Genomic DNA, 273,870 nt, shown 5'->3' with positions numbered 1-273,870 from the left:
GGTCATGCCAAAGCAACAAAGTGTCCTGGAACTCAGGCATAAGGCCGGCCACACTGTGGGCTTCTATGCCGCGAATGGTTGTGATGTACAACCCACTCGGCAGATGTTCCAACTTCTCGTGAATATGCTTCTAGCCATATTCGCATGAAGTGATACAAAGAAATTCAGAACCATTATCTTCAATGGTTTCAATATGATATTGATTATCTCAAATATCTCTAAAACTTCGCAACGTTCTTTTGGAACGTGGAGAATAGAGTGCCACCTTAATGGTCAAGATTGTACCTTTGGACAACATGATACGTGCCTTTCCATATCCTTCATCAGGTTGGATGAGCCTGAGAGAGTTGTCAAATGAGCTTTCTTGGGTATTAAGTTAGTAAAATAGTGTCGTTCACACAAAATGGTGTGCGTGGTTGCACTATTTGCCAAACAATTAACTTCCCCACTAGACATACCTAGAAATAAATTGATTGAATTTGTCACATGCATAAATATAAGTCCATTCATTCAATTAAGTAATTCGAGAAAATACCATTCCAATAACAATCCATAATTCAAAACAAATCAAAACCAAACAAATTATTCCAAATACTTAGAAAAATTGTTCAAAATTAAACCATAAACCTAGAAAAAAAAAAAAAAAAAAGAGGGGGGGGGGGGGTAAGGCCAGCCAATCCTAATGGGTTTGGCCACTAGGGGTAAAAACCCTAAAAACATATCTAATTTATTCATCCATAGGCACTGACGCCTCATGAAAATCCAATATCTCCTTTGATGTAGTTGCATCTTGTGGATGATCCACATGTGCAAAGTTAGACTCATGACGGGAATGATACTTGTCAATAGCCTCAGGGGAAGCTCGGCATATGCATGACCAATGATCCCTTGATCCACATCGATAACACATGTCTAGTTCAGTAGAAGTAGGCTGAACGGGAGCTTTGCATTTGTTCTTGAAGTTTGGGGCCTTAGGGGCGAGTGGTGGACGATGTTGGGTCACATTTCTTCCCTTAGGTTCGGTACTCTGTTGACCTTGGGCTCGTGGTGGGGCTTGCTGCCCATTGCCACGGTTATGATGATTCTTTCATCGTTTATGGCTCCTAGAATTAATCGCGTGCGCTTCAGGCGCAGTGTTTGAGCTAATCGGTCGAGCTTGATGATTCTTCATCAAAAACTGGTTTTGCTTTTCAGCAAGAAGTAAAATAGAGATCAAATCCGAAAACTTGGTGAATTTTTGTGCCCTATATTGTTGCTGTAGGACAATATTGATGGCATGGAAGGTTGAATAGGTTTTCTCTAGGAGATTTGATTCGGTTAGCTTCACTTTGCAGAATTTCAACAATGAACGGATTCTACAAACTTCAGAGTTGTATTCATTTACGAACTTAAAGTCCTAGAAACGAAGATGCTACTAGTCGTGTCTTGCTTCAGACAAGTATATGTCTTTCTGGTGATCGAAACGGTCGGCCAGGGCAAGCCAGAGGGTGCGTGGGTCATCCTCTGCGAGATATTTAGTCTGTAATGCATCATGGATGTGTCTTCGAATGAAGATCATTGCAGTAGCCTTCTAAGCTTCGTTAACAGGTTTGTCGACGATAGGTGTCTCGATGGTAGCTCTAATACTCTTTGCAGTCAAATGGAGCTTCACGTCTTGAACCCACTTCAGATAGTTTCTTCCAGAGACTTCTAAAGTGGAGAGATCAAGCTTGTTCAAGTTCAACATGCCCCTAAACAGAGGGAACAACGTGAGTAGTCATATGGTAAGCCATAGACATATATCGTAGAACATGCAGGTTCTATAGACATTTATTGGTTTAATTTATGCATGAAAACTATAGGTTTCATGTGGTATGTTTTGAATAAAAACTTTGGGTTTCAAAGGCACTAAATTTGAAATACAGGTTCAATTTAGTTTTTATGAACAATTAGTTCATAATGAGAGGTTCCTGCAAGAAACACATAATGTAATATACTAATTTGAATATAGTGGATTTGAGTTTCTTCGGGAACTCAAGTGTGAGAGCTTTGTTACTATGAAAGTATGTGACGGTTCAAAGTATAAAAATAAATTATTGAATCATTAATGTCCAAAAGTGATTTTCAGGTCAATAATTTTAGATTCATTATCAAATTAATGGATTGCAGGTCACTTTTAATTAATTCAATAAATCGGGTCATACGGAGTTGACTGCAGAAGCTAAATAATATTAAAATTTTATTATTGGGTCGAAAAAATTGCCCCAAAAATAATTGGGCACGTGTTGGGTGCCTTGAGTACAAGGCAGGGCCCAAAAAAAAAGGCCTTGGGAGTGAACTGCAGGTCACAGGGGTAGGCCCAGCCGTGTGGGCTAGCATGTTGGGCCAAAGGGGGTCACAGGTGTGGTCCAGTGCAGTGTTGGCCGTGGGTTAGGCGCGCGAGGGTTAAGCCCAGCCTTGTGGGCTGGTGCGGGCCGTGGGAAAAATCCCATCCAACTGGGCTGGATTAGATGTCAGAGGGCCGGGGTTGCAGGCCTTGTCGAGATGGACCCCAGGCTGAGGCCTGGTGGCTGTGAGGGTCAATTAGGCTTCAGTCCAGCAAGCTTGCCAACTGTGATGGTGTGTCGCACCATGTCTAATTTCCATTTTTTTTTTTTTTTTTTGTTTTCTTTTCAAATCCCTTAGGGTTTAGGAAACCCAAATTTGCTTCTAATTTAATTTGATACTTTGACTCACAAATTCCACATAACAATTTAATTGCGCGATGCATGAAACAAATATATATATTGACAAATATATGAACATGTACAATACATATATCGGCAAGAAAATATAAACATAGAGGGGTTCATGCATCATGGGGAATGTTTTCATGTTTTGTGGACGTTTCAAATATTTTCTTTTATTTTAAGCGTACCTGATTAGCAGAAAATGAATAAGCCTTTGAATTTGGTGGATGATAGCCTCCTCCTACGATGTGTCAGTTCCTCAGCTTCTAGTAAGAGCATGTTGATAACGTGTTGCAGGCCTATTTGATTGACTAATCTAGGGTTTAGAGAGAGAGAGAGGAGGCCGACAATATTGAGGGAGAAGAGAGAGTGATTTAATTTTGAGGTGTGTTTGATTCACCCCATTGTGCCTTTATTTATAATAGTAGGATAGGTAAAAACCTTTCCCTTTAGGATTACAACATTTAATAGGTAATCTACTCCTAATAGGAATATAAGATACATTCCCATATCTACTAGGATTTACACAATCACATTCATAGTCTAAATATGACTGCAACATAAGAGTATTTTTATTCTTTTAGTTTAAAAAAAATCTAAAAAATGTTGACATACCAATAAATCTTGAACGATGGCCACTTGGAATTGCAAACCTCACTAACCAATGAGCCGCATGCTATTTGTGCTAAAAGTAAAACATGCAGAAAGTATGTACAAACGACTAATATTCCAGGATAGGCCTGGACCAATGCTAGGTTCTATGTTGCCCCGTAACCGGTCATATGAATTAAAATTTTAATCGATTTTTCATACAAATTTTTAAAAATCATTAATTTGTCATATTATCTTAACTCCGTTAAGTTTTTCATCCAAAATAAGTTGCACATGACTTATGAGTTCAGGGTTATTTTAGTCATTTCAACACCTTGCTCCTCTTCTAATAAGTTGCCTTCGACAAAAATAAATCTAGGGATTCTATAAAAGTACAAAAAGGGATTAATCTGGTATACAATGATTTGAAGGTTTTCCATTTGGAAAAAGGAGAATAACCTGCACTCTCTTCTTTGTGTTTCGAAGTGAAGATAACTCAAAATATAGTCACTGGAAACCTTCAGTTTGTGGTAAAATTGGAAGATATTCTTTATGTTGAAATGTCCGAAATAACTATCAACACAAGTTATGCACAAGACACATAACAAATTTTGGATAGAAAATTTAACAGAATTCAGATGAGTTAACAGATTAATAATTTTGAAATTAGTATGACAAATCGCAAGTTTCAGTTCATATGACAAATTGAAAAAACAAAAGTGTGTAAGTTCATATGTCTTTTCAAACAAATTTATTAAATTTCTCTTGGGTGCAAATAATTTAAAGAAAAGGGGTTGAATCGTTGGAGTTTACCCGGGCCATGTTAATTTTGCCATACAAAAACAAACCCCACACTTGCAAGTGACTTTTTACCACAATGGTAGAAATATATTGAACTCTTGTATGATGGCTTTGGTTCTTACTTCGTAGGTGACTAATTTAATAAAATCTAACGACAAGATATAAAAAAAATTAAAAATTAAAAAACTTACATTTTTCTTTCTTTGAATACATGGATAAATTTTTACACTACGGGAAGATAGAGTTTGGCTAAGTCACACAACCTAATTTGGTATCGAATTCGTCATCCATGAAATTTAAACTATCTCACTTCCAAATGAAAAGAAATACCATCATACTATAGTGCGCATTGGCCACACTTTCTTTTGAATGCTAATTTCTTGTCAAACAATGAAAAGGATTAACACCGCCCACCATAGCACTCACTAATGGAAAGAGATCATTTCCGAATTCTTTTTACCTAATCCACTAAGTCCGGAGATCGGGTTATTGAAATTTAATCAAACGGTTAAAGTTATTATAATTTTTAAAATAGATGTCTATTTATAGTCGTTGGATCAAATTTCAATAATTCGGATATCCGAGGAGCGGATTATGATGAAGGGAGAGGATCCCTTCCTTCACTGACCACAACACTTTCTTTTGAATGCTGATTTCTTATCACACGGTGAAAAAATAGCGTTTTATAGAAACCGAAACGGTAAGACGGAGGTGGAACGACCCCAAAGTTTCCAATTAGGGTTTGCAGACCCCTGATCCAACACAAACCAGCTACCAACACTGCAATTCGGAGCTCCGCTGAGGGAGGCAACGATCCGAATCACAGCAATCGGACTATTAAGGTTAGGGCTTCGAGACGCCTCAGGCTCGCGATCTCCGTCGAGGTAGAGAGGAGGATTCTTGTTTCGTGTAAGTACATCTGGTTATGGCGATCAGATGAAAATTTGTGCAAAAAAGGAAAAGAAAAAGGAATTTAGTGTTATTTGAGTGATTAGTGTTGTTAATTTGGGATTTGTGCTCTATTTTAGGTTGAAGGGGTGGTATTATGTTTGTTAGATGGAGTCTGTGGCAGATATGTGGTCCTGATAGGTAAGCAGCTCATGCCCCATATATATATACTTATTTATTTTTGAAATTTATGTTTTGGGTTTTTTTTCTCCCGATTTAAATATATATCTAGTCAATTTCCAGTTTTGTTCATAGATTGTTGTATATACCCTTAATCTGATTTTTTTCGGTGCGAGCCACTGAGAGTTGCCCGATGCTTTTTGGTGTGAACCATGTAAATTAGCTGACATATTTCTCTTAAAACAAAGCTGACTTTTTTAGGACTATTGCTTGTAATTTGCTCCTAAAGTTCTAGGAAGTATTTTGGGTGATCATATAATTTTGAACTTAGTCGTCCTTCAGCGCTTTATTGTGGCACAACTGGTCATATTTGTACTTTAACTTATGATTTACATTGATTTTGTTATGGGTTGTTTGTTTTGGTATTCAACCTTCTCGCCATTTTCGTGTCCCGTCTCCATTTTTTGTCGATCATATTGTCAAGTGTAAGGGCAATATCAGGGACCATCTTAAAATGAAGATAATTTGTATCATGTAGCTCTGGGAGAATTGATTACATACGCATTAAAAGAAAGGCGCGATATGAGCCTTGACTAGATTCCCACAGAAAAATAATTAGTCTGAACTAGATTTCTGCATTAAAACGATCACACCTTATATTAGTTAGCATTTTTCAAGCCATCAATCAACCAATGCAAAAGAGTGGTAGATGCATATTGAATCATTTGTGCCTATACTGTAAATGTTTACAAATCTAACCATTTTTATTAAAGCTTCTTGCACAACATTCCCCATGCTTTCTTCAAGATAACTTTGAGCAGATTTGCTGCGTTCACGCTTCATATATAAGGTGACAGTTCTGAATTAAGATTGTTAATGTAGAGTGTGGAGGTATTTTCATATTTATCCAGTTCCTATATCTAAGTTATAGGTACACTAATTACTTTGATGCTAGAACATGAGCAAAAAAAGTTAAACTGAGTGTGTGGCTGGGGATCTTCATGTTTTGACTAATGCGAACATCTTCACAGTTGAGTCAGTTTCTGAAAGTAAAACAAAAGCAATAGTTGAGTAGAAGTTATTTGATGGACTCATACAAAGCAGTGCTTGCCAAGGACATTAGTACTTCTACAGGGTGAAATGTCAATTTAGTGTACATTCTGAGTTGAATTTTGTTTTCTGATACTACCTCATACATGTCAATGCTTCATAAAAGTGCCCAAATTCTGGAATCTAAATTTTGTAATCTAAGACAGGTCAGGACATGATAGATGTTAGAGTTGTCTATGGGTAAGCAGCCACATTTTAAAATTTGAAGTAGAAAAGTAAGAAGAGTTTATGGCATATATCTTGGTTAGGGATTCTTGCATGGTTAATTTTTATTCTTTCTTTATTTATTTATTTATTTTTTATTTTTTAAATTATAGTTGTAAAGTAACAAATGTTTAATACTGGAAGAAGATAACTTTGTGAAGTGTCTATTGAATGGTGCTTTTTAGAATGGTTCATTTTGGTTTCCAAAAGAATGTTGTTATGTTGCCTTGAACGGTGCTTTTTAGAATGAGTCGAGGGAGTAGGCATTATTGGTAGAGAGGAAGTAATAAATTAGAGTAGGCGTTATGAATGTCACAACGAATATGATTGGGAAGTTTTGTGGCAAAAAGGAGATTCATTGGCTCATTATCTAGTCCGAATTGGTGAAATGATAGAATCCGTAATAATTATTCAACAGGTCCTGGAAGGAATCCCTGGGGGACCCTATGAGAATTTAGAAATATGATACTTTGATAGAGAAAGGAATCCAGAATGGAATGATTTGGAATATTGATTTTTATTAGTAAAAAGCCGTTTCCTATATTTGAATTGCCGAAACAAGAATGTGAGAGTCAAAGTCCCAAAGAGAGAATTGGGAATTTTTCTCATAGTGGATTAGAGTTGTTTTCCTTAGAGACGGAAAATCCGCCCGTGGGATTTATCAATTTGCAAATTCTTTTTTCGGTTAGATAAAAGAATGAAATTGGCTCATATTATGACGATTTCTTAATTTCCTAGTGTGGCCGAAATTGATTGAAACTTTAGCATGGGCTCATGAATGCACACCTTTGGCTAATTGGATTTGATGGAGACATAAACTGGTGGCTCTTTCCATTGTGCAAGCAAGATTGGTTGGATTAGCCCACTTTTTTGTTGGATGTTCACCAGATATGTCTGTCAGCAAAGTTTTCTTCAGAATTCAACTCTTTAGGGATAAACCTAGAAACATATGTATTATTGAGCCACATTCGTTTTTTCTTCTTTGGTCAAAATTTCTTGAGCCATATTTGTAAATAAATTTATCAAAAATGTTGTTGGATTTAAGCACACAGCATTGCTGTCACCATTTTGGATAATTACATTATTTTGTGTTACCACCTGACTTTAGATTATGCAATTTACACTTATGCTGAAGTTTGCAGGTGTTGTAGTGTCGGTGCTTTTTCTGAAGAAAGTCAACTTAACCACTCCTTTTGGAAGTAGCTATGCTACCCACTGGAGCAAGAGATACTCAACTTCGCGAGAGCAATAGCCAGAAGGTTCACCCACAACCCATGGAAGAGGCCATGAATCAGAATCTAGAAGCTGTGGAAGCCTTGATATCTAAGGTTTTCACGAACATCTCTTCCTTGAAATCAGCTTACATTCAGCTCCAAGCTGCTCATACTCCCTATGACCCTGAAAAAATTCAAGCTGCAGATAGACTTGTAATTTCTGAGCTAAAAAACCTCTCTGAACTTAAGCACTTCTACAGGGAGAACAATCCCAGCCCAGTTTGCGTTTCTCCACAGGACTCCCGCCTATCTGCAGAGATTCAAGAACAACAAATTCTGCTGAAAACCTATGGGGTTATGGTTAAGAAGTTCCAGTCTGAAATTCAAAATAAAGATGCTGAAATCCTTCAGCTTCAGCAGCATATTGAGGAGGCAAAACAGAAGCAAGCAAAGTTAGAAAAGAATTTAAAGCTGAGGGGCATGTCTACAAAAGAATCAGAAGGTTCCGCTGATGAGAATGGTGTTATGCCTGAGGATTTAACTCCCAATCTCTTCACATCGGTTTTTGAAGCTTCATATAAGGCTATTCATGACTTTGCTAAACCATTGATTAACATGTTGAAAGCAGCTGGGTGGGACCTCGATGCAGCAGCCAACTCAATTGAACCCAGTGTTGTCTATGCAAAGAGACCTCACAAGAAGTATGCGTTTGAATCTCATATATGCCAAAGAATGTTCAGTGGCTTTCAGCAGGAAAGCTTCTCCCTTAAATTGGACAATCTTACAGTCACCAAGGAGAGTTCCTTCCACCAATATCTTGCACTACGGGACATGGATCCATTGGACATGCTTGGCCAAAATCCAGATTCTATGTTTGGGAGATTTTGCAGGAGCAAATACCTGGTAGTGGTTCACCCAAAAATGGAGACTTCGTTTTTTGGAAACTTGGATCAACGAAATTATGTAATGGGTGGGGGGCATCCAAGGACTCCGTTTTACCAGGCTTTTCTAAAACTGGCCAAGTCAATATGGCTTTTGCATAGGCTAGCACATTCTTATGATCCTCGGGCTGAAGTCTTTCAGGTCAAGAGGGGGAGCGAGTTCTCAGAGGTTTACATGGACAGTGTGGTGAAGAATTTGGTAATGGATGAAAACGACGAAAAGCCTAAGGTTGGTCTGATGGTTATGCCTGGTTTTTGGATTGGAGGTAGTGTGATTCAAAGTCGGGTTTATCTCTCTGGCGTGAAGGTTGCTGAATGACAAGCCAGTTCACGGTGCCAATCAGTGTTCATATGGTTATGCGGTGTGTTTTTTTATACATGTCTGTTGCTTTCATAATGTATTGTTGTTGTTTGTGATTTTTACTTTGTATAATTGTTAAAATAAAGTCAGCTATTAAACACTTATTCAAACTCCCCCCCCTCTCTTTCTCTCTCTCTCTCTCTCAAGGTTTAGTATGTATTAAATATAAAGATTCGGAATGATAACGAACTGTGGTTGAGTAGATTTTCCTTCGATATGGCTTGACCAGGCGATATGTGCTAAGCCTTTCTGTTCAGATTCGTAACCAGGATTAAAAAATTGATTAGTTAGCAATGGTGTTTCTCGTATGCACCGGAATTCATGACTCGTTAGATCCTTAAGACATTGGGGAATTGGATCCTCGCCGGATCCCCTCATGGGAGATCATAGGGATCAACGCACACAGACTGCTGATAAAAAATCATGCGGTCATAATTTTTTTCTTTTTTATATTTTCATACAAAACAAGGTTACTTTACTTTAAAAAAATATAAAAAACATTTAATTGGGGCCGTACGATTTTTGATCAACGGTCTGTGTGCATTGATTCCTAGTATATCTAGGGAGGGGATTCGACGAGAATCCAAATCCAGACATTGGATCCATACTTGGCCAATCCACTCTAAAAGAATTTTTTTGTTTTTTTTTCTTTCTGCACGCTCTTATTAATTTTCGTTTCGCAATATTTTGTTTTAACCATTCACCCCAAGAGTTGGAAATAAAATGTTGTGTAGGAGAAAAAAATGAGGTGTGAAAATCATTTCTCAATTCTAATTAAATTAAGACTTAATCTTTGTCTTTAGTAATCAACAATATCACCTCATTCAATGATGCATCGGGAGAAGTAAAAGCATGTTTTACAGAAGAGTCAATTTTAAGGTTACTAATTTGCGGTAATTATTATGTTGTGTCTGTAAAATAAATACTTTTATAATATAGAGAGAATTATTTTAAAGTAAAACTTTTTATAGTCTTTATATCACTTTATGTTTTTTTGCACAGTACTTTATAATGTTGGCATGAGAATTATACATTTCTCTAATATAAAATTTCACTTGAAGGAAAAGCATGCAATTGCAAAGTATCTCAAGTAGACCTAGCATTCGTGTCGTGTTTTTAATATTCATATCGTTTTTGTGACATACCCAATTTCATAACAGGTCTTGTAGTGTAACATCTGTTAAAATGAACATGTAATATGACCCTACCAAAACTCGACCCAATAATACTAATGGGTAATATAACCTGATCCGTTACCTACTAGAGAAAATATATTTTAAATTAATAAATAATCAAATAAAAAAAAGGTAATACTAAATTAATATCTAAATATTATATTGTCACATAAATATTATTTTAAAACATAAAACACATTTATATTTTTACCTATTACATACTTTAGAATAAGTGACTAATGGAAAAAACATTGACGATAATTATGTAACCCAATTCTCTTCCCTCTACGAGTCCACTGGGGAGGCTGGGTACTGGGTAGCATAACAATCAAAAGAAAAAGGCAAACATATACAGAACAAAGGGAAGAAGACTAAATAGTTGATATCATCCCTTCCCATGAAGTTACGTTTAGTTTATCAGTGTTGTGATTATTGTTACTAGTCATATACCCACTCGTTATACCTGTGTAATTAAATTTGGCTATTATTTGTTATAGAAAATTTATATCACTTTGTTTAGGGAAAAAGAAAACTTTTTTTTTTTTTTAATCAAAATAAAATTGGGCGTGGAACTTGGAAGGTGAGAGGGTTGAAGTGGGAGATGTGGGGTTAAAAAACCTTCTTAACTGGGCGTGGAACTTGGTTCAAGCTGTTTTCATGAAAGGTCTTCCAAGTAATATTGGCAATGATGTAGAGTGGGTTGAATCCTCCATCTCAAGCACATAAAAATATGCTGGAAAAATCAAGTGGTTAACCTGCATCAAAACATCTTCCAAAACTCATTTCTAGTATGTATTAGATCGATCAACTAACTGAATAATAACACCATCGTTTTTAAGCTCTCCTAGATTCATAGATGCATAAATGGAATATGATATGACATTAATGAAAGCACCTATATCTAACATAGCACGTTCAAACTTGGTATTAACAATAGCACAAGGGATATTGAAACTACCTGGATCTTTGCATTTAGGTGGGAGCTTTCTTTACAAAAATGTAGAGACATTCTCACTTACCTGTATCACTTCCTTTTTCGAGATCCGTCTTCTTGTTGTACAAAACTCATTAAAAAATTTAGCATAATTTGGAACTTGCTTTATTGCATGAAGAAGCAGGATATTAACTTGTACCTTTATGAAGGTTTCTAAGATGTCTTTTTCACACTTTTCTTTCTTAGATTGCATAAAACTGTGAGGAAAAGGTACATTTGGTCAAATGGGGTTAGAAAGAATTGCATTTGGACGAACCTTACCTGAATTAGGTGGCATATGGGCTTTAGAAGGCTACGGCAAGGTTTGCTCCTTCCTTGTCGTGGCATTGTCTTCCTACTCTTCTTCGGGTAGCAGTTGTTTGTCCTCTTTTTGGCTTTATTTGGACATTTTTGGTTCAATTCCAACCTCCTTACCACTTCTAAAGTGATAGCATTAGGGGTTTCAAAACCTCCATTTGGATTGGCAATGGTTGAACTAGGAAGTTTGGCTTGTTCTCTAAATTGTCCCATGAATTTTGTTATCTGTCCAATTTGATTCTTCATGTTGTCCATTTCTTTCCCTCCACTTCATATTTGGATGATCTCTCCAGCTCAGATTGTAAGTGTTGGAAAACAGGTCATTCCTTGGTTGATTTTAGCCTTGGTAACCCACGGCATTGGAACTTTCCCATCCCCCATTTTCTATTAATTGAGGACATTGATTAGTAGGATGTCCTTGCAAAGAGCACATGCCACATGCAGCTACACTTTGCACTTTGGACCCTTTGACAGCCGGTGATATAAAAGTAGCCATTTGAGATTGAAGTTTTGAAATAGCACTTACCTCATCGACTTGAATTGGGCGTGCAAGTTCTCTTTCTCCAACTCCTTCATATTGTTGTTCATTCAAGACACAATTCACTATTAAAATCTTCGTAGCCACTGGGGTTTTGTCAATGAAAGCACCTCCAGCTGAAGCATCAAGCATTTCTCTCTCAAATGGAAGTGGTCATTCATAGAAATATTGAATTAAAAGCTCTTCCTTCATTTGATGTTGTGGACAAGATGCAACTAAAGTCTTGAAATGCTCATAATGCACTGGAAATGATTCTCTTGGGCCTTGTGGAATTCAACAAATTTTCTTACTCAAAAGAATGACTCTTGAAGTAGGGAAGAATTTCTCTAAGAATGCTTTCTTCATGCTTGCCCAAGAAGTGGCGATTCCAGGTGCTAATTCAAAGAGCCAATCTTTAGCCTTTTCCAAAGGAGAGAATAGAAAGCCCTTCATCTTTAAAATATTCCTATCCGCATTAATAGGTGTCATACTCGAGCATACTACTTCAAATTCCTTGAGATGCTTGTTCGGATCTTTCGTGGATAGCCCATGGTACTTGGGAATGTGATGCAGCAAACTAGACTTCAATTTAGTACCAATTTTGATATGAAGGACCTAGGTGAGGCTCATTATGTTTTGGGAATCGAAATTGTGAGAGATGGAAACAAAAAACTTCTTGGTTTATCTCAAAGAGGTTACATTGAAAGGGTACTAAATTGATTTAACATGAAGAATTGTAACAAAGTAGATGTTCCAGTTAACAAATGAGATAAATTCAGCAAAGATCAGTGTCCCAAGAATGAACTTGAGGTTAATCTGATGAAGTCAAAGCCTTATACTTCATTGGTTGGTAGCCTTATGTATGTTAACATTTGCACTATGCCAGACTTGGCATTCATTGTTGGTTTATTATTAGGCATGCTTCAATCAAATCCAGGTAAGGCTCATTGGGTTGCTAGAAAGAAAGTTTTAAGGTATTTGCAGAGAAAAAAAAGGGCATATGCTGGTGTATGGTTGAGAGAATTCATTGGAATTGACTGGTTCAGACCTTACAGGAGACAAGGATGAGAGAAAGTCCCCAGTGGTTATATATTCATGATGAGTGGAGCTATTGTTTCTTAGAGAAGTGCTAAGCAAACCATTGTATCAACATCGACAATGAAGGCTGAGTTTGTAGCATGTCTTGAAGGAATGAAGCAAGTAGTTTAGCTCAGGAACTTTTTCACTGAGATGAAGATTGTACATTCTGTGAAGTGACATGTGAAGAAGTTTTGTGAAAACAGTGCTGCTGTATTTTTCTCTAAGCATAATAGAAGGACTTCAACGTGTAGATTGATGGATGTTAAGTTTCTTAAGGTTAGAGAAGTTGTTAAGAAAGGAGAAATAGATATAGTGTCTTTGTTAACTAGTTTGATGATTGCGGATCCACTTACAAAAGCATTACCAAATAATGTGTTCAAGGGACATGTTGTCAAGATGGGAGTTTTGGAATCTTTTGATAAGTGGGAGTGAACAATAACATGAATCTTAAAGACTACTATTGATGCCTCTTCAATAATGCTTGGATACTAGAACTCAAACTTCAAGATGTTTAGTTAGTTGTTGGTATGAGTTACTCAGTTAGTTTCTAGCTTGAGTTTTTCTTTTGGCTTTTCAGTTAGTGTTCAATTTTTCCTTTTGGGTGATTTATTATTCCAGAAGACTATTTTGTTTATGATATTTTGGATTGCAAGAAAATTGATTTGCAATTTTGTTAAGGCTTTTTAGAGAACTATTGTTTTGTTCTTTTGTAAGAATGATGGTTGGTTAACTTTTATTAGTTGATAATCAGACTCTTGATTTTGACAGGTTAAGATTAGCTTGAATGAGTGGAAGTAATATATTTTGAGATTACTCCAAGATTCACATGGTTACAATGTACAAATTAAGTGTTCTGTGATTCCAGAATAAATTCTGTAAGTGTGCAGATGGTGTTCTGTTAGAAATGTATAGGTAGACTTGCGAGTGAAGATAAGCTTAATGATTAATTCAGACTTGGTTATCACTTCGATGTTTCAAACAAAACTTGTTGTCATGTTTCATACTCAAATGGGAGAATGTTAAAGTATGAGTATGAGCATGACATTGGAGCCAGTTATGGCGTCTGAATGTGATATGGAGAAGTCTAGTTAATAAGCTTTAAGTAAACCTGTTTCTTATAGGATTACTAGTTCTAAATGCGGTCAAGTTTTAAGGACTCATGTGTGTACTAGGATTGTGTTTATACACATGTTTGATACAAATTGTGATGTTTGTGTTCTATGCTGATTCTAATAAGAGATCAGTAAGGAGAACATTGAGTATATAAACATTAATCACTGCTCTCGCAATACCCTGCTCATTCTTTGTCAAAGCCCTATTGTTTGAGAGCACTTATGGTATTGCAAAGATGAAAAGGTTAACCGTTTTCATAGGCTATCATGGCATCATCTTCATCATCTGGTGCTGTAGGTATGTCTTTCATATTTATCTTTATGTTGGTAATTGATGTTCTTGTGTTCGTGACTTGATAGCATTTCTGTGATTTTTTACTATGGTTTATTTGTATTCCTTACAATGGCCCCTCCAAATCAACACACAACTGCCATGTGTAAACAACCTCTCAAAGACCTTAAGAATTTTATTTTATTTTTTCCCGCCAACATATCTTCAGTTTGGATAAATAGCACTGTGGAGGCAACTGGCAACATCTTCAGTTTGGATAAACAGCATTGGAGCCGTAGAATCAACTGACCGATGAGCACCTTCAGTTTGGATAAACAACACTACTTCGAGACCGACTGGTTATTTATCCAAGTCTTAGTCCACAAGGATTTATGAGTCTTTATTGGAAAATGTCATCTCATCAACCTTCTCGGTGAAGTGAGGTGTTACCAAGTTACTACATTCGGCTCACTGAAAGCTGAATTGATATTGAACTTTGTAGAACTAGCATCCTTGTCTTCAGGCTCTAGAACCCGAAGGCCGAGATGTGTTTCTTATTCGGCTGTAGTCACGAGATCAATAAGTCAGCAGCGCCTAACGCCACATCAACATTCATTTTACTCCATGGCCAAACTCGGTCGACAAGTTAGCACACTCTACATTCGACCAAAGGACATAATTAGCTCATTAATTACTCAACTTGCGCACTACATAGGCTAGATAGTTTTTAAGATCAACATGTAAGGGTGTTTCGGCTTCCAATGCACAAACAAGTACCCATTAAAGGATTGAAGAATAACAATAAAATCTCCATTTTCTGTACTGTTATAAATCAAAGTTGACACGTTTTCACTATGGTGTTTCATCAAACTCTTCACTGACTGCCTTTGTTCGTCGGAAATTCTTCACTCTCCTTTTTCCATTCTATTCACAGTCGCAAAACGGGAACTTCTTAAAGAAGGCAAGGGTTTTTTCTTCTTTCTTTTTTTGTTGTCAATTTCTTGTTTCGGATTTTTATGAACATGTTTTTCTTTTTTCTGATGAATCTGATCATGTATTTTTGTTAGTTTAACTTCACGGTTCATTATTTAGATTGCTGTGCTGGAGATGAAGATGTTTTTTTTTTTCTTTTCTGATTTTGATTATTTGATGCTAAGTGTTCTTCATGGTTACATATGATGTTCTGAATGAAGAAAGTTGAGGTTCCACCAAAAAAAGACAATATAGGGAGTAGCCCAACTTACTTATAAGCTCATGCAAGGTCCCTCCTTCATCAATGTGGGATTCATTCTCAACATACCCCTACACATGTGGTGAATTTTCAAGCCAAACATGCGCTCCACGTCATCCCATTGCGTTGTTCATATGTTAAGCTTGAAAATTAGTGAGGGGTGTGTTGAGAATATGAGTCCCACATTGATGGGAGGAGGAACCTTGCATGCGCTTATAAGAGGTTGGACTACTCTCGATATTGCCCATTGGTTTTATCATGGAACCTCACCTTTCTTCACTGAATTACATGACGTTTCACCAATACTTTGCGTTGTGCGTGTGGGAGTCTGTTGTGGGTCTAAGGTAGTCTAACCATATTGTTGTCTTGTATTGTGTTTGCTATTATTCCATTTAGTTTGATTTACTGATTGAATTTGGAGCCTTATTGGTAGGTAAACTAAATTTGGAAACTAAATGATATGTCACCTATAAGAAATAAGTCAATCATCAACTTTCATGTCATTTAGTTTGCGTTACCCTACTATTTTTTTTTTGGTTTTTTGTTACAGATGATGACTTTGGTTGAGCTTTTTGTATGAATATTATTCGGAACTTTCTGTATGAATATTATTCTATTTTACTGTATCTACTCACGTATAATATCAGGCTTACTGATCCGATTTTTCATTTTCATTTTTGATCGGATATTGTAGAGAAAATGGAATATGAAGCGGTAACTCAACTATGTATTGGCGGATTTGGTAGGCATGTGAAGGGGAGTGATCTTGTAATGTACTTGGAAAATAACATTGGGAGTGTAGGTAGGTGGTTGAAAACTTCTTGGACCCTTGAAGACTCCTTTCCCGATGTTTCGATCATTGATACTTCCAGTATTTTAGAAAGAAATGTTTATGTCATGGTGGTGCCTCATGCATTTGTGCATTTTATGATTCCTGATTCAGTGAAATATGCTATGGATGCAGCAAGACGTTCTCAACTTTTTTACAACAATAAACCGTTGAAAGTAATTTTGGGCTTTGAGAATCAATATTTCAAGGATCAAAAGTATATGCCGGTAATGATATCTGATGTACTTTTTGAGATTGGAAATTTAGTTCGCCAAGATGAATTTTTTGTTGCTTGGAGAAGACCTCCTCGTGCTGTTGATGAATTTTTTGTTGCTTGGAGAGGACCTCCTTGCACTACTATCTTTATTGTGGTTTGTCTTGTTGGAACGTGCAAATTTTGTTTTTGCCACTGCATTTTCATTTGAAGGGACAGGGAAGCATGCAGTAATCAAATGTGATTTTATGCTACAGTTCTTGGTAAGAGACATTTCTGAAATCCAGCAATATACATACCACAAGTCATGTAATTTTGTTACTGCTGGCTTCATCACCCTTGGTTTCATATAGAACTGCTGATGATGACATTGTCGAACCATTCCCATATGATCTGTCTGATGATGTTGATCCTTGGATCAGGACCAGAGAGTTTACTCCTAGTGGGGCTATTGGGCGTTGCAATTTTTACAGAGTTTCAATACCCACCCGACATGGTGCAAAGTTGAACAAGGTCATGAGTTATTTTAGAGAACACATGGTGGTGGAGATTTGCTTAAGACAGCCTCTTAAGGTTCGGGATGAACCTGATTTTGGAATGCCTGCTCCTGATCCTTTCTTCTGTATTCATTACAAGGATGATATTTCCTTTGAGGCAATGTTCTTGGTTAATGCAGTAATGCACAAAAGCATTTTTAATCAGCACCAGTTGTCAGGCTGTTTCTTTGATTTACTGAGGAGCCAACCAAAATATGTCAATGTGGCTGCATTGAAGCACTTGCGCACTTACAACCACCCAGAATTTGATGTTGTAAGACACTTAAAGTTGTCCAAGATTGGTTGCTAAAGAATCCTACGCTTTTCAAGGATCCTAAGCGTTTGGACGACGTTTTTTAAGTTAAGGGGTTGGTTATCACACCAACTAAAGCCTATTGTCTTCGGCCAGAGGTTGGACTTTCAAATAGGGTTCTTAAAAAATATAAGGAAGTTGCTGATCGTTTTTGAAGGGTTACCTTTATGGATGAAGGTATGCAGACAATCAACTCCCATGTTCTTAGGTCGGAGGCTGCTCCTATTTTGAAGGAATTTATGGCAGCAAACCCCTCTGCTCAGGAAACAAATGTATTCAGAAGGATGCAGACCATTTTGAATGAAGGCTTTTACTTGTGTGGGTAAGTACTCTTTCTTCGGCTTCTCATTCAATCATATTAGCAAAACCGTTCTGCCTGGTTTTTTCCTGAAGGCATGAATATTACCATCCGTGACATCAAAAGTTGGATGGGCCAATACTTTCTGTCTACATCTGCAACAACACTTTTCAATGGGATTGGTAAGATTGCTCCTGCCCTGGCAATGAAAGTTACTTTTTCGGTGTTTTACGTAGAAATTTATGTATTAACATGTTAGATACGTTGCTTACCTACCATTAACAAACAGGTTCATGTCAACAGTGACAAGCTTCTGATGTGGAACCTTTCAGTGTACGGAAAACTATCAAATTGAAGCAAACATGGCCGACAATCAAAGTGTATACAAGGATATCGACATTTTGCTACTGAATCAGTAACGTCCATGCTCATTGTGCAACGTTATGAAAAGTGATTCTAATTACTCCATTGTGCAAACTGATTCTAAATATCATTTTATGAAAAATGATTCTTAATATCATTTTATTATAATTAATTTTGTTATGACAACTGATTCTGAATACCATTTTCTGAAAACGGATTCAGCATTATATATCTGTACAAAGTAATAAAACTGATCTAATAATACCTTCCAAAAAAATTAAAATAATCCATGTATTTAACTTTAATCTTTCCCGGGCCCCACGGCACAAATTTGTTTTTACCAAAGTTTTTATGATTGTTTGTAGAATCTCTTCTGCAAAGCTTCCCTCTCTCCCTTCACTTATCTGAAAAGCTGTCTCCTCTTAGTCTAATCCGTGATCCCATATGTTTTACTTCTACAGTAGCAGGATCCGATTCTTAGAGCATTTCTAGTGAAGAGCTCTATATAAGGGTGAAAAATAGTGAATATAATTCATTTTAGAGCTCTGAATAATTTTTGGGCTTTATAAAAATATCTCTTGCGAGAACCTATATTTGGAAAATATATTTATTTAAAAATATTATTCATAAGATTTTTTTTTTTTTTTTTTTTTTTCAATTACTACATTTTAAACGCATGATTTTCTTTCCAACCTTATTCCTTTTTTTTTTTATGACATTGTTCTAGATGTGCCCAATAAGCACCCTAGTTGTTGACTGTTGAGAGCTACAATCTAGGCGTGGCATGAAATGATTTAGGATTGAATTAGAGCTACTTGTTAGCAGTCTTGCGGCTGTACGTGGCAAATGAGATGTCAAGGTGTTTATCATGCAATTGACACCGCTTGCATGCATAAACTTGGCCTTTACGCTTTCGGATTTGGTGGTAATCTTGCCATTTTATCAACCAATCATGGACTAGTTTCTAGCCTCCACTTTTCCTATAAATAGGAGAGCATTTCCACATCGTTCTACAATCTGCAATGTAAGTTAAAACATGCAGCGTGTAGTTCACGTAGAGAGAGAAAAGAGAGAGTATAGGTTTACATTGCTCGAGGTGCGGTGATCAGTAGATGGATTTGTCTTGCCGAAGTTCTAGCTATTGATTGAGATGAGTAATTTATGTAATGTGTTTCAATATATTCTTATTTTTTGATAAATGAAAACTATGAGACATCATGGGTTTTGAGCTATTTCTAAATATCTTTTTATTTCAAGTCAAGCATGTTAGATTTTTTTGAAAATGTTTTATAATGGGATATATCCAATTTATGTGGAATTACTTGAGATTGTTCATGGTGTATGAGAACTTCAGTGTTGCATTAGTCCAAGGGATAAATGTAAACCACAAATGGGGGCATTAGGGCAGAATGGCCATTAGGATCAAGTGGTGAGTTATATTTGATGAAGGATATAATGAGCATGTGAAGGGACGATGTAATATGACACTACGTGTATAATGATTTGATATTATTATTGTATTTTCTAGAGTGACTAAAACGGCATCACTTGACTACATATTACATATTCTATTCACTAGACGACGGTGGTTGTTGCTCACCCCTCACCTTTTATTTTACAGATAAGTTTAGTGTAAGACGAGCTAAGGTTGTGGTAGAAACGAGAGATTTAAGTTTTTAATTTATTTTGTACACCTATAAGGATTTTGGAGTTATTTTTATACAAGAAATTTATTTTTCGTATTTATTTTTAGTTTTACTTGCGCTAGGTGCAAGGCTATTTTTCCGTTGATCCTGGGTCCGGGGTGTGAATCCTCTCCCAATGAGGGGCTATTCTTTCGGGCTACATATGGGGCTATATATAATTTTATGTAGTAATCTGATTATGTGATAATTTTTTTTTTTTGCGTTTACTTTTCTTACGTTGATCTTTAGACGTGCTATCTTAAATTTTTCCTTATTTATGAACCTTTCAACCTAAAAAATTTCAAATTGTGACAAAGTTATATTTCATCACTAATGAACCATTTGTTGGATTAGATTCTCTTATCTTAATCTCATCTGTTGAAAGATACAAACCCCCACTTCACCCTCTAAAATAGTTTGATTTTCACGTACAACGCAACAATTTACCTAGCACCAATTGGAAATTAGTATCATACAATTTTGAAAAAAAAAATATTTGAAAATTTCATCCACCATTGCCTATGAACGTTAAATCAATTGAAATTTTAATTCTTATGAAATTTAAAACAATCATTAATTAGCCAAATTGCAAGAAAAATATGTAAGAAAAAAGAATTCAAAAAAATAAAGGAGAGTATAAGTATATTCGCAAGTGGAGGGAGAGTGTTGAATTTTGTTCATTTAGGGATGAAATTTTTCACTAAGACTTGAAATGTAGTAGCCTCATGGAAGATAAAGCCCCCATTCGAGATGCTCTTACATATATTACCATTTGTGGATTGTGGAACCTTTCAATGTGCGGAAAACTATCAAGTTGAAGCAAATATGACCGACAATCGAAGTGTAGACATGGAAATCGACATTTTGCTACTGCATCAGTAACGTACTATGCGCATTGTGCAAGGTTATGAATTTTGATGTTTAAAATTTCAATATTATACTGAAGGAAACTCTGTACTATGCACATTGTAATTAAACTCTGTACTAAGCACAATCTGCATTATATATCTGTACGAAGTAACAAAACTGATTCAACAATAATTTCCAAAAAAATTAATATCATTTTATTGTAACTGATTCTGTTATGATAATTGATTCTGAATACCGTTTTTTGAAAACAGATTCTGCATTATATATATATTGTTTTTCTTTTTTTTTTTTTTTTTTTTTTTGATCAAGGGTAATTTCAATACCAACAAAGCAAAGATTACATGAAAGGAAGCCACAAACAAAAGCAAGCACAAGAGAAAAGAAAAGACCTAAACAAACAGGAGTTTGGGCACTGTATAAAGTAATAAAACTGATCTAACAACAACTTCCGAAAAATTAAAATAGTCTACGTATTTAACTTTGACCTCTCCCGGGCCCAAATTTGTTTTTACCAAAGTTATTTTTTTATTTCAAAGAGTAAACAGATCATGCCCGATTAGTTTAACCCATGAACCTATACGTTTTACTTGCATAGTAGCAGAGTCCATTTCCTTATACATATTACAATGGATGGAAAAATAAATGTCAACGATTTAAAAGTTAAAATGAGTCTGTTACAGGAACAGCAGGAACCTACTGCTGAAAGGGTGGAGCGGTGCTTCCAAGAAAATGAGGAGATAAAGAAGGGGATGTCAGCCTTCGAGGAGTGCGTGAGGAAGGAAGCGGCCAAATTCGTGGGGAGGATGAGGAGGAGCGAAAAGTCCTAAGCCTCATGCGCCCAGGAGGAGGCGTGGAGGGAGAGGTTAGACCAATACATCTCTGATGCCTAAGTTAGTTACTCTGATAAGAGTAAGTGTTTAGAACTTTTAGGGGTTGCAAACGTTTACCGAAATTTGGTAGAGATGGAGGTTTTTATAGGAGAAAGGGTCAACCATGAGGTTAGGGTTTTACCCTACACATGGCAACATCCTATTGGCCAAGGTTTATGTAAAGAATATTCTCAAGATATTAAATATGAAATAATATCTTGAGATAATGGTGTAAATATCCCTACTTGATTTAAATAAGGATTACTTACTTGAATGGAGTTAATCTTCAATTGGAAATATATTAAAGATAAGATTTGGGTATTTATTCCTTATTATTAATGCTTTGACTTTTTCTTGTCATGGGCAGGTGAGCTGTGAGGTATTCAGTTGCTTGGACCTTTAGGGGTGCTAAGCTGTGTGTGGGATTATCTAAGAAGTCTGCTTATTTAATTAGGAATTAGGGCAATCTAGTCTTTCTTGAACAAAAGTCCACGTGTCAACTCTAATATTTTTTAAATTATTTTAAACTCTACAATAAATTTAATACTTAATTATGGCCGATCGATTGTGTAGCTTGGCTTGATATCCACCCCCGAATATAGTTCTATCAAAAAGAAATTGGAAATTAAGCCAAAAGCAGTTGTATTTATTGTATGCATGCTCACGTTAATTGAAAGGAAAGTACACGGTAGTTAATGAGCACTGACTTATATACTTACAATGACAAGGAAATTAGAAATTTTAGCCTCCTGCATTGTAGTAGTTACAAGCTTCTAATTACAATAAACAATACCACATTGTCCATTATTTACCATTAACGTGTTTTCACTGTACAACTTTCATATTCAGAACTGTTTATTTGCTTAAAACTAGAATAGCCTCTCATTGTACAATTATCAGCTGTTCTAATTACTTTATCCCACCTTTGTCCCAAGCAATTATTATTATGGGTGAACTGTTGATTTAGTCCTTAAATTATTACCTTATTAAAAATTAAGTCCCTAAATTATTATTATTTTCAGAAAAATCCATCTTCAAACTAATAAAATTGCCAATTACATCCCTAATATTAGATTTCAATCTATTCTATTCAATTTTTCATTAATTTAAATCACGTGACTTGCATGTGATACACTTTAGAGAATAGATTGGTAGTTTTTCATAGTTTAAGGACATTTTTTTTTAGAAAAATAATGTATGGAATTAACTTTGAATGATGAATTAGACATTAGATTTGTAACCTATATACAACATTAAGAGCTTACATGCAAGAAAATGGTGTCAATATCCTCTAAAATCTGTCATATGACTTAATTTGATGAAAAAATTAATAAAATAGCTTTAAGTATAATAGTAGGGACGAAATTAGCAATTTTTAATGAATTCAAAAACTTATTTTACCGAAAAAATAATTTAGGCACCTCATTTTCATTGACATGATAATTCAGGGACAAAATCGACAGTTCACCCTATTATTATTAAGTAAGAATAGTAAGTAAAATTTCCCATAATTTGTGGTACCGTTTGCAAGTCGGATTTGGAAACTTGTCAAACAAGAAATCCCACTCCTATTACTATTAACAGTCCGAGACTCCTAGTCCGATTAGGTTTCGTTAAGTACAGAAGTCTCGCCTCCCCTGCCCTATAAATACATACATGTGGGGTCTCTGTAGTACAGAAGGCCTAAGTTCCTAGTTAATATTCTCTTTTCGTTTACTTCTGTCTTGCCAGTCTTCTTCCTGTTTAATTTATTTGCTTGTTTACCATGATCATGGCTTCTAACGACGACGACGCAGCAAGAAAACTCATGTATTACCTGTTGGCCCAAAAGATTTTTTACTCGTATGAACAGATGGATGATGGTGATTACGATGGCGACGATGACGACGATCGTGATTCCTCATCAGTTCTTGAACATGACCAATTTGACCGTGATCAAGATAAAGACGACGCAGCAAGAAAACTCAAGTATTACCTGTTGGCCCAAAAGATTTTTAACTCGTATGAACAGACGGAAGAAGGTGATTATGATGGCGATGATGATAATGATTCCTCATCAGTGCTTGAAAATGACAAATTTGAACATGATGAAGATGAAGACTGTTCCTGAATTCCACGGTCTCCGCCCCGAGTTGCATCGTATTTTGATTGCAATATGTGTTTGAAATTGGCAACATAACCACTTAAAAGGGTGGCGAGCAAAAATATTTCCCAAAATGCAAACTCCGTAGAAATTCACAAGCTGTTGGGCATCATACATGTTGGACACAATACAATTCCTTCACAATGACCATTGTTTATGAATGATTCATACAACTCTTATAAAACGACCAAAACAAATTATTGCTCTTTAACCAAAACTCAAAGCTCGAATAACTATATTAACCAGTAAGTTACAAACATGATATCTGGGCAAATGATTATTCTTCTCCACTTACTAATGCATGATTACGATGAATAGCATGCTTATGTCTGTTCACCCCTTTCGATGAACCAAGACGGACGCAGTCATTAAGCATTTAACCAAGGGAACACTTTGGGTGATGAAGGCAACCGAGCTGTAAGAACTTCAACTCCAGTCTCTGTCACCTATGCATGTGTAGGAAGAATAAACATCGAGATTAGAGATACAAGATCATCGTACAGATAGCAATTCAGCAAACAGATGTGAATAACAAGGATTAACTCGGACTAATACCCATGCAACGCCAACTATTACTTAGTGTATTTGTTAATAGATGCATAGCATTGCAATTCAATGTTGGGATAATTTGATATCTAAAACCTGTAAATCTCCCGCTGCAAAGATCTCTTTCACCTTTACCATCCTCAAACCATCAATAATCGAGTATTATCCATCGTTACTATATTGAGTAGAAGACTTATTTATTTTCTTTTACACAAATGAGCTGACTGATTTATACCCTAGAACAAACCTCACTAATGATATTATGTGAAACATAAGGAAGAAATGCTAAAAGAACATGTACAGATCATTCCATGGAATTTGAGTATTAAAACCGCATAAGAGAATGCGACAAAGAAAAAGCACTTCTAATAACTATAATGCAATCACAGTTGCAGAAGTCGAAAGCATGCTACACGTAAACTGCATAGTTACCAGAAGGGTGTGCTCAAACTGTGCACTGCGCTTGCCATCTGCTGTAACAGCTGTCCATCCATCAGGCCACATCCGATCACGCCAAACCCCTGTTCATGTTTTATTTATTTTATTAAGATGTAGCAAACAATTAAAGAACATATCACCCCCCACGTGCTCATAAAACAAGCTTTGAAATATACCTGCATTTATCATGGGTTCAATTGTAAAAGTCTGTCCAGCTTTCATTACACCAACTGCTTTGTTTCCTGTTTGGGTTAAGGTAATGTATGTTAAAGGTGCAAGCTAGAAAAAGTGTAATTCAGATAAAAATAAGTTTCTTTGTTGAACATACTTGTGTAATGGGGAATATTTGGTGCACAATGAAAAAGCTCCCCAATACCATGACCGCAATATGACTTCACCTGTTGGTGCAATAGAAAATTAATAGGCATGATTTGTTAAAATTGAAAATGCATCACAACTCAAAACTCAAGCTACAAATTACCACAGAGAATCCCGACATAGTTACATGGCGATTAATGACTTCACCGACTTCACGGAATCGCACACCAGGTTTTACTGCACTTGTACAAAAAAATAAAAAAATAAAAAAATAAAAAAAAATTAGAAATATACTTTTCCTTTTATACTTTTGGTTAACAACGATTGAAATTACTAGAGTGCACTCTCAAATAGGGGTTAAATAGGTTGACTTTTCAACATTTCAGTTACCATCAGGTCAGGTGACAAGATTGCACTTGTAACTAAAAAATCTTCACAGAATTTACTGATACAATTAAGCAAACACAACCACAAATACATTTTAACAATGATTACTTACAAGTATAACTTCCATGGTACCAAAAGTAAGAACAAGCAACATCAGATAAAACGATTATTATACCATATAAATGAATATTAGGTAGGTGATAAAAGGTGTGATGATTTTCAGTGATATAATTGAGTTGCATGATTGTTAAAGCAATAATTAGTGATGGATGCGTTAAAAAGGGAGATCAGGGACGGAGAGATATTTATCTTAAAATTGGTATATCATACTGTGCACATACCGATGGATATTGCTTTCTCCATGCTCTCATAAGTAGATTGGACTAGCCGTTGAGACTCTTCATCAACATTTCCCACAAAGTATGTTTCATTTAAATCACCTGCATTATGAGTTCGGCAGTTCAGGAATAGAACACGTGTTTTCAAAATTGAACTACATGTTAATGTCTAGAATACAAATTACCATGGACGCCTTTATAATACACAGTCACATCAACATTGATTATATCACCGTCCTCTAATTTCCTGGAGCAAAAGTTTCACATTAAACATAAAAAGGTCATAATGCTAGAAACCAAGGGATTTAACTATTCTAAAGTAGACACGAATTTCAAGTTCTGGACCAAATTAAACACAAGGAAAAAGATGCAGGCAAAAAGTGTCAGCACTTATCCACATACAGCAAAGCATTTTTTCAGGTAATGTACCCCAACGCAATACAAACTCATGCCAGTCCATTAAAGTTACCAAAGTGTTGTTTGTTGGGTCTTTTTCTAGCCCGTGATAAGTTGTCCTACGTTTATAAGGAATTATAGTCTTAGAGGATTAAATTGTTTTCCCAATTGGAGAAGGATTCATAACTAGATTCCAATTAGGATTAGTAATCCTTATTGAAGAAGACCTTTACTATGTCTGTATAAAGGGGCTATTGTACTAGTTTTGAGAAGGGAGCAAAACAATAAATTGTATACCACTCAAGGGATTAGAGTGAGAGAATAGTATAGTGTGTGCGAGAGAAAAGAAAAGAGATAGTGTATTTCTTGTTCTTGTTCTTTCAGGTTTTTTGTCAAGTCCTAGTTCTAGAGATTTGGCAAGATTATTGGTTGTACTCATTATTAATATAGTGAAAGGTTGTTGTTGCTGTCCCATGGATGTAGGCACATATTGCCGAACCACGTAAATTCTTGGTGTTAGTTATCTTGGTTATTTGTTTTCGATTTCCAAAGTTTGTTCTATTTTTCCCATTCTTAAACGCGATATTCTCCACAAGTGGCATCAGAGCCAGGTTCGGTTGATATCCGTTTAGAATGAAGGGTGCAATTATGAAGAAACTCGACCAAGATGAATCGTAAAACTATTGGTACAATTAGACAATGAGTGGATGAGAGCATCTATCACCATGTGTCTAAAGAAACTAATGCGCACGCTCTTTGGAAGAAGTTTGAATATTGAAGAAGAGCTGCTAGCACTTTTATTGCTAGGATCCTTGCCAACTAGTTGGGAAACCTTCATCGTAACTGTAAGCAATTTGGGTTCTAATGGCGTACTGTTTATGGATGCTGTTAAGGATACCATGTTTAATGAAGAAACAAGGAGAAAAGCTTCAGGTGCAAGCGCTGGACAACTCTTTGTCACAAAGAAAAGAGGCAAAAATTCTGGTGAGACGAGATTCAATGGCGACTACCACTATTGTGGGAAAATGGGTCACATGAAGAAACATTGTCGTAAATGGAAAAAGGAACAAAAGGATGGGAACAATACTGCAAGTGTTGTGACTTACGATAAAGAGCTTCTTTAATGCAGATGATTGATGGTCTTCTGGCAAAGAAGTCTATAATTGCCTTTGCCAATGACAACGGGTATTGCGATCAGGGGGAGCCTGGTCAAGACAAGTCTAATCAAGAGGGTCTTGGTTAATGAGTAGTTTGATCAAGGGGAGCTTGATTATGGGTAGTTTGATCAGGAGTCTGGTCATGAAAAGTTTGATCAATGGGAGTTTGGTCAAGAGGAGCAATCCTATTTATTTTTGGTATACCTTCCTCATGGTCTAGAGGGGGAGATTGTTGGGTTTTTTCCAGCCCATGATAAATTGTCCTACGTATATAAGGAATTAAAGTCTTAAGAGGATTAAATTGTTTTCCCAATTGGAGTTAGTTTCTCAATTGGAGAAGGATTCATAACTAGATTCCAATTAGGATTAGTAATCCTTATTGAAGAAGACTTTAATTATGTCTATATAAAGGGGCTATTGTACTAGTTTTGAGAAGGGAGCAAAACAATAAATTGTATACCACTCAAGGGATTAGAGTGAGAGAATATTGTAAAGTGTGTGCAAGAGAAAAGAAAAGAGATAGTGTATTTCTTGTTCTTGTTCTTTCAAGTTTTTCGTCAAGTCCTAGTTCTAGAGATTTGGCAAGATTATTGGTTGTACTCATTATTGATATAGTGAAAGATCATTGTTGTTGTCCCGTGGACGTAAGCACATATTGCCAAACCACGTAAATTCTTGGTGTTATTTATCTTGGTTATTTGTTTTCGATTTCTGGAGTTTGTTCTATTTTTCCCATTCTTAAACGCGATATTCTCAACATTGTTCCACAACAATAGTATTTCAGGACCGAAAACTGAACTGGCAAGAAACAAAACTACAATATACACCAATAAATGTTTTCAATAAATACATATATATGCAACAGTAAGAGTATATCCATATTCCTTTTCCATACTATCCTCCAAACAAAAATAAAAACAAAATCTCAAATAAAAGAAAAATCTCAAACGCATACCTGGCATCAGGAATACCATGGCAAATTACTTCATTGACTGACCTGCAATGAAGAGAGATAACAAGACGCAATTGCAAGGTCAGTACCACACAATCTCAAGAAACTTCACAAAAATATTTATGCAAAAAGTACCTACGTGCAGCAAGACTTTGGGAAAAAATGGTAGTTGAGAGGAGATGGATATCCACCTGCATTGAGTTAAAAGTGAAACATCATTACACCCACAATTTTTTATTCTGAACAATATAAAAATGCAGATAGTAATGATTATAACCACACGGCCACTCTAAAGCATATGACAGATCAATGAGGTATGGCCATAGACTTAAAAGGTAAAGGCATAGACAGTTACAATAATTGACAATGAAACATAGTAATTGAAATTCTAAATAAAATGGAAACTCATTCTATACCAGCAGCAATAGTAGCCTCATGGACCACCCGATCAATTTCATCTGTTGTGATACCAGGCCGTATTACACGAGCAGCGGCATCTAAAACCTCCCTTGCAATCTAACAAAATGATTATGACAAGAACATCATAATATTAGTAAATTAAAAGTTACATGCCGCAGCAAGATTAATTAATTTTTAAACTGAACAGAGAAAATTCTTCTTGAACATATTCAAAACGGTATAATAACATTGTCTCACATTCAGATAAATAGCACATGTTAATTTTTTTGCAGTGCTGAAAGTACAACAGATAATAAAAGTGAAATAATACGGCATCAAGAAGGCTCACACTGCTTCATTAGCACAAAATTAAGGGGAATAGAAAGAAAGAAGCAATTGGAACTTACTCGACAAGTTTCTCGCATTCTCTCAATTTGATCCGCCGTCTTGATCTTCAAAATGAATATACCATTCATCATTTCGAAATAAGAAAATGAATTGAGTATAAAGGAAAAGTACAATATAAAAAGTAGAAAGTCTAACAAAATAACACATAGATCTACTCCTTATGTATGACTCACGAGGGTTTCAAGAAAACACTTACATCAACAACACGCTGCAGATCACTATTGGGCTCAGCTTTTGGAATCCCCTGCAATATTTTGTTATACGAAGCCAACATTAAAATGACCGAAATGACAACAAAATGTAGCATAGTATCTACTCAAATTGGGCATTTAAAATACATTCAAAATGATTCCAACAACTTACATCGGATGCCCAATCAGGCAGATCAATATGAGCAGGTACTATACGCTTACTAGATATAGGATACGGCCTCAGTGCCCTACACAAGAGAGGAATGAACAATGGCTTCAACAAATGTTATCAGTAATTAACATGATACAAAATTTTCTAATCATAAAAGAAATAATGCAAGCATCAGAAACATAAAGCCTATGAATCTACAACAATTAAAATGAATGAAAATGCAAAGAAAATCATAAAAAACATACCCAGTCCAATCAAAATACGGAAGCTTTGCTGTTCGAGCTTGTCCTTTCCTCAAGCAATATAGCCAGGCTTCATCCTCTGGAGTACCCGTCCCAGCTTCGGACGACTTGGCTTTTAGATGCACGGATTTGTGAGAGTTCCAAGAAGCCTTAAAACAATCCTGAGTGCTGTTAAGAGAAGCACATTTTCATCAATTATGAACACTGAATAAATCATTTTCAAGCTTCCATTAACAAGTTCAATCTAATTTGTAAAATCGAAGTGTCGATGTCTCAAAACTCCTTAATGAAGTTAAACACTCGAAATGCTCGACTCGCTCACTACATACCACCAAATTTTTACACTAAAATTGTATCAAAATCAGACTGGCATTTATATAAAGAAGTTGTTACAAACCAGAAAGCAGCAGCTTCGCGAGGGAGCTTTAATTGCACACATTTGGGACACCTGCATACAAAAAATCAAGTACCACTCAAGAATGTAACAAATCACCCACAATAAGTACCATTTTTTTAATTTAATAATCAAAGCAATTTACACAATTAGAAGCACAAAGATTAAATATTTTTCAATTGAAATGGAAACTCCCTCAAACTTTCCAAATATTTTAAAACATAATTCACTTTTTCCAAACAAAATTTGTTGCTGCAGTGGTGGAAAGCAATTATGCCTATGCCCCTGCGCGACTTCGATCCCCACCGATTCCCATCGGCCTACAACTAATCTATCTAACCCTCTAACTCTATAGCTTCACTAAAATAACAAAATTTGTTACCAGTCTTTGATCCACCACAAAAAAAGTACAAAAAATTTCTCTTTTTTACAGAAATTAACAGAATAGAGGAAGAAGTAGTTGAAATTGAAAAGTTGGAAGTGAAAATTTGACATACTGAAGATGGGCAGGCTTGCCGCAACTGGCACAGGACAAGCTAGCCGGTTCGGCGACATCTGAACCACCTGCCATAATCGCATTCGATTGTTGCAGCAATCGCCTCTCGAGAGCCGTAAGATGCGATTGCCGGAGAGGTCCACTGCTCGGTTATTCAGTATCAGACTGGTCAAAGGGAGACGAAGACTCTCAGGCTAGGGTTTTAGTTGAGAGGGAAAATGTTGGAGATTTCCGTATTTATAGTTTTTTAATAAATTAATGTTTTTATTTTGGCCGTTATTTATACACGGAAAAACTCATTGTATACACTTTATAATTGTATTGTTTGCTAAATATAAAAATTTTGAAATGTACAATGAGTTTTATTTTGGGAAATTTTATTAAAACTTATTCAACCTCTTTTTACACTCAATTCTAAAAATATTTTATTCAAATTCCTAATTCACCCTTGTATAAAACTGAAAAACAAAAAACAAAATCAAAATGTCTTCTTACACTCACCGTCACTTCCACCTCAAACCCGGAAAGTGATCCTCTCCATATCCCTTCCTCCTAATCTATCAAGTTCGGGGATCTGATCCATTGAAATTTGATTCAACGGTTACAAACAGATATCCACTTTAAAAGTTATAATAACTTTAGCCGTTTGATCAAATTTCAATGGCTCGAATCTCCGAACTTCATGGATTAGAAGGAAGGGATCCGGGAATGGTCTCTTTCCCTCAAACCCCACCAGAGATTTGCTAGTGATTTTTCAAGGCAACTTCTACCTTCCATGGCAGCCCATTTACCTTCCACAAGCTTTGACATCTAACGCCTTCCATACAACACAGAGATACCCTCAGTTGTGATTCTCCACGCCATCGACTTTGTAACACTCGCAAACTGCGTAGGCCCCGATTTGCTTTCGGCATTTTTCAGTTGAAGGAAGTGACCAATAAAGAGGAGGAGGAGGAGAATATAGTACGGAAACAGAGAGAACGGAAAAAGAGCTTGAAAAGAGAAGATGCTGACACAAAAGATTCACTCACCTCAGTGAATAAGACGTCGGAAAGCAGCAGGCGTTGGTGGGGCTGATATAGGTTCATCTCCCTTCAATATATTTTTCTTATCTCACATTAATTTAGGGGTAAAGTGGAGAGTTTAATGGCAAAAATATTTAAGTTGGGTGTGGAAAGAAGTTTTTAGGGTTCAAATAAAATTTTCCTTTTATTTTTTTTTGGAAAAATAACATAGTCAGGTGATATATTTTGTGTATTGATATTTTTTTGAGTCAAAACTATCTCCAATCCTTCGGTTCTAATTTAAAATTTTTAATTCAAAAAATTTATGTTTTAAGCCATAAGTGTTATAAACTTTGTATTTAAGTGTAATTGTGTAAATCCTAGATTAGATTTGATTCTAATTATTCTTCCTTATTAGGACTTGTATTCCTTGAGGAGAAGGATTATTCTCCCTTATTCCTATAAATAAAGGCACTGCGTAGGAAGATAACACATCCTCTACAGAACCCTACAAACACATCTCTCTATATTCTCTTTCTGTGTCGTCGGCCCTCTCTGTCCCTGTCAGATAAAATAAGCCACAACAATAAGCAGTTTTTCTGCTCCAACCCTTTTGGGATAAATTTTCAACCCGACATTATTAAAGAATAAATTTAGGATAATTTTTTTCTTAAAATAATTTTTTTCTTAAAGTAACTTTTAAAAAAATTATGTAGACTATCCTAATTTAATTTATAAGCATTTTAACCTAAAAATATTTAGATTCCGATAAATATTGAAAAATCATTAAACCGACACTATGAAACTCGTGAAACACTATGAAACTCGTGAAACACTATGAAAGAATATGAAGCACATAAAAGAATTTTTTTTTTTTATTATCTTATCCATTTGATTTAAATTTGGATAGTTGAATCTTTTTTTTACTGTTGTATTTGATCATAAGATCGTAGTTGTTGAATTCAATCAATTTATAAATATAAAACAAAAAAAAAAATACAAATATATGGTGAGCTAGCCACTAACCCAGGGAAAGTTCTGGCCCTAACAATGAGTTTTGGGTTAAAACTCATATGTGGCCCAAGTGTTGGAGCAAGTTGGGATAGGTTTAGAAATTAAAATTTGAGTTTTACTCCAAGAGTTAGAATAGATTTAAAGAATTAAGGCCCAGTTTAGAGTAGGTGTAAACGACTAAGACCCGGTTAGCCTAACTTTCTTCATTTAGAGCAATTGAAAGAAACAATAACCCTGAAAGAACATCCCCTACATACCCGAAGCAAGGAAAACATAATACAATTAAGGAAAATTTATGAAAATGGTTTCAAAACTTCACATTTTAACCAAAAATCATCTAATAATTTTATTTAAGGATAAAAACAATATATATATATATATATATATATATATATAATCCCCCATCCCCCACCCTCACCCACTAAACATAACTAAATAAGAAAAAGAACACGAACATACATATACATATACATATTATATTATGTATGAATTAGCTAATTGTAACAACGATGACACCCATTTTTTAATCTCGTAAGGTGTATTTTCATGTATATAATAAATAATATATATAAGTGATAAACGTAGATTTCACTCGTACCTACTTAAGACAAAAGAAATAATATACATATATACGCAGTGTCGTCTATTAAGTTTCATAAACAGTGTACTAAGTTTCATAAACAGTGTAATAAGTTTCATAAACAATGTTGTAAGTTTCATAAATAGTACGGTACCGTTAAGTTTCATCAACAGTGTAGTAATTCCATAAATAATATAGTACCATTAAGTTTCATAAACAGTATGTGTCTAAAAGCACATCCCCTACATACCCAAAGCAAGAAAAACATAATACAATTACAATCGTCAAACAAAACCAATAGGAAAATAGAGGCATTTTGATATAGGCACTTGATTTTTAAACATGTTAGACCAACACATTCCTAGCTGTTACACTTTCAATTAAACTAGTCCATACAATTTTGGTTCCACGTTTAAATTGTCTCTTTTTTGAATTGAAAATTACAGGAATTGCCTTTAATCTATCAATTAGTTCCAAAAATAATATACAAAGCTCCTGAAATCTAGCCTTATTTAAACCAAAATTATTATTATTTAATGCCAAAAATTTGGGAGTGTTGTAGGCCTATTTGATTGAATGATCTAAGGTTTAGAGAGAGAGGGGTTCGGCAATATTGAGAGAGAAGAGAGATTGATTTAATTGTGAGGTGTCTTTGATTCACCTCATTGTGCCTTTATTTATAGTAGTAGGATAGGTAAAAACTTTTCCCTTTAGGATTACAACATTGAATAGGTAATCTACTCCTAATAGGAATATAAGATACATTCCCAAATTCTCTAAGATTTACACAATCACATTCATATTCTAAATATGACTGCAACACTCCCCCTTGATTGTGTAAATACTCAACGAACCATCGCATCAGATCTTCAGCAGGTAAGGTAGAATAGTTGATGAAGTCATCAGCACAATGGGTGATCGCGAGTCTCAAATTTAAGTGAAGTATGCATTTGCAGTAAAACTCACAAAACCTTGCTATTGTAAAACCCAAGGCATAGGAAAAACCCATAGACTAAGGAGAAAAGTGAGAAGTATGCATAATGTCTAAAAACGAACGTCAAACTGGATGAAGGTAGTAAACTCAACGGAGTATGATCATCCCAATATAGGTGCCTCATTAAAACCTCGTTAGGTAGCAAAAACCCAGTGGAAAAAATGCTCCTGATTGTTGGAAAAAGAGTACATTAAGATCATGTGAGTATGTTTTTAGATACTCCCCCCTGAGTTAGACGTAACTTCTAAATAAGAGAACTACAAGCGATTCAACTCAGATAATTTACGCATATCAATTCTTTGGACGAGCTTCTGAAATATAGACTTGGGCAATGACTTGGTGAAGCGATCGGCCAGGTTGTCCTGGGAACAGATTTGCTTGACTTCAATGTTCTGATGCTACTGCTACAGGTGTGAGTAAAAGAACTTCGGTGCTATGTGTTTGGTGTTGTCTCCCTTGATGTATCCCTTCTTGAATTGCTCGATACATGCTGCATTATCTTCAAAGATCGTCATAGGAAGGTCAACGACTGATGTAAGACCACTAGTGCTTCAAATATGTTCCATAAATTCTCTCAGCCAAAAGCACTCATGCGATGCTTCATGCAAGGCGAGAATCTCAACATGGTTAGACGAAGTCGCAACTAGCGTTTGCTTGGTAGACCTCCAAGATATAGCGGTGTCTTCAACGGTAAAGACATAGCCCGTTTGAGAACGCGCTCTATGTGGGTCAAACAAATATCCAGCATCTACGTAACCAACAAGGCGAGAATCAATCTGAGGGTCATAGGGGGCGGCAACACATGGAGATTCACGGGTATAGAACAAGCCTAAATCTGTAGTACCTTTAAGGTAACGAAAAATATCTTTAACACCATTCCAGTGCCTGCGTGTGGACGCATTGCTGTATCTTGCCAAAAGATTCACAGCGAAGGAGATGTCGGGTCTAATGCACTGAGCCAAGTACAATAAAGCCCCAATTGCACTTAGGTAAGGAACATTGGGTTCCAAAATCTCTTTTTCATCCTCCTTTGGACGGAAGAGATCTCATTTAGCATCTAGAGTTCGAACGACCATGGGTGTACTCAAAGGCTTCGCTTTATCCTCATTAAAACGACGCAACACCTTTTGAGTGTAGTTCGATTAATGTACTAGGATTCCATCCGAACAATACTCGATCTCCAGGTCGAGACAATATCGAGTTTTCCCAAGATCCTTCATCTCAAATTCCGTTTTCAAGTATGCAGCAATTTCCTCAAGCTCCGCGGGAGTCCCAATAAGTTTCATGTCATCAACATAAATTGTAACGATTACAAATCTGGAATGTGACTTCTTTATAAACACGCATGGGCATAGTTCGTTGTTCACATAACCTTAACTTGTCAAATATTCACTCAGACGGTTATACCACATCTGCCCGGATTGTTTTAATCCATCCTAATTGAGAGAGTGTTCCGTGGTCTAGAACTATTTGAACCAGTTAATGGAAGTCCTTCTGGAACTTTCATGTAGATTTCCGTATCTAGATCCCCATAGAGATACGCGGTTACCACGTTCATAAGCTGCATATTCAGTTTTTCAAAAACTACTAAACTGATTAGGTAGCGGAATGTTATAACGTCCATTACGGGGGAATACGTCTCCTTGTAATCAATCCTTGGGCGCTGAGAGAAGCCTTGCACCACGAGGCATGCTTTGTATTGCACTATTTCATTCTTCTTATTACGTTTCCTCATGAAAACCCACTTGTAGCTAACAGGCTTCACACGTGGTGGTGTAGGAACAATAGGTCCAAACACTTTACATTTCGCGAGCGAATCGAGTTCAAACTGGATTGCTTGTTTCCAATTTGACCAATCGGTTCTACGTCAGCATTCATCGACGGAACGTGGTTCAATGTCATTACTAAGCATGATGTCAGTAATTACTGAGTACAAGAATGCATCGTCGACGATCATCTCATTCCTATTCTAAACCTCATCCAATACTGTGTAGTGGACTGAAATCTCATGATTCTCGGGAGGCCGGCATCTTTCATCTGAAGCATTACCGTAATCTAGAATAACCTCATGCGTTGGAACAGATGAGTAAGCAATGGTCGTATTCAAACTAGGGTCACTAATTGGTGCCATTTTCCTCTTCCGGGGTTGTGAATCCTTTGAACCAAGGGGTCTGCCACGCTTTAGGGTCGGAGCAGATGATTGGCTAGCCGCCAATGTACCTTGCCGCATGGAAGGTGCGGCCTCCTCACCTTTGGGGATGGTCCAGCCTTCCTAGGCGGGTTGTTGACGTATGCAGGGTACATCTATCCTTGCAGGTGTGTTTGCAGCGGGTATATGTGATCTTGTCACCTTAGCTAGATCATTAAAAGCATCCAGCATGCTTTGAGCAATGCTCTGAAGATCTATAATTCGACGCACCTCAGTTTCAGACTGGGCAATGTGGGGATCTAAATGAGACATAGTGGGAGCATACCACGACAATTCGCGGCGTTCTACGGGAACATTAGCATGCTTATCTCCCCCTAACGACGAGAAGATTGTCTCATCAAAGTGACAATTTGCAAGGTGTGTGATAAAAACATCTCTTATCAAGGGTTTTAAGTAGCGAACAATTGATGGCGAATCATAATCGACATATATTCCCATTTTTCTCTGATGACCCATTTTGGTACGTAGCGGCGGCGCTATTAGCACATAAATGGCACACCAAACACCCGTAAATGCAAGACGTCAGGCTCGTATCCAGTGACCAACTGTAACGATTAATGTGGTTGAGTTGTGATGGGCCTCAGATGGACCAACATAGTTGCGGGCAATATTGCATAACCCCACGCAGATACCGTCAGTTTGGTTCGCATAACCAAAGTCTGAGCTATCATTTGAAAGCGCTTTATGAAAGCTTCTGCCAGGCCGTTTTGGGTGTAAACATAGGGCACAGGATGTTCCACATCAATCCCTACTGACATGTAATAGTCGTCAAAAGTTTGTGACGTAAACTCTCCAACGTTATCCAATCAAATTGACTTAATTGGATAATCAGGGTGGTGAGCCCTTAGCTTAATGATTTGAACTAGGAGTTTAGCAAACACGGCGTTGTGTGTGGACAATAAGCAAACATGTGACCATCTTGTCGATGCATTAACCAACACCATAAAATATTTAAATGGTCCGCAGGTTGGTTAGATTGGTCCACAAATGTCCCCTTGAATCCTCTGAAGAAATTTAGGGGGGTCATGAATAATCTTTGTACGAGAGGGTTGAGTATTCAACTTCCCTAAAGAACACGCTTTGTATCCGGAACTCCAACGTAGGGATGTAACTTATGCTCGTGAGAAGATTTGAGGATATGGCGCATTATGTCACGTCTATGATGTCCCAAACGGTCTTGCCAAAGCAACAAGGTGTCCTAGAACTCAGGCATAGAGCCAGCCACACTATGAGCTTCTATGCCGCGAATGGTTGTAATGTACAACCCACTCGGCAATCGTTCCAACTTCTCGTGAATATGCTTCTGGCCATATTCGTATGAAGTCATACAAAGAAATTCAGAACCATGATCTTCAGTGGTTTCAAGATGATATTTATTATCTCGAATATCTCTAAAACTCAGCAACATTCTTCCGGAACGTGGAGAATAGAGTGTATCCTTAATGGTCAAGATTATACCATTAGACAACACGATACGTGTCTTTCCGTATCCTTCGATCAGGTTGGATAAGCCTGAGAGAGTTGTCAAATGAGCTTTCTTGGGTGTTAAGTTAGTAAAATAGTGTCGTTCACGTAAGATGGTGTGCGTGGTTGCACTATCTACCAGACAACTAACTTCCCCACTAAACATACCTAGAAATAAATTGATTCAATTGGTCACATGCATAGATATAAGTCCATTCATTTAATTAAGCAATTCAAGAAAATAATATACATTCAAATAACAATCCATAATTCAAAACAAACCAAAACCAAACAAATTATTCCAAATACATAGAAAAATTGTTCAAAATTAAACCATAAACCTAGCAAAATAGGAGGGTATGGCCGACCACTCCTAGTGGGCTCGACCACTAGGGGTAACCACCCTAAAAAAAAAAGCATGTCTAATTTATTCATCCATAGGCGCTGATGCTTCCTGAAAATCCTATATCTCCATTGATGAAGTTGTATCTTCCGAATGATCCATATGTGCAAAGTTAGACTCATGACGGGAATGATACTTGGCAATAGCCTCAGGCGAAACTCGGCTTACGTGTGGCCAATGATCCTTTGATCCACAATGATAACACATGTCCAGTTTAGGAGAAGCAGCCTGAACGGGAGCTTTGCCCTTGTTCTTGAAGTTTAGGACTTTAGGGACGAGTGGTGGACGTTGCTGGTTCGCAATTCTTCCCTTAGGTGCATCACTTTTTGACCTTGGGCCCGTGGTTGGGCTTGCCGCCCATTGCCATGGCCATGATGGTTATTTCGTCGTTTATGGCTACTAAAATAGGTTGCATACGCTTTAGGCGCGGCGTTCAAGCCAATAGGTGGAGCTTGATGATTCTTCATCAAAAGCTAGTTCTGCTTTTCAGCGATAAGTAAAACAGATATCAAATCGAAAAAATTGGTGAATTTCTATGCCCTATATTGTTCTGTAGGACAATATTGGTGGCATGGAAGGTCGAATATGTCTTCTCTAAGAGATTTGATTCGGTTCGTTCCACTTTGCAGAATTTCAACAAAGAACGGATTCTACAAACTTCAGAGTTATATTCATTCACGGACTTAAGGTTTGGAAAGCGAAGATGCTGCCAGTAGTGTCTTGCTTCAGTCAAGTATATGTCTTTCTGGTGATCGAAACGTTGGCCAGAACAAGCCAAATGGTGCGCTGGTCCTCTTCAGCGAGATGCTCAGTCTGCAATGCATCATGGATGTGTCTTCGAATGAAGATCATTGCAGTAGCCATATGAGCTTCGTTAATAGGTTTTTCGGTGATAGATGCCTCAATGGTGGCTCGAATGCCCTTTACAGTTAAATGGAGCTTCACATCTTGTACCCACTTAAGATAGTTTCTTCCAGAGATTTCTAGAGCAGAGAAATCGAGCTTGTTTAAGTTCGACATGTCCCTAAAACGGAGGGAGAAAACGTGATTAGTTATATGGTAAGCCATAGACATATATTGTAGAACATACAGGTTCTATAGACATGTAATGGTTTAATTTATGCATGAAAACTACTAGATTCATGTGGTATTTTTGAATGAAAACTTCAGGTTTCAAAGGCACTAAATTTGAAACTATAGGTTTAATTTAGTTTTTATGAACAATTAGTTCATAATGACAGGTTCTTGCAAGAAACACAGAATGCAATATACTAATTTGGATATAGTGGATTTGAGGTTCTTCGGGAACTTAAGTGTGAGAGCTTCGTTACTACGAAAGTATGTGACGGTTCAAAGTATAAAAATAAATTGTTGAATTGTTAATGTCCAAAAGTGATATTCAGGTCAATAATTTTGGATTCATTATCAGATTAATGGACTGCATGTCACTCTTAATTAATTCAATAAATTGTGCCATACGGGGTCGATTGTAGAAGCAAAATAATATTATAATAATATTATTGGTCGAAAAATATAGCCCCAAAATAATTTGGGCTTAGTGCCATGGGAATATGGCACAGGTTTGGGTGCCTTAAGCATAAGGCAAGGCCTAAAGGACCTCGAGTGATGGCTGCAAGCCACGGGTGAGGAAAGGAAACCCCAACCACAACTGGGTTTCGAAGTTAGACCGAGGGAAGGGGCACGGGAGCAAGCTCAAAAGCTTGCGGGTTTGGTGCGGGAAGCCCAGCCGAGAGGGTTGGCTGCATGAGATGGGAGCCGTAGGAAAATCCCAGCTAACTGGGTTGGATTGGATGTAGGCCAGGGCAGGCAGTGAGCCTAGCAACCATAAAGGCTACGGCATACGGTAGTAGACCTAGCCAATCTAGGCTGGCAGCGTTTTGGGCATAAGGCTTCAGGCCCTGCCTAGTTGAAATCTAGGGCGTGGCCTGGTGCTTTGTCCATAGTGATGGTGCGGTGGTATGCCGCACTACATCCCATTCCCATGTAGTTTTCAAAATCCCTTAGGGTTTAGGAAACCTTAAATATGCTTCTAATTTATTTTATATATTTTGACTCACAAATTCCACATAAAAATTGAATTGTGTGATGCATGAAACAAATATATATATATATATATATATATATATATATATTGACAAATATATGAACATATACAATATATATATCAAAAGGAAAATATAAACATAGAGGGGTTCATGCATCATGGGGAATGTTTTCTTGCTTCGTGGACATTTCAAATATCTTCTTTTATTTTAAGCGTACCTGATTAGTAGAAAATGAATAAGCTTTTGAATGTGGTGGATGATAGCCTCCTCCTATGATGCGTCAATTCCTTAGTTTCTGGCAAGAGCGTGCTGATAACATGTTGTAGGCCTATTTGATTGAACGATCTAGGGTTTAGACAGATAGGGGTTCGGCAATGTTGAGAGAAGAGAGATTGATTTAATTGTGAAGTGTCTTTGATTCACCCTATTGTGCCTTTATTTATAGTAGTAGGATAGGTAAAAACCTTTCCCTTTAGGATTACAACACTAAATATGTAATCTACTCCTAATAGGAATATAGAATACATTCCCAGATTCCCTAGGATTTACACAATCACATTTCTATTCTAAATATGACAGCAACAGAGAGATAATTATTAAGTTATATTCTACGGGTTAATTGCACTAACATTTCCTGAGGTTTATCGAGTTTTCACAAAACCCCCTCACGTTTGAGACATTACACAAACACCCCCTTAGGTTTTAATTCTCTTTCATATGACCCCTTGAGTCAAAATTTTACTTATAAATTTACTAATTTATCCTTCTCAATTACTTAAAAGTAACAAAGAAAAACTTTATAATTATATAAAAAAATTATAAATCATTAAACACTTAAAAAAGGACAAGAAGAAGACCATGTAGATAAAAACAAATTTAAAAATAATAATTATTACTCTAAAAATACTTTTTTAAAAAATAGAAATGATGATAAAGCAAACAACGATTCAACTTATTACTGTGGGCTATAATTTTTTTTTTCTTTTCATTATTAGTGTTTAGAGAGAGGACTTAGCATGGCTTAATCCCAATGGACCAAAAATTCCGACAAAATTGAGCAAAAAAAATCTAGCAAATTGAGATATCCTTAGGGCAAGGCTTAAATGTTAAAATGGTCCCTGTGTTTTAATCATTGAGTTAATTTAGTCCCTGTATTTTAACTTGGCCAATTTGGTCCTTGTGTTTATCTCTGTTAGCCAATTAAAGATATTTCCATCTAATTTGACACACCCCGACCTAGAATGTCCACTAGGATTCCGAATCGAGTTGTGCTGGCCGACACCTGGAAGGTGACGAAGCCATAAAGTGTACTAATATGGAAAATGTGAATAAATTTAAACCTAAAAGTGTCTAAATACGAGAGTGCGCAGTGAGCGAGAATGAACCCATTTCACACGTGATGTCAGAGTATAAGTAAAGTACAGTACGATAGGATAAGGATTATACCCTCAAAGGTAGCCACCTATACTAAGATTTACCAAGAATCCTTGTCGATACAAAAGTTTAGCAGCTAAAACCTAGAGGGGTGAAAAACAAGGGTGAATGGGCTTGAAAATAAAGTTTTAATAAAAACCTTTTGAAAACGTTATAAATCCTCGCCGTAAAACAAGTATAGTTTCCAGAAAATCATACTACATATAAGTATGAAATCAAATGCAAATCAACAATAATTCCAGAAATATGCCAATCATAATATCTCAATAGTAGCATAATAAAATCAGATGCACATCGATCTATACTAGCACATAAGTCGGAGTCGCCTAATGCAACCTATACGACTGAATTGATGCTCATCAATTTATGCTAGCACACAAGTCGAAGTTGCCTAATGCAACATGTACGACAGGACTAGGTGTAATCATAATATACGCTCTAGTGCTACAATCACGTGACGATTGGCGCTATTCGCAATCACATATGAGTCAGAGTTGCCTATTGCAACATGTACGACAAGATATCGGAGTTTCTTATTGCAATATGTACGACATGACTGGCACCTACTTGGATTCAAGGCGAGCGTGGGGTGCGGATGTGAACATACAGGTGAAAGACTGGCCCTGACCCTAGGTCAGCACTAACACCAGGTGCAGCAATGATGAGCAAATAACATCAATATAGTCATACCATAGCCATTCAACAATTCTAATCAACACCGTGCTATTCATGACTATAAATATAATCAAGGCATCTCCTTATAGTAAGCTTACTTGTGCATCCCGTATGATTAGCATATTCCATAATGTCTAGTCAATATAACATTCATCAAAGCTGTAACTTGGATTAAGGCATCCCACAGGATCCGGAATAATTTCATAAATTTCGTCATTTTGCAAATGCTTATAAATTTTAGTCTAATCCAGGTGCACGTAAGAAATTCTTTTTCAAATACCTAAATAGAAATTATCAATCATATATATATATATATATATATATATATGCTATAAAAAGGAAAAGACCCACTCACCTGAAGTCCTCGCTACAACTCCCTAGCACAAATATCAAAGCGTCACGAAGGATCGTCGCCTAGAACAAATATCAAATCATGTCTTAGAATTCTTATCAATAGAACATGTAACTTACATAAAACACATCCTCATGGACGTTCTAGAATGATTTGTAAACCATTGACCAAAAGTCAACCATCGGTCAAAGGTCGACGGTAGGGTCCACAACCCTACGTAACTCGATTCGAAAGATCCGCACCTTGTATTTCTGATCCATAACTTCCCAAGAGTTTCAATAAGCTTTTAGAACAATATCCTAAAGTTTTGGAACAATCCAATGGTCGAATCTCCGCTAATCGCTAAAATTAAGTGGCGGCCGACGTTTAGATTTAGAAACTTAGAAAACCTATCAAGGAAGATCCGTATGTCAAATTCCTGATCCATCAGTTCCTAATATCCTTAAATATTATGTACTACTATGTATTAAAGTTTGGTAATGATGCAATGGTCGAATCGTCAAATCATATAATAGCCAAGTGGTGGCCCTTAACGGAATTATAACCAAACAACGGAATTTCATCAATCAGATGTCTAATATGAAATCAGGGCATCCAAATTAGCCTAGTAATGTCGGGTGGGGTATCGGCCCACTCACTACCGGCCGCCCTGACTCGTTGGAAAATTCAACTATTTCAAAAAATTCTCAAATTTTATAGGAATGAAGATCTCAACGAGTAGAGCAAGTTTTATACATGTGGTCAATTCCAATTTGGTCAGGAAAAGATCCAATTCGTCTTGAATCAGCCGGAAACCCTAAAAAATGTGGCATTCGATTCAACTTCTCCGGTGCTTCGCCGCTTCTAAGGTTGTTTAGGGTTTGTTCCTAAGCTCAAGGAGAGTCTAATTATGGTGGTGGTTGATGGAGTTGGCTTTAGGAATGGCGGATCACCACCATGGGACATTTGGCGTCGTTTGATAACTCATATACATTTATACCATCCATTTCTAGCCTCTTTGTGATGTTTTTGAGTTAAACTGGTTGCATTTTACCGTATTTTGTGTTAGTGTGCAGTAACATGTACTTTAGGATCAATTTGAAGGCAAAAGAAGTGAAAACATACCATTTTTGGGGTTGACCCTTATTCAAACGTGGAAAGAAGTTTAGTGGCCTGTATTGAAGCCCAAGTAAAAAATCCAAGACGAATCCGGCTTGTTATAAGACCAGGAGTAGAATGGGAAAGGAATTGGAATATCTAGCCTGATTTGGAGGAACCAAATAAGGAAAAACGTTCAAAACTTTGGCTTAATGGTTGGGATCACCTTGCAATCAGCTACAGACCCATTTAGCCTATAAATACTAGGGTTTCAGATCACTTTTTGACAAGCCCCTTTGGGGGTCGCCCAGAGCTCCCTCTCTTCTCTTTCTTTGGCCTTTCTTCCAGAAACAAAACCCTATTTCCCTTCACCATCCGCTGCCACCGAAGAAACCACGCAGCCTTACTATTCTTGGAGAAGTTCAACATCAGAATTGCTTCAAGGGGGTTTCTTCTATAAACTTTAATTTCACTCATGTTGTTCTTGATATTTATATATTTTGTAATCATGTTGTGTAATTAAGTTCATAGTTTGGGAATTCGATGCAGCCTTGCAAACTTGTTCTATGTTATTAAGTTGAAGTATTCAAATTACCAATCTGCATTCTTGTTTCATTCACTGATTTTATAATATAATTTGTTTGTTAATCTTAATGTTTGATCACCATTAGGGCTGCTTATGAATTATTTGATCAAGGTAGTACACATCATGCTTAATCTTGGTAAACATGTGATAGGAGCATATTTAGGCGACTTACTTAGCTTGTTTTCGTGCATTTATATTGTTAATTCATAGTTGTTTTTGGCGTTTAAGCCATTTTCGTGTGTTTTTAGGTTCATGTGGCTAAGGAAGCAAAAAGATGCATTTTGGAGCATTTTGGAGCAAAATTGGACTTGGAAGGGATAACTTATACTTGGAGCAAAAGGAATGGACGAAATTGAAGAGTTGATGTCACAAGGATTCCTACTTGAAGTAGCCACACACCTTCCACATTTCAGCCACATGCACTTGTTCCTCCATCATTGCACCAACAACAACATTGCACATGCACTCCCTTTAATTAATTAACCCACATGCACCCTTTATTCTTTCATCATTCCAGCCACTCCACATCCCTCACCAAGAAATCATTCAACACATGCATCCATAATCATTTCTCCACACCAAAACCGTGCACATGCATTCCCCTTGTGCAATTCCATCATTCCAGACCTCCATGGCAGCCACCAACCAACCTAGCTGTCATGTTTCCCCTTTAATCATTCAAACATTCACCCACATGCATTTCTAACCCACATGCACCCTAGATTCTAATCAGCCATTCACATTTAATCATTCATTCCCATCAGATTTCTAGCATATTCACATGCATTCCATCCTTTAAAACATTGCACATGCACTCCACATGCATTCATCCTAGCTGTCATGTTTCCCCTTTCATCATTCCCTCACATTCTTTAAATCAGCCAACACATGCATCCACCTTTCTCCCATCAGATTTCCAACATTGCACATGCATTCCCCTTACAATTTCAGCCATCCTAGCTATTTTGCACATGCATTCACTTAACCTAGCTGTCATGTTCCCTCTCCCATCCATTCATCTCCCTATAAAAACCATTCACACTCATTCACACCTGAATTCATTCTCATTCACTCTTCCATATTCCAGAAATTCGTCAAAACCTCTCCACACCCTTGCAGCAGCCACCAAAACACTTTTCTCCTCCATTGCAGCCATTCCAACCACTCCCCAAACCATTCACACCATCAAACTATCCTTAGACCTTGTGCTACAACGAAGAGGAAGATAAGAGGGCCTAAACGTTCATACAATTCAAGTTTGAGTTGTTGGAATGTTTAGGTGTTTCTTTGATTTCAATGTTTAATTTCAATACTCTTTGTTTTGTACGAATGAGGAATGGAAGAGAAGAGGGCCTAAACGTTCATACAATTCAAGTTTGAGTTGTTGGAATGTTTAGGTGTTTCTTTGATTCCAATGTTTAAATTCAACTAAACCCCCCTTGGCTAGGGGGGGATTCGAAATATATGTTTATGCTTGCATTTTGATTTGATTACTTCTAATTGCGTTTCATAAGTTGTGGATTCAATTTGTTTAACCGTTTGATTGATAACTTATTTATGTATGTTTATTGAGAATGCGCGCTTAATTTTCATGCATGAATATGACGCTAGAATATAAGTGAGTTTCACCTAATAGTTACGAACTTATATTCGCAAGTAGTGGAGGTTGCTTATAAACAATCGCGTTAAACAAATTCTTGGCATAAGTTTCATGCAATCATAGTAACGAATGCCTCGTCAACACTTATAATTTTCATAGAGCGTAATGATTCTTGCTTGTACCTCTTCTATGCATTCATGTTGAGGACTTGTGGGGAATGTTTTGAATTGTCGCATGCATCATCCAATTCAATAACGTTAGGAAGATTTGAAGGTTAATTAGTGCATCACGGTTAACTTGGGGTGTTGAGTATCATAGTTTATTGAAATGCAATTGGAAATCATTTTATTATGCAAGTATAACATGTATGGAGATGAACCCCTTAGCTAGGTTCCCATCCATTCAATTCCATCAAATTCATCTTTACATTCTGTCTAGTTTATTAACTTCTTTCGTTATTTCAATTCTCGTCAATTTAAAACCCCCCTTTACTTTCTTGTTCTTTAGTGTTTAGACTTTGTTTAGTTTATGTTTTAAAGTGTTTTGATTCAATTTATTTCCCAAAATTCGTCCAAATTCACCAAAGTGCTCAAAACTGCCCAGAAAGTGATTTTAAGGCTGTTTTGAGTGTTTTGGGTGATGTTTGAGTCTTTTGGTTTGTTTTAGTGTTTTAAAGTTTAGTTTTGCATTCTTTGAGTCTAGTATAGTGTTTTATATTGTTATTTTACATTTGAATCAAGCCATAATCTTAAATTCGTCCAACATTGGGTTTAAGGTCAGAAACTGCCTAGTTAGTGTTTTTAGGCAGTTTTGAGTCTTTTGAACTTGTTTTGAGTCCTTTGAGTCTTTGTGAACGTTTTTAACTTTGTTTTTATGTTTTTGAGTCAAATCCAAGTGATTAACAATCCCTCCTAATCCCCGGTCCAGAACGATCCCTACTTACATACTTACTACAATTGATAAAAAGAGGGTTTAATTTGTGTGCGTATAAATCTCGCATCAACATGTGAATGAATGAAGAAACTGGTATGCATACATCCTGCCATGTGATTTCTTTGGTTCTATGAAGTTTTCTTGTTCTTAATGGATTCTTATTTGGTAATCTAAGTTAAACATCACAACTAGGTTACAGATTAGGAGTACTTGATCATAACCACACATCAAATGGATTATCATAAATGAGTAAAACGAACCTTAGTTGCAGATTGGAGAGTTGAATGCGTTTTGACTTAATTTTTATGGAATTGGCTGGTAATGGTGAAATTGGTGGTGAGTGGGCTTTTGGTTTTCTATATATACCTATATATATGTTTTCCATTTTCCCATAAATTGTTTTAAATGGATTTATGTTTTAAGTGCCATGTCATGCTTGCATTTCATTTTAGTATATGCATTAGTATAAATATACATATTATTGCATGACGCTGCGGATGCCCAGGTAAGCTTCAGGTTAGTGCATATTGATGATAGTAATTGTAGTGTGTATGGTTATATTTAGATGCATTTAGTGCTTATTATCCTACACCCCGGTGTTAGTGCTCCCGCCCGTGGCCAGGGCACAGTCTTTCACGTGAAGTTCACCTCCCGCACTGCACGCTCACCTTGGATCCAAGTTTGGTGCACAGCCCTGTCGTACATACCACATTATGTGGTTCCGACTCGTAGGTGACCTGTGATTATTCACACAACCTTCACGTGATCGTAGCACTTGAGGGTACTTATTTACACCCAGCCCTGTTGTATAGAACATAATAGGTGGTTCCAACTCGTGTGCAGACATATTTAATAAGCTATAGGTTCAGTTGTACAAGTCACGTTAGGTGACTCCGGCTAGCATATCATTTTACATTGATTTATTTCATCTGGCTTACTTATTTTATTGTGAAGATACTTGACATGGCATATACTCAGTTTTCACTACTCTTGAGCATGATTTCTATATACGTATGTATTATTATTTTCTGGAAAATTATACGGGTTTTACGGCAAGAGGTTATAACGTTTTCAAAAGGGTTTATTAAAAAACTTTATTTTCAGGCTTACTCACCCTCGTTTTTGTGCCCCTCCAGGTTTTAGCTATTGAAAGTTTGTATCAACGAGGATTTGTGGCGAATCTTAGTATAGGTGGCTACCTCTGAGGGTATGATCCTTACCCACACTACTGTACTTTACTTATGCTCTGACATCGCGTGTGAAATGGGTTCACTCCCGCTCACAACACACTCTTGTCTTTAGGCACTTTTAGGTTTAAATTTATTCACATTTTCCACATCATTATACTTTATGGCTTCGTCACCTTTTAGGTGTCGGACAACACAGCTTGATTCGGAATCCTAGTGGACATTCCGGGTCGGGGTATGTCATTTAAAGTAACATAATCTTGTGGCTAATATGCATTTAATCCTCACAGTCCTCAAAATGAGGACTTTAGGAGAGCTGTTAATCTTGATAATGTCTCGACCTGGAGATCGAGCATTATTCAGATGGAATCCTAGTACATCAGTCAAACTACACCTAAAAGGTGTTGTGTCGTTTTAATGAGGATAAAGCGAAACCTTCGAGTACTCCTACGGTCGTTCGACCGCTAGATGCTAAATGAGATCCTTTTCATCCTAAGAATGATGAGGACAGAAGTTCCACCACTGTACACTTGCACATACAAGACTGCATGTGGTTGCAGGTAATCGAGAACTAATAAAAAATATCTTGCACCACTGTACACTTGCACATACAAGGATCCGATTCACAATACATTAGCAACAAATTATCCCACGAGAGACAGTTTTCTTTGCTTATTCTTTTTCTAATCAAATAAGGTCCTAGAAATCATCAACAATTGGTGAAGAAGAAAAATCACATGTACTAACATCCTTTGAAAGGGGGGGGTTTTGTATTGGCATAGTAATCAAAGAAGACTTGAAGTGTTTGACTTCCAACCCGATGGAATTTGTAAGATTAACAGTTACATTCTTATTATGATTCACTGCATAAGAGACTCGTCGACAAACCTTTAAATGGTTAACAATCCAAAAGAAACAAGGATAATACCTGAACAGTACCAAATTCTTCAGAACTTTCATCAAGTGAGGTCTCAACAAAATCAAATGATAGGCATTTAAGTGAAGGCGAAAGAGCCAACTCTTGCAATTGATTTGCAACTGTGCATCACAAAATCAAACTGACCAATCAAACAAGAATTACAATAAATATAAAGTAGTGGTAAGGGGTACTCCAAACAGGTTAAGATCCACTGCCAACATCTTACCATTACTTTCCAGTTGACGCAATGAAGTCAAGGATATTTGGAATATTTGAAAGAGAGACTCATCCCTGAAGGAGCACGCAACCCTCCGATGATGCGTTGAAGGCAACCCAGGATTAAGCTGAACATTTATCAAGTAGTGAAAAAACAAACAAATGTTAATCAAATACAAAATAAACAAGCACATGTTAATAGGCAAGTTAAAATTTCATTAAACGCAATGTAGTCTGCAAGTTAATTGTCTAAGTCTCCCTATGTTACATTCTTAATGGATTTGGTGTCATAAATTAGTCTTTAGAATTCCTAAGCATATTAATGCGGACCTTTCCAGATTCATGTACCAATTAAGCCTATAAAGGGGATAAATTGTAAGCTTTTGAATTCAGATTGTTAGTGAAACAGAAATTCTGGATTTCCGAGCTTGTGTGTGAGGCACAACAACCTTAGAGTGATTCCAAGGCACCTGTTATTGTAATGCTGAAGGCTGGTGTGATGCCGGAATTTTTCTAATTTCTCTATTGGAGTGGTTCCAGTACACCTTTGGTGAAATGCCAAAGGCCTGAGTGAAGTCCCTATCTCTTCTATTTCTCTATCCCTTCCTATTGTCCTACATTTTTTTAAAACGAGAGGCCCTTTCAAAGAAACAAACAAAAAAAGGTTTAATTCTTATAAAAATTGGAATGTTACAACTCCAAAATAATAGTGAAACTAATCAAATAACAATATGCCTATAGATGTTCGACCAAGGGCAAACTTTGAGTGCTTAAACTAGCCTCTATCAGTGTTCTTGAACAAAAAAATAAATTAATAAATATTCACACCGCACACTATCATATATCCATGTAACGATGCCCTGAAGAAACTTCAGGATGATACTGCGACAAGAAATAATGGAAACGGAGTGGAAATCTTATGTAACCAAAAAGTAACATCTCGTATTAATGATGAGATAAAGGGGCACAAATTAAAATCAAACCTGACTCATCTCAGACACAAGTTGGTTTAGTATCTTCAAACCAATGGCATAGTGATCAGATGTTTCCTGGTAAAACAAATTGTTTATGAGTTACTCATCTGAAAGATATAATGACGAAGAACATATAAAAAAATAAGTAACACAACCACTTAAATCACTCTGTAGTAACAGTTAAATCTACTCGTTATCTATATTCTCTGATTCGTCTACAGTTCTAAGAGAGCAATATTACAATGAAAATGGAGCACATGAACTTCAAGATGGTAAGATGGATATCGAGCAACATTAGAAAAATAAAAATGTAACAAAGGAAACGACCACATTAGTAAAGATGAGCTGGCACTCTATGTAGCAATACAGTTGATGGGGTCCAAACAATAGCCCGATTACTGGAGGACAAAAGTTGCCTATGTGCAATATAGGGCTTATAAAAAATACTAGTCTGACTCTTGTTGTATGTAAAAAAAAAAAAAAAAGTGCATGCAGCATCCCAGAAATTGAGTTTAGGTAAAAATAAGGAACATAATATGAAATTTTTAGATACTTACAGAAAAACAAGGCCTTGGATAGAGCTAAATAGTAAGAGATATACATGTACAAGAAGATAACCAATTAATATTTAATTCTTAAATTCCAAAATTATAGACCAAGGATCAGGTGGCCACAATGTGTTATATGCAATGCAATCATAGATACAACTAAGGTAATGTTGTAGAGCGATGCACCTTTCTACAAACCAGTTAGAGCAACTCCACCGGGAGCTTTTGCTCTGGGGACAAGCCCATGAACAGGGCTTGAAAGCCCATGAACAGGGCTTGAAAGCCCGACTGATTTGGTCCAGCGTGTGGTAGCCCGAGGGAAAGGCCTGGCACGAGTTGCCAGCCCGAGCCCGAAGTGGGTGTGACGTCAGGGCGACGTCAGCCGTTTGTTTTTATTTTTTTCTGTCAGGCACGTGGCTTTCAAGCGCGCATTAGGAGACATAAATTCAGAAATGGGGCTCGCGGCCCACTCAGAATTCTTACCGTTGGGGAGGCCACATGGCTTCCCCATGTTCGTTGGTTTCAACGGCTATATTTTATGGACCGTTGGATTTTCAAAGGTAAAAAAAAATTTAAAAACATAATTTAATTTCAGTCGTTGGATCTGAGATCAACGGTCCACATTATTAGGCTATGGAAATTTTAAAAAAAAAAAAGAAAAAACAATTTAAAATTCTGAAATGTTACAGTTGTGCCACGTGGCACAATCTGGAGTGTTGGAAATTCAAATTTTTTAATCCAACGGCAGAGATTAATTATGTGAATAAAAATTAAAAAAAATGTAAAAAATTATTATAAATCAGAAAAAAAAAATTAAAAAATTAAAAAAAATTGACTTTACTTTTCTATAAATACCTTCTCATTATCTTCTACCTTACACCACAATTTCATATTTTCTCAACTAGTTTCAACCACATTCCTATCTTTCTTTCAAAGTTTCAATCCAATTTTTTTTTTCCATCACCAATAATTGTCTTTTCGGATTTTATGACAAGTAGGGCAACAAGAACGATTAAAAATCTAATTTGAAATTACAAATAAAATTATTTTGTATTATTTTATAACTTTTCGGATAATGACACGTGGCACAACTAGAACGGTTAAAAATCTTATTTGAAATTACAAATAAAATTATTTTGTAATATTTTATAAATAAAAAAAACTAATATTTTATTGCCTATTGCCAGGGTTATTGAAGTACAACGGTGGAGATGCAAAAAGCGATTACTATTCATTAAGGGCAATTACCGTTCACCAGGTGGATTGAATAGTGAATAGCCTGGGGGGAGGGCTCCCACGCTGGAGTTGCTCTTATATAATCAACAATATGACCGGAAACAAATAAGGTATTGTAAGTAATCTCATTTCCTCTATACAGTGTTTTGGTTTTTAATAGAAAATAAAAATTATTTAAATCCCAAGCAATTACAAGCATGTTGTCCATTATAAACAAAATAGCGAATGTAATAAAGCTTTAACAATCCAATGACTACCACAGAATTTAGATAAAACTGCTTCTAAGTCCAAAAAAATAAAAAGAAAGAAAGGGGAAAGTAAGGAATTTATGAAATTCCAAAGAAGCTGAAGCCGAAGTAATGCAAGTTGCTGAGATTACCCAGCAAAGTTAGTCTTTGTTTCTACACTTACACCCGATTGACAATCTCTAGAAGGAGCTGGAATTTTGAGCCAGAGAGCGTACTCCCGTGTAAGTCCTATTTAGAAAAGCTGGTATGCGCTAGGGAATTTTCGCATCATGCATTTTCTGGTGGCAAGATTCTGGGGATTTTGTGAGATAAAGTTTCACTTTAGACCTTTTTAATGGTTATCGGTTTCTTTTGAGTCTTAGGATGTCCCGTTGTTCTTTATATATGAGAATAGGAAGGATGTTGTCAATTGAGATTCTGTTTAGCTTAGTTTCAATGTACTATGATTTTGTTTGTCTGGTCTCTGGTTGATAATGTTTTCTTGCAGTATTTTATTCAGTAGCCAGTTTGTTTACAGTCATCTTTACCTACTCGAAACTCTCTTGGTAATACTGCTTATAACGCAACAATAGTGAACTTCTAGGCAACAGTGACCTTTTTAGTGAACTTCTGAGCTCTATATTGTTGCTGTAGGACAATATTAGAAATAGAGAAGGTCGAATAGGTATTTTTCAAGAGATCCTCTTCGGTCAAAGTTTCATTACAAAACTTGAGAAGTGATCAAATTTGACAAACTTCAGAATTATATTTATTCATAGACTTAAAGTCTTGGAATCGCAAATGCTACCAGTTATGTATTGGTGATCAAAACGATTAGCTAAAGCGACCCGTAGTGCACGTGGATCCTCCTCAGCAAGGTATTCAGTTTGCAAGGCGTCATGGATATGTCTTCGGATGAAGATCATAGCGTTGACTTTTTCAGCTTCGCCAACAGGGTTGTCAGTCGCTTCTTCAATGGCAGGACACAAGTTCTTTGCAGTGAGGTTGAGCTTCACATTTTGAACCCACTTGAGGTAGTTCCTTCCAGAGACGTCCAAAGCGATGAAGTCGAGTTTATTCAAATTTGAACTGTTCCTATCACAAAATAGATGGACAAGATGTGGTTGGTGTAATGGAGAAAAATCAATCCATTCACATAAAATTAGAACATACAGGTTCTAATAGATATGTATTGGTTTAATTTTGCATGAAAAAACTTTGGGTTTTCATGGGTGATGTTTTTAAGTAAAAACTTCAGGTTTTCAAACAAGGCATGTTTTTTATGAAACTTCAAGTTTCAAAATAATTTATGAACTTTAGGTTCATATGTTCCTGTAGGCAAACACAAATATATACACAAAAATATGCAACAAAAATATGAACATAGAACTTCAGGTCTACAATTATAATTGAATTTAATTATTTGGACTTAGGATCAAAATTAAAGTGTGGGTGAAAAAAATATAAAACCCAATTTTTTTTTAAAGTTATTAAACAATCGAAGCTCAAGGCCCAAAACTAGGCCAAAGCCCACAGGTGGGCTGCACAATTTCGGTCCGTGTAGCCCAGGCCCAAAAATTGGGCTGGGGTGTCTCAGGTGCAGGCTGCAGGTCCACGGGGAGAAAAAAAAAGAGGTTTTATTTTTTATTTTTTATTTTTGATGGATCGGAGGAAACAGCTGAGCCTAAAAGATAGTGGCCCATATAGGGGTTCAAGCCCAAGGTAGCAAACGGGCTACCTTGAAAGAAAAAGTAGCCGGGCCCAAGGGAGGATGTGATCCAATGCGTCGCAGCGTTTGGGGACACCATAGCCTGTGCTGGTGTCTTTCGTGGGTTGAGCTAAAGGGTTTTAGGTCAATGCGGGTCAGCCCAAAAACAAGGAAAGCAGGCCGAGTAACAGAGCCTAATAGGGCTCGGGTTGGGTCTAAAGTCACCCCAGTCGTAGCTAGGTATGTTCGCCGGGGAAGAAAACTGGCGCCAACGCTTCAGGCGGCCGTGCTTTAGGACAGTGGTGCTCGAGGCGAGTATATGGGTCGTCAGAGACCTTGAAGATGAACGGAGATTGAAAGAATCTCAACCTTCTCATAAAACCCTAGAAATTCGAATCGGTTTTTTAGAAAAATCTAATGAGATTCAATCGAATCCCAATCAATTGATGTCGTGGACGAGCTTCAAGCTGTCAAACATAGTGACTTATGGTGTGACGATGGGCTACAGGCCAACCTGCGATGGTGGAGACACCGTGGAAGGCGTTGGGGTTTTTAGGTTTCAATCTGCAAACCATGGCTCCGGCTTGGGGACTCAGTGCTTGGCTTGTTGCGACCGTCCAAGCTTTAGGCTTGGTTCAAGGCACGAGGTCATGGGTTCGAAGAACCAAGACTGTGATTTCCGATTTATTTATTTATTTTTCTGTTTTTTTTTTTAATTCAATTCATATATAATTTAATTTGATGCATATGCAATTCAATAACTTTAATGCATGTACACATATTTGATGCAATTCATGGCAAATATCGAATTCACATAATTCAACAATTATGAATATAATGCATACACAATTTATGTGAAATCTAAAATTCAAAAAACGTAAAGTTGGGTCATGCATTATGGTGAATGTTTATGCTATCAGGGCTGCAAAATTATCAAGATAAAAACCGTTGTTTTGAAAGAACTTGCGTGATGATATGGATGAATTGGTTTGATGTGGAAAATTTCCTTGTCAAATTCCTAAGCGTAGCGGTAGAAGTGTGCTGATAACGTGTTATAACCTATTTTATCTGACAAGGTTAAAGGGGCCGGTGACAAGGGTAGAGAGATTGAGAGAGATGTGTTTGTATAATTGTAAGGGAATGTGTGTTTTATCCTTTCTACATAGTGCTTTTATTTATAGTAGTAAAACGAGAGAAGAAATTCCTTCATCTCCAAGGAATATAGGTTATAATAGGAAATGATAACTAGAATTAAATCTAATCTAAGATTTACACAATCACATTTAAATTAGAAAAGTTTACAACACATTGATATCGTTTTTGACGTTATTGGGGACGTGGACTTGGTAAATATATCCTTTATAAATTTTAGACAGATGTAAATTCGTTGCCTGCCGTGTCTAAAGTTAACGGGCCCGTCTTCTCTACAAAAAGAAATAAAAATACTCAGTCGTGCTCACTGCTCTGTGCTCTCTGCTCGCTCTGTCTGGCCATTGCACCAGAAATTCCAATCCCAAAGCCGCCAAACGAATTGAGGCCGTGAAGCATCGTTGGGCCGCAATCGGAGATCGAGTCGGCGGCAGTAGCTTCTGGCAACCTAGGTCGCGAAACGCCCGGGTCCTCTGTCGGAAGGTAAATCGACGAACCATGCAACTCGGGGAAATATATGATCGTGGTTGTCTGTGTCTGACATTTGAACATTTCAGTTGTGTTTTTAGTAAAGATTGCATTTTTGTTTTGTTGGGTTTAAGAGTGTCATCTGAGGTTTTGGTTTATTGGTGATTGATGAATCATAGGAGTTTTCGAAGAGATGGAGGGTTTAAGGCAACTGGAGGCGTTGTGTGAGAGGTTGTACAATTCACAGGACTCGGTCGAAAGGGCTCATGCCGAGAACACTCTCAAATGCTTTTCGGTGAACATAGAATACATTTCGCAGTGCCAGTACATTCTCGACAATGCCATGACTCCCTACGCGTTGATGCTGGCTAGTTCTAGCTTGTTGAAGCAAGTCACTGAGCAAAAACTTGCTCTGCAGCTTCGTCTCGACATCCGTAGGAATCTTCCTTTACTTGTATTCGTTTGGCGGGTTTGCTTTGTTGTTTGCATCTTATTGGAGTTGAACAATGTGGAATCTTTGTTGTAGGGAATTACCTTATTAACTATTTGGCCACTCGAGGACGCGAGTTGCAGCCATTCGTGACTGCCTCTTTAGTCCTACTCTTATGTCGACTCACCAAGTTTGGGTGGTTTGATGATGATCGATTCCGGGATGTGGTGAAACAGTCAATGAACTTCTTGAATCAGGTTATATGACTTTCTGTTTATAACTTGTAATGTCTTCGATCTTGAACTAATTTGTATGATACTATGGCACTGTTGTTGCGTTATAAGCAGTATTACCAAGAGAGTTTCGAGTAGGTAAAGATGACTGTAAACAAACTGGCTACTGAATAAAATACTGCAAGAAAACATTATCAACCAGAGACCAGACAAACAAAATCATAGTACATTGAAACTAAGCTAAACAGAATCTCAATTGACAACATCCTTCCTATTCTCATAGATAAAGAACAACGGGACATCCTAAGACTCAGAAGAAACCGATAACCATTAAAAAGGTCTAAAGTGAAACTTTATCTCACAAAATCCCCAGAATCTTGCCACCAGAAAATGCATGATGCGAAAATTCCCTAGCGCATACCAGCTTTTCTAAATAGGACTTACACGGGAGTACGCTCTCTGGCTCAAAATTCCAGCTCCTTCCTTCTGGTCTAGAGATTGTAAATCGGGTGTAAGTGTAGAGACAAAGACTAACTTTGCTGGGTTTTTTATTTTTTTGGACTTAGAAGCAGTTTTATCTAAATTCTGTGGTAGTCATTGGATTGTTAAAGCTTTATTACATTCGCTATTTTGTTTGTAATGGACAGCATGCTTGTAATTGCTTGGGATTTAAATAATTTTTATTTTCTATTAAAAACCAAAACACTGTATAGAGGAAATGAGATTACTTACAATACCTTATTTGTTTCCGGTCATATTGTTGATTATATAACTGGTTTATAGAAAGGTGCATCGCTCTACAACATTACCTTAGTTGTATCTATGATTGCATTGTATTTAACACATTGTGGCCACCTTATCCTTGGTCTATAATTCTGGAATTTAAGAATTAAATATTAATTGGTTATCTTCTTGTACATGTATATCTCTTACTATTTAGCTCTATCCAAGGCCTTGTTTTTCTGTAAGTATCTAAAAATTTCATCTTCTGTTCCTTATTTTTACCTAAACTCAATTTTTGGGATGTTGCATGCACTTTTTTTTTTTTTTACATACAACAAGAGTCAGACTAGTATTTTTTATAAGCCCTATATTGCACATAGGCAACTTTTGTCCTCCAGTAATCGGGCTATTGTTTGGACCCCATCAACTGTATTGCTACATAGAGTGCCAGCTCATCTTTACTAATGTGGTCATTTCCTTTGTTACATTTTTATTTTTCTAATGTTGCTCGATATCCATCTTACCATCTTGAAGTTCATGTGCTCCATTTTCGTTGTAATAATGCTCTCTTAGAACTGTAGAGGAATCAGAGTATATAGATAACGAGTAGATTTAACTGTTACTACAGAGTGATTTAAGTGGTTGTGTTACTTATTTTTTTATATGTTCTTCGTCATTATATCTTTCAGATGAGTAACTCATAAAAAATTTGTTTTACCAGGCAACATCTGATCACTATGCCATTGGTTTGAAGATACTAAACCAACTTGTGTCTGAGATGAGTCAGGTTTGATTTTAATTTGTGCCCCTTTATCTCATCATTATTACGAGATGTTACTTTTCGGTTACATAAGATTTCCACTCCGTTTCCATTATTTCTTGTTGCAATATCATCCTGAAGTTTCTTCAGGGCATCGTTACATGGATATATGATAGTGTACGGTGTGAATATTTATTAATTTATTTTTTTGTTCAAGAACACTGAGAGAGGCTAGTTTAAGCACTCAAAGTTTGCCCTTGGTCGAACATCTATAGGCATATTGTTATTTGATTAGTTTCACTATTGTTTTGGAGTTGTAACATTCCAATTTTTATAAAAATTAAACCTTTTTTTGTTTGTTTCTTTGAAAGGGCCTTTCCTTTTAAAAAATGTAGGACAATAGGAAGGGATAGAGAAATAGAAGAGATACGGACTTCACCCAGGCCTTTGGCATTTCACCAAAGGTGTACTGGAACCACTCCAATAGAGAAATTAGAAAAATTCCGGCATCACACCAGCCTTCAGCATTACAATAACAGGTGCCTTGGAATCACTCCAAGGTTGTTGTGCCTCACACACAAGCTCGGAAATCCAGAATTTCTGTTTCACTAACAATCTGAATTCAAAAGCTTACAATTTATCCCCTTTATAGGCTTAATTGGTACATGAATCTGGAAAGGTCCGCATTAATATGCTTAGGAATTCTAAAGACTAATTTATGACACCAAATCCATTAAAAATGTAACATAGGGAGACTTAGACAATTAACTTGCAGACTACATTGCGTTTAATGAAATTTTAACTTGGCTATTAACATGTGCTTGTTTATTTTGTATTTGATTAACATTTGTTTGTTTTTTCATTACTTGATAAATGTTCAGCTTAATCCTGGGTTGCCTTCAACGCATCATCGGAGGGTTGCGTGCTCCTTCAGGGATGAGTCTCTCTTTCAAATATTCCAAATATCCTTGACTTCTTTGCGTCAACTGGAAAGTAATGGTAAGATGTTGGCAGTGGATCTTAACCTGTTTGGATTACCCCTTACCACTACTTTATATTTATTGTAATTCTTGTTTGATTGGTCTGGTTGATTTTGTGATGCACAGTTGCAAATCAATTGCAAGAGTTGGCTCTTTCGCTTTCACTGAAATGCCTATCTTTTGATTTTGTTGGGACCTCACTTGATGAAAGTTCTGAAGAATTTGGTACTGTTCAGGTATTATCCTTGTTTCTTTTGGATTGTTAACCATTTAAAGGTCTGTCGACGAGTCTTATGCAGTGAATCATAATAAGAATGTAACTGTTAATCTTACAGATTCCATCGGGTTGGAAGTCAACATTGGAGGATCCTGCAACACTTCAAGTCTTCTTTGATTACTATGCCAATACAAAGCCCCCCCTTTCAAAGGAGGTTAGTACATGTGATTTTTCTTCTTCACCAATTGCTGATGATTTCTAGGACCTTATTTGATTAGAAAAAGAATAAGCAAAGAAAACTGTCTCTCGTGGGATAATTTATTGCTGATGTATTGTGAATCGGATCCTTGTCATAATGGCTAATTTATTGCTGGTGCAAGATATTTTTTATTAGTTCTTGATTACCTGCAACCACATGCAGTCTTGTATGTGCAAGCGTACAGTGGTGGAACTTCTGTCCTTTAATGTCTAAAACTTATCTTTGTTTGTTGGAGTAAAAAGTTTCTTTTCCTACCATTTGAAATTTTATTTGTTATTATTCATGATTTTTACTGTTTAACATCGTAATCGAGTTTTTACTGTTATTCTTTATAGGCACTGGAGTGCTTGGTGCGACTAGCTTCTGTTAGACGTTCTTTGTTTACGAGTGATCCTACCCGTTCAAAGTTTCTGTCTCATTTAATCACAGGAACCAAAGAAATCCTACAAACTGGGCAAGGTGCCGTTGGCTTAGCCCTTTTTCCTTTTGATTGTCATGCATCTTACTCTAATTGTGCTGAATGTGAAGTAGTTTGTTTATGTGATAGAAGTGTACAGCATTTGTGTATTTTTGATAGTTATTAACTTCCTAGATATTTTTCTCAATAACTTCCTAAATTTGATTGTTTCCCCTTCGTGCTTTTCTCACTCTTGCATAACAACTGTGGACAGATTCGTACCTGTCTATGCTGCACAGAATACGACTTGGAAATTAAATAAAATATATTAGAAAAGACATTAAAAAAATACAAGACATTAAAAAAGCATGCTGATTCCATCGTAAGTTCATACTTCACAACATAAAATAAATCAGAAAAGAGAAAGATTCATGTTCATCTTTCACCATATAGAAGAGAAGAGAGGAATGGCTTTAAAATAAACTTCTGAAAATTTAAACTTTGACTTCGCCTTGTTCTAAATTTTTAAACACCATCCCCAAAAGTTACAAAAACTTAATATCCCCTAGCTGTATCTTGACCATGTCCTATCGAGTATCGTTGCCGTTTCTCATAGTCTACAAAATAGGAAAAATCAACAATACTTTGCATATCCGCTACTTGTTAGACTGTATCGTGGGGGTATCGGTAGACCCTGGCCCAAATTTCTAGATTGTAGTAGTTATTTATTGGTTGGTCCTGTATCTATATTATACTTAAGGTAGATATTATCTGAATTTTAGGCACTTGTGAGTGCTAATACTTAATCAACAACAAACAACAAACAACAAATAATCGGCTATATGAAGCCTTATCCCACTACGTGCAAAAACTTAATCAACAGCCCTAAATTTATGTTTTACTAGTGTGTGTTTTCTTTTATCTGTTGGGTTTTTATAATGATTTGTTGAACTGGAAATCAGGTCTTGCTGATCATGATAATTACCATGAGTATTGTCGTCTTCTTGGACGATTCCGAGTGAATTATCAGGTAATCTTTCTTCTTTTTGGTAATTTTGACATCAGGCTTTTTCTTTAGTAAGACCTTAGAGTCTTTCATGGTATTTTGTGTCACTCGTCCAAATGAAGTGAGCTTAATGAATATTGCACGGATGTAAATTACTCCGTAAATATACCTACATTTTCATTTTGGATTTATATTTAGATGACATTGATTTGTACCTTGAAAAGATGAAACTTACGCCTTACGCATGTAGCTTTGATTATGACGTGAGATTTTACATAGATAGTTTGTACTTTCTTTGTGGTTATTATGAAATTTATTTTCTGGTATGTAATCTTTCCTTGAGTTGATCTAGTTTACTGGTTATGCTTACTGAACTTCTAAATTTGCCGCAGTTGTCAGAGCTTGTGACTGTGGAAGGCTATAGTGACTGGATACGTTTAGTAGCAGAATTCACGTTAAAGTCTTTGCACTCCTGGAAGGTTGAATGGCTTTCATAACTTTTTTCTAAGCGTTAGGAAAAGAATATTGTATACTATGCTGTCAAATGAAAACTCTTCCACGATAAGTCGGTCTCTACAGTCTCCTAAATCTTAGTTTTGTAGATTTATGGGTTTTGGCTTCATACCATGTGAGTCTTGATTGGGCTTGCAATCCCTTACCTTCTGTTTACATTAATCTTCATTTGGTTAGGTGCATCTAGTCATTTGTAGTTTTTAGTTGTAGTTACTCTTATCTTATAATTTCCAGTTGTCACTCCCACTGTTTCTCTAACACACAGACTATCTCTTTTGCTTTAGCTATACAGTCCAAATTGCATCCAACAACGAATAGTTGTCCTAATGACAGTGCCGTTATACATGAATGTCATCATCTATGGTACCTAATAGTGCTTGGTAGCTGGAACTAATTATGCGGGTTGAAAAATTACAACTTGCATTACTGAAACTGTCTTCTTTTCAGTGGGCCAGCAGCAGTGTATACTACCTTTTAGGACTTTGGTCTAGATTGGTGACATCTGTACCATACTTGAAAGGTGATGCACCCAGCATGCTCGATGAATTTGTACCTAAGATTACTGAAGGTTTCATCACATCAAGATTTAACTCCGTTCAGGTAAACACCAGAACTTTTACTGCCAGTACTGTAATTTTATGTTCAAATTTAAGAAAGTTCTATATCTTCTTACTATTTTACAGGATGGTTCGCTTGATGATCTTTCTGAAAACCCATTAGACAACGTTGAACTTCTTCAAGATCAGTTGGATTGTTTTACATACCTCTGTAGATTCCAGGTTCACCTCTTTATGTGCTTCTCTTTTTCAATCTGAGGAAGTTATGGTTTTCCAATTCGTCAAACAACTATTTTCTATTTGATAAAAATGCATTTAAAATACATATTTTGACTTAGACACGTGGAACTGATCTGAATTTGTTAGTTGCCTCTATGACCTTCTCTATTTTGTTGCAGTACGAAAGCAGTAGTTTGTATATAATAAGCATAGTGGAGCCTCTTTTGCAAGTCTACACGGTATGGGTATTTATAGTGATGGATGCCTCTTGGAAATTGAAAAGAAAAATTTCTGGACTTCATGTTTTTAACCAATTCTTCTGACTTGAACAGGAAAGAGCTCGAGTTCAGACCAGTGATACCAGTGACCTCTCTATTATTGAAGCAAAACTTGCTTGGATTGTTCACATAGTTGCTGCAATTCTCAAGATAAAACAATGTACTGGGTGCAGGTAAAGAAAACTAAACAACTTTCTTGACCAAAAAAACCTGCGTTTACCTCCTTTTCATTCATTTTGCATTTCCCTTCATTGCTACCATGGAAGATTTTTATTGTTTTATTTTTTCCTTGCAGTACTGAATCACAAGAAGTACTTGATGCAGAACTTTCAGCGCGCATCTTGCAATTAATAAATGTCACTGACAGTGGGGTACAGTGCCAGGTACAGCAGCAGGAATGACCTCTTTCTGAATATTAGATATATTAATCAAATACTTACCTTCTAAATCTAGATTTTTCTTATCTTTCTTTACCTAAAGTGTTACGGTTTTTGTCATGGTTTGATATAAATGAATGTGTGCACTTTAAAACTCTGCATTGGGCGTCAAGCACTTTGGTTAATATATTCAACCAAATTACTCGGTGTTAAGAGTGATATTCAACTTTAAGATTGCCTATTTATTTTTTTTCTTACTTTCAAAATTAATGAAAACTGTTCAACCCTGGCATTTGGCAGAGATATGGTGAAACAAGCAAGCAAAGACTTGATCGTGCAATTCTTACCTTTTTTCAACATTTTCGGAAGTCATATGTGGGTGATCAGGCCATGCATTCTTCGAGGGTAATTAAGCTTTTCCTGGCATTCTTTAAAGTTAAGTTAACATTCTTCTTGAGGCTTCTCCATTTGTTGCAGCAGTTATATGCCCGTCTTTCTGAGCTTCTTGGACTCCATGATCATCTTTTAATGTTAAATGTCATTGTTGGCAAGATTGCTACAAACCTGAAATGTTACACGGAGGTGAAATCCTTTTCATGCTTTACTCACACTAAATATATATGGATATCATTTTTGCATTTTAATTCTTGCCTATTTTCAGAACGAGGAGGTCATTGGTCACACCCTAAGTTTGTTCTTGGAGCTGGCATCTGGGTTAGTTCTTTTTCTTCTGTATATCTTTTGGGGCATTGGAGTGCTTGGTGGCTTAAGAGAGCCTAGCTTCCATTATCATATTTTGCTTATTGTAAGAGTAATTATTTTGGCAGATACATGAGTGGCAAGCTACTCTTGAAGTTGGATACTGTCAAATTTATACTTGCGAATCATACTGTAAATCCATATCTGAAATATCTTTCTTTTGCATTTACACTTTTGATTTGAATATCTTGAACAGAATCCTGTATCTCGGTTGAAAAGTTCTCACTTTGAATTTCTCTTTTCAGAGGGAGCATTTCCCTTTTCTCGAAGAGTATAGATGTTCTCGCAGCAGAACAACTTTCTATTACATAATTGGCTGGTTAATATTCATGGAAGACAGCCCTGTCAAATTTAGATCTTCCATGGCTCCACTTTTGCAAGTACTCTCTCTCTCTCTCTCTCTCTCTCTCTCTCTCTCTCTCTCTCTCTCTCTCTCTTCTTTCTCTCTCTCTCACACACATACAAACACAAACATGCAATAAAAAATGTTTCATATGTGCATGCTGCAGAATCTGCACAGATATTCCTGTGTGCTCTTTAAAATGCTTAACTACACACACTAGATACTGTCTACTTTGGTATTGTATGGATTGTTACTCTTGTACTATATGTGGTACTTCAGGTTTTTGTCAATCTGGAATCAACTCCTGATTCAATGTTTCGTACTGATGCTGTAAAGTATGGATTAATTGCGTTGACGAGAGACCTTAGAGGAATTGCCATGGCCACAAATAGGTAGGTGCTTTTTTCATTTTCTGTATCAAATTTCTAAGGCTTAACAATTTCTTATTCTTATGCTCTTCTTTGGATATCTTCAGTCGCAGAACTTATGGCTTTCTGTTTGATTGGTTGTATCCTGCACACATGCCACTTCTTTTGAAAGGCATCTTGCACTGGTCTGATACACCAGAGGTAAAGGATAACTGCTTCCTTTGTTGAAAAACCAAGGATACGTGCTTAAGCAAACAAAGCATAATCCAAAATTTCATACTTCGAAATTGAACTTTTTTACTAGTTGGAGAATTCTACATTTCAGAAGGCTTTTAAAATAAATAAATGAAAAAGTCTTTTGAAACATAAGTCTGTGTTTCTTGTTTGCACTATAGTTTTTAGCTATAAGAGATCAGGTAGGGTTAGATAATATTTCTTGATTGTTTTGAGCATTTTAGAATACAATGGAAACAGGAAGCAGATTTCTCTCGGCTACATTTGATTCCTTTCTTACTTCTTGCAAAGTTAATTGTGTTATGTTTTCTCAATATTTGCCCAATTAATGCTGCAGGTGACCACCCCTTTGTTGAAATTCATGGCTGAGTTTGCATTGAACAAAGCCCAACGCTTGACTTTTGATTCATCTTCTCCTAATGGAATACTTCTTTTTCGAGAAGTCAGTAAACTGATTGTTGCATATGGGTCAAGAATTTTGTCTCTTCCAAATGTTGCTGATATATATGGCTTCAAATACAAGGGAATTTGGATTTCTTTAACTATTCTTACAAGGGGTGAGTCCAAACTTCTTGTTTCTTGCAACAGTAATCACTTTGTTGGATCATCAATTGCATGGTTATTCACTAGGTATACTTGTATCTCTATTCAGTTCTGAATAGTAAGCTACTTTTTCGAGAATGTTTTATCAGTTTTGTATGACAGTTATCACTCTGTTTATACTGCACTTCTTGCATGTATATTCTTGAACATCTGATGTATAGCTGTGGGTTTTTTCTTTATTGTTCACTTTGGTTGGAAAAAAAATTATACTGCACCCAAATGGTGTAATCTGTAGTCTGCAGATAGTTAGAATCACATTTCTGGGTGCAGGATAAGCAGTAAAACAACCTAGACCTAATGAAGGAAAGTCTATCAAGAGCATGAATAAATCGTAATTTATTAGTTGGCTAATGGACTGTTTAACTTTTTTTGGTAATCCTTCAACTGTTTACAAACTTGGTGTTGCAAACTTGTCAATCTCAAGTTGTGAGTCTTGTGACTAATGTGGGTACACAGTGAAGGTTGTTTATGGTTTGTTGGTTTAGAACGGTGGTCAGTGTGACTAAACAATAAGATGTTTATGCTTAAAAAAAGTTAAAACTTTTGGCTCTTGAAAGGATTAATAGAATCATGTAAGGTTTTAGCGTTTGGATTGAATTTAGTGCAAAGTGTAGCAGCTGTTTGGTATGCTTGGTGGTGAGAGTATTAATTCCACATTGGGCAAAGAAGGGACATTGAATGTGCTTATAAGTAATTGGGCGACTCCCCATTTTGCCAATTGGTTTTATGGTGAACCTCGACTTTCTTCATGGTAATGGGCTACTCCTCATATTGCCAATTGGTTTTATGGTGCCTCAACTTTCTTCACTTGGATCCAATTTTTGTTTTTTATGAAACTAATGAAGTAATGTACTATTTAGCTTCATTAATCATTTTCTGAAAACAAAAAATTGGATACCATAAGGATTCCAAACAGCCCCTTAAAGATGCTGAACATGTATTATTGATTAAAATATTAGAGGAAACCCATCAATTTTCTTAGTTCAACAGCCAAGCTCAAAGTGAATGAATTGGAATACTAAAAGGAAGCTGATGTTTATCTTGTGTTTTTCAATTGCCTTTTTTTTTTTTTTTTTTTTTTTTTTTTTTTTGTTTTGTTTTGGTCTGTGTTTTAGAAGAACATCTCAAGTTGTTTTTTCTTTTCCTTATACTGTTCATCCCAAATTGAAAACATCAGACAAAAGAATAAAGTTCTTTTGCAAAGTTGTACTTTCAATTCATTTTTTGACTCTACCACAGCATTGTTGGTACTAGTTTTTAAATATCAATCCTGTAGTGGCTCTTCCCCTGCTTTCCCTATTGAACTAAAAATAAATAAATAGCTCCTTGTACAAATGTTATGTTATGAGCTGACTTTAGGATGTTTTCCAACTGATAGCTCTTGCTGGAAACTATGTCAACTTTGGGGTTTTTGAGCTATATGGTGATAGAGCGCTTGCTGATGCACTTGATATTGCACTGAAGATGACATTATCAATTCCTTTGGCTGATGTATTGGCATTCCGGAAGGTACATTTACTCATGCTTGTTAGTCTTTGCATCTATTAGTTTTGAGTATAGGTTGGAGTTGTTTGATATGATTTCGGTGGAGAATGCAGGTGAATGTATGGAGCAAAAACTTGAAATTGAAAACAACTTCTTCTTTTTATTTTTAATTTTTTTTTATTGGTAGTTTTCATTTTTATGCACTATTCCATATCGGTGCTTTTAGAGGCTAAAAACTGTTTTTCTTTTCAATTTCTAAGAAACAATGGGAAGTGAGAAAACGTGTGGCTCTGAACATTGAGTGTGCAATTTATGAAGTCTGAAATTTATGCTATCCTATTTTTTAGTTTGTCCCTGCTAAAAATTCTGTCATGCTGATGCTTTTTAACGCTTAAAAATCTTACTCTGTTTACTTGATTAAAATAAATTGCAGATATAAAACTCTTTAATTTTATCTTTCTTTAAGTTTTTCCTCTTGCCTAAAATTTGGAAGGTGTTCTTTATTTGGATTTCTTACCCTTTGCAGTTGTCAAAGGCCTATTTTGCATTCTTGGAGGTTTTATTCAACAGCCATATAGTTTATATACTGAATCTGGATACCAGTACTTTTCTGCATATAGTTGGATCCCTTGAATCTGGAATTAAAGGTCTAGATACGGGTATTGCATCACAGGTATGTGTTAGGTCTCTATTTTATAACAAAATCAATTCTATCATCATCCGCATGTCTCAAATTTAAGGCTTCACTTTCAAAGAACAACTTGTTACTGAGCTTCTTTTACATTTGTTTTCCTCTATTCAGTTCAGAACTAGAAGGCCAGATAGAAAAATGTGTCCAAGCAAAAGTAAAACTAACCTGAAATTTATAAATCATCTTGTGCTATCGAGGACGCAAGTCATGATTTGGAATAAACTTAAAACCTTACGTTGCCTGCATTTGTACTCCCTCAAGAGTAATTTCTTACCCATACCTTATCAGTCTTCGGAAACTTTCAATATGTTACCGTGAGGTAGTGGAAAAGCCCCAAATGATCAACAGTTGGCCATTGCTAAGTGCCAAGTGTTAAACTTCCAAACATTGAACGTTGTAGGAGTTTTATAGAAGACGACAACAACACCAACAACAAAGCCTTATCCCACTAAGTAGGGTTGGTTGTATGAATCCTAAAGCGCCACTGCGCTCGGTTTTGTGCCAAGTCTTCCGTTAGCTCCAAGCACTCCATGTCTTTTCTTAGATTCTCTCTCCAAGTCTTCCTAGGTCCTCTTTTACCTTCTTGCCCTGAGCCCCTGTCTTATAATCGCATCTTCTAACTCAAACATCTATAGGTCTTCGGTTCACATGTCCAAACCACATAAACCGATTTTCTCTCATCTTATCTTCAATTGCGGCCACTCCCATTTTATCTTAGTCCTATCTTTTCTCATGTGCCCACACATCCAATGATGTATTCTCATCTCTGCTACACTCATTTTTTGCATGTATTGATGCTTGACTGCCCAACATTGTGTGCCATAAAACATTGCTGGCCTTATTGTCGTCCTATAAAATTTTTCCTTGAGCTTTAGTGGCACACGTCGATCGCACAACACACCTAATTACTCTTCCACTTCATTCATCGAACTTGTGTTCTATGTTTGAGATCTTCATCCAATTCTTCGTTCTTTTGCAAGATAGATCTAAGATAACGAAAGTGCTCACTTTTTGGTACTTTCTGATCTCCAATCCTCACCCCTATCTCATTTGGACCCCCATTCCCACTAAACTTGCACTCCATGTCTTTGACCTACTTAGGCGAAGAGTTTTAGATTCGAACACTTCCTACCAAAGGTTAAGCTTCGCATTACTGCCTCCCGTGTTTCATTTGTCAACATTATATCATTTGCAAAAAGCATACCCCAAGGGATCATCTTGTATATGTCTGTTAACTCATCCAATACCAATGCAAAAAGATAAGGGCTTAAAGCTGAGCCTTGGTGTAACCCAATGGTTATGGGAAAGCTTTTAGTTTGTCCTTCATAAGTTTTTACTGCAGTCCTTGCTCCATCGTACATATCCTTTATTTCATGGATATATGCTATTCGTAGTCCTTCCTTATCTACATCCTCCAAAACTTCTCTTAGGACTCTTCATATGTTTTTTTTCGAAATTTATGGTCTTATAAAAGACCATATGCAAATCTTTTTGCCTATCTCTATATCATTGATCTTGGTAAGAGATAGATTGCCTACACAGTCGAGCGCCCTAGCATGAACCCGTATTGATTGTATGAGACTCGTGTCTCTTGCCTCAGTCTATGCTCAATTACTCTCCCCCAAAGTTTCATTGTATGACTGATTAACTTGATACCATGTAGTTCATGCAGTTTTGTATATTGCCCTTATTCTTGTAGATAGGCACCAATGTGCTTTTTCTCCTCTCATTTGACATCTTCGTTTTCAAAATCTTACTGAAAAGGATTGTGAGCAATGCCATACCCCTCTCCCAGGACCTTGCACACCTCGAATGGTATATCATCAGGACCCACTGCTTTTGTTTGTTTCATCTTTTTCAAAGTTACAACTTCCTCCATTACCGAAAAAAAAAAAAAAGTTACAACTTCCTCTTTCCTGATTCGGCGGTAGGAGTAATTTATACACTCTTCCGAGTTACTCAAGTCACTAAAGAAGTACTCCTTTCCTGTCCTTCATTGAAAAGATTATGAAAATAAGCTCTCCATTTGTTTTTTACCACGTTCTCCGTAGCTAGAACATTTCCATTCTCATCTTTGATGTACCGTACTTGATTCAAGTCTCTTGTCTTCCTTTCCCTTCTCTAGTCAGTTTATAGATATCCAACTGTCCTCCTTTAGTCTCTAATCGCTTATACATACCGTCAAAAGCCACTAACTTCGCTTCTCTCACTGCTTTCTTTGCCTCTTTTTTCGCTATTTTATATCTTTCACAGTTTTCATTAGTTCTATACAAGGCTTTACAGCATTCCTTTCTAGCCTTAACATTTTCTTGTACCTCCTCCTTCCACCACCAAAATTCCTTTCGAGGTGGAGCAAAGCCCTTGGACTCTCCTAATACCCCTTTTACAACTTTTCGGATACAACTAGTCATGGAATCCCACATTTGGCTAGCATTCCCCTCTGTATCCCAAATGTATTGGGCGAGTACTTTCTCTTTGAAAGTGACTTGTTTTCCCCTTTTAGATTCCACCATCTAGTTCTTGGACATTTCAAGGTCTTGTTCTTTCTTCTATCTCTTTTGATATGTGCATCCATCACCAACATGCGATGATGGTTAGCCAGGCTCTCTCCCAATACAATTGTGCAATTTACAAGCTACACAAATGTTAAAAATTTTGGAAAAAGTTATTGCACTGGAGAAGTTTTTTGACGACATGATCCTGTGTTACCAACTAGCACCAGTTTTTTTGTCTGCATTTGCCAATTTAATTTTACATTTTTTTCACTATTCACCTTTTGCTCCAGTGTGCATCTGCGGTTGAAAATTTGGCTGCTTTCTACTTCAACAACATAACCATGGGTGAGGCACCCACATCACCTACTGCGGTCAATCTTGCTCGTCACATTTCAGACTGCCCCAACTTGTTTCCAGAAGTAAGGATGTTTATGCTGTATTACTTTTTTGTTATTTGTCCTAGACTCTTTGTTAAGATGTGCATTTCTTATGGTTGAGTAATTATATTTTTGTTAAATATTAACATGGTTGTAACCTGAAAAAATATGGGCTCGTTTGGAAGTGCATTTAAAGAATTGAAAGAGCTTTTAGAAAAAAATGTTTATGGGTTCCAAAAGCACTTTGAAGTGCTTCCTGCAAGAAGCACCAGTTATGTGCTTCTTGCAAGAGGCACTTCAAGTGCTTCTCCAGGACAAACTTGCATTTTTATTAAGGATTGTTTTCAAAAGAATTTCTCTAAAAGTGCTTTCAGTAATTTAAAAGCACTTCCCAAACGAGCCCTAAATTAAATTATGTTATGGGTTATCTGTGTAATGTTTGTTTACTGTTGTTCCATTGTAAATCAGACTCAGCTCTAAAAACCGTCAAGATCTATCTTCTGTGACGTTAACATATTGAAGATGCATGGGTTTTTGTTCACCAAAAAAGAAAACAATGTAGCTCTATTAGTATTTAGTTTTCTTTTTCAGTCAGCTATATAAGGTGACACTTCAGAACCTTGTTGGTGATTATCAGTAAACAATAAAACTGAAACTATGACAAGTGTGATGTACTCATAGTTTAATGGCATTGAACTCCTAGTCACATAATAACCTGCGGAAATCCATAAGCCTAACCGGATTGTAAACATGTGTTGTGCATTGTTTTAGTTCAACTAGTCCCATGCTTGGACTTGGAAGCGAGAGGTCTTAGGTTTGAATCTCGTGGATGGCGAGTTTGATGCCAATTTTTCCCCCACCGCTTGGTGTAAATACATTGTTGTATTAAGAAAAAGTGTGCCTGACCCTTGGGAGGATTAGGTATAGATTTATATATGCTCTTCGGGACTTTGGTTTTGGTTCGCTTGAAGATATGTAAAGCTATTGAGAAAAAAAAGTTTATATGTTTACGTGTCAAATTTATGCATGAAATCATTCTCCATGCATGCAAGGTGAATTGAATTTGCTTATGCTTTCTTTATGTTGCCAAACTCTGATAATATTTTGTGGTTATTCTCCATAGTTACTAAACTGTTTTGGTTAGGTGACTAATCTGAGTTATTTTATATGTAAAGGTACTGAAGACACTGTTTGAGATTGTTTTATTCGAGGAAAGTAACAACCAGTGGAATTTTAGCAGACCAATGCTAAGCTTGATACTTATTAATGAGCAGGTAGTATTTTATTTGAGTGCATGTATATTGTAACTGGTTCAAGTCTTTTCTTTAGCCATATACACAACATGTTCGTCTGCAACATCGTTTTTTAAATGCCTCTTATTAATCAGTTCCACGGTCCACCTTCACATGATTACGCTATATATTTCCTGTTCAGTCTGTACGCATGTGTTTGTGTTACTGCTTCCTGAAGCCATTTCTGTTTTAAATCATCTTACCTGCAGGAAAAGTAAACACATTCTTTATGCTTATCCCCTCTGCCAATTTTAAAAGTAAATTTTCATTTTTCTTTATGGTTTTTAGTTTTTAGCTTATATCTTTTAGAAAATATGGAAACAATGCAGCTGTCTCTCTATTTCTCTAACCGTAAATCTTGGTTACTGTTTGTCCTTTACATGTTTGACATTAGAATATTGTAAGTTTGCATCCTGTCTTAACAGTATACCGTCCTTTACTCTCGTTTGTGTTTCAATACAGAAGCTGCATCTTTGAATTCAGTGCTTTACGTCTTTTGTTCAACTCATTGTGGTCGGCCAACTTGTTTTTTCCTTCTTTTATCAGCGTCTTCAATTTAGCTGACAATACAAATTACTTGGGTTGTGTTTTATACCGCTTTTTATTTTTATGAGAGAGAGAGAAATAAGTGAGGTAGAGAGAAGGGAGAGTGGATAGAAACAAACCTTTAAAACTTACTGAACCATTGGATTTCTTTGCTAAAAGTTTCAAGCTTGCATTTGCTGGAAGGGAATTCTTTAATCGTCTTAAAATTTTTCACTTCTGATGGCTGTATTTGACTGAAAGATGGTATCTGACTTGCAGATATTCTCCGATTTGAAAGTTCATATCTTGGCTTCACAGGTTAGTTGTGCCTTCCATTCTTGGTTGTTTGAGTTATATAATTGAATAATAAAAGACTAAGCTAATATGATGAGTCAAACCTTAACTTTTGTGTTTGAGCAACGCTGAATTAATTGTTTAGCTGTTTTAAATTGTTACTGTCACGAGTACATGTACTTGACACTTTTTGATATTGGCCTGCAGCAAGCGGATCAACATCAACGGCTTTCCGAGTGTTTTGACAAGCTTATGGTGGATGTTACTAGAAGCTTGGATACAAAGAACAGAGACAAGTTCACCCAAAACTTGACAGTATTCAGGCGTGATTTTCGCTTGAAGTAACCATGAATTGTACGTCCAGAAGATTTTAGAAGAATATTTTGCTGCATACTTGTAGCTGTAAAAAAAAAAGGATACTCTACTGGGAAAAAAAAGGGAGCTAAGTTTGTGAAGTTCTCGGGCTGGTGTAACGGGAAGGTGCATTGGACTTGTTTTGGTGGTGGCGGTATCGTTATCGCTGTGTACTTGAAGAGGAACGTTAGCGAGGTTTGCTTTTCTGGTGGTTTGTAGCACAGATAGTTGTGGGGTTTGACATGTAGAAAATGGCCACTTCTAATATTAGTAGTAAACCAATTCTTTTAGAAGAAAAAAGGGTGTACATTCTCTCGTGTCTATGTTGTAAGTTGATCTCCTGTACATTAACCTTTACATATTCTTTGTATTTGTTGATAATAAGAAAGAAAAAGAGGTTTAAAGGATTGTTCTCGTCTCTTGGCTTTCGTTTTACTTTCTCGGCTCTCTTCGATTTCACTTGACGTTGAATTCGTGTCTCTTGTCAATGTTACTGGTAACATCTTGCGCATTCAGTGTGCCAAAATCATATATACCGAGGCAACATTTGATGTGCGGGTTTGTCATCTCCAGAGCAATGGGTGCCAACTGCTTGGCATGCACCTAGAGTTAATTCTTGTTTTCTCTTGGGCTTACTTATCTAATGCCTCTTGAACTACACCATAAGTATCACTCGACACTACGTTTGTAACTGAACCACTTTACCACCTGGATTTTCACTTTCTGTTTGACCTTACCTTCGTCAATTTGGTGATTGGGTTGTTTTCTTTTGATTACGGGATACTCGATTGTCGTTGATGTGTCAACCGTATAATTGATATTATGTTGCTACTGTGACGAAAAAGTAAACAATTAATAGACGAAGTTGATTGAACTGTGTTGTGTGTGGTTAATCTCTTAGTGAATATGATGTTGGGTTTTCACCTATACATCCTGCGTTCGAAACTCCTCTTTCTCTAAATTATTTTCATAGTTTGTAAACTTTATCTGTTCCATTGATAATAATAAATGATGAATCGTACTAATGTGAGACACTTGTTAAAAGTTTAGGGGTGCGAAAGTGATAGGGTTTCAAAAGCAGGGGTTGAAGTGATAATTTTGTGATAATTCAGGAGCGTTTTGATAATTAAGCTTTTTTTTTAATTCTCATTATGAGGGCGAGAAAGAATCTTAGGCTGTGCTTGGGTAGGGGATTTGCATGTACAAAGCAATTAATTGTAAATATTGTTAAAATAGACTATAACAATTAGAGGAGGATTAGAAATGCACTTCATTGTTGAAAAGACATAAAAGAGGAGAAAAATATGGTACTTGTGAAAATTAGATAACCAAAATTAACCTCATTAAGTTTCAAATTTGAGTATACGAATCGGAAGATTGTATAGCATATAAGCATGGATATTGTTTCACAGAGATTAATCGAATTGATTCTAAAAGTCCTAACTAAATTGAAATAAATTACAATTGAGAAGCTTTAATGAAAAAGAATGAGATTTTGAATTAAACTGAAAACTAAATAAAGCTTGAAAATAAAATACATAAAATAATAAAATGAAAACATAAGAAAGGAAGACCTAGGGCATCCGAATTCACCGTAACCAATTCTATTTAATTCCCTTAATATATTATGCTCAAGTAAGTTCCCTAATATTGATGATCGAGTTCCCTAAATTATTCAATGGTCATGGCATTTGGTTGCATCAAAAGTATCCTTACATGTTAATTCTCTATCACATCTAGATGAATTTAAACAAGTAAGAACCCTTTAAACTCTATGGAAATCGTTGGAACATCACACATACCCATATTGCATGATATCTACAAATATTATGGTATCAATTGCAAGAAGCTAAATCCTAGTTAAGTATGGCATCTCTCTAACTTGCATCAAATCAACTCAATTAAAACCTAGATGGTGATCAAACATCTAAATAAAAATCAAGTGCATTATGAATAACAAAAGATACTCAACATGGAATAAAAACTTGATAATAACAATACCACAAGACAATTAAGTATTAATGATTAGGCTATATCGTAGCCCTAACAAATAAAGAAAAGTTCTTCCCTTTTTTGCTCTTCCTTGCCGCAGCCCCACTGGAAAAATTGTGTTTTGGTGGCTCACTTTTTTTTTAATTAAGGAGAAAGAATCCTCCTTATAAAACCCATGGCAAAAGAAACTGCAAGAAAGAAAAATAACAAATAAAACCTCACTAAAAACCTATCACTAATGGACTTTAAGTCCTTAATAAATAAAACAAAAATAAACGGAAATAATAATTATGACTCTCCTTAAATCCATTGAATAGCATTCCCATGTCTATTAGATATCCAAAACCGCTATGTTTCCACTTCTTATTGTAATGCATATGCCTTGACGCAGTTAATTACGTTCTTGTTCCTTCGAAATTACAGTATATACCCGAAATCGTCATTTCTTCTTCTTTTTCGCGTAAGTCCGGTATTAATGCCTATAAAATAAAACAATAGAATTTAATGTATTTAACCCATTCATATATATAAAATCCAAAGGAAATATATGATAAAAATATATGTGAATAAGACCGCATCAAATACCCCCAAACTTAGATATTTTGCTTGTCCTCGAGCAGAACTAAAGAAAACATAAAGACGCAACAAAAACAAAGTAGTAGTTAACTTCCCAAATTTTAATCTTAGAGATAACCAATCGTGAGACATTTGTCAGGAAATAACAAAGTAGTTCAAGACAATATCCAAGAGTTAACCAAATTTGAATCGAACCAACTTGGAGTGTAGTGTGTGTAATAGCCATGTCAATGCAATTCTAAGCTTCTTAAAATCATCATATGCAAACTCGTGAGCTTCTTACAAGGCATTCACCCATTCACACATATTTGCGGGTTAATGTGTTTCACTCAAATGATCTCATTATATATATATGCCGCCATATGCTTGCTTGTCCACCTAACTCGCTTTCAATATCAAGTAACTCCTTGGATCAGGATCAAAGGGTATTTCACAGGATTATAATAGGGTTGAGTGTGACAACCCGTCTCTAATGTTATGACTTTATAGATACTAAAAGAGTGAAATGACAAAAATGCCCCTAGGGGTGAGATTGTAGACTTTCGTTGATCGTCATTTCGTGATGTATACAAGCTATTATTTCACCGTATTCTCGAAGTACTTAATGGTACGAACGCGTAGGCGCAAGCAGAATCAATTTCGGAGTTATGGTTAAAATATTACAAAACACTGAATACCGAGGGCAAATTAGTAATTTCATGTCTAGAGATATTTTGTATTGTTTTGTGAGCCGTGCGGGGCCCACACCCCACTCATGCCCTATCCCGTATCCCTTCCTTCCAGAAACCTTGGTTTCTCTCTCTCTCTCTCTCTCACTCTCTCTCTTTCTTTACTTACCCACTCTCTTACTGCTATATCACATTACTACTCAATTCTCTCTCTCTCTCTCTCTCTCTCTCTCTTCATTCTTCTCTCTTAGCTTTCTCTCTAAATAGACACTCTCTCCTTATCGGCAACCTGAGACCCCTACACACTTCACCGCTTCAGCGAGCCCCATCCACCCCATCGTACCACACTACCATCTTCCTCACTCTATACCCAAAATCAACGAGTTTATGAACCCCGACAGTGGCAGAGGCCACTGTTCATTTTTCGCTTGACGAACGCTGGTGATCTGTGGACTTTCTGATGAGGTAGGGACCGCGCACCCTTAAATCACATCATTATCATCGTTTTGGGTTGTTTTCTGGATCATTTGTGTGAGTTGATGATGTTTGGTGCAAGAAATACCTCGGGGACCCTTCCTCGTGTTCTTCGGCAACAGACCCATGGGATTTCAAACCTTTTCCAGTCACTTTTTGACCACGGCTAGGTCTCGTGTCTGTAAATCTTTGATCTCCTTTCCCTTAGCTTCAAATTGACCTAAAGATCTCTGAGAATAGTTGAGTTTTGAACCCAAATCGGAGTTCGGGAAAATTTTCGGTCAAACCAAACCAGAAATCTGCCTTCTTATTTGTTGGGTTCGGCAGGTGCAACCTGCGAGCCCAACGGGTTAACCCGACCCGAGAAAAAAAAAATCCAACCCGAATCCGAACCTGGGATCCGGCCCAGCCCAATTTCTAAATGGATTTTGGAATATTCCCTTTGGAATATTCCTTGAGTTAACTTTTCAAAATTTTCTCGGAAATCCTCCTAGGCTAATTTTGACGCCCTAAGTCCATTTTTTACATTCATTTAGTAAAATTCCAAAAGTTTTAATGTAGTTTATCATCAAGGTGTCTCAATTGACTTTTAGGGTTGATCGTTGACCTTTTACAAAATTTGATGGGGACTTTCCTTAGTGTATTTCTGTGACATCCCACATCGCCCAGGGGAGTGATCCTTAAATGTATATTCTCATCCCTACCTAGCACGAGGCCTTTTGGGAGCTCACTGGCTTCGGGTTCCGTAGGAACTCCGAAGTTAAGCGAGAAGAGGGCTAGAGCAATCCCATGATGGGTGACCCACTGGGAAGTTGCTCTTGAGTTCCCAAAAACAAAACCGTGAGGGAATGGTAAGCCCAAAGCGGACAATATCGTGCTACGGTAGCAGAGTCGGGCCCGGGAAGTAGATCCGCCCCGGGCCGGGATGTGACAAATTGGTATCAGAGCCTAACCCTGGTCATGGTGTGCCGACGAGGACGTCGGGCCCCTAAGGGGGGTGGATTGTGACATCCCACATCGCCCAGGGGAGTGATCCTTAAATGTATATTCCCATTCCTACCTAGCACGAGGCCTTTTGGGAGCTCACTGGCTTCAGGTTCTGTAGGAACTCCGAAGTTAAGCGAGAAGAGGGTTAGAGCGATCCCATGATGGGTGACCCACTGGAAAGTTGCTCTTGAGTTCCCAAAAACAAAACCGTGAGGGAATGGTAAGCCCAAAGCGGACAATATCGTGCTACGGTAGCGGAGTCGGGCCCGGGCCGGGATGTGACAATTTCGATGCCCTGATTCCAAATCCGCATTCCGTTTTCCCAAAATTTAATTGTCTTATTGGAATTTTACTAATTGATCCCAATATTATACTTAGGTGCGATTACTATCAGATACTTCGGCTTTCCTAGCTCAAATGGACGTGATATTGCAAGTACCTATGAGTGGGTCTTTTCTTTTATATATATATATAGTGTGTGTGTGTGTGTGTGTGTGTGTATTTGTTAGGTTCCTCTTATATATTTGATAAAGAATTTTCTACGTTACACCTAGATTAGGATAACGTATATAAAATTACCGTATTGATGAAATTCAGGCAATGATACTACATCCTACGGGATGCATAGGTATGCGTATTAGTATGGATGCTTTAATAGTACTAGCCTTTCTGCACGCACAATACGTTACACCTAGATTATGGTAACATATATAAAATTACCGTATTGACGAAATTCAGGCAATTATACTACATCCTACGAGATGCACAGGTATGCATATTAGTATGGATGCTTTAATAGCACTAGCCTTTCTGCATGCACCTTGCGCGTGCAAGAGGCCTTTTTTACATCACGACGTGTTACACGTGGCATATAGAGTTTTTATCCTTTTCACATTTGTGCATGCATAAAAACATCTTTACTTCAAAAACACTTCATACATGTTCTAAATGCATTGATTTTATATGTCCATAATTTTCCATATTAAGGGAGTGATAAAATTAATTTTGATTAGGGCCTATCAACTCTCCAACTTTTCCAGAGGTTGTTGCCAAATAAGAAATTTGTGTACTTCACGGCAGCAGAGTTGATAAGGGCCTCTTTAGCAGCCTATAAACTTCATTCCTGCATGGCTTTTATATTCTAGACAATGAAAAATGTAACTTAACAGAATATAAAATAGTAATTTTCTGCGAACATTTGTCCGAAGTATCTGAGACAGTTGGAACTTTTGGCTGCCACATCCGTTCGGTATCCAAATGCATAGTTGATTCTGTAAAACCACACAATCCCTCACGCAAAGTAAGGGAACATTATGAATTATCAAAAGAATATAAAGAGTTTTTATATGTGAAGAGAGACGAATCATGCATACTCCAATGAAAATAATGTACCATACAAATTAGTAAGCAAGTCAAGAAACTACCAATGATAATAAAATGATTCCACTTTTATCTTTCAACATTCTGAAAACCTATAAAATAGAAGATAAATTTTCAAAATTGTTAGGAATACAAACTCCCAAACTTGTACATGCTGATTGAACCAACTCACTCAAACATTCAACTCTGATCGAATTTGGATCCTCACTTCTTCCTTTTGCCGCAACAGTTTTCTCACCACGTTTTATATTCTTTCTAATTCCTTGTGCCAAAGAATTCTTCCTGCAACACATTCGTTTCTAGTTTCAAAAAGACGAATTAACATAATCAAACCACATCTCTTGGTGTTCATGCTTCAAAGGTGCCTGTGCAATAGAATAGCATTAGAAATAAGTGAAGAGACAGGTAGATTACCTATAGTCTGACAAACAAACGTAAAGAAATCCAAAAAGGATCATCCCGAACCTGCACTAACCGAAATAGAATTGAAATTAAAACTATGATTCTGATCGACAGAGAACTGAGGAATAGCCAAGCTAGGAATACCATAAGTGCTCGACAGATAGTCGAATTGATGAAAACACAAACGAACAACATCAGTAACGAATCATGGTATTCTTTCGACTATCAGATCAAAAGGACAGAAGACCACTCCTGTGTGAGAAGTGCCTGAAGAGATAAGCAAATAATATAAGCAAAGGAGAATGGTCAAGTAAACCAAACTTAAGCAAAACTATAGGATGGTTAAGTAAACCAAACTTAAGCAAAACTAAAACTCACATAAAAACTTTATGGCTTCATCATCCTTTTAGTGTCGGCCAGCACAGCTCGATTCGGGATCTCGGTGGACATTCTGGATCGGAGTGTGTCATTGAGGGTTAAGTAGCTAAACAATGAAGGGTATGCAAAGCACAAAATTTAAATAACTTCTAGAGCATTACAATTGTCTTTGAGAGATAGAGAAACTTTAAACCCATGAAGCACTTCAGAACTTGAGCACAAAATAGAACTTTATTTCATTTGGTTAAACCTTGAAATAACAATATCTTTATTTTTTATTTTTTTGGTTTACTGCAAACGATAGTTTTTTTTTTCTTTTCATTTTTTTTCTTCTCGTTACTTTTTCTTTTCTATTACAATATTTAAGCTCCGACATTTTGAGTTCTCTCCTCTTAAAAAAAAATTACTCTGCAAGCTTTTTAGATGGGTATGAAACTTTTTTACAAGGTCAGGTAGGAAATATTTGGGTTAAAGAAACAAAAAAAGGCTCAACGGGGTTAACTAGGGAAAATAATTATAAGGGTTGTGTAGAAAGGCTCAAATGAAAGGGAAAAAATGCCTATGTCATTTCCAATATTTTACATTAATTGATGAATGCAATGAGAGGTATAAAGCAAATTCTAAAGATACATGTAACATGAGATCATGCGCACCAGAATAAATGAGATTGATGCTTTAAATAATGTTTTTTTTTTCTTCAATCATATAATAGGGTAAAAAACTCACAAGAGTCATATAAAGTCACCATATTCACATATGACGCTTTAAATAATGCTCTAGTTTCACATCCAAAAGGCTATGTGCATATATCAGGATCATCAAAATGACGGTCAAAACTAAGAGATAATGTAAAGAACTAATGTTGAGTTTAACTTTCTTGAAAGTTATGAGAAAATTAATAACGAAGCTCATTAGTGAATTGAGAAGTAGCTAATAAGAACAAGACTCAAAGAAAAATAAAACATTTTGGGTTTTTCAAAATTTTCTATCTTTTTATGTATTTTCATTATATTTTTCCAAACTAAAACAAAAAGACTGAAAAATGATAACAAAAACAAATAAAAAAGGTAAGAAAAAGAAAAAAGAAATGAGTAAAGCTCTTGGACAAAGAAACTTCCCGGGTTCAGTCATAAGGACGCGAAGGTGTAAATGGCAATCCAACCCCAAACTTGAATTTTGTATTGGCAACAAGGAAAGTGGCTTCACTTACCTGCCAAAAAAAAAAAAAAACACAAAACAATGGGTAAGCTAAACAAGACAGTTAGGAAATGACTTATTATTATATAAAAAAAAAAGAATAATTAATATTAAAGCTAAACCAACTAAAAGATGTAACAATCCAATAATTACGTAATAGAATCGAATTTGATCCCCAGCAACGGCGCCAGGAACTTGTTGCGAAAATTAGATAATCAAAATTAACCTCATTAAGTCTCAAATTTTGAGAGCTCACAAGTATACGAATAAGAGGATTGTATAGGATATAAGCATGAATATCGTTCCACAGAGATCAAATTGATTCTAAAAGTCCTGCTAACTAAATTGAAACAAATTATAATTGAGAAGCTTTAATGAAAAAGAAATGAGATTTTGAATAAAACTGAAAATTAAATAAAGCTTGAAAACAAAATACATGAAAATAATAAAATGACAACATAAGAAAAGAAGACCTAGGACATCTGAATTTAGTGTAACCAATTCAACTTAATTCCCTTATTATATTATGCTAAAGTAGTTCCCAATATTGATGACTGATTTTCCCTAAATTATTCAACAGTCTGGCATTTATCTAGTTGCATCAAAAGTATCCTTACATGTTAATCCTCTATGGCATCTTAATGAATTTAAACAAATAAGAACCCATTAAACTCTAAGAAAATCATTGGAACATCACACAAACCATAATTGCATGATATCTGCAAATACGTGTTTATGGTATCAATTGCAAGATACTAAATTCAAGTTAAGTATGGCATCTACTCTAACTTGCATCATATCAACTCAATTAAAACCTAGATGGTGATCAAGCATCTAAATAAAAATCAAGCACATTACGAATAGTAAAAGATACTCAATATGGAATAAAAACTTGATAATAACAATGTCACAAGGTAATTAAGTATTCATGATTAGGCTACATATTAGTCCTAGCAAAGAAAGAAAAACTAGAAAAATTCTTTCCTTTTTTGCTCTTGCTTGCCGCAGCCCCACTGGAAAAATTGTGTTTTGGTGGCTCACTTTTTTTTATTAAGGAGAAAGAATCCTACTTATAAAACCCACGGCAAAAGAAAGGGCAAGAAAAAAAAAAAATGCAATTAAAACCCCACTAAAAACCGGACTTTAAGTCCTTTTTTTATTTTTTATTTTTTTATAGAGAAAAGTCCTTATTAAATAAAAAGAAAATAAAGGGAAATAATAAAAAATAATAATTATGTCTCTCTTTAAATGCATTGAATAGCATTCTCATGTCCATTTGATCTTCAAATCCACTATGTTTCCACTTCTTATTGTATTCATATGCCATTGATGCAGTTAATTACACTCTTACTCCATTGAAATTACTATATATACCCAAAATTGCCATTTTTTTCATCTTTTTTCGCATAACTCCGGCATTGAATGCCTATAAAATAAAACAATAGAATTTAGTATATTTAACCCATTCATGTATACAAAATCCAAAAGAAATATATGATAAAAATAAATATGAATATGACCACATCAATACTCCACCATCAATCAGAACTTGCCATGTATCAAACCTAATTAATATAAAATTCTCTTTACTAAGTTTAATATAAAACTTGAAAAAACAATTACTACGTAAACTAAAATCGGAAAAAAAAAAAAACCAAAACAAAACAAAAAGATTTATTATCTCAAACTCACCTCATCCCTCTCTCTCTCTCTTTCCTTCCCGTCCCAACCTACCCAACCCATTCATCAGTGATTAATTCCTGCCCAAAAATACATCTTCCTCAGTTTATCACACTCCTTACCCATAAAAGAGGTTGGAATTAATGAACCACTCATCAAACCCTTATTTTTTCCAGACACTGCTGCTATTTTGGGGGGAAGAGAGATTTCTATTCTAAAGTACATCCAAGCTAGCATAATGGATCAAAATCTCACGATTCTCAGGAGGTGAATTCGTCTCTTCAAGGATGCTTTCGTAATCTAGAATAACCTCATGAGTTAACGATGGTAGGGTTTGAACTAGGTTCACTAGTTAGTGCCATGATGTTCTTCTTCTGGGTTTGTGAATCCTTTGAACCAATAGGTTTGCCACTCTTTTGGCTAGCAACAGATAATTGGCTAGCCGCCATTGTACTGGTTCGCCAATTAGGTGTGGCGAACCTACCTTCGAGGGTTGTCTGGTACATAATAATGACATCTCGTTCTTCTGGGACAATGGTTTGACGTCCATTAGGCATGTCTATCTTTGCAGGCGTGTATGCAGCTGGTATCAACACCTTTGCAAGATTAGTAAAAGTATCTTGCATCTTCAGGGACATTGACGTTCTTATTTGCCCCTAACAACAGGAAGACTGTCTGAGAATCTGGGAAACAAGAGGTAAAGAGATCACCTGTCAAAGGTTCTAAGTATCTAATGTTAGAAGGAGGATCATGATCGATATAGATTCCTTATCTTTTATGGGGACCCATTTTTGCACGTAAGAGCTGCACAATCGGCACATTAACCAGACAACCAAAGACGCATAAATGCGAGATGTCAGGCTCGTATCTAGTTACCAACTAAAGCGCAAAATAAGGTTGGTCCGAGAGGAGCCTCAAGCGAACCAACATGGCTGTGTGAAGTATTGCATGACCCCAAGCAGATACCGAAAGTTTGGTAAGCAAGACCAAAGTTCGAGCTATCAATTAAAGATGGTTAATGAACTTTTATATTAGGCTATTTTAGGTGCGAACATGGGGTACATGTTGTTCAACATTAATCCCAACTGACATGCATTAGTCGTTGAAAGTCTTTGATGTAAATTCTCCAGCAATATATGGTCGAACTAACTTTATCAGATAATCAAGATGGTGAGTACTTAGCTTAATAATTTGTGCTAGGAGTTTGGAGAATGCAACATTGTGTGTGGAAAAAATGCATACATGTAACCAGCATGGAGAAGTATCAATCAATACCATGAAGTATCGAAATAGTCTGCAAGATGGTTAAATGGGTCCACACGTCCCCCATGAATCCATTGAAGATATTTTGGAGGATCTGTTTGGATCTTGTTTGTAAATGGACAAGTAATTAGCTTGCCCAGCGAGCATGTTAGGCATGTAAAGTTACGATGAACGTTGCCTAAACTTCGGGTTAGGAGATACCTGTGTGAACGTTAAGGACATAACACATCACAGTGCATCACAACACGTCTAGGGTGTCCAAAACGATCATACCAAAGCATAGTTTCCAATGCAAGCCCAGAGTTAGGGCCGACCACATAGTGGACCTTAACGGAGCGGATGGTTGTAATGTACAATCTATTCGGAAGGCGCTCCATCTTCTCTAGAATACATTTTAGACTATATTCATAGGAAGTTATGTAAAGGAATTCATCTTCATTTTCTTTTAGAGGTTTCACGTGATAATTATTATCTCCGATATCTTTAAAGCTTAATAGCGTTCTTCCAAAACAAGGTGAATAAAGGGTCTCTTTAATGGTTAATTCAAAACCATTGTTCAAAACTGATATTCTGGCACCCTAGGGCTGATAGGGTTATTACACAGACAATTTTAGTAACGTTGCAAACTCCTCTTGCAAAGGTAAATCGATTCACTTAGATTTAGGACTGGTGCTACCTCAAAGCTAATTGGATTCATAGGGGTGTTAGTCTGACTAATCATGTGTTCTGTACGGTGTGCCTTGATCTATGTTGCAGAGTTTACATTTCGTATTTTGTTGGTTTACTTGGTGTATTCTTTCCTTTCTTGACGTGGTTTTGCTTTATTTTTAGGTTGTACTGCAATAATTGCTCGTGCCTTTGGTGTGCTGTGTTTGTGTATTAGTGGTGTTTTGCCTTAAACTTGCTGTTTGGGTTATTTATTATATTCTAGCAACTGTTTGGTTTCCGAGTTACCTTGGCCACTACAAATGTGTGTGCGCCTTATATACAAGGTATTTCATCATTACGTTCTTAATCATGAGCTTGAAGACCAATCATTTGCCTTAATGCTCAATCATGTGTTTTCTAAGGCTGTATACCTGAGCAGTTTTCCATTTTTTGATAGTTGGGTTCCTCCTGACATAGTCTATACAATCTGGTTTCCTTCTGGCTTTAAACCTAATTTGTCTACTTAAATTTCCTTTTTCTACAGTGACCAATTCTCAAGTTACTGCTTCCACCAACTCTTTTCACTCCTGGAGGCCTAGAATTTGCACGAACTAGCGCATATCCTTAGCTGGGCAAACCCCTTCCATGTTCCCAATCAGGGGAGGATCTAATGGTAGTTATGAAGGCTTTTAGGACTTTTAAGATGGAGCGCGGTGTAACCAGGGTGAGTACGTACACCCTTTCTTCTACTCTAAATGTTGAGCATATACAAAGTAGGGTGTCTATGGGCAAGATGTTCGGACAACCTTTGGAACGAAGGCCGATTAAGTGGGTGCTTGGCCTCCTCTAGAAGTATGAAGTCAAGAATATATTCTACCTAGACCACTTTAGGCGAAAGTGGTTTGCGGTTGAATTTATGAATGATGATTATAATCGAAGGTATGCCATGGGTAATCAGCCCAGGTATGTTTGTGGCCAAATATTCCATCTTAAATGATTGGACTACGAAGTTCAGTGATCTGGATTCAAATAATAAATTAGTGGTTTGGGTGAGGCTTCCTAGAGTTTAATTAGTGGTTTGGGTGAGGCTTCCTAGAGTTTAAGGAGGAAAATATTATCAAAGGTGATTACACAACCTCTAGGAAACGTTTTACAAGTGGATGAGGTTACGTAGAGACTAAATAGGGTCTTTGTGAAAGTGTTGGTGGAGGTTGATCTGCGATTCCCGTTAAAGAGGTTGATGATTGTTAATCAGGATGAGGATCATCCTATCCTGCTGATTAACTATGAAAGTTATTTGAGTTTGTTTCTACTATAGTCAAAGAAGAGTGGAGGGACATGCGTGTTCTGAGCTAGAAGTGAATGGTGGATGTTTCTTGATTGATAGGGTGTTTGACGATGAACCACTAATCTTTCCTGAAGATACTAAGGTTGATGATGATGTTAAGGATGAATTGCAAAAAGACGTGTTTTGTTTTCCATCTGTAGTGAATCATGAGGAAGATAATGTTGAAAGTGAGGTAGTTGGACAAAGGACCTAGCCACAGGAAGATGAGAAGATTAAAATTCATAGAGTTGGTAAGGAAGTGAGGAAGGTGGCTAAGAACAAATGGGTGCTACGTGCAGATTTGGTTAAAGATTGGAGGAGGACTCCAAATAATGCTGAGAATATGCAAAAGGTAAGTCTTATTGATAACTACGATTGCTTTATCATGCGTTGAAGGCAAGATAGTTAGAATTTATTTCAGGTGGAATTTCTGTGGACCTTCTGTTCCCTCTGGGTTAGTTAATCGTTTGGTGTATGTTCAAGTTCATTGCATAGGTATTTTTTTTATGAAGTGCTGCTATTGTCAGTTTTTTTTTTTGTTTTTTTTTGTTGTTTTGTTTTTGTATACGTTTAGCTTGGCTAGTTATGTTAATTACTTGGTGGACTGTTATGTGTGTTTTTGTTCAAAATCAGGATAAGGGGTTTGTTGGAGGAAGTAGGTTGTTGAGAACATGGATGAGTCTTTTAGGGATGCTATGAATGCAAGTTTGGCTGCTGAAGGGTGTTGGCTTACTCATAGAGCCACTGTTGGAAAGCTGTGCCCAAGGAAGAGAATCTGAGAGGAGTTTGCAACTCAGGAAGGAACTAGCTATCTCAAAGAACTGGATTAATGAGGTGTCTATTGTGGAATTGTAGGGGTATTGGGACTTTAGTAGTAATTTTAAATTTTTATGGAGTTTAGTTATGTTGGACTTTTTTTGCTTGCTTGAAGTTACGGTGTCCTTTGATAAGGTCCCTAAGAACTTTTATGTTAAATCATTTTGACAATGTGTTTTGCTATGATCCTGTGGGACGAACTGGGGGTCTTTGCTTATGTTGGATTGATACTATTGTTGCTGTTAATATTATATCGTCTTCTGCTAAATAATCGTGAAAAAGTAGTTACCTTTATTTGTGCTTTTCCACAACATATGCAACCTTCTCTTGGGAAGAGATACTTAGTTTGAATCCAATGAATAAACCCTAGTGCCTAATATTAGATTTTAATATTATTGTTAACCTCTTTGAAAAGGCTGGTTGTTGTCAGTTTACCACTGTGGACATGAGTAACTTCATCAATTTTCTTATTCTTGAGAACCTTGTTTCCTTAAGGGGCTTCTGGTGTTCTGTTTACTTGGAGTAATGGTCATTTGGATAATACGGTAATCTTTGAAAGGCTTGATAGGGTGGTGGCTAATCCTACTCTGGTTGCTGAGTTCTCTCAATTTAAGTTACATAATTTCCAATATTTGCATCTAATCCCTCTGATAGAGAGGAGCTTAGTGACCTTAGGAAGGTTATCTTAACTTGCTGGCAAATCCGGAATATCAGCCCATTTCCGACTCGTGCAAATTTATTGGTTATCTTTACTGGTGATATGTATCTTAAATCCAGTGCTAAGTATTGGAAAAGATATTCACCAAATCTAGGATTCTCCAAGATTGTTTAGGAAAAGATTTGTATTTAATTTGTAATTCCTTTTCTTATTAGATTTGAGATTTATTAGGATGATGCTCCTGTATATATTATATTATTCAGATCAATGAAATCATTCATTCGAGACAATTCTTTCTTCACATGGTATACAGAGCAAGTTTAAAACCCTAGCCTTTTTTCCTTCTCCGCTGCAATATCTTTTTGCTGCACCCTAATTTTTCTCGTGCTGCAAACTTTGAAGAACAGCCCCGCCATCTTCCATGGGTGACCAAGAAGTTTCAAACCCTTATTTTCTTCATCATTCTGATCATTCGGGGTTGATGCTTGTTTCAAAGCCTCTAAATGGGGATAATTACGCGACATGGCACAAGGCCATGACAATTTCTCTGAATGCCAAAAATAAATTTGGTTTCGTTGATGGAACTCTCAAAGCTCCTTCACCAGATTCTGGTGAATACCCGACTTGGTCGCGTTGCAATGACATGGTTATTGCCTAGATCGTCAACACTCTTGAAGGCGAGATTGGAGACAATGTTCTTTATTATACGATGGCTCGTGCGGTATGGGAAGATCTCCGAGAACGATTTTCTCAAAGCAACGCTCCCCGCATATTTCATCTTCAACGGGAGATTGCATATTCACTCAAGACCAGTTGTCCGTGGCTGCATATTATACAAAGTTGAAAGCCTTATGGGATGAATTGGCCTCTTATACTAAGTCATCTACATGCACTTGCACTGCACATAATGATCGAAACAAACTCATGCAATTTTTTATGGGTCTTAATGAGTCTTACGGTGCAATCCGACGACAAATTCTTCTAATGAATCCACTCCCATCAATTCGTCGAGCCTATGCATCCGTTTCTCAGGAGGAGGAACAACGCAATATTGGTGCGACCAAGGCCACGATAGAAGCTGCTGCCATGGCCGTTCGATCAGGCTGTCCTGATCACAATCACTCCAAGGGTGATCGACAAGATTTTTCTTCCAAAAAAGATAGACAAAAAGGTTTCTCTCGTATCATCCACATTACTCTTACTATGATCAACTTGATCATGTTAAGGATACTTGTTGGCAACTCCATGGGTATCCACCAGGTCACAAGCTTCACAAGCCAAATCAAACTCGTGGTAGTGACAATCGTCCCAAGGTAGATGGCATGAATCTATATGCTAATAATGTTTCCCAAGAACCAACCAAAGAGGAGATGAAGTCCATTGGTCTTACTGATGCACAGTTACAACAAATTCTTGCCTTTATGAATGCAAAAATGGGTGTTGGTCATACTTCTCAAGTGAATGCGGCTGCTACTTGTTCAGGTTTGTCTCAATTGCCGTTTCGCTACTGGATCATGGATAGTGGTGCCACAGACCATATTACTTCGTCTCCCCATAAGATTTCTAATGGTTCTAAGAATACTTTCTGGCCACCGGTTATTTTACCTAGTGGAGAAACAACACCTATTTCTGCTACTGGATATTTGCCTCTGAACTCTACCTTTATATTACATGATGTGCTTTGTGTGCCCCAGTTTAAAGTTGATTTCATGTCTGTGAGCAAACTTACACAGGGATTGCATTGTTCGGTAACTTTTTTCCCTTTTTGTGTATTTTGCAGGATATGGCCACGAAACGGACGATTGGTTTGGGTAAGCAACGCAATGGCCTTTATTACTTGGTGTCACTCATGTCCGACAAATCCCGCACAAACAAGCACCAACATTCACACTAGCCCACCTGCAACCATAGCTTGACTACCATTGACCTCTGGCATCGTCATTTAGGACATGTTTCCTCATCTAGATTAAGTTTTATGTCAAAACAATTGTTACAATTTCCTTTTAATTATAGTCAACTTTGTGATGTCTGCCCTTTGGCAAAACATCGTTTACCTTTTGGTAATAGTTCAATTTCAACATCTGCACCTTTTCAACTTATCCATTGTGATATCTAGGGACCTTATAGACATGCTTCACTTTGTGGCGCTCATTATTTTCTTACTGTTGTCGACGATTTCACCCGTTTTGCTTGGGTGTTTTTGATGCGTCATAAAAATGAGACACAAAAGCTTTTACAAGATTTCTTTTCCCTTGTCTGCACACAATTTAATTTCACTATCAAACAGCTTCGTGTTGACAACGGAGGAGAATTTCTTTCTTTCCAAATTTTTTTTAAGGCAAACGGCATTCTTTTTCAACATTCTTGTGTTTATACGCCTCAACAAGATGGTGTTGTCAAGCGCAATCATCGACATATTCTTGAGACTGCACGAGCTTTGAAGTTTCAAGCTCATCTCCTTTCCAAATTTTGGGGGGAGTATGTTCTTACCACCATTCATATTATCAATCGCTTGCCTACTCCAGTTTTAAATTTCAAAACCCCCTTTGAAAAACATTTTGGCAAACCTCCAACTTATTCCCATTTGCGTGTTTTTGGCTGTCTTGCCTATGCTACTAATGTTCATATCTCTCACAAATTTGCTCCTCGTGCAGTCGAAAGTATTTTCCTTGGTTATCCTATAGGTCAAAAACTTTTAAACTTTATGATTTATCCACTCACAAAGTTTTCACCAGCAGGGATGTAGTTTTTCATGAAAATATATTTTCGTATCATCTTGAACCGACTCCTACCACCGATCCATCATCAGATCCCCCTTCTAATCATGTCTTGCGTACACTACTTGACCTTGTTTTCGACTCACAATTCCATCCTTCTACTATTCCACCACCTGACATCAGCTTACCCTACTCTAATAACCATTCAATCATTCCACCGACTCACCATATCCCCCATAATCCTCTTATCAACCAGCCTTCACCAGGAATCATGTCCCAACCCATACCAGTGCCTGCATCAACCCTTTTAGCAGACCCCACTAACCCTATCCTTATCCCAGCCCTCATAGCTGCCCCTACCAACCCACCCGCCCCTCTCCGCTAATCCAACCGTGTCAAGACTCGTCCGTCTAAACTTAATGATTATGTTTGCTCTATCACGTTACCAACTTCCATTTCGTCGTCTTCATTGCTGCTAGGTCCTACGCCACACAAAGGTACTCGTTATCCACTTTGCAACTATATTTCTTATTACCGCTATTCGCCATCACATCTCTCTTTTATTGGTCAAGTTCAGCAAGATATTGAACCCACTACATATGAGGAGGCAGCACCTCATATTCATTGGCAGCAAGTTATGCAATCTGAATTGCAAGCTTTATAGGATAATCGTACTTGGACTAGGACCTCTTTGCCTCTTGGTAAGAAGCCTATTGGCTATCGTTGGGTTTATAAGATCAAATGTCATTCTAATGGTTCTATTGAGCGTTATAAGGCTCATTTAGTTACTAAGGGTTTCACGCAAATGGAAGGCATTGATCATCATGAAACTTTTTTCTCCTACTGCCAAGATGGTTACTGTTTGGTGTTTGTTATCCCTCGCAGCCACATTTAATTGGTCACTTCACCAACTTGACGTTAACAACGCTTTTCTTCATGGAGATTTAAATGAAGAAATTTATGTCTCCTCCACCTGGTTTTCGATGACAAGGGGAGAATGTTGTATGTTGCCTCCATAAATCTTTATATAGTTTAAAGCAAGCCTCGCGTCAATGGTTTGCTAAATTCTTTGAGGCCATACAATCTGCTGGTTTTACTCAGTCTAAAGCTGATTATTCGCTCTTTACGCGCCATCATGGAAAGTCTTTTACAGCTCTTCTTATTTATGTGGATGATATTGTGATCACAGGTAATGACTCCATGGCAATAGCGGTGCTCAAAGATTTCTTGCATAGTCGCTTTCGAATCAAGGATCTTGGTGATTTGAAATACTTTCTAGGCATTGAAGTTGCTTGTTCACGTAAGGGTATTTTTCTTTCTCAACGTAAATATGCATTGGAAATTCTTAAAGATGGTGGGTTGCTAGGTGCAGCACCTGTTGAGTAATGGTGATTTACTCAAGGATCCGTCACAATATAGGAGGCTAGTTGGGCGTCTTATATACCTTACTATTACAAGACCTGACATCACTTATTCAGTGCACAGTTTGAGTAGGTTTATGCATGAACCTCGAAAGCCCCACATGGAAGCTGCTCTATGTATTTTGCATTATCTCAAGAATGCACCAGGACAAGGTCTTTTCTTCTCTTCTCAAAATGACTTGTCTTTGCATGCATATTGTGATTCTAACTGGGCAGGTTGTCCAATTACTAGACGGTCAACTACAGGTTATTGCATTTTCTTGGGCTCTTCTTTAGTTTCATGGAAATCAAAGAGACAAAAGACCGTTTCATTGTCTTTGGCAAGACAAGGTCTTTTCTTCTCTTCTCAAAATGACTTGTCTTTTCGTGCATATTGTGATTCTGACTGGGCAGGTTGTCCAATTACTAGACGGTCAACTACAGGTTATTGCATTTTCTTGGGCTCTTCTTTGGTTTCATGGAAATTAAAGAGACAAAAGACCGTTTCAGTGTCCTTGGCGGAAGCAGAATATAGGGCTATGACGAATACTTGCCAAGAGTTGTCATGGCTCAGATATCTTCTCAAAGATCTTCGTTTGGCTCATTCCAAACCCGCTTTGTTATAATGTGATAATAAAGCAACTTTGCATATTGCGGCTAACCCGGTTTTTCACGAGAGAACACAACATATCGAAATTGATTGCCATTTTATTCGGCAAAAGATTCGAGAAGGGGTTGTTGCAACAAGGCATGTTTGTTCTTCATTTCAATTAGCCGATGTGCTTACTAAAGCTTAGGGAAAAGAAACATTTATTCCTCTTGTTTGCAAGTTGGGTGTGAATGATATTCACTCTCCAACTTGAAGAGGAGTATTGGAAAAGATATTCACCAAATCTAGGATTCTCCGAGATTGTTTAGGAAAAGATTTGTATTTAATTTGTAATTCCTTTTCTTGTTAGATTTGAGATTTATTAGGAGAATGCTCCTGTATATATTGTATTATTCAGATCAATGAAATCATTCATTCGAGACAATTCTTTCTCGTAATATTCTTTCTTCACACTAAGAAGTGTAATAAAAGTACTTGTGATAACTCCACGATAATTAAGTGACATCCTCTGATCATGGCTACGTCAAATTAAATTTATGCTAAGTGTAATAAAAGTACTTGTGATAACTCCACGATAATTAAGTGACATCCTCTGATCATGGCTACGTCAAATTAAATTTTGATGGTTTGGTAGCTCTGGACAAGGCAACAACTGGTTTTGCTATCCGAAATGACATTGGACATCTTATTAGTGGTGGTGCTATTAACTTTGATGGGGCTAGTATCTCGGAAGTGGAAGCGAGGGGTTTAAGAGTGGGGCTTTTGTATGCTCTAAGGAAAGAAATTTTGAATATTATGGTGGAAGGCGACTCCAGTCATTCATGCAGTTTAAGGTCTATGTTCGATCCCATTGAACCTTGTTCATATCAATGAAGATATCAAGTGGCTGGCCCCCAAATTTAGTAGCATCAAGTGGAACCACATTTTCAGAAAGACTTAACTTTGTGATTGATACTTTTGCCTGTTAGGGTATCTGGATCTCGGATTGTCATATTTGAGATTATTGTACCCCAAGTTTTGCCTCTTCTGCTCTTTCACATATAGTTCTGGAAACAGTTGTATTTATAATTTCTCTTTTTAATGAGTTGTTCTTCAGAAAAGAAGTTATATTTCGAGTTCGATTATTAATTGAAAGTTCCCATGACGGTGAGGTTAGTCAAAAACTATAAAAGGAAAAAGAAAAGTACACACGAAGACACATTTTAGAGAACTTCGGCCACCAAAAGAAAAAGCAAAGAGATGATGGGTTTGCCGTTTACAAAAAGAAAAGTTGCTTAAATACCAAAAATAAAGTGATGTGGGTTTTTGTTCGACAGCATAAAGCTAAACGGAATCAGCAGCCCTTTCGAAGTTGATGGAAATTTGAGTGCTAGCTCCTTTATGCTACAGGATAACACCACCTTCTTTTGAAGAATACTATTTCGTATTAAAAGAGAAAAAAAGTTGAGGGCATAAAGCTTTCACAAGAATATTAAAGCCAATACCAATTTGTGGTCTTCCATCATAATGATTATGCATTCTCCATATCTTCAAGGAAAGTGCCAGAGAGATCTCTCCATCCCCTTAATTAACTAACCTGTAAGCATGATTAATTCCCATAATCAATGATTGATTAATGATAATATACACACACACAATTAATTACTAAAGTGGAGGGAGAATATTTGTATTTTATTTACCCATCGTTTTCCTGCAAATTGAGAGAAGAACAATTAGAATAGCTAAACCTGCTACTGCCCCAACAATAATGGCCACTGTCTTTCCCGCATTGTCTTCGTTAGAGAAATCTAACAAACATGGAAAGAAAAAGTGAGAGGAATAGTAGTATTGATCCATAATACGTAAACATTTGATTGAAGATAAGCGAAGCTGCCACCACCACATATATAAGAGTGATTACGACTTTTCAATACTCTCTTTTTACTTAATAAATGCGTAATTTCTAACTCGAGAATTGCTACTCAGCCTCTCTTAAAAACAATTTGAGCAGAACATATTAACATCTAATTTTACCTTATATAATGTTTCGACCTGAGTGCATTCATAATAACACTAAAAATGAATAATACACGTGTCAATAAGTCACACATAATCTTATTTTAAAGCAGTCTAAATAGCATTTTTGAAGCGCTCATTCTCAACAAAATGTAGCTTTAAGCAATTCACTAATAATCTTAATCGAAGAAAACACGGGGATATATATATATATATATATATATATATATATATATAGAAATCAGTGAGTGTGGAATATGTGGACTTTTCCTTCTTTGCTACTTAAAAGAACAGAGCAACACATTTTGATCAGTCCATCAAAGCTTATAATCAACTATAAGCTAGCAAATTGGTAAAGCAAATCAGAAAATGATATATTGTCAACTATAAGCTAGCAAGAAACTACTACTACTACCCCGTTTAATGCTTTGACCTTTTTACTTTATTGACCTTGGCTTTATGAATTTTTCCTGTTTTGCTTTCAATAATTAAAGTGGTCAACATGTTATTTTAATTAAATAACATTTTGGCCCTAATAATTGAACTATCTTAATTTCAAAAACTTATCTAACAAATTAAGTTAGCCACAATGGTAAGATTACCATAACAATTCATTTGGTCCTTAATATTAAAATCGGTACAATTGGTCCCGTTTGTCCACCGTCAATCGTTTTTGTCCTTCTATGAAAAATCTCTTTTAAATTGAGGGTATTTTTGTCCAATCAACTCATTCACTTGCTTTTTCCAATTAACAAAGATTTTCTACATAATGACCAAAATGATTAATGGTGGACAAACTTAGGGATAACTTCTATCGATTTTCAATGTCAAAGATCAAAGTGAGAAGTTATGTCAATCTTAGGGACTATTTTGGCTAAAAAGCGTAGATAATTTCCTATTCTCTATGACATCATTCTTAATTTATGATCCAAAGGACAAACTTAATCTGATTTTATCATGGTTTTGCTTTCAATGCTGCCACTATAGAGAAGATGAGTGTAATTGTACCTGAGGCTTTATAGTAACCAGACGCCCAATACCGAGCATAACACTGAGCCAAGAACACATCAACAGCTGCTGCTGATCCACATAAACTCTTCAGCTTTCCAACAGCATCAGCAATGCAAGAAGAGCAGTCGTTTTGGGTCAAATCGCCCAAACACTGAGCAAACCCTTCAACCAAACCAGAGCTAGTAACCCTAAAACCATTTGCCCCTTGCAAGTCAGCAAGCACATCATCCCTTCGCCGAAAGAATTCAACATCATCTTTCACACCACTTTTACTGCATTTTCTATACCTTAGGCTTGTATCAAGCTTCCCCAAGAAATCAACATGCTCATATCTTACAAGGCATCCGTCTAACTGCAGGGAAGCCCCATACGAGTAGGGACATACCAAAGTGATTTGATTCACTGCGCTTACGATGCATTTTGAGCAGTCGAAAATCTTTAAGTCACCTCGGCACTGGTACAAACCGTAGATGGATCCTTCTGGTGTTGAGCTTCCATCTGGTGTTGAGCTTCCATTTCCGACTGCAAAATTGTTGTAAGAAACTTGAGAGGATGAGCTGACAACTGATGATAGGAAAGAGTTGAGGTTGGCTTCAAAGGGTGAGTTTAGTTGGTATTTTTCTTGGGAGCAGCCTGCATAGATGAAGATGCGGGATTTGATTGGGTAGCCATGGATAGTGATTAGTGTAGAAAAGAGAAAGAAAATAGAGGAGATTATTATTCTCTGGGCTAAGATTGTTTTCTGTGTAGAGTAGTGTAAGTGAAGGTTGTTCATGACCATTTTTTTTCCTCGCTTTTTTTTATCGTTTTGGTATCACTTTCCTTTTGTATGGTTTTTGTTTTGTAGTTTGGTGGTGATGGTTTGAGAGAGTGAGAGTGAGGGATTGGTTGCTTTTTGGTCTTTCTTCATTTCTCATGTGAACACTTTGCGATGAAGAAAGGGCCCATATTTTCTCTTTAAGACCATATTTTCTCTTTAAGGGTCTACCTGTATGTGTTCTTAGTTAAAGCATCTGCTCAAAAGTTATACTCTTTTTATTCTGAGATGCTCAAAATTATACGTTGATCTAGAATAGATAGTCATAAAGATGAGCACGCAGACTGGTTCTTTTATTACTAAACATATAACCCTATCAAGTGCCGTGGGGAACGTCAAAACACAAGCCGACATGTGATAAGTTTAAAACAAGTACCGTAACTTGGCGTGCCTAATTGATGTATCTATATATGATACAAAATAAACTGTCATAGTATAGCTGCATTCTATTTTGGGATTTTATAACGAATGATCCTTGAAATCGGCTTATCTTTATTTTTGTCCCTCAATTTCAAAATCGATAAATGTAACACAGATGAGACCCATAATTTCAATAACATATATGGTGATATGTGTGGAACTTACCAACAAAAAAAAAAAAGCAAAAAAAAAAAAAAAAAACAAAAAAACAAAAACAAAAAATTGTTATAAGTATATAAAAATTTAACAAACAATTTAAAAGTAAAGAGGTGTTTTTATATAGGTACATTTCATAATTTCTCATAATTTTGATCATGGATACTTTGTTGTTATTTTAAGTATGTTGGATATGGAGTTTTTGCCATAATAAGCATGATATGCTTTGACTAATTGTCGAATACCCAAAAAAATAAAAAAATAAAAAAAAATAAAAAAATAAATGCAAGAGAAGAAGGAGAAAACTTATGTGGGCCTCAGCTTGCTACTAGACCTAGGTGAATGACATTATCACCCATTTAAGAGTTGCTATTTAGAGTAACTCCTGCATTGCGAAGGCCCCTAGGGCTACCACTAGTAACTGCCTTTAATGAACAGTATCTGTCTTTTGCATCTCCACCTCTAAACTGAATAGTCATGGCAATAGGTAATAAAATATTAGTAATTTTTATTTTATAAAATAATACAAAATAATTTTATTTGTAATTTCGAATAAGATTTCTAATCGTTCTCATTGCGCCACGTGTCATTATCTGAAAAGACAATTATTAGTGATAAATTTCGATAAGATTTTTATCCAGTGTCGTTGTGTCACGCGTCGTTACCTTTTTAGAATCGTTGAGGATAGATTTTCGATAATATTTTTAACCAATCACGTCGCACCACATGTCACAATCTGTTTACAATCTTTGAAGAAAGATTTCGATTAGATTTTTAATGAATGACGGCATGCCACGTGGCATTATCTGCAACCTAATCCTTTCTTTTTCCTCCATATAAACTCACCATCCATCCTAAGAAATCACACACCAAAATCAAAATCTCTATCATTATTCATAGTTTCTGCTTCCTTCTAACAATGTCTTCTTCTTCAAAGATGTTATGGGAAATCGAGGAGTAAGAGAAAGAATTGTTTAAACAAGGGGAAGAAATGTTTAATCTCTAGGTGGCCCAAAATGAGATGGAAGAAGAAGAGGATGAGGAGCGTAGAAAGAGAGATGATGAAGCAAAAAGCCAAAGAGCCTCACATTCCCGTCGAGTCATCCAAGCTGTGGCTCAGATCTGTAGGTTCAGCCGTTCCGCAAATATTGATAGATGCAAGTAAAGATAAGGTAAGGATCTTTTGGACGATTATTTTGTCCGTTGATGTGAAAATTAACTTGACACACAAATTAAACCCTATGGATGACAATTGTAGTATATGAGCAAATAGGGATCGTTCTAGACCGGGGATTAACTAGGGATGCTAATCAATGTGAAATTGACTCAAAAACGTAAAATAAAGTTTAAAACACTAAACTAGACTCAAAGAATGCGAAACTAAACGCTTAAAGCACTAAGACAAACCAAAAGACTCAAACATCACCCAAAACACTCAAAACTGCCTTAAAAACACTTTCTGGGCAGTTTTGAGCACTTTGGTGATGTTTGAGTCTTTTGGTTTGTCTTAGTGCTTTAAGCGTTTAGTTTCGCATTCTTTGAGTCTAGTTTAGTGTTTTAAACTTTATTTTACGTTTTTGAGTCAATTTCACATTGATTAGCATCCCTAGTTAATCCCCGGTCTAGAACGATCCCTATTTGCTCATATACTACAATTGTCATCCATAGGGTTTAATTTGTGTGTCAAGTTAATTTTCACATCAAATTTTGGCGCCATTGCCAGGGATTAGCAAAATTGCTAATCCCTTGTGTTTTTGCCGTGTGTTTTTAGTGTGATTTACCTATTTATCTTATTTTTTGTTGTTTTCTTGGTTTAGGTACTAGTGCATGACGCGGAGTTCTCAAACTGTGCATGCACATATCTTGGACTTTAATGACGATTTTGAACGTGATTTGAGAAGAAAGAGGAGGCATCCCGAACCTAGTGAACCTAGTTCAAGTTCAGAGGCCGAATCTGAGTTTGAAAGTGTGGAAGAAGAAGTTATGGCAGCGGACAATCGGACCATTAAAGAGCTTTCGGCCTCGGGGTTGGCCAATGCCGCACCATTATGCATTCAATACCCCGCGGCTGCCCAAGGCAAGACCGATGAATTCGAGTTGAAGTCAAGCTTGTTGCACCACATTCCGAAGTATCATGGGCTGTCCATGGAAGATCCAAACAAGCATTTGAAGGAGTTTGAAGTTGTATGCTCAAGCATGACACCCATTAACGTTGATGGGAATATTATGAAGATGAAAGCTTTTCCATTCTCTCTTGTGGAAAAGGCTAAGGATTGGCTTTATGAATTGGCACCCGGGACCGTTACTTCTTGGGAGAGCATGAAGAGAGCGTTCTTGGAGAAGTTCTTCCCTACTTCAAGAGTCATTCTCTTGAGGAAGAAAATTAGCGGAATCCAACAAAGTCAAGGAGAATCTTTTCCGGCATACTACGAGCGTTTTAAAGCCCTTGTTGCATCATGTCCTCAACATCAAATGAAGGAGGAGCTTCTCCTTCAATATTTCTATGAGGGCCTTCTTCCCATTGAAAGGCAAATGCTCGATGCTTCGGCGGGAGGTGCATTGGTGGACAAAACTCCTATGGCAGCCAAGACCCTAATTGCAAACCGTGCTCTAAATGCACAACAATATGAAGGACTTGGGCAAAGGGACCCCCCACGGCAACAAGTGAATGAGGTAAGTTCTCAATCCGACCTTCAAACGCAATTAGCTAATCTTACTTCTCTTGTGTCTCAGATGGCCGAAGGAATGAAGATCCAAAGTCCAATTGTATGTGGCGTATGTTCTATTCAAGGTCATCCTTCGGAAAAGTGCCCTCAATTGATTGAGAATGGTGGGTGGGAGAGTGCAAACGCCATTGGATTTCCAAGCCAAAATCAACCAAGGAATGATCCATATTCCAACACATACAATCCAGGTTGGAAAAACCATCCAAACTTCAAGTGGAGGGAGCCTCAACAACCTCACCAACAAGGAGGTTTTAGACAACAACCCCCGGGGTTCTACACCAAGCCATTCGGCCCCAATCCAAACCAAGCACAACCTGCCCAAAACAATCAAGGTACGTCGTTGGACAATGAAACACTTCTTAAGTTACTTACCAATTTGTCTCAGGGGCAAGAGAATCAAACCAAAGCCATGCAAAACCAAGACAAAAGGGTGGATCACTTGGAGAAACAAATTGGGCAGATTGCGGAGTTTGTAGGACAATTCCGAGACAAAGGCAAGCTCCCTAGCTCAACCATTGTCAATCCAAAGGGAGGGTTCGAATCTGCCAAGGCAATCATGTTGAGAAGTGGTAAGGAGGTCGGAACCACCTCAAGGCCGTCCAAAACAAGTCAAGAAGAGGACATGTTGCTGCAAGAAGAGGAGGAACAAGGAATAAAGGCCACGGCAAGGGTGAAAGAAACTTTGCCGCAGCCCCCTATTGTCCCAAAACCGTCCAACACGCCTAAGGTAAGTCCAAACTTGACTTTGTCAAGTTCTATTCCACTAAACGTGCCCTTTCCTGGCAGGTTTAGGCAATCAAAGAAGGAAGAAGCCGAGAAGGACATTCTAGAGACCTTTCGGAAAGTTCAAGTCAATATCTCGCTCCTAGATGCCATAAAGCAAGTGCCCAAATACGCTAAGTTCTTGAAGGAATTGTGCACTACAAGGAAGAGGGCGTCACATAAAGAGGTAGTAAGGGTAAGTGAGAATGTTTCCGCTGTTTTACAAAGAAAGTTACCACCAAAGTGCAAAGATCCAGGTAGCTTTACAATCCCTTGTATTATTGGTCAAACTAAGTTCGAACATGCTATGTTAGACTTAGGAGCTTCAATTAACGTCATGCCATACTCTATTTATGCTTCAATGAACCTTGGTGAATTGAAAAATGATGGTGTGATTATTCAGTTGGCCGATAGATCTAATGCCTATCCAAAGGGCGTATTGGAAGATGTCTTAGTGCAGGTGAATGATTTGATCTTCCCGGTGGATTTCTATGTCCTTGAAATGGAGGAAACCACCCATGCTCCATCCTTGCCGATTCTTCTTGGGAGGCCATTCATGAAGACGGCCCGAACTAAGATAGACGTGTTTAAAGGCACTTTAACAATGGAATTCGATGGGGAAGTGATTGATTTTAATATTTATGAAACTATGAGATTTCCTAATAATGATCACTCATGTTTCTCTATTGATATTCTTGATTCTTTGGCGCAGGCACACTTTGATCAATTACATGGCGATGCACTTGAAACGGTCATTACAAATGGCATAGAAATGAAGGATCACATGGATGTCACCATAACAAACTACGGCACACAATTGAACACCCATGCCAAGGCCTTTGATGAAGATGTAATTGAGACCGTGGCAGCCCTAGAGTCATTGCCACGGCTCCAAGGTAAGTTCCCTAGTCCAATTTCAATTCCAATTTCAACTAATAAGTTGCTTCCTTCTATAGAACAACCACCTACACTTGAGCTCAAACCGTTGCCAAATCACTTGAAGTATGTGTTTTTGGGCGAGCAAGACACATTGCCCGTCATTATAGCTTCATCACTCACGGCACAAGAGGAGGAGAAGTTGGTGAGGGTTCTCAAAGAGCACAAAACGGCCATAGGGTGGACTTTGGCCGACATCAAAGGTATAAGTCCTACCACGTGCATGCATCGAATTCTCATGGAAGAAGCCGCCAAACCATCAAGGGAAGCCCAACGTCGACTCAACCCACCAATGATGGAAGTAGTGAAGAAGGAAATCATCAAATTGCTTGATTGTGGCGTCATCTATCCCATCTCGGATAGTTGTTGGGTTTCACCGGTCTAAGTGGTTCCCAAGAAGTCCGGAGTCACGGTGGTGAAAAATGAAGAAGATGAACTTGTGCCTACACGCATTCAAACCGGTTGGAGGGTGTGCATTGACTATAGGAAGCTAAATGCGGCAACAAGGAAAGATCACTTCCCTTTGCCATTCATCGATCAAATGCTTGAAAGGTTAGCCGGTCATTCTTTTTATTGCTTTCTTGATGGTTATTCGGGATATAATCAAATTGTCATAGCGCCGGATGATCAAGAAAAGACCACCTTTACTTGTCCATTTGGTACTTTTGCATATCGTCGTATGCCATTTGGTTTATGCAATGCACCGGCCGCTTTCCAACGATGCATGGTAAGTATCTTCTCTGATTATGTTGAAAAGATAATTGAAGTATTTATGGACGATTTTAGTGTGTTTGGAGACTCATTTGATGCTTGTTTGCATAATCTCACTTTAATCTTGAAAAGATGCATGGAAACTAACCTTGTTTTGAATTGGGAAAAATGTCATTTTATGGTTAAACAAGGTATAGTTTTGGGTCATATCATCTCTGAAAAAGGAATTGAAGTTGATAAGTCTAAAATAGATCTTGTACGTCACTTACCCTCTCCTACTTCGGTTAGAGAGGTTCGTTCTTTTCTTGGCCATGCAGGATTCTATCGTAGGTTTATCAAGGATTTCTCGAAGGTTGCACAACCTCTTTGCCGTCTCCTACAAAAAGACGTGACGTTTGAATTCACCAAGGAGTGCACGGCATCATTCAACCTACTTAAGGAGTTGTTGACCACGGCACCCATCATTGTTCCACCGGATTGGAGCCTACCTTTCGAGCTTATGTGCGATGCTTCCGATTATGCATTAGGAGCTGTTTTGGGGCAAAGGAAGGAAAAGAGGCCGCATGTTATCTATTATGCCTCTCGGACTTTAAATGATGCACAATTGAATTATTCTACCACTGAAAAAGAACTTCTTGCTGTTGTATTTGCTTTAGATAAATTCCGTTCTTATTTGCTTGGTACTAAAGTTATTATTTATACTGACCATGTGATAGGAGCATATTCATGCGACTTAAATGGCTTGTTCTCGTGCATTTACGTTATGTTTCTCTAGTTATTTTAGTCCTTTATGCTTCTTTTGTGTGTTTTCAGGTTCTAAGGGCAAGGTATGCAAAAGGATGCCTTTTGGAGCAAATTAGAGATTGGAATGGATATCATATGCTTGGAGCCAAGAGGATGGACGAAATTAAAGACTTGAAGTAGGAAAGTTAAATCCTAAAAGACCTCATGTTTAAGCATCATTGAAGACTCCTACGCATTTTAGAACACAAAAACAACATTCCTTGCAACCTTAGGACATTGTCGTGTGTTTCCTTGTGTCTCCCTTCCTTGCTATGCAAGGAAGGGCTTTGTTCCCTATTTTAAACACTTAAAGCATTCATTTATCATATCATTCACTTATCACTTCCATTCACTTATCACTTATCACTTCCATTCACTTATCACTTATCACTTCCATTCACTTATCACTTATCACTTCCATTCACTTATCACTTATCACTTCCATTCACTTATCACTCACCACATATCATTCATTTATCACTTAACATATCATTCATTTATCACTTAACATATCATACACTTATCATAATCATTCACTTATCACTTATCATAATCATTCACTTATTCTTTCATCATTCAACCACCAATTCAACACATGCATTTCAAACCTTTCAACACCCTTTAATCATCTCCCTTTAAGTTATGATTTTATTTCCTAACCCTACATGCATTATTTATTAGCATCTTCACATGCATTCACACACACTTCACACAAACAAACAACTCAAAACCGTGAGCTCCCATTCCCTTATGCCATTTTCAGATTTCCACCCACTAACCTAGTCATCAACACATGCATTCCCTTCACATTCACCCACATGCACTCCCACTCTTTAATCATATGCACTCCCATCATAATTCCACCACCAATTCAGCCACAAAACATTATCATTGCACCACATTCAACCACTCCACATCCCTCACCAAGAAATCATTCAACACATGCATCCATAATCAATTCTTTGCCATGCAATCACATGCATTTCCCTTGACATTTTCAGCCATCACACTTCATCATTACACCACCATTCACTCTTTAACCCACACACACTTCACACAAACAACATTCACATGCATTCACATGCATTTCCAACACAAAACACAATCAAAACCATGGCCACCTTTGCATTTCAGGATTCCCATTTGCATTTTCAGATTTCCAGCTTTCCCTTTTATTTTCCAGCTTTCATTCTTCATCATTGCAGCCATTCCACATGCAATTCTCCATCATTCCTCCACACAAACACCTTAAACAAATAGCCATATACATCTCCACTCCTTCTATAAATACCCTTGCATTCCCATAATCTCATATCTCATTCCATTGTAGATACCACAACACAAACACTCCATTCCTTCTCTAGCCGTGAGTTTCTCTCCATTTTCTGCACCATTTTCTCCACCACTCCTCACCTATTTCCATAATTCCTTTTCCATTCCACACTTCCATCCCCCAAACCAATTATCCCTAGACCTTATGCTACAATAAAGAGGAAGAGAAGAGGGCCTAAACGTTCATACAATTCAAGTTTGAGTTGTTGGAATGTTTAGGCGTTTCTTTGATTTCAATGTTTAATTTCAATTCTCTTTGTTTTGTATGAGGAACTAAACCCCCCTTTAGCTAGGGGGGGATTCGAAATATATGTTTATGCTTGCATTTTGATGTGATTACTTCTAATTGCGTTTCATAAGTTGTGGATTCAATTTGTTTAACCGTTTGATTGATAACTTATTTATGTATGTTTATTAAGAATGCGCGCTTAATTTTCATGCATGAATATGACGCTAGAATATAAGTGAGTTTCACCTAATCGTTATGAACTTATATTCACAAGTAGTGGAGGTTGCTTATAAACAATCGTGTTAAACGAATTCTTGGCATAAGTTTCATGCAATCATAGTAACGAATGCCTCGTCAACACTTATAGTTTTCATGATGCTTAATGATTCTTGCTTGTTTCTCTATTATGCAATTCATGTAGGGAACTTGTGAGGAATGCTTTGGGTTGTCGTATGCAATCATCCAATTCATTAACTTAAGGAAAACTTGACGGTTAATTTAAGCGGACCTAATTAACCCGGGGTGTTGAGAATTCATGGTTTATTGAAATGCAATTGGAAACCATTTTATTATGCAAGTGTAACATGTATGGAGATGAACCCCTTAGCTAGCCATACCATCCATTCATTTCTGTCAATTTCATATTTACAATTTGTTTTCTTTACAATCTATCCATTTTAGTTTAAATTCGTCCAAAATCAATCCCCCCATATTTCGTTTAAGTCTTAGTCTTAATCTTTCTTATTTTTAGTTTTGCATTCTTTGAGTCTAAGTTAGTATTTCATATTGTTATTTTACGTTTTTGAGTCAGTTTCCAAGAGATTTGCAATCCCTCCTAATCCCCGGTCCAGAACGATCCCTACTTATACTTATACTACAAATCGACAAAAAGAGGGTTTAATTTGTGTGCGTATAAATCTCGCATCAAATTTTGGTTCATCTCCATACATGTTACACTTGCATAATAAAATGGTTTCCAATTGCATTTCAATAAACCATGAATTCTCAACACCCCGGGTTAATTAGGTCCGCTTAAATTAACCGTCAAGTTTTCCTTAAGTTAATGAATTGGATGATTGCATACGACAACCCAAAGCATTCCTCACAAGTTCCCTACATGAATTGCATAATAGAGAAACAAGCAAGAATCATTAAGCATCATGAAAACTATAAGTGTTGACGAGGCATTCGTTACTATGATTGCATGAAACTTATGCCAAGAATTCGTTTAACATGATTGTTTATAAGCAACCTCCACTACTTGTGAATATAAGTTCATAACGATTAGGTGAAACTCACTTATATTCTAGCGTCATATTCATGCATGAAAATTAAGCGCGCATTCTTAATAAACATACATAAATAAGTTATCAATCAAACGGTTAAACAAATTGAACCACAACTTATGAAACGCAATTAGAAGTAATCAAATCAAAATGCAAGCATAAACATTTATTTCGAATCACCCCCTAGCTAAAGGGGGTTTTAGTTCCTCATTACGTTGAAATCAAAGAAACACCTAAACATTCCAACAACTCAAACTTGAATTGTATGAACGTTTAGGCACTCTTCTCTTCCATTCCTTATACGTACAAAACAAAGAGAATTAAAATGAAACATTGAAATCAAAGAATCACCTAAACATTCCAACAACTCAAACTTGAATTGTATGAACGTTTAGGTCCTCTTCTCTTCCTCGTTGTTGTAGCACAAGGTCTAAGGTGAGGTTTGGGGGATTATGGAAATGTGGAATGGAGTGAGGAGTGATGGAAATGGAAAGATGGTTTTGGATTCTAAGGGGACTCACGGCAAAGACAAGGAATGGAAGTGTTTGTTTCTGTATTGTCTTTTAGATTTTGTTTTTTTTTTATTTGTGTTTTGTTTGTTAAGAACAAGATGGCACTTGATAATGCTTCTCTTTTGTCACAACTCATGGAAAGGTCCCAAATGCAAAGAGTTGATATATTTAATCTTCAATCAAGGAATAACGTGTTTTCCAATACTTACAATTCGGATTGGAGTGATCATTCAAACTCTATGTGGTGGGAACCTCAAAATGCTCAACAAGGAGGATATTGGCAGCCACCACAACCTCATATTCAATATGCCCAACCAAATTTAAGTTCGTCAATAAATTATAACCAAAAGCTTGATGAATTAATTTGTTTGGTGCAGGGCTTACAAAATCAAGACAATGAGGCTCAACAAGAAGGATATTGGCAGCCGTATGAGGAGTTCTATTCAACGCCTATGCAGCCACCACAACCTGCCCAAAGTAATGTAGGTAATTCAAATGATAATGATACGATTTTTCAATTACTTACTACTCTGGAAAAGCAAATTGGGCAAATAGCGGAGTTCGAAGGACAATTTTGCGACCAAGGAGAACTCCCTAGTTCAACCATTGCAAATCAGAAGGGAGAATTTGAAACCACCAATGCTATCATGTTGAGAAGTGACAAGGAGGTTGGAACGGACCCTCAACCATCAAAATCAAATCACAAGGAAGAGGAATACACCCAACCCACGGAAAGGGTGGAAACACCTTTACCGGAGGCTCCTATTGCTCCTATGCCATCTAATACAGGTATGGTTGTTCCAAATTTCATTATTTTTAACCCTATTCCTTGCAGATTCATGACTTCCAAGGAAGAAGAAGGTGAAAAAGACATCTTGGAAGCCCTTCCAAAGGTGACAAGTAGGGAATGTCATGAATCCATCAAAGAGGACGTTCTTGAAACCACAAAATCCAAAGAAGTTAAATTTGATGACATTGGACAAGTAATAACCATCACTTGCAATCTGGCCAAGTCCAATATCCCTGAAACTTTCAAAGGAGTGGTATTTGTCATTGAGTTCTTGTCGGACAAAACAAGTAAGTATTTTTTTCCAAATTCCATTAGATTTTATACTAACTTGCTATTTTTTTTGAATCAGGCACCTACACTAGAATTCAAACAAATGCCGGTTCACTTCAATTATCACCTTCCATTCAAGGACCAATTCCATGCCGTTTGATTTTATTTATGTTAATAAAAAAATAAAAAAAAAAAAAGAAAAAGAAAAAAAAAGAAAGATACTAAACATGGAGAAAGGTGGAGCTTCACAAAGGTTGTTTGCGTGAAGTCCCACTACGAGGCGCAGAAGCGGAAGGCGCAGAAGCGGGAGGCATAGAAGCGGGAGGCATCGAAGCGGAAGGCATCGGAGCGGGAGGCATCGGAGCTAGAGCATTCCAAGCCTCAATACTTGGCCAAGCGCTGGATGACCCAGGAAAAAGGTGCCTCTGGAGATAAGACGCAAGCCTTTGACGGTCACTGTGAATTCGACCCTCAGATTCTTGCAGCTCATCAAGCTTCCTCTTCATCCCCGACGAATAGTTATTTGCAAGCACATGCAAACTTCTATTCTCGTACTTAAGCTGCTGGATCTCTTGCTTAAGTCTTTCCACCTCTGCCATCAACGATTCCACTTGGCGGGACCGAGCAAGCAGGCGTTGGCCCATGTTGGACACAGAACTCGCACACTGAACACTAAGTGCGAGGGACTCTTGAACGGCCAACTCATCGGACCGTCCTGACAGCAGCCTACTATCTTTTGGAGTGAGGAGGTTTTTAGCTACTATTGTAGCTGTTGTGGCGTCCTGCATCACAGAGTCTTCACCTGAAAGAGGACCGTTAGAAGATAAAAAAGAAGGGCGCCATACATTACCTTGACGGGGCGCAACCGGATCGCTGCTGAGACTCAAATCTAAGCTAAGGTTCGATGAGTTTGCCATTTTTTTTCAAAAGTGTTCAAAGAGAAGGGGTGGATGGAGTTAAAATTTCACAAAGGGCCGGAGTCGAGTTTCAGGAATGGGAAATCTTCAGAGTGTGTGTGTTGGGGTGATTGATAGCTCTATAAAAAGCCAAGACGACGCGTCCACCGATTCAAAGAGCCGGATTTTCCGGCGTAATTTAGGCGACGCTCCCTCGGCTTTTCAGAAGACGCGTTCAACTTTGTCAAAAGATTTCTTCTTTTCAGACAACACGTGGAGGCCATCACCGCAACTACATATCTTTAGCCGACAAGCGCAAAGTTCGGCGACGCTTTCCCTCGGCTTTTCAGAAGACGCGTGCAGCTTTGTCAAAAGGAGCCGCATCTGCACTACCACGTGTCGTTCAGAAAGCGAAGGGGCGTCGTTCAGAAATCGAAGGGGCGTCGTTCAGAAATCGAAGGGGCGCCTGCTCAGAAATCGAAGAGGCGTATTCAAAGATCGAAGAGGCGCCACTATTTCAAAAAGCCGGAATTGCGGGATCAAAACGTTTGTCGACAAGGGTAAAAAGTACCACCACTTGATATTATCTCTATATATGTCGACCTTCGTCTTTTATGGCAGGGCAAACCTGAAGAAAATGCCCAACTCTCCCTCACCTCTGAGGGCGCACTCCCAGCAAGGCCTTTCAAAATACTCAATTCTTTCTTCTTCCCCAAAGATGATACCAGATGCCTGGAGTACATATGACCCAGGAGGAAACGGCGGATTGAAGCATGTGCTGATTCATCCACCGCTTCTTCAAAGCAAAGGTATCTCATATCATCAAGGTCAAAAGCAAAAGTATCTCATATCATGCTCTTTCCCTGTCTTTTTCTTTGTCCTTGTTCTTACTCGCATGGCAAAGTAAAAGAAGCAATCAGCCGGCACTTGGAGTCAATCTTCCGATCTGGAGCCAACTGCCTGGAATCTATTCCTGATTGCTTACCTAGCGTTGCTCTCGAGTAGTCATCTTCAACGGTTGATACACTTCCGGAGAAGGGACCACTTCTGCAAAGGGGAGCGAGTAAGGCAAGTGAAAATGATACATTGAAGCATGTGGAGACAAACATAGGCTGAGTTATCCTCCAACCCTTTTCAATACGAATTGGAAAGATTGAACAAAGAAACAGACCAAAAGGGTATGCTCAGACCTTCGGGGGAGACCAAAAGAACCATCCTGCTGCCCAGTTCAAGAAGTAGCACAAAGGAAAATCAACGATGGGCAGAAACCAGTTCAAGAGTAAGCCTGTGGAATCACAAAGATCAAAAGCCTCAATGCAATTACCAAGGAGAAGATGGAATTTACACTCCATAACCAGATTTGCGTCCCTAAACTCTTCTCTTTGTTAATTACATTCTGCCATGTTTAGTATGTTTAGTTGTTGTTTGTGTGATTACTTATGTTTTGTGTGAATCTATGCTTAAAACATTGAGGACAATGTTTGATTTAAATGTGGGGGGGGTAACTAATGTTGTTAATGCAAATTCGTGGGATTTTATCACCCATAACTTCAAATGTTGTTCCTTGCTGTTTTAAGGTGTTTTTAAGTTGTTTTAGAGTGTTTTAGTATGTTTTGTTTTTATAACTCCGAAAAGCACATAAAAATTTGAAAAATTGTTTTGAAAAGCCTAAAAAGAGTGTTTTGAGTCGTTTTTGTGAGTTTGTGTCTTAGGGTACCTTCCAACACAATGATAAGGATTTGGTTTGTAATTGCATGACTGTTAAAAAGAGTTATAAACATAGAGAAAAGTTTGATTTACTCTTGGTTTATGCTTAGTTATGGTTATAATGTATGACTTCACATGCAATCATAAAAGAAAAATTCGTTTTTGTAACATGCTTGAAGGAAGGAACTCAAACAAACGCTACAACCCTGTGAGACTCGAGCCATTACCTTCTTTGGAGAGTTATTTTCTGTGATTCTTTGTTTTCTAAAGTTGTTGAATGATCTCATTATTCCTTGCTTGGTTGCTACTTAGAATGCAATTGTATCATGATAGAACTAAATGCTAGAACTTATATCCGTTTCATTCAAAGCATGATATTGAGTTGCATAACATATATCAAGATGAAGTTGTGTAGTTGCCACCATAGCCAAATAGCCTTACTTCCCATATTTCGTATATATTGTAAGTCTTAACACCGTTGAGCCTCGTTTAACCTATTTTCTTTGCTAACCATATCACCCCTTACCTAGCCTAGATTAGGACCATCCGTACCCTTGTTCTTAAAAGATAGTGAGCATGACTTAAATGAATTCCTTTTGAGTACATTTTGCAAGAAAATGAGTGTGGGGGAGTAAAAGTTTGTTCTGAAGTTTGTATGTTTTGAGAGTCAAAAGAAAAGAAGAAAAAAAAAATTTGTGAAAAACATATGAAAAAGAAAAACAGAAAAGAAGAGAAAAGAAAGAAAGAAAAAAAAAAAAAAAAAAAAAAAAAAGAGCTTTTTCCCCCTTGTTGTTCAAAAGTTGAGTTTTCATTCAAAAGTGAATTCTACGTTAATTCAAATGCTTTGCTCGCTATTTCTTTAAGAACCTTTGTTTTCCATATACCTTCTTTGTTAGCCAAACACCTTTAGCCCCGTTACACCCCTTTGACTTCTATCTTGATCGTTATGTGTTCAATAATGTGGAGTTTGAAATTGATATGAGCTTATGGAATCACTGGTTCTCATTCTAAGTAGTAGCATTCCATTCATGAGATCATATTCATGTCATTATCGTAAATCCAGAAAATGCTTTCCTTGTTATAACATATGTGAGTGTTCGTCTACATGTTTACATCAATCTTCTCACATATAACTAGTGTAGGGTGTGTAGTCAGAAAATCTGTGTGAAAAACGAGTGCATATCTTGTAAGGATTTGAGCAATTTCTCTAAGGCATGTTACTACATTCAAAACATGGTTTTAAATGCTTAATTGTGAACTAGTATATGGTGACTACGATTAAGAATGTACTTAAGTGTGAAGATGACTAAAATCTGTGGGAATGATGATTTTTAACGTGTCATGTGCATTGGAAATCCCTAAGACGGTTGTTGGAAGGTTTAGGTTGTGTTTTACTTGTTTTGTTTCGTTTGGTTTTGTTTTCTTTTTCTTTCTGTTTTGCTCGAGGACTAGCAAAAGATAAGTGTGGGGGTATTTGATAGGAGCATATTCATGCGACTTAAATGGCTTGTTCTCGTGCATTTACGTTATGTTTCTCTAGTTATTTTAGTCCTTTATGCTTCTTTTGTGTGTTTTCAGGTTCTAAGGGCAAGGTATGCAAAAGGATGCCTTTTGGAGCAAATTAGAGATTGGAATGGATATCATATGCTTGGAGCCAAGAGGATGGACGAAATTAAAGACTTGAAGTAGGAAAGTTAAATCCTAAAAGACCTCATGTTTAAGCATCATTGAAGACTCCTACGCATTTTAGAACACAAAAACAACATTCCTTGCAACCTTAGGACATTGTCGTGTGTTTCCTTGTGTCTCCCTTCCTTGCTATGCAAGGAAGGGCTTTGTTCCCTATTTTAAACACTTAAAGCATTCATTTATCATATCATTCACTTATCACTTCCATTCACTTATCACTTATCACTTCCATTCACTTATCACTTATCACTTCCATTCACTTATCACTTATCACTTCCATTCACTTATCACTCACCACATATCATTCATTTATCACTTAACATATCATTCATTTATCACTTAACATATCATACACTTATCATAATCATTCACTTATCACTTATCATAATCATTCACTTATTCTTTCATCATTCAACCACCAATTCAACACATGCATTTCAAACCTTTCAACACCCTTTAATCATCTCCCTTTAAGTTATGATTTTATTTCCTAACCCTACATGCATTATTTATTAGCATCTTCACATGCATTCACACACACTTCACACAAACAAACAACTCAAAACCGTGAGCTCCCATTCCCTTATGCCATTTTCAGATTTCCACCCACTAACCTAGTCATCAACACATGCATTCCCTTCACATTCACCCACATGCACTCCCACTCTTTAATCATATGCACTCCCATCATAATTCCACCACCAATTCAGCCACAAAACATTATCATTGCACCACATTCAACCACTCCACATCCCTCACCAAGAAATCATTCAACACATGCATCCATAATCAATTCTTTGCCATGCAATCACATGCATTTCCCTTGACATTTTCAGCCATCACACTTCATCATTACACCACCATTCACTCTTTAACCCACACACACTTCACACAAACAACATTCACATGCATTCACATGCATTTCCAACACAAAACACAATCAAAACCATGGCCACCTTTGCATTTCAGGATTCCCATTTGCATTTTCAGATTTCCAGCTTTCCCTTTTATTTTCCAGCTTTCATTCTTCATCATTGCAGCCATTCCACATGCAATTCTCCATCATTCCTCCACACAAACACCTTAAACAAATAGCCATATACATCTCCACTCCTCCTATAAATACCCTTGCATTCCCATAATCTCATATCTCATTCCATTGTAGATACCACAACACAAACACTCCATTCCTTCTCTAGCCGTGAGTTTCTCTCCATTTTCTGCACCATTTTCTCCACCACTCCTCACCTATTTCCATAATTCCTTTTCCATTCCACACTTCCATCCCCCAAACCAATTATCCCTAGACCTTATGCTACAATAAAGAGGAAGAGAAGAGGGCCTAAACGTTCATACAATTCAAGTTTGAGTTGTTGGAATGTTTAGGCGTTTCTTTGATTTCAATGTTTAATTTCAATTCTCTTTGTTTTGTATGAGGAACTAAACCCCCCTTTAGCTAGGGGGGGATTCGAAATATATGTTTATGCTTGCATTTTGATTTGATTACTTCTAATTGCGTTTCATAAGTTGTGGATTCAATTTGTTTAACCGTTTGATTGATAACTTATTTATGTATGTTTATTAAGAATGCGCGCTTAATTTTCATGCATGAATATGACGCTAGAATATAAGTGAGTTTCACCTAATCGTTATGAACTTATATTCACAAGTAGTGGAGGTTGCTTATAAACAATCGTGTTAAACGAATTCTTGGCATAAGTTTCATGCAATCATAGTAACGAATGCCTCGTCAACACTTATAGTTTTCATGATGCTTAATGATTCTTGCTTGTTTCTCTATTATGCAATTCATGTAGGGAACTTGTGAGGAATGCTTTGGGTTGTCGTATGCAATCATCCAATTCATTAACTTAAGGAAAACTTGACGGTTAATTTAAGCGGACCTAATTAACCCGGGGTGTTGAGAATTCATGGTTTATTGAAATGCAATTGGAAACCATTTTATTATGCAAGTGTAACATGTATGGAGATGAACCCCTTAGCTAGCCATACCATCCATTCATTTCTGTCAATTTCATATTTACAATTTGTTTTCTTTACAATCTATCCATTTTAGTTTAAATTCGTCCAAAATCAATCCCCCCATATTTCGTTTAAGTCTTAGTCTTAATCTTTCTTATTTTTAGTTTTGCATTCTTTGAGTCTAAGTTAGTATTTCATATTGTTATTTTACGTTTTTGAGTCAGTTTCCAAGAGATTTGCAATCCCTCCTAATCCCCGGTCCAGAACGATCCCTACTTATACTTATACTACAAATCGACAAAAAGAGGGTTTAATTTGTGTGCGTATAAATCTCGCATCACCATGCAGCGTTGAAGTATTTGTTCACCAAGAAGGAGGCCAAACCACGACTCATTCGTTGGATGCTTCTTCTCCAAGAGTTCGATATCGAAATCCGGGACAAGAAGGGAAGTGAAAACGTGGTGGCTGACCACTTGAGCCGTATGGTGCATGAGGAGGATGCTGTGCCTATCATAGAGACATTCCCAGATGAGCAACTGATGTCCGTCAAGGTAAGTGAACCGTGGTATGCTGATTTGGTGAATTATTTGGTGTCTAAACATATTCCTAGTGAATTACTTAAACACCAATGTGATAAATTGAAGAAAGAGGCACGGTTTTATGTGTGGGATGACCCGTATTTATGGAAATATTGCCCTGACCAAGTTATACGTAGGTGTGTGCACGATTCTGAGTTTAATGCTATTCTAACCTTTTGTCACACTTATGCTTGTGGGGGACACTTTGGCACTCAAAGAACAGCACTTAAGGTGTTAGAATGTGGTTTCTATTGGCCTACCATCTTTAGGGATGCTAGAACATTTTGCATGTCTTGTGATAGATGCCAAAGAACGGGCAATATTGGTCCTAAACAACAAATGCCGCAAACCCCCATTTTTAGTGTTGAAACCTTTGATGTTTGGGGTATTGATTTTATGGGTCCCTTTCCTTCGTCACATGGGTTTCTTTATATATTGCTTACTGTGGACTATGTGTCGAAATGGGTGGAAGCAAAAGCCACCCGAACTAATGATTCTCGAGTGGTTGCAGATTTTGTGAAAACTAACATTTTTGCAAGGTTTGGAATGCCACGAGTGCTAATCAGTGATGGAGGTTCCCATTTTTGTAATCGAACCATCGAGGCGTTGCTCAAGAAATACAATGTCACGCATAAGGTGGCCACACCTTATCATCCTCAAACGAGCGGGCAAGCCGAGGTTTCGAATAGGGAAATCAAGCAGATTCTTGAGAAGACCGTGGGGCCTACAAGGAAGGATTGGAGTTTGCGCTTAAACGATGCATTGTGGGCGTATCGCACTGCCTACAAAACCCCCATTGGGATGTCACCTTTTCGGCTCATCTATGGGAAGCCATGCCATCTTCCCGTCGAACTAGAGCATCGTGCACATTGGGCCGTCAAAACGTTCAATATGGACCTTGATGCCGCAGGTTTACATAGGAAGCTTCAATTGTGTGAGCTTGATGAAATCCGAAATGAAGCATATGAGAATGCCCGGATTTACAAGGAGAAAACGAAGGCATTCCATGACAAGATGATTCGTGCCAAGACGTTCTCTATTGGGCATAAAGTGTTGTTGTTCAATTCTCGCCTTCGGTTGTTTCCGGGTAAATTGCGTTCCAAATGGGTTGGTCCTTTTATTGTCACTAATGTTTTCCCTCATGGTGCAGTGCAAATCAAAAGTTCAAGGACGCAGCAAGAATTCAAAGTGAATGGGCATTGATTGAAGCCCTATTACGAGACGTTTGAGGAGCATGTCGTGGAGGAGGTACCCCTCCATGCCGTGGAGCCTAGTCAAGCTTAAACGGAGGTACCGTCCGGCTGGAAGACGTTAAAGCAAGCGCTTCTTGGGAGGCAACCCATGTGTTGAAACACGAGAAGAAGGAACTTTCACTCCAAACCCAGATTTGCGTCCCTAACCTATCTCTTTATTGCTATTACTTTGCCATTTGTGTTATGTTTGCTAGTTGTGTTAGTTGATTGTTTTTGTGTTAATCTAAATTTGAAACATTGAGGACAATGTTTGGTTTAAGTGTGGGGGGGGGGGGGGGGGGTAAACAAGCTGTTTTTGATACAAATTCGTGGGATTTTATCACCCATAACTTCAAATGTTGTTCCTTGCTGTTTTAAGGTGTTTTTAAGTTGTTTTAGAGTGTTTTAGTATGTTTTGATTTAATAACTCCGAAAATCACATAAAAATTTGAAAAACATGTTTTGAAAAGCCTAAAAAGAGTGTTTTGAGTCGTTTTTGTGTGTTTGTGTCTTAGGGTACCTTCCAACACAATGATAAGGATTTGGTTTGTAATTGCATGACTGTTAAAAAGAGTTATAAACATAGAGAAAATTTTGATTTACTCTTGGTATATGATTGGTTATGGTTATAATGTATGACTTCACATGCAATCATAAAAGAAAAATTAGTTTTTGTAACATGCTTGAAGGAAGGAACTCAAACAAACGCTACAACCCTGTGAGACTCGAGCCATTACCTTCTTTGGAGAGTTATAATCTGTGATTCTTTATTTTCTAAAGTTGTTGCATGATCTCATTATTCCTTGCTTGGTTGCTACTTAGAATGCAATTGTATCATGATAGAACTAAATGCTAGAACTTATATCCGTTTCATTCAAAGCATGACATTGAATTGCATAACATATATCAAGATGAAGTTGTGTAGTTGCCACCATAGCCAAATAGCCTCACTTCCCATATTTCGTATATGTTGTAAGTTTTACCCCCGTTGAGCTTTGTTTAGCCTTTATTCTTTGTTAACCCACATTATCCTCACCTAGCCTAGTTTAGGACAATCCACACCCTTGTTCTTAAAAGATAGTGAGCATGACTTAAATGAATTCCTTTTGAGTACATTATGAAAGAAAATGAGTGTGGGGGAGAGAATGTTTTGTTCTTAAGTGATTATGTATGTTTTGAGAGTCAAAAGAAAAAAAAAAATTGTGAAAAACATATGAAAAAGAAAAACAGAAAAGAAAAGAAAGAAAGAAAGAAAAAAGAGCTTGTTCTCCCTTTTTGTTCAAAAGTTGAGTTTTCATTCAAAAGTGAATTCTAAGATGATTCAAATGCTTTGCTCGCTATTTCTTTAAGAACCTTTGTTTTCCATATCCCTTCTTTGTTAGCCAATACCCTAGCCCCGTTACAACCCTTTGACTTCTATCTTGAGTGTTATGTGTTTCAATTTGTGGAGTTTGAACTTGGTATGAGCTTATGGTGTCACTGGTTTTCGCTTCTAAGTAGTAGCATTCCATTCATGAGATCATACCTAAACATGCTTATTAACTCCAGAAAATGCTTTCTTTGATATAACATATGTGAGTGTTAGAATTCATATTTACATCAATCTTCTCACATATACCTAGTGTAGGGTGTGAAGCTAGAAAATCTGTGTGAAAATAGAGTGCATTCTAGTGAGGAATTGAGGAAATTCTCTAAGGCATGTTACTACATTCGAAATGTGTTTTAATTGATTAAATGCGAACTAGTATGTGGTGACTATGAGTAAGAATGTACTTAAGTGTAAAGATGGCTAAAATCTATGGGAATAATGATTTTTAACATGTCATGTGCATTGGAACTCCCTGAGACGATTGTTGGAAGGTTTAGGTTGTGTTTTATTTGTTTAGTGTCGTTTTGTTTGTTTTGTTTTTCTGTTTTGCTCGAGGATGAGCAAAAGCTAAGTGTGGGGGAATTTGATAGGAGCATATTTAGGCGACTTACTTAGCTTGTTTTCGTGCATTTATATTGTTAATTCATAGTTGTTTTAGTAGTTTAAGCCATTTTCGTGTGTTTTTAGGTTCATATGGCTAAGGAAGCAAAAAGATGCATTTTGGAGCAAAATTGGACTTGGAATGGATAGCTTATGTTTGGAGCAAAAGGAATGGACGAAATTGAAGGATTCCTAATCCATTGCAGCCACATGCACCCTTTAATCATTCAACCATGCAACCACACATTCACCCACATGCATTCCCCTTACAATTTCAGCCATCCCACTTCATCATTGCACATGCATTCACCCTTTAATCCATTGCAGCCACATGCACTCCCATTTTCTCCCAAAACATTGCACATGCATTTTCAGCTTTCCACCAAGTTCCTAGCTGTCATGTTCCCTCTTTTTCACCTATAAATAAGCATCCATTGCAGCCACAAATCACACACACTTTCATATTCAGAAAATCATCTCTCATACACATTCATTCACGCCAGAAATTCATTCCCTCTCTCTAACACTGCCATACTTCACCATTCTTCATATTTTCTGCCCAAAAACACTCCTTGCCTTCCCCTACATCCATCCCTACCCTAAACACATCATTCTACATCATCCATAACCCCCAAAACTCACCAAAACCCCTTGTGTTGCAGCAACTAGAGGAGAAGAGGCCTAAACGTTCATACAATTCAAGATTGAGTTGTTGGGATTTTTAGGTTGGGATTTTTAGGTGTTCTTCGTTCTTGTTTTCAATGTTTACTTTGTTATTACTCTCTAAGTTTGTTGTAATCATGAGTGGCTAAACCCCTAATTAGTTAGGGGAAAGTTTGAAGCCATGGACATATGTTGGTTATGATTTGATTTACTCCAGTTATGAATTCATGAACTTTAGATGTGGTTTACTTTTCTGTTTTGATTAAGAACTTGTTTATGTATGTGGGTTGAGGGTCGACACTTAATTTGCATGCCTAAACTTGATGCTAGGATATAAGGGAATTTCACCTAATCGTTATGAACTTATATTCATGAGTAGTAAAAATCGCTAGTCACGATTGTGTTTAGTAACCCTAGGCTGGATTAACATGCGTATTCCATAGTTATGAATGCCTAGTCGATGTTTATGATTTCCGTTGAACTTAATGATCTTTGTTGAATGTCTCTATCATGCGTATTCCATAGTTAGGGACTTTGATTAGGAATAATTTGGTTGTAATGCGTATCCCATTCAATCCAATGAATCTAGGGAAATCTGAAAGTTAATTTAAGCGGACCTAATTAACTTGGAGCTTTGTCATTTATCGTTTGTTGAAGTCATAACTGGGAATCAAATTATATGCATATGTTCATGTGTGGATAAGGAACCCTCTAACTAGTTTCTCATCATTCTATTTCATCAATTTCGTTTTTACAATCTGTTTTAATTAGAATCTGTGCATTTAGTTTAATTTTGTCCAAAACTCAATCCCCCTTTACTTTATTGTCCAATTTAGTTAGAAAGTGTCTTAGTTTATGTTTCTAAGTGTTTTGATTCAAGTTATTACACAAATTCGTCCAAATTCACCGAAGTGCTCAAAACTGCCCAGAAAGTGTTTTTAAGGCAGTTTTGAGTGTTTTGGGTGATGTTTGAGTCTTTTGGTTTGTCTTAGTGCTTTAAGCGTTTAGTTTCGCATTCTTTGAGTCTAGTTTAGTGTTTTAAACTTTATTTTACGTTTTTGAGTCAATTTCACATTGATTAGCATCCCTAGTTAATCCCCGGTCTAGAACGATCCCTATTTGCTCATATACTACAATTGTCATCCATAGGGTTTAATTTGTGTGTCAAGTTAATTTTCACATCATCCGTAACATTGCATTCCCTGATACGTACTTTAGACGTCGATTTAGAATGGAAGGACATTGGTTCAACAAATCATGATTGCTATTTGCAATCATGATTCTTACTTTGTGCAAAAGAAGGATGCTTTTGGTGTTACATGTCTCCTTCCTGAGCAAAAAATTATTGTTGCCTCGTTGATGCTTGCATATGGAGTATCTACAGACCAAGTGGATGAGATAGCTCTGATGGGGAAATCAACCATTCTTGAGTCCCTAATGAGGTTTTGCTCTGCAATCAAATCTATCTACACTGTAAAGTACCTTCGGAAACCTACTGAGATGGACTTGCAAAGTATTCTGAAGAAGGTCGAGATGCGAGGTTTTCCTGGGTTGATTGGAAGCATCAACTGTATGCATTGGACCTGGAAAAACTATCTAAGTGCATGGCAAGGAGCTTATGGGGACATAAAAGGAGCAAAAAGTATCATTTTGGAGGCGGTGGCTTCATTTGATACATGGATTTGGCACGCTTTTTTTGGTGTTCCGAGGGCTCAAAATGACGTTAATGTCCTTGCCCAATCCCCAGTGTTCAATGATGTCCTACAAGGAAAAGCACCAAGAGTCTCGTATTGGGTCAATGGACATAAGTATCACTAGCCATACTACCTAGCAAACGACATTTACCCAATGTGGTCATCGTTTATCAAAACAGTGCCACGTCTGCGAAGTGCAAAGGAAAAACACTTTGGTCAAGAGAGGTGTAGGAAGGATGTGGAGTGTTATTTTGGTATCCTCCAAGCTCGTTGGGCGATTGTCAATGGTGCTGCCAAAATGTTTGATTTAGAGTCGCCTCAATTGATCATGATGACGTGCATCATTCTTCACAACATAATTGTGGAAGATGAGTACAATTATGATGTCGTTGATAAATATGAGCCAAACATGATGAACAATTCCAAAACACAAATATATTCTGCTCATGACGCCACCGAATAACCCGTGAAACACGAGCTATTACAATGGGATGGACGTTACAATGAAAGGCTCATCCAACGATATACTACACTTTTGGACCCATATATGCACAATTCCCGGCAAATTGACTTGATAGAGCAAAATTGAAACAAGCTCAAGAAACTTAAGTTCATTCAGTGAGTTTTTTTATTTTTTTTTATTTTTTTTTATTTTTTATAATTTGGTGTGTTTGTAATTGTATTTGGTATGTGTATGTAATTTTATTTGGTGTGTTTGTCCTTTCAATAAAGATTCTCTTAGTTTAAATAAATTACCAAATTAAATAAATATACTCTTAGTTTAAATAAAGTACTAAATTCAATAAATTGGAAATAACATAAAGTACTCTATTCAATAAATAAGAAATTACAACCCAAAGTGATTGGAAAATTATGGGCTCCGATTAAAAACAAATTCCCTAGTCCCTCATGAATGGAAAATCATCACCTAACCAATTTGTGGTGCTAGGATTGATAGGTGCATTATTTATCATATTTTCATAGTAATTATCCCTATGTTTTGTTAAGGAATTGATCTTAAAAGAGCCTTATTACTTTCCTTTTCTCAGTTTCAGCCATTCTGTGCACTTAGGACGTTTTTGGTGATAATTCTACTTTCCGGAGGAGTTTTGATGCAAGGCCAATTGGAGAAAGAAGCTAAGAGGCTGAAGATCATTGTATCCAAATTTAATAATTTTCCATGGAGCCATTCATTCCAGTTTTACAAATCAATTCCGCAGAAGTGGTTTTCCCGTCAGAATTGCGCAGCTGTAGGAGAATGAAGATTTGAAGTCTTTCCCTATTTTTCCTAGTGACATGCGATATATGCCTGGAAAGAGAAGATATAAAGCTACGTTTCTCATATTTTTACAGAATTTTCCAGAAGATAAATCAACCCCAAAACTGGGGTGGAAGGCAGATGACGTGTTTCCCAAGTCAAGAAGGATTCTTTCCTAGTTTGTGTTTAGGAGTTTGTTTTATTTTAGGAGACTTTCTTCCAGACCTTTTAGGGTTTTTCTAGTATAAATAAGTGCCCTAAGCTCTCTTTAAGATATCCATCCATCCATCCATCCACCCCCGCATAACCCATACCACCACACCGTACTACCATTCACCATCTCCGCAATTTGTGAAGAAGATCTAAGGGACGTGCTTTGCCATGGATTCCGAGTTCTATCTTTCTTTTATTTTTATTTCTATGTGTAACTAAGTTATTTTCTAAGGTTTATGATGAAGTCATGACATGAATATTTGTGAAGTACTTTGTTGATTATTATCCGATTATATGCCATGTTAGATTCTTAATCTTTGTGGGAATTTTATTCTAGATTCGGGTTTCTAATGACTGATCACCTTTAGGAATTTTGCATCTAGATAGATACATCTATGAGGATGACCAATCAATTAGGTTTATTGGAACTAAGATTAAGAAGAGTAGACAAACTAGTGACGATGACCAATATCAAGCTAGTCCTGCTTGGTTGACGTGATTCTTCTACACTTAATGGGTTTTTATGTGTTTAATTGTATGCCTAACCAATAGGATATAATTATCATGTAGAGATACAAGAGTTGATGTCTGACCACAGATTAATTCATACCTTAGAAAGAACAACCTTTAACATTGGCATGATAATTTGATAGTAATTGGCTCTAGGAAAAGTAAATAGGATTGTTATTGGTGGATTCATAACCTTAGGCTTTCTTGTGTCGTGTGTTTATTTTAATTAATTGTCTTTTCTTTTTCTCGTTAATTATAGTTTTAATCAATTATTCAATTCAATATATCCTTTGTTTGTTTAATTAAGTCTAGCGTGATTAATCGGTTAAATTGGTGTTAAAGCAATCCTTGTGAGATCGACCCCATATTTGCATATATTACAACAACTAATTCGTGCGCTTGCGAGTTTAATTTGGTTTAGATTAATCTATTATTTAGGTTAGTTTAAATACACATCAAGGATCATCTCCTCTTGCTCTCGTTTCCCTTGCACGCCTCCTTCGCACCACGTCCACTTTCTCCGAATTCCAAAAATATTTAGAATTCAGTGACTTCCCCTCTACAGGCTTCTTCATAATGTCACGATCTTGTTGAGCCCTTCTTTCTTCTTTATGCTCTTCCCTTTCTTGCCTAAGTAGCTCTCTTTCTCTCTCATTGGTTTGAAATAATTTCTCAGCATCTGCATTTTTTGCCTCATTTCTAGCCTTATTAGCCTCAAATTTAGCCATTTCTCTCACCAAAGTCAATTCACCTTGGCAAGCAAGTTCTTCCATATATTTTGCATAATCATTCTTGGAAGCACTCCCTTTTCTCTTTGAAGCCTTCTTACCTTAAGGCCTAATTGGATAACGGGTCGACCTTGATGCTTGTTCAAGGGGCATTTCCAGCACTTCTTATGTGTTGGTTTCATGAACATGCGAGTCATGAACGGGTGTAGAGTGTAGAAGGGTGCTGTTCATGACAACTTTTGGACCGACAAGCACAACTCTAAATTTAGAACAATCTTTGACAATATTCCAACATTCTCACTGGGTGAATGATTTATTTTTGTTTTCGATTTTGACATTATACCAAGCTTGTGCTTTAAGTATCTACACAATGCAGGAGAAGAAATAATTATAATCAAAGTGGCTAATGTAAATTTGTGTATAGTATAAACAAATAAATAATATATTGTTACCTGATTTGCTAAATTTTCCCCACTTCGAAGATTAGCACGAGCTTGTGCCAAGGCATCTCTCCAAAGACTAAACGATTGGCTGAGTATTCTCCAAAGACTGAACATCAATTCTTTGGTTCTTTTCCCACCAATTTTCTCAAGATAATTGGTATGAATAAGAATCCACATTTCTCGCAATTGCATCTCATTACCCGTAATCGGATCATGAGTAACTTCAACCCAGCTAGAACATAATGTAACATCTTCAATAAGCATCCAATTTGTACCTGCATCATTAATCATTTTGTTAGAAACCAATTGGATTGAAACTTTGAGAGAAAGATTGGAATATGTTTAAAAGTATTTGAGAAAATATGAAGTTGTGGTGTAAGATAGAAGATAATGAGAAGGTATTTATAGAAAAGTAAAATCATTTTTTTTTTTAATTTGTAATTTTTTTTTTTTTTGGGATTTTTAATTAATTTTTTTATTCACATAATTAATTTCTGCCATTGGATTAAAAAAAAATTTGAAATCCAACCCTCTAGATTGTGCCACATGGCACAACGGTAAAATTTCATATTTTTTTACTGTTATTTCTTTTTTTTATTATTTATAAAGGCGAATAACGTCAACCGTTGATCTTAAATCCAATAGCTGAAATGAATGAAGGTTTGATTTTTGATTTTTTGATTTTGATTTTTTTTTATTTTTTACTGTTGGAAATCCAATGGTCTAGAAAAAGTAACTGTTGAAATCCAACGGACATGAAGGTGCCACATGGCCTCCAACGGTAGCATTACTGAGGTCAGCGTCGCTGGCCCTAGCACCTAAAAACCTGTCGGGGACACACCCCCATTCGTGCATGTTATGCACGCGCCTAACGCAAAAAAAATTAAATCGTGGCTGACGTCGCCCTGACGTCAGCGTTGCATCACCTCCACCTCGAGCTCTCAGGCCACCGATTCGAGCCGGGCCTCTCACTCGGGCCCCTTCCTGGGCAATCGCCTGCATAGGCTAGACTTCATTGCTGGGGCTATTGGCTCATGTCATCTCATCCGTCCATCGGGCTACTTCCACCAGTGGAGTTGCTCTTAGCTGATGGCAAGAGGGGTTTCTCCAAAACTCAAACTCGGGTGAGTTGGAATCAGTGTTGGTTCACTTCTTCAGTTGCTACTTTGTGAAAGTAGGATTGTGTTCGGGCTGTGCTCTATTTTGAGAGAGAAAGAGAGAGACATATATATGTGTGTGTGTGTGTGTGTGTGTGTGTGTGTGTGTGTGTGTGTGTGTGTGTGTGTGTGTACACGAGTCGAGGGTGGAGGGAAAGTGCGTGGGAGTTGGGAGGTGGGAAGTTTAATTTGTTTCCTGAGGAGGCAGGAGGAGTGAGCTCAGGGTACTGACTCTACAAGTTTGGTTACCTGGAGAAGAAGGTGGGTGAGGCCATTTTCATTCAATCTAGGGTGTGTATTCAATTGAAATATTGAAGGATTTTAATTCTTGTAATAAATTTAGGGGTATTAAATCAAGATTTTAAGATAATTCATTAAAATTGTTAGAAATCCGAGTGTATTTAATTAGAATTTTAAATAAATATAAACATTTCAGGTGTATTCAATTAGAAAACTCATTTTAAGGAAATTTAGTAAAAAGTCAATAAAAACTTTACCAATGAACTGTATCTCAATGGTAAATGAAATTTTTTTGTTAATTAGGCATAAGTCAATGAAGAATAGGAGCATATTTATGCGACTTTGTTACCTTATTTCCTTGCATTTATTCAGTTAGTTTATATTTATTTGAGTGTTTTAAGCTATTTTCGTGTGTTTGTAGGTTCAATTGGCTAAAGTGGCAAAAAAAGGCAATTTGGAGCATTTTAGAGTAGTTTTGGGATTGGAATGGATAACACATGAATGGAGCAAGGTGGATGGATGAATTTGAAGTTCAAGAAGGGCTAAGAATATGCTAAAGACATGGAGGAATTAATTCAAGACAAAGAAGATTTGGAGCTCAACAAAGAAAGAAGGAAACATGAGCCAAAATACCTTATTTTGTCTTAGCCAATCCTAATCCTACACTACTTAAGTTCCAGTTGCTAGGGGGATCCCTAATTATATTAGGACACTTAAATATATGTTTCTAGAAGGCTTAATCCTAATTCTACAAGGGTGCTGCACCTATTCCTTCTAGAATACCCATGCCTTGCCGTGCGCTCCCTTTCCCTTTCTCTCTAGGATCCGGCCGCATCTCCTTTCCCTTTCCCTCTTGGATTTTGAATTTAATTAGCCTTTTTCCTTGTGGATTTGGATTGCAAATCCTTCTCCAAAATTAATTAGGATTTCTTTCTTTAAATAAATGCATTATGCCGCACCAATGATCCATCTCTCACCACAATTCGCACCACCCATCCATCTCACACAATAACCCAATTTCAGAGAAAAACCTCTTTGTGCAGCAGCCTTGCAAGGAGAAAGTGAAGCAATATTTGTGAAAAACAAGTTCATTTGAGCAACATCAACAACATGCAATTAACAATTAAAAGGCGGAATCATGTTTATATGCACTCAAAAACAAAACTTAACCCATGAACTTCAAAGCCTAGTAGATAGGTGAACCAAGACTCAACTCAAAACAAAGTGAGTTGAGAAATCAATACCTTTGTAGATTCCTCTTTGCATAAGCAAAGGCTAATCACCCAAAGAGAGGGCCTTCATTCCTTGCATCTTAGATCCATGGATTTGGATGGATGAAAAGGTTTCTCCAAGTTCCCAAAATTGAGAACCTCTAAGTCTCCACACCAAGGCATATTGTAGAAGAAATGAGTGACCTAGAGGAAGTAAGATTGCTAGATGTTTTCCTCTAGGGTGGCCGGCCTCTTTGAGAGCAAATGGAGGTTTTTGTTATCATCTTTACTCCTAAGAAAACCCTAAGGATGAAATGGCTATAAAGATGTCTTTATACCACCTCACAATGGAGTGGCAAACTTGCAATTAAGCCAAGTTCACTACCCTCCTCTAAATGGCCGGCCATATGGGATTTATTGGGCTATTTGGGCCTTTGTGAATCATTATTCATTAAGTTGTCATACAACTTAAGTCAATGGACTTGACGTTCGAAGCCCATTGGGCCTTAAGGTCCAAAACTATCCCGTGGTCTTTTAACGAACTTATTCGTTTGATTAATAATCATATTAATTAATCCTTGCTATAAATAATTAAACCATTTAATTATTCTTACTCATCTCCGTTGAATCTTCAATCTCTACCTTACACGGTGTACGATCCATTAGGTTCCTTTTAGCGAGGCAGTGGGCGATTCAAACTCTTTCAAATCGATTGTGAATTGAAACTTACTTTCAATTCTCCCGTTAGTGATAATACACTTTTAGGGCTTCCACAAACCATGGTTGACGCCTAGCAGCATGTCATGGTTACCCAAGCTAATCAGAAGAGGTGGAGAACCTATTCAGTTTTAGGATTACAAATGCAATACGGTCTTTCTCTAATACAATACTCTTGACCACATTGTTTGGTTTGATAGTTTATTCATGTCTACTATCCAATGTGAGTCTTGTGCTTATATGATTACCTTGAATGTGATTTGGAACACATTCCTAAATCTCATTCATACTCTGGCCAGAGATTCTAAATCATATCATAGAGTATTCTCCCTCAAACAGTTTGAAGGTTAGAGATCCCTTGTTGCGCATTCACTTGCCTCCATGGCTAAGTGGCTTAACCCCAACGATGCCGTGGACACCTTCCTGATGGAGTGACTTTGACATAATCAAAGATTAATGACCGAACCACAAGACAACTGTGATGCCTCAGGTCAAAAGACTAATTTGCATTATCCCAACCATGAGTTCTCATGTGACATGAATATGAGAACTCTTCGTTGATCGTGTTCAGTGAACTCATTCTCTATTGAGCACCTACGTACTTGTCTTGATGTCACACACACCAATGACTCGAGACTAGTCACTCTCCCTGAGAGAAGACATAGCACGTACTGATCTTAACGGACTGTCAATGCCCAATTGACAATCCTATGATCAGGAACGTTTAGGATGCGTCAACGAAAGAATGGTCTCATGAATCTAACTTCTTTAGATCGCATTCTTCCAATCACATATTCCTTGGACTTATCGTTTAAGCATATAACATTTATATGAGACGGCTCAAACAATAATCTTTGCCCTTTACATTGAACTAGATTAGTTTAACATGTGAAATGTCCATAAAGTATCATCATATGATTGGTTTTAGGGCACATTTCCAATAGAAAGGAGAGGAGACCCTTGGAGCCGTGCCCTGCCATTCAAGTTTGGATTGTTGGAACGTTCTTAGGTGTATTCTATCTTTTGTTTTCAATGTTTAATTTAAGTTATCTTTGTTTAAGTGCCAACGTGAGGAGCTAAACTTGTTTGGCTAGAGGAGAATTCAAAGCCATGAACATATATGTGATATGAATTGATTTCATCCAATTATTGTTTCGTAAAACATGAATGTGATTTACTTATCTGTTTGATTGATAACTTATTCTTGTATGTTGATTAAGGATGCATGCTGAGTTTGCATGCATGAATTAGATGCTAAAATGTAAGGGAATTTCACCTAATCGTTATGAACTTATATTTATAAGTAGTGGAAGTCACTAGTCATGATTGTGTTAAGTAAATCCATGGCAGAAGTATCATTACGAATGCCTTGTCAATGCTTATGATTTTCATAGAACATAATGATCTTTGATATGTATCTCTATCATGATGTTCATATAGGGAACTTGATAAGAATAATTTGATTGCGTCGCTCAGTCCAATTCAATGAAATTAGGGAAATCTGAGAGTTAATTTGTGCAGTTCACAATTAATTTGGAGCATTGTCATTCATGGTTATTTGGAATAATAATTGGAAATCGATTTGTATGCATATGTGTCATGTGTGGAGAAGAACCCTCTAGCTAGCCCATCAACCATCAATTCATTCCAAATTGGTTCCTTTTACTTAGTTTCTGTAACTTGTTTGTTTAAGTTTTAAATTAGTCAAAACCAATCCCCCCCTTTAATATTTCGTGTTTACTTAGCTAGGACCTGTTTAAATATATTTTCATTAGTGTTTTGAGTCAAGTTAAGTTAGAATTCGTCCAATAGTTTCTGCTTTTAGTCAATTTGCTTGTTTTGTGCTGTTTTGAGTCATTAGAGTCTAGTTTTTTGATTTTGAGTCTAGTTTAGTGATTTAGATATTAAAATTGAGTCAATTAGCATCCCTTCTAATCCCCAGCCTATAACGATCCCTACTTATTCATACTACAACTACAATAAAAAGGTTTAAGTTTGTGTGCTATTTTATATCACATCAAATTTTTGGCACCGTTGCCGGGGATTAGCAAAATTACCAATCCCTCTTTGTTTCAGTTTGTGTCTTTTAGTTTTGGTTTCTGATTTTTGTTTTGTTTTGTTGATTTTAGGTACTAGTTTATGACTCGAAGTTCTCAACCTGTTCGTGCACATATCTTGGAGTTTGACGACGATTTTGAGCAAACTTTGAGAAGAAAAAGGAAGGAGCCAGAACCTAATCCACCTAGTTCTAGCTCTGAATCTGAGTTTGAAGAAGAAGAACAAGAAGAGGAAGAGGAACAACCACTCATGGATGTGGATAATCAAACAATCAAGGAACTTTCAGCCTCGGGATTAGACAATGTCGTACTGCATTCAATAGCCTAGGGCAGCTTAAGGCAAGACCGAGGAGTTCGACTTGAAGTCTAGTTTGCTGCATCATATTCCCAAATACCGTGGGCTGTCCATGGAAGATCCAAACAAGCACTTACAGGAATTCGAAGTGGTATGTTCAAGCATGACCCCAATCACCATAGATGAGAACATTTTGAAGATGAAAGCTTTTCCATTCTCTCTTTTGGAAAAGGCTAAGGATTGGTTATCCGAATTGGCACCTGGAACCGTCACCTCTTGGGAAAGCATGAAGAGAGCATTCTTAGAGAAAATTTTCCTAACTTCGAGAGTCATTCTTTTGAGGAAGAAGATTAGTGGAATTCAACAAAACCAAGGAGAATCATTTCCAACATATTATGAGTGTCTCAAGACTCTAGTTGCATCATACCCTCAACATCAAATGAAAGAAGAGCTACTAATTCAATATTTCTACGAATGACTCCTTCCAATTGAGAGACAAATGTTAGATGCTTCGGCAAAAGGTGCTTTAGACCAATTGATGCCAAGACCTTAATAGCCAATTAAGCCTTGAATGCACAACAATACGAAAGAGTTGGACAAATAGACCCCCCACAGCAACAACAAATGAATGAAGTAAGTGCAATTTCCAAAATTCAATCTCAATTGGCTATTCTCACTGTTCTTCTGTCACAGGTTATTGATGGATCCAAAGTGCAAAGAGGAAGTGTTTGTGGCGTGTGCACTATGCAAAGACACTCCAATGATCAATGTCCTCAATTGATAGAGAATGGGGGATGGGAAAGTGCCAATGCCATGGGTTATCAAGGCCAAAATCAACCAAGGCATGATCCATACATCAACACTTACAATCCGGGATGGAGAGATCACCCAAACATGAAGTGGAGAGAACCTCAACAAACTCAACAACAAGGAGGATTTCGACAGCCACCCCCTGGGATATTCCAAAGGCCATTTGCACCAATGCAACCTCAACCACCTCCAGCCCAACCAAGTTCAGGTATGTTTTTGGATAATGATAAAGTTATTCAATTACTCACCTCTTTGATGCAGGGAGTACAAAATCAAACCAAAGAGATGCAAAATCAAGCTAAAGAGGTGGACGAATTGAAGAAGCAAATGGGGCAAGTAGCGGAGTTCATGGGACAGTTTAGAGAATAAGGCAAATTGCCTAGTTTAACCATTGTGAATCCAAGGGGAGGATTTGAAACCACCAAGGCCATCACGTTAAGAAGTGGCAAGGAAGTTGGAACCAACCCACAAACGTCCAAATCAAATAAAAAAGAGGACGAAAAGCTATTACACGATGAAGAGGAGAAAGACAAGGCCACGACAAGGTTAGAACAATCCTTTCCGCAACCACTTAGGGATCCTAAACCGTCCAACACAGGTAGTTTAGGTCCAAGTTTGGTTAATTCTAACCCTATGCCACCAAATGTGCCTTTCCCTCGCAGATTTATGCAATCTAAGAAAGAAGAGAGTGACAAGGACATTCTTGAGACGTTTAGAAAGGTGCAGGTCAATATCCCGCTCCTTGATGCAATCAAGCAAGTTCCAAAGTATGCTAAATTTTTTAAGGAACTTTGCACAACAAGGAAGAGGATTTCAAACAAGGAAGTGGTAAGGGTAAGTGAGAATGTTTCAGCAATTTTACAAAGGAATTTGCCTCCTAAATGCAAAGATCCAGGAGTTTTGGAAGATGTTTTGGTGCAAGTTTACCACTTGATATTTCCAGCGGATTTTTATATGCTTAACATGGAAGATTAGGCCCATTCTCCTCCATTGTGGATCCTACTTGGAAAACCATTCATGAAAACAACTCGTACCAAGATTGATGTGTTCAAAGGGACATTGACAATGGAATTTGATGGCGACATTATTGATTTCAATATTTCTGAGCCACAAGGTATCCTAAAAATAATCATTCTTGTTCTTCTATTGATATATTTGATTCATTGGTGCAGGAATACCTTGACGGCCTAAATGAGGATACCCTTGAAACAACCATTATAAGAGGAATGGGACTCAAAAACGAAGAGGTAGGAACCAAGCACATTTACAGCAAGAATAAGGATTCCTTTGTTGTGCCCAATTGTGAAGAAGTGGAGATGGTGGCTGCCCTTGAGTCCTTGCCACAACATATTGGTAAGTCTCCAATCCCAATTCCAATTCCCGTTTCCATTAATAAGTTGTTACCCTCAGTGATTCAGGCACCCTCCCTCGAGCTTAAACCATTACCAAATCATTTGAAGTATGTTTTCTTAGGAGACCAAGAGACTTTGCTGGTCATAATCTCTTCCTCGCTCATGGCATTGGAGGAGGAAAAACTAGTTCGGGTGTTGAATGAGTACAAAACAGCCATTGGATGGACCTTGCCCGATATTAAAGGGATAAGTCCTACAACATGCATGTATCACATACTTCTAGAGGACAATGGTGGAAGTTGTGAAGAAAGAGATTATCAAGCTTCTTGATTGTGGAGTGATTTATCCAATTTTGGATAGTCGTTGGGTTTCACCAGTTCAAGTTGTTCCAAAGAAATTTGGAGTCACTGTGGTAAAGAATGAAGAAAATGAGTTTGTGCCCACTTGTATCCAAACAGGTTGGAGAGTTTGCATTAATTATAGAAATCTCAACACCACCACAAGGAAAGATCATTTCCCTTTGCCGTTCATTGACCAAATGCTTGAAAGGTTAGCTGGTCATTCTTTTTATTGTTTTCTTGATGGTTATTCGGGATATAATCAGATTGTTATAGCTCCAGATGATCAAGAAAATACCACTTTTACTTGTCCATTTGTACTTTTGCTTATCGTCAAATGCCCTTTGGTTTATGTAATGCACCAGCCACCTTTCAAAGATGCATGGTAAGTATCTTTTCAGATTTTGTTGAGAAGGTTATTGAAGTTTTCATGGATGATTTTAGTGTTTTTGGTGATTTGTTTGATGATTGCTTAGCTAATCTCACTTTAATCTTGAAACGATGCATTGAAACTAACCTTGTTTTAAATTGGGAAAAATGTCACTTCATGGTAAAACAAGGTATAGTTTTGGGTCACATAATTTCAGAAAAGGGAATTGAGGTTGATAAATTGAAAATAGATCTTGTACGCTACTTACCCTCTCCCACTTCGGTGAGAGAGGTTCGTCCTTTTCTTAGACATGCAGGATTCTATAGACGATTCATCAAAGATTTCTCGAAGATCTCCACACCCCTATGCCGACTCCTACAAAAGGATGTGCCATTTGTGTTCGATGAAGCATGTGAGAAGGCCTTTAATCACCTCAAAGAGATGCTAACTTCGACCCTCATCATAGTTACACCAGATTGGAGTCTTCTTTTTGAGCTCATGTGCGATGTTTCTGATTATGCAATAGGAGCTGTTTTAGGCCAAAGAAAGAACAAGCAGCCACATGTTATTTATTATGCATCCTGGACCTTGAATGACGCTCAATTGAACTACTCCACCACTAAAAAAGAACTCCTTGCTGTTGTGTTTGCTTTAGATAAGTTTCGTTCTTATTTACTTAGCACTAAAGTTATCATTTATTCTGATCATGCAGCCTTGAAGTACGTACTCACAAAGAAAGAGGCCAAGCCAAGGCTAATTCGCTGGATGCTTCTCTTCCAAAAGTTCGATATCGAAATTCAAGAAAAGAAAAGAAGTGAAAACGTGGTGGCTGACCACTTGAGCCATTTGGTGCACAATGAGGAGCCACTACCTATCCAAGAGACGTTCCCAGATAAGTAATTGCTGACCATTGAGGTAAGTAAACCATGGTATGCTGAATTGGTGAATTATTTAGTGACTAAACAAGTTCTAAGCACCCTAAATAAGCACCAATGTGATAAAGGTTTTATGTGTGGGATGACCCATACTTGTTGAAATATTGCTCTAATCAGATTCTTCGTAGGTGTGTGCACGATTCTGAGTTTAAATCAATTTTAACTTTTTGTCACACTTATGCATATGGGGGTCATTTTGGCACACAACGCACAGCCCTTAAAGTTTTAGAATGTGGATTTTATTGGCCTACTATCTTTAAGGATGCTAGAACTTTTTGTATGACTTGTGATCGTTGTCAAAGAACGAGCAATATAGGTGCAAAAGATCACATACCTCAAAATCCTATCTTCTCTGTCAAAATTTTTTATGTTTGGGGAATTGATTTCATGGGTCATTTTCCTTCATCTCATGGTTTTAATTATATTTTACTTGCAGTTGATTATGTATCGAAATGGGTGGAAGCAAAAGCCACCCATACTCATAATTCCAAAGTGGTTGCAAATTTTGTCAAAACTAACATATTTGTCAGATTTGAAATGCCAAGAGTACTTATAAGTGATGGGGGTTCCCATTTTTGTAATCGAACCATTAAGGCGTTGTTCAAGAAGTATAACATCACACATAAGGTTTCAACACCTTATCATCCTCAAACAAGTGGGTAAGCCGAGGTTTCTAATCGAGAAATCAAGCAGATTTTGGAGAAGACAGTTGGGCCAACTCGAAAGGATTGGAGTTTGCGTTTGGATGATGCATTGTGGAGGTATCGTATAACCTAAAAAACACCAATTGGGATGTCTCCATTTCGGCTCATTTATGGGAAACCATGCCATCTTCCCGTGGAATTGGAACACAAAGCACATTAGGCAGTCAAAACACCCAATATGGACATAGATGCGGCTGGACTTCATAGGAAGCTTCAATTGAATGAGCTTGAAGAGATTAGGAATGAGGCCTATAAGAACGCTCGTATTTACAAAGAGAAAACGAAGGCATTCCATGACAAGATGATTTGTAGCAAGACATTCTCAAATGGGCAGAAAGTATTACTTTTCAACTCCCGCCTTCGATTGTTTCCAGGTAAGTTACATTCTAAATGGATTGGTCATTTTATTGTTACTAAAGTTTTTCCTTATGGTGCAGTCTAAATTCAAAGTTTAAAGACCGGACAAGAATTCAAAGTGAACGGACACCGTTTAAAGCCTTACTATGAGTATTTTGAGGAGCATGTGATGGAGGATATACCTCTCCATACCGTTGGCCCTAGTGAAGCTTGAATGGAGGTATCGTCCGGCTGGAAGACGTTAAAGCAAGCGATTCTTGGGAGGCAACCCATGCATTCAAATAAAGAAGACCTAGGAATCTCTGACTCCACAACCAGATTTGCGTTCCTTAACCCTACTCTTTATTGTTTTTACTTTGTCATAATTGTCATGTTTGTTAGTTGTGTTGTTCGATTGTTTGTGTATGAGTCTATGTTTGGTTTAAGTGTATTGGGGGGGAGGGGGGGTAAATAGATGCTTTTCATGATTTATTTTCGAATTTTATCACCTATCACTTCTAAAAGTTGTTACTCACTGTTTTTATTATGTTTTGAAGTGTTTTAATGTGTCCTATAACAGAAAATCTAAAAATTTTGAATAAAATTTCGAAAAAGCTTTGAAAAACCCAGAAGAGTCGTTTTTAGAGTCGTTTGTGTCTTAAGGTACCTTCCAACATAATGATGAGGATTTAGTTTTTAATTGCATGACTGTTAAAGAAAGTTACAAACATGGATGGAAGTTTGATTTGCTCTTTGGTTTATGCTTAGTTGTAGTTGTCGTTTACGAATTCACATATAATCACAAAAAGAAAAAAAAAATCAGTTTTTGTAACATGCTTGAAGGAAGAAACTCAAACTAACGCTACAACCCTGAGAGACTTGAGCCTAAACTTTATTTGGAGAGTTATTAATATGTGATTTCTTTCTAAAGTCATTGCATGATCTCATTATTTCTTTGCTTGGTTGCTACTTAGAATGCATTTTCATCATTATAGTTCCAAATACGAGAACTCATGCCCGTTTCATTCAAAGCATAAAATTGATTGCATAACATACAATAAGATGAAGTTGTTTAGTTAAACCAGAGCCAAAAAGCCTTACCCTTTGCATATGTATTGTAGGTTTAACCCCTTTGAGCCTTATTTAGCCTATTTTCTTTGTTAGCCATATTATCCTTACCTAGCCTAGAATAGGACTATCCATACCCTTGTTCTTAAAAGATAGTGAAGCATGACTTAGAGGGAATTCCTTTTGATCCACATTATGCAGAAAAACAAGTGTGGGGAAGGTTTTTTGTTAGAAATGTGAAAAGAATAAAAAATAAATAAATAAAACGTGAAAAAAAAGAAAGAAAAAGAGTTGAGAAATAAGTGAGAATGAACTCACAAGTATTGGTTGTTGAAGAAAGGGTCCAAAAGCTGAATCTGGCCCTAAGTGTTGTGTGAATCTCCCATGGGTGTTTAAAGTTGATTTCTGCATTCAAAAGTGAATTCTAAGTGTTTATTTCATTACTTTGCTTGCTATTGCTTTAAGAACCCTTATTTATCCTTTACCTTTCTTTGTTAGCCAGTACCTTAGCCCCGTTACAACCCTTAGACTTCTATCTTGATTGTTATGTGTTTCAATATATGGAGTTTGAAATTGGTATGAACATATCCTTTACCTTTCTTTGTTAACCAATACCTTAGTCCCATTACAACCCTTAGACTTCTATCTTGATTGTTATGAGTTTCAATATATGGAATCCCTGGTTCTCGCTTCTAAGTAGTGGCATTCCGTTCATGAGATCATATACATGTTTATATTAATAATTCCAGAAAGTGCTTTCTTTGTTATAACATATGTTAGTGCTAGTCTACATGTTTACATCAATCTTCTCACATATACTTAGTGTAGGGAGTGTAGTCAGAAAATTTGTGTGAAAATAAAGAGTATATCCGGTGAGGAATTGAGGGAATTCTCTAAGGCATGTTACTACTTTTAAAATGTTGTTTTAATTGATTCAATGCGAGCTAGTGAGTGGTTACTACGGGTAAGTGTTTACTCAAGAGTAAAGAGAGCAAAAATCTGTGGGAGTACTGATTTTTAACATGTCATGTTGCATTAAAAATCCCTGAGGCAAATGTTGGAAGGTCTAGGTTGTGTTTTGTTTGTTTTGTTTTGCTCAAGGACTAGCAAAAGCTAAGTGTGGGTGAATTTGATAGCAGCATATTTATGCGACTTTGTTAGCTTATTTCCTTGTATTTATTCAGTTAGTTTATATTTATTTGAGTGTTTTAAGCTATTTTCGTGTGTTTGTAGGTTCAATTGGCTAAAGTGGCAAGAAAAGGCAATTTGGAGCATTTTAGAGCAGTTTTGGGCTTGGAATTGATAGCACATGAATGGAGCAAGGTGGATAGACGAATTTGAAGTTCAAGAAAGGCTAAGAATATGTTAAAGACATGGAGGAATTAATTCAAGACAAAGAAGATTTGGAGCTCAACAAAGAAAGAAGGAAACATGAGCCAAAATACCTTATCTTCTCTTAGCCAATCCTAATCCTACACTACTTAAGTTCCAGTTGCTAGGGGGATCCCTAATTATATTAGGACACTTAAATATATGTTTCTAGAAGGCTTAATCCTAATTCTACAAGGGTGCCGCACCTATTCCTTCTAGAATACCCATGCCTTGCCATGCACTCCCTTTCCCTTTCTCTCTAGGATTCAGCCGCATCTCCTTTCCCTTTCCCTCTTGGATTCTGAATTTAATTAGCCTTTTCCCTTGTGGATTTGGATTGCAAATCCTTCTCCAAAATTAATTAGGGTTTCTTTCTTTAAATAAATGCATTCTGCCGCACCAATGATCCATCTCTCACCACAATTCACACCACCCATCCATCTCACACAATAACCCAATTTCAGAGAAAAACCTCTTTGTGCCGCCGCCTTGCAAGGAGAAAGGAGAGGGGACCCTTGGAGCCGTGCCTTGACATTCAAGTTTGGATTGTTGGAACATTCTTAGGTGTATTCTATATTTTGTTTTCAATGCTTAATTTAAGTTATCTTTGTTTAAGTGTGAACATGAGGAGCTAAACTCATTTTGACTAGAGGAGAATTCAAAGCCATGAACATATATGTGATATGAATTGATTTCATCCAATTATTGTTTCGTAAATTTACTTATCTGTTTAATTGATAACTTATTCTTGTATGTTGATTAAGGATGCATACTTAGTTTGCATGCATAAATTTGATGCTAAAATATAAGGGAATTTCACCTAATCGTTATGAACTTATATTTATAAGTAGTGGAAGTCACTAGTCATGATTGTGTTAAGTAAATCCATGGCAGGAGTATCATGCTTTTCATAGTTACGAATGCCTTGTCAATGCTTATGATTGATAGGAGCATATTTAGGCGACTTGATTAGCTTGTTTTCTTACATTTATGTTGTTAGTTCATAGTTATTTTAGTATTTTAAGCTATTTTCGTGTGTTTATAGGTTCATATGGCTAAGGTAGCAAGAAGGTGCATTTTGGAGCCTTTTGGAGCAAAATTGGACTTGGAATGGATAACATATGCTTGGAGCAAAATGAATGGACGAAATTGAAGACCTAAAGATGTTAGGATTCCTAATCAAAGAAGGTTTCCTACTTGAAGTAGGAAAGTTAAGCCAAGGTTTCCTATTTTGGTTTGACCTTTCCTAATCCTAGATTTCCCTAAGTTCCAGCAACATTGAAGGTTTCCTATGCATTTTAGGACACAAACCAAAGTTCCTTGCACTATCCTAGTCCTTGCCGCATATCTCCTTACCATTTTCGTCCAAAATCTGCCATATATCTTCTTTGCCCTTTTCTCAAAGTTGTGTCGCACCCCACATTCCCTTATTTCCCCTTTCCTTGCAATAAAACACCTTTCCCTTTCTCCCTAGGTGCTGCCACACCTTTTCCTTCCCTTTTCCTCTTAGGATTATGATTTGTTACCCTTTTCCTGGAGGATTTGGAGTCTTAAAACCTTCCCAAATTAATTACTTAATGTCTTAACCTTTCTCCCTCTATATATACACAATATGCCGCACAAAATAGCTCTCTCATTCTCTCTGTTCATTCAGCCATCATCCACCCCCTACCACCATCCAACCTATCCATCCATCACCATAATTCATACCCAAACACCCTTGTGCCGCAGCAAAGAAGAAGAAAGAAGAGAGGAGAAGCCTTGGACATTTTGGCCATTCAAGCTTGGATTGTTGGAGCGTTTCTAGGTGTATTCAATCTTTGTTTTCAATGTTTAATTTAAGTTTTCTTTGTTTTGTTGTGAACATGAGGAGCTAAACTTGTTTTAGCTAGGGGAGACTTTGAAACCATGATTATATTTGCGATATGAATTGATTAATTCCAGTTGTGATTTCCATAAATTGTGAATGCAATTTACTTAACCGTTTGATGGATAACTTATTCTTGTATGTTGATTAAGGATGCATACTTAATTTGCATGCTTGAATTTGGTGCTAGAATATAAGGGAGTTTCACATAATCGTTACAAACTTATATTCACTAGTAGTTAAGGTTGTTTTCACAATCATGTTAAGTTAAATTCCTAGCATGAGTATCATGATGTCATAGTTACGAATGCTTTGTCAATACTTATGATTTTCATAAAACATAATGATCTTTTATTGTATCTCTATTATGATGTCATGTAGGGAACTTTTGAAGAATGCTTTGAGTTGTCGCATGATGTCATTCAATCCAATAACTAAAGGAGAATCTGAGGGTTAATTAGTGATGTCACGGTAAATCTGGGGTGTTGAGGTTCATGGTTAATTGAGAAAGCAACTGGAAATCAATTTGTGTTCAAATGTATCAAGTGTGGAAAAGAATCCTCTAGCTAGCTAATCATCCATAGTTTTTCCCCAAATTCGTCCAAACTTTATTTGAGTTTTTAAGTTACTTGTTTTCACTTTAAATTCGTCCAAAAACCCAATCCTCTTGTCTTTGTTGTGTCTAAATAGCTAGAATCTGTCCAAATTGTGTTTTGAAGTGTTTTGAGTCAAAACCAATTCTATTTTCGTCCAAATTAAGTCCTAGAGTCTAGTTTGAGTCTATTTGATTGTTTTGTGTTGTTTTGAGTTTTTTGAGTTTGTTTTGAGTCATGTAAGTTTAGTTAAGAGTCTTTGAGTTTGTTTAAGTGTTTTTAAGCATATTTTTGTATCTTTGACTCAGTTTTATTAGATTAGCAATCCCTCCTAATCCCCAGCCTAGAACGATCCCTACTTACATCTTTAGTACAATTGTCAATAAGAGAGTTTAATTTGTGTGTTATCTTTAGCCAATACCTTAGCCTCACTTCACCCCTTAGACTCCTATCTTGATGTTATGTGCTCAATATGTGGAGTTTGAAATTGGTATGAGCATATGGAATCCCTGGTTCTCACTTCTAAGTAGTAGCATTCCATTCATGAGATCATATACATGTCATATTAATAATTCCAGAAAATGCTTTCTTTGTTATAACATATGTGAGTGTTAGTCTACATTTTTACATCAATCTTCTCACATATACCTAGTGTAGGGAGTGTAGTCAGAAAGTCTGTGTGAAAATAGAGAGTATATCTTGCGAGGAATTGAGGGAATTCTCTAAGGCATGTTACTACATTCAAAATGTTGTTTTAATTGATTAAATGTGAACTAGTAAGTGGTAACTATGGTTAAGTGTTTGCTCAAGTGTAAAGAGAGCTAAAATCTGTGGGAGTAGTGTTCTTTAATATGTCATGTTCATTGGAAATTCCTGAGGTAAATGTTGGAAGGTATATATTGTGTTTTGTTTGTTTTGTTTTGCTCTAGGACTAGCAAAAGTTAAGTGTGGGGGAATTTGATAGGAGTATATTTAGGCGACTTAGTTAGCTTGTTTTCTTACATTTATGTTGTTAGTTCATAGTTATTTTAGTAGTTTAAGCTACTTTCGTGTGTTTATAGGTTCATTTGGCAAAGGTAGCAAGAAGGTGCATTTTGGACCTTTTGGAGCAAAATTGGACTTGGAATGGATAGCATATGCTTGGAGCAAAAGGAATGGATGAAATTGAAGACCTAAAGGTGTTAGGATTCCTAATCAAAGAAGGATTCCTACTTGAAGTAGGAAACACTTAATGCTCGAGGAACTTAATGATCTTTGATATGTATCTCTATCATGTTGTTCATATAGGGAACTTGATAAGAATAATTTGATTGCGTCGCTGAGTCCAATTCAATGAAATTAGGGAAATCTGAGAGTTAATTTGTGCAGTTCACAATTAATTTAGGGCATTGTCATTCATGGTTATTTGGAATAATAATTGGAAATCGATTTGTATGCATATGCGTCATGTGTGGAGAAAAACCCTCTAGCTAGCCTGTCACCCATCAATTCATTCCAAATTCGTTCCTTTTACTTAGTTTCTGTAACTTGTTTGTTTAAGTTTTAAATTAACCAAAACCAATCCCCCCCCTTTAATATTTCGTGTTTACTTAGCTAGGACCTGTTTAAATATATTTTCATTAGTATTTTGAGTCAAGTTAAGTTAGAATTCGTCCAAAATCACCCTTAGTTTCTGTTTTGAGTCAATTTGCTTGTTTTGTGATGTTTTGAGTCGTTCTAGTTTATTTTGATTCATTAGAGTCTAGTTTTCTATTTTTGAGTCTAGTTTAGTGTTTTAGATATTAAAATTGAGTCGATTAGCATCCCTTCTAATCCCCGGCCTATAACGATCCCTACTTATTCATACTAAAACTACAATAAAAGGGTTTAAGTTTGTGTGCTATTTATATCACATCAATGAGGAATGTTGCATGGGTTTCAAGCCCATTCAAGTAATAAAATTATTTTTTTTGCCCCATTAAAATACGTTCATGATATTCTCTCCAAAAACACATCTATCTTCTTTCCCAAAAAAACCTCTCTTTTCTGCATGTGAAGTTGGTTCTTTGTGCTAGGTTCCTCTGTAATACAACCACCACTACTCCTTTGGTTTTCTGAATTTGCCAAAAAATATTGGTGTTGCAGCCTGTGCTGCGCTGATGCGCCACAAATTCAAATTCTTTTACAGAGATGGCTCCTAGAGGTTCGCTAACTTGCTTTGCTACACGTTTTCCAAGTTATATCTTTGAAGATTGGGGCATAGTTGAGGGCTGACTGGGGAAGAGTTTGAAGGGTTAAATAATTAGAGGTTGGGGAGTTTGACCTATTATTGTTGCTTGCTTGTAATAGAATGTGTGCCCACCAACTATTTGTGTTTATGTATGTGAGAAAGAGTTTTTTTTCAGAATTCCAAAGGTCCATAGCTAACAAGTTTTTGGATTGAAAGGGTTGTACAAAGAAATCATAAATTTAAAAACAATCACAATTTTGAGTTAAAATTTTGGAACATAATACCAAATGGCCTTGAATTTCTTGTTTACGATTTGCGTAGTTTTAACAACGTAAGTACTTCAATTGCCAACAAGAGAGAAGCGGGGGAAAGAGAGAATGGAATATTGAAATCAATTTTAACATATTTCCAATTTGGTATTATTTTTAGAACGTGCAAGTTGGTTTTCCACGAGGTGTGAAGTGCATGATTGATGATAAAAAACATAACCAGGAAATGGACAATGCACTGCAGTGTATGAAACAAAATATAAAAAAAAATAGGACCAGGAAACAGACATTGCATTGCAGTGTTTGAATCTAAACGTAAAAATCAAGAGTCGTGCAACGTAGGAGGCTTGTGAGTGATGAAAAAACAAAACTAAGAAATAGACACTACAATGCAGTGTTTGAATCGAAGTGTAAAAAACGGAATTAGGAAACAGACGTTGTGAATCCAAACGTAGAAATCAAGAGTCGCATAGCGTATAAGGCGTGTGAGTGATGAAAAAACGGAACTAGGAAACGAACATTGCAATACAACATCTAAATCCAGGTGTTAAAAACAGAATCAGAAAGTAGACATTGCATTAATCCAGGATTGACCTATTCCAAAATATAAAAAAATATGAGAAAAGGTGCGTCAGTTGAAGTAGGTGCCAGCTGTAGTGGCAAATTTTGTAATTTTCATTTATTTCAAATGCATTTGAATATGTAAGTGTACTAAATTGGAAGCTCAAATATTGAACAACATGATTTACTTCATTTGCTAGTTGGTAAAGACTTCATCTCTCCTCAAAACCAACTGTATTTCTTCAGCTCTTTTTTCTTGGTGAGAATGGAAATTTTTAGTTATCTTTCAAAACTCTAAACTGGTTGTCCTTCTCATATGAAAAATGAGCACTTTTATAAGCCAGTTAAATGGTCCCATGATTCAGAAGCCTAATCAATGTATTTATCTTAGGCATATTACTTGAGGAAAAATGTATGAAGTACTGAATGGTAGTGTGAAGAGTTGGGACATGGAAAATGAATATATTTTTATGTGATTGTACTTATATGAACAACTTAATCCACAACTTTTTCTATGTAATGTATTCTTCAAATACCTATCTTTTGTTCATTATTACGCATAAGGATGCAAATAGACTTTGGTTTGGATGTAGGCAAATTTTAATATGTGATATATCCTACTTATGCTTATCTTTTGTTCCTTATTGAATATGAGGATGTAAATTGATACTCCTTTTATATGGATATATTAGATTTTAATATATTTTCACATGTTTAATAAAGTTTTAAACTTGTGGCATCGCGCGGATTCTATTGCTAGTGTGTACTAGGACTTTGAGAAAAATAATGGTCATAAATGATTTTTTTTTTAGGAAAGAGAACATTTTGGAAAAAGAGCTTTGGAAAAAGAGTTGTATCATGTGTAGACCTGACATTCGTGTCATTTTCATGACATACCTGATATCTTAACGAGTTCTATCGTGTAAAACTCATTAAAGTAAATAGGTCATATGACCCGACCCGAAATCGACCCGTTAATATTATCATGTAATATGACCTAACCCTCTACCCATTAAAAAAAATATTTTAAATCAATAAATAATGAAAATGAAAAACTTAATTTGACCCAAAAAAAATAAAAAACATAATATACTAAATTAGTATATGCATGCCACATTGTCACATAAAGATTACTTCAAAACATAAAAAGATAAAAAAACATTTGCCTCTCAAGTATTACATACTCCAAAATAAGAGCCTCATGAAAAACATAAGCACATTACTATAAAATACCGAATGTTCATGAATATGCAAAACGAAGGCAGTTGCGTTTCAATTAAGTTGAGGAACCTTACATTTTTGTATATATGCTTTCACATTTTGTAGACTTGTACACTAATGTTTAGGAATTTTATTTATTTTGAACTCCTTAAAAATACTATTTATGAGGGTTTGTATGGTTTTAAAAATTCAAACGACGATGTACCCATACTTAAAGAGCATAGAGGATGCGATCACGAGTTTTTGCATATTATTTCACTTTTTCAGCACTTGTACATTAATTATTATAATTTTTAATGTATTTGATAGTTTTAAATTACTTGATATTTTTATTTTTAATGTGTTTTATAATTTTTTTTATCTCACTTTTTGCCTATAGTATACTATAAAAATAAATAAATATGTAAATAAAACTTAACTTTTTTAAATTTATATAGAATAATAATACAATAATACATATTTGTTATACAATATGACTATTGTTTTTTTAGTAGTTTAAAAATTAAACTCATCAAAATAACTTTTTCCTTAACGTGTCAAAGCGGTTATCTGCGTGTCACCTTCGTGTAAACTTGTTAAAGACCTATTATTAATGGGTTCTTATCGTGTGACCCAATAACGACCCAATTATTTATCGTGTTGACCTAAAAATCCGTTAGTTCTGTGTCGTTTATGTGTCGTGTAAGAAATTACTAGATCTAACCATGTATGGCAATTTCAGTGTTGTATAGGAGTATTTTGTTGTAAATAGGTCCATGTGTTGTTATTGTTATGCAGTCATGTGTTATTACAATGGTGAATGCAGGTTGGATATTGGGTTTTGGTGCAACAGATCATATGACGTATGATAAAATATTGTTTCAATCTATGACACGTCCTCATAAAAAGTGTGTGACAACTGCCAATAGTACTACCTCTTCTATTGTTAGAGCAGGAACGTTGTGTCTTACATCCTCTCTTCCCTTACACAATTGTTTATTGGTTCCGTCATTGTCCCACACTTATTGTATGTACCACAAGTCATGGAACAATTGGATTGTGTTGTATTAGTGTATCCTTTATTTTGCTTGCTTCAAGATATTAAGATAAAGGAAATCATTGGGCATGGCACTAACAGAGAATGGCTATATTAAGTGGATAACGTGGTTCCTAGAAGAGTCAATTTGGGTCGGGCATCGCGTAATAGTAATCTACGGAAGGTGTTGTTGTTGCATGCATCGTTTGGTTATTTGAAGCATATGTTATCTGATTTGTTTAGTGGTATTGAAGACTCAAAATTGAAGTGTGAAGTATGTATTTTAGCCAAAAGTCATCGTGCTTCATTCCCTCCAAGTATGAATAAAAGGTCTTCCCTTTGTGCTAGTACACTATGATGGGTGGGGGCCTTCCCTTATTAGTAGTACTTCGGGAAGTAAGTGGTTTGTTACTATCGTGGATGATTACGCCAGTATGACGTGGTTGTATCTATTGAAAAATAAAAGTGAAATTTGTGAAATTTTTCGTCTATTTCATCAGATGGTTAAAACTTAGTATTCCTCTTATATTAAAGTTTTGCATTCAAACAATAACAAAGAGTATATAAATTTTGAGTTATCTTGGTTTCTGCAAGATCATGTGATTGTTCATGAACTACCTCTCTACATACCCCACAACAAAATAGGTTGCAGAAAGGAAGACTTGCCATATCTTGGAGATAGCTCGTGTTTTGCTTATTGGTGCATTTGCTCCTAAAAGTTTCTGGCCTAAAGTAGTAGTATATGCAATTTATGTTATAACTTCATGGTTTTGAATTATCGAACACCACTTCAGGAGCTTGCTCAACATGTTCCAGTAGTTTCTACAAATACTTTGTCATCTCGAATCTTTGGTTGTGTGGTCTATGTTCACATTTAGAAAGCTCATCATAGTAAGCTTGACCCATGTGCATTCCGCTATGTCTTTCTTAGTTTTTCCCTGCATTAGAAGGGATTCAAGTGTTATTGTTTTGCTAGTCAACGTACATTTGTAACCATGGATGTGACCTTCTCGAAATCTTAATACTTTCATTTTTTATCTGTATCCAATTCAAATTACTAGGGGAGATTAGTGATATTGGTGATCTAAGTTGGTTGGAATATACTTTAGGGGGAGAAACCGAAGTTGTGAAAATCTGCCTAGATGTTCACTATGAGCCTACCAAACCAATAACTCAGTTCGATAGGCTCCCACTGAACCAAACAGCCCATTTCTCTAGGTTACAACAAAAGAAATCAAAGAAGTTCGGCTGGGTCTTACCGAAGAGTACCACTTAGATAAGTAGTGCCATATTGAACAATACAGCCTAGTTTAGCAAGAATCTGCCGAATTGCCTAGTATATCGATAATATCCCTCTCTTTTTCTGAACTTGTAGTGCACATTCCATCTCCTCTGAATATCCAAGAAGTAAGTATTTTAAATGATAATACAACTAATCCTGATATTGGTGTGAGTACTTATAAATTGCCAGCAAATTGTGATGTGCCTGACAGGTTCTATCCAGAAGGGAAGGTCAACTATCTGATTACTAATTATATATCATGTAAGTGCTGCTTACTAGAACATATGGCGTTAGTAAATCATATGGAATCAATCAAAATTCCAACTCATGTAGAAGAGCCCTACGAGACCCTATGTGGATACAAGGGATGGATGAAGAAAGGCCAATTTTATAGAAAATTAAAACATGAGGGATAGTGCAATTACCAAAAGGGAAGAAATATGTTGGTTGTCGTTGGTTGTTTACAATCAAGTACAAGGCTGATGAATCAGTGGAAAGGTACAAAGCAAGGCTAGTCGCTAATGGGTACACTAGAATGTATAGTGTAGATTACCAAGAGACCTTTTCTCCAGTAACAAAGATGAATACGGTACGTGTTTTGATTTCCTTAGCATGCAACTATGGATTAGCCTCTTAAATAGTTTGATGTGAAGAATGCGTTCCTTCATGGGAACTTGGAATAAGTGTATATGGTCTTTTCAAGGATATGATAAAGCAATAATACAGAAGTGTGCATATTGCGTGGGCTCAAGAAATCATTGCATGCTTGGTTTGACAAGTTTACTCAAGTAATAAAGAAATATGGGTCACCTAAGTCATTTAGATCACACTATGTTTCTAAAGCGTAGGCTTGGCATTTAATAGGATTAAAAGGACACCATAAAGTAGCACACAAATGTCCTATTGATTTTCCTTATTAACACTAAAATTTGTCAATTGTAGCATATGAAAATAAGGGTCTTTCCCGCAGAAGATTGTTTTATCTTACTACTTAAAATGTCACAAAAACTGGGCTACTGTCCCTACTGACCAGCCACCGAAAAATAATTATTACACCAACTTCCACTTATCTAAAGTCCACAAAATTTTATATGCAGACACTAGACACACAGAGCTACACTCACACAAAGTTTTGGGATTTTTGGAGTTGATTTGCTATTTAAATTAAATCGAACAAAAACAGGACAAAAACATATTTTAAGTAGTTCGCAAATTAAGAAAAACGAGTTAGGGGAATTGCTATCCACCACCAAATAATCATGCAAACATGTTATGTTTCATTCAAATTCCTTTTATTTCTGGATGAAGATGCTCAAGTTGGCTCAATGTTAGAACTCAACCTATTACTCTTTCTTGTGTGGTATGTTAAGAGAATGACATTTTCAACTTAACTTAGTCCCTAGCATGCAACCTAGAATAGCGCGTTCATAGATTTAACAAATAGAAATCATTAAAAATGAAAAGAGTTTGAGTCATCACAAAGCATCGTAAGTACTGGCGTTGTCTTACTTATCCTAGAAATTGATTCACATGTTAATCGCAATTAACGCGTACTACTCTAGAACATATGTAGGTCCTCATTCGACAAGGGCAGACACACACATATTCATAGCATTAAAATCCTAGATATGCTTACTAAGTATGCATCCGTAGAAAACACATAAAGAATTCATCAATGAGACAAGTAGTGAACCAATTTTCATCCATTCATAAAAGTAATTCAAACGAAATGTCATAACAAACTTGCAATCATATTTGAGGCTTCAAGCAGCCCCTAACTACTAAAAATTTAGTTACACAATCCTTAAGTTAAAACAACAGATAGACATGAGTTTGAGAAAATAGAACCGAAAGAAATTGACTGAGGCTTTTTTTTTCCTTCCTTCCCCAACGCTACTTTTAAACCAATTCTTGCTGCATCATTTTCTTCACCTTAACTCACCCACTAATAGCCATTTAGTGATGACAATAATTGAGAGGAAATGGTAAAACAATTGTAACTCCTTGGGTAGCCTTTGCCAATTACTCCCTCTTAATCCTCATCTTTAATTCCATTTCCTATGATATTTGAATAGGTGTCAGCTGGTTTGTTCTTGATTGCATCAGTTTTGGCTGCTAGGTTTATTGGATTTATTGCTTTCAATGCTTTCTTATCAGTTACAAACTGTTCAGCCTCTTGGGAACCTTTCAGTATTAAAATGGCCATAACTTCTTCTAGAAAAATGATATTAACAATCCGCGAAATGATCCAGAAAATAGACATCCGTAGCTTTCCAAGCATATAAGGCTCATTCTCTAATTCATTCTGAGCGGTTCGCAAATTTCTTCCAAAGTCAGCTGACCTGCACAGGCAGTTTTGACGAATTTGTTACTTAAAATCCCATTTGTGCTATTTTTCTTTTCTTTGCTTGACAAATCCTACAAAACATAAAAACAAAGTAAATAACTCAAAAATATAAGGAACTAACTAAGAAAATACAAGTGAATTTGATGTAAAATATATATAAATATGAGCTTAGCAACATTTTGACTTGTTTAATTATCTATGTGGATGATATGATTATTATATGGATGATTCAAAAGAAATCCAGAAGTTACAGGTAAATCTTGCATCTAAATTTGAGATGAAAGATATAGGAGAATTGAAATACTTCCTTAGAGTTGAGGTAGCTCATTCACCAAAAGGTGTTTTCTTATTGCAGCGAAAATGTGTGCTAGATTTATTGAAAGAGACTAGTATGTTAGGGTGTAAACATGTGGATACTCATATGGAAGAAAAACATCACTTGGGTATTTACCCAGATCAGGTTTCTATTGATAAGGATAGATATCAAAGACTTGTAGGGACATTAATTTATTTATCTCATACTCATCCTAATATTTCATATGTTGTATGTGTTGTAAGTCAGTTTATGCACTCACTTAGTGAATATCACATGGCTGCGGTAATGGAAATTTTGGCATATCTGAAGTCTGCACCTGGTAAAGGACTAATTTATGGGAAACATGGGCATCTAAAAAAGGGGTTTACTGCTGCAGATTGGACTGACAATGTTATTGACAGGAGGTCTACATCTAGGTATTTTACGTTTGTTGGAGGATGATGCGAGATTTATACGCACACAAATTAAACCCTCTTTTCGTCAAATTGTAGTATATGTATAAGTAGGGATCGTTCTTAACCGGGGATTAGGAGGGATTGCAAATCACTTGGAAACTGACTCAAAAACGTAAAAACACAATATAAAACACTATACTAGACTCAAAGAATGCAAAACTAAACTTTAAAACACTCAAACAAACTAAAAGACTCAAAACAGCACCAAAACACTCAAATCTGCCTAAAAACCACAATCTGGGCAGTTTTGAGCACTTTGACTACTTTGGACGAAATTGGTTAATAAATTGATTCAAAACACTTAGAAACACAAACTAAGATACTTTCTAACTAAATTGGACACTAAAGTAAAGGGGGATTGAGGTTTATACGAAATTAAAACTAATTGAACAAATTGCAATTAAAACAGAATGTAAATATGAAATTGATGAAATGGAATGAATGGATGATAGAATAGCTAAGGGGTTCATCTCCATACATGTTACACTTGCATAATAAAACGATTTCCAATTGCATTTCAATAAACCATGAATTCTCAATGCTCCAAGTTAATTAGGTCCGCTTAAATTAACCTTCAGATTTCCCTAGATTCATTGGATTGAATGGAATACGCATTACAACCAAATTATTCCTAATCAAAGTCCCTAACTATGGAATACGCATGATAGAGACATTCAACAAAGATCATTAAGTTCAACGGAAATCATAAACATCGACGAGGCATTCGTTACTATGGAATACGCATGAAACTTATGCCAAGAATTCGTTTAACGCGATTGTTTATAAGCAACCTCCACTACTTGTGAATTGATGCGAGATTTATATGCACACAAATTAAACCCTCTTTTCGTCAAATTGTAGTATATGTATAAGTAGGGATCGTTCTGGACCGGGGATTAGGAGGGATTGCAAATCACTTGGAAACTGACTCAAAAACGTAAAAACACAAAATAAATGTATTTCTAACTAATCTAACACTTTAAAATAAATGGGGGATTGGTTTTGGATGAATTTAAACTAAAACAGAAACTTGGAAACAGATTATAAAAACGAAATTGATAAAATAGAATGATGAAAAACTAGTTAGAGGGTTCCTTATCCACACATGAACATAAGCATATAATTTGACTCCCAGTTATGACTTCAACAAACGATGAATGACAATGCTCCAAGTTAATTAGGTCCGCTTAAATTAACTTTCAGATTTCCCTAGATTCATTGGATTGGATGATTGCATACGACAATCCAAAGCATTCCTAATCAAAGTCCCTAACCATGGAATACGCATGATAGAGACATTTAACAAAGATCATTAAGTTCAACGGAAATCATAAACATCGACTAGGCATTCATAACCATGGAAAACGCATGTTAATCCAGCCTAGGGTTTACTAAACACAATCGTGACTAGCGATTTTTACTACTCATGAATATAAGTTCATAACGATTAGGTGAAATTCCCTTATATCCTAGCATCAAGTTTAGGCATGCAAATTAAGTGTCGACCCTCAACCCACATACATAAACAAGTTCTTAATCAAAACAGAAAAGTAAACCACATCTAAAGTTCATGAGTTCATAACTGGAGTAAATCAAATCATAACCAACATATGTCCATGGCTTCAAATTCGCCTCTAACTAAAAAGAAATTAGTTTCACATGTTTAACATAATTGAACAACAAGTTAAATTAAACATGAAAACAGAAACAAGAAAAGAAAGAACAAATGGATGGAAAGTTAGCTACGGGGTTCATCTCCACATATGTTATACTTGCATAATAAAATGATTTCCAATTGCGTTTCAATAAATCATTAATTCTCAACTCCCCAAGTTAACCGTGATGCACTAATTAACCTTCAAATCTTCCTAACGTTATTGAATTGGATGATTGCATACGACAACCCAAAACATTCCCCACAAGTCCCCTACATGATTGCATAATAGAGATACAAGCAAGAATCATTACGCTCTATGAAGATTATAAGTGTTGACGAGGCATTCGTTACTATGATTGCATGAAACTTATGCCAAGAATTCGTTTAACGCGATTGTTTATAAGCAACCTCCACTACTTGTGAATATAAGTTCATAACGATTAGGTGAAACTCACTTATATTCTAGCGTCATATTCATGCATGAAAATTAAGTGTGCACTCTTAATAAACATACATAAATAAGTTATCAATCAAATAGTTAAACAAATTGAATCCACAACTTATGAAACGCAATTAGAATTAATCAAATCAAAATGCAAGCATAAACATATATTTCGAATCCCCCCCTAGCCAAGGGGGGTTTAGTTCCTCATACAAAACAAAGAGAATTAAAATTAAACATTGAAATCAAAGAAACACCTAAACATTCCAACAACTCAAACTTGAATTGTATGAACGTTTAGGCCCTCTTATCTTCCTCTTTATTGTAGCATAAGGTCTAAGGGATGTTGTTGGTGTGTTGAATGGATTGGGGAATGATTGAAATGGAAGAGGAATGGTGTTTGGATTATAAGGGAGAGATGGGAAGCCACGGCAAAGGAAGTTTGGTGGTGTGTTTGTGGTGTGTTGTGTATGAAATGAGATGATATTGAATGAATGAATGCAAGGGTATTTATAGGAGTAATGGAGGGAACATGACAGCTAGGAGGTGGGTGGAAATGTGGCTGCAAGTTTGGTGAATGATTATGAGTGAATGCATGTGAATGTGGCTAGGTTGGAAAGCTGGAAATCTGAAAATGCAAATGGGAATGCTGAAATGCAAAGGTGGCCACGGTTTTGAGTGTGTTTTGTGTTGGAAATGCATGTGAATGCATGTGAATGTTGTTTGTGTGAAGTGTGTGTGGGTTAAAGAGTGAATGGTGGTGTAATGATGAAGTGTGATGGCTGAAAATGTCAAGGGAAATGCATGTGATTGCACGGCAAAGAATTTCAGGATGCATGTGTGTTGGTGTGTTGTGTGATTGTTTTGTGGTTGAATGATTAAGTGGCTGAATTAAAGAATGGGAGTGCATGTGGCTTAGGTGGTGTAATGATGAAGTGGGAATTGAAAGAATGTGGTTGGAAAGTGGAAGGGAAGGCACGGCACAAAGGGGGAAGTGTTGGAAATGCATGTGATGCATGCCAATGTTGTCTTTTGGTGCATGTGTGTGTTGAATGGTGTCCTTTAATTATGCACGGTTTAGGGCTGTTAAGGGGAGAGAAATGGGAGTGAATGTGGCTTAATGATGAAGGGGGAAAGCTTGGAAAGCATGTGGCAAGGTTGGTTGCATGATGATGATGCATGTGAGTTGAAATGCATATGTTTAAATGGTTGAAATGTGTAGACGATTATGAGTATGATAACTGATAAGTGAATGATGTATTAAGTGATAAATGAATGATATGTTAAGTGATAAATGAATGATATGTGGTGAGTGATAAGTGAATGGAAGTGATACGTGATAAGTGAATGGAAGTGATAAGTGAATGGTTTGATAAGTGAATGATATGATAAGTGAATGCTTATAATAAGTGAATGATATGATAAGTGAATGATATGATAAATGAATGCTTTAAGTGTTTAAAATAGGGAACAAAGCCCTTCCTTGCATGGCAAGGAAGGGAGACACAAGGAAACACACGACAATGTCCTAAGGTTGCAAGGAATGTTGTTTTTGTGTTCTAAAATGCGTAGGAGTCTTCAATGATGCTTAAACATGAGGTCTTTTAGGATTTAACTTTCCTACTTCAAGTCTTTAATTTCGTCCATCCTCTTGGCTCCAAGCATATGATATCCATTCCAATCTCTAATTTGCTCCAAAAGGCTCCAAAAGGCATCCTTTTGCATACCTTGCCCTTAGAACCTGAAAACACACAAAAGAAGCATAAAGGACTAAAATAACTAGAGAAACATAACGTAAATGCACGAGAACAAGCCATTTAAGTCGCATGAATATGCTCCTATCAAATACCCCCACACTTATCTTTTGCTAGTCCTCGAGCAAAACAGAAAGAAAAACAAAACAAAACCAAACGAAACAAAACAAGTAAAACACAACCTAAACCTTCCAACAACCGTCTTAGGGATTTCCAATGCACATGACACGTTAAAAATCATCATTCCCACATATTTTAGTCATCTTCACACTTAAGTACATTCTTAATCATAGTCACCATATACTAGTTCACAATTAAGCATTTAAAACCATGTTTTGAATGTAGTAACATGCCTTAGAGAATTTGCTCAATTCCTTACAAGATATGCACTCGATTTTCACTCAGATTTTCTAACTACACACCCTAATCTAGTCATATGTGAGAAGATTGATGTAAACATGAAAACGAACACTCACATATATGTATCACAAAGAACGCAATTTCTGGAGTTAATAAGCATGTTTAGATATGATCTCATGAATGGAATGCTACTACTTAGATGCGAGAACCAGTGACACCATATGCTCATACCAAGTTCAAACTCCACAAATTGAAACACATAACACTCAAGATAGAAGTTGAGGGTTGTAACGGGGCTTGGGGTATTGGCTAACAACGAAAGGTAGGGATAAACAAAAGTTCTTTAAGCAATATCAAGCAAAGTATTGAAATTAAGTCCTAGAATTCCCTTAGAATGCAGAAATCAACTTTTAGACAAATAGGGAAGATTCAAACAACTCTTAGGGCCTAATTCATTGTTTTGGGCCCTTACTTTAACAACCAAAACTTTTCAACTATTTTCAACTCTTTTTTTTTCTTTTCTTTTCTTTTCTTTCTTCTTTTCTTTTTGTTTTCTCTTTTTTTTTTTTTTTTTTTTTTTTTTTCTAACCGTGCCTATGGCACATAAACTCACATCCATCATTCTTCCCCCACACTTATTTCCTGCAACACATTAATCAAAAGGAATTCATTGCTTACTATGCTTCAAGAACAAAGGTAAGGATGATCCTAATCTAAGCTAGGTGAGGATAATGCGGGTTAACAAAGAATATGGGCTAACACGGCTCAATGGGGTTAAACTTAAACACAAAATGGGTGAAGGGCACATGGCTGTTTGCTTTGATGGTGGTCACTACACAACTTCATCCTGAATACGTGTTATGCAAATCAATAACATGCTTTGAATGAAATGGGCATGAGTTCTAGCATTTGGAACTAAGTTATGAAACGCCTTCTAAGTAGTAACCAAGCAATGAATAATGAGATCATGCAACAACTTTAGAAACAATAATGCACAGATTTTAACTCTCCAAATAATGTTTAGGCTCAAGTCTCACCGGGATGTAGCGTTAGTTTGAGTTCCTTCCTTCAAGCATGTTACAAAAACTGATTTTTATCATTTGTGATTACATGTGAATTCGTAAACTATAACTACAAACAAGCATAAACCAAAGAGTATATCAAACGTCCATCCATGTTTATAACTTTCTTTAACCATCATGCAATTAAAAACCAAATCCTCATCATTGTGTTGGAAGGTAACCTACGACACAAACAAACACACAAAAACAACTCTTTTTGGGTTTTTCAAAGCAATTTTTCAAATTTTTATGGTATTTTCGGATTTTTAAGTCAACATACTCTAAAACACTCTAAAATAGCTTAAAAACACTTAAAAACAGTGGGAAACAAGTTTAGACATGTTAGGTGGTAAAACCCTACGAATTTCATGCAAAAATATCTCAAAACAGAATGTTACCCCCCCCCACACTTAAACTAAACATTGTCCTCAATGTTTTAGACACAATTAAACACATTACACATAACATAAAGTAAGCAACAAAGGAAAGGGTTTAGGGACGCAAATCTGAGTGTGAAGCGATTCCCAAGTTCGTCCTTTGTTGATTGCATGGGTTGCCTCCCAAGTAGCGCTTGCTTTAACGTCTTCCAGCCGGACGAAACCTTCTTTTAATCTTCACTCTGGCTCACGGCATGGAGGGGTATGTCCTCCACGGTATACTTCTTGAAATTTCTCGTAGTATGGCTCACTGAATGGGCGGGGATAATGATCCTCCCTGATGGTGGTGTTTCGGTTCCGACAATCCATATAACTGCTCCCACCACCTTTATATCGATTGGGCTCCCGCACCAACGAAGGCAACAACCCCCGGGCTTCTTCACCAAGCCATTCGCACCCACACAAGCACCTCCACAATCTGCCCAAACAAGTTCAGGTAACACCTTAGATAATGATACACTTCTTAAGTTACTAACTAATTTGTCTCAGGGGCAAGAAAACCAAGCCAAAGCCATGCAAAACCAAGATAAGAGGGTGGATCAATTGGAGAAGCAAATTGGGCAGATTGCGGAGTTTGTAGTGCAATTCCGAGACCAAGGCAAGCTCCCAAGCTCAACCATTCCAAACCCAAAGGGAGGGTTCGAAACGGCCAACGCAATTACCTTGAGAAGTGGCAAGGAAGTTGGCATTACATCCAAGCCATCACCATCAAGCCCCGAAAAGGATGAAAAACGGAGAATTGAAGAGGAGGAATTAAGCCAACCCACGGCAAAGGTGGAAACACCTTTGCCGCAAGCTTCAAATGACTCCAAATTGTCTAATTCGGCCAAAAAGGGTAAGAATGTGTCAAATTCGGTTCCGACTAATGTTTTTCCTTTCAATGTGCCTTTTCCTAGTAGGTTCATGCAAACAAAGAAGGAGGAGCAGGAAAAAGACATTCTGGAGACGTTTCGGAAAGTCCAAGTAAACATTCCTTTACTTGATGCCATTAAGCAAGTGCCCAGGTATGCAAAGTTTTTAAAAGAGTTATGCACAACTAGGAAAAGAATTTCAAACAAGGAAGTTGTGAAAGTGAGTGAAAATGTATCTGCGGTTTTGCAACGAAAGTTACCTCCAAAATGTAAGGATCCAGGGAGCTTTACTATCCCATGCATAATTGGAAACAATAAATTTGAACAATGCATGTTAGACTTAGGTGCTTCTATCAATGTTATGCCATATTCCATTTATGCATCTATGAACCTTGGTGAGTTAAAACAAGATGGCGTTATAATTCAATTGGCCGATCGTTCTAATGTTTATCCCAAGGGAGTCCTTGAGGATGTTTTAGTGCAGGTCAATCATCTCATTTTTCCTGCAGATTTTTATGTCTTAGAAATGGAGGATTCGAGCGATGCTCCATCATTGCCACTCTTGGTAGGCCGTCCGTTCATGAAAACGGCCCAAACAAAGATTGATGTGGCCAAAGGAGCACTAACAATGGAGTTTGGTGGTGATATAATTAAATTTAATGTTTATGACTCTATTAAGAATCCTAACGATAGCCGTTCTTGCTTTGTCGTAGATGTGCATAAGGACAAAGGGCCGAGAGGATCCACACTTACCACGAAGGATGTATCAAGCACCACCATTGGAGAAGAACTTGGAGTGATTGGTCTACAACCACCCAATATGGCCGAAAGTCGCCATAGTAACATTATTGAAAGGGCTGCCATTTTTGAGCCCTCACCACACTATGTTTGTAAGTCTACTTATACATATACTACAATTTGACGAAAAGAGGGTTTAATTTGTGTGCGTATAAATCTCGCATCAAATTTTGGCGCCGTTGCCGGGGATTAGGAGGGATTGCAAATCACTTGGAAACTGACTCAAAAACGTAAAAACACAAAATAAATGTATTTCTAACTAATCTAACACTTTAAAATAAATGGGGGATTGGTTTTGGATGAATTTAAACTAAAACAGAAACTTGGAAACAGATTATAAAAACGAAATTGATAAAATAGAATGATGAAAAACTAGTTAGAGGGTTCCTTATCCACACATGAACATAAGCATATAATTTGACTCCCAGTTATGACTTCAACAAACGATGAATGACAATGCTCCAAGTTAATTAGGTCCGCTTAAATTAACTTTCAGATTTCCCTAGATTCATTGGATTGGATGATTGCATACGACAATCCAAAGCATTCCTAATCAAAGTCCCTAACCATGGAATACGCATGATAGAGACATTTAACAAAGATCATTAAGTTCAACGGAAATCATAAACATCGACTAGGCATTCATAACCATGGAAAACGCATGTTAATCCAGCCTAGGGTTTACTAAACACAATCGTGACTAGCGATTTTTACTACTCATGAATATAAGTTCATAACGATTAGGTGAAATTCCCTTATATCCTAGCATCAAGTTTAGGCATGCAAATTAAGTGTCGACCCTCAACCCACATACATAAACAAGTTCTTAATCAAAACAGAAAAGTAAACCACATCTAAAGTTCATGAGTTCATAACTGGAGTAAATCAAATCATAACCAACATATGTCCATGGCTTCAAATTCGCCTCTAACTAAAAAGAAATTAGTTTCACATGTTTAACATAATTGAACAACAAGTTAAATTAAACATGAAAACAGAAACAAGAAAAGAAAGAACAAATGGATGGAAAGTTAGCTACGGGGTTCATCTCCACATATGTTATACTTGCATAATAAAATGATTTCCAATTGCGTTTCAATAAATCATTAATTCTCAACTCCCCAAGTTAACCGTGATGCACTAATTAACCTTCAAATCTTCCTAACGTTATTGAATTGGATGATTGCATACGACAACCCAAAACATTCCCCACAAGTCCCCTACATGATTGCATAATAGAGATACAAGCAAGAATCATTACGCTCTATGAAGATTATAAGTGTTGACGAGGCATTCGTTACTATGATTGCATGAAACTTATGCCAAGAATTCGTTTAACGCGATTGTTTATAAGCAACCTCCACTACTTGTGAATATAAGTTCATAACGATTAGGTGAAACTCACTTATATTCTAGCGTCATATTCATGCATGAAAATTAAGTGTGCACTCTTAATAAACATACATAAATAAGTTATCAATCAAATAGTTAAACAAATTGAATCCACAACTTATGAAACGCAATTAGAATTAATCAAATCAAAATGCAAGCATAAACATATATTTCGAATCCCCCCCTAGCCAAGGGGGGTTTAGTTCCTCATACAAAACAAAGAGAATTAAAATTAAACATTGAAATCAAAGAAACACCTAAACATTCCAACAACTCAAACTTGAATTGTATGAACGTTTAGGCCCTCTTATCTTCCTCTTTATTGTAGCATAAGGTCTAAGGGATGTTGTTGGTGTGTTGAATGGATTGGGGAATGATTGAAATGGAAGAGGAATGGTGTTTGGATTATAAGGGAGAGATGGGAAGCCACGGCAAAGGAAGTTTGGTGGTGTGTTTGTGGTGTGTTGTGTATGAAATGAGATGATATTGAATGAATGAATGCAAGGGTATTTATAGGAGTAATGGAGGGAACATGACAGCTAGGAGGTGGGTGGAAATGTGGCTGCAAGTTTGGTGAATGATTATGAGTGAATGCATGTGAATGTGGCTAGGTTGGAAAGCTGGAAATCTGAAAATGCAAATGGGAATGCTGAAATGCAAAGGTGGCCACGGTTTTGAGTGTGTTTTGTGTTGGAAATGCATGTGAATGCATGTGAATGTTGTTTGTGTGAAGTGTGTGTGGGTTAAAGAGTGAATGGTGGTGTAATGATGAAGTGTGATGGCTGAAAATGTCAAGGGAAATGCATGTGATTGCACGGCAAAGAATTTCAGGATGCATGTGTGTTGGTGTGTTGTGTGATTGTTTTGTGGTTGAATGATTAAGTGGCTGAATTAAAGAATGGGAGTGCATGTGGCTTAGGTGGTGTAATGATGAAGTGGGAATTGAAAGAATGTGGTTGGAAAGTGGAAGGGAAGGCACGGCACAAAGGGGGAAGTGTTGGAAATGCATGTGATGCATGCCAATGTTGTCTTTTGGTGCATGTGTGTGTTGAATGGTGTCCTTTAATTATGCACGGTTTAGGGCTGTTAAGGGGAGAGAAATGGGAGTGAATGTGGCTTAATGATGAAGGGGGAAAGCTTGGAAAGCATGTGGCAAGGTTGGTTGCATGATGATGATGCATGTGAGTTGAAATGCATATGTTTAAATGGTTGAAATGTGTAGACGATTATGAGTATGATAACTGATAAGTGAATGATGTATTAAGTGATAAATGAATGATATGTTAAGTGATAAATGAATGATATGTGGTGAGTGATAAGTGAATGGAAGTGATACGTGATAAGTGAATGGAAGTGATAAGTGAATGGTTTGATAAGTGAATGATATGATAAGTGAATGCTTATAATAAGTGAATGATATGATAAGTGAATGATATGATAAATGAATGCTTTAAGTGTTTAAAATAGGGAACAAAGCCCTTCCTTGCATGGCAAGGAAGGGAGACACAAGGAAACACACGACAATGTCCTAAGGTTGCAAGGAATGTTGTTTTTGTGTTCTAAAATGCGTAGGAGTCTTCAATGATGCTTAAACATGAGGTCTTTTAGGATTTAACTTTCCTACTTCAAGTCTTTAATTTCGTCCATCCTCTTGGCTCCAAGCATATGATATCCATTCCAATCTCTAATTTGCTCCAAAAGGCTCCAAAAGGCATCCTTTTGCATACCTTGCCCTTAGAACCTGAAAACACACAAAAGAAGCATAAAGGACTAAAATAACTAGAGAAACATAACGTAAATGCACGAGAACAAGCCATTTAAGTCGCATGAATATGCTCCTATCAAATACCCCCACACTTATCTTTTGCTAGTCCTCGAGCAAAACAGAAAGAAAAACAAAACAAAACCAAACGAAACAAAACAAGTAAAACACAACCTAAACCTTCCAACAACCGTCTTAGGGATTTCCAATGCACATGACACGTTAAAAATCATCATTCCCACATATTTTAGTCATCTTCACACTTAAGTACATTCTTAATCATAGTCACCATATACTAGTTCACAATTAAGCATTTAAAACCATGTTTTGAATGTAGTAACATGCCTTAGAGAATTTGCTCAATTCCTTACAAGATATGCACTCGATTTTCACTCAGATTTTCTAACTACACACCCTAATCTAGTCATATGTGAGAAGATTGATGTAAACATGAAAACGAACACTCACATATATGTATCACAAAGGCATCCTTTTGCATACCTTGCCCTTAGAACCTGAAAACACACAAAAGAAGCATAAAGGACTAAAATAACTAGAGAAACATAACGTAAATGCACGAGAACAAGCCATTTAAGTCGCATGAATATGCTCCTATCATGAATATAAGTTCATAACGATTAGGTGAAACTCACTTATATTCTAGCGTCATATTTATGCATGAAAATTAAGCGCGCATTCTCAATAAACATACATAAATAAGTTATCAATCAAACGGTTAAACAAATTGAATCCATAACTTATGAAACGCAATTAGAAGTAATCAAATCAAAATGCAAGCATAAACATATATTTCGAATCCCCCCCTAGCCAAGGGGGGGTTTAGTTCCTCATAACTTTGAAATCAAAGAAACACCTAAACATTCCAACAACTCAAACTTGAATTGTATGAACGTTTAGGCACTATTCTCTTCCATTCCTCATACGTACAAAACAAAGAGAATTGAATTTAAACATTGAGATCAAAGAAACACCTAAACATTCCAACAACTCAAACTTGAATTGTATGAACGTTTAGGCACTCTTCTCTTCCTCGTTGTTGTATCACAAGGTCTAAGGTGAGTTTTGGGATAGTGTGAAGTGTTTTGGAGGGATGGGGAGTGGTTGGAGTGGTGTTTTGGATGATTTTCTGAATATGGACGAATTGAATGAATTGAGGTGTAATGCATGCTTATTTATAGGTGAAATGGGGGGAACATGACAGCTAGGAGGGAATGTGGCTGCATGTTTGAATGATTAAAGGATGCATGTGGGTTGGAAATGCATGTGTAAGCATGTGTTGGCTGAATTAAAGAATGTGAGGGAATGATGAAAGGGGAAACATGACAGCTAGGTTGGTTGAATGATTATGAGTGCATGTGGCTGATTTATGAAGGGAATGCATGTGATTTAAAGGGTGGGAGTGCATGTGATTTGAAGGAATGATTGGAATGCAATCTGAAATGGGAGATGGAATGGCTGAATGTGGTGCAATGATAATGTCTTGTGGCTGAATGGATTAAAGAATGGGAGTGCATGTGGGTTAAAGAGTGAATGCATGTGCAATGATAGCTAGGTTGAATTAATTAAAGGGATTGCATGTGCAAGGTTTTGGTGTGAATGATTGAATGTGCATGTGGCTGATTTATGAAGAGTGAATGCATGTGGCTGCAAGGTGTGAATGATTATGGGTGCATGTGGCTGCAATGGATTAGGAATCCTTCAATTTCGTCCATTCCTTTTGCTCCAAACATAAGCTATCCATTCCAAGTCCAATTTTGCTCCAAAATGCTCCAAAAATGCATCTTTTTGCTTCCTTAGCCATATGAACCTAAAAACACACGAAAATGGCTTAAACTACTAAAACAACTATGAATTAACAATATAAATGCACAAAAACAAGCTAAGTAAGTCGCCTAAATATGCTCCTATCAGAGGAGGCAAAGGGATGTTGTAGCAACAATACTCATTTTACAAATTTTCTTTAAATGAATAGTGAAATTATTGTGCATGAATAATAATCCATCTAATTTTCTTCTCATGAAAAGTAACAAACTATTCATATGGGCCATCTACATATTATATTATAACAAAAACTTATTTATAATCTTATATGTAACCTATACCATAAGTTAATAATATACATTAAACCTGTGATAAAAGGTATCTATGAAAATAAATAAAAATTAATCTATATATCATTCATGAAAATATTTCTTTCATGCTTTGTACACACTAGAAATTGAGCCCACGCGACGCTGCGGGTTTTAAGACTTTGTTAAATATGTGGAAAATATTCAATAAAGAACCAAAACAGTACAAAACTACACGTACTAGCCTTAGTCGATCAGTCTTCCCAACATATTAACAACCAATTACAGTTATTCAAACAAAACTAAATTATTGGGCTAACCCTTTCAAGCTAGAACCCTATTCTCATATGCATGAAATATAATGCTGGGAAAGCCCGTGCCATGTCCAAGTTCTGAAACTCCTGAATGAAAGCACTGCATATCCACCATCAAACATTAGTTAAGAATCAAGGTTAAATCTAGTGCAACAACAAACAAATCTGGTATAGGATCATAGAAAAGAATGTTAATAGTTAGATAGTACATAAATCCATAAGGAACCAAATCAGAATGCTCATGAAGGTGTTCATTAACTGTCTACCAATATACATTACAGTCTCCTACCTCATAAACACTTTAACCAATTTATTCAACTGGAAATGGTGAAGGCAAATAGGGCATAAAAATTACCCGGGTTAGCAACTAAGCAAAACCATGTTTGTTCAGGTTGATGCAATGAGAGTTCTCCTTATACATCAGCACTAAGCAATATTAACTGGACTATGTAAAGAGACTCCGTGCTTCAAGAAATCCCACAAAATTCTCAGCAAATATTATTTCTTCAATGAATTCTTAAAAGAGGAGAGTAAAAATGTATTCAATAAAATGTATAAACTTCATATAAGATGATGCAACACACTGAGATCAATCAGAGCAAGTGAACTGAGATCATTCTTAAAAAATTGGCATTATAATGATGCTTGCATCAGAGGCTATTACATCAGAAATAGGGAATACAAACAAGAAAGAGTTATAAACCCAATTTACATAGGCTGTTTATGTTTTATTGGTATTGTAAACACGAAAAATTCCTGAAACAAGAAACAAGCATACGTGTACAAAATATATTTTTTATATTAATGATTTTTAGGGTTACAATCTCTTTGTAATTGGATCCTCTGATTCTATCTTCGTAGGGTGTAGGTTTGTGGATGAGCTGTTGATCCAAAGGGCCGTCGGGGCTTGATCTAGGGATGAACAGTTGATGAATGGATCTTCAAGGGGCGTTGGGCTTGATCTTGAAGAATGGGTGTATAGGTTTGTTGAGATTGTTGATCCAAAGGGCCGTTGGGGCTTGATCTTAGGATGAACGGATGATGAATGATGAACACTTTCTTCAAGGGGCGTTGGGCTTGATCTTGAAGAATGGGTGTATAGGTTTGTTGAGATTGTTGATCCAAAGGGCCGTTGGGGCTTGATCTTAGGATGAACGGATGATGAATGATGAACACTTTCTTCAAGGGGCCGTCGGGGCTTGATCTTGAGTCGGTGGAAGTTCTTCAAGGGCCGTTGGGGCTTGACCTTGAAGGAGGATTTGACGAAGAACGAAGAGTGTTTTCTTGATCCTTCGGGATTTTCTTGAGAGCTTTAGAGTTTCAAGGGTTCAAGGTTTTGGTGTAGGTTTCTAAAATTCCTTTTTTTCTTTTCCCTCCTTCTTTTCTTGATGGAGAAGGTTATTTATAGGCCAAGAGAGTGAATCACCACCATCCATTTTTTTGGTGAAATGAGTGGAGTTGGTAGGTGAAGTAAATGTGTAATGTAGGTGAAATGAATGTGTGATGTAAGTGAAATGAATAAATGTTGTAATTTTAATACATTGGTTAACATTTATTTCACTGAAATTTCGGTGTCTACAAATGCCCCCACTTCAAGGCGCGTCGTATACACATGCTTATCATGTGTAGAAGATGCGTTTTGAAGTCCCTTAATGTAGATGTCAACCCAAGGGCCGTCGAGGCTTGATCTTGAATTGGGCTGGACATTTCTTCAAGGGCCGTCGGGGCTTGAACTTGAATTCGACTGGAAGATTTTCTGGTTTCCTCCAATCATTGATTTTCCACAGGCTTAATCTTGAACTGGGTTGGAGGGGTTTTTTTTTTTTTTTTTTTTTTTTTGGTCTCCTCCGAAGGTCTGAACTTACTCTTCTTATCTGGAGTTTGAATTTGATTCAAGGGTGGCGAACACTTGATTTTGAATCGGACTTGTGATTTCTTCAAGGGCCATTGAGGCTTGATCTTGAGTGAAAATAGGACCATGAGCGGTTTCAGGATTCAGACGCATGGCAGGCAAGCACGAGGTGAAGGTGATGACCTGTTTCTTTGTTCAATCTTTCCAATTCATATTCAAGAGGGTTAGAGGATGACTCAGCATATGCAGTTGTTGCGTTTGCTGACGATCCACAAGATTGATGTTTCATTGTCACTCGTCTTAGCTGTTCTCCAGGCAGATGCGGTCCCTTCTCTGGAAGTGTATCAACCGTTGAAGATGACTACTCGAGAGCAACGCTAGGTAAGCAACCAGGGAATAGATTCCAGGCAGTCGGTTCCAGATCGGAAGACTGATTCCAAGTGCCAGCTGATTGCTCTCTTTCTCTTTGCCCTGCGAGTAAGAACAAGGACAAAGGAAAGGACATGGAGAAAGCATGATATGAGATACTTTTGCTTTTTGAAGAAGTGTTGACGATTTAAAAGCGTCGCGCGGGCGAGGCTTTTCTCTTTGGCGACGGCGCCAGCGGAGGGTTGTTGAGGCTTCTCAAGCTCTTTGATTAGAACAATGATGTCGAGCTTAGTTTTGACTTAAACTCCTCTGTCTGGATGGTTCTGCAGAGGAAGGTGTTGCGCTCCAGCAATTTGTTCTTTGTTAACCCATATCATCCTCACCTAGCCTAGATTAGGACCATCCGTACCCTTGTTCTTGAAGCATAGTAAGCATGAATGAATTCCTTTTGATTAATGTGTTGCAGAAAATAAGTGTGGGGGAAGGATTATTGATGTGAGTTATGTGCCATAGGCACGGCTAGAATTTAAAAAAGAAAAAAAAAAAAAAAAAAAAAAGAAAGAAAAATAAGTGAAAAAGAGTTTAAAAGTATTGGTTGTTGAAGTAAGGGCCCAAAACAATGAATTAGGCCCTAAGAGTTGTTTGAATCTCCCTTATTTGTCTAAAAGTTGATTTCTGCACTTTAAGTGAATTCTAAGACTCAATTTCATTACTTTGCTTGCTATTGCTTAAAGAACTTTTGTTTACCCCTATCTTTCCTTGTTAGCCAATACCCTAAGCCCCATTACAACCCTTGACTTCTATCTTGAGTGTTGTGCATTTCAATTGTGGAGGTTGAATTTGGTATGAGCATATGGTGTCACTGGTTCTCGCATTTAAGTAGTAGCATCCCATTCATGAGATCATATCTAAACATGTTTAATTACTCCAGAAATTGCGTTCTTTGTTATAACATATGTGAGTACTAGTCTGTCATGTTTACATCAATCTTCTCACATATAACTAGTGTAGGGTGTGTAGTCAGAAAATCTGAGTGAAAATTGAGTGCATAACTAGTGAGGAATTGAGGGAATTCTCTAAGGCATGTTACTACATTCAAAATGTGTTTTAAGTTATTAATTGCGAACTAGTGAATGGTGACTATGATTAAGTATGTGCTTGAGGGGAAGGAAGACTAAAAGCCACGTGAGTAGTGATCTTTGACATGTCATGTTTCATTGGAAATCCTTGAGGCAAACGTTGGAAGGTTTAGGTTTTGTTTTGTTTTGTTTTGTTTTGCTCGAGGACTAGCAAAAGTTAAGTGTGGGGGAATTTGATAGGAGCATATTCATGCGACTTAATTAGCTTGTTCTCTTGCATTTATGTTGTGTTTCCTTAGTTATTTTAGTGTTTAAAGTCACTTTTGTGCATTTTCAGATTATAAGGCCAAAGTGTGCAAGAAGATGCAAATTGGAGCTTTTTGGAGCAAAAGAGGAATGAATGAGTTGAAGACTTGAAGAAACGATGAATTCCTACTCCAACGATGAATTCCTACCAAAACGAGGATTCCTACTCAAACAAGGATTCCTACTTGAAGTAGGAAAGTTAATCCTAAGTTTCCCGTTTTGGTAACCTTTCCTAATCTAAACGTCCATATTTTCTAGCCATTTTATGGGCTTCGTATGCACTTTAGGACACAAAACAAAGGCCCTAGCCCAAATTCCAGCCCTTGCCGTGCCTTTTTCCCTTCTCCCCTTCCCTTGCCGTGCAAGGGGGGTATTTTAGGCCCATTCTATGCACCTAGACCCTAATCCTTTTCCTTGCAGCCACCTTGCCCTTTTATTTGTGAATTAAACCTATTTCCTTCCCCTAATTCCAGCCATCTTCCACACCTTTCCAACCTAGCCGCACCCTACATGCATTAATTAGTCATTCTTTTCATATTGCAGCCACCATCATACATATTCCCCTTCCATTCCATACACTTTCCACCAACCTAGCCGCACCCTTTAATCATTCACCCTAGCTGTCACTCCCATTCTCTCCCATTAATTAATTCAGCCACCATTATACATATTCCCCTTCCATTCCATACACTTTCCACCAACATAGCCGCACCCTTTAATCATTCACCCTAGCTGTCACTCCCATTCTCTCCCATTAATTAATTCAGCCACCATCATACATATATTCTCCCATTCACTCTTCATGGGAGAAAACCATCACAAAAGAACGATTCAATCCGTGTATTCGCCCTTCATTCCAGCCATCTTCCACACCTTTTCCACCATTGCTGCAGCCATCCCCACCCTTCCATCCACCACACAAACCTTCCTCCATCACTCCACCACCTTGCCGCACCACCACACTTCCATAAATCCATCCCAAAACCAGAAAATCATCCAAAAACACCATTTAACCTCACTGCCGCAGCAAGAAGAAGAAGAAAGAGGGACTTAGACGCGTAGAAATTCAAGTGGATTTGTTGGGCGTTCTAGGTGTAATCAATCCTTTGTGCTTTATGTTTAAATTCAATTGTATTTCTCTTTCTGTAAACATGAGGGGCTAAATCCCTAATTAGCTAGGGGGTGATTCGAAACCATGTTTATGCTTGCAATATGAATTGATTACCTTTGGTTGGAATTTCATGAATGGTGAATTCAATTTGTTTAACTGCTTGATCGATAACTTATTTGTGTATGTTTGTTGAGAGTGCACGCTTAATTTTCATGCATGAATATGACGCTAGAATATAAGTGAATTTCACCTAATAGTTATGAACTTATATTCACAAGTAGTGAAGGTTGCTTATAAACAATCGCGTTAAATGAATTCCTGGCAAGAGTATCATGCTTTTCATAGTTACAAATGCCTTGTCGATGCTTATGATTTCCAAAGAACGTAATGATTCTAACTTGTATCTTTATCATGCTGTTCATATAGAGAACTTGTTAGGAATAATTTGGTTGCGATGCATATTCATCCAATTCAATGATTCTAGGGAAATCTGAAGGTTAATTTAAGCGGACCTAATTAACTTGGAGTGTCGAGGTTCATAATTCATCGAAAGACCAACTGAAAATCAAATTGTATGCAAGTGTGACATGTGTGGAGAAGAACCTTCTAGCTAGCATTCATCCATATTTTCATCACATTCATATTTACATTCTGCCTTTAAATTACAATCTGTGCATTTTATTTAATTTCATCAAAAACTCAATCCCCCTTTACTTTGGTGTCCAATTTAGTTAGAAAGTGTCTTAGTTTGTGTTTTTAAGTGTTTTGATTCAAGTTTTTACACAAATTCGTCCAAATTCACCAAAGTGCTCAAAACTGCCCAGAAAGTGTTTTTAAGGCAGTTTTGAGTGTTTTGGTGTTGTTTTGAGTCTTTTGATTTGTTTTAGTGTTTTTATTGTTTAGTTTTGCATTCTTTGAGTCTAGTTTAGTGTGTTAACCTTTGTTTTACGTTTTTGAGTCTGTTTCCAAGTGATTTTGCAATCCCTCCTAATCCCCGGTTAAGAACGATCCCTACTTATACTTATACCACAATTGTCACAAGAGGGTTTTAATTTGTGTGCTTATTTAGTTCGCATCAAGAAGTCGACGAAGAAGAGGAGCCTCCATCGGAGAAAGTCGAAGAGAAGCTGAAGATAGACCAAGCAACGGCATTCATGGGATCTCTCTCTATCCAACAGCTACAGGAGATGATTGCAAGCACTATCAAGACACAGTACGAAGGAAGCTCACATGACTCCGTACTGTACTCAAAGCCTTATTCCAAGAAGATCGATGCTTTGAAGATGCCAAGGGGTTATCAACCCCCAAAATTTATGCAGTTCGATGGAAAAGGCAACCCGAAGCAACATGTCGCCCATTTCATTGAAACTTGCAACAATTCTGGGACAGAGGGGGACTACCTCGTCAAACAATTCGTGCGTTCGCTGAAAAGCAATGCTTTTGACTGGTACACCGACCTCGAACCCGAGTCTATCAATAGTTGGGACCAGCTAGAAAGGGAATTCCTCAACCGCTTCTACAGCACTCGCCGTACTGTAAGCATGCTAGAGCTGACCAGTACGAAACAGTGGAAAGATGAACCTGTCGTCGACTACATCAATAGATGGCGCTCCTTAAGTCTAGATTGCAAAGATCGGCTTTCTGAAACTGATAGGAGCATATTCATGCGACTTAAATGGCTTGTTCTCGTGCATTTACGTTATGTTTCTCTAGTTATTTTAGTCCTTTATGCTTCTTTTGTGTGTTTTCAGGTTCTAAGGGCAAGGTATGCAAAATGATGCCTTTTGGAGCCTTTTGGAGCAAATTAGAGATTGGAATGGATATCATATGCTTGGAGCCAAGATGATGGACGAAATTAAAGACTTGAAGTAGGAAAGTTAAATCCTAAAAGACCTCATGTTTAAGCATCATTGAGGACTCCTACGCATTTTAGAACACAAAAACAACATTCCTTGCAACCTTAGGACATTGTCGTGTGTTTCCTTGTGTCCCCCTTCCTTGCCATGCAAGGAAGGGCTTTGTTCCCTATTTTAAACACTTAAAGCATTCACTTATCATATCATTCACTTATCACTCACCACATATCATTCATTTATCACTTAACATATCATTCACTTATCACTTATCATACTCATAATCATCTACACATTTCAACCATTTAAACATATGCATTTCAAATCACATGCACACCCACCTCTTTCCACCTAATCCACATGCATTCACACACATGCACATCATTCATTATTCTTCCTAGCCGTGCATCCCCTTAGCCATTTCCAACCACATTCTTCCACTTCCCACTTCATCATTACACCACCTAATCCACATGCACTCCCATCCATTTCATCATTGCATTCATCACCAAAGAACCAACAACAAAACCGTGCATTACTCATCAATTCCAGCCACATTCCACATGTTTTCACAACCTAATTCACATGCACATTCAGCCACCTTTCTCCCAAAAACAGTGCACATGCATTCATTATTCATTCACTTTGCATTCCCTTTGCAATTACACCCCACATGTCCATTTAATCATTCAACCACATTCCCATTAACCACAAAACAAATCACACAACACACCAACACACATGCATCCTGAAATTCTTTGTCGTGCAATCACATGCATTTCCCTTGACATTTTCAGCCATCACACTTCATCATTACACCACCATTCACTCTTTAACCCACACACACTTCACACAAACAACATTCACATGCATTCACATGCATTTCCAACACAAAACACACTCAAAACCGTGGCCACCTTTGCATTTCAGCATTCCCATTTGCATTTTCAGATTTCCAGCTTTCCAACCTAGCCACATTCACATGCATTCACTCATAATCATTCACCAAACTTGCAGCCACATTTCCACCCACCTCCTAGCTGTCATGTTCCCTCCATTACTCCTATAAATACCCTTGCATTCATTCATTCAAAGATCATCTCATTCACAACACAACAACAAACACAAAAACAGCAACCTTGTTGCCGTGGGTTCTCTTCATTTCCAGCATCATTCCCTTCTATTTCCACCACTTCCCAACCCTCCAAACCACTCCTCTACCATTTCCATAATCCCCCAAACCTCACCTTAGACCTTGTGCTACAATAACGAGGAAGATAAGAGGGCCTAAACGTTCATACAATTCAAGTTTGAGTTGTTGGAATGTTTAGGTGTTTCTTTGATTTCAAAGTTTAAATTCAATTCTCTTTGTTTTGTACGTATGAGGAATGGAAAAGAAGAGTGCCTAAACGTTCATACAATTCAAGTTTGAGTTGTTGGAATGTTTAGGTATTTCTTTGATTTCAAAGTTACGAGGAACTAATTCCCCTATTAGCTAGGGGGTGATTCGAAACTATGTTTATATTTGCAATATGAATTGATTAACTTTCGTTGGAATTTCATAAGTTGTGGATTCAATTTGTTTAACCGTTTGATTGATAACTTATTTATTAATGTTTATTAAGAATGCGCGCTTAATTTTCATGCATAAATATGACGCTAGAATATAAGTGAATTTCACCTAATCGTTATGAACTTATATTCACAAGTAGTGAAGGTTGCTTATAAACAATCGCGTTAAATGAATTCTTGGCACTAGTTTCATGCGTATTCCATAGTAGCGAATGCCTCGTCAACACTTATAGTTTTCATAATGCTTAATGATCTTTGATTGTATCTTTATTGTGCTTTTCACGTAAAGGACTTTTGGAGAATGTGGTGAATTGCGTTGCGCTAACCCATCCAATTCATTAACTTAAGGAGAACTTGACGGTTAATTTAAGCGGACCTAATTAACCCGGGGTGTTGAGTTTCATAATTTATCGAAAGACCAACTGAGAATCAATCTTGTATGCAAGTGTAACATGTATGGAGATGAACCCCTTAGCTAGCATTCATCCATAAATTTCATATTTACATTCTGTCTAGTTTATTAACTTGTTTCGTTATTTCAATTTTCGTAAAAACCTCAATCCCCCTTTTGCTTTAATGTTCATTTTAGTTAGAATTCAATTTAGTTTGTATTTTTAAAGCATTTTGAGTTTTTGGTTTGTCGTAGTGTTTTTAAACTTTAATTTTGCATTCTTTGAGTCTAGTTTAGTGTTTTAAACTTTATTTTACGTTTTTGAGTCAGTTTCCAAGAGATTTGCAATCCCTCCTAATCCCCGGTCCAGAACGATCCCTACTTATACTTATACTACAATTGTCAAAAAGAGGGTTTAATTTGTGCGCATATAATTCTCGCATCAAATTTTGGCGCCGTTGCCGGGGATTAGCAACTTTGCTAATCCCTTGGTTCTTTTTTTTTTTTTTTTGGTTTAGTTGTTTTCGTTTTAGTTTCTAACTTAGTGTTGTTTTCTTTGTTTGTTGTTACTTTTGATATTTGATTTAGTTCTCTTTCTTTGATTTTAGGTACTAGAGAAGTAAGATATGGATTTTGCTAGCATTCAAGCTCAATTGGCAAATCTTACTTCTAAATTGTCGCCGTATGCCGAAAAGACCACAATGCAGAGTGTCCCTACATTTGGTGCTTCATATAGGCAAGGATTTCAAGCCAATCAATGTCCACAAAGAGATTGGAGGGATCATTCAAACTCTATATGGTGGGAAGATCAACAAGTTCAACGTGAAGCATATTGGCAACCATATGAGGAGTTCTATTCAAGACCTATGCAGCCACCACAACTTCATATGCAATATGCTCAATTAAATTCAAGTTCGCCAATAGATTATATTCAAATTCTTAATGAAATAAATTCTTTGGCGCAGGGGTCACAAAATCAAGCCAAGGAGGCTCAACAAGAAGCATATTGGCAACCATATGAGGAGTTCAATACAACACCTATGCAGCCACCACAACCTCCCCCGCAACAATTCCAATCAAGTTCAAGTATGTCCATGGATAATGATAAAAATTTTCAATTACTAACCTCTTTGACGCAGGACGAACAAAATCAAGACAAGAAGTTGGGTAAATTGGACGAGCAATTTGGGCAGATTATGGAGTTCATGAAACAAATTCAAGAGCAAAGTGAACTTTCCAACTCAACTATTGAAAACTCGAAGGAAGATTTTGAAATCCATAATGCTATCACTTTGGGAAGTGCTATGGAGGTTGGAGCTGACCTAAAAATGTCCAAACATAGCCTAGAAGTGGATGAAGAGCTGCTAATTGAGGAGGAGGAAGAAGACATGCACACGGCAAGGGTAGAACAACCCTTGCCGCAGCCCCCTAAGCCCTCTAAACCACCCACCACCAGTAAGGACGTCCCAATTCCATGTTATTCTGATGTTATTCCACCCAATGTCCCTTTTCCTAGCAGGTTTTTGATTCCCAACCAAGAAGAGAGTAAAAAGGACATCGTGGAAGCCTTCCCAAAGGTGCAAAATGCTATTCAAATTCTTGGTGCAACACAGCAAGTTTTAGATGGTGCTGAATTCTTCAAAGGACTTTGTACACTAAGAAGAATGATTCAAGAGAAGGTAGTGGCTGGAGAAGATGTAGAAGGCATCAAAGAGGACATATTTGAAACCACAATTCCCAAGGAAGTTGGATTTTATGATACGGGACAAGTCATAACTTTCGAAGGGGTGTTTATTCTGGAGTTCATTTTGGAGCATACAGGTAAGCCGCCTCCCTGAATTTCAATTTTCTTTTATACTAACATGTGGTTAATGATTCAGGCACCCAATCTGGAATTTAAACTATTACCGGATCATTTCAAGTATCACCGCCCATTCAAAGATAAATTCCAAGCCGTTTGATTTTATTTATGTAAAAAAAAAAAAAACAAATATAAAAAAAAAAAAAAAAAAAAGATACTAAACATGGACAAAGGTGGAGCTTCACAAAGTTTGTTTACGTGAAGCCCCACTACGAGGCGCAGAAGCAGAAGGCATAGAAGCGGGAGGCATCGGAGCGGAAGCCATCGGAGCGGGAGGCATCGGAGCTAGAGCATTCCAGGCCTCAATACTTGGCCAAGCGCTGGATGACCCAGGAAAAAGGTGCCTCTGGAGACAAGCCGCAAGCCTTTGGCGGTCACTGTGAATTCGACCCTCAGATTCTTGCAGCTCATCAAGCTTTCTTTTCATCCCCGACGAATAGTTATTTGCAAGCACATGCAAACTTCTATTCTCGTACTTAAGCTGCTGGATCTCTTGCTTAAGTCTTTCCACCTCCGCCATCAACGATTCCACCTGACGAGAGCGGGCAAGCAGGCGTAGGCCCATGTTGGACACATAGCTCGCACACTGAACACTAAGTGCGAGGGACTCTTGAACGGCCAACTCATCTGACCGTCCTGACAGCAGCCTACTATCTTTTGGAGTGAGGAGGTTCCTAGCTACTATTGTAGCTGTTGTGGCGTCCTGCATCACAGAGTCTTCACCTGAAAGAGGACCGTTAGAAGATAAAAAAGAAGGGCGCCATACGTTACCTTGACGCGGCGCGCCCGTATCACTGCTAAGGCTCAATTCCAAGCTAAGGTTCGATGAGTTTGCCATTTTTTTCAAAGGTGTTCAAAGATAGGGGTTGATGGAGTAAATTTTCAAAGGGTCGGAGTCGATTTTCAAGAATGGGAATTCTTGAGAGTGTGTTTGTTGTGGTGATCGATAGCTCTATAAGAAGCCAAGGCGATGCGTCCACCAATTCAAAAAGCCGGAATTTCCGGCGTAATTTAGGCGACGCGTTCTCGGCTTTTCAGAAGACGCGTTCAACTTTGGCAAAAGATTTCTGACAAAGCTGAAAACACGTGGAGGCCATCATCGCAACTACACATCTTTAGCCGACAAGCGCAAAGTTCGGCGACGCTTTCTCTGCTTTTCAGAAAACGCGTGCAGCTTTGTCAAAAGGAGCCGCATCTGCACTACCACGTGTCGTTCAGAAAGCGAAGGGGCGTCGTTCAGAAATCGAAGGGGCGCCTGCTCAGAAATCGAAGAGGCGAATTCAAAGATCGAAGAGGCGCCACTATTTCAAAAAGCCGGAGTTGCGGGATCAAAACGTTTGTCGACAAAGGTAAAAAGTACCACCACTTGCTATTATCTCTATATATGTCGACCTTCGTCTTTTATGGCAGGGCAAACCTGAAGAAAATGCCCAACTCTCCCTCACCTCTGAGGGCGCACTCCCAGCAAAGCCTTTCGAAATACTCAATTCTTTCTTCTTCCCCAAAGATGATACCAGATGCCTGGAGTACAGATGACCCAGGAGGAAACGGCGGATTGAAGTGTGCTGATTCATTCACCGCTTCTTCAAAAGCAAAGGTATCTCATATCATCAAGGTCAAAAGCAAAAGTATCTCATATCATGCTTTTTCCCTGTCTTTTTCTTTGTCCTTGTTCTTACTCGCATGGCAAAGTAAAAGAAGCAATCAGCCGGCACTTGGAGTCAGTCTTCCGATCTGGAGCCAACTGCTTGGAATCTATTCCTGATTGCTTACCTAGCGTTGCTCTCGAGTAGTCATCTTCAACGGTTGATACACTTCCGGAGAAGGGACCACTTCTGCAAAGGGGAGCGAGTAAGGCAAGTGAAAATGATACATTGAAGCATGTGGAGACAAACATAGGCTGAGTTATCCTCTAACCCTTTTCAATACGAATTGGAAAGATTGAACAAAGAAACAGATAAAAGGGATAAGCTCAGACCTTCGGGGGAGACCAAATGAACCATCATGCTGCCCAGTTCAAGAAGTAGCACAAAGGAAAATCAACGATGGGCAGAAACCAGTTCAAGAGTAAGCCTGTGGAATCACAAAGATCAAAAGCCTAAATGCAATTACCAAGGAGAAGATGGAATTTACACTCTATAACCAGATTTGCGTCTCTAAACTCTTCTCTTTGTTAATTACATTCTGCCATGTTTAGTATGTTTAAGTGCTTTTTGTGTATTTACTTATGCTTTGTGTGAATCTATGCTTAAAACATTGAGGACAATGTTTGATTTAAGTGTGGGGGGGGGGGTAACTAAGTATGTTGATGCAAATTCGTTGAATTTTATCACCCATAACTTCAAGTGTTGTTCCTTGCTGTTTTAAATGTTTTTAATGTGTTTTTAAACTGTTTTAGCGTGTTTTGTTTTATAACTCCGAAAATCACATAAAAATTTGAAAAACATTTTTTTTGAAAAGCCTAAAAAGAGTGTTTTGAGTTGTTTTTGTGTCTTAGGGAACCTTCCAACGTTATGATGAGGATTTGGTTTGTAATTGCATGACTGTTAAAAATCATTATAAACATGGATGAAAGTTTGACTTACTCTTGGTATATGCTTAGTTATGGTTATAATGTATGACTTCACATGCAATCATAAAAGAAAAATTCGTTTTTGTAACATGCTTGAAGGAAGGAACTCATAATAACGCTACATCCCTGTGAGACTCGAGCCATTACCTTCTTTGGAGAGTTATATTCTGTGATTCTTTGTTTTCTAAAGTTGTTGCATGATCTCATTATTCCTTGCTTGGTTGCTACTTAGAATGCAATTGTATCATGATAGAACTAAATGCTAGAACTTATATCCGTTCCATTCAAAGCATGACATTGAATTGCATAACATATATCAAGATGAAGTTGTGTAGTTGTCACCATAGCCAAATAGCCTTACTTCCCATATTTCGTATATGTTGTAAGTTTTAACCCATGTTCTTTGTTAACCCATATCATCCTCACCTAGCCTAGATTAGGACCATCCGTACCCTTGTTCTTGAAAGATAGTGAGCATGACTTAATTGAATTCCTTTTGAGTTACATTATGAAAGAAAATAAGTGTGGGGGAGAGAATGTTTTGTTCTTAAGTGTTTATGTATGTTTTGAGAAGTCAAAAGAAAAGAAAAAAAAAAAAAAAATTGTGAAAAACATATGAAAAAGAAAAACAGAAAAGAAAAGAAAGAAAGGAAAAAGAGCTTGTTCCCCCTTGTTCAAAAGTTGAGTTTTCATTCAAAAGTGAATTCTACGTTAATTCAAATGCTTTGCTCGCTATTTCTTTAAGAACCTTTGTTTTCCATATCCCTTCTTTGTTAGCCAAACACCTTTAGCTCCGTTTCAACCCTTATGCTTCTATCTTGAGTGTTATGTGTTTCAATTTGTGGAGTTTGGAATTGATATGAGCTTATGGAATCACTGGTTCTCATTCTAAGTAGTAGCATTCCATTCATGAGATCATATTCATGTCATTATCGTAAATCCAGAAAATGCTTTCCTTGTTATAACTTATGTGAGTGTTCGTCTACATGTTTACATCAATCTTCTCACATATGACTAGATTAGGGTGTGTAGTTAGAAAATCTGAGTGAAAATCGAGTGCATATCTTGTAAGGAATTGAGCAAATTCTCTAAGGCATGTTACTACATTCAAAACATGGTTTTAAATGCTTAATTGTGAACTAGTATATGGTGACTATGATTAAGAATGTACTTAAGTGTGAAGATGACTAAAATCTGTGGGAATGATGATTTTTAACGTGTCATGTGCATTGGAAATCCCTAAGACAGTTGTTGGAAGGTTTAGGTTGTGTTTTACTTGTTTTGTTTCGTTTGGTTTTGTTTTGTTTTTCTTTCTGTTTTGCTCGAGGACTAGCAAAAGATAAGTGTGGGGGTATTTGATAGGAGCATATTCATGCGACTTAAATGGCTTGTTCTCGTGCATTTACGTTATGTTTCTCTAGTTATTTTAGTCCTTTATGCTTCTTTTGTGTGTTTTCAGGTTCTAAGGGCAAGGTATGCAAAATGATGCCTTTTGGAGCCTTTTGGAGCAAATTAGAGATTGGAATGGATATCATATGCTTGGAGCCAAGAGGATGGACGAAATTAAAGACTTGAAGTAGGAAAGTTAAATCCTAAAAGACCTCATGTTTAAGCATCATTGAGGACTCCTACGCATTTTAGAACACAAAAACAACATTCCTTGCAACCTTAGGACATTGTCGTGTGTTTCCTTGTGTCCCCCTTCCTTGCCATGCAAGGAAGGGCTTTGTTCCCTATTTTAAACACTTAAAGCATTCACTTATCATATCATTCACTTATCACTCACCACATATCATTCATTTATCACTTAACATATCATTCACTTATCACTTATCATACTCATAATCATCTACACATTTCAACCATTTAAACATATGCATTTCAAATCACATGCACACCCACCTCTTTCCACCTAATCCACATGCATTCACACACATGCACATCATTCATTATTCTTCCTAGCCGTGCATCCCCTTAGCCATTTCCAACCACATTCTTCCACTTCCCACTTCATCATTACACCACCTAATCCACATGCACTCCCATCCATTTCATCATTGCATTCATCACCAAAGAACCAACAACAAAACCGTGCATTACTCATCAATTCCAGCCACATTCCACATGTTTTCACAACCTAATTCACATGCACATTCAGCCACCTTTCTCCCAAAAACAGTGCACATGCATTCATTATTCATTCACTTTGCATTCCCTTTGCAATTACACCCCACATGTCCATTTAATCATTCAACCACATTCCCATTAACCACAAAACAAATCACACAACACACCAACACACATGCATCCTGAAATTCTTTGTCGTGCAATCACATGCATTTCCCTTGACATTTTCAGCCATCACACTTCATCATTACACCACCATTCACTCTTTAACCCACACACACTTCACACAAACAACATTCACATGCATTCACATGCATTTCCAACACAAAACACACTCAAAACCGTGGCCACCTTTGCATTTCAGCATTCCCATTTGCATTTTCAGATTTCCAGCTTTCCAACCTAGCCACATTCACATGCATTCACTCATAATCATTCACCAAACTTGCAGCCACATTTCCACCCACCTCCTAGCTGTCATGTTCCCTCCATTACTCCTATAAATACCCTTGCATTCATTCATTCAAAGATCATCTCATTCACAACACAACAACAAACACAAAAACAGCAACCTTGTTGCCGTGGGTTCTCTTCATTTCCAGCATCATTCCCTTCTATTTCCACCACTTCCCAACCCTCCAAACCACTCCTCTACCATTTCCATAATCCCCCAAACCTCACCTTAGACCTTGTGCTACAATAACGAGGAAGATAAGAGGGCCTAAACGTTCATACAATTCAAGTTTGAGTTGTTGGAATGTTTAGGTGTTTCTTTGATTTCAAAGTTTAAATTCAATTCTCTTTGTTTTGTACGTATGAGGAATGGAAAAGAAGAGTGCCTAAACGTTCATACAATTCAAGTTTGAGTTGTTGGAATGTTTAGGTATTTCTTTGATTTCAAAGTTACGAGGAACTAATTCCCCTATTAGCTAGGGGGTGATTCGAAACTATGTTTATATTTGCAATATGAATTGATTAACTTTCGTTGGAATTTCATAAGTTGTGGATTCAATTTGTTTAACCGTTTGATTGATAACTTATTTATGAATGTTTATTAAGAATGCGCGCTTAATTTTCATGCATAAATATGACGCTAGAATATAAGTGAATTTCACCTAATCGTTATGAACTTATATTCACAAGTAGTGGAGGTTGCTTATAAACAATCGCGTTAAATGAATTCTTGGCACTAGTTTCATGCGTATTCCATAGTAGCGAATGCCTCGTCAACACTTATAGTTTTCATAATGCTTAATGATCTTTGATTGTATCTTTATTGTGCTTTTCACGTAAAGGACTTTTGGAGAATGTGGTGAATTGCGTTGCGCTAACCCATCCAATTCATTAACTTAAGGAGAACTTGACGGTTAATTTAAGCGGACCTAATTAACCCGGGGTGTTGAGTTTCATAATTTATCGAAAGACCAACTGAGAATCAATCTTGTATGCAAGTGTAACATGTATGGAGATGAACCCCTTAGCTAGCATTCATCCATAAATTTCATATTTACATTCTGTCTAGTTTATTAACTTGTTTCGTTATTTCAATTTTCGTAAAAACCTCAATCCCCCTTTTGCTTTAATGTTCATTTTAGTTAGAATTCAATTTAGTTTGTGTTTTTAAAGCATTTTGAGTTTTTGGTTTGTCGTAGTGTTTTTAAACTTTAATTTTGCATTCTTTGAGTCTAATTTAGTGTTTTAAACTTTATTTTACGTTTTTCAGTCAGTTTCCAAGAGATTTGCAATCCCTCCTAATCCCCGGTCCAGAACGATCCCTACTTATACTTATACTACAATTGTCAAAAAGAGGGTTTAATTTGTGCGCATATAATTCTCGCATCAGAAACCTCTGCCATTGAGATGTGCGTTCAAGGCATTCCACGTGATTGATGCAAGAACTTCCTACAGCTTGCTCTTAGGAAGACCTTGGATCCACGCAAATGGGGTAATGCCGTCCACCCTTCACCAATGCCTGAAATTTTACCGAGAAGGAGTGAAGGTGATCCAAGGTGACACCAAGCCATTCACCGAAGCCGAATCACACTTTGCAGACGCCAAGTTCTACATGGATGAAGACATGGTACCCGAAGCCCTTCCGGAAGATATCAGATCCACGGGCAAAACAGCACCTAAAAAGCAGGAGTGGCAAGTCATGCCTAAAAAGCAAAAAGAGCAGACTGTGCCATCTTCAAGCAAAGACGATGACGACTTTGCTAAACCTGCAACAACCAAAGGGAGTAGGATGCCGTCAGAAGGACCGAACGCACCCATATTTCGGTATATCCCGATGTCAAGAAGAAAGAATGGTCAATCTCCATTCGAAACTGGAACAAGAAAAGCCGACACACAGTGGCACACGGATAATGTGAAGTTGCTCAAGACAAATACAGTTTTGCCTTTGACACAGCTAGGGGGTGCTAAGGTCGCAAGACTACCACAAGGCTTCATAAAAGCTCTACCAAAGAAGGTGGAATCAAGCTTTCTTCCAACCAAGAGGACCGAGGAAGGTTTCGACCCTAACGTCTACAAACTCATGTCAAAAGCCGGGTACGACTTCGCTTCTTCTACGGTGGCTGGAAAGAAGGTTTCAAACACTGTCAATGACGAAGAACGTAAGCTCACCAAAACTCAAAAGAAGTTGAAGGAGCATGGTTATGGAGTTGACAACAACAAAGCCGGACTTGGTTTCACACCAAATGCACCTGTGATGATTTCAAACAAAGCGAAAAACACTAGCACTCAATACGTCAGCGTGAGCATTGAACAAGACCAAGAAGAGCCTAAACCCTCCCCTCGGACGTCGGTCTTCGATAGGATGAGCCATTCAAGCTCCAGAACTTGATGCGAGATTTACTTGACACTCAAATTAAACCCTCGTTTGACAATTGTAGTAGAATGGATAAGTGAGGGATCGTTCTAGACCGGGGATTAGGAGGGCTTGCTAAAACCTTCTAAATTGACTTAAAAACATAAAAACTAAATTAAAATACTCTTAACAAGACTACTATGACTCAGAATGGCTTTGAAAAAACTCAAATTGTCTAAAACAATCAAATTGACTCAAATAGAAGCTAGAACTTGATTTAGACGAATTTGCAAGTGTTTATGACTCCAAAAGCTTAAAGATACAAAAATAAAACAAATACGAATGATTAAGACTTAACAAAATAGGGGGGGGGAAATTGTGGTTGGACGCTATTAAATTAAATGGACAGAATATAATTAAAGGCAAAATGTAAATATGAATGTGATGAAAAATATGGATGATGGAATAGCTAAGGGGTTCTTCTCCACACATGTTACACTTGCAATACAAGATTGATTTTCGGTTGGTCTTTCGATAAATTATGAAACTCAATGCTCCAAGTTAATTAGGTCCGCTTACATTAACTTTCAGATTTCCCTAGATTCGTTGGATTGAATGGAATACGCATTACAACCAATTTATTCTTAATCAAAGTCCCTAACTATGGAATATGCATGATAGAGACATTCAACAAAGATCATTAAGTTCAACGGAAATCATAAACATTGACGAGGCATTCGTTACTATGGAATACGCATGAAACTTATGCCAAGAATTCGTTTAACGCGATTGTTTATAAGCAACCTCCACTACTTGTGAATATAAGTTCGTAACTATTAGGTGAAACTCACTTATATTCTAGCGTCATATTCATTCAAACGGTTAAACAAATTGAATCCACAACTTATAAAATTCCAACCAAAAGTAATCAATTCATATTGCAAGCATAAACATGTATTTTGAATCACCCCCTAGCTAAAGGGGGTTTAGTTCCTCATAACTTTGAAATCAAAGAAACACCTAAACATTCCAACAACTCAAACGTGAATTGTACGAACGTTTAGGCACTCTTCTCTTCCATTCTCATACGTACAAAACAAAGAGAATTAAATTTAAACTTTGAAATCAAAGAAACACCTAAACATTCCAACAACTCAAACTTGAATTGTATGAACGTTTAGGCACTCTTTTCTTCCTCGTTGTTGTAGCACAAGGTCTAAGGTGAGCTTTGGGGATTATGTGAAGTGTTTTGGAGGGATGGGAAGTGGTTGGATAGTGGCTGCAATGAAGGAGAAAAACTGCACAGAAAATGGAAGGGGAATTGCGGCAATGGATGTGTATTTGTGTTGTGTGAAGTGTTGTGAATGGAAATATGAGATATGAATTGAATGAATGAATGCAAGGGTATTTATAGGAGTAGTGGAGGGAACATATGGCTGTTTGTTTAAGATGCAAGTGGCTAATTAATGATGGAAAAGTATGTGATTGAATTAAAGGATGCAAAGTGAATGAATCATGAATCATTGTGGATGAAAGGTGGAAGTGCATGTGTTGATGACTAGGTTAGTGGGTGGAAATCTGAAAATTGCATATAGGAATGGGAGCTCACGGTTTGAATGTGTAAAGTGTGTGTGAATGCATGTGAAGATGCAATAAATAATGCATGTAGGGTTAGGAAATAATGAAGAAATGCATGTGAGATGTTTGGAAAGGAAATGGGAACCCACGGCAATGAAGTTGTTTTGTGTTGTGAATTATGATGAATGCATGTGAGTTAAAGAGGGAGAATGTGGTGAAATGATGAAGTAGGAAGGTGGAAATGCATGTGAGATGTTTGGAAAGGAATAAAGAATGAATGGTGGAAATGTGAGTGAATGATGTGCATGTGTGAGAATGCATGTGGAATTAAGAGGAGTATGGAAGTGAAATAAATGAATGATATGTTAAGTGATAAGTGAATGATATGTGGTGAGTGATAAGTGAATGGTTTGATAAGTGATAAATGAATTAGTTTAAAGGGCTAGGGTTTAAGTACATAGAATGGGCCTAAAATAGGTTGGTTTGTATGGCATAATGTGTTTGATTGGGCTAGAGCCATTGTTTTGTGTCTTCAAGTGCATACAAGGCCTTCAAATTCGTCCATCCTCTTGGCTCCATGGATAAGCTATCCAATCCATGCCCAAAAATGCTCCAAATGGCCTCAAAATGCACTTTCTTGCTCCCTAGGCCCTTAGAACCTGAAAACACACAAAAGAAGCATAAAGGACTAAAATAACGAGAGAAACATAACGTAAATGCACGAGAACAAGCCATTTAAGTCGCATGAATATGCTCCTATCAAATACCCCCACACTTAGCTTTTGCTAGTCCTCGAGCAAAACAGAATAAAAACAAATAAACAAAACGACACTAAACACGTAAAACACAACCTAAACCTTCCAACAACCGTCTTAGGGATTTCCAATGCACATGACAAGTTAAAAATCATCATTCTCACAGATTTTAGTCATCTTCACATTTAAGTACATTCTTAATCATAGTCACCATATACTAGTTCACAATTAAGCATTTAAAACCATGTTTTGAATGCAGTAACATGCCTTGGAGAATTTGCTCAATTCCTTTCAAGATATGCACTCAATTTTTACTCAGATTTTCTAACTACACACCCTAATCTAGTCATATGTGAGAAGATTGATGTAAACATGAAAACGACACTCACATATATGTATCACAAAGAACGCAAATTCTGGAGTTAATAATCAAGTTTAGATATGATCTCATGAATGGAATGCTACTACTTAGACGCGAGAACCAGTGACACCATAAGCTCATACCAAGTTCAAACTCCACAAATTGAAATACACAACACTCAAGATAGAAGTCAAGGGTTGTAACGGGGCTTGGGGTATGTGGATAACAAAGAAGGGATATGGAAAACAAAGGTTCTTAAAGAAATAGTGAGCAAAGCATTTTAATCAACTTAGAATTCACTTTTGAATGAAAACTCAACTTTTGAACAAAAAGGGAGAATTTAGACAATTTACGCCCAGAATTGTTGTTTTGGAACCTTTCTTCAATCACTTATTCTTTTCTCTTTTTTTTTTTTTTTTTTTTTTTTTTTTTTTTTTTTTTGAATCTCAAAACAAAAACACTTAAACATTCTCTCCCCCACACTTATTTTCTTTCATAATGTAACTCAAAAGGAATTCAATTAAGTCATGCTCACTATCTTTTAAGAACAAGGGTAAGGACGGTCATATTCTAGGTTAGGTGAAGATAAAGTGGGTTAACAAAGAACATGGGTTAACATGGCTCAACGGGGGTAAAACTTACAACATATACGAAATATGGGAAGCGAGGCTATTTGGCTATGGTGGCAACTACACAACTTCATCTTGATATATGTTATGCAAATCAATAACATGCTTTGAATGAAATGGGCATGAGTTCTAGCATTTGGAACTATATGATGAAACGCCTTCTAAGTAGTAACCAAGCAAAGAATAATGAGATCATGCAACGATTTTAGAAAACAAGAAATCACAGATTATACTCTCCAAAGAACGTTATAGGCTCAAGTCTCTCAGGGTTGTAGCATTTGTTTGAGTTCCTTCATTCAGGCATGTTACAAAAACTAAATTTTTTTTTTTTTTTTTTTTTTTTTTGATTGCATGTGAAGTTATACATTATAACCATAACCAAGCATATACCAAGAGTAAATCAAACTTTTCTCTATGTTAATAACTCTTTTTAACAGTCATGCAATTACAAACCAAATCCTTATCATTGTGTTGGAAGGTATCCTAAGACACAAACACACACACAAAAACAACTTTAAAACAACTCTTTTTGGGTTTTTCAAAACAATTTTTCAAATTTTTATGGGATTTTCGAATTTTTAAGACAAAACACACTAAAACAGTTTTAAAACAGTGGGAAACAACATGTGAAGTGATAGGTGATAAAATCCAACGAATTTGCATCAAATATACTTAGTTACCCCCCCCACACTTAAATCAAACATTGTCCTCAATGTTTTAAGCATAGATTCACACAAAGCATAAGTAAATACACAAAAAGCACTTAAACATACTAAACATGGCATAATGTAATTAACAAAGAGAAGAGTTTAGAGACGCAAATCTGGTTATAGAGTGTAAATTCCATCTTCTCCTTGGTAATTGCATTGAGGCTTTTGATCTTTGTGATTCCACAGGCTTACTCTTGAACTGGTTTCTGCCCATCGTTGATTTTCCTTTGTGCTACTTCTTGAACTGGGCAGCAGGATGGTTCATTTGGTCTCCCCCGAAGGTCTGAGCATACCCTTTTGGTCTGTTTCTTTGTTCAATCTTTCCAATTCGTATTGAAAAGGGTTGGAGGATAACTCAGCCTATGTTTGTCTCCACATGCTTCAATGTATCATTTTCACTTGCCTTACTCGCTCCCCTTTGCAGAAGTGGTCCCTTCTCCGGAAGTGTATCAACCGTTGAAGATGACTACTCGAGAGCAACGCTAGGTAAGCAATCAGGAATAGATCCCAGGCAGTTGGCTCCAGATCGGAAGACTGACTCCAAGTGCCGGCTGATTGCTTTTTTTTACTTTGCCATGCGAGTAAGAACAAGGACAAAGAAAAAGACAGGGAAAGAGCATGATATGAGATACTTTTGCTTTTGACCTTGATGATATGAGATACCTTTGCTTTTGAAGAAGCGGTGAATGAATCAGCACATGTATTTGTTGTGCTGCTTCCTCCTGGGTCATATGTACTCCAGGCATCTGGTATCATCTTTGGGGAAGAAGAAAGAATTGAGTATTTCGAAAGGCTTTGCTGGGAGTGCGCCCTCAGAGGTGAGGGAGAGTTGGGCATTTTCTTCAGGTTTGCCCTGCCATAAAAGACGAAGGTCGACATATATAGAGATAATATCAAGTGGTGGTACTTTTTACCTTTGTCGACAAACGTTTTGATCCCGCAAATCCGGCTTTTTTGAAATAATGGCGCCTCATCGATCTCTGAACACGCCTCTTCGATTTCTGAGCAGGCGCCCCTTCGATTTCTGAGCAGGCGCCCCTTCGCTTTCTGAACGACACGTGGTAGTGCAGATGCGGCTCCTTTTGACAAAGCTGCACGCGTCTTCTGAAAAGCAGAGAAAGCGTCGCCGAACTTTGCGCTTGTCGGCTAAAGAGGTGTAGTTGCGATGATGGCCTCCACGTGTTTCTGGAAAGCCGAGAAAGCGTCGCCTAAATTACGCCGGAAAATCTGGCTCTTTGAATCGGGGGACGCGTCGCCTTGGCTTTTTATAGAGCTATCAAACACCACAACAAACACACTCTGCAGATTTCCCATTCTTGAAAATCGACTCCGGCCCTTTGAAATTTAACTTCATCCCTTCTCTTTGAACACTTTTGAAAAAATGGCAAACTCATCGAACCTTAGCTTGGAATTGAGCCTTAGCAGTGATACGGGCGCGCCGCGTCAAGGTAACGTATGGCGCCCTTCTTTCTTTTCTTCTAACGGTCCTCTCACAGGTGAAGACTCCGTGATGCAAGACGCCACAACAGCTACAATAGTAGCTAGGAACCTCCTCACTCCGAAAGATAGTAGGCTGCTGTCAGGACGGTCCGATGAGTTGGCCGTTCAAGAGTCCCTCGCACTTAGTGTTCAGTGTGCGAGTTCTATGTCCAACATGGGCCAACGCCTGCTTGCCCGCTCCCGTCAGGTGGAATCATTGATGGCAGAGGTGGAAAGTCTCAAGCAGGAGATCCAGCAGCTGAAGTATGAGAATAGAAGTTTGCACGTGCTTGCAAACAACTACTCGACGGGCATGAAGAGGAAGCTTGATGAGCTGCAAGAGTCTGAAGGTCGGATTCACAGTGACCGTCAAAGGTTCTCGTCTTTCCTCCAGAGGCACCTTTTTCCTGGCTCATCCAGCGCTTGGCCAAGTATTGAGGCCTGGAATGCTCTATCTTCGATGCCTCCCGCTCCGATGCCTTCTGTTCCTACGCCTTCTGCTCCGATGCCTTCTGTTCCGATGCCTTCTGCTTCAAGAGTAAAGCCACGTAGTGGGGCCTCAAGCAAACAACCTTTGTGAAGCACCATCTTTCTTTGTTTAGCAGTGCCTATCAATAAATCAAACATTTTCTCAATGTTACAATCATAGACTCACACAATTAATAAACAAACAAACAATAACAACTAAACAACCTAACAAGGCAGAAACGAAATAGCAACAATTTTTTTTTTTTTTTTTTTTTATTTTTTTATTTTTTATTTTTATCAAATTTTCGGAGTTTTATACCAAGACACTATAAAACACACTAAAACACTCTAAAAACGCTTAAAACAGCAAGAAACAACATTCTAAGTGAAAGGAGAATAAATCCCACGAAATTCATGCAAATACAAATTGTTTACCCCCCCACACTTAAATCAAACTTTGTCCTCAATGTTTTAAGCAGAAAGTCACAACAGAGCAAGCAAATAAACAAATACGAGAAAGAAAGCAAAGTAAAGGCAGTAAAGAAAAAGAAAGGAATAAAAATAAGTCTCTTAAAGGGGTTTCCAAGTTCTTCTCTATTCGGATGCATGGGTTGCCTCCCACGAAGCGCTTTCTTTTACGTCTTGCAGCCGGACGGTACCTCCGTTTAAGCTTGACTAGGTTCCACGGCATGGAGGGGTACCTCCTCCACGACATGCTCCTCAAACATCTCGTAATAGGGCTTCAATCGATGCCCATTCACTTTGAATTCTTGCTGCGTCCTTGAACTTTTGATTTGCACTGCACCATGAGGGAAAACATTAGTAACAACAAACGGGCCAATCCATTTAGAACGCAACTGACCAGGAAACAAACGTAGGCGAGAGTTAAAAAGTAACACTTTCTGCCCAACTGTGAAGGTCTTGGTTCGAATCATTTTATCATGGAATGCTTTGGTCTTGGCTTTGTACATCCGGGCATTCTCATAGGCTTCATTCCGAATCTCCTCAAGTTCATTCAATTGGAGCTTCCTATGAACTCCCGCTGCATCTATGTCCATGTTGAAAATCTTCACGGCCCAATGTGCCTTGTGCTCTAACTCTACAGGCAAATGACATGGCTTACCATAGACGAGCCGAAAAGGTGACATCCCAATGGGTGTTTTGTATGCCGTACGATATGCCCACAGTGCATCATCTAAACGTAAGCTCCAATCCTTCCTTGTTGGTCCAACGGTCTTCTCCAAAATTTGTTTGATTTCTCGGTTAGACACCTCGGCTTGGCCATTTGTTTGAGGATGGTAAGGTGTGGAGACCTTATGGTTGACATGGTACTTTTTTAGCAACGCCTCAATGGTCCGATTGCAAAAGTGAGACCCTCCATCACTTATGATTACTCTCGGCATTCCAAACCTAGCAAAAATGTTAGTTTTCACGAAATCTGCAACCACCTTAGAATCGTTAGTACGGGTGGCTTTTGCTTCCACCCATTTAGAAACATAATCAACGGCTAGCAAGATATAAGTGAAACCATAAGATGGAGGGAAAGGGCCCATGAAATCAATGCCCCAAACATCAAAAATTTCAACATTAAAGACAGGGGTTTGCGGCATTTGGTCCTTGGTACCTATGTTACCCATTCGTTGGCAACGATCACAAGACATACAAAAGGTTCTAGCATCCCTAAATATAGTCGGCCAATAAAAACCACACTCTAGAACCTTGAGGGCAGTGCGTTGTGTGCCAAAATGACCACCACATGCATATGTGTGACAAAAGCTTAGAATTGAGTGAAATTCAGAATCATGCACACATCTACGTACAATTTGATCCGAGCAATACTTCCACAAATAAGGGTCATCCCAAACATAGAAACGTGCATCATTTTTAAGCTTATCACGTTGGTGCTTGTTTAGTTCATTTGGAATTTGTTTAGTCACCAAGTAATTCACTAAATCTGCATACCATGGTTCACTTACCTCAATGGATAGCAGCTGCTCATCGGGAAAAGTTTCAGGGATAGGTACGGCATGTTCATGCTCCTCGTGGATCATTCGGCTTAAATGGTCAGCCACTACATTCTCGCTTCCTTTCTTATCCCGGATTTCAATATCAAATTCTTGAAGAAGAAGAATCCAACGGATAAGCCTCGGCTTTGCTTCCTTTTTCGTGAGCAAGTACCTCAAAGCTGCATGATCAGAATAAACGATTACTTTAGTACCAATTAAATATGAACGGAATTTATCTAAAGCAAAAACCACAGCTAGAAGTTCTTTTTCCGTCGTGGAGTAGTTCAATTGGGCATCATTGAGAGTCCGAGAGGCATAGTATATGACATGCGGCCGCTTGTCTCTTCTTTGTCCTAGAACAGCTCCTAATGCATAGTCGGATGCATCGCACATGAGCTCGAACGGGAGGCTCCAATCTGGAGGTACAATAATGGGGGCCGAGACTAGCTTCTCCTTGAGTTGGTTAAATGCCGAATTACACTCTTCATCAAACTTGAATGGCACATCTTTTTGAAGCAATCGGCAAAGAGGGTTGGACATCTTGGAGAAGTCCTTGATAAAACGCCTATAGAACCCTGCATGGCCAAGAAACGAACGTACCTCTCTAACCGAAGTAGGAGAGGGTAAGTGACGTACAAGGTCTATTTTCGATTTATCTACTGCAATTCCTTTTTCTGAAATAATATGTCCTAAAACTATACCTTGTTTCACCATAAAGTGACATTTCTCCCAATTCAAAACAAGGTTAGTTTCAACACATCGTTTCAAAATTAAGGTCAGATTATCCAAGCAATTATCAAATGAACTCCCAAATACACTGAAATCATCCATGAAAACCTCAATGATCTTTTCAACAAAATCGGAAAATATACTTACCATACACCTTTGGAAAGTGGCCGGTGCGTTGCATAAGCCAAATGGCATGCGACGATAAGCAAATGTTCCAAAGGGACATGTGAATGTGGTCTTCTCTTGATCATCCGGGGCTATCACAATTTGGTTATATCCAGAGTATCCATCAAGAAAACAGTAAAAAGCATGACCGGCTAACCTTTCGAGCATCTGGTCGATGAATGGCAAAGGAAAGTGATCTTTCCTAGTCATGGCATTTAGCTTCCGGTAATCGATACATACTCGCCATCCAGTCTGAATGCGTGTAGGCATGAGCTCATTCTCATCATTCTTGATAACAGTTACTCCGGACTTCTTGGGAACGACTTGAACTGGAGAGACCCAATGGCTATCGGAGATAGGGTAGATCACTCCGCAATCCAAAAGTTTGATTATTTCCTTCTTCACTACTTCCATCATCGGAGGGTTGAGACGGCGTTGAGCCTCTCGACTTGGTTTAGCCCCCTCCTCAAGAAGTATACGGTGCATGCATGTGGTAGGGCTTATTCCTTTAATGTCGGCCAAAGTCCACCCTATGGCCGTTTTGTGCTCTCGCAGCATCCTCACAAGCTTCTCCTCCTCCATTGCCGTGAGACTTGATGAAATGATGACGGGCAATGTTTCGCCTTTTCCCAAAAACACATACTTCAAATGGTCCGGCAACGGCTTAAGTTCAAGCGATGGTGCCTGAACAATAGAAGGTAGCATCTTAGTGGAAACTGAATTTGAAAGTGAGAGTGGAACCTTACCATATTGTTGTGGCAATGACTCAAGGGCTGCCACAACCTCAATTATTTCTTCACTAGAACCCATTGCAAAGAATTCCTCCTCCTTGCCGTGGCCTTGCATTGGCCCAAATCCTTCATTTTTGCGCTCTATGGCCTTAGTGATGGTTGTTTCCAGGGCGTCCTCGTTCAATTCTTCAAGGTATACCTGCGCCAAAGAATCGATAACATCAATGGAAAAACAAGAATGGTCATCAACGGGATATCTCATAGTTTCAGAAATATTAAAATCAATCACTTCCCCATCGAATTCCATTGTCAAGGTGCCTTTGTATACATCAATCTTCGTTCGGGCCGTCTTCATGAATGGCCTACCAAGGAGAATCGGCAAAGATGTAGAATGGGCTGAATCCTCCATGTCTAGGATGTAGAAATCAGCCGGAAAAATTAAATGGTTCACCTGCACAAGCACATCCTCCAAAACTCCTTTTGGATACGCGTTAGAACGATCAGCCAATTGTATAATTACACCATCTTGTTTTAATTCACCCAAATTCATAGATGCATAAATAGAATAAGGCATGACATTTATGGATGCACCTAAATCAAGCATGGCATGTTCAAAACGATTATGTCCAATTACACAAGGAATCGTGAAACTACCGGGGTCTTTGCACTTGGTAGGCAGTTTACGTTGCAAAACAGCGGACACATTCTCGCTTACCTTCACTACCTCTTTGTTTGCCCTTCTTCTCTTTGTATTGCATAGGTCCTTGAGGAATTTAGCATACTTTGGAACCTGTTTGATTGCATCAAGAAGCGGTATGTTCACTTGCACTTTCCGGAACGTTTCAAGAATGTCCTTCTCGCTTTCTTCCTTTTTTTCTTGCATGAACCTGCGAGGAAAAGGTACATTGGGCAGATTAGGACGTGAAGTACATGAATTTGAACTTAAATTACCTGATTTGGCCGAGTTAGGGTGATCTGCCTCAGGTTGTGTCGTCTCTTCATCTACTTTCTGGGCAGATTTGGGATTGTTTGGCTCGGTCCCAACTTCTTTTCCACCCCTTAGGGTGATGGCCTTGGCGGATTCGAATCCTCCCTTTGGATTGACTGTGGTTGAGCTAGGAAGCTTTCCTTGCTCTCTAATCTGTCCAAGGAACTCAGAAATCTGCCCTATTTGTTTCTTCATATCCGTCATCTCCTTCTCGTTATTTGCTATCCGGTTGTTTTGATTTTGCAACCCCTGCGAAATAGAGGTTAGTAATTGCATAGCTTGATCACTTTCCAAGGACGTACCTGAATGAGATGATGTCGAAGGTTGTTGGGGTGCATACGGCTTGGAATAAAAACCAGGGGGGTTTGGCCTAAATCCTCCTTGTTGGGCAGCTTGTTGTGGCTCCCTCCATTTGAAGTTTGGATGGTCCCTCCATCCGGCATTGTAAGTGTTCGAGTATGGGTTGTTTTGATTTTGTCCTTGGAAACCAATTGCATTGGCAGATTCCCACCCACCATTCTCGATTAGTTGAGGGCACTTGTCGGATGGATGCCCTTGAATTGAGCACACGCCACAAACTTGGTGTTCTTGTGCTTTTGGACCAATCACAACCTGAGAAACAAGAGAATTAAGATTAGCAAGTTGTGATTGAATTTCAGAAATAGCACTCACCTCATTTACACTTTGTTGCCGTGGGGCTTCCCTTTGGCCCACTCCTTCATATTGTTGAGCGTTGAGCGCTCGGTTGGCTATGAGAATCTTGGCATCCCTTGGTGTTTTGTCCACCAATGCTCCTCCCGCTGATGCATCAAGCATTTGACGTTCGATAGGAAGGAGGCCTTCATAGAAATATTGAAGGAGAAGTTCCTCCTTCATTTGATGTTGAGGACATGAAGTTACAAGGCCCTTGAAGCGCTCATAATAAGCCGGGAATGTCTCACCATGATTCTGTTGAATACCACTAATTTTCTTCCGTAGGAGAATCACTCTCGAAGTAGGGAAGAATTTCTCCAAGAAAGCACGCTTCATACTCTCCCACGAAGTCACAGTTCCCGGGGCTAGTTCGTAGAGCCAATCTTTGGCCTTGTCCATAAGTGAAAATGGAAAGGCCTTCATCTTCAATATACTCCCATCCACATTGACGGGGGTCATGCTTGAACAAACCACCTCGAACTCCTTCAAGTGTTTGTTGGGGTCTTCCATAGACAAGCCATGGAACTTCGGAATATGGTGTAACAAACTGGATTTGAGTTCAAATTCCTCAGTCTTCCCCTCTGCAGCCGTGGGGTATTGGATACAAAGAGGCAATGCATTATCCAAACCCGAGGCCGAAAGCTCCTTGATGGTTCTATTATCTGCTGCCATGGCTTGTTCTTCTTCAAAAATCTGATCCGTGGGCTTTTCTTCTACACCTACTTCGTCTTCTTCAAGCCCAGGTTGTGGTGGAGGTTGTGGTGGAGGTTGTGGTGGCTCTTGTTGACTCCTCGTTCTCCTCAAAGTGCGTTCAAAATCACCGTCAAAGTCGGAGATGTTCTCTATAATAGGCCGAGAGCGACGAGTCATACACAGTACCTAAAAAACAAGGAAACAAACAAACTAAGAATCTGAAATAAGAATGCACGAAAAACTAAAAAAATATAAAAATAAAGACAAAGGATTAGCAAAGTTGCTAATCCCCGGCAACGGCGCCAAAATTTGATGCGAGATTTACTTGACACTCAAATTAAACCCTCGTTTGACAATTGTAGTAGAATGGATAAGTGAGGGATCGTTCTAGACCGGGGATTAGGAGGGCTTGCTAAAACCTTCTAAATTGACTTAAAAACATAAAAACTAAATTAAAATACTCTTAACAAGACTACTATGACTCAGAATGGCTTTGAAAAAACTCAAATTGTCTAAAACAATCAAATTGACTCAAATAGAAGCTAGAACTTGATTTAGACGAATTTGCAAGTGTTTATGACTCCAAAAGCTTAAAGATACAAAAATAAAACAAATACGAATGATTAAGACTTAACAAAATAGGGGGGGGGAATTGTGGTTGGACGCTATTAAATTAAATGGACAGAATATAATTAAAGGCAAAATGTAAATATGAATGTGATGAAAAATATGGATGATGGAATAGCTAAGGGGTTCTTCTCCACACATGTTACACTTGCAATACAAGATTGATTTTCGGTTGGTCTTTCGATAAATTATGAAACTCAATGCTCCAAGTTAATTAGGTCCGCTTACATTAACTTTCAGATTTCCCTAGATTCGTTGGATTGAATGGAATACGCATTACAACCAATTTATTCTTAATCAAAGTCCCTAACTATGGAATACGCATGATAGAGACATTCAACAAAGATCATTAAGTTCAACGGAAATCATAAACATTGACGAGGCATTCGTTACTATGGAATACGCATGAAACTTATGCCAAGAATTCGTTTAACGCGATTGTTTATAAGCAACCTCCACTACTTGTGAATATAAGTTCGTAACTATTAGGTGAAACTCACTTATATTCTAGCGTCATATTCATTCAAACGGTTAAACAAATTGAATCCACAACTTATAAAATTCCAACCAAAAGTAATCAATTCATATTGCAAGCATAAACATGTATTTTGAATCACCCCCTAGCTAAAGGGGGTTTAGTTCCTCATAACTTTGAAATCAAAGAAACACCTAAACATTCCAACAACTCAAACGTGAATTGTACGAACGTTTAGGCACTCTTCTCTTCCATTCTCATACGTACAAAACAAAGAGAATTAAATTTAAACTTTGAAATCAAAGAAACACCTAAACATTCCAACAACTCAAACTTGAATTGTATGAACGTTTAGGCACTCTTTTCTTCCTCGTTGTTGTAGCACAAGGTCTAAGGTGAGCTTTGGGGATTATGTGAAGTGTTTTGGAGGGATGGGAAGTGGTTGGATAGTGGCTGCAATGAAGGAGAAAAACTGCACAGAAAATGGAAGGGGAATTGCGGCAATGGATGTGTATTTGTGTTGTGTGAAGTGTTGTGAATGGAAATATGAGATATGAATTGAATGAATGAATGCAAGGGTATTTATAGGAGTAGTGGAGGGAACATATGGCTGTTTGTTTAAGATGCAAGTGGCTAATTAATGATGGAAAAGTATGTGATTGAATTAAAGGATGCAAAGTGAATGAATCATGAATCATTGTGGATGAAAGGTGGAAGTGCATGTGTTGATGACTAGGTTAGTGGGTGGAAATCTGAAAATTGCATATAGGAATGGGAGCTCACGGTTTGAATGTGTAAAGTGTGTGTGAATGCATGTGAAGATGCAATAAATAATGCATGTAGGGTTAGGAAATAATGAAGAAATGCATGTGAGATGTTTGGAAAGGAAATGGGAACCCACGGCAATGAAGTTGTTTTGTGTTGTGAATTATGATGAATGCATGTGAGTTAAAGAGGGAGAATGTGGTGAAATGATGAAGTAGGAAGGTGGAAATGCATGTGAGATGTTTGGAAAGGAATAAAGAATGAATGGTGGAAATGTGAGTGAATGATGTGCATGTGTGAGAATGCATGTGGAATTAAGAGGAGTATGGAAGTGAAATAAATGAATGATATGTTAAGTGATAAGTGAATGATATGTGGTGAGTGATAAGTGAATGGTTTGATAAGTGATAAATGAATTAGTTTAAAGGGCTAGGGTTTAAGTACATAGAATGGGCCTAAAATAGGTTGGTTTGTATGGCATAATGTGTTTGATTGGGCTAGAGCCATTGTTTTGTGTCTTCAAGTGCATACAAGGCCTTCAAATTCGTCCATCCTCTTGGCTCCATGGATAAGCTATCCAATCCATGCCCAAAAATGCTCCAAATGGCCTCAAAATGCACTTTCTTGCTCCCTAGGCCCTTAGAACCTGAAAACACACAAAAGAAGCATAAAGGACTAAAATAACGAGAGAAACATAACGTAAATGCACGAGAACAAGCCATTTAAGTCGCATGAATATGCTCCTATCAGAACTTCAATGCTTAATCGCATTGGTGGTCAAGACCGAACCTCTGTCTTCAAGAGGCTTAACGGGCCAGCATCCCAAAGCTCTGTTTTTGAAAGGTTGTTAAAGCTTAAGAAACAAAGCAACACAGTTATCTCTCATCTGCGACGATCAGCTTCATAAAGATTTGAAGATAATGAGAAGCCTTTTGGAAAGAGGAAGACAACACCAAAGGAAGAAAAGCTCGATGGGTTAGGAGAAAAAGACGACGTTCGAAGCTTGATTCCTTCAAGGATGAAGCGCCAAGCAATCCTAGAGGTCGACACAAAGGGACCACTGAAAGTAAGAAGGCGTACTATCATCCACACCAGACAATCCTTATGCCAACAAGCTCAAGAAGACAGCACTGAAGAGGAGGTCCAAGATGTTTTCCATATCACGGTTCAAGAAAGTAAAGAAGATGAAATCCCCGAGGAAGATGTCACTGCTGCACCACCACAGCTCGAAGATGGGGGGCAAGCCACAGTCGATGATCTCAAGGAACTCAACTTAGGTACAAGCAAGGAACCAAAGCCTATCTTCGTAAGTGCATTATTAAGTACAGATGAGATAGAGGAGTATTATCAGCTGTTGTTAGAGTACAAAGACGTCTTTGCCTGCACCTACAAAGAAATGCTCGGCCTGGACCCTATCATCGCTGTTCATTATCTTGCGGTCAGGCTTGGAACACGACCGATAAAGCAAACTCAAAGACGTTATCGATCTGAGCTTATCCCACAAATTGAGGTCGAGATCGACAAGCTAATCGAAGCAGGCTTTATTCGAGAAGTGCAATACCCCAAGTGGATCTCCAACATCGTCATTGTCCTTAAGAAATCAGGACAAATACGTGTTTGCGTAGACTTCCGGGACCTCAACGATGCTTGCCCAAAGGACGATTTCCCCTTGCCAATCATTGAAATCATGGTGGATGCAACCACCGGCTGATTGGAAAATCTCAGACGACTTGCCTGACGAAGAGGCGTTCTACATCGATAGTTTCCCGGCATGGACGATGTTCTTCGACGGATCCGCACGAGCAGACGGAGCGGGGGCAGGAGTAGTATTCATGTCGCCACAAAGGTAAATACTACCTTACTCCTTCCAACTGAATGAGCTATACTCCAACAATGTTGCTGAGTACCAAACATTGATCATCGGGCTCCAAATGGCGATCAACATGGAAATCACAGCTCTTGAGGTATATGGCAATTCCAAGCTCATAATCAATCAACTCTTAACTGAATATGAGGTGAGGAAAGATGATCTCGTCCCATACTTCCGGCTAGCGACCCAACTGCTACAAAAGTTCGAAGTTGTGATACTAGAACATGTGCCAAGAAAGGAAAATCAAATGGCAGATGCTCTCGCCAATCTAGCCTCGAGTATGACACTATGAAAAGATGAAGTTGCAGACGTGCTAGTTTGCCAAAGATGGGTGATTCCGCTCGTTAATGAAATGTCACTAGATGATACAAATGTCATCTCAGTACTTCCAGTCGATGCTGAAGAGTGGAGACAGCCGCTGATCGACTACTTAGAGCACGGAAAGCTTCCAGATGATCTTAGACACCGTTCTGAAATACGTCGACGAGCACCTCACTTCCTTTACTACAAAGGAACACTCTACCGACGCTCTTTTGAAGGAGTGCTCCTGAGATGCCTAGGTGAGGAAGAAGTTAATCAAGCCATGGAAGAAGCACATTCAGGTGTGTGTGGGGCACATCAGTCTGGACCAAAGCTACATTTCCAGCTTAAAAGAATGGGTTACTACTGGCCGAGCATGGTGAAGGACTGCCTGGAACACGCCAAAAGGTGCCAAGCCTGCCAATTCCACGCCAACTTCATACATCAAACGCCTGAACCATTACACCCTACAGTTGCTTCATGGCTGTTCGACGCATGGGGATTGGACGTTGTTGGACCAGTTACGCCAAAGTCATCTGCAGGGGAAGCTTACATCCTAGCTGCAACAGATTACTTCTCCAAGTGGGCTGAAGCCATACCTTTAAGGGAAGTAAAAAAGGAAACTATTGTTCGTTTCATCAAGGAGTATATCATCCACCGATATGGGGTGCCTCGCTACATTATCACTGACAACGGAAAGCAGTTCTCCAACCGACTCGTGGACGAGCTTTGCGACAAATACATGTTCAAGCAGCACAAGTCTTCCATGTATCATGCTCCGGCCAACGGCCTCGTGAAAGCATTCAACAAGACGCTGTGCAACCTCCTGAAAAAGGTAATCGGCCGAACAAAGAGAGACTGGCATGAAAGAATAAGTGAAGCACTTTGGGCATATAGGACTACACGTAGGACTCCTACCCAAGCTACACCTTATTCTCTCGTATATGGCGTAGAAGTTGTTCTACTGCTCGAAAGTCAAATCCCCTCACTAAGGATGGCTATACAAGAAGGCTTGACTGATGAAGAAAATGCAAAGTTGCGCCTTCAGGAGTTGGAAGCGCTGGATGAGAGAAGCTCGAAGCTCAACAACACTTGGAATGCTACCAAGCACGGTTATCCAAGGCATTCAACAGGAAAGTCCGCCCACGGTCTTTCCAAGCCGGAGATCTCGTGTTGGCATTGCGTAGGCTTATGATCACAACTCATAAGACAAAAAGCAAGTTCACATCAAAGTGGGATGGACCCTACGTAATACAAGAGATCTACACCAATGGCGCCTACTTAATCATGGCAGAAGACGGGTTGAAGATCGACCCCATCAACGGCAGATTTTTGAAGCGCTACTACCGTTAAAGCAAACGCACCACACTCCTGGCCCGCAAGAGCATAAACTGTGTACGGCAAAATCATCATCAAAACCATCATTCATTTGAACTACGTCATGACTTGATCCCTCCTCAACCAAGGGTACGTAGGCAATTTGAAACTTCAAAACTTTAAGTACAGTCATGTCCAAAAAAAAAAAAAAAAAAAAAAAAACACTTTGAAGAATAAAGAGCAAATTCAAGAATGCAAACATTTTATTTCTTTAAGTACAGTCATGTCCCGAAGCAGCTTGCTGAGAAGACCGGGCTTGGGTTAGTGACAAGTCTATTGCAGCAAGTTGGTGAGCTCTAACATCTGGACTCAACTTCTTCGAGGAAATAACACGCAAGGAAGAATACTCAGTTGAGGCGGCCATAAGTTCGGCAATCTTGATCTTCAAGGATGAAGAATCAATGTTAAGATTGTCAATTGCAGAAATAAGTTTCGACAAGTCCTCCTTAAGCAACGCAAGGTCCTCCGACGGGCATTTTGAAATCCTCCCCTCAATATGGCTCTTGATATCCATTGCCGCACGAAGATTGATGCGATGAATAAGCTGCTCAGTACCACTAAGGTTTGGCCCTCTCAGAAAGATCTCAGAGTTAGCTGGCAAAGGTATAGAACGCATGACGGGATCTTGCATGCCTCCACCTACACACGGCAAACTTGGGAAACTTGACGAACTTGGGATAAGCTCTGTACCAGGTGGATCCCCAATCTCCTCGCCTGTACGTAGGTCGCCTCCAAATAGCATCTCCGTATAAGAATAAATACCTGTGGTCGCCAAGTCAAAAGAACAAGAAGGCCCAACCTAAAGAAAACAAAGAAAGCTGTTAGAAACAAAAGCTAGAACAATGAAAGCAGAAGAAGTCATAAGAGAGAAAAAGATGCATACGTCTTTCTCAAACGACACACTGCCATCGAGTTGAGGGAACCTAAACACTTCTTTCTTCTTATGACGAAAATTGACATCGCTATCGGCCTGAGCGCCTTCAAGACGTCGCTTGTTTAAAACTTGTTGACCCTGCCGCAAAACAAGTCCATCTTCGTGCGAATCAACTTCATCACCAGCCTCTTCAGATACATCCAGATGTTGAGAAGACAAGCGTGGGCATTGAGGGACTAAAACCACTGGTCTATCTTGCAAAGTAGCAGCACTCGCGCAATCAAAAGATATCAGTTGTGTAGGAACCACAGAACACCTCTCCTTCAATACATTAAGGTGTGAATGAGAAGAATTGGTACCACTTGCCATCACCAAATTCTCATAATATACCTTTGACCACCAACTTACATAAGCACGGGTTACTAGACTACTCTTGAACTCGTCTTTGGCCGGCAGGGTGATAGAAGCATTTGTACATGCACGGGTACAAGACTCCCAATGCATATACACGGCTTGCAAGGAGTCTAATTGGTTTTTTTCCTTCAGCTTGCCTGGCACATTTTGGACAAAACCAAATTGCCTACTGAAACGGTGGGGACTATACGGCTGAACAATGCATCGATCTTCTTGCCGCAAAGAAACATACCCTGAGTGAAGACTTCTAAGGTAAGATAAGTCTGAGAAGCGAAGATGCGAATCGTCCATGATGCCTCACCGCACCGAGCCAACTTTCGCCAGATAGTCCATCTTCAAGCCTTCGCAGCTTCTAAACAGTGCTTGCACCTGGGAATCATCGAAGCTCTTCGAAGAAAGCATGCCAGAATACTTCGTCATCAAAGGCCCTGACTTGTTTAGAGTTGAAGAAAAAAAATGAGTGCCGAAGTACTCACCCAACCAACCATACACATAGTGGTAGGGAAGAACCGCAGCACGATCTTCAGTGTTTGCCGACTTCGAAACAACACTCAAGCCGTTATAAATATTGGCCAAAACCGGGATAGCAAGACTGAAAGATTCACCTGCAGCCATCTTGCTAGCAACTTTGAAAATCCCAGGACGAACAAAGTTGACGTCGCCGATTGGAAAAACAAACTTACAAAGCCAACAAGCTAAGAAAGCAGATAGGGAACATTCTTCCACATGCTCTGATGCTATGCCAAGGTCCTCAAATGCTCTCAACTTGGCAGGGGAACGGCGCCTAACTGAACCAATGGCACCATACGGATATGGGTCTCCCTTCGAGGACTTCTTGTACCTTGTGTCCTCCTAATACCAGAAGCGGATCCATGAAGAAATCTTCACGCCTGATTTACCTCGAGCATCTTGGGAAAGCTTGTGATATGCCCAAAATAAACAGCGACAACTCACAGGCAATCCTCGGTTATTGCAGAGAGAAAGTTCATCCGCACTAGGAACGACCTCGTCATAAAACTTACCTTGGATTGGCAATCCCCCTATCTTGTGGAGATCCCAAAGTGAAATTGACATCTCTCCTTGAGTTGTATGAAGCGTGTTAGTCGCTGAACACCAATGCTCGAAGAACGCATGAAGGACAGAATGATGGAGATCATAACTAAACAAAGATGCGTACACGGCATGGTAAAGGCCCATGCTAGTAAGCACATGTTTAGATCGGCCCAAGACATCTTCAAGCCACTCCCAATAACACTCAGCAAAAACAGCTTCTCCGGTAGTCGACAAGACATCATTCCAAGCCATAGCTCCGCTGCGGATGTGATCTCCGAGAAACTTAAACGAAGCCGGATGATTGTCACGAGCATGGTGCGAAGGGTTCAAGATAAGAATCCTCAGTGTGCACGCCTTCTTCTCCGTATTTGATCGAACAAAGTCTGCCACCTTCCAAGATACTTCAGAAGACCACGACTTAATATGCATGGAGTTGTCTTTTGTAGGAAGAGCAAGCGCCTTAAGGCCAGTCAGTGGGGCGTAAATCTTCAGCGTTGTTCCCCTATCTTGCGAATCGCTTTCCTTCGCGAGAATGGTGATGGTGTTGCTCTTAAAACATTTGAAAAATACCATGACCGCAACAAAGCAAAATCAGCCACAAAACTTGAGCAGCACACCAACAAAAGCAGCACACCAAAATCAACAAAGCATATGTACACCCGCAGTCCTGCCCGCTTTGCCACCAGCTACCACACCTTTGGAAACTTCATGAGGGCCCTAGCATCATGCTCTGACTTCCCAAAAAAAAAAAAAAAAAAAAAAAAAGGGAAAAGAATCGTATCATCACAACAAGGAAATCATCAGTGGGGTACACACATTACATATTTTCTACGCACAACTATGACACAATCACCTATATATATATGTATATATAAAAGTGCATGTCAAAATCAAATATATATATATATATAAGTGCATGTCAGAAAGTGCATGTCAAAATCAATATATATATATATATATATATATATATATGTACATATCAAAATCGTCTTCAGCTGGATTAAACCTTACAGAGCAAAGGCTGTGCAAAGAAACTTTCTAAGTGATTGCTTCATCTCCTTCCCATCCACAGCAACTGAACTCCCACAAATAGCACAGAGAGCTGCAAAGGTTGATGAAGTGGAGAGCAACTCGCCTTGGCAGTTCAAACCTATGCTCGCGACCACCCTTTCTGGTCTAGCACCCAGTTCAGTGAGCAGCAGACGTGGAAAATGCAGTGTAGCAAGGAAGCAGTGCGTGCGGTTACCGACAGCGCAGGGTTGCAGGACAGAGCAGTCGGGATGCAAGAAGGCAGGCAATGCAGTAGATGTGCAATGGTTGTGCGGTGACGATTTGATCCCATATAATACACATATATATATATATATATATATATATGTGCACATGAACCCAAAGAAGAAAATAAGAAGAGGGTGGTGCACGGCACCACTTGCAAAAGTTTGATTGAAAAAAAAAAAAAAAAGGGAGGGCGACATAATTATTGCAAAGAAGAAAATAAGGAGAAGGTGGTGCACGGCACCACTTGCAAAAGTGTGATTGAAAAAAAAAAAAAAAGGGAGGGCGACATAATTATTGCAAAGAAGAAAATAAGGAGAAGGTGGTGCACGGCACCACTTGCAAAAGTGTGATTGAAAAAAAAAAAAAAAGGAGGGCGACATAATTATTGCAAAGAAGAAAATAAGAAGAGGGTGGTGCACGACACCACTTGCAAAAGTTTGATTGAAAAAAAAAAAAAAAAAAAAAGTGAGGGCGACATAATTATTGCAAAGAAGAAAATAAGGAGAAGGTGGTGCACGGCACCACTTGCAAAAGTATGATTAAAAAAAAAATAAATAAATTTTTAGGGCGACAGAATTGTTGCAAAGAAGAAAATAAGGGAAGGATGGTGCCCACTTGCAAAAGTGTGTTTTTTTACAAAAAAAAAAAAAAGAAAAAAAAAAGAAAGGAAATAACACATCTTGGTGATATATACGTTTTATCTATATTTAGCACAATACACTGAATAAAATAAAGCATGTCCATTGATCTCCGAGAAATTACAAGTGCGTACAAAAAAAAAAAAAAAAAAAAGAAGGGCGACATAATTATTGCAAAGAAGAAAATAAGAAGAGGGTGGTGCACGACACCACTTGCAAAAGTTTGATTGAAAAAAAAAAAAAAGGGAGGGCGACATAATTATTGCAAAGAAGAAAATAAGGAGAAGGTGGTGCACGGCACCACTTGCAAAAGTGTGATTGAAAAAAAAAAAGGAGGGCGACATAATTATTGCAAAGAAGAAAATAAGAAGACGGTGGTGCACGACACCACTTGCAAAAGTTTGATTGAAAAAAAAAAAAAAAAAAAGGGAGGGCGACATAATTATTGCAAAGAAGAAAATAAGGAGAAGGTGGTGCACGGCACCACTTACAAAAGTATGATTAAAAAAAAAAAAAAAATTTTTAGGGCGACAAAATTGTTGCAAAGAAGAAAATAAGGGAAGGATGGTGCCCACTTGCAAAAGTGTGTTTTTTTACAAAAAAAAAAAAAAAAAAAAAAAAAAGAAAGGAAATAACACATCTTGGTGATATATATGTTTTATCTATATTTAGCACAATACACTGAATAAAATAAAGCATGTCCATTGATCTACGAGAAATTACAAGTGCGTACAAAAAAAAAAAAAAAAAAAAAAAAAGATGGAGCTTTCACAATGGTTGTTCACGTGAAGCCCCACTACTTGGCAAAACTCCAGGAGCGGGAGGCATCGAAGATAGATCATTCAAGGCCTCAATACTTGATGGAACGCTAGATGACGCAGGAAAAAGGTGCCTCTGGAAGAAAGCCGCAAGCCTTTGACAGTCACTTTGAATTCGACCTTCAGATTCTTGCAGCTGATCAAGCTTCCTCTTCATGCTCGTGGAATAATTATTTGCAAGAACGTGCAAACCTCTATTCTCGTACTTAAGCTGTTTGATCTCTTGTTTAAGATTTTCCACCTCCGCCATCAATGATTCAACTTGACGGGATCGAGCAAGTAGGCGTTGGCCCATGTTGGACACGGAGCCCGCACACTGAACACTGAGAGCTAGGGACTCTTGAACGGCCAACTCATCGGACCTTCCTGAAAGCAGCCTACTATCTCTAGGAGTGAGGAGGTTCCTAGCTACTATTGTAGCTGTTGTTGCATCCTTCATCACGGAGTCTTCACCTGTAAGAGGGCCACTAGAAGATAAGAAAGACGGGCACCATACATTACCCTGACGCGGCGCACCCGTATCACTGCTGAGACTCAAATCTAAGCAAATGTTAGATGGGTTAGCCATTTTCAAAGGTGTTAAAAGAGAAGGGTTGGATGGAGTAAAATCTCAAAGGGCCGTTAAAACAAAATACACCGGAGACGATTTTCACGAATGGGCAATCTTCAAAGTGTGCATGTTGGAGGTGATCGATACCTCTATAAAAGGAGAGGCGACACAACCACCGATTCAAAAAAAAATTGAAGAGACACCACTCTTCAAATCTTAAAAGCCGGATTTTCTTGCGTAAAGTTCGGCAACGCTCTTCAGACACAATCTCGGCTTTTCAGATAACACGTGCAACTTTGTCAAAGATCTCTGACAAAGTTGAAAACGCGTGGAGGTCATTATCCCAACTACCACACTTTTGCCGACAAGCGTGGGTGACAAAGCCGCATCCGTACTACTACTTGCCATTAAAATCCCTTTATATGTCAACATTCATGGTAAGGCATACATCCAAAAACGCGTGACTCTTCTTCTCGGCCGAGAATGTAGTTGCAACCAAACCTCTCAATATGCTCAGTTTTCTTCTTCCCTTGAGAACACCTATTCAACCAAGTGATGCGATACGAATGTGACACACAAATTAAACCCTATTTGTGACAATTGTAGTAATGATGTAAGTAGGGATCGTTTTGACCGGGGATTAACTAGGGGTGCTAAACACTTTAAACTGACTCCAATAAATAAAACTAACCTTTAAAACACTTAACTCACTTAACAAAAACTCAAAACAAGTCCACAAGACTCCAAATACTTAAAAACACAAAATAAGATAGATTGTAATGACTAAGACTTAACAAAATATGGGGGGATTGTGTTTGGACGAAATTAAATTAAATGGACAGATTTGAATTAAAACAGATTGTAAAGATGAATGTGATGAAAATATGGATGAATGCTAGCTAGAAGGTTCTTCTCCACACATGTCACACTTGCATACTAGATGATTTTCAGTTGGTCTTTCGATGAATTATGAAACTCAACACCCCGGGTTAATTAGGTCCGCTTAAATTAACCGTCAAGTTCTCCTTAAGTTAATGAATTGGATGGGTTAGCGCAACGCAATTCAAAACATTCTCCAAAAGTCCTTTACATGAAAAGCACAATAAAGATACAATCAAAGATCATTAAGCATCATGAAAACTATAAGTGTTGACGAGGCCTTCGTTACTATGATGAGCATGAAACTAGTGCCAAGAATTCATTTAACGCGATTGTTTATAAGCAACCTCCACTACTTGTGAATATAAGTTCATAACTATTAGGTGAAATTCACTTATATTCTAGCGTCATATTCATGCATGAAAATTAAGCGTGCAATCTAAATAAACATACACAAATAAGTTATCAATCAAGCAGTTAAACAAATTGAATCCACAATACATGAAATTCCAACCAAAGGTAATCAAGTCATATTGCAAGCATAAACATGGTTTCGAATCACCCCCTAGCTAAATAGGGTTTTAGCCTCTCATGTTCATAGAAAAAGAAATAAAATTGAATTTAAACATAAAGATTAAAAGATCGATTACACCTAGAACGCCCAACAATTCCACTTGAATTTCTGCGTATCTAAACTCCTCTTTCTTCTTCTCCTTGCTGCGGCAGAGATGGTGTATGGATGATTTGGATGTTATTTTGGGTTAGGGATGGATTTAGGGAGGTTTGATGGTGTGGCAATGTGATGGGAAGGTGTATGGAGGTGTGGATGGTGGCTGGAAGGTATATGGTGGCTACGGCAAGGATGGGGGGCAGGCTGGAATGAAGGGGGAATGCACGAGTTTTATATCATGATGGGAGAGCATGTGGGTGAATTATAGAATGGGAAAGCATGTGAGTGACAGCTAGGGTGATTGGTGGCTGCAATGGATTAAAGAGGGAATATGGAAGAGAATGGGCTGCAATGATGAAGTGGGAAAGCTGGAAATGCAAGGGGAATGCACGGCACAAAGGGAGAATGGGAGAATGTAGCTGAATGATGATGGTTTTAATGGGAGTGACAGCTAGGGAATATGGAAGTGTGCGGCTAAGGTTGGAATAATGTGATGGTGGCTGAAATAATGAAGGGAATGAATGGAAAAACAGCTAGGGAGTGAATGATTAAAGGGTGCATGAATGGAATGATTAAAGAGTGAATGAATGGAAGAGCATGTGGTTGAATGATGAAGTGGGAAAGCTGTAATTGGAAGGAGTGGAAGGGGAATGCACGGCAATGGTGTTAGAATGGGCTAGGCCCTTTGTTTTATGTCCTAAAGTGCATACAAGGCCTTCAATTTCGTCCAACACTTTGGCTCCAAGCATAAGTTATCCATCCTTAGCCCAAAAGTGCTCCAAAAGGCTCCAAAATGCACTTCTTTGCTCCTTTAGCCCTTAGAACCTGAAAACATACGAAAATAACTTAAAAGACTTAAAGAACTAAGAAATAACAACGTAAATGCACAAGAACAAGCCAACTAAGTTGCCTAAATATGCTCCTATCACCAAGAAATAACAACGTAAATGCACAAGAACAAGCCAACTAAGTTGCCTAAATATGCTCCTATCACCAAGAAATAACAACGTAACCGTATCCCATATCATTAGGGTTGAAAGCAAGAGTACCGCATAACATGCCTTTCCCTCGTCCTTTCCTTTGTTCTTGTTCTTCCCTGAAAGACAAAGAGAGAGAGAGAGATCAGTCGGCACTTGGAATCAAGCTTCCCGTTTGGAGCCGACTGCCTGGAATCCCTTCCCTGATTGCTTATCTAGCCCTGTTCTCAAGTACTCATCTTCAACCATTGATGTACCCCCAAAGAAGATACCAGATGCCTGGAGTACATATGAGGCAGGAGGAAACGGTAGATCAAAGCATGTGGAGACAAGCACAACAAACATATGTGCTGATTCATTCGTTGCTTCTTCAAAAGCAAAAGTATCTCATATCATCAAGGGCGAAAGCAAAGGTATCTCATATCATGCTTTTTCCCTGTCTTTTCCTTTGCCCTTGCTCTTGCCTCCAAGACAAGGAGAAAGAAAGCAATTAGTCGGAACCCGAAATCAAACTTCCGATCTGGAAGTGATTGCCCATAACCTTGCCTGGTTGCTTACCTAGCGTTGCTCTCGAGTACTCATCTTCAATTGTTGGTGAGTCTCGAATTCCCTCAGCGCATACTCCAGGACAGGTGACGGATGATGTGAAAATTATGTTGACACACAAATTAAACCCTATTTGTGACAATTGTAGTAATGAAGTAAGTAGGGATCGTTCTAACCGGGGATTAACTAGGGGTGCTAATCTAATTTGAATTGACTCAAACAGAAACTAGAACTTAATTGGGACGAATTTGAAAGTGTTATGACTCCAATTGCTTAAAAACACAAAATAAAAGAATTACGAATGACTACGACTCAACAAAATATGGGGGGATTGTGGTTGGATGAATTTAAACTAAATGGGCAGATTGTAAAGAAAATAGATTCTAAGACAAAATTGTGATGAATCAATGGATGATGGGATAGCTAAGGGGTTCTTCTCCACACATGAAATATATGCAACGTAAATCAATTTCCAATTATCAATCCAATAAGTTATGAACCTCGACACTCCAAGTTAATTAGGTCTGCTTAAATTAACCTTCAGATTTCCCTAGAATCATTGAATTGGATGAATATGCATCGCAAACAAATTATTCCTAACAAATTCTCTATATGAACAGCATGATAAAGACATAAGTTAGAATCATTACGTTCTTTGGAAATCATAAGCATCGACAAGGCATTTGTAACTATGAAAAGCATGATACGCTTGCCAGGAATCTACTTAACATGATCGTGACTAGCAACCTTCACTACTTGTGAATATAAATTCATAACGATTAGGTGAAACAAACTTATATCCTAGCATCAAATTCAAGCATGCAAATTAAGCGTGCACTCTCAATCAACATACAAGAATAAGTTCTAAATCAAACGGTTAAGCAAATTGTATTCAAAACTTATGCAACAATAACTGGAAGTAATCAACTTATTTCACATATATAATCATGGTTTCGAATCACCCCCTAGCTAACTAGGGGGTTTAGCCTCTCATGTTCACAAAAAGAGAAATACAATTGAATTTAAACATAAAGCACAAAGGATTGATTACACCTAGAACGCCCAACGAATCCACTTGAATTTCGGCGCGTCCAAGCTCCTCTTTCCTCTTCTCCTTGCTGCGGCAGAGATGTTGTGTGGGTTTATTTGGATGTTATTTTGGGTTGGGGATGGATTTAGGGAAGAAAGGTGGTGCGGCAATGGTGTGGGGTGGTGTAGGAAGGTGTGTAAGGTGGTGGAGAGTGGTGGAATAACTGCGGCAGTGATGGGGGAAGGCTGGAAATTGGCTAGGATGGAAGGGATATGCACGGATTAAGGAAGGAAAATGTAGATGGTGGCTGCGGCTGTTTGTGAATTCGGTTATGGTGGTGGAAAGTGTATGGATAAATCAGAGGGGAAATGGGAGTGCACAGATTGTGGATGAATGGGGTGTATCATGCACGGGTTTTTAGAATGGTGGCTGAATGAAATTAGGGTAAAATAATATATTGGAATGGTGGTGGCTGCGTGAAAATATGTGTGAAGGGGGCTGGAAAAATAAGGGCAAGACACGGCTGATTTTGTTTTTTATTTTATTTTATTAGGGTCAATGGTAAAATGGGGGGGGGGCCACGGCTTAGGTTAGAAAATAAATGGGATAATTCCATGGGGGGAGCCACGGCTTGTAAGTTTTTGGTGATAGGACCCACAGCAAAGGTGGGAAATTTGGGTGAAAAATTGCGGCTGCTAGGTTAGGAGAAGGAAAAAGGTTTTAAGTGCACAACTTTGGACAAAAGTGCCCCCCCTTGCACGGCAAGGGAAGGGACTAGGGTTAAGGCACGGCAAAGGGGTTTAAAGTGGGCTAGGGCCATTGTTTTGTGTCCTAAAGTGCCTACAAGGCCTTCAAAGTGGCTAGAAAATACGGACGTTTAAGTTTAGAAAAGGTTACCAAAACGGGAAACTTAGGGTTAACTTTCCTACTTCAAGTAGGAAACCTTGTTTGAGTAGGATTCCTCGTTTTGGTAAGAATTCATCGTTGGAGTAGGAATTCGTCGTTTCTTCAAGTCTTCAACTCATTCATTCCTCTTTCGCTCCAAAAGACTCCAATTTGCATCTTCTTTCACACTTTGGCCTTATAATCTGAAAATACACAAAAATGGCCTTAAACACTAAAATAGCTAAATAAACACAACATAAATGCACGAAAACAAGCTAATTAAGTCGCATGAATATGCTCCTATCAAATTCCCCCACACTTAACTTTTGCTAGTCCTCGAGCAAAACAAAACAACTAAACTAAACAAAACGAAACAAAACAAACAAAACATAACCTAAACCTTCCAACGTTTGCCTCAGGGATTTCCAATAAAACATGACATGTCAAAGATTATTACTCACATAGCTTTTAGTCTTCCCTCCCCTCAAGCATATACTTAATCATAGTCACCATTCACTAGTTCGCATTTAATCAATTAAAACACATTTTGAATGTAGTAACATGCCTTAGAGAACTCCCTCAATTCCTCACTAGTTATGCACTCAATTTTCACTCAGATTTTCTGACTACACACCCTACACTAGTTATATGTGAGAAGATTGATGTAAACATGACAAACTAGTACTCACATATGTTATACAAAGAACGCAATTTCTGGAGTAATTAAACATGCTAAGATATGATCTCATGAATGGAATGCTACTACTTAGATGCGAGAACCAGTGGCACCATATGCTCATACCAAATTCAAACTCCACAAATTGAAATGCAAAACACTCAAGATAAAAGTCAAGGGTTGTAACGGGGCTTGGGGTATTGGCTAACAAGGAAAGATAAGGATAACAAAAGTTCTTTAAGCAATAGTAAGTAGAGTAATGAAATTAAGACCTAGAATTCCCTTAGGATGCAGAAATCAACTTTTAGACAAATAGGGAAGATTCAAACAACTCTTAGGGCCTAATTCATTGTTTTGGGCCTTTACTTCAACAAACCACACTTTGGAACTCTTTTTCACTTCTTTTTCTTTTCTTCTCTTTTTTTTTTTTTTTTTTTTTGTTTCTTTTTCTAGCCGTGCCTATGGCACATAACTCACATCAATAATCCTTCCCCCACACTTATTTTCTGCAACACCATAATCAAAAGGAATTCATTCATGCTTACTATGCTTCAAGAACAAGGGTACGGATGGTCCTAATCTAGGCTAGGTGAGGATGATATGGGTTAACAAAGAACATGGGCTAACACGGCTCAATGGGGTTAAACTTAAACACAAAATCAGTTAAGGACACATGGCTAATTGGCTTTGATGGTGGTCACTACACAACTTCATCTTGAATATGTGTTATGCAAATCAATGACATGCTTTGAATGAAATGGGCATAAGTTCTAGCATTTGGAACTAAGTGATAAAACGCCTTCTAAGTAGTAACCAAGCAATGAATAATGAGATCATGCAACGACTTTAGAAAACATTAATGCACAGATTTTAACTCTCCAAATAACGTTTAGGCTCAAGTCTCACAGGGATGTAGCGTTAGTTTGAGTTCATTCCTTCAAGCATGTTACAAAAACTAATTTTTTTTCTTTGTGATTACATGTGAATTCGTAAACTATAACTACAAACAAGCATAAACCAAAGAGTATATCAAACGTCCATCCATGTTTGTAACTTTCTTTAACCATCATGCAATTAAAAACCAAATCCTCATCATTGTATTGGAAGGTGACCTACGACACAACCAAACACACAAAAACAACTTTTTTTGGGTTTTTCAAAACAATTATTCAAATTTTTATGGGATTTTCGGATTTTTAAGTCAACATACTCTAAAACACTCTAAAATAGCTTAAAAACACTTAAAAACAGTGGGAAACAAGTTTAGACATGTTAGGTGGTAATACCCTACGAATTTCATGCAAAAATATCTCAAAACAGAATGTTACCCCCCCACACTTAAACTAAACATTGTCCTCAATGTTTTAGACACAATTGAACACATTACACATAACAAAAAGTAAGCAACAAAGGAAAAGGGTTTAGGGACGCAAATCTGAGTGTGGAGCGATTCCCAAGTTCTTCCTTTGTTGAGTGCATGGGTTGCCTCCCAAGTAGCGCTTTCTTTTACGTCTTGCAGCCGGACGATGCCACATTGATCATCCTTTATGGGAACCCACGGCATAGTGGGTTGTCTCCTCCACATCATGTTCTACAAAGCTCTCGTAGTAAGGCTTCAATCGATGCCCATTCACCTTGAACTCTTGACCTGTTTTGAAACTACGAACTTGGACTGCACCATGAGGAAAAACATTAGTAATAACAAAGGGTCCAATCCAACGTGAACGTAACTTACCCGGAAATAGACGAAGACGAGAATTAAATAACAACACTTTCTGTCCAACAGAGAAGGACTTGGTGCGAATCATCTTGTCATGAAAGGCCTTTGTCTTTTCCTTGTAAAGTCGAGCATTCTCGTAAGCTTCATTCCGTATTTCCTCAAGTTCATTCAATTGAAGCTTACGATGAATTCCCGCCTCATCTACATCCATGTTGAATTTCCTCACGGCCCAATGAGCCTTGTGCTCCAACTCCACAGGTAAGTGACATGGTTTGCCATACACAAGCCGAAATGGGGACATTTCTATGGGTGTTTTGTAGGCGGTCCTATAAGCCCACAATGCATCCTCTAACCTCAAGCTCCAATCTTTTCTTGATGGGCCAACCGTCTTCTCAAGAATCTGTTTTATCTCGGGATTCGACACCTCGGCTTGCCCGCTCGTTTGAGGATGATAGGGTGTCGAAACCCTATGTGTAACTTTGTACTTCTTGAGCAGTGCCTCGATTGTGCGATTACAAAAATGTGAACCTCCATCACTGATAAGGACTCGAGGCATTCCAAACCTAGCAAAAATGTTAGACTTCACAAAATCTGCAACCACTTTGGAATCGTTAGTACGGGTGGCTTTTGCTTCCACCCATTTGGAAACATAATCCACCGCCAACAAGATATAGAGAAAACCATGGGAGGAAGGAAAAGGACCCATAAAATCAATTCCCCATACATCAAATATTTCAACAGAAAGTATAGGGTTTTGTGGCATTTGATCCTTAACACTTATATTACCCATTCGTTGACAACGATCACATGTAAGGCAAAATGTCCTAGCATCCCTAAAAATGGTTGGCCAATAAAACCTGCATTCTAAGACTTTAAGTGCAGTGCGTTGGGTGCCAAAATGTCCCCCACATGCATATGAATGACAGAATGTTAAAATAGATTGAGACTCAGATTCATTCACACAACGTCGTACAATTTGATCAGGACAAAATTTCCAAAGGTATGGGTCATCCCAGACATAAAACCTTGCATCCTTTATCAGCTTATCACGTTGATTCCTATTAAGTGTGCTAGGGGTATGTTTAGACACCAAAAAGTTCACCAAATCTGCATACCAAGGCTCACTTACCTGGATAGACATTAATTGCTCATCGGGAAAGGTTTCAGGAATTGGCGATGCTTCCTCATGTACCATTCGACTTAGGTGGTCAGCCACCACATTCTCCACGCCCTTCTTATCCCGAATCTCAATGTCAAACTCTTGTAAAAGCAACAGCCATCGAATTAGTCTAGGCTTGGCCTCCTTCTTCGTGAGCAAATACTTGAGAGCTGCATGATCAGTAAAAATAATAACTTTAGTACCAAGTAAGTATGACCGAAACTTATCTAATGCAAATACCACAGCAAGTAATTCTTTTTCAGTGGTTGAGTAATTCAATTGAGCATCATTTAGTGTCCTAGATGCATAATAAATAACATGAGGTTGTTTGTTCTTTCGCTGCCCCAAAACAGCACCAATCGCATAGTCCGAAGCATCGCACATCAACTCGAATGGAAGGCTCCAATCTGGAGGTGTGATAATGGGAGCCGAAGTGAGAGCCTCCTTGAGGTGGTTGAATGCTTTCTTACACGCCTCGTTGAACTCGAAAACCACCTCCTTTTGAAGCAATCGGCATAGTGGCTGCGCAATCTTGGAGAAATCCTTTATGAAGCGCCTATAAAAACCTGCATGACCAAGAAACGAACGAACCTCTCTAACCGAAGTTGGAGAGGGTAAGTGACGAACAAGGTCTACCTTAGATTTATCTACTTCAATGCCTTTTTCAGAAATAATATGTCCTAAAACAATACCTTGCTTAACCATGAAGTGACATTTCTCCCAATTTAACACAAGGTTTATTTCAACACAACGGTTCAAAATCAAACTAAGATTATTCAAACAACCATCAAATGAATTACCAAAAACACTGAAATCATCCATAAAAACCTCAATAATTTTCTCAACATAATCTGAAAATATGCTCATCATGCATCTTTGAAATGTAGCAGGTGCATTACATAAACCAAATGGCATACGACGATAAGCAAATGTACCAAAGGGGCATGTAAAAGTAGTCTTTTCTTGATCATCCGGGGCAATAACAATTTGATTATAACCCGAATATCCATCAAGAAAACAATAAAATGAATGACCCGCTAACCTTTCCAACATTTGGTCCAGGAATGGCAATGGAAAGTGATCCTTCCTTGTCATGGCATTTTACTTCCTGTAATCAATACAAACACGCCAACCTGTCACAACACGAGTGGGTACAAGCTCTTGTTCTTCATTCTTCACCACCGTGACTTCGGACTTCTTTGGAACAACCTGCACGGGTGACACCCAACGACTATCAGAAATAGGATATATAACACCACAATCAAGCAATTTTATAATCTCCTTTTTTACTACTTCCAACATGGGTGGATTAAGGCGACGTTGAGCTTCACGAGATGGCTTGGCTCCCTCCTCCAAAAGGATGCGATGCATGCATGTGGTGGGACTAATGCCTTTGATATCCGCCAAGGTCCATCCAATAGCAGATTTGTGCTCCTTTAACACCCTTATCAACTTGTCTTCTTCTTGGGCCGTGAGTGAGCTAGAAATGATGACAGGTAGTGTCTGATCTTCTCCCAAGAAAACATACTTCAAGTGACTAGGTAATGGCTTTAACTCAAGTGTAGGTGGCTGCACAATTGATGGAAATAACTTGTTAGTCAAAACCGAATCTAAAAGTGAGAGTGGAGACTTACCAGAGTGTGAGGGCAATGACTCAAGGGCCGCGACCATTTCAAGCACTTCACTACAAGGGGGCACGGCAATATGGTCAGATTCCATGCCGTCGCTTGCAAGGATTCCCCCACCCTCATTTCTTGCTCCTATGCCGTGTACTAAGGCTACTTCAAGTGCATCTTCGTTCCTTCGATTCAAATGTACCTGTGCCAAAGAATCAACAATGTCAATAGCAAAACAAGAATGGTCCTCAATTGGATATTTAATAGTTTCAGAAAGATTAAAACGAATAATGTCCCCGTCAAATTCCATGGTTAATGTTCCCGTATACACATCTATCTTTGTTCTCGCTGTTTTCATGAATGGACGGCCTAGCAAGATTGGCAATGATGGAGCATGGCTCAAATCCTCCATTTCTAAGACATAAAAATCTGCAGGAAAGATAAGATGATTGACCTGCACTAAAACATCCTCAAGGACTCCCTTGGGATAAGCGTTAGAACGATCAGCCAATTGAATTATAACGCCATCTTGTTTTAACTCACCCAGGTTCATAGATGCATAAATGGAATATGGCATAACATTAATAGAAGCACCTAAATCTAACATGCATTGCTCAAATCTAGTGTTTCCAATTGTGCATGGGATAGTAAAGCTCCCTGGGTCCTTACATTTTGGAGGCAACTTTCGTTGCAAAACCGCTGATACATTCTCACTTACTTTTACAACTTCCTTGTTTGAAATTCTTTTCCTAGTTGTGCATAATTCTTTTAAAAATTTTGCATACCTGGGTACTTGCTTAATAGCATCAAGTAAAGGAATGTTTACTTGGACTTTTCGAAAGGTATCCAAAATGTCCTTTTCGCTTTCTTCCTTCTTCGATTGTGCAAATCTGCGAGGGAAAGGAACATCGGGCAAATTAGTGTTCGAAATCACAACATTTGGGACAACCTTACCTGAGGTGGATGGATGGGGGGTCGTAGATGGCTGTGGCATGGGTGGTACCACCCTTGCCGTGGGGTCATTTTTCTCCTCTTCTTCGATTCGTAACTTCTCATCTTCCTTGTTTCCCACTTCTTTTCCACTTCTTAGTGTGATAGCTTTCGCAGATTCGAAACCACCCTTGGGATTGACTACCGCAGTGCTTGGTAACTTACCACTTTCACGAATTTGTCCCAAAAATTCGGCCATTTGGCCCATTTGCTTCTTCAGCTCATTAACCTCCTTTGCTTGGTTCTGCATTCCCTGCGCCATTGTGGTTAGTAACTGATATGTTTTATCGTCATTCATAGACGTACCTGAGTTGGTTTGGGATGATTGTGCTTGAGGAGGTGGTTGTGGTGCCATTGGCCTTGGAAAGAAACCCGGGGGTTGTCGGAATCCACTTTGTTGGCCATATTGTGGTGCATCTCTCCATCTGAAATTGGGGTGGTCACGCCATCCCTGATTGTATGTGTTGGAGAAAGGATCACCCCTTGGTTGGTTCTGATTCCCAAAGCCCACGGCATTGGCAGATTCCCACCCTCCGTTCTCAATTAATTGAGGACATTGATCAGATTGGTGTCCTTGAATGGAGCATACACCACAGATTGTAGTTCCTTGCGTCTTAGGGCCTTCAACAAACTGCGATAACATAGACGTAAGGTTAGCCATTTGGGATTGTAACTCAGAAATAGAACTTACCTCATTTACATGCTGTGGCCGTGGGGTGTCTCTCTGCCCAACACCTTCATATTGTTGTGCATTGAGTGCTCGATTGGCAATGAGAGTTTTGGCATCCCTAGGCGTCTTGTCCACTAGAGCTCCTCCCGCGGATGCATCCAACATTTTCCGTTCAAGTGGTAAAAGGCCTTCGTAAAAATATTGAATAAGTAGCTCCTCCTTCATCTGGTGCTGTGGACATGAAGCAACAAGAGATTTAAAACGTTCGTAATACGTAGGAAAAGATTCACCTTGGCTTTGCTGAATTCCACTAATCTTCTTGCGAAGAAGAATGACTCGTGATGTCGGAAAGAACTTCTCTAAGAAGGCTCGCTTCATACTCTCCCATGATGTGACAGTTCCGGGAGCCAACTCATACAACCAATCCTTGGCCTTCTCCACCAAAGAAAAAGGAAAAGCCTTCATCTTCAATATGTTGCTGTCCACGTTCACCGGTGTCATACTTGAGCACACCACCTCGAATTCCTTTAGATGCTTGTTCGGATCCTCCATGGCCAACCCATGGTATTTCGGAATATGGTGGAGCAAGCTGGACTTCAACTCAAATTCATCAGTCTTCTCAGGGGCTGCCCTAGGGTATTGGATGCAAAGAGGTGCTGCATTGGCCAAACCCGAGGCAGAAAGCTCCTTGATGGTTCGATTGTCCACTGCCATGGTTGGTACTTCCTCTTCAACCCAATCCGTGGCCTCCTCTTCAACCTCAACTTCAACTTCTTGCTCTTCTAATTCAGGTTCGGGACTAGGAGGATTAGACGCTTGCGATTTCTTTTTCCTTCTCAAAGTCCTCTCAAAATCACCGTCAAAGTCGGAGATATGCTCACGAATAGGTTGTGAGCCACGGGTCATAAACTAGTACCTGCACACAAGAGCAAACAAGGTTAGCAATCAACCTAATAGACTCGGCACAAGTAAGGAAATAAGGTGCCTAGACACGGCACAAAAGCAAAACACACACACGCGGTGCAAAGAAAAATGAAAACAAACAGACACTAAACAATTTAAACAAGACTCAAGACAAGGGATTAGCAACTTTGCTAATCCCCGGCAACGGCGCCAAAAATTTGATGTGAAAATTATGTTGACACACAAATTAAACCCTATTTGTGACAATTGTAGTAATGAAGTAAGTAGGGATCGTTCTAACCGGGGATTAACTAGGGGTGCTAATCTAATTTGAATTGACTCAAACAGAAACTAGAACTTAATTGGGACGAATTTGAAAGTGTTATGACTCCAATTGCTTAAAAACACAAAATAAAAGAATTACGAATGACTACGACTCAACAAAATATGGGGGGATTGTGGTTGGATGAATTTAAACTAAATGGGCAGATTGTAAAGAAAATAGATTCTAAGACAAAATTGTGATGAATCAATGGATGATGGGATAGCTAAGGGGTTCTTCTCCACACATGAAATATATGCAACGTAAATCAATTTCCAATTATCAATCCAATAAGTTATGAACCTCGACACTCCAAGTTAATTAGGTCTGCTTAAATTAACCTTCAGATTTCCCTAGAATCATTGAATTGGATGAATATGCATCGCAAACAAATTATTCCTAACAAATTCTCTATATGAACAGCATGATAAAGACATAAGTTAGAATCATTACGTTCTTTGGAAATCATAAGCATCGACAAGGCATTTGTAACTATGAAAAGCATGATACGCTTGCCAGGAATCTACTTAACATGATCGTGACTAGCAACCTTCACTACTTGTGAATATAAATTCATAACGATTAGGTGAAACAAACTTATATCCTAGCATCAAATTCAAGCATGCAAATTAAGCGTGCACTCTCAATCAACATACAAGAATAAGTTCTAAATCAAACGGTTAAGCAAATTGTATTCAAAACTTATGCAACAATAACTGGAAGTAATCAACTTATTTCACATATATAATCATGGTTTCGAATCACCCCCTAGCTAACTAGGGGGTTTAGCCTCTCATGTTCACAAAAAGAGAAATACAATTGAATTTAAACATAAAGCACAAAGGATTGATTACACCTAGAACGCCCAACGAATCCACTTGAATTTCGGCGCGTCCAAGCTCCTCTTTCCTCTTCTCCTTGCTGCGGCAGAGATGTTGTGTGGGTTTATTTGGATGTTATTTTGGGTTGGGGATGGATTTAGGGAAGAAAGGTGGTGCGGCAATGGTGTGGGGTGGTGTAGGAAGGTGTGTAAGGTGGTGGAGAGTGGTGGAATAACTGCGGCAGTGATGGGGGAAGGCTGGAAATTGGCTAGGATGGAAGGGATATGCACGGATTAAGGAAGGAAAATGTAGATGGTGGCTGCGGCTGTTTGTGAATTCGGTTATGGTGGTGGAAAGTGTATGGATAAATCAGAGGGGAAATGGGAGTGCACAGATTGTGGATGAATGGGGTGTATCATGCACGGGTTTTTAGAATGGTGGCTGAATGAAATTAGGGTAAAATAATATATTGGAATGGTGGTGGCTGCGTGAAAATATGTGTGAAGGGGGCTGGAAAAATAAGGGCAAGACACGGCTGATTTTGTTTTTTATTTTATTTTATTAGGGTCAATGGTAAAATGGGGGGGGGGCCACGGCTTAGGTTAGAAAATAAATGGGATAATTCCATGGGGGGAGCCACGGCTTGTAAGTTTTTGGTGATAGGACCCACAGCAAAGGTGGGAAATTTGGGTGAAAAATTGCGGCTGCTAGGTTAGGAGAAGGAAAAAGGTTTTAAGTGCACAACTTTGGACAAAAGTGCCCCCCCTTGCACGGCAAGGGAAGGGACTAGGGTTAAGGCACGGCAAAGGGGTTTAAAGTGGGCTAGGGCCATTGTTTTGTGTCCTAAAGTGCCTACAAGGCCTTCAAAGTGGCTAGAAAATACGGACGTTTAAGTTTAGAAAAGGTTACCAAAACGGGAAACTTAGGGTTAACTTTCCTACTTCAAGTAGGAAACCTTGTTTGAGTAGGATTCCTCGTTTTGGTAAGAATTCATCGTTGGAGTAGGAATTCGTCGTTTCTTCAAGTCTTCAACTCATTCATTCCTCTTTCGCTCCAAAAGACTCCAATTTGCATCTTCTTTCACACTTTGGCCTTATAATCTGAAAATACACAAAAATGGCCTTAAACACTAAAATAGCTAAATAAACACAACATAAATGCACGAAAACAAGCTAATTAAGTCGCATGAATATGCTCCTATCAACGGAGTGTCTGCTCTTTACACTGAAGCTGCCAAGCATGGATGAATTACTGAGAAACGATGCCCTGAAAGACCATTTAAAGGCAAAGGGTTGCGCACCACCTCGGGCTATGTAAAAGAAACAAGCAGAAAAGAATGGGGTACAAGGAGCTGGAACAAATTGCTGTAGCGCAACACCTTCCCCTGCAGAACCATCCAGACAGAGGAGTTTAAGTCAAATCCAAGCTCGACATCATTGTTCTAATCAAAGAGCTCGAGAAGCCTCAACAACACTCCGCTGACGCCGTCGCCAAAGAGAAAAGCCTCACCCGTGCGACGCTGTTAAATCGTCAACACTTCTTCAAAAAGCAAAAGTATCTCATATCATGCTTTCTCCATGTCCTTTCCTTTGTCCTTGTTCTTACTCGCAGGGCAAAGAGAAAGAGAGCAATCAGCCGACACTTGGAATCAGTCTTCTGATCTGGAACCGACTGCCTGGAATCTATTCCCTGGTTGCTTACCTAGCGTTGCTCTCGAGTAGTCATCTTCAACGGTTGATACACTTCCAGAGAAGGGACCGCATCTGCCTGGAGAACAGCTAAGACAAGTGACAATGAAACATCAATCTTGTGGATCGTCAGCAAACGCAACAACTGCATATGCTGAGTCATCCTCTAACCCTCTTGAATATGAATTGGAAAGATTGAACAAAGAAACAGGTCATCACCTTCACCTCGTGCTTGCCTGCCATGCGTTTGAATCCTGAAACCGCTCATGGTCCTATTTTCACTCAAGATCAAGCTTCAATGGCCCTTGAAGAAATCACAAGTCCGATTCAAAATCAAGTGTTCGCCACCCTTGAATCAAATTCAAACTCCAGATAAGAAGAGTAAGTTCAGACCTTCGGAGGAGACAAAAAAAAAAAAAAAAACCCTCCAGCCCAGTTCAAGATTAAGCCTGTGGAAAATCAACGATTGGAGGAAACCAGAAAATCTTCCAGTCGAATTCAAGTTCAAGCCCCGACGGCCCTTGAAGAAATGTCCAGCCCAATTCAAGATCAAGCCTCGACGGCCCTTGGGTTGACATCTACATTAAGGGACTTCAAAACGCATCTTCTACACATGATAAGCATGTGTATACGACGCGCCTTGAAGTGGGGGCATTTGTAGACACCGAAATTTCAGTGAAATAAATGTTAACCAATGTATTAAAATTACAACATTTATTAAAGGGCCGTTGGGCTTGATCTTAGGATGAACGGATGATGAATGATGAACACTTTCTTCAAGGGGCGTTGGGGCTTGATCTTGAGTCGGTGGAAGTTCTTCAAGGGCCGTTGGGGCTTGACCTTGAAGGAGGATTTGACGAAGAACGAAGAGTGTTTTCTTGATCCTTCGGGATTTTCTTGAGAGCTTTAGAGTTTCAAGGGTTCAAGGTTTTGGTGTAGGTTTCTAAAATTCCTTTTTTTCTTTTCTCTTTTAACACCTTTGAAAATGGCTAACCCATCTAACATTTGCTTAGATTTGAGTCTCAGCAGTGATACGGGTGCGCCGCGTCAGGGTAATGTATGGTGCCCGTCTTTCTTATCTTCTAGTGGCCCTCTTACAGGTGAAGACTCCGTGATGAAGGATGCAACAACAGCTACAATAGTAGCTAGGAACCTCCTCACTCCTAGAGATAGTAGGCTGCTTTCAGGACAGTTCGATGAGTTGGCCGTTCAAGAGTCCCTAGCTCTCAGTGTTCAGTGTGCGGGCTCCGTGTCCAACATGGGCCAACGCCTACTTGCTCGATCCCGTCAAGTTGAATCATTGATGGCGAAGGTGGAAAATCTTAAACAAGAGACCAAACAGCTTAAGTACGAGAATAGAGGTTTGCACGTGCTTGCAAATAATTATTCGACGAGCATGAAGAGGAAGCTTGATCAGCTGCAAGAATCTGAAGGTCGAATTCAAAGTGACCGTCAAAGGCTTGCGGCTTTCTTCCAGAGGCACCTTTTTCCTGGGTCATCTAGCGTTCCACCAAGTATTGAGGCCTCGAATGATCTATCTTCGATGCCTCCCGCTCCTGGAGTTTTGCCAAGTAGTGGGGCTTCACGTGAACAACCTTTGTGAAAGCTCCAACTTTTTTTTTTTTTTTTTTGTACGCACTTGTAATTTCTCGGAGATCAATGGACATGGTTTATTTTATTCAGTGTATTGTGCTAAATATAGATAAAACATATATATCACCAAGATGTGTTATTTCCTTTCTTTTTTTTTTTTTTTTTTTTTTTTTTTTTTTTTTTTTGGTGATTTTGATAATGATTTTGCCGTACACAGTTTATGCTCTTGCGGGCCAGGAGCATTTGGTTGTCACCTTTTAGGCTCGTGCGAACGAGGAGCTTTGGTTGTTGTTGTGGATTTGTCAAGCGATCTGGGAGAGGCGTTCCTCGCAATCTTCATAGGAAGGAGCCTTGACTGAGTAATTGAAGAAGTCTTCTGGGAAGAGGTCGCACATTGTGATGGGGATGGACGATCTTTGTGTCAAAATTTCATTATCTCCAACACTTTCACATTGTTCTGGAGGTTGACAAGAGCTGTTTTGCCCCCTTTTAGGCTGATAAACTTGTGGACAAGATGGTTGCTGCTTGTCCAATTTCTTCGAAGCGATCTTCGAAATGCATTCCTCACAATCTTCATAGCAAGGAGCCTTCATCGAGAAATTGAATAAGTCTTCGAGGAAGAAAAGATCCCGCATGAACGATCTTTGTGTTGAAATTTTCTTATCTTCAACATTTTCACATTGCTTTGGAGGTTGGCGAAAGCTGCTTTCCCTCCTTTCTGATTGGTGCACTTGTGGAGAAGACATATGTTTCTCGTGCAGTTTCTTCGGAGTGACATGAGTCCATCCTTCAATTTCACTTGACTTGGAGCATGCCCCCAACAGTCGAGGTGAAGACTTTGAGTCGAAAGAGCCAGAAGTGACATCTTTCTTAGGGATTTCATCTTCAGTGCCGTTCTCTTGGGTTTGTTGGCATGAAGATTTGCCAGTGTGGACGATGATGCGCCTCCTTACCTTCAATGGTCCTTTTGTGTCGACCTCTAGGATTGCTTGGCGCTTCATCCTTGAAGGAATCAAGCTTCGAACGTCGCCTTTTTCTGCTAACCCATCGAACTTTTCTTCCTTTGGTGTTGTCTTCCTCTTTCCAAAAGGCTTCTCATTATCTTCAAATCTTTCCGAAGCTGATCGTCGCAGAGGAGAGATAGCTGTGTTGCTTTGTTTCTTAGGCTTTAACAACCTTTCAAAAACAGAGCTTTGGGATGTTGGCGCATTAAGCCTCTTGAAGACAGAGGTTCGGTCTTGACTACCAATGCGATTAAGCACTGAAATTCTGGAGCTTGAATGGCTCATCCTATCGAAGACCGACGTCCGAGGGGCTGGTTTAGGCTCTTTTTGGTCTTGTTCAATGCTCACGCTGATGTGTTGAGCGCTAGCTTTCTTCACTTTGCTTGAAATCTTCACGGGTGCATTTGGTGTGAAGCCAAGTCCGGCTTTGTTGTTGTCAACTCCGTAACCATGCTCCTTCAACTTCTTTTGAATTTTGGTGAGGTTACATTCTTTGTCATTGACAGTGTTTGAAACCTTCTCTCCAGCCGCCTCAGAAGAAGCGAAGTCGTACCCGGCCTTTGACATGAGTTTGTAGGCATTTGGGTCGAAACCTTCCTCGGTCCTCTTGGTTGGAAGAAAGCTTGATTCCACCTTCTTTGGTAGAGCTTTTATGAAGCCTTGTGGTAGTCTTGTGGCCTTAGCACCCCCTAACTGTGTCAGAGGCAAAACTGCATTCGTCTTGAGCAACTTTACATTATCCGTGTGCCACTGAGTGTCGGCTTTTCTTGTTCCAGTTTCGAATGGAGATTGACCATTCTTTCTTCTTGACATCGGGATATACCGAAATATGGGTGCGTTCGGTCCTTCTGACGGCATCCTACTCCCTTTGGTTGTTGCAGGTTTAGCAAACTCGTCACCGTCTTTGCTTGAAGATGGCACGGCCTGCTCTTTTTGCTTTTTAGGCATGGCTTGCCACTCCTGCTTTTTAGGTGCTGCTTTGCCCGTGGATTTGATCTCTTCCGGAAGGGCTTCGGGTACCATGTCTTCGTCCATGTAGAACTTGGCGTCTGTAAAGTGTGATTCGGCTTCGGTGAGTGGCTTGGTGTCACCTTGGATCACCTTCACTCCTTCTCGGTAAAATTTTAGGCATTGGTGAAGGGTGGATGGCACTACCCCATTTGCGTGGATCCAAGGTCTTCCTAAGAGCAAGCTGTAGCAAGTTCTTGCATCAATCACGTGGAATATCGTGCTTGATTTGAGCTCACCAATGGTCATCTCTACTCGTATCATGCACATCGCCCTTTGTCCTCCTTGGTTAAAACCCTGGATCAGCAGACAGCTCATGGATAGTTCATTCACCTTGATGCTGATTATGGTCATTGTTGATTTTGGCATGATGTTTATGGCCGACCCACCATCCACAAGCATGCGGTTGACTTTGTATTCCCTTACATACCCTGAGACGAAGAGAAGACGGTTGTGAGGCTTTGATCCCAACAGTAGGTCTTCGCCAGTGAAGTTAATTGCGTCATGGGTGGCACAACATGTGGCACATTCATGTGGCTGAAGCTTCGAGCCTTCGTCATTACTTTCTCGCACTTCGTGGCCGCCGGGACCTGCCAGGACTGCTGCTAGTGCTCTTCGTATCTTTTTTGGCAATGGTAGCGCTTCCTCGATGCTAAAGTGTGTTGGCAGACCTTCTTCGGGTGTGAGGGTCTTTTCTACCTCAGTGGCGATAGCTTTGCCTTTTGAGGGCTTTTCTATTTCTACTTCAACCATGTGACAGGCCACAGTAGTGCACTGTTGGAAAAAGTCATTCGAGAAGTATTCATGCAAGGAAACGGGAATGCGTGGCTCCTGCTCCGTAGGTTCCCCAACATATGTTGTCTTATCATACTTTATGTTTCTTTTAGGCTTCGCATTGTTGCGGCCGTGGTGATTTCTTCTTTGTTCCACCTTTGGCTGTATGACTCGTGGTCTTGGTTTCCTTGTCTTTTTGTAGGTTACCAATATCCATCCTTCTTCATCATCAGCATGTGCATCTTGGTCGCTTCTCTCCAGTGATGGTTGTGTAGGAGGTGCCGTGCAGCTTGAGCATTCACGGGAATGGTCAGGTGTCGCTTGGAGAAGCACAGGATTAAACGATCCAAACGCAATTGTAGTGGTATACGTTGCGGCCGTGTCCTCAAGCTTCATGATGAGTTCTTTAAGAACGAAGCACTTGCCAACATGATGGCTCACAATACGATGGTACTTGCAGTACCTAGGATCGTTTGTGCGATTCTTTTCTTCAGGACGCTTGCATTCGGGTAGCTCAATCACCTTTTTTTCCAGCAAGTCATCTAACATGGCAGCCATGTCAGAGTCAGGAAAAGGGTAAGTTTTCTGTTCCAACTCTCTCAAGGTGCTCTTGTATCTGTCTTGGGTGCGAGAAGGCTCACTTGTCTTTATCTCCTTTGCTTTCTTCTTGGAGGAGATCTTGATGGGCGCTGAGGAGGTCTTGATGGGGGTAGTGTTGATGGTGAAAGCTTCCTTAGCGGGCTTCTTCCCGGTCTTGTCTACATTTGGGGCGAATACTTTATCCTTGTTGAAGTTAGTAATCGGCTCATTTTTTCCGTGATTAGCGATACTCAGCTCCATGTCGTGGGAACGAGTTGCTAGCTCTTCGAATGTTCTTGGTTTTATGCCTTGAAGGATGTAATGTAACCCCAGTGCATGCCTTGAACGCACATCTCAATGGCAGAGGTTTCAGAAAGCCGATCTTTGCAATCTAGACTTAAGGAGCGCCATCTATTGATGTAGTCGACGACAGGTTCATCTTTCTACTGTTTCGTACTGGTCAGCTCTAGCATGCTTACAGTACGGCGAGTGCTGTAGAAGCGGTTGAGGAATTCCCTTTCTAGCTGGTCCCAACTATTGATAGACTCGGGTTCGAGGTCGGTGTACCAGTCAAAAGCATTGTTTTTCAGCGAACGCACGAATTGTTTGACGAGGTAGTCCCCCTCTGTCCCAGCATTGTTGCAAGTTTCAATGAAATGGGCGACATGTTGCTTCGGGTTGCCTTTTCCATCGAACTGCATAAATTTTGGGGGTTGATAACCCCTTGGCATCTTCAAAGCATCGATCTTCTTGGAATAAGGCTTTGAGTACAGTACGGAGTCATGTGAGCTTCCTTCGTACTGTGTCTTGATAGTGCTTGCAATCATCTCCTGTAGCTGTTGGATAGAGAGAGATCCCATGAACGCCGTTGCTTGGTCTATCTTCAGCTTCTCTTCGACTTTCTCCGATGGAGGCTCCTCTTCTTCGTTGACTTCTTTCTTTACTAGGCCAATATTTGGGTCGACTTTCACGTCGGGCAACGCATCTAGTTGGTTGACAAGTGCGGCAATCTGTAAGTCATTCTCTTCTACAGTCCGTGTGAGCTTTGCGATTGCTTCATTCATCTGAGCTAGCTGCTCCTCGATTGAAGTTGCTCCAGTGGTCATGACTTGCATGGTTGTACTACCCCTCGAATCAGCGTCGGAAAGTAGGGACTCTGAGTATTTCCTCGGGCTCTCTCCTCTTAACGCCCTTAGCGAGGCTAGGGTGATCACAGGCTCGTGCCTCAGGTGCTCTTGTTCCTTTGACAGAGTTAATGCAGGGGCGGAAGCTGCGGCAAAAAGAGCTTTTGCCTTACTTCGGGTTGTGATGCCCAAAATATCACCATTTGCGGCGATGATGTTCTTGTTCTTCGCTTTGATTGCGGGAACAGCTTGATCTTTTCTTGATGCCATTTGCGTTTTTCGATGATTTGAGGATAGAGATGAGAGGTAGAGATGTCCCACTGGGCGTGCCAAGTTTAAAAACACGAAAAATTCCTGAAACAAGAATACGTGTACAAAATATATTTTTTATATTAATGATTTTTAGGGTTACAATCTCTTTGTAATTGGATCCTCTGATTCTATCTTCGTAGGGTGTAGGTTTGTGGATGAGCTGTTGATCCAAAGGGTCGTCGGGGCTTGATCTAGGGATGAACAGTTGATGAATGGATCTTCAAGGGGCGTTGGGCTTGATCTTGAAGAATGGGTGTATAGGTTTGTTGAGATTGTTGATCCAAAGGGCCGTTGGGGCTTGATCTTAGGATGAACGGATGATGAATGATGAACACTTTCTTCAAGGGGCGTTGGGCTTGATCTTGAAGAATGGGTGTATAGGTTTGTTGAGATTGTTGATCCAACGGGCCGTTGGGGTGTATAGGTTTGTTGAGATTGTTGATCCAAAGGGCCGTTGGGGCTTGATCTTAGGATGAACGGATGATGAATGATGAACACTTTCTTCAAGGAGCGTTGGGCTTGATCTTGAAGAATGGGTGTATAGGTTTGTTGAGATTGTTGATCCAAAGGGCCATTGGGGCTTGATCTTAGGATGAACGGATGATGAATGATGAACACTTTCTTCAAGGGGTCATCGGGGCTTGATCTTGAGTCGGTGGAAGTTCTTCAAGGGCCGTTGGGGCTTGACCTTGAAAGAGGATTTGACGAAGAACGAAGAGTGTTTTCTTGATCCTTCGGGATTTTCTTGAGAGCTTTAGAGTTTCAAGGGTTCAAGGTTTTGGTGTAGGTTTCTAAAATTCCTTTTTTTCTTTTCTCCCCTTCTTTTCTTGATGGAGAAGGTTATTTATAGGCCAAGAGAGTGAATCACCACCATCCATTTTTTTGGTGAAATGAGTGGAGTTGGTAGGTGAAGTAAATGTGTAATGTAGGTGAAATGAATGTGTGATGTAAGTGAAATGAATAAATGTTGTAATTTTAATACATTGGTTAACATTTATTTCACTGAAATTTCGGTGTCTACAAATGCCCCCACTTCAAGGCGCGTCGTATACACATGTTTATCATGTGTAGAAGATGCGTTTTGAAGTCCCTTAATGTAGATGTCAACCCAAGGGCCGTCGAGGCTTGATCTTGAATTGGGCTGGACATTTCTTCAAGGGCCGTCGGGGCTTGAACTTGAATTCGACTGGAAGATTTTCTGGTTTCCTCCAATTGTTGATTTTCCACAGGCTTAATCTTGAACTGGGCTGGAGGGGTTTTTTTTTTTTTTTTTTTTTTTGTCTCATCCGAAGGTCTGAACTTACTCTTCTTATCTGGAGTTTGAATTTGATTCAAGGGTGGTGAACACTTGATTTTGAATCGGACTTGTGATTTCTTCTAGGGCCATTGAGGCTTGATCTTGAGTGAAAATAGGACCATGAGCGGTTTCAGGATTCAGACGCATGGCAGGCAAGCACGAGGTGAAGGTGATAACCTGTTTCTTTGTTCAATCTTTCCAATTCATATTGAAGAGGGTTAGAGGATGACTTAGCATATGCAGTTGTTGCGTTTGCTGACGATCCACAAGATTGATGTTTCATTGTCACTCGTCTTAGCTGTTCTCCAGGCAGATGCGGTCCCTTCTCTGGAAGTGTATCAACCGTTGAAGATGACTACTCGAGAGCAACGCTAGGTAAGCAACCAGGGAATAGATTACAGGCAGTCGGTTCCAGATCGGAAGACTGATTCCAAGTGCCGGCTGATTGCTCTCTTTCTCTTTGCCTTGCGAGTAAGAACAAGGACAAAGGAAAGGACATGGAGAAAGCATGATATGAGATACTTTTGCTTTTTGAAGAAGTGTTGACGATTTAACAGCGTCGCGCGGGCGAGGGTTTTCTCTTTGGCGACGGCGCCAGCGTAGGGTTGTTGAGGCTTCTCGAGCTCATTGATTAGAACAATGATGTCGAGCTTGGATTTGACCTAAACTCCTCTATCTGGATGGTTCTGCAGGGGAAGGTGTTGCGCTCCAGCAATTTGTTCCAGCTCCTTGTACCGCATTCTTTTCTGCTTGTTTCTTTTACATAGCCCGAGGTGGTGCGCAACCCTTTGCCTTTAAATGGTCTTTCAGGGCATCGTTTCTCAGTAATTCATCCATGCTTGGCAGCTTCAGTGTAAAGAGCCGACACTCCGTCACTTGTCCTGGAGTATGCGCTGAGGGAATTCGAGACTCACCAACAATTGAAGATGAGTACTCGAGAGCAACGCTAGGTAAGCAACCAGGCAAGGTTCTGGGCAATCAGTTCCAGATCGGAAGTTTCATTTCGGGTTCCGACTGATTGCTTTCTTTCTCCTTGTCTTGGAGGCAAGAGCAAGGGCAAAGGAAAAGACAGGGAAAAAGCATGATATGAGATACCTTTGCTTTCGCCCTTGATGATATGAGATACTTTTGCTTTTGAAGAAGCAACGAATGAATCAGCACATATGTTTGTTGTGCTTGTCTCCACATGCTTTGATCTACCGTTTCCTCCTGCCTCATATGTACTCCAGGCATCTGGTATCTTCTTTGGGGGTACATCAATGGTTGAAGATGAGTACTTGATAGCAGGGCTGGATAAGCAATCAGGGAAGGGATTCCAGGCAGTCGGCTCCAAACGGGAAGCTTGATTCCAAGTGCCGACTGATCTCTCTCTCTCTCTTTGTCTTTCAGGGAAGAACAAGAACAAAGGAAAGGACGAGGGAAAGGCATGTTATGCAATACTCTTGCTTTCAACCCTAATGATATGGGATACGCTTACGTTGTTATTTCTTGGTGATAGGAGCATATTTAGGCAACTTAGTTGGCTTGTTCTTGTGCATTTACGTTGTTATTTCTTAGTTCTTTAAGTCTTTTAAGTTATTTTCGTATGTTTTCAGGTTCTAAGGGCTAAAGGAGCAAAGAAGTGCATTTTGGAGCCTTTTGGAGCACTTTTGGGCTAAGGATGGATAGCTTATGCTTGGAGCCAAAGTGTTGGACGAAATTGAAGGCCTTGTATGCACTTTAGGGCATAAAACAAAGGGCCTAGCCCATTCTAACACCATTGCCGTGCATTCCCCTTCCACTCCTTCCAATTACAGCTTTCCCACTTCATCATTCAACCACATGCTCTTCCATTCATTCACTCTTTAATCATTCCATTCATGCACCATTTAATCATTCACTCCCTAGCTGTTTTTCCATTCATTCCCTTCATTATTTCAGCCACCATCACATTATTCCAACCTTAGCCGCACACTTCCATATTCCCTAGCTGTCACTCCCATTAAAACCATCATCATTCAGCTACATTCTCCCATTCTCCCTTTGTGTCGTGCATTCCCCTTGCATTTCCAGCTTTCCCACTTCATCATTGCAGCACATTCTCTTCCATATTCCCTCTTTAATCGATTGCAGCCACCAATCACCCTAGCTATCACTCACATGCTTTCCCATTCTATAATTCACCCACATGCTCTCCCATCATGATATAAAACCCGTGCATTCCCCCTTCATTCCAGCCTGCCCCCCATCCTTGCCGTAGCCACCATATACCTTCCAGCCACCATCCACACCTCCATACACCTTCCCATCACATTGCCACACCATCAAACCTCCCTAAATCCATCCCTAACCCAAAATAACATCCAAATCATCCATACACCAACTCTGCCGCAGCAAGGAGAAGAAGAAAGAGGAGTTTAGACGCGCAGAAATTCAAGTGGAATTGTTGGGCGTTCTAGGTGTAATCTATCTTTTAATCTTTATGTTTAAATTCAATTTTATTTCTCTTTCTGTGAACATGAGAGGCTAAAACCCTATTTAGCTAGGGGGTGATTCGAAACCATGTTTATGCTTGCAATATGACTTGATTACCTTTGGTTGGAATTTCATGTATTGTGGATTCAATTTGTTTAACAGCTTGATTGATAAATATTTGTGTATGTTTATTGAGAGTGCACGCTTAATTTTCATGCATGAATATGACGCTAGAATATAAGTGAATTTCACCTAATAGTTATGAACTTATATTCACAAGTAGTGGAGGTTGCTTATAAACAATCGCGTTAAATGAATTCTTGGCACTAGTTTCATGCTCATCATAGTAACGAAGGCCTCGTCAACACTTATAGTTTTAATGATGCTTAATGATCTTTGATTGTATCTTTATTGTGCTTTTCACGTAAAGGACTTTTGGAGAATGTTTTGAATTGCGTTGCGCTAACCTATCCAATTCATTAACTTAAGGAGAACTTGACGGTTAATTTAAGCGGACCTAATTAACCCGGGGTGTTGAGTTTCATAATTCATCGAAAGACCAACTGAAAATCATCTAGTATGCAAGTGTGACATGTGTGGAGAAGAACCTTCTAGCTAGCATTCATCCATATTTTCATCACATTCATCTTTACAATCTGTTTTAATTCAAATCTGTCCATTTAATTTAATTTCGTCCAAACACAATCCCCCCATATTTTGTTAAGTCTTAGTCATTACAATCTATCTTATTTTGTGTTTTTAAGTATTTGGAGTCTTGTGGACTTGTTTTGAGTTTTTGTTAAGTGAGTTAAGTGTTTTAAAGGTTAGTTTTATTTATTGGAGTCAGTTTAAAGTGTTTAGCACCCCTAGTTAATCCCCGGTCAGAACGATCCCTACTTACATCATTACTACAATTGTCACAAATAGGGTTTAATTTGTGTGTCACATTCGTATCGCATCACTTGGTTGAATAGGTGTTCTCAAGGGAAGAAGAAAACTGAGCATATTGAGAGGTTTGGTTGCAACTACATTCTCGGCCGAGAAGAAGAGTCACGCGTTTTTGGATGTATGCCTTACCATGAATGTTGACATATATAGGGATTTTAATGGCAAGTAGTAGTGCGGATGCGGCTTTGTCACCCACGCTTGTCGGCAAAAGTGTGGTAGTTGGGATAATGACCTCTACGCGTTTTCAACTTTGTCAGAGATCTTTGACAAAGTTGCACGTGTTATCTGAAAAGCCGAGATTGTGTCTGAAGAGCGTTGCCGAACTTTACGCAGGAAAATCCGGCTTTTAAGATTTGAAGAGTGGTGTCTCTTCAATTTTTTTTGAATCGGTGGTTGTGTCGCCTCTCCTTTTATAGAGGTATCGATCACCTCCAACATGCACACTTTGAAGATTGCCCATTCGTGAAAATCGTTGATAGGAGCATATTCATGCGACTTAAATGGCTTATTCTCGTACATTTACGTTATGTTTCTTTAGTTATTTTAGTTCTTTATGCTTCTTTTGTGTGTTTTCAGGTTCTAAGGGCTTAGGGAGCAAGAAAGTGCATTTTGAGGCTATTTGGAGCATTTTTGGGCATGGATTGGATAGCTTATCCATAGAGCCAAAGTTTGGACGAATTTGAAGGCCTTATTTTCACTTTGGACATAAAACAAAGGGCCTAGCCCATTCTCTCTTAAACCAACCCCAAGGCCATGCATTTCCTTCCAAAACCCACAATCACTTCAAAGGCCATGCAAATCCATATTCAACACCTTAAACTACAACCATGCATCATTACACCACCTTCTCCATCTTTATTCCACATATAATTCACCTTAGCCATCACATTCACACACATGCCGTGCTTCCCCCTTTGTTCCCACCAGCTTTCCACCCACTTTCCTAGCTATTTTTCAAATGCTTTGCAGCCACATTCTCACCCACTCTCTCCCTATATAAACCACACACACTTCATTCATTTGTCATTCATTCACTCCCCATTCAATTCACATCTCATTTTCATACACAACACACCACAAATACCTCCATTCTTGCCGTGCATATCCCTTCATTTTCTGCATATTTTCTCTTCATTCCAACCACTCCAACCACTCCTCATCCCCCAAAAACTCACCTTAGACCTTGTGCTACAACAACGAAGAAGAGAAGAGTGCCTAAACGTTCATACAATTCAAGTTTGAGTTGTTGGAATGTTTAGGTGTTTCTTTGATTTCAATGTTTAAATTCAATTTTCTTTGTTTTGTAATGGAAGAGAAGAGTGCCTAAACGTTCATACAATTCAGTTTGAGTTGTTGGAATGTTTAGGTGTTTCTTTGATTTCAAAGTTATGAGGAACTAAACCCCCTTTAGCTAGGGGGTGATTCGAAACTATGTTTATATTTGCAATTTGAATTGATTACGTTTGGTTGGAATTTCATAAGTTGTGGATTCAATTCGTTTAACTGTTTGATTGATAACTTATTTATGTATGTTCTTTGAGATTGCAAGCTTAATTTTCATGCATAAATATGACGCTAGAATATAAGTGAATTTCACCTAATCGTTATGAACTTATATTCACAAGTAGTGGAGGTTGCTTATAAACAATCGCGTTAAACGAATTCTTGGCATAAGTTTCATGCGTATTCCATAGTAACGAATGCCTCGTCGATGTTTATGATTTCCGTTGAACTTAATGATCTTTGTTGAATGTCTCTATCATGCGTATTCCATAGTTAGGGACTTTGATTAAGAATAATTTGGTTGTAATGCGTATTCCATTCAATCCAACGAATTTAGGGAAATCTGAAAGTTAATCTAAGCGGATCTAATTAACTTGGAGCATTGAGTTTCACAACTTATCGAAAGACCAACTGAGAATCAATTTTGTATGCAAGTGTAACATGTGTGGAGAAGAACCCCTTGGCTATTCCATCATCCATATTTTCATCACATTCATATTTACATTTTGCCTTTAATTATATTCTGTCTTTTTTTTATTTAATATCGTCCAAACACATTTCCCCCATATTTCGTTGAGTCTTAATCATTCGTATTTGTTTTATTTTTGTATCTTTAAGCTTTTGGAGTCATAAACACTTGCAAATTCGTCTAAATCAAGTTCTAGCTTCTATTTGAGTCAATTTGATTGTTTTAGACAATTTGAGTTTTTCAAAGCCATTATGAGTCATAGTAGTCTTGTTAAGAGTATTTTAATTTAGTTTTTATGTTTTTAAGTCAATTTAGAAGGTTTTAGCAAGCCCTCCTAATCCCCGGTCTAGAACGATCCCTCACTTATCCATTCTACTACAATTGTCAAACGAGGGTTTAATTTGAGTGTCAAGTAAATCTCGCATCAATCGTCTCCGGTGTATTTTGTTTTAACGGCCCTTTGAGATTTTACTCCATCCAACCCTTCTCTTTTAACACCTTTGAAAATGGCTAACCCATCTAACATTTGCTTAGATTTGAGTCTCAGCAGTGATACGGGTGCGCCGCGTCAGGGTAATGTATGGTGCCTGTCTTTCTTATCTTCTAGTGGCCCTCTTACAGGTGAAGACTCCGTGATGAAGGATGCAACAACAGCTACAATAGTAGCTAGGAACCTCCTCACTCCTAGAGATAGTAGGCTGCTTTCAGGACGGTCCGATGAGTTGGCCGTTCAAGAGTCCCTAGCTCTCAGTGTTCAGTGTGCGGGCTCCGTGTCCAACATGGGCCAACGCCTACTTGCTCGATCCCGTCAAGTTGAATCATTGATGGCGGAGGTGGAAAATCTTAAACAAGAGATCAAACAGCTTAAGTACGAGAATAGAGGTTTGCACGTGCTTGCAAATAATTATTTGACGAGCATGAAGAGGAAGCTTGATCAGCTGCAAGAATCTGAAGGTCGAATTCAAAGTGACCGTCAAAGGCTTGCGGCTTTCTTCCAGAGGCACCTTTTTCCTGCGTCATCTAGCGTTCCACCAAGTATTGAGGCCTTGAATGATCTATCTTCGATGCCTCCCGCTCCTGGAGTTTTGCCAAGTAGTAGTGCTTCACGTGAACAACCTTTGTGAAAGCTCCATCTTTTTTTTTTTTTTTTTTTTTTTTTTTGTACGCACTTGTAATTTCTCGGAGATCAATGGACATGGTTTATTTTATTCAGTGTATTGTGCTAAATATAGATAAAACATATATATCACCAAGATGTGTTATTTCCTTTCTTTTTTTTTTTTTTTTTTTTAATCATACTTTTGCAAGTGGTGCCGTGCACCACCTTCTCCTTATTTTCTTCTTTGCAATAATTATGTCGCCCTCCCTTTTTTTTTCTTTTTTTTTTCAATCAAACTTTTGCAAGTGGTGTCGTGCACCACCCTTTTCTTATTTTCTTCTTTGCAATAATTATGTCGCCCTCCTTTTTTTTGTTTTTTTTTTTTTTTTCAATCACACTTTTGCAAGTGGTGCCGTGCACCACATTCTCCTTATTTTCTTCTTTGCAATAATTATGTCGCCCTCCCTTTTTTCTTTTTCCAATCAAACTTTTGCAAGTGGTGCCGTGCACCACCCTTTTCATATTTTCTTCTTTGCAATAATTATGTCGCCCTCCTTTTTTTTGTTTTTTTTTTTTTTTTCAATCACACTTTTGCAAGTGGTGCCGTGCACCACATTCTCCTTATTTTCTTCTTTGCAATAATTATGTCGCCCTCCCTTTTTTTTTTTTTCCAATCAAACTTTTGCAAGTGGTGCCATGCACCACCCTCTTCTTATTTTCTTCTTTGCAATAATTATGTCGCCTTTCTTTTTTTTTTTTTTTTTTTTTTCAATCACACTTTTGCAAGTGGTGCCGTGCACCACCTTCTCCTTATTTTCTTCTTTGTAATAATTATGTCGCCCTCCCTTTTTTTTTTTTTTTCAATCAAACTTTTGCAAGTGGTGCCGTGCACCACCCTCTTCTTATTTTCTTCTTTGGGTTCATGTGCACATATATATATATATATATGTATTATATGGGATCGAATCGTCACCGCACAACCATTGCACAGCTACTGCATTGCCTGCCTTCTTGCATCCCGACTGCTCTGTCCTGCAACCCTACGCTGTCGGTAACCGCACGCACTGCTTCCTAGCTACACTGCATTTTCCACGTCTGCTGCTCGCTGAACTGGGTGCTAGACCAGAAAGGGTGGTCGCGAGCATATGTTTGAACTGTCAAGGCGAGTTGCTCTCCACTTCATCAACCTTTGCAGCTCTCTGTGCTATTTGTGGGAGTTCAGTTGCTGTGGATGAGAAGGAGAGAAAGCAATCACTTAGAAAGTTTCTTTGCATAGCCTTTGCTCTGTAAGGTTTAATCCAGCTGAAGACGATTTTGATATGTACATATATATATATATATATATATTGATTTTGACATGCACTTTCTGACATGCACTTATATATATATATATATATATATATTTGATTTTGACATGCACTTTTATATATACATATATATAGGTGATTGTCTCATAGTTGTGCGTATAAAATATGTAATGTGTGTACCCCACTGATGATTTCCTTGTTGTGATGATACGATTCTTTTCCCTTTTTTTTTTTTTTTTTTTTTTTTTGTTGGGAAGACAGAGCATGATGCTAGGGCCCTCATGAAGTTTCCAAAGGTGTGGTAGCCGGTGGCAGAGCGGGCAGGACTGCGGGTGTACATATGCTTTGTTGATTTTGGTGTGCTGCTCAAGTTTTGTGGCTGATTTTGCTTTGTTGCGGTCATGGTATTTTCAAATGTTTTAAGAGCAACACCATCACCATTCTCGCGAAGGAAAGTGATTCGCAAGATAGGGGAACAACGCTGAAGATTTACGCCTCATTGACTGGCCTTAAGGCGCTTGCTCTTCCTACAAAAGACAACTCCATGCATATTAAGCCGTGGTCTTCTGAAGTATCTTGGAAGGTGGCAGACTTTGTTCGATCAAATACGGAGAAGAAGGCGTGCACACTGAGGATTCTTATCTTGAACCCTTCGCACCATGCTCGTGACAATCATCCGGCTTCGTTTAAGCTTCTCGGAGATCACATCCGCAGCGGAGCTATGGATTGGAATGATGTCTTGTCGACTACCGGAGAAGCTGTTTTTGCTGAGTCTTATTGGGAGTGGCTTGAAGATGTCTTGGGCCGATCTAAACATGTGCTTACTAGCATGGGCCTTTACCATGTCGTGTACGCATCTTTGTTTAGTTATGATCTCCATCATTCTGTCCTTCATGCGTTCTTCGAGCATTGGTGTTCAGCGACTAACACGCTTCATACAGCTCAAGGAGAGATGTCAATTTCACTTTGGGATCTCCACAAGATAGGGGGATTGCCAATCCAAGGTAAGTTTTATGATGAGGTCGTTCCTAGTGCGGATGAACTTTCTCTCTGCAATAACCGAGGATTGCCTGCGAGTTGTCGCTATTTATTTTGGGCATATCACAAGCTTTCCCAAGATGCTCGAGGTAAATCAGGCATGAAGATTTCTTCATGGATCCGCTTCTGGTATTGGGAGGACACAAGGTACAAGAAGTCCTCGAAGAGAAGAAGTTGCAACAAAACCACTAAGCCAAAGGGAGACCAATATCCGTCTGGTGCCATTGGTTCAGCTAGGCGCCGTTCCCCTGCCGAGTTGAGAGCGTTTGAGGACCTTGGCATAGCATCAGAGCATGTGGAAGAATCTTACCTAGCTGCTTTCTTAGCTTGTTGGCTTTGTAAGTTTGTTTTTCCAATCGGCGACGTCAACTTTGTTCGTCCTGGGGTTTTCAAAGTTGCTAGCAAGATGGCTGCAGGTGAATCTTTCAGTCTTGCTATCCCGGTTTTGGCCAATATTTATAACGGCTTGAGTGTTGTTTCGAACGCGGCAAACACTGAAGATCGTGCTGCGGTTCTTCCCTACCACTATGTGTATGGTTGGTTGGGTGAGTACTTCAGCACTCATTTTTTTTCTTCAACTCTAAACAAGTCAGGGCCTTTGATGACGAAGTATTCTGGTGTGCTTTCTTCGAAGAGCTTCGATGATTCCCAGACGCAAGCACTGTTTAAAAGCTGCGAAGGCTTGAAGATGGACTATCTGGCGAGAGTTGGCTCGGTGCGGCGAGGCATCATGGACGATTCGCATCTTCGCTTCTCAGACTTATCTTACCTTATAAGTCTTCGCTCAGGGTATGTTTCTTTGCGGCAAGAAGATCGATGCATTGTTCAGCCGTATAGTCCCCACCGTTTCAGCAGGCAATTTGGTTTTGTCCAAAATGTGCCAGGCAAGCTGATGAAAAAAACCAATTAGACTCCTTGCAAGCCGTGTATATGCATTGGGAGTCTTGTACCCGTGCATGTACAAATGCTTCTATCACCCTGCCGGCCAAAGACGAGTTCAAGAGTAGTCCAGTAACCCGTGCTTATGTAAGTTGGTGGTCAAAGGTATATTATGAGAATTTGGGGATGGCAAGTGGTACCAATTCTTCTCATTCACACCTTAATGTATTGAAGGAGGGGTGTTCTGTGGTTCCTACACAACTGATATCTTTTGATTGCGCGAGTGCTGCTACTTTGCAAGATAGACCAGTGGTTTTAGTCCCTCAATGCCCACGCTTGTCTTCTCAACATCTGGATGTATCTGAAGAGGCTGGTGATGAAGTTGATTCGCACGAAGATGGACTTGTTTTGCGGCAGGGTCAACAAGTTTTAAACAAGCGACGTCTTGACGGCGCTCAGGCCGATAGCGATGTCAATTTTCCTCATAAGAAGAAAGAAGTGTTTAGGCTCCCTCAACTCGATGACAGTGTGTCGTTTGAGAAAAACGTATGCATCTTCTTCTCTCTTATGACTTCTTCTGCTTTCATTGTTCTAGCTTTTGTTTCTAACAGCTTTCTTTGTTTTCTTTAGGTTGGGCCTTCTTGTTCTTTTGACTTGGCGACCGCAGGTATTTATTCTTATACGGAGATGCTATTTGGAGGCGACCTACTTACAGGCGAGGAGATTGGGGATCCACCTGGTACAGAGCTTATCCCAAGTTCGTCAAGTTTCCCAAGTTTGCCGTGTGTAGGTGGAGGCATGCAAGATCTCGTCATGCGTTCTATACCTTTGCCAGCTATCTCTGAGATCTCTCTGAGAGGGCCAAACCTTAGTGGTACTGAGAAGCTTATTCATCGCATCAATCTTCGTGCGGCAATGGATATCAAAAGCCATATTGAGGGGAGGATTTCAAAATGCTCGTCGAATGACCTTGCGTTGCTTAAGGAGGACTTGTCGAAACTTATTTCTGCAATTGACAATCTTAACATTGATTCTTCATCCTTGAAGATCAAGATTGCCGAACTTATGGCCGCCTCAACTGAGTATTCTTCCTTGCGTGTTATTTCCTCGAAGAAGTTGAGTCCAGATGTTAGAGCTCACCAACTTGCTGCAATAGACTTGTCACTAACCCAAGCCCGATCTTCTCAGCAAGCTGCTTCGGGAGATTATCAATCTACAGAGACTTCTTTAGCTTCCGTCCGGGTACGTCTAGATATGTTGATGCGAGAACAAGAACAGCTGGGCATCGAGGCATCAAAACTTGAAAGTGTTCTCGGGGAGCAGGGAGCTACACTTTCTCAATGCCAAGAGGAGATTTCATGCCTAGAATAAGAGAAAGACATGGCTATGGAGTTGCCCATCCTGTCTCTCATCGAGGTAGAGACTTTGAAGGCTTTGGAAGGCTTGCTTGAAGACCGCCTCCTTAGTTTTAGGGACATAGTTTTCGAGTAGTGTCTTCTGCCCTTTTTCTTTTGTAATTAGACTTTTTCCTTTAAAGAAATAAAATGTTTGCATTCTTGAATTTGCTCTTTATTCTTCAAAGTGTTTTTTTTTTTTTTTTTTTTTGGACATGACTGTACTTGAAGTTTTGAAGTTTCAAATTGCCTACGTACCCTTGGTTGAGGAGGGATCAAGTCATGACGTAGTTCAAATGAGTGATGGTTTTGATGATGATTTTGCCGTACACAGTTTATGCTCTTGCGGGCCAGGAGCGTGGTGCGTTTGCTTTAGGGGTAGTAGCGCTTCAAAAATCTGCCGTTGATGGGGCCGATCTTCAACCCGTCTTCTGCCATGATTAAGTAGGCGCCATTGGTGTAGATCTCTTGTATTACGTAGGGTCAATCCCACTTTGATGTGAACTTGCTTTTTGTCTTATGAGTTGTAGTGATAGGCCTACGCAATGCCAGCACGAGATCTCCGGCTTGGAAAAACCGTGGGCGGACTTTCTTGTTGAATGCCTTGGATAACCGTGCTTGGTAGCATTCCAAGTGTTGTTGAGCTTCGAGCCTTCTCTCATCCAGCGCTTCCAACTCCTGAAGGCGCAACTTTGCATTTTCTTCATCAGTCAAGCCTTCTTGTATAGCCATCCTTAGTGAGGGGATTTGACTTTCGAGCGGTAGAACAGCTTCTACGCCATATACGAGAAAATAAGGTGTAGCTTGGGTAGAAGTCTTATGTGTAGTCCTATATGCCCAAAGTGCTTCACTTATTCTTTCATGCCAGTCTCTCTTTGTTCGGTCGATTACCTTTTTCAGGAGGTTGCACAGCGTCTTGTTGAATGCTTCCGCGAGGCCGTTGGCCGGAGCATGATACATGGAAGACTTGTGCTGCTTGAACTTGTATTTGTCGCAAAGCTCGTCCACGAGTCGGTTGGAGAACTGCTTTCCGTTGTCAGTGATAATGTAGAGAGGCACCCCATATCGGTGGATGATATGCTCCTTGATGAAATGAACGACAGTTTCCTTTTTTACTTCCCTTAAAGGTATGGCTTCAGCCCACTTGGAGAAGTAATCTATTGCAGCTAGGATGTAAGCTTCCCCTGCAGATGACTTTGGCGTAATTGGTCCTACAACGTCCAATCCCCATGCGTCGAACGGCCATGAAGCAACTGTAGGGTGTAATGGTTCAGGCGGTTGATGTATGAAGTTGGCGTGGAATTGGCAGGCTTGGCACCTTTTGGCGTGTTCCAGGCAGTCCTTCACCATGCTCGGCCAGTAGTAACCCATTCTTTTAAGCTGGAAATGTAGCTTTGGTCCAGACTGATGTGCCCCACACACCTGAATGTGCTTCTTCCATGGCTTGATTAACTTCTTCCTCACCTAGGCATCTCAGGAGCAGTCCTTCAAAAGAGCGTCGGTAGAGTGTTCCTTTGTAGTAAAGGAAGCGAGGTGCTCGTCGACGTATTTCAAAACGGTGTCTAAGATCATCTAGAAGCTTTCCGTGCTCTAAGTAGGCGATCAGCGGCTGTCTCCACTGGCACATCTGCAACTTCAACTTTTCCTAGTGTCATACTCGAGGCTAGATTGGCGAGAGCGTCTGCCATTTGATTTTCCTTTCTTGGCACATGTTCTAGTGTCACAGCTTCGAACTTTTGTAGCAGTTGGGTCGCTAGCCGGAAGTATGGGACGAGATCATCTTTCCTCACCTCATATTCAGTTAAGAGTTGATTGATTATGAGCTAGGAATCGCCATATACCTCAAGAGCTGTGATTTCCATGCTGATCGCCATTTAGAGCCCGATGATCAATGCTTGGTACTCAGCAACATTGTTGGAGTATAGCTCATTCAGTTGGAAGGAGTAAGGTAGTATTTTCCTTTGTGGCGACATGAATACTACTCCTGCCCCCGCTCCGTCTGCTCGTGCGGATCCGTCGAAGAACATCGTCCATGTCGGGAAACTATCGATGTAGAACACCTCTTCGTCAGGCAAGTCGTCTGAGATTTTCCAATCAGCCGGGATTGGATGATCGGCAAGGAAGTCTGCTAGCGCTTGTCCCTTGACGGCTTTAGCTGGGACGTAGATGATCTCATATTGATTAAGAAGCAAAGCCCATTTAGCGAGTCGCCCTGTCAAGACTGGCTTAGACATAACGTATTTGACAGGGTCGGCTTTAGCAACCAAGTGGATGGTGTAAGCATGCATGTAATGTCTGAGTTTCTGAATGGCAAACACCAAAGCGAGGCACATTTTTTCTATTGGGGAATAGTTCAACTCAGCGCCGGTGAAAGTTCGACTGAGGTAGTAAAGTGCTCATTCTTTTTGGGATTCATTCTCTTGCGCCAAGAGTGCTCCGATTGAACTTTCCTGAGCAGCAATATACAATATGAGAGGTTTCCCGGGCACAGGTGCCCTCAGGACAGGTGGACTTGACAAATATTTTTTTATGCTTTCGAAAGCATTATGGAATGCTTTGTCCCATACGAATGGAACATCTTTCTTCATAAGGCGACTAAACGGTTGACAACGCCCTGCGAGCTGTGGTGGTGCAGCAGTGACATCTTCCTCCGGGATTTCGTCTTCTTTACTTTCTTGAACCGTGATATGGAAAACATCTTGGACCTCCTCTTCAGTGCTGTCTTCTTGAGCTTGTTGGCATAAGGATTGTCTGGTGTGGATGATAGTACGCCTTCTTACTTTCAGTGGTCCCTTTGTGTCGACCTCTAGGATTGCTTGACGCTTCATCCTTGAAGGAATCAAGCTTCGAACGTCGTCTTTTTCTCCTAACCCATCGAGCTTTTCTTCCTTTGGTGTTGTCTTCCTCTTTCCAAAAGGCTTCTCATTATCTTCAAATCTTTCTGAAGCTGATCGTCGCAGAGGAGAGATAACTGTGTTGCTTTGTTTCTTAAGCTTTAACAACCTTTCAAAAACAGAGCTTTGGGATGTTGGCCCGTTAAGCCTCTTGAAGACAGAGGTTCGGTCTTGACCACCAATGCGATTAAGCACTGAAGTTCTGGAGCTTGAATGGCTCATCCTATCGAAGACCGACGTCCGAGGGGAGGGTTTAGGCTCTTCTTGGTCTTGTTCAATGCTCACGCTGACGTATTGAGTGCTAGTGTTTTTCGCTTTGTTTGAAATCATCACAGGTGCATTTAGTGTGAAACCAAGTCCGGCTTTGTTGTTGTCAACTCCGTAACCATGCTCCTTCAACTTCTTTTGAGTTTTGGTGAGGTTACGTTCTTCGTCATTGACAGTGTTTGAAACCTTCTTTCCAGCCACCGCAGAAGAAGCGAAGTCGTACCCGGCCTTTGACATGAGTTTGTAGGCGTTAGGGTCGAAACCTTCCTCGGTCCTCTTGGTTGGAAGAAAGCTTGATTCCACCTTCTTTGGTAGAGCTTTTATGAAGCCTTGTGGTAGTCTTGCGACATTAGCACCCCCTAACTGTGTCAAAGGCAAAACTGTATTTGTCTTGAGCAACTTCACATTATCCGTGTGCCACTGTGTGTCGGCTTTTCTTGTTCCAGTTTCGAATGGAGATTGACCATTCCTTCTTCTTGACATCGGGATATACCGAAATATGGGTGCGTTCGGTCCTTCTAACGGCATCCTACTCCCTTTGGTTGTTGCAGGTTTAGCAAACTCGTCATCGTCTTTGCTTGAAGATGGCACAGTCTGCTCTTTTTGCTTTTTAGGCATAACTTGCCACTCCTGCTTTTTAGGTGCTGCTTTGCCCGTGGATCTGATATCTTCCGGAAGGGCTTCGGGTACCATGTCTTCATCCATGTAGAACTTGGCGTCTGCAAAGTGTGATTCGGCTTCGGTGAATGGCTTGGTGTCACCTTGGATCACCTTCACTCTTTCTCGGTAAAATTTCAGGCATCGGTGAAGGGTGGACGACACTACCCCATTTGCGTGGATCCAAGGTCTTCCTAAGAGCAAGCTGTAGGAAGTTCTTGCATCAATCACGTGGAATGCCTTGAACGCACATCTCAATGGCAGAGGTTTCAGAAAGCCGATATTTGCAATCTAGACTTAAGGAGCGCCATCTATTGATGTAGTCGACGACAGGTTCATCTTTCCACTGTTTCGTACTGGTCAGCTCTAGCATGCTTACAGTACGGCGAGTGCTGTAGAAGCGGTTGAGGAATTCCCTTTCTAGCTGGTCCCAACTATTGATAGACTCGGGTTCGAGGTCGGTGTACCAGTCAAAAGCATTGCTTTTCAGCGAACGCACGAATTGTTTGACGAGGTAGTCCCCCTCTGTCCCAGCATTGTTGCAAGTTTCAATGAAATGGGCGACATGTTGCTTCGGGTTGCCTTTTCCATCGAACTGCATAAATTTTGGGGGTTGATAACCCCTTGGCATCTTCAAAGCATCGATCTTCTTGGAATAAGGCTTTGAGTACAGTACGGAGTCATGTGAGCTTCTTTCGTACTGTGTCTTGATAGTGCTTGCAATCATCTCCTGTAGCTGTTGGATAGAGAGAGATCCCATGAACGCCGTTGCTTGGTCAATCTTCAGCTTCTCTTCGACTTTCTCCGATGGAGGCACCTCTTCTTCGTCGACTTCTTGATGCGAACTAAATAAGCACACAAATTAAAACCCTCTTGTGACACTTGTGGTATAAGTATAAGTAGGGATCGTTCTTAACCGGGGATTAGGAGGGATTGCAAAATCACTTGGAAACTGACTCAAAAACGTAAAACAAAGGTTAACACACTAAACTAGACTCAAAGAATGCAAAACTAAACAATAAAAACACTAAAACAAATCAAAAGACTCAAAACAGCACCAAAACACTCAAGACTGCCTTAAAAACACTTTCTGGCCAGTTTTGAGCACTTTGGTGAATTTGGACGAATTTGTGTAAAAATTTGAATCAAAACACTTAAAAACACAAACTAAGACACTTTCTCACTAAATTGGACACCAAAGTAAAGGGGGATTGAGTTTTTGACGAAATTAAATAAAATGCACAGATTGTAATTTAAAGGCAGAATGTAAATATGAATGTGATGAAAATATGGATGAATGCTAGCTAGAAGGTTCTTCTCCACACATGTCACACTTGCATACAATTTGATTTTCAGTTGGTCTTTCGATGAATTATGAACCTCGACACTCCAAGTTAATTAGGTCCGCTTAAATTAACCTTCAGATTTCCCTAGAATCATTGAATTGGATGAATATGCATCGCAACCAAATTATTCCTAACAAGTTCTCTATATGAACAGCATGATAAAGATACAAGTTAGAATCATTACGTTCTTTGGAAATCATAAGCATCGACAAGGCATTTGTAACTATGAAAAGCATGATACTCTTGCCAGGAATTCATTTAACGCGATTGTTTATAAGCAACCTCCACTACTTGTGAATATAAGTTCATAACTATTAGGTGAAATTCACTTATATTCTCGCGTCATATTCATGCATGAAAATTAAGCGTGCACTCTCAACAAACATACACAAATAAGTTATCGATCAAGCAGTTAAACAAATTGAATTCACCATTCATGAAATTCCAACCAAAGGTAATCAATTCATATTGCAAGCATAAACATGGTTTCGAATCACCCCCTAGCTAATTAGGGATTTAGCCTCTCATGTTTACAGAAAGAGAAATACAATTGAATTTAAACATAAAGCACAAAGGATTGATTACACCTAGAACGCCCAACAAATCCACTTGAATTTCTGCGCGTCTAAGTCCCTCTTTCTTCTTCTCCTTACTGCGGCAGTGAGGTTAAATGGTGTTTTTGGATGATTTTCTGGTTTTGGGATGGATTTATGGAAGTGTGGTGGTGCGGCAAGGTGGTGGAGTGATGGAGGAAGGTTTGTATGGTGGATGGAAGGGTGGGGATGGCTGCAGCAATGGTGGAAAAGGTGTGGAAGATGGCTGGAATGAAGGGTGAATGCACGGATTAAATCGTTCTTTTGTGATGGTTTTCTCCCATGAAGAGTGAATGGGAGAATATATGTATGATGGTGGCTGAATTAATTAATGGGAGAGAATGGGAGTGACAGCTAGGGTGAATGATTAAAGGGTGCGGCTAGGTTGGTGGAAAGTGTATGGAATGGAAGGGGAATATGTATGATGGTGGCTGCAATATGAAAAGAATGACTAATTAATGCATGTAGGGTGCGGCTAGGTTGGAAAGGTGTGGAAGATGGCTGGAATTAGGGGAAGGAAATAGGTTTAATTCACAAATAAAAGGGTAAGGTGGCTGCAAGGAAAAGGATTAGGGTCTAGGTGCATAGAATGGGCCTAAAATACCCCCCTTGCACGGCAAGGGAAGGGGAGAAGGGAAAAAGGCACGGCAAGGGCTGGAATTTGGGCTAGGGCCTTTGTTTTGTGTCATAAAGTGCATACGAAGCCCATAAAGTGGCTAGAAAATATGGACGTTTAGATTAGGAAAGGTTACCAAAACGGGAAACTTAGGATTAACTTTCCTACTTCAAGTAGGAATCCTTGTTTGAGTAGGAATCCTCCTTTTGGTAGGAATTCATCGTTGGAGTAGGAATTTATCGTTTCTTCAAGTCTTCAACTCATTCATTCCTCTTTTGCTCCAAAAAGCTCCAATTTGCATCTTCTTGCACACTTTGGCCTTATAATCTGAAAATGCACAAAAGTGACTTTAAACACTAAAATAACTAAGGAAACACAACATAAATGCACGAGAACAAGCTAATTAAGTCGCATGAATATGCTCCTATCAAATTCCCCCACACTTAACTTTTGCTAGTCCTCGAGCAAAACAAAACAAAACAAAACAAAACCTAAACCTTCCAACGTTTGCCTCAGGGATTTCCAATGAAACATGACATGTCAAAGATCACTACTCACGTGGCTTTTAGTCTTCCTTCCCCTCAAGCACATACTTAATCATAATCACCATTTACTAGTTCGCAATTAATAACTTAAAACACATTTTGAATGTAGTAACATGCCTTAGAGAATTCCCTCAATTCCTCACTAGTTATGCACTCAATTTTCACTCAGATTTTCTGACTACACACCCTACACTAGTTATATGTGAGAAGATTGATGTAAACATGACAGACTAGTACTCACATATGTTATAACAAAGAACGCAATTTCTGGAGTAATTAAACATGTTTAGATATGATCTCATGAATGGGATGCTACTACTTAAATGCGAGAACCAGTGACACCATATGCTCATACCAAATTCAAACTCCACAATTGAAATGCACAACACTCAAGATAGAAGTTAAGGGTTGTAACGGGGCTTAGGGTATTGGCTAACAAGGAAAGATAGGGGTAAACAAAAGTTCTTTAACCAATAGCAAGCAAAGTAATGAAATTGAGTCTTAGAATTCACTTAAAGTGCAGAAATCAACTTTTAGACAAATAGGGGAGATTCAAACAACTCTTGGGGCCTAATTCATTGTTTTGGGCCCTTACTTCAACAACCAATACTTTTCAACTTTTTTTCACTTATTTTTCTTTCTTTTTCTTTTTCTTTTTTTTTCTTTTTTTTTTCTTTTTTTTTTCTTTTTTAAATTCTAATCGTGCCTATGGCACATAACTCACATCAATAATCCTTCCCCCACACTTATTTTCTGCAACACATTAATCAAAAGGAATTCATTCATGCTTACTATGCTTCAAGAACAAGGGTACGGATGGTCCTAATCTAGGCTAGGTGAGGATGATATGGGTTAACAAAGAACATGGGCTAACACGGCTCAATAGGGTTAAACTTAAACACAAAATGAGTGAAGGGCACACGGCTATTTGGTTTTTATGGTGGTCACTACACAACTTCATCTTGAATATGTGTTATGCAATTTAATAACATGCTTTGAATGAAATGGGCATGAGTTCTAGCATTTGGAACTAAGTGATGAAACGCCTTCTAAGTAGTAACCAAGCAAAGAATAATGAGATCATGCAACGACTTTAGAAAACAATAATGCACAGATTTTAACTCTCCAAATAACGTTTAGGCTCAAGTCTCACAGGGATGTAGCGTTTGTTAAGTTCCTTCCTTCAAGCATGTTACAAAAACTAATTTTTTCTTTTGTGATTACATGTGAATTCGTAAACTATAACTACAAACAAGCATAAACCAAAGAGTATGTCAAACGTCCATCCATGTTTGTAACTTTCTTTAACCATCATGCAATTAAAAACCAAATCCTCATCATTGTGTTGGAAGGTAACCTACGACACAAACAAACACTCATTTGAACTACGTCATGACTTGATCCCTCCTCAACCAAGGGTACGTAGGCAACTTGAAACTTCAAAACTTCAAGTACAGTCATGTCAAAAAAAAAAAAAACAAAAACAAAAACAAAAAAAACACTTTGAAGAATAAAGAGCAAATTCAAGAATGCAAACATTTTATTTCTTTAAAGGTAAAAGTCTGATTACAAAAGAAAAAGGGCAGAAGACACTACTCGAAAACTATGTCCTTAAAACTAAGGAGGTGGTCTTCAAGCAAGCCTTCCAAAGCCTTCAAAGTCTCTACCTCGGTGAGAGACAGGATGGGCAACTCCATAGCCATGTCTTTCTCTTGTTCTAGGCGTCAAATCTCCTCTTGGCATTGAGAAAGTGTAGCTCCCTGCTCCCCGAGAACACGTTCAAGTTTTGATGCCTCGATGCCCAGCTGTTCTTGTTCTCGCATCAACATATCTAGACGTACACGGACGGAAGCTAAAGAAGTCTCTGTAGATTGATAATCTCCCGAAGCAGCTTGCTGAGAAGACCGGGCTTGGGTTAGTGACAAGTCTATTGCAGCAAGTTGGTGAGCTCTAACATCTGGACTCAACTTCTTCGAGGAAATAACACGCAAGGAAGAATACTCAGTTGAGACGGCCATAAGTTCGGCAATCTTGATCTTCAAGGATGAAGAATCAATGTTAAGATTGTCAATTGCATAAATAAGTTTCGACAAGTCCTCCTTAAGCAACGCAAGGTCCTCCGACGGGCATTTTGAAATCCTCCCCTCAATATGGCTCTTGATATCCATTGCTGCACGAAGATTGATGCGATGAATAAGTTGCTCAGTACCACTAAAGTTTGGCCCTCTCAGAGAGATCTCAGAGCTAGCTGACAAAGGTATAGAACGCATGACGGGATCTTGCATGCCTCCACCTACACACGGCAAACTTGGGAAACTTGACGAACTTGGGATAAGCTCTGTACCAGGTGGATCCCCAATCTCCTCGCCTGTAGGTAGGTCGCCTCCAAATAGCATCTTCGTTTAAGAATAAATACCTGTGGTCGCCAAGTCAAAAGAACAAGAAGGCCCAACCTAAAGAAAACAAAGAAAGCTGTTAGAAACAAAAGCTAGAACAATGAAAGCAGAAGAAGTCATAAGAGAGAAGAAGATGCATACGTCTTTCTCAAACGACACACTACCATCGAGTTGAGGGAGCCTAAACACTTCTTTCTTCTTATGACGAAAATTGACATCGCTATCGGCCTGAGCGCCGTCAAGACGTCGCTTGTTTAAAACTTGTTGACCCTGCCGCAAAACAAGTCCATCTTCGTGCGAATCAACTTCATCACCAGCCTCTTCAGATACATCCAGATGTTGAGAAGACAAGCGTGCGCATTGAGGGACTAAAACCACTGGTCTATCTTGCAAAGTAGCAGCACTCGCACAATCAAAAGATATCAGTTGTGTAGGAACCACAGAACACCCCTCCTTCAATACATTAAGGTGTGAATGAGAAGAATTGGTACCACTTGCCATCCCCAAATTCTCATAATATACCTTTGACCACCAACTTACGTAAGCACGGGTTACTGGACTACTCTTGAACTCGTCTTTGGCCGGCAGGGAGATAGAAGCATTTGTACATGCACGGGTACAAGACTCCCAATGCATATACACGGCTTGCAAGGAGTCTAATTGGTTTTTTTCCTTCAGATTGCCTAGCACATTTTGGACAAAACCAAATTGCCTGCTGAAACGGTGGGGACTATACGGCTGAACAATGCATCGATCTTCTTGCCGCAAAGAAACATACCCTAAGCGAAGACTTATAAGGTAAGATAAGTCTAAGAAGCGAAGATGCGAATCGTTCATGATGCCTCGCCGCACCGAGCCAACTCTCGCCAGATAGTCCATCTTCAAGCCTTCGCAGCTTCTAAACAGTGCTTGCGCCTGGGAATCATCGAAGCTCTTCGAAGAAAGCACGCCAGAATACTTCGTCATCAAAGGCCCTGACTTGTTTAGAGTTGAAGAAAAAAAATGAGTGCCGAAGTACTCACCCAACCAACCATACACATAGTGGTAGGGAAGAACCGCAGCACGATCTTCAATGTTTGCCGAGTTCGAAACAACACTCAAGCCGTTATAAATATTGGCCAAAACCGGGATAGCAAGACTGAAAGATTCACCTGCAGCCATCTTGCTAGCAACTTTGAAAACCCCAGGACGAACAAAGTTGACGTCGCCGATTGGAAAAACAAACTTACAAAGCCAACAAGCTAAGAAAGCAGCTAGGTAAGATTCTTCCACATGCTCTGATGCTATGCCAAGGTCCTCAAACGCTCTCAACTCGGTAGGGGAATGGCGCCTAGCTGAACCAATGGCACCAGACGGATATGGGTCTCCCTTTGGCTTAGTGGTTTTGTTGCAACTTCTTCTCTTCGAAGACTTCTTGTACCTTGTGTCCTCCCAATACCAGAAGCGGATCCATGAAGAAATCTTCACGCCTGATTTACCTCGAGCATCTTGGGAAAGCTTGTGATATGCCCAAAATAAACAGCGACAACTCGCAGGCAATCCTCGGTTATTGCAGAGAGAAAGTTCATCCGCACTAGGAACGACCTCGTCATAAAATTTACCTTGGATTGGCAATCCCCCTATCTTGTGGAGATCCCAAAGTGAAATTGACATCTCTCCTTGAGCTGTATGAAGCGTGTTAGTCGCTGAACACCAATGCTCGAAGAACGCATGAAGGACAGAATGATAGAGATCATAACTAAACAAAGATGCGTGTCCAACATGGGCCAACGCCTACTTGCTCGATCCCGTCAAGTTGAATCATTGATGGCGGAGGTGGAAAATCTTAAACAATAGATCAAACAGCTTAAGTACGAGAATAGAGGTTTGCACGTGCTTGCAAATAATTATTCGACGAGCATGAAGAGGAAGCTTGATCAGCTGCAAGAATCTGAATGTCGAATTCAAAGTGACCGTCAAATGCTTGCGGCTTTCTTCCAGATGCACCTTTTTCCTGCGTCATCTAGCGTTCCACCAAGTATTGAGGCCTTGAATGATCTATCTTCGATGCCTCCCGCTCCTGGAGTTTTGCCAAATAGTGGGGCTTCACATGAACAACCTTTGTGAAAGCTCCAACTTTTTTTTTTTTTTTTTGTACGCACTTGTAATTTCTCGGAGATCAATGGACATGCTTTATTTTATTCAATGTATTGTGCTAAATACAGATAAAACATATATATCACCAAGATGTGTTATTTCCCTCTTTTTTTTTTTTTTAAAAACACACTTTTGCAAGTGGGCACCATCCTTCCCTTATTTTCTTCAATCACACTTTTGCAAGTGGTGCCGTGCACCACCTTCTCCTTATTTTCTTCTTTGCAATAATTAAGTCGCCCTCCCTTTTTTCTTTTTTTTTTTCAATCAAACTTTTGCAAGTGGTGTCGTGCACCACCCTCTTCTTATTTTCTCCTTTGCAATAATTATGTCGCCCTCCTTTTTTTTTTTTTTTTTTTTTTTCAATCACACTTTTGCAAGTGGTGCCGTGCACCACCTTTTCCTTATTTTCTTCTTTGCAACAACCGTGTACACATCTTTGTTTAGTTATGATCTCCATCATTCTGTCCTTCATGCGTTCTTCGAGCATTGGTGTTCAGCGACTAACACGCTTCATACAGCTCAAGGAGAGATGTCAATTTCACTTTGGGATCTCCACAAGATAGGGGGATTGCCAATCCAAGGTAAGTTTTATGACGAGGTCGTTCCTAATGAGGATGAACTTTCTCTCTGCAATAACCGAGGATTGCCTGCGAGTTGTCGCTGTTTATTTTGGGCATATCACAAGCTTTCCCAAGATGCTCGAGGTAAATCAGGCGTGAAGATTTCTTCATGGATCCGCTTCTGGTATTGGGAGGACACAAGGTACAATAAGTCCTCGAAGAAAAGAAGTTGCAACAAAACCACTAAGCCAAAGGGAGACCCATATCCGTCTGGTGTCATTGGTTCAGCTAGGCGCCGTTCCCCTGCCAAGTTGAGAGTGTTTGAGGACCTTGGCATAGCATCAGAGCATGTGGAAGAATCTTACCTAGCTGCTTTCTTAGCTTGTTGGCTTTGTAAGTTTGTTTTTCCAATCGGCGACATCGACTATGTTCGTCCTGGGGTTTTCAAAGTTGCTAGCAAGATGGCTGCAGGTGAATCTTTCAGTCTTGCTATCCCGGTTTTGGCCAATATTTATAACGGCTTAAGTGTTGTTTCGAACTTGGCAAACACTGAAGATCGTGCTGCGGTTCTTCCCTACCACTATGTGTATGGTTGGTTGGGTGAGTACTTCGGCACTCATATTTTTTCTTCAACTCTAAACAAGTCAGGGCCTTCGATGACGAAGTATTCTGGCGTGCTTTCTTCGAAGAGCTTCGATGATTCCCAGGCGCAAGCACTGTTTAGAAGCTGCGAAGGCTTGAAGATGGACTATCTGGCGAGAGTTGGCTCGGTGCGGCGAGGCATCATGGACGATTCGCATCTTCGCTTCTCAGACTTATCTTACCTTATAAGTCTTCGCTCAGGGTATGTTTCTTTGCGGCAAGAAGATCGATGCATTGTTCAGCCGTATAGTCCCCACCGTTTCAGCAGGCAATTTGGTTTTGTCCAAAATGTGCCAGGCAAGCTGAAGGAAAAAAACCAATTAGACTCCTTGCAAGCCGTGTATATGCATTGGGAGTCTTGTACCCGTGCATGTACAAATGCTTCTATCACCCTGCCGGCCAAAGACGAGTTCAAGAGTAGTCCAGTAACCCGTGCTTACGTAAGTTGGTGGTCAAAGGTATATTATGAGAATTTGGGGATGGCAAGTGGTACCAATTCTTCTCATTCACACCTTAATGTATTGAAAGAGGGGTGTTCTGTGGTTCCTACACAACTGATATCTTTTGATTGCGCGAGTGCTGCTACTTTGCAAGATAGACCAGTGGTTTTAGTCCCTCAATGCCCACGCTTGTCTTCTCAACATCTGGATGTATCTGAAGAGGCTAGTGATGAAGTTGATTCGCACGAAGATGGACTTGTTTTGCGGCAGGGTCAACAAGTTTTAAACAAGCGACGTCTTGAAGGCGCTCAGGCCGATAGCGATGTCAATTTTCGTCATAAGAAGAAAGAAGTGTTTAGGCTCCCTCAACTCGATGACAGTGTGTCGTTTGAGAAAGACGTATGCATCTTCTTCTCTCTTATGACTTCTTCTGCTTTCATTGTTCTAGCTTTTGTTTCTAACAGCTTTCTTTGTTTTCTTTAGGTTGGGCCTTCTTGTTCTTTTGACTTGGCGACCACAGGTATTTATTCTTATACGGAGATGCTATTTGGAGGCGACCTACCTACAGGCGAGGAGATTGGGGATCCACCTGGTACAAAGCTTATCCCAAGTTCGTCAAGTTTCCCAAGTTTGCCGTGTGTAGGTGGAGGCATGCAAGATCCCGTCATGCGTTCTATACCTTTGCCAGCTAGCTCTGAGATCTCTCTGAGAGGGCCAAACCTTAGTGGTACTGAGCAGCTTATTCATCGCATCAATCTTCGTGCGGCAATGCATATCAAGAGCCATATTGAGGGGAGGATTTCAAAATGCCCGTCGGATGACCTTGCGTTGCTTAAGGAGGACTTGTCAAAACTTATTTCCGCAATTGACAATCTTAACATTGATTTTTCATCCTTGAAGATCAAGATTGCCGAACTTATGGCCGCCTCAACTGAGTATTCTTCCTTGCGTGTTATTTCCTCGAAGAAGTTGAGTCCAGATGTTAGAGCTCACCAACTTGCTGCAATAGACTTGTCACTAACCCAAGCCCGGTCTTCTCAGCAAGCTGCTTCGGGAGATTATCAATCTACAGAGACTTCTTTAGCTTCCGTCCGGGTACGTCAAGATATGTTGATGCGAGAACAACAACAGCTGGGCATCGAGGCATCAAAACTTGAAAGTGTTCTCGGGGAGCAGGGAGCTACACTTCCTCAATGCCAAGAGGAGATTTCACGCCTAGAACAAGAGAAAGACATGGCTATGGAGTTGCCCATCCTGTCTCTCACCGAGGTAGAGACTTTGAAGGCTTTGGAAGGTTTGCTTGAAAACCGCCTCCTTAGTTTTAGGGACATAGTTTTCGAGTAGTGTCTTCTGCCCTTTTTCTTTTGTAATCAGACTTTTTCCTTTAAAGAAATAAAATGTTTGCATTCTTGAATTTGCACTTTATTCTTCAAAGTGTTTTTTTTTTTTTTTTTTTTTTTTTTTGGACATGACTGTACTTGAAGTTTTGAAGTTTCAAATTGCCTACGTACCCTTGGTTGAGGAGGGATCAAGTCATGACGTAGTTCAAATGAGTGATGGTTTTGATGATGATTTTGCCGTACACAGTTTATGCTCTTGCGGGCCAGGAGCGTGGTGCGTTTGCTTTAGGGGTAGTAGCGCTTCAAAAATCTGCCGTTGATGGGGCCGATCTTCAACCCGTCTTCTGCCATGATTAAGTAGGCGCCATTGGTGTAGATCTCTTGTATTACGTAGGGTCCATCCCACTTTGATGTGAACTTGCTTTTTGTCTTATGAGTTGTAATGATAGGCCTACGCAATGCCAGCACGAGATCTCCGGCTTGGAAAGACCTTGGGCGGACTTTCTTGTTGAATGCCTTGGATAACCGTGCTTGGTAGCATTCCAAGTGTTGTTGAGCTTCGAGCCTTCTCTCATCCAGCGCTTCCAACTCCTGAAGGCGCAACTTTGCATTTTCTTCATCAGTCAAGCCTTCTTGTATAGCCATCCTTAGTGAGGGGATTTGACTTTCGAGCGGTAGAACAGCTTCTACGCCATATACGAGAGAATAAGGTGTAGCTTGGGTAGAAGTCCTATGTGTAGTCCTATATGCCCAAAGTGCTTCACTTATTCTTTCAAGCCAGTCTCTCTTTGTTCAGCCGATTACCTTTTTCAGAAGGTTGCACAGCGTCTTGTTGAATGCTTCCGCGAGGCCGTTAGCGGGAGCATGATACATGGAAGACTTATGCTGCTTGAACTTGTATTTATCGCAAAGCTCGTCCACGAGTCAGTTGGAGAACTGCTTTCCGTTGTCAGTGATAATGTAGCGAGGCACCCCATATCGGTGGATGATATGCTCCTTGATGAAACGAACAACAGTTTCCTTTTTTACTTCCCTTAAAGGTATGGCTTCAGCCCACTTAGAGAAGTAATCTGTTGCAGCTAGGATGTAAGCTTCCCCTGCAGATGACTTTGGCGTAATTGGTCCTACAACGTCCAATCCCCATGTGTCGAACGGCCATGAAGCAACTGTAGGGTGTAATGGTTCAGGCGGTTGATGTATGAAGTTGGCGTGGAATTGGCAGGCTTGGCACCTTTTGGCGTGTTCCAGGCAGTCCTTCACCGTGCTCGGCCAGTAGTAACCCATTCTTTTAAGCTAGAAATGTAGCTTTGGTCCAGACTGATGTGCCCCACACACCTGAATGTGCTTCTTCCATGGCTTGATTAACTTCTTCCTCACCTAGGCATCTCAGGAGCACTCCTTCAAAAGAGCGTCGGTAGAGTGTTCCTTTGTAGTAAAGGAAGCGAGGTGCTCGTCGACGTATTTCAAAACGGTGTCTAAGATCATCTAGAAGCTTTCCGTGCTCTAAGTAGTCGATCAGCGGCTGTCTCCACTCTTCAGCATCGATTGGAAGTACTGAGATGACATTTGTATCATCTAGTGACATTTCATTAACGAGCGGAATCACCCATCTTTGGCAAACTGGCACGTCTGCAACTTCATCTTTTCCTAGTGTCATACTCGAGGTTAGATTGGCGAGAGCGTCTGCCATTTGATTTTCCTTTCTTGGCATATGTTCTAGTGTCACAGCTTCGAACTTTTGTAGCAGTTGGGTCGCTAGCCAGAAGTATGGGACGAGATCATCTTTCCTCACTTCATATTCAGTTAAGAGTTGATTGATTATGAGCTTGGAATCGCCATATACCTCAAGAGCTGTGATTTCCATGTTGATCGCCATTTGGAGCCCGATGATCAATGCTTGGTACTCAGCAACATTGTTGGAGCATAGCTCATTCAGTTGGAAGGAGTAAGGTAGTATTTGCCTTTGTGGCGACATGAATACGACTCCTGCCCCCGCTCCGTCTGCTCGTGCGGATCCGTCGAAGAACATCCTCCATGTCGGGAAACTATCGATGTAGAACACCTCTTCGTCAGGCAAGTCGTCTGAGATTTTCCAATCAGCCGGGATTGGATGATCGGCAAGGAAGTCTGCTAGCGCTTGTCCCTTGACGGCTTTAGCTGGGACGTAGATGATCTCATATTGATTAAGAAGCAAAGCCCATTTAGCGAGTCGCCCTGTCAAGACTGGCTTAGACATAACGTATTTGACAGGGTCGGCTTTAGCAACCAAGTGGATGGTGTAAGCATGCATGTAATGTCTGAGTTTCTGAATGGCAAACACCAAAGCGAGGCACATTTTTTCTATTGGGGAATAGTTCAACTCAGCGCCGGTAAGAGTTCGACTGAGGTAGTAAAGTGCTGCTTCTTTTTGGGATTCATTCTCTTGCGCCAAGAGTGCTCCGATTGAACTTTCCTGAGCAGCAATATACAATATGAGCGGTTTCCCGGGCACAGGTGCCCCCAGGACAGGTGGACTTGACAAATATTTTTTTATGCTTTCGAAAGCATTATGGCATGCTTTGTCCCATACGAATGGAACATCTTTCTTCATAAGGCGACTAAACGGTTGACAACGCCCTGCGAGGTTGGAGATGAAGCGTCTGATGAAAGCTAGCCGTCCTTGTAGACTTTTCAGCTCGTGCAGGTTTCTTGGCTCGGGCATGCTTTGAATGGCCTTGATCTTTGATTGGTCTACTTCAATACCACGGTGCTTGACGATGAAGCCGAGGAATTTTCCAGAGGTGACGCCAAACGCACACTTTAACGGGTTCATCTTGAGGTTGTATTTTCGCAGCCTTTCGAACACTATTCGCAGATCCTTCAAGTGGTCTGATCTTTTCTTCGTCTTAACCACCACATCATCTACGTAACATTCTACGTTTTTGTGTAGCTTGTCATTGAAGATTTTCTGCATTGCGCGTTGATACGTAGCTCCAGCATTCTTTAGACCAAAGGGCATCACCTTGTAGCAATAGATACCTTTTGGAGTACGAAAGGCTGTTAGTTCCTCGTCTTCGAGGGCCATGCGAATTTGATTGTACCCAGAAGAGCCATCCATGAATGATAATGCCTCATGGCCAGTGGTTGCATCCACCATGATTTCAATGATTGGCAAGGGGAAGTCGTCCTTTGGGCAAGCATCGTTGAGGTCCCGGAAGTCTACGCAAACACGTATTTGTCCTGATTTCTTAAGGACAATGACGATGTTGGAGATCCATTTGGGGTATTGCACTTCTCGAATAAAGCCTGCTTCGATTAGCTTGTCGATCTCGACCTCAATTTGTGGGATAAGCTCAGATCGATAGCGTCTTTGAGTTTGCTTTATCGGTCGTGTTCCAGGCCTGACCGCAAGATGATGAACAGCGATGATAGGGTCCAGGCCGGGCATTTCTTTGTAGGTCTAGGCAAAGACGTCTTTGTACTCTAACAACAGCTGATAATACTCCTTTATCTCATCTGTACTTATTAATGCACTTACGAAGATAGGCTTTGGTTTCTTGCTTGTACCTAAGTTGAGTTCCTTGAGATCATCGACTGTGGCTTGCCCCCCATCTTCGAGCTGTGGTGGTGCAGCAGTGACATCTTCCTCGGGGATTTCGTCTTCTTTACTTTCTTGAACCGTGATATGGAAAACATCTTGGACCTCCTCTTCAGTGCTGTCTTCTCGAGCTTGTTGGCATAAGGATTGTCTAGTGTGGATGATAGTACGCCTTCTTACCTTCAGTGGTCCCTTTGTGTCGACCTCTAGGATTGTTTGGCGCTTCATCCTTGAAGGAATCAAGCTTCGAACGTCGTCTTTTTCTCCTAACCCATCGAGCTTTTCTTCCTTTGGTGTTGTCTTCCTCTTTCCAAAAGGCTTCTCATTATCTTCAAATCTTTCTGAAGCTGATCGTCGCAGAGGAGAGATAACTGTGTTGCTTTGTTTCTTAAGCTTTAACAACCTTTCAAAAACAGAGCTTTGGGATGTTGGCGCGTTAAGCCTCTTGAAGACAGAGGTTCGGTCTTGACCACCAATGCGATTAAGCACTGAAGTTCTGGAGCTTGAATGGCTCATCCTATCGAAGACCGACGTCCGAGGGGAGGGTTTAGGCTCTTCTTGGTCTTGTTCAATGCTCACGCTGACGTATTGAGTGCTAGTGTTTTTCGCTTTGTTTAAAATCATCACAGGTGCATTTGGTGTGAAACCAAGTCTGGCTTTGTTGTTGTCAACTCCGTAACCATGCTCCTTCAACTTCTTTTGAGTTTTGGTGAGGTTACGTTCTTCGTCATTGACAGTGTTTGAAACCTTCTTTCCAGCCACCGCAGAAAAAGCAAAGTCGTACCCGGCCTTTGACATGAGTTTGTAGGCGTTAGGGTCGAAACCTTACTCGGTCCTCTTGGTTGGAAGAAAGCTTGATTCCACCTTCTTTGGTAAAGCTTTTATGAAGCCTTGTGGTAGTCTTGCGACCTTAGCACCCCCTAGCTGTGTCAAAGGCAAAACTGCATTTGTCTTGAGCAACTTCACATTATCCGTGTGCCACTGTGTGTCGGCTTTTCTTGTTCCAGTTTCGAATGGAGATTGACCATTCTTTCTTCTTGACATCGGGATATACCGAAATATGGGTGCGTTCGGTCCTTCTAACGGCATCCTACTCCCTTTGGTTGTTGCAGGTTTAGCAAACTCGTCATCGTCTTTGCTTGAAGATGGCACAGTCTGCTCTACTCGGATGATGCCCATCGCCCTTTGTCCTCCTTGGTTAAAACCCTAGATCAGCAGACGGCTCAGGGATAGTTCATTCACCTTGATGTCGATTATGGTCATTGTTGATTTTGGCATGATGTTTATGGCCGACCCACCATCCACAAGCATGCGGTTGACTTTGTATTCCCTTATGTACCCGGAGACGAAGAGAGGACGGTTGTAAGGCTTTGATCCCAACAGTAGGTCTTCGTCAGTGAAGTTAATTACGTCATGGGTGGCACAACATGTGGCACATTCATGTGGCTGAAGCTTCGAACCTTCGTCGTTAGTTTCTTGCACTTCGTGGTCGCCGAGATCTGCCAAGACTGCTGCTAGTGCTCTTCGCATCTTTTTTGGCAATGGTAGCGCTTCCTCGATGCTAAAGTGTGTTGGCAGACCTTCTTCAGGTGTGAGGGTCTTTTCTACCTCAGTGGCAATAGCTTTGCCTTTTGAGGGCTCTTCTATTTCTACTTCAACCATGTGACAGGCCACGGTAGTGCACTGTTGGAAAAAGTCATTCGGGAAGTACTCACGCAAGGAAACGGGAATGCGTGGCTCCTGCTCCATAGGTTCCCTAGCATATGTTGTTTTATTATGCTTTATGTTTCTTTTAGGCTTCGCATTGTTGCGGCCGTGGTGATTTCTTCTTTGTTCCACATTTGGCTGTATGACTCGTGGTCTTGGTTTCCTTGTCTTTTTGTAGGCTACCAATATTCATCCTTCTTCATTATCAGCATGTGCATCTTAGTTGCTTCCCTCCAGTGATGGTTGTGTAGGAGGTGCCGTGCAGCTTGAGCATTCACGGGAATGGTCAGGTGTCGCTTGGAGAAGCACAGGATTAAACGATCCAAACGCAATTGTAGTGGTATGCGTTGCGGCCGTGTCCTCAAGGTCGAGCTCAATTTGCCCTTGTTGTGTTAGCTTCATGATGAGTTCTTTAAGAACGAAGCACTTGCCAACAGGATGGCTCACAATACGATGGTACTTGCAGTACCTAGGATCGTTTGTGCGATTCATTTCTTCAGGACGCTTGCATTCGGGTAGCTCAATCACCTTTTTTTCCAGCAAGTCATCTAACATGGCAGCCATGTCAAAGTCAGGAAAAGGGTAAGTTTTCTGTTCCAACTCTCTCAAGGTGCTCTTGTATCTGTCTTGGGTGCGAGAAGGCTCACTTGTCTTTATCTCATTTGCTTTCTTCTTGAAGGAGATCTTGATGGGCGCTGAGGAGGTCTTGATGGGGGTAGTGTTGACGATGAAAGCTTCCTTAGCAGGCTTCTTCCCGGTCTTGTCTACATTTGGGGCGAATACTTTATCCTTGTTGAAGTTAGTAATCGGCTCCTTTTTCCCGTGATTAGCGATACTCAGCTCCATGTCGTGGGAACGAGTTGCTAGCTCTTCAAATGTTCTTGGTTTTATGCCTTGGAGGATGTAATGTAACCCCAGTGCATGCCTTGAACGCACATCTCAATGGCAGAGGTTTCAAAAAGCCGATCTTTGCAATCTAGACTTAAGGAGCGCCATCTATTGATGTAGTCGACGACAGGTTCATCTTTCCACTGTTTCGTACTAGTCAGCTCTAGCATGCTTACAGTACGGCGAGTGCTGTAGAAGCGGTTGAGGAATTCCCTTTCTAGCTGGTCCCAACTATTGATAGACTCGGGTTCGAGGTCGGTGTACCAGTCAAAAGCATTGCTTTTCAGCGAACGCACGAATTGTTTGACGAGGTAGTCCCCCTCTGTCCCAGCATTGTTGCAAGTTTCAATGAAATGGGCGACATGTTGCTTCGGGTTGCCTTTTCCATCGAACTGCATAAATTTTGGGGGTTGATAACCCTTTGGCATCTTCAAAGCATCGATCTTCTTGGAATAAGGCTTTGAGTACAGTACGGAGTCATGTGAGCTTCCTTCGTACTGTGTCTTGATAGTGCTTGCAATCATCTCCTATAGCTGTTGGATAGAGAGAGATCCCATGAACGCCGTTGCTTGGTCTATCTTCAGCTTCTCTTCGACTTTCTCCGATGGAGGCTCCTCTTCTTCGTCGACTTCTTTCTTTACTAAGCCAATATTTGGGTCGACTTTCACGTCGGGCAGCGCATCTAGTTGGTTGACAAGTGCGACAATCTGTAAGTCCTTCTCTTCTACAGTCCGTGTGAGCTTTGCGATTGCTTCATTCATCTGAGCTAGCTGCTCCTCGATTGAAGTTGCTCCAGTGGTCATGACTTGCATGGTTGTACTACCGCTCGAATCAGCGTCGGAAAGTAGGGACTCTGAGTATTTCCTCGGGCTCTCTCCTCTTGACGCCCTTAGCGAGGCTAGGGTGATCACAGGCTCGTGCCTCATGTGCTCTTGTTCCTTTGACAGAGTTAATGCAGGGGCGGAAGCTGCGGCAAAAAGAGCTTTTGCTTTACTTCGGGTTGTGATGCCCAAAATATCACCACTTGCAGCAATGATGTTCTTGTTCTTCGCTTTGATTGCGGGAACAGCTTGATCTTTTCTTGATGCCATTTGCGTTTTTCGATGATTTGAGGATAGAGATGAGAGGTAGAGATGTCCCACTGGGCGTGCCAAGTTTGTAAACACGAAAAATTCCTGAAACAAGAAACAAGAATACGTGTACAAAATATATTTTTTATATTAATGATTTTTAGGGTTACAATCTCTTTGTAATTAGATCCTCTGATTCTATCTTCGTAGGGTGTAGGTTTGTGGATGAGCTGTTGATCCAAAGGGTCGTCGGGGCTTGATCTAGGAATGAACAGTTGATGAATGGATCTTCAAGGGGCGTTGGGCTTGATCTTGAAGAATGGGTGTATAGGTTTGTTGAGATTGTTGATCCAAAGGGCCGTTGGGGCTTGATCTTAGGATGAACGGATGATGAATGATGAACACTTTCTTCAAGGGGCCGTCGGGCCTTGATCTTGAGTCGGTGGAAGTTCTTCAAGGGCCGTTGGGGCTTGACCTTGAAGGAGGATTTGACGAAGAACGAAGAGTGTTTTCTTGATCCTTCGGGATTTTCTTGAGAGCTTTAGAGTTTCAAGGGTTCAAGGTTTTGGTGTAGGTTTCTAAAATTCCTTTTTTTCTTTCCTCCCCTTCTTTTCTTGATGGAGAAGGTTATTTATAGGCCAAGAGAGTGAATCACCACCATCCATTTTTTTGGTGAAATGAATGGAGTTGGTAGGTGAAGTAAATGTGTAATGTAGGTGAAATGAATAAATGTTGTAATTTTAATACATTGGTTAACATTTATTTCACTGAAATTTCGGTGTCTACAGGTATATCGATTAATTAGTCTTACAGCAACTATCTTTGTATTGGAGAAAACTACTTTTGGTAATTACAGTGTGAAGATGTATTATGGGTTAAACTATCTATGAGTTGAAACAGCTAAAACAACTTTTCAATTGTGAGTTGAAATTCATTACGAATCCTATGAGATATCAAGATACCTTTATAAAGTAATCTCTGGTCCTTCCAGGAAATTGGTTGTGCATAGGTTTTTCTCTACTGTTGTACTGCATGAAGTTTGCTCTTCTGGCTTAAAAAAGATGCAGATGGAACTGATAAAAAGTAGGAAATGAAGCCTCATGGTGATTCATTAATGGCTGTAAAAAGGGGAGAGGATAGAGAAAGTCTTGGTCAGGATGGTACAATGCTTGCATGTGATAAAAGATTAAAAAATTGTAATATCTCTAGATCTTGGTCAAAAGAAAATCTGCAGGAGACGGGTAGATGATAGCCCACACAATCGTAAAAGAGAAATTTAAGAACAAACCATAAAATTAGTGAACGCAGACCTTCCGAAATTCAGAGCACCAATTATCCCAATAGACAACGCCTTTTGGTCCTCCGCCTTCACCATTTCCTCTTCATCCCTTGATTCCTCATGGTCTACATGCCAAGGCTGCCTCTAGAAGCACCTTTCCAATAACCAAGTTAATAAGAATAAGTTCAAATATTAAACGAATATAAAATGTTATATGAACAACTAAGCAAAAAAATGATTACAACTAAGCATAAATTTTGAGGACAAATTTAAAGTAGATGATTTTATCGTTAACATAACCATCTATATGAATACTAATTGCATACTCATAATTAGAGCATAAAAATTACATGGGTTAGCTTACATCAAATCAACAATTCCATCTTTAAGTCAATATGATAAATGGTTATTTGTTCACTATAACTGGAAATGGTGCATTCAAAATTTTAAGAATCTTAGGATTGACAAAATTTGGGATTTCTCATTTAAATTTGTTTTATTTTCTTGGACATTTTACATGGATGTTCAAACACACCCAAGTAACTGATCATATATTAATCTAGTACTGTATACAAGTACTAAATACAATATGTTACAGAAGAACACAATATTTGATATAATGCTTATGTATAAATTTAAAACGTCGTCGTGTAAAGATTCAATCATGACTGTAATTTCTAAATTTCTGAACTTATACTAATTCCTACACACATTAGACAAATTCATTTTCATATATTTTGAGATTGCTTATCGAATCAAAGCAGTACATGCACTCATTTGAATGAAAAAGCACAATTCATCCCTTGTATAAATTTATCTCTTGACATAGTATCTACTCGCATTCTCATAAGTAGCTAAATATTCAAACTTTAATCCATTTTCTTATCAACCAAACAAATATTAATACAACGCATTTTGTCATCAACCAAATAAAACATAAAACAACCCAATTATCAAATGGAGTGTTAGTCATTGGAAGATATATATTGATCACACATCATAGAAATATGATAAACAATTGGAAGCCAACATACGGGTGAAGAAATTATTTCATAAGCGGAATTAAAAAATTCCTCAAAAGAACAAAATAAACCACAACCTTAGCAACTGAAAAGGACCATTGGCGCAGAGCCTCAAGGAATGGCGGTTGATTCAATGTCACCTAAGAAGAAATAAGCATATTTATCGATGTACGTAAACACAAAGAAAGAATAATGAAGCATGTAATGCCTCAATGTATTGATCAATGCTTACCCACAATCCTTCCCAACTCCTTACCCCAATCAGAAGGAATCAGACCCTCTAATGTATCATTAACTGAAAAAATGAATAAGAGAAGGTAGATATGAATAATCGGTATTGAGCTAAGAAACAATCTCCATGCTCCATGCTCCATGCTGGTACATGCCAATCCAATCACGTCCACGGTCCTTCAATCTATCAAATTCATTTGCAGAGATTACTGATACTGAAATGGAGACAAAACCCCCAAAAATTTTGAATTTATATAAGGATGAATGCTTATTTTCGTAAAGTAGAGGAAAGCTAGAGATTACATAGAGCGATAGCCGAAATTTGAACGCAGCATTGATTAAAACCTTATGAATAATCCTTTCGACTCACTGCTCCAATAGGAATATAAGATTCTCGAAACAATGTTTAGATAACCCCAAAATTTAAACAATTTAAACAATTTAAACAACCCCAAAATTTAATTTGTAGCCCAAAAAACCAGAGGAACAGTAATCGTGACATTTGATGAGTACATATATGAAAAATGTACCTGAAGATTGAAACTTTCATCAAATAAATCACAAAAAAGCAGAAAATTAGAGAAACCCAAAATTATAAATTGCATAAAATTAGTTCATCTATTTCAGTCATGCATAAATACACCATCACACATAACAAATTTCCCTATATGACGGTGATACACAATGTAATCGTTCAGATTCAAACCACACACAAAGCACTTGTAGCTCCCAAGTATACCTTGACCACATTCTGATGTTTGCTTGTTGACTTTGGCCCTGGAGTCCTGACTAATGTGATCTCCTTCAGTGGTGCATGAGCTTTTTTCTCCAAAGTTGCTTCCTTAAACATCCATCTTTCCTAAAAAAATAAACCCAAAACATATCATATAAAGCATCAATGCTATTAATGCTTATTAAAGAAATTGGTCACAACAGGTTTCACATACATCAGTTCTCAACCTAAAAGGCTTCGGATTTGTAGGCTTTGGTTTCCTATACTTCTCCCCATGAGCATTGCTGGCAACAGATTTGGAGTTTTCTTTCTGAATCTTATCTGCTTGATTGATCTGCATCATTGTTCAAGCGTTAACAGGCATAAAAAACCGTAAGGGAGAGATGAACAAACATAAACACTATGAAGATACATTATTCTCATATATTTTGTAGCCTTCTTCAAGGCCTGGAATTATACAATTATTTTTTCCACTAATAGCTCTTATTTACACCTTTACCGGATTTGCATCACTTCTTTTATATTAATAAAATTAGAGGATTGCACATGCTTCTTTTTGGCGGCAAAACATTTTTTTTTTTCAATTATTCCAGTTCCTTGCGGTTAAATGGGATTCTAAGCTTCAGAGTTTCGAAAACAGAGAGTTTCGAAAAACCTTAGAGCCAGCACCAATGAGCTTAAACAGAACAGATAAGAGCTAATGAGATAGTGCTAAGCTACTTCACCTCTTCGATAAGTCCACGTCTCCACCCAAGTCTAGACATCCCAACATTGCCCAGATAGGTGTCCCATATTGACCTGCAAGATTTACATAGAATTGCTAAATTGGAAGAGGTTTAAGCATGAACAGATTGTAAAACGCAAAACTTTATAGCAGCAAATTGGGTTGGAAGCGATCACCAACCATCATGAATAAAAAGTGGGTACACAAAATTTGCAAGAGATAAACTTGTTTCCTGAAGCACAGCTATGAGTGACGGCGATCAGTCTCTCCATTTTTTACACAATTAAACTTGAACCTGCGTCCCTCAGTTGCAATCTCACCCAGTCTTTCACTCAAATACTTTATCCTCTTCGCAATTCAAACCCAATCTACCAATTCAGTGTAACAAAAGTAAGAGGTGAGTTGGGAAAAGTATACCTTCACAAAGCTAAAAGCTTTCAATATTCCACGACTTTCTTCTTCGTCTTCCTTCTGAGTATTTTCTGATTCAGGGTTAGCAGCGTTGCAACACTCATTGAGCATGCCTATTTCAGTTACCCCAAATCAGTTTAAATTATTTTTAGGTTCAAATACAAAATTGGGCATAATAAAAACCGAATCAAAAGTCTTAATTGCTTACCTAAGTGAAGAGGATTTTGGAAAGCGGCGCGAGGCATCTGGACCTGGCCTGAAATCAGTTATTTACTCAGATGAAAAAAAGAATTAAGGAGTGAATTAGAAGATTTATCAGAGAGCTTACCTCTACAGTTGTTGCTGACTAGAACAAATCTACGAAATTTAAAGGAAAAAATCTATGAAAATTAACTAAAACTCGATTATAATAAATCCAATATCTGAGCTGTGCATTCAATTGCTCACCTCCACTCGCATTCTTCGTACGGAGAGTAATCAATGGCCACCTTTTTTCAACATCAGCGCCACTAACGACGCAAATATGCCTGCAAAAAAAAAAATCCCAATTCGCATACACAAATCAAAAACCCTAGAAATCTAAAAAAAATGCAGAAACTGAATTTGGGGTTCGGGTCGAATCTTGAAATATCCAAGAACGATGTCAACCGGCTGAAAACAATACCCACATCCTAAATTTCACAATTTTTATCAAAATTTGATGCAAAACAAAAACCCATCAAAATCAGGGAAGAAGATGAGTTCACCTGATGATGAGTACCAAATTCCTGCACTGGGAATTCAACCTTAACAAGCACAATAATGGATGGAGATGGACGCTTACCTAAGTGAAGAATCACTGAGAGCATGCTTGTATTTTTTAATATATATTTTTTTTTTATCAAAATACCGCTACAAAGTAAAAGAGACTATTGCTCCATTTAAAGGTACTGGACCCCAAGGTAGCCACTCAGCAATCCATTAACAGAGGGGACAAAATAAGCAAAATTTAGCTAAATAACTGAACCTTCAGTGATTAAGAAAAACCACTTATTTTAGGTTCCTAACTTCATTGTCCTCGAGGTTCAAATTGAAACTCAAGATACTCAGACTTGAATTCATCATAATCTTCCCAAGTTGCATCCTTAGATTCGTGGCCTGCCCAATGGATGAGTAATTGAACTCCAGCCGTTTGCCCTTTCTTGTACATCCTCCTAGCTATCACAGCTTGTGGAACTTTGGGTAGTATTTCCCTATTTTGAGCATCTAGTAACTCAGTAATTGGTTGCACCAATTCCCCAATTTGTTTCTTCAAACAGCTTACATGGAAGATTGGGTGGACCTTTGTGCCTTCAAGATACTACAAGAAAACATGGATTAAGACGACATTTTATGTGACGCCTATAAATTCATCACATTTTAGTATAATAGGTGAGAAATTTAAAAAAAGTGTCACATACATACTACTGTGGGATACAAAACAATTTTGGAATGTCGTTCATCACATAGCAAGCCTAAATTCCTCACAAATTTTGGCGCCAAATTTTTCCACCCAATTGTTTTCACTAGGTGACAAAAAGATTAGGTTCTTCACATAACCTAAGATTAGGTGACCTAGGTATGTGAGCAAAGTCAATTCATCACCATTTGTTTTACTAAAGGCAAAGGGAAAAAATTTTAAAAATAAAAAATAAAAACAAAGCTCCAATTAGAACTCATCTATTCTACTTCCACCCCCACTTCGTCTCTTAGTCTCTCAACTTTGCTGATAATGGATTGTTGGTGGCCATGACTGCATCGTGCTTTCGTCTCCCTCAAACCTCAGCTGCTTGTTCTCGTACTCTACTCTCTTTGATTTAAGAAGATCCAGTTTATCAACTATCATTTCTCCCAATTTCTTCTCAAAAGGTACTCAAATCTCTCTTTATCTCTTGAAATTACTGCACTTTTCTTGATTTGTCCCTTGTAAATTTGTCTCAACTATGAAAATTTGAAATTTTGCTTAAATGGGTCTATATTATTCACTGTTTTCCCAAATGGGTCTCTCTTGTTTTCTACTACAATTGATAATTTAGCTCTTTTTCTTGTGTGTTATGTGTCTGTGTTTGTGGAATTACTTTCATGCTTGGGATGGCCCTTGCTAGATAGTATTAAGGATGAATCAATCAAAGCGGTTTCCGCGATACAGGGTCATATATTTAGTAGTTCTTGAATCGATTTGCCTTTTAGTTAAGTAGATAATGATACTTTATCTATGTTTACAAGTTACAATGAACAAATTTTTGAAGTATCAGCACAACGCAAATTTAATTTTTAAGAAGTACTATATATATAGGTCCTTACTTGATATTAGGTGCATTATCTTAGAGGCTTTTTTTTCTTTTTTTTTTTGTTGCATTGTTATGGAGTACGTTTTTCGCTTAGTGTGGGACAGACCAGAATCTTCTTATTCAAGTGCTATTTAAGCAAGAGGGATTGACCAGTTGATGAACTTTGTTGGGGAAGAGTCTGATGGTATGTTCTTGAAATGTAAAATGATATTTATTAGAGCATTTAGCACATGGAGCAAGATTTCTGTTGGCTAATTAGTATTATTAGATGATATGGGGTGACTGATGCTACATACTGATGCTGCATATGGATATTAGACGGTATGGGGTGACTGATGTTGCATATGGATATTAGACAATATAGGGTGACTGATGCTGCCAGATTTTATGTTTCCACTTTCCATGGGATTCTCTATTAAGTCTGATCCCATGATTTGAGGAAGATTGACATCTAGATGACTTGTTGATAGTTGTATGCTAGTTACTTGCTGCACTTCCTTAATTTAAGGAGTGACAGCTTTAAGGTTTACTTCACATTTGTTTTTTAAAGTTAATATGGGGATGGAAGTGGAGTATTTTTCAAGTAGAACTTATAGAATATGTAAGAGCATTATGTGAAAACACAAATATCATTAGTTTATAGAAATACAGGAGAACACATGTTTAGTTTCTTTTGTGTCTTGCAAAAAATTTGAAATATTTCGTTTCATTGTTTGAAGAATGGTTACTTTCTTCTTTAGCTCTTGTTTTTGTGTTTATGTGTCTTGCAAAAAATTTGAAATATTTCGTTTCATTGTTCGAAAAATGGTTACCTTCTTCTTTAGCTCTTGTTCTTGTGTTTATGTGTCTGTTTTGTGGAACTGCTTTCATGCTTGGGATGACCTCTGTATTTGTTTATTTCATATGTCAATGTTTATTGAATTGTTGCCATGGGATTTGAAAAGACTTTCATTGTGCTTGTTTTTTTAATCTTCAAGAAGTGTCGAATCTGTTGCTTAATAATGGGGTCAATGTGGCACCAAGCAGATATGGTTCCTTGTGAGCAACTTACATTGAGCAGGTTCACTGTCGCATGGTGTTCAATAATACAATTCCATGTGTAAGTGGCAGTGAACTCATTCCATTTAAGTCTTTCTCCATGTTTAAGGGAAATGTTTGGTAGCTACATGTTCTTTATCTTATGATTTGGAGGATCACATATTTCGGAGAGGATATTAAACTATTTGTTCATAGTTTTTTTTTGGTGGAATAGATCATTCTGAGTATGTGTAGAGAAACCCAGCAGTAGAAATCCCACTCGTGTTATTGGGGTAGAAGATTTTTCCACTTTTGTTGTTTAATTAAATTTTAGGATGATGCCATCGACATTGCCCATAAGATCACGACTAGAATTTGGGCTAACCACAGTGGATAGTTAGTCCTATCTAGTTTGATGTTCACAATAGTAGTCATGTAAGAAGACATATTTGCAGTAGGGACTGCAGGTGAGAGGTTAATCTGGGACATGATGGGTAGAAAAAAAAAATTATCTTCTATCGTTGGACTTATAGGGCTCTAAGTACCATAAAGAACTAGAGAATCACAGAAGATTATAAAAGTAGAAACTCGCAGGAAACTAAAAACAATGAACAAGGTTTTCTTCAATGGTTTTGCATACCCTTAATAATGTAGGGTGCCATGTATTTATAATTCAATACATATTACATTAGGGTTTTGAAAATCCTATTTACAAGCTACAATTCAAAATTCAAAACCACCACCAAATTAAAAGGTGGAAGCTAATCGCAATAATCTTTGAAAAACAAATATTCAAAAATATAAAACCTATCCAACATAGAACTATTGACCAAGTAACAACTTAAGAGTTTCTTTTGGATGAGGAGTCAGGACTTAGTCTTACAGTTGATATATATTCCTAAATTAGGGTTTACAATGTGGGTGTGAATACTTAAATGGCATGCTTTAAAAAAAAAATTGCAATTAGATGGGTGCGAATGCTTAATGGTCTGCTTTCTTTGTTTTAGCATCTTCCTGATCTTGAATTTCCAGTTATATGAAATTCATCTTTGCTATATTGTATGCCTATCTTTGCTTTCTTTGTTTTATTGACATTCATCCTTGCTATATTATATGCCAATCTTAACAAATTTTTTAAAATTTTTATGGCAACCTATTAGAATATATCAAAGTTTGCGCCCAATACTAGTATTGAAGTGATCTGACGTTATGGATAGACAATGGATTTGTTGTCGGAATCGCCTTAGTTTCGAGTATAGAGAAGGGGTCCAATCATTCATTGACGCTGCTTGTCACCATGTGAACCAGAATAATCAGATATTGTGTCCTTATAGAGTTTGTCATAACATATTTTTTTCACTCAGTTGAAGATCTTCATCTCCATTTGTTGAATTCTGGTATGGATAAATCATGGTGAGCATATTAATCAAGTGCAAGGAGAGTGTTCAATGTCTACAAATAATGAGCTGATCAATAATTCTAATGTCAACATGTTTAATATGATAGATGATGCATTTGGAAGAATGCATGATGATGATGATCAAGATACAATTAGGGTCCAAGATACCATGTGGGGCAGAGATATGACCAATGCTCTTAGGGTAGATGTTGATATTTATGATATGTTACTTCGTGAAGCTCAAAAGGAACTATACCCTAGATGCAATCAATATACAGTTTTGTCTTATGTTGTGGAGTTAATTCACAACAAAGTTGATAATCACATGACAAACAAGGCCATTGATAAGATGCAAGCAATGATGAAGAAGATGCGTCCCAAACCAAACAGTGTTCCCGAATCGTTCCATGAGTGCAAGAAGATATTGAAAAGTATTGGATTGAGATGTGAGAATATACATGCTTGCTAATATGATTGTGTATTGTTCTATAAAGACCATGAAAAGAAATATAGATGTCCAGTTTGTAATGAGCCAAGGTATAAAGATAGTCATTACGAGCAAAGAAAAAAGGTTCCAAGAAAAGTGTTATGATATTTTCCACTTAAACCCAGGCTACAAAGGTTGTTCATGTCGAGACATACAAGTGAAGACATGAGGTGGCACAAGGAAAAAAGAGTTAATGATCTGAACACAATGAGACATCCAGCATACTTTATCACATGGAAAAAATTTGACCAAATATACCTTGATTTTGCTCAAAACCCACGAAATGTCAAATTGGGCCTTGCAAGTGACGGGTTTACTCCATTTTCAGATATAAGTAAGTCATACAGTATGTGGCCAGTTGTTATATTTTCATATAATTGGCCCCTGGAAATGCATGAAAAAGCCATTCTCTTTTTTAACCTTGTTAATTCCTGGGCCAAAAGCACCTGGAAATGAGATTGATGTGTATTTGCGCCCAATAGTTGACGAGCTTAAGGAATTGTGGGACAATGCCTTTTAAACTCATGATAAGATGACTGGGAGTACATTTAATTTGCGTGAAGCTGTTATGCGGACCATTAATGATTTTCCCGCTTATAGAAATTTATCAAGTTAGAGCACTCACGGTAAGTTGGCATGTCCGGCGTGCAATGAGGATGGATCATACACCAAGTTGAGAAGTAAGTATTGTCATATTGGACATTGTCGCTATTTACCTATGAATCATTCATGGCGCAAAAATACTCAATTGTTTAATGGTCGTCGACAGATGAAACATCATCCACGAGAATTCTCAAGCGATAATATACTTGATCAATTTGATTACCTTGTACCCCATAAGTTTGGTAAACATCATAGCAATAAAGATAGGAAAAGGAAGCGATGCTAAAGAATTAAATTAACAAGGAAGAGTATTTTTTTCGAGTTGGAATACTGGTCCAAATTAAAGATTAGGCATAATCTTATGGGGAAGTCATACTGACGTTATGAATATTGAGAAGAATATATTTGATTATTTGATCGAGACATTGCTGAATATGGGGAAGTCAAAAGATACCCTCAAGGCGAGGATGGATTTACAAGATATGAATATCAGGGAAAGTTTGCATTTGAAACTAAATGCACGTAATATATTGGATAAGCCTTTGGCTCAGTATGTATTCAAGCCATCTGAGCTTAAAGATTTCTTGCACTAGTTGAACTCAATTAAATTTCCAGATGGTTATGCAGCAAATATATCCCATAAATGTGGATGAAGGGAAGGTGTTAGGTTTGAAGAGCCATGATTGTCATGTGTTGATGCAACATGTGCTTCCAATGGGAGTTAGAAAACATTTGAAAAAGCAGATATATGGCCCACATGTTAAGCTTTCAAGTTTCTTCCAACAAATATGTACAAAGACACTAATTGTTTCTAATCTTGATAAGTTGGAAGAAGATATTATCCTCATATTGTGCAAACTAGAGAAAATATTCCAACTTGCATTCTTTGTTCCCATGGTTCACTTAATAGTGCACTTACCACGTGAAGCAAAATTGGCAGGACCAGTCGGATACCGATGGATGTATCCTATAGAAAGGTAAAATGCCATCAAGTTTACTTTAATTGCATTAAGTGTGTCTTTCTACATACTGATAATTGTTCATTTACTAGATTGTTGGGCTCGTACAAGAAATCTATACGTAACAAAGCTCGCCCTGAAGGCTCTATTGTAGAAGCACACTTGGCATACCAGTCCTCAACTTTTTGCTCAATGTATTTGTGTGATGTTGAGATTCCATTCACTAGACCAGAAAGAAACGATGATGGTGGTGATCCCAATATGTTGCTCTTAGTGTTTACACAAAAAGCACGTCCATTTGGAGCTCATGTATTGGTTGAACTTTTGAGGGAAGATATAGAAGTGGCATATTGGTATATCTTAGACAATTGTGAAGAAATAGAAGACTTCAAGAGGTATGTGATAGTAATGGTTTTACATATATTGAAATTGTGGAAATTTTAAGTTTGTTTGAATGTATTTTTCATAGATTGATTGAATGTGCAAGGGGGGATATATAAACCCAATAAACCCTAAATCTGTCACTCCTTAAATTAACGAAATGCAGCAAGTAGCTAGCACACAACTATCAACAAGTCATCTAGATGTTAATCTTCCTCAAATTAAGAGATTAGAATTAATAGAGAATCCCATGGAAAGAGGGAACATCTGGTAGCATCAGTCACCCCATATTATCTAATATCCATATGCAGCATCAGTCACCCTATATCGTCTAATATCCATATGCAACATTAGTCACCCCATATCATCTAATAGAAATATTTATAATTCTACAACTTTAACTTACATATATATATATATATATATATATATGCATATATATATATATATATATATTATGTATACAGTGAGCATATCCAAATTTTGGAAAGAGATAATCATGTCAATGTACAACTAAGACATAAATAGTTGCTTCTTGAATGGTTTAGGCAACGGGCCACGTCATTGTATTATCAAGAACCTAGATTGGTGTGTGAATAAATTTTTCATCAGCCCAAGGTCCGGATCGATGTACTATCCAATACATAGGTTGTATTATGAACGACATTCGCTATTTGGTTGCATAAGTTGATCAAAATCGTATAATGTAGAACAATGGGGTAATGACGCCAGGATCACACAATGGTGAACCATGTAACTTCTATGGCAGATTAATTAATGTCATTAAAGTACAATTTATAAGAGGTTATAAGGTGATTCTTTTCAAATGTCAATGGTACAATACAGATACCAGAGGAAAAAGATTTATTCGGGATTATCATCTTACATCAGTCAATGTAAATAATCAGTGGTACGATAGTGATCCATATGTGCTAGCTAGACAAGCACATTAAGTATTTTACATTGATGACTTAAAGTTGGGTCATCCTTGGAAAGTTGTGTAGAAAATTCAACATAGGCACGTTTGGGATGTCCCTGAGAAAGATGATGATAGTGTGCACCATGATAATGATGAAGACAATGATGATTATGTAGATGAAAATGAAATTTTCATGAGACCAATCCTGAACGAGGATGATGAAGTTAATTTTGAATGATCCAGATAATAAATAGTCATATTATTTATAACAAATTAATGTTTATTATTATATGGTTATAATGATTTATCTATGATGTTACGTACATATTATTATTATTATTATTTTAAATTTATTAGATGACAACTCCTACTCAACAAGGAAAGAGGGTGAAACAGGTAAGGGATGCCCCACCTCCGCCTCTGCCACCACCACCTCTTCCACCACCTGCTTCTTCACTGGAAGAGCCAGTAGACATGAACTTAGGTATTTGAGAAAGGCTACTTACAATTCTTTCAACATTTTTATTTAGGAGTTGATTTTTAATGATGTTTTAAACAAGTTGTAAAATTAATCAAACGCATGTATTCTTTTTTAATTTTTAGAGACAGATTTTAACTTTAATGCCAAAAAGATGACTCGTGGAAAGTTGATGTGAAAATTATGTTGACACACAAATTAAACCATATTTGTGACAATTGTAGTAATGATGTAAGTAGGGATCGTTCTAACCGGGGATTAGCTAGGGGTGCAGCACTAATATAAATTGACTTAAAAACACAAAAACTAAACTTAAAGACTCTAACAAGACTACTATGACTCAAAACAGATTTGAAACACTCAAAACTGCCTAAAACAATCAAATTGACTCAAAACATAAACTAAAACTTGAATTGGACGAATTTGGAAGTGTTTGTGACTCCAAATACTTAAAACACAAAATAAGACAGATTTGAATGATTAAGACTCAACAAAATATAGGGGGATTGTGTTTGGACGAAATTAAACTTAATGGGCAGATTGTAAGACAAATTTGTGATGAATCAATGGATGATGGAATAGCTAAGGGGTTCTTCTCCACACATGAAATATATGCAACGTAAATCAATTTCCAGTTATCAATTCAATAAGTTATGAACCTCGACACTCCAAGTTAATTAGGTCCGCTTAAATTAACCTTCAGATTTCCCTAGAATCATTGAATTGGATGAATATGCATCGCAAACAAATTATACCTAACAAGTTCTCTATATGAACAACATGATAAAGACACAAGTTAGAATCATTACGTTCTTTGGAAATCATAAGCATCGACAAGGCATTTGTAACTATGAAAAACATGATACTCCTGCCAGGAATCTACTTAACATGATCGTGACTAGCGACCTTCACTACTTGTGAATATAAATTCATAACGATTAGGTGAAACAAACTTATATCCTAGCACCAAATTCAAGCATGCAAATTAAGAGTGCACTCTCAATCAACATACAAGAATAAGTTCTAAATCAAACGGTTAAGCAAATTGTATTCACAACTTATGCAATGATAACTGGAAGTAATCAACTTATTTCACATATATAATCATGGTTTCGAATACACCCTTAGCCAAAACGAATTTAGCCAATCATTCTCAAAGCAAAACAAAGATTACATGAATTAGACATTGAAATATAAGATAGAATACACCTAAAATTGTTCAACAACTCAGAATGAAGAGCCAAACAATTGTGTGAAACTGTCTCCTTTCCTTTGCTTGCGGCAGATTGGATGATGATGGTTCCTGGGCTGTTTTGATGATGTAGAATGGATTTTGGGGGGTGTAGAGGCCCGACAAGGGGTGTAGGTTGAGTGTGGATGAGTGTTTGATGGTTGGAAGGTGGTGGAAAACTCGGCAAAAAGGGTGGAAGGAGATGGAGCGACTGCTTGTATTTTCTGGGCGTTAGAATGGTGTTTTGGGGTGTTTTTCTGCCCTAGGGTGTGAATGGACGAATTTCTTTGATGAATGATGGATGGCTGCCTAGGTTATGTGTTAGGGGGTGCGGCAACTTAAGGTTCATATATATATATATAGCATGGTAAAAACCCTAGGAATCAGAATTAGGGTTAAACCTAGCAGATACAAGTGATTAGGGCCCTTAGGGCTTGCGGCAAAGGTTGGGAACTTAAGTCCTAGCCCAATTGGTTTCAGATATGGACTTAAACAATCCAAATCCAAGAGAAAAAGGGCCAAATAAAATCAGAATCCAATTAGAAATAGGTTTAAGAATTTTCGTCCAAAATTGGGCCTTCTAGAAACTAAGTGTCTTATGGCTGATTTTGGGTATTCTAGAAGGCATAAAAAAGGGGGGGGGGAGGAAGGTGTGGCACCCTTTTAGGGTCAAATAAGGCTTCTAGAAATTAGGTTTTTAGGTCCACTTGTAGCTAGGATTAAGGTGGAGCAAGATTAGGTTAGGACAAGATAGGATAAGGTTTGGATAAGATAAGGTTGGATAAGGTTTTGGATAATGTTTCCTCTTTTCTTGCACTTTCCTTATCTTCTTTGTCATGAACTTTCCTTTTCTAATTTGTAGCATGCTTCTAACCTCTTTTGACTCCAAATTCGTCCATCCACCTTGCTCCATATACAAGTTATCCATAATAAGCCCAAAACTGCTCTAAAAGGCTCCAAAATGCATCCTTTCGCCAAATACGTCTTATGAACCTGAAAACACACAAAAGAAGCTTAAAGAACTAAAATAACTAAGAACTAATAACATAAAAGCACTAAAACAAGCAAACTAAGTTGCATAAATATGCTCCTATCAAAAGTCATGTGGGAAAGGCCTCCACCATATTTTGGAGGCAAATAATGGGAAGAAGATGCCAGTCATATTTGATTTCAAACTTCAAGTTCCAAATGATTTGGTAGTCTTAGGTTTTTTTAACTATCGAGATAGGGAATATTGTTTGGACTCACTTGCCAATTTGCTACAAGAAATGGATGAAGGTCCCATCTTCAGAAAAGATGACACAGGGAAATAAGTTGCTTGTGAGTTTGATTTTAATTTAGTTTATTCATAATAATTTGAAGCACTCACTTTTATATATTTATGCTTGATAATATAGGCATTATTTGTGTTGGACTTATCTCATCCAAAGATAATTGAATATGTTGATAAGAAGATGGCGAAGTTGTACTCTGTTTAGGCACTGGTTGTATAAGTACTACTTGTCATGTGGAACACTTGCAAGAGGATGAGCTAATCTATCAAATGATCGGATATGGAATGGGAGACCTAAGAGTCACTGGGACTAGCTATGCGATAATGTTTATACTACTACCCACTTTTTGGTATGCATTGTATACATCATTTTCTAATATATGTCCAAGTTAGATGCCAACTTTTTCTTATATTGTTGAACAACAATTTTTTTTATCACAAGTTGACTTTGTAATAAATGGAATGAGCATAGAACAGTGCTTTATATATATATATATATATATATATATATATATATTAAAAGTTAATATATATAAGCTTGTGTGTACATGCATGTTATTGATAAATAAGCTCTACTTCTTCACTAATAAATAAGCTCTGCTTCTTCACAAGCTTTTACATGTATTTTTTTGGTATTAGACATAATCGAATGCATAGCTTGTTTGCATTTATTAGGCTATTCATTGCTTTTAGTTCTACATTTCAGGTTGGTAAAATTTGAGAACGTCTACAAGAGAACGAGAGCAAAAATCATTGGATATAGTGTTTATGAAAATTAGATTCTAATTGATTGGAGAAGATGTTAGATAGTGGTATTCTATTGCATGCGAACAAATAGGTATAAACTCAAATATATGAATATGTATAAATCTAGGAGCTAGGAGCTTCCCAAATTGTACACCTTTACAATACTAACTCTTCTTTTGCTTGTTATGTACCACTTGTGTAATTTAGGAGCTTTCAAAGCAAAATGCTAATTATAGGAAGAAATTGAAGTATCACCATAAGGGAGGAGCAAGGCCATTCATCCAACATGCTAGGACAACTCACAAGGTAATGAAACTAAAGTATTTATAATACTCATTATGCACTCTCACGTTTGTATCTTCATTATTAAACAGAAAAGAGATTCATTATCAATGATTAACAATTGGGGTGCTCTTCACAAAGACAAGAACAGCTAGTGGATCAATGATGTTGCTCGAGAAAAATATGTAAGTCATTCATGGGCCACTCATTTTTTGTCATTTCAAATGCACTGGAGATTAAAATTTTACAATTGACAAGATACAATTTAAGAAACACAGTTGAAATGAACATGCAAAATTGACACGATACTACATGTTTGTCCCACCCATATATCTTATGCTAACTTTGCATTTGTTACTGGTTGAGAAAAACATTACATGTGCCTAGTCCAATTTAATCCATAGTCAAATAGAAACTACAAATCATGTTTACATACAGGTTTTGCATGGTGATTTGCTTCTGCATCAGATAAGGATAACATAAAAGTGGTCAAGTTGTGTTTTCTTAAGCATATTATAGCTGAAATGTTTGGAATGAAAGAAACTAA

The 273,870-nt window shown here is 38.4% G+C and overlaps 7 protein-coding genes, 1 long non-coding RNA gene and 1 pseudogene across 17 annotated transcripts; 4 read left to right on the top strand and 5 right to left on the bottom strand.

Moving 5' to 3' along the window:
- Positions 1-4,733: 4,733 nt before the first annotated feature.
- Positions 4,734-9,109, top strand: LOC137734753 (protein GRAVITROPIC IN THE LIGHT 1-like). Of its 4 annotated transcripts, none has more exons than XM_068474033.1 (3): positions 4,734-5,009; positions 5,129-5,189; positions 7,634-9,109. In XM_068474033.1, the coding sequence occupies exon 3, from the start codon at positions 7,688-7,690 to the stop codon at positions 8,954-8,956; it is 1,269 nt and encodes a 422-aa protein (XP_068330134.1). In that variant the 5' UTR covers positions 4,734-5,009; positions 5,129-5,189; positions 7,634-7,687; the 3' UTR covers positions 8,957-9,109. The 4 variants fall into 4 exon arrangements, with proteins under 4 accessions (XP_068330134.1, XP_068330133.1, XP_068330135.1 ...); XM_068474032.1 differs by having other exon boundaries at positions 7,618-9,109; XM_068474031.1 differs by having other exon boundaries at positions 4,735-5,009; positions 7,625-9,109.
- A 7,265-nt stretch (positions 9,110-16,374) lies between these two features.
- Positions 16,375-18,124, top strand: LOC137734270 (RNA-dependent RNA polymerase 6-like; annotated as a pseudogene).
- Positions 18,125-23,935: 5,811 nt separating this feature from the next.
- On the bottom strand, positions 23,936-30,857 carry LOC137734041 (methionine aminopeptidase 1A-like). The gene is made up of 16 exons (XM_068473296.1): positions 30,631-30,857; positions 30,137-30,187; positions 29,743-29,907; positions 29,498-29,573; positions 29,331-29,378; positions 29,134-29,178; positions 28,744-28,843; positions 28,467-28,518; positions 28,331-28,372; positions 26,008-26,069; positions 25,826-25,924; positions 25,261-25,334; positions 25,108-25,177; positions 24,956-25,021; positions 24,774-24,862; positions 23,936-24,241 (listed from the first exon to the last, which is right to left on the bottom strand). Exons 1-16 carry the CDS (start codon positions 30,702-30,704, stop codon positions 24,164-24,166), a joined length of 1,191 nt encoding a protein of 396 aa, XP_068329397.1. The 5' UTR covers positions 30,705-30,857; the 3' UTR covers positions 23,936-24,163.
- Positions 30,858-34,772: 3,915 nt separating this feature from the next.
- LOC137734269 (secreted RxLR effector protein 161-like) lies at positions 34,773-36,352 on the bottom strand. Its single transcript, XM_068473563.1, has 3 exons — positions 36,197-36,352; positions 35,373-35,480; positions 34,773-35,249 (listed from the first exon to the last, which is right to left on the bottom strand). Exons 1-3 carry the CDS (start codon positions 36,350-36,352, stop codon positions 34,773-34,775), a joined length of 741 nt encoding a protein of 246 aa, XP_068329664.1.
- Positions 36,353-55,456: 19,104 nt separating this feature from the next.
- Positions 55,457-72,828, top strand: LOC137734033 (uncharacterized). 3 transcript variants are annotated; one of them, XM_068473279.1, is made up of 29 exons: positions 55,457-55,667; positions 55,832-56,086; positions 56,179-56,339; positions 57,760-57,825; positions 58,680-58,797; positions 58,905-59,014; positions 59,114-59,209; positions 59,590-59,713; positions 60,614-60,681; positions 61,050-61,136; positions 61,618-61,770; positions 61,854-61,949; positions 62,126-62,185; positions 62,279-62,397; positions 62,520-62,607; positions 62,902-63,006; positions 63,082-63,183; positions 63,263-63,315; positions 63,429-63,492; positions 63,606-63,740; positions 63,983-64,095; positions 64,179-64,272; positions 64,643-64,862; positions 66,287-66,417; positions 66,920-67,066; positions 69,870-69,998; positions 71,132-71,230; positions 72,053-72,091; positions 72,275-72,828. In XM_068473279.1, the coding sequence occupies exons 2-29, from the start codon at positions 55,846-55,848 to the stop codon at positions 72,410-72,412; spliced, it is 3,156 nt and encodes a 1,051-aa protein (XP_068329380.1). In that variant the 5' UTR covers positions 55,457-55,667; positions 55,832-55,845; the 3' UTR covers positions 72,413-72,828. The 3 variants fall into 3 exon arrangements, with proteins under 3 accessions (XP_068329380.1, XP_068329381.1, XP_068329379.1); XM_068473280.1 differs by having other exon boundaries at positions 63,079-63,183; positions 64,185-64,272; XM_068473278.1 differs by having other exon boundaries at positions 63,079-63,183.
- A 20,210-nt stretch (positions 72,829-93,038) lies between these two features.
- On the bottom strand, positions 93,039-95,489 carry LOC137735685 (plasmodesmata-located protein 8-like). The gene is made up of 3 exons (XM_068475130.1): positions 94,598-95,489; positions 93,274-93,381; positions 93,039-93,170 (listed from the first exon to the last, which is right to left on the bottom strand). The coding sequence occupies exons 1-3, from the start codon at positions 95,379-95,381 to the stop codon at positions 93,166-93,168; spliced, it is 897 nt and encodes a 298-aa protein (XP_068331231.1). The 5' UTR covers positions 95,382-95,489; the 3' UTR covers positions 93,039-93,165.
- A 22,815-nt stretch (positions 95,490-118,304) lies between these two features.
- LOC137734268 (uncharacterized) lies at positions 118,305-118,865 on the top strand. Its single transcript, XM_068473562.1, has one exon. The coding sequence runs from the start codon at positions 118,305-118,307 to the stop codon at positions 118,863-118,865; it is 561 nt and encodes a 186-aa protein (XP_068329663.1).
- Positions 118,866-145,973: 27,108 nt separating this feature from the next.
- LOC137735212 (uncharacterized) lies at positions 145,974-258,893 on the bottom strand. 2 transcript variants are annotated; one of them, XR_011068620.1, is made up of 4 exons: positions 258,127-258,893; positions 257,801-257,956; positions 159,914-160,007; positions 145,974-146,213 (listed from the first exon to the last, which is right to left on the bottom strand). It is a non-coding gene; the product is annotated as an uncharacterized lncRNA (long non-coding RNA). The 2 variants fall into 2 exon arrangements; XR_011068619.1 differs by having other exon boundaries at positions 257,801-258,890.
- A 912-nt stretch (positions 258,894-259,805) lies between these two features.
- On the bottom strand, positions 259,806-262,115 carry LOC137735211 (uncharacterized). 4 transcript variants are annotated; one of them, XM_068474617.1, is made up of 8 exons: positions 261,985-262,115; positions 261,686-261,765; positions 261,567-261,618; positions 261,447-261,494; positions 261,245-261,351; positions 260,829-260,901; positions 260,318-260,437; positions 259,806-260,229 (listed from the first exon to the last, which is right to left on the bottom strand). In XM_068474617.1, the coding sequence occupies exons 2-6, from the start codon at positions 261,695-261,697 to the stop codon at positions 260,860-260,862; spliced, it is 261 nt and encodes an 86-aa protein (XP_068330718.1). In that variant the 5' UTR covers positions 261,698-261,765; positions 261,985-262,115; the 3' UTR covers positions 259,806-260,229; positions 260,318-260,437; positions 260,829-260,859. The 4 variants fall into 4 exon arrangements, with proteins under 4 accessions (XP_068330718.1, XP_068330719.1, XP_068330717.1 ...); XM_068474618.1 differs by having other exon boundaries at positions 260,331-260,437; XM_068474616.1 differs by having other exon boundaries at positions 261,567-261,595.
- Positions 262,116-273,870: the final 11,755 nt, after the last annotated feature.

Source organism: Pyrus communis, chromosome 5 (genome assembly GCF_963583255.1).
Source record: "Pyrus communis chromosome 5, drPyrComm1.1, whole genome shotgun sequence".
NCBI lineage: Eukaryota > Viridiplantae > Streptophyta > Magnoliopsida > Rosales > Rosaceae > Pyrus > Pyrus communis.
Note: the sequence above shows the minus strand (reverse complement) of the source record. Positions and strands in the feature narration are given on the sequence as shown.

Excerpts from the sequence above, each read along its gene's own strand:
- LOC137734269 (XM_068473563.1), bottom strand. The coding sequence starts at position 36,352 with ATGGCACCAATTAGTGACCCTAGTTTGAATACGACCATTGCTTACTCA. Across the intron at positions 35,481-36,196 it reads ACTACACAGTATTGGATGAG|CTTGAGGAAATTGCTGCATA; the intron begins GTTTAGAATAGG and ends ACTCCCGCGGAG. Across the intron at positions 35,250-35,372 it reads ATTGTTCGGATGGAATCCTA|GAGGATGAAAAAGAGATTTT; the intron begins GTACATTAATCG and ends TTCCGTCCAAAG.
- LOC137735685 (XM_068475130.1), bottom strand. The coding sequence starts at position 95,381 with ATGGTCATGAACAACCTTCACTTACACTACTCTACACAGAAAACAATC. Across the intron at positions 93,382-94,597 it reads TGGTTACTATAAAGCCTCAG|ATTTCTCTAACGAAGACAAT; the intron begins GTACAATTACAC and ends CATGTTTGTTAG.
- LOC137734041 (XM_068473296.1), bottom strand. The coding sequence starts at position 30,704 with ATGGCAGGTGGTTCAGATGTCGCCGAACCGGCTAGCTTGTCCTGTGCC. Across the intron at positions 29,574-29,742 it reads CCGTATTTTGATTGGACTGG|GGCACTGAGGCCGTATCCTA; the intron begins GTATGTTTTTTA and ends TCTCTTGTGTAG. Across the intron at positions 26,070-28,330 it reads CATGGTATTCCTGATGCCAG|GAAATTAGAGGACGGTGATA; the intron begins GTATGCGTTTGA and ends CTTTTGCTCCAG.
- LOC137734268 (XM_068473562.1), top strand. The coding sequence starts at position 118,305 with ATGATTGCTATTTGCAATCATGATTCTTACTTTGTGCAAAAGAAGGAT.
- LOC137734753 (XM_068474034.1), top strand. The coding sequence starts at position 7,688 with ATGCTACCCACTGGAGCAAGAGATACTCAACTTCGCGAGAGCAATAGC.
- LOC137734033 (XM_068473278.1), top strand. The coding sequence starts at position 55,846 with ATGGAGGGTTTAAGGCAACTGGAGGCGTTGTGTGAGAGGTTGTACAAT. Across the intron at positions 63,493-63,605 it reads TTATACTTGCGAATCATACT|AGGGAGCATTTCCCTTTTCT; the intron begins GTAAATCCATAT and ends TTCTCTTTTCAG. Across the intron at positions 67,067-69,869 it reads ATACGGGTATTGCATCACAG|TGTGCATCTGCGGTTGAAAA; the intron begins GTATGTGTTAGG and ends CTTTTGCTCCAG.
- LOC137735211 (XM_068474616.1), bottom strand. The coding sequence starts at position 260,867 with ATGTCTAGACTTGGGTGGAGACGTGGACTTATCGAAGAG. Across the intron at positions 260,438-260,828 it reads GACGTGGACTTATCGAAGAG|ATCAATCAAGCAGATAAGAT; the intron begins GTGAAGTAGCTT and ends ACAATGATGCAG. Across the intron at positions 260,230-260,317 it reads CTTTTAGGTTGAGAACTGAT|GAAAGATGGATGTTTAAGGA; the intron begins GTATGTGAAACC and ends TTATTTTTTTAG.